The following is a 288,358-nucleotide window of genomic DNA, read 5'->3' as shown; positions in this document are numbered from 1 at the left end:
CTTTCAAAGTCTGAAATTAAATATCATTTGCATCTTAATGTTAACTTGTGAAAAAGAATTCAGTTTTTGCACACGGTTGTGTTGTCAGCACATGGCCTGATCTTTTCTAAAAGTGTCTTCTCTGAGCTGGTCACCTTTCTCTGAGGAAATGTGACGAGATGCACGTTGGGCTATTGAGGAACAAAACCAAAGTACTTAAGTATCAAAAATTACTAGTATTGCTCTGATTTCATTAGCTGTACTACTACTAATTTGCAAATGTTGCTTTGAATACCACTAAGGCCAATGGGCTGTCAGAGCACTGATTGGCCTTACATCATAACTGATTTTATTTATTTATTAGGATTTATTTACCGCCTTGTTGAAGGAATTCACTCAAGGCGGTGTACCCAATGGTTCCCAAACTTTTTCAAATATGACCCCATTTTCAGACCTGCTAAGTCTCTGGCAGTGAGCAGGAGAATCCAGCATCAGAAGGTCATCTCCAAAACAAAATCAGGAAACTCGTGCAGAAAATGAAGCCAACCATTCAGCATTTTTTTTCACTGCTTTCAAGTAACCATCAGTAATGTCAAATCTCACAGTCAACTCTTCTGCTGCAAGATTAGCAGACAGGGAGTGACAATGGTGAAATCTGAAGCAGTTCATGGTCACAGTGCAGGCAGAGAAGGTGGAGTGGGAGCAGGGGTAAAAATCTCTCATTAAAAAATTGTTCCCCTTTCCATTTCTGCATTTTAGCACTTAAAAACTTGTGTGACCCTAGCTGCGGATGAAATAACAGCCTCCATTTCCCCCTCCATATCCTCTCTCCCCTTAACTAAAGTATAACAGCAGCAGCAGTCACCACAGGGGCCTGAGTTTGCTGACAGACCCCAGTGCTCTGTATAAAAGCTTCCTGTCTTAACAGGAAGAGGAGGCAACTGGCCTGTGAACATTCATTTGAGTTCAAATCTTGTTTTTTCTTTCTTTCTTTCTTTTTTTTTTAAATAAAGTAACAAAAATATGTATACAAAATGATGTTCCATCAGATAATACATCATGTGCTCAAATGAATAGAACTATGAAAAAAATTATGGAAAAAACAATACTAAACTACTAAAACAAAATTTAAAAAGAAGGGAGATGCTATATAGAGACATAATAAATTGGTAATTTTCTGTGAATATCAACGGGTATGAGTAGATATAAGACACTGGTTGCCTTGAGTCTTTATATATCCATACATAGAATGTCAATGTGATTACAAATCTAGTTTTAACTATATAGCCAAAGCTTTCCATGGCCGAAGAATGACCTGTCGGTTATTTGTTTTTCAGCACATTTTGATATCATACATACTGTGTTCCACCAGAATGTAGCATCTAACATGTTTGCATTTTTCCCAGTTGCCTAGAATCATCTGCAGGGCAATGGCGATTAAAGTATCAAAAAGATATGATTCCTGCTCATCTGCAGGGCAATGGAGATTCAAATATCAAAAAGCTTGATTCCTGCCCTGTGACCCCCATTCATTAACTCTCAGGTCCCATGCTACCTAGCTACCTTTCAATACTGGGCTGATGTCTCTGTGAAGGCACAGAGGGAGGGGAGCAGCCTTGTTTCTATGACCCCCATCCAAACATTCCACCTCACAGTTTGGAACCTACTGTCATAATGGTTTACAAGAAATGGAGAACTGGAAGCGTTACCAGTTTTCAAAAATCTCCCCCAGCATTTAACACTGTTCAATTTGTTTATAGCACTGATGCAATAGAGCAGCGTTTCTCAACTGCCGGCCCATGGGCCACACCATCCTGCAAATTTTTTTTTGCCAGTCCACCTTTTTCACCGCCCTTCCTTTCCCGTCATCACTGCTACTGCTTCCAAAGACCAGCAGCAGTGGCAAAAGAACAGAGAGCTGTGGCTGTGGGGCTGCAATCTGTATATGAGGGGCTACTGGTCCCACCTCCTCTGACATCGCTTTTCTGTTCTGGAGCGCAGAAGAGTCAACAGCCACATGCATAAAGGATGCAGCTCTGCAGTTGGTCCCAGAAAGCAGCAGCCATTGGGGTGCTGGGGGAGCAAGTATGGGGGAAACAGGCAATGCCCAAGGCGAGAGAGAGGAGAGAAAAGGTGATGATTTGGAGGGAGGGGTATGGATGGAAATGGAGGTGGAGAGAAGAAAGATGATGGATAGAGGGGGGCAAGAGATCAGGGAAGCAATGGATGAAAGGAGGAAGAAAGAGGAAATCTAAATAGAAGGGGCAGATAGGGGCACACTAATGACTAGATGGAAGGAGGCAGAGAGGGGGTGATATTCGATAGAAGGGAGAGAGAAGGGACATACTGACTTGGAGGGGGAGAGAGAAAGAGGGGAGATGGGTGAAAGAGAGGGTTAGATACTGGCTGGAGGGGGAGAGAGAGAGGATAGAGTTAGTGAAAGACCAAGGAATAAGGGGAATGGGAGGTCCAGGGTGAGGAAGAGGTGGAAAACTGTAGGTAGATGCAGTAAAAAGAAAGAAATTGAAACCTGTATAGTAAGAATGAATGAAGAGAGGATGAGTTGGCCAGAGGCTGGTTACCTGACAGAAATAGTGTGGGATTTGAACTTGGGCTGTAGGTGCAGTAGGCAAATGACCTACCAATTACACCACACAGCCTCATTATTCCCTACAGTTACTCCTAAAACCAAATTAAATATAGCAGTATCTGGATAAGTTTGAGGATCCCTGGACTATACCTCCTTCAGTGCAAGGGGCCAGGTAGAACCACTGGGGCAAATGCATCTATACTTGGAAGAATAAGGAGAGAATTTTTATTCATAAAGGGGCGCTTTTACAAAAAGTGGAGTGGAGGAGTGACCTAGTGGTTAGGGTGGTGGACTTTGGTCCTGAGGAACTGAGTTCAATTCCCACTTCAGGCACAGGCAGCTCCTTGTGACTCTGGGCAAGTCACTTAACCCTCCATTGCCCCAGGTACAAATAAGTACCTGTATACAATATGTAAGCTGCATTGAACCTGCCATGAGTGGGAAAAGCATGGGGTACAAATGTAACAAAACAAAAAAAGGTTGGCTGTGTACTAAACTATTGCAGAAGCCCAGCAGTAATTCCCACCCCCAGAAAATATTTTCTATTTTTGTAGTGCCAGCGCTTACCCAGCAGTAATCGGGTAGCAGTTACCACCGAGTTAGCGTGGGAGCCCTTACTGCCACCTTAATGGGTTGCGGTAAGTGCTTCCCCCCCCCTCCCCCCGAAATAACTACATGGCCATTTCTTTTTGAGAACAAAAGACAGCCTTTTACCCGCTGAAGTAAACGGGGGCCTCAACATGCATCAAAAACATGCACTGACACTAGCAAAGGCCCCCTTTTACCACAGTTTAGTAAAAGATGCCCAAATTAAATTATTCATAAAAACAAAGTTCTAAAAAGATTTGCACTAGCATCCAAGAAAATAAGCCAGATACCTTTCATGGAGCCAATAGATAACAGTTTTAATTTGAACTATTAAGTCAATGAAGAAGGGTTTGCAGAAAACAGAATGAAGGCACATGCTAATTTCCTATCGGCTTAAAAACGTTTAGGCAAAATTTTGCCATGAATATGCTTCCTTCATTTGAATAGTAATGGTTAGTCACTGTTTGAAGATGGCACTTTTTATGGCATCACTATACTACACTGTAACACTGTTGGGGGTTATTTATATCAGCCAAAATTCATCAGGTATTTTAATATAATCTTGAAGAGAAAAATTTATTTATTTGTTACATTTGTATCCCGCATTTTCCCACCTATTTGCAGGCTCAGTGTGGCTTACATAATACCGTAGAGGCAATCGCCAATACCAGTTGTAACAAATACAAAGTGAGGTTGTGGTAAAGTAAAGTTCATGTGTGACAGACACATTGGGGAATCGTAAGAAGAAGAGTTATGTATTGTCCAGTATGTCCAGTATGAGCTTTGGTTTTGTTGTGTTGCTGGGTTAAGGCATTTAAGTTGGATCGTTAGGGTATGCCTTTTTAAACAAGTTAGTTTTTAGTAATTTCCGGAATTTCAGGTGGTATGTTGTTTTCACGGCTTTTGGTAATGCGTTCCATAGTTGTGTGCTTATATAGGAGAAGCTGGATGCATAGGTTGATTTGTATTTGAGTCCTTTGCAGCTTGGGTGATGGAGATTTAGGTATGTTTGTGTTGATGTTCATGTGTTTCTGGTTGGTAGGTCTATGAGGTCTGTCATGTATCCTGGGGCTTCTCCATAAATGATTTTGTGAACCAGGGTGCAGATTTTGAACATGATGCGTTCTTTGATTGGGAGCCAATGCAGTTTTTCTCATAGGGGTTTGGCGCTTTTGAATTTCGTTTTTCCAAATATAAGTCTGGCTGCTGTGGTTTGAGCTGTTTGGAGTTTCTTTATGATTTGTTCTTTGCATCCCACATAGATACCATTACAGTAGTCTAGATGACAGAAATAAGAAAACATAACTAGTTTTGTTGCTAAGTATTTTTTATCTATGTTTTTATTTCTGATACTGCCATATTTAAACAAAAACAGTGATAAATGTGTGCATTTGTATACTGGAGTCCCTGTGCACACTTTTAATTTAATTTAATATGGCATTTCTATACCGCTTTACTAGAAACGTTTCACCAGTTCTGTAAATGAGAGCAGTGATGTTTCAATCCCTGGAAATGTGAATATTTTTTCTAGCCAGTTTGGTTTTGATGTTCTTTCTTGCCAAGGGCAAAATCCTCTGCAGTGGAAGTAGGGACATCTCTTGCTCCCTGCAGTGAGAAATTTTGGTTTTAAGACAGTTTCTGGTGTGGTGCTTCCACTGCTGAAGTGGGCTCTGGCCATGGATCGGTCCCTGCTCACAAACAGGGACCATGGTATTAGGAGGGACAGAAAAGAAAGGTAATATCACTACCACTAAGGGGTGCTACAGAAACAAAGTGTAAGACCAAGAAACAATGAGACCACTTTCAGTCAGGATTCTGCAACTGTAAGATTTCTGCACAAGATGGGGGGGGGGGGGGGGGGGAACTGTTTCACATTTGGAGGCATGTTGCCTAACGATCAAGACCAAATACATTAGTGCTGTAGCTCAGAAGCTCACACCAGAGTCACCTATAAACTCGAATAAAATTCCAGCATAGTAAAAATTTTGCCTTTCAATGAACATCATAAGGAAAAGAATCGCCAGCCTGTGCTTGAGACTATCAGATTGGTTGTTAGCTCACAGCGATGTTCCACTAGGAGCCACTGGAGATAAATGTACCTTCTGTTTTACTTAAAGTTGCCAGTCTAGTTTTAAAATATGTTAAAGCAAATATATAAAAATTTGATGAGGAGGAACAATGTAATCTAGTAATATGACCAGCAGAGGGAGGACTAGACCTCAAACACTATTCCAAGTGCCATTGGTATTCCTTGTGTCAGTCTCCTTTTTTTCTAGGGACCTGGGAGCCCCTGATTAACAGAGAATGTGGAGGATAAACACTCAGACCAAGCACTTTCAGGGCATGTGACTGGGGAAGCAAAAGCATATCTCAAGAGAATATATCATATATGCAATGGTATATCACAACAACCTGTACAAGTGTGTACATCTGGATGCATAACAGGCACAAGAAAGGTTGAATTAGCACAATTTTGAAATGTGGAAGCAGTCGTATGAACCTCCAATGTCAAAAAACTGGCATCAAAATACAAAACTCAACCCTAGGGCTACTGGGATTACAAATGAACCAGACAAATAAAGAAGTCCTACCCAATGCCACCCATCACATTTCACCTCACACACCCCTCCACACACACTTAAGCTAGTAATAAGGGGGCACTGAGAAACTGATCTATAATAGGACCCGCATTCAGACAGGTAGCTTGTAACAAGTGACCCATTAATATATCACATACAATATATCAAACTTCACCCCACTCACCTTAGGTTTCTGGTGCCAGTGAAGTGCATCCGTGTGTCTTAGTGTGTTCATGTTGTTTCTTCATAAAAAGCCTTCCTGTTATTCAATAATTTAAGCATGTGGAGAAGACTGCGTCATACCAGGTTTTTCTCAGCTTGTTTGCATGCGAAGCTGAGCCCTGGAAATGCTGCATTAATTGCACGATTCAGCCAGGGGAGCACAATGCTGAAACATAGGGCAAAGGTGCAGGAAAAGGGTTAACTTTCAGTCCCCAGAAGATTTTGGTAATGATATTTTAGCACAGAGAAGACAAAACCAAGAAGTGTGCTGTACAATTCAGTTAGTTGTTTTGTCCTGCTCTGCTTGTAAAGGTAAAGCCCTTAAATGCAACAGCTGTATTGCTTCTAATGAGGAGGACTGCTACAAGCCAGGGTTGCAAGTCTGCCCTCAGTACTTAGATGCCTGCTCTACAATTATAGCATCAAGTAAGTACTGAATCCCTGCTAAGAATACATGGGTCAGGTGAGAGGTTGCCTATTACATGTTATTTATATTTTGCTCACACCTTTTTCAAGGTGAGTTATATTCAGGTACACTGGGTATTTTCCTGTCCCTGGAGGGCTCACAATCTAAGTTTGTACCTGAGGCAATGGAGGGTTAAGTGATTTGCCCAAGATCACAAGGAGCAGCAGTGGGATTTGAACCGGCCACCTCTGGATTGCAAGACTGGTGTTCTAACTGGACAATCTATAATCTTTACTTCCTTCGACCCCTTGATGCCTGATCCACACTTACCTCATCTGACCACAATATAACTCTGTAGCTGTTATCAACCAAATTAGCAAATGCCTCAACGGTACTAAGTAAGCCACATTGAGCCTGCAAATAGGTGGGAAAATGTGGGGTACAAATGTAACAAATAAATAACCACTAGGCCACTCCTCCACTCCAAAGGTAGCAGGTAAAAGTCTTCTGGACCACATAAGTGAGAACCAAATTTCTCTAGTTTAAGTATATATATATGAGCCATGCAAACTTCAATATCTTCACTGGTCATTATCCCTACCTACCTTTACCATCATCCCCCTGTGCTAAGGATATCTCCCAGCTGTCAGCTGTAGAAGCTTAGCCTAGTGACTGTATATCAAGTCTCATCTCCTTTCCCTTTCATTTTATTAAGCCTGATTTATTACAGGTTTTTGTGCACTAAAATTGCTATCAATGGAGTAAAAAAAATTGTGTGCTAACCTGGAAATAAAATGAGCTAATTTTACCACATTTTCCATTCTCTACTGACTTGCTATGGAATTTCTTCCAATGCAGGAAGAAAAGCTAAAATTAGCACACTTTTTAGCTTTCAGTTTAATGCCGAAATTTTATATAAAGAGGTGAAGTACATTTTAAACTTCCAAATAACTTCCCTTTGAAGACAATTAGCAGTTAAAAATTCAGCCACCTGAGATGCAAAAGTGATGGGATTCCTAATTCAGGAACCAACAGGCATAAGAATCACAGAGCCAAGCTCCTAGATCCTAAGTGGGGATTATGTTAGAATAGGGGTGCAAATCAAGAGGTGGAAGTGTTAGTGTATGCAACTTTTCTTAACAGCCGAAGAGCTAAACACAACACAAGTGGCTTCTCCCTAGACTCAGGCCCCAATGATCAGAAGCAAATGCAGGGTAGAGGCTATTGGTGCCATACTAGTGGCCACATTTGCTCCCACCCCATGATCAGAGCTGGAAAGCATGTGAAACAATGAGCTTGCTGGCTCTGACCCCAAGTAAACAGGGCATTAAATGTTCCTCCCCTATGCTCAGCGGGCAGCGTGCAAAACAAGGGTGCTGCTGCCATGGCAAACCCTATGCCCTGGCACCAGGCATTAGGGTTTGCAGAGCATTGGGGAGGAATAGGGAGCCCTGTCCAGGATGTATCTGCATGCTAAGAGGCCTCCCTACCCCCCCCCCACAAGTTCCCCAATGCCCCCCTGACAGAGACCCCCCCAAACCCCGACTGGATAGAAGGCTGTAGGTCTGGTGGATCTCTAACCCCCCCCCCCCCTATGATCTAGCACCCCTGAACCTCATCCCTCCATACCTCAAAGAGACGGAGAAGGAAGTAGTATGCCCTCTTCCTTCCAGCACTGCCTCCAAAATGGTGGCACCCTGCCCAGTGCAACCTGGGATGCATTGGTTGGGGCTTCCCTAGGCAGGGTGTCTGCCCAGGCACTATCCTCCCGCAGGATGATCAAAATTAATAGCAAACATAAATTTGTATGTTATTAGTTTTGATCATCATGGCCTCAATGAATGTTTGTTCATTATTTTAGGTGGGGGGGGGGGGGGAGGGTGGCAGAAGTAATGAGAGACAGCCGCTATGAATATAGGGGGGGGGGGGGGGTGAGGCTCTCTGGTCCCAGGGCAGTTTCTCCCTATGGGACTATGCAGAGAAAATCTGCGAATGCACTAGTCAGAAACTAAGAAATGAACTCGTACATCAACTCTACACACCTATAATCCCTGCCTTGGGAGTCCAGGTCATTTAGGACTAGACCAGGAAGCCTCTATTACTTTTATTTTAGTGCACTTTTGCCTTTAGTTTGGATTTAGCAAACAGTTTTATCCGTTGCATACCAGGGATAAGGAGTTCTTAACAATGACAAGAAATGTCATTGATATTTTCTCTGTCATTTCCTGTTGTTAGCAAATGAAAATGAGCAGAAGAATACACATGTTGTTTCTTTTGCCAACAGGCTGTCTGCTGCTGTGGAATATTGGTACTGATGTGGCCAATGCTGATATTCAGCCTATCATGCGGTTAGCTAGCCATGTGGTGGGCTGAATAGTGGTTTTGGCTGCATCAGCCATGGCTGAGATCCAGGCTACCTCCCCAGCTCAGGTCCCTCTGTCCTTGTGATCCAGGGCCCCTCCCAAGAGCAGACATCACCCCCCTCCCCATGCCTACCTGAATATCCCTGATGGTCCGGGGGGGGGGGGGGGTCCATTGGTGCAGGAGCAATGCCCATTTGTGCTTTCCCATGGTGGCAACAACCTCTCACCATAGTCTAGGGGAATACTACTGCGAGACTAAGGTGAGAGGTCATGGCTGCCATATTGGATTCCACACAATCATGGGCAGCACAAGTGGGTATTGCTCAACAGACTCCTCTAGACTATCAGAGAGATTGAGGTAGGCTTGGGGACAATGGAGAGGGAAGCGGTGTCTATTCTTGGGGGATTGGAGAGTGGCCACGGGCTGGGAATGTGTTGCCTGCTCTTGGGGAAAGGGCCAGAAGGAAGGCCCCAAAACACCATTGCTCCTGTGATGACAAAATGAGGGAAGCCCTGAAGAAAATGAAAATGTCTGAAAATGACATGAAATGACAATTTTCTGGCTCCCTATCCCTATTGTGCACTATGTATCTCATTACTGCATTCAAAATACAGTAAAACAAATTAGCATGGAAGTAAGAATACCAGTGTTTAAAAAAATTGAATGCAGATCTTCAGTGCACTCTTATTACATCAGCCTCTGTGAGAATTTACCAAAACCCTACTGCTACTCTATGTTCATTAACTTTTACCTCCTATTTTTTACGAGTTTGATACGGCTGTACCACCACGTTTTGCAAGATAGTTTTGTCATTTCTCCTTTTTGGTCCTTGACCACTGTGGTTCTCAACTCTGTCCTCAGGGCACATCCAGCCAATGGGTTTTCACAAGATCCACAATGAATATGCGTGGAATACATGTGCATACAGTGCAAGCAGTGCAAGCAGATCTAGCTCATGCATGTTCATTTTAGATATCCTGAAACCCTGACTAGGATGAGAACCACTGCTCCAGCAGTTTAAGTGCACAAGCATGTTAAGTGGAAGAATGCAGGAGCAGCCTAATGGTTAAAACTCCAGACTGACTACCAGCTTTGTGCTCCTTGTGGGTCTAATATTCGCATAAAGCTGAGCTCCTAAATTTAGGCTCTGAAGTTAGGTTCCTAAATGTGTGACTATTTTCAGAAAGAACTTAAGATCTTGAATTTTTAGCTGAAAATTCACCTTAATTTAGGAGCTTAGGAAAGGGGACTTCTGTGGTAATAATCAAACAGGTTTATACTAGACTTTGAGCCCATAAAAATGGGCTATTATAGGAAGGGGGGGTTGAAAGGCCCGCCCCCACCGCCGAGTTCGCCGCTGCCCCTCCCCCTCCGAGTTCGCGCCCCCACCACCGAGCCGTCACCACCCACCTTCCACCCGGCCGGGCCCTCGCTCCGCTATTGAAACAGCGAGGGTCCGGGAACGCAGCACTGAGCTCTGCTGAGCTGCCGACGTCGGCCTTCGTTCTTCTTCTCTGCCTGCAGCTGCCTGTCCCGCCCTCGTGTGACATAACGTCGTCGAGGGCGGGACAGAGGCAGAGAAGAAGAAGGAAGGGCGATGTCGGCAGCTCAGCAGAGCTCAGTGCTGCGTTCCCGGACCCTCGCTGTTTCAATAGTGGAGCGAGGGCCCGACCGGGTAGAAGGTGGGTGGCGGCGGCGACTCGGGTGGGGGGAGCGTTAGACGGCGGTGTCCCTCCCTCAGCAATGCGCAGTACAGACCCTCTGTGTTCCGCCCCCCGTCATCACGTATTGATGTGGGGGCGGGGCAGAGAAGGTCTCTACTGCGCATTTGCAAGTGAGTACGGTCACTCGCCGTTTATATGTTTGATATTATATACAGGTATTTATTTTATATCCTGGGCAGAGGAGAGTTAAGCAACTTGCCTAAAGTCACAACTTGACCTGCAGTGGGAATCAAACCCAGGTTCTTACGCTGCTGCACCAACCACTAGGCTACTCCTCCATTTAAAAGTTATGCTTATAAATTTAGACTTGCTATGCTTTTGCCTAGATATATGAGCCTAATTTATGAGCCTAGTACTAAAAAATCAATGCTAAGCTCATGTCCTTTTTCTTCCCTGCCCTAAATCCACCCCTTTTGCCACCCAAACTCCTTAATGTAGGAGTTCAGTGAAATTTTGTAGTATACATTATGCACTCAGCCATAGCAAATTGTCAAAGAGGCCAAAGTTAGGAGCATAAATCCTTTGACGATTAGGCCCTACAAATTTACGCAGCACTGTTTATGTAAGGGGAGGAGAGGAACCAGGCCCTCATCAACCTCTCCTTCAAAAACAGAACCAGACAATAACCTCTGGACGGAATCCACCTCTTATGCGGCTAGAGCTTTTGCTCGCAGCCTCTTGGGAATAAGCACCCTAGAACCAAGCAACAAATATTTGCACAACCCTGTCACCTTACTTTACTATTGAATGAAAGCGGCAAAAAGAGTGCTTATGTGTAGATGACTCAGTTATAGTTGTAAAGTGTCCAAGGGGGAAAACGAAGGGGTATGAATGTGATAAAAGTTAAATATTCTTACAGAGCAAATCTTGTCTTTAAAAAATAAAATAAAAATCTTGTTGTAAATGGAATACTTAACACAAAAGCAAATTAGTTTGGAACCTTTAGAAATGATTTGATGGTATCTCTTTATAAGGAAAGCTCTTGCTTTAAATATGTTTCGTATTCATTCTGTAGTTTGTTCTGTGGTGTTTCTACATTTCTATTGAATAAAAATGTTAAGTTGGCATGAAATAAATAAAACAAAACATGGGAAAAAATGATGACAAAAAAAATCCACTTTTAAAGACAGAAACTCGTACCCTTTTCAGGCCTTGGTGTCTTGTATTGTTAATTCAGTAACATGAACACCACAATGGCTGTTTTCTTCTCAGTTTGAAATTAACTTTGTCAGCAGTGAGTATTCTCATGTTTAACAATCACAGAACCAAAACTCCCATGGAGACCTCTTGATGAATGGTTTGCAAACTATGAAGGAAATGATGGCAATTCAAAATCCCTTTATTGTGCCCACCCCTGCCCAACTGTCTAGTCCCCTTAGCTTGGGTAGCAGTCATTATTATGTAGGAAAGTTTACAAAGCGCTTATTATATTGCTGATTGGTTCGTTTATTTACAAGAGCAATAATAAGCAAAAAATAAAATGTCAGCATACAGACAATTCCCAAGTTCTGGTGCTGGTCCAAAATGGCACTGGTCAGGTTACTTTTCTTGCCTGGTGACACAGTCTGGTTCCTAAATGTGTGCCCTATTTTCGGAAAGAATTTGAGAGCCTAAGTTTTCAGCTGAAAGTTCATCTTAATCTAAGAGCTTAAAAGCTATGCTTATAAATTCAGGCCTGCTGTTCTTTTGCCTAAATATATGAGCCTAATTTATGAGCCTAGGGGGGAAATCTATATATGTCACCAAAAAACTCAACATGGAAAAAATGTGCTTAGTGCTACTGTATAAACCTCGCCTCTCCCTCGCTCTCTCCTAGTTTTGGGGTCTTCCTCTCTCTGTCTCCTAGTTTTGGGGTCTCCCTCCCTCTCTCCTAGTTTTGGGGTCTCTCTCCTAGTTTTGGGGTCTCTCTCTCTCTCCTAGTTTTGGGGTTTCCCTCCCTCCCTCCCAGTTTCAGGTTCCCCCTCCCTCCCTCCCTCCCAGTTCTTGGGTCGTCGTCCCTCCCTTCCTCCCTCCCTCCCTCCCTTCCAGTTCTAGCCGCACTCCCTGCAAATTTGTGAAATCACACTTACCAAGCAGCATTAAAAGGTGTGCAGCCTCGGCCCTTCTGTCTCTGTTAGCTCTAGTCCCACCCTCATTGTGGAAACAGGAAATGAGGGCGGGACCAGAGCTAACAGAGAGAGAAGGGCCAAGCCTGCACGCCTGGGGGCGGCGACCTGGGGGGCGTGGTGTTGCGGCGAGGGTGGCAGGGGCAGAGCCTTGTGCTGCTGTCGTTCGACCTGGGGGCGTGATGTTGCGGCGAGGGCGGAAGGGGTGGGTCCTCGTGCTGCTGTCGTTCGACCTGGGGGCGTGGCGCTGTGGTGAAGGCGGCAGGGGCGGGGCCTCGTGCTGCTGACGTACCCAGAACTACGTGACATTGGTTTAGTAGTTGCAGCCAGAGAGCACGAATGCCTCAGCCATGCAGTCAGCTTCAGAACATTGGAGGTGCGTTTTATTATATAGGATGTTGACATGTATAGGTTACTGTTTTGGACTAAAAACTCAAGCTGTATGTGACTTTTTGGGTTCGGTGCCAGTCAGAGCAGTAGAAACCTTATGTGATCTGGAAAGTTCTCATACAGTATTATCTTTGAATAGTCTTTAAGTGTGGCCTATAAAAGAGATCACAGACTAGCAAAAAGTCTACTGTTCTCCAGAAGCCTACTGGAACTCTGCACTACAGACAGAACCTCCAAAGTGCCTAACACCCATAAAATTAGGTCCAAGAATGTAAAGTGAGAGAGAAGGTGGAGTCTCTGCCATCTATATGAGATCTAAATTTGTTCCAGAGGGCATGACGTCTGACAACTGAAAAATAGTTCTCCTTCCTACTGTCCTCCTACCAGCAGCTTCTGCCCCCAGCCGACAAGATGGAAGAGCAGCAAAGCACACTCACAGCTTGTCAGGAATATCTATCTGCCAAAGGGTTCAGATGAGTTGTAATTTCAAAAGATTTGGACTGAAAAAACAGTCCTGTGGGTGGACTTGTTTATAATGCTTGGCTGTTAACTCTCTGGAGATTAATGTGCTATCAGTGGAAGAACATAGAAAATGGGTCCAGGTTGTGGGATAAGTTGTTTTAATTTTAATTTTTAAATACAGCTCTCATTTATCCATCAAAATGTAAAAATGATCTGTGTTGGACTGGACAGTCAGCTCCTTATTTATGGCTTTTCTCAGTGGCTCACTGTATTTCAAGAAATAAGTAAATTCTGCTGTTGGGTTCCCTTGTGGAAAAATCCTGTATTTCAGGGAAGGAGGAAACCCATTAATCAAGCAGAGCCAATGGCAAGAATAGATAGTTTAGTGGTTAGCTTTTTGACAGATGAGATGAGGCATTCGCTGGCTGGTTAAGTCATCTATTCTGGAATTGCTTTCCTAGGCTGTCATAGTGCAAGTGATATTCATAAATGTGATGTGTTCATGAAAAGTGGAATATCAGATACCAAGTTCAGACAGCACTCCATAGCCCTCTTAAATGATAACTCTGATTTTTGAGAAGTAATTGTTCAGTTCCTTTGATACAACTAAAGCTAGAAAAGTGCCAGGTGTGGAGCTAGACCTTAGTCCTTCTTTTTTTACCAGTGTGATTGTATTTTGGTTTTTTCTTCACAGATGAAAGTTTGAGGTTCATGAGTTAATTATTCTATACATGGATAAGTGTTGCATGAATACCAGGATTACTTGATGTGTCCCAGGCCAGCAGGAACTGGCTCAGCAAGTCCTGGCTTTGCCCAATTGCATGCAGGGCCTTGTAGTCTGGGTTTTCTTTGATTCCTTCTAATTGTGAATGCATAATGTAGCTTTGACCCATTCACACCTGTGGATGATGTTATGTAGGAGCAGGATTCCGGGAAGCCAGATGTTAGCAGTCGTGGCAACTTCTCGGAAACCAGCACACAGGAATGAAGAGCAAGCAACAAAAACTAACCACGTCACCTACCCTCAAAGGATAGGTGAGGAAAAAAATCTAATTGTAGGGATTTTACCTGATTTCGGAATAGACACGCTAGATTCTTTCTCAATTAAATGATAAAACTTTTAATAGTAATACACTTGACTTCATATAACAGGAAATAAACAGTTATACCCTACTAGTTGTATGGTTTGTACCAATGTCTAACAACCTGGTTACTACTCAGTGCTTAACAATACACAGAATAACATTATAAACCTTCAAATTATTAATACCCACATTTACTTTTCTTTGTTTTTCTTCCCACAGGATCAAGCTCATCCCTGAACCTCTGTCAGATAAGTATTTTATCCAAGCTCTAAGCTTTCCTATATTCTCACTTAATAAGTCATTTTGTTTCTTATACTTGGCATGTGTCTCTTGTTTTATTTCTTCCGTAAAGAATTTGATTCTTTGTTTCAACTTTTTTGTTTTTCAGGTATTCAGCTGTTCCCGGATTTTCACATCTGAACCCAAGGAATCCGGTAAGTATACTTAGTACTTGCTCTTCTCTTTTACACTCCCCACCCCACTTCAGTCTCTGTTATCTTTGGTGTGCTCCACGTTACTTAGTTGTGATGGTATTTGCAGCGCAGTAAACTTTCTTGCGTGGGGACCCTTAGATGAACTGAGTTTGCACCGGTACTCCTTGGCAGTTCTTCTCTTCTTCCTACACCTCCCTAATAATAAAATCAAACTAGGAAGCAAAACCCTGCCTTCCTTTCACTCTTCAGGAATATTAACTGAGGGACTTTAGGGATATTATATTACTGTGGCCAGATAAATAACTTAAACAAAACTAATAAAGCATTTCTATCTTACAAATCTAATTCTCACTGAATGTCCCTATTCTGGTAAAGCTGGAGGAAGCGTTTACCCTGACTTCGCAATCTATTCAATCAGAAACAGTCGGTCTCGCAACATTCCCTTCCTCAATTACTCACCCAGTCACTATAACCCCACATTCCGCTCACAATCAGGATTTGTAGCTGTTTTTCCATTAAAACCCACTCTCTCCCTTTACCCAAAATCATCCCCAACTCTATTCCCCTCTCACTCCAGGCACACTCTCTTAATTTTCATACCCCTCGCTCACAATGACATCACTTAGTCACACCCACCTTCAAACCACCCCTAAACTAGTTCCCATTCATTTACTTTCACCCCAACACCTTTCAAAATATCTTTAACACCATTCCCTCACTCTCTTACACAAAGCATGCCAAAAACACAACCTTTCACCTGCAGCGCTGCAGCCTCTCTCCTGTCTCTCCCTTATCCCTCCCACTCACTTCCTAAATTCAATTACTGAGTAAAATTCCCTTTTCCTAATCAACCCTTACCAGCTCCAACCACACACATCCACTCCTCACCACAGCTCAACTCCTTCTGACCACTCTCACACTCCAAAAATACATATACTCTCTTCATCAGTTTCTGCCCAACTTTCAACTGACCAGCAAGCTGTCGCCAAGGCAACCAGGTCTCAGCTTGCTCAGCTGTTGTTCCAGAGTAATGTCACTATAGAACTCTTTTTTTCTTTTCCCTCTGGAGGAGCCCAGTTACGATTATTTTAACCCTTAAGTTACAATAATTGTTCAGCAATGGTCAAAATCAGTCCTACTTCAAGAAGCTGGAACCCAGGTTCCTAGCAGTGACTGATGAACCTATGTTTCAGGAATGCAGGGTAGTACTCATCATGGTGTTCATAAAGACAGAGCACAATGAGGCTTGACAATACATTTCCAATGGACTGCTTGAGCCCATTCTGAATCGGTAGTTCCCATCATTTTTAGATGGAAATATTAGAGTACATAGCACTAAATGAAAAGGTAGATATAATAAGCTCCTCTGAGACCTGGTGGAAGAACGATAACCAATGGGACACTCTCATATCAAGGTACAAATTATATTGTAAAGACAACATGGATCAAATTGGTGAAGTAGCACTATATATTAAAAAGGGCCTTGAAGCAAATAGAATAAAAGTTCTGCAGGAAACAAAATGCACCTTAGAATCTTTGTGGCTAGAAATTCCATATATTGGCTGGATAATTGTAACATCAGGGCATGCTAGAGAAGTATAGTTCCTAGATGAAATCAAGGACTGCTTCATGGAGCAGATGGTTCAGGAACTGACAAGAGGGGGATCAATTCTAGATCTAGTCCTTAGCGTGGACTTCATGATCTGGAACAAGAGAACAGTACTGCAGCCACTTGATAACAGTGATCAGATTTTATTTAATAACCGAGGTAGTACACACAGAAAATCCAATATGTTAGCATTTAACTTTTAAAAAGGAGACTAAAAAAATGAGAATTGTAAAAAAAAAAAAAAAAAAAAACTTAGAGAAGCAGCTACAAAAGTCAAAATTTTATATTAGATGTGGATGTTGTCCAAAAATACCATCCTGAAATTAACAGGGAATGTGAGACAACGCCCCCCTCTTACCATAATTACAACAGCAACTTGAACCAAAACTTTTAGTTAACAATATTTATTGGTATAAAACATAGGCCGCAGCTTCATTTTATAGGAGGTTACAATATGTTACCCAAGCAATAAACCATTAAACAAAAACCAAATAACTTGCCCCGCCACAACAGCAAGAGCAAAATAAGTAGACCTGGACCTCTAGGTCTGAGCTTGAGAGCATAAGCCTAACATTGACCACCTGGTGAATATTAAGGCCTACTTCAAAGGGCCTCCTTTGAAGGTGGTTCTAGCTCGGGTACCCCCCACCAGGGGAACCACCGTACCAGTGGTTCCCCCCACCACCACCACCATAAAAGAAGCTGCAGGCAACAACACTGACTCAATGTTTTCTTGAAAGTCATTCAACAACAAGTCTAAGCCAATGTCCGAAAGGTGCACACCGTCATGATGAAATGGGCCCTGACAAGAAGTATCCATCCAGGGATGTTGTATCGGAAAACCCCCTTTCAGTAGCAACCATTTCACTACTTGATGATTAAGTTTGCTAACTCCATGGGACCATCTCCTCTCGTCCACGTTGATAAGCTGTCCATTTGAGCAACTGGAGATGTCATTCCCACCCAGGTCTGGTCGCTTCCACAAATTACCAAACTGAAAACCAAGGAAAGGAAAAGAATCAGGATGCGCAGGTAGCAGATGGAAAGCAGATTCAATATCTACCTTGGCCATCAAGGCCCTCAGGCCACATCCTTGAATGATTGCAGCACCTGATCGAAGAAGGCATAGCACACCATGCAGTATTTGTGAGGAATGCAATTACTGACTGAGAGACCTAGAGGAAATGACAAATTGTGGATGAGTTGGTATTTCCCCGGTTTCCTTTTAGAGATGACTGTGAGTGGTGACAAATGCATACCAGCAAATGGAGGGGATGCGAAGGGGTCTCCAATCCTACCGAACTCGATCTCCTCCCCCAACTCGGCCAGAACTACCCCAGCCAACTTTGAGGAAGAAGCAGATCACAACATCTGGAACCTCGACGTCGGGGGTCCATGCCCGATGCAGCAGGTGCAGGAGGGGAGACATCTGGATCCTCATCAGCAAGCTGGACCTGAGAAGCAAAAGAAGTGGAAGGAGCAGCATCCAAGACTCTACCCAAACACCCATACCTACCCCTCCCTACTAGACCCATGCCCTTAACCTTCCTACCCAGGAGGGGGAAGTTCCAACTGCCCCAATCCCAACCCCAATGGGGCATGGGGGATGTCCCCACCAGGATGGAGGTGGCCCCAAAGGCCTGAATCTCCAGCCTCTATGCCAAAGGATTAGAATGACAGGACAATTTGCAACAGAGTGGACACCTTGAAGGGAGTAAAAAAAACACTAGAAGTGATCTACAAAAATTAGAAGAATGGTCTAATATTTGGCAGTTAAAATTTAATGCAAAGAAGTGCATAGTGATGCAATTGAGGCGTTGAAATCCAAAACAGTTACTCATGATAGGGGGCAAGAGGCTGATATCCTCTGTCTTCAGCACTTCTCTGATAGTAATAATCTGTCTTTTGGCATAATTTAATAATCTATTCTTACTGTTAAGTTAACCTTTTATTGTTAGTCAATGCTGTTTATTGCTTGTAAGCCACATTGAACCCCAGCCAGTTTGGGATAGTGTGGGGTATAAATATCATAATTAACTGGTGAAGCCCCACTTAGAGTTGAGTTGTGGAGGCTGTATCTCACTAAGGACATAAAAAGATGTTAAGCAGTTCAGAGGAAGGTGAGAAAAATGTTTCACTACCTTGACATCCTCAAACACTATCATCCTGAGGTCCATCTCCTAGTCTGTGTACATGCTACTACTACTATTACTAAGTGGCATAGTTAGGGGGCGCATGGGGAGCGGTCGCTCCCCCAAACAGGTCTTTAGAGAAAATGGTGCTTATGCACCAAAGGCGCCTCATACTGATAACTTTTCCTCCCAGACATTGCCTTTTGAGTCTGCGGCAGCCTAGAGGAACTGCAAGCTTCCCTTCCCTGCCCCTCACTGACTGGGTCATTCAACCTGCTGCTTCCCTATGGCGCCTCTCTGCCAATTTCTCTCCTCCACCCCCCCCCCCCCCCATGATGTAACTTCCTGTTTGGGAGGGAGTGGAGGAAGGAAACCGGCAGAGGTGCCAGTGGCACGCATAGAGGTATGACCCCATGTGCAGCTTCATTTTTGTTGCAGCCAAGTTGAGGAGGCAGCGGCGCGAACAAGGAAGTTGAAGTCAAAATGTTGAAAACTATTAGGTATGTACTGTCTCCCTCCCTTTCCTCCACGCAGCCATTATCCTCCTTTACCCAAAACAAAGCAAGCAAATCTAGGAGCTGCTCTATCCACATTGTCATTTTTTTGATGTTGGTAGCATTTTTATTTGATCTTCTTACTTATATTTTTAAACTTGCCAGCTTGTGCAGCATAGGGATGTATACATAGGAAGTATTGGTTTCATCGGTTAGAGTACTACTTTGTTCTAACTTGTAAATCATGTCATTTGGAGGGGCTGGTTATAGGAACTTCCTGTATTCATGCAGAGATGTTTTCAGGTGCTTAACAATCAGACTTACAATTTGACCAGGCCCTGTGGCTGCTGTGGACTGCTTTCTCCATGTTTCCCAAACGAGTTCCAAAGATCATTCCAGTCCTATTCTGATGTTCCAGCATTCCAGCCTTGTTTTGGGGTTCCTGTAACCAAGCTTTGCTTTGGTGTTTTTGCAGCCAAGCCTCGCCCTGGTGTTCCTGTTGCCAAGCCTTGCTTTGGTGTTCTTGTAGCCAAGCCTCGCCCTGGTGTTCCTGCTGCCAAGCCTCGCTTTGGTGTTCTTGCAGCCAAGCCTTGTTCTGGTGTTCCTGCTGCCATACCTCATTCTTACTCGTGACATCATCAGTAAATGCCTTTATAAAGTGCCTAGAAACCTTCCTGCTTTGCCTTTGCAACATAGGTCTTCAGATGAGTTCTTGCCTGCGTATGCTTGTTGCACTTCTTTCCTGCTTGCTCCAGTCCTGCCTGCCCCCAGCGTCTATTCCAGTCCTGCCTTTTCCAGCCCTACCTGCTTTTAGCTTCAGTTCCAGTCCTGCTTGTTCCAGCCCTGCCAGCCTTCAGCTTCAGCTCCAGTCCTGCCTGTTCCAGCCCTGTCTGCCTTCAGCTTCAATTTCAGTCCTGCTTGTTCTAGTCCAACATGTTCCGGTCCTGCCTGACTGTAGCTTCTATTCTGGTCCTGCTTGTACCAGCCCTATCTGTTTGCAGCCTCGATCCACGTTTGGGTGGTTCACCTGCTGCTGCCGGTCGCTGGCAGTGGCCCAAGGGCTCACTACTCCTGACTCCATGACACTTATAAAAGAATGAGGTAGTATGATCAAGTATAATGGTCAAATTACAATCATTTTCTAGACTGGAAATCAGTTTAAAATGTGATATATTAGGGAGAACTTTTTAATACTATGTTGTAATTGTATCCAATTATAAAATTGTGTGGTGGAAAGGTTGTATTTCTCTATTAAAAACTGAAAGATACAAATGAATTCTCAATAATAATTTGATTTAAGGACCATATTCCAAGTTGACACCAAGATTGCCAATATAGGGTTTTATTATCTATAATTATTTTTGGTGTTACACCAAATGGGTGCAGTCATAGACTGCCAACAAGGAATAGGTAAGGTCTTATCTAAAGCAAGTAGAGCAATGAGTGTAGATCTTATGGATTCTATATCAGGAGAAATAGTTCAAAGTTTAGTGTAAGGCAGATATTTAAGAGACATATTATAAAGAAGTGCCTTTTCTATCAGCAGCCAATCAGGATTGTAAGATCGTCAGTTTGATTACATAACCATTGGGCTCCATAACGTAAAAGATTAGCAAGGCGGTAAGTATAAACATCAGGGAATCCAACACCTCCATCTTCTTTAGAAGATTTGAGAGTCTTTAATGTTGTTCTAGGTTTTTCACCTTTCCATAGATATTTAGTAAAGGGTCCTTTTACTAAGCGGTGGTAAAAGGATCCATGTGGTGGTGTCAGCTCGCGGGTTTGCCACGCACCGAGGCCTCCTTTTACTGTCGCCAGTAAAAGGACTTTTTTTTTAAATGACAGTGCAGTAAGTGTAACACTTTCCACACAGCAATTTCCAGGGGATCCCATATTATGTAGGAGGCGGTAAGGGCTCCCATGCTAGCCTAGTGATAACCGGGCAGCACAAGGCACTGCCCGATTACCACTAAGTAAACCCCCAAATTTAAAAAATGAAAAATAATTTTTTGGCACTACCACTGGGCTACCATGGTAGCCCAGCAGTAGGACTGAACTGCTGTGTGCAAAGCCCGTGGTAGCCCTGAAGGGCACTAAGAATTGTTGATCATATTTTGTTCTCTGCCGTATCCAGAGAGTGATGAGTGAGAGTAGCAAGGCATAACAAGGTATGTTTTGGCTGCAATAATCAAACTCAATGATCAGGCTGAGGCGCTCTCATTCCATGCGCCTGTTCACATCAGGCTCCAAGCTCCACCCCCACAAGCCGAAAATGTAACAATTTCAGAGCTTTCTGTGTTGAAAATTAGTCATGCATCAGAATATGACTCTTCCCAGTTGGGTTAGAAAAGCAAAAGCAACTTTAGTTCCATCAGTCTGGAATAAGAAAATCTGGTTTATCCATTTATGTCATTGGTAGGGATCTGTTTGCTGCAGCCTGTAGAGAAGACTAAGTCTTGTTTCTTTCTTTGTGTTCTTTTTTTTAGGCCTGGTTGATCTGGTCCTATTTTTATTCCATTCCATGCAGGGATTTCTAGGTGTTTTCTCCTTTCAGGGAATCCAAGCTGTGGGTTGGGGTAAAGCCTGGACTGGACAAGCCATTTGGTGATCCCAATTCAAGATGTGTCTCAGATGTGCATTTTTCATTTTAATCAATGGCTTCTCCCATCAAAATTCCCAAAACTATTTCTGCTAAATGTGTACATTTTAGTCACACTGTTCATTATGTTTATCTGCATGAAAAAAGGGAGATGGATGCATGAACAAGCCTTCCAGTGGATGTGGCAAAGTGCTAAAAAAACATTTTTTAAAGGTAAATTCAGGCCTTTCTTTCAGGCATCTTTTCTATTGCCTGCTATAACTGATCCATGGACCACCAGACTCTGCCCATCCTAAACCAGATTTGGGAATCTGAACATGTAGCGCCTCTGCTATCATTGTATTTTACACAGTACAAAAATGCATTTCTGTTTTTCTTTCTCCAGCATCATACTATAGGCAGATTCCAGCTTTTAAGGGTTTCCAATTCAGTTTATATCTGTACATTTCCATTTCCAATTTGTAGTCATCTATTATGTAGTTGATATTGCTCTATCCATATTTGGTTTATGTGACCAAAGTCCGTTATATTGCTTGCATGCTATTTCTGTGTAGAGATTTGTAACAGGTCCAGCTTGGTCTCTTTTCCCAATAAATGGTGTCTTCTAAAGAGTGGCATAGCCATGGGGGACCGTGGGGATCTGCCCCTCCCCTCACTAAACCACCCCTTTACCTTTGCTGGCAGGGATGCCAAAGCAGCGCCAGCCAGAGGTGCCTGAGCCACTCAGCTCCTCCTTGTGCTGCTTTCATAATGCAGAAGTTGGCAGTATGCCGTCAGCTACCAATGCCAAGACTTCTCGTGCATGCACTGAGCCTCTGTGAGAAGTCCCGGCATTGATGGCTGAAGGCACGCCGCCGACTTCTACATTAAGGAAGCAGCGCGAGGAGGAGGGGGAAGCAGCTTAGACACCTGTATTTATTTGGTTGGCGGGGCCTTGGCATTCCTGCCAGCCAAAGGTATGTTTAGCGTGGGGGAAAGAGAAGGAGGGAGGAATGCGTTGCCCTCCAGTCCACTCTGGGTGCCCCCCAAATTGGAGGTTTAGCTATGCCCCTGCTTCTGAAGACTAGTTTAATATTTACCATAGAGCCTTTTCATGGACTGTGAGGCTGGTTGCATGGGGGTGTGGCTATGTGGGGGGCAGGCCCCTCAGTGGTCACTCTCATCCCCATCCCTTAAGGATGTGAGTATCTGGCACCTTTTGTTTTACTATGAAAAAAGCACTGACTAAATTCAAGGGCAAACCTAGAGAATCGTTTGTGGTGTGGAAATTAGGGTACGGACTAGAATCAAGTAGGGTTTATGGCTTACAAAGAGACTGGACGGGGTTCATTCTTCACAGTATTTATCTGCTTCTCAATTTCATGTTTCTATATTTCTATAAACAAGCCTTTTATTTATTTTTATAGATAGTGTCATTGTCTTGCTCCAGTGATCGAGCTCACCATGGTACTAGTGGCAGGTGCCTCTTTAGATTGTTGCTTCTCTGATGATTGCAACGGCCCTCAAAAGGGCCACAGCATCGGGCTGAAAAATTCTGGGGACCAGCTGATGCTTCGTCCCCTGCTGATGATGGCAGCTGCTTTTGGGTGGCGGCTGCTGCTGGGTGTGCTATGAAATTAAGTCATGTTTTCATTAGGACTTGATGAAATGTCCCCAGTCCAACAGCATTTAAAATAAAACCAAGAAAACCATTAAATCTAATGTCGGTGAACCAGTTAATTGTGATAAATTGATAGGGGCTTCACTTTAATGCTAATATATTTTAGCAGCTCATAAATTTGTTGCAACATGTCATGTTATTTTCCATGAGGCCTTTAATTTGCTAACCTCAGCTAGTCAACATATGTAATAAATTACTTACAAAGGCAATTTATCTGCACTTGCTTTTATTGTACGGAAAGCTTTATTAAGGGACCCTTATACTAAAGTGCGCTGAAATCTGGGCTTAACACATAGTAAAGTCCCACATTTAGAAAGCATTAAGCCCAGATTTAACACAGCTCTTTTAGGGGGTTTCTTTTTAATTTGCAGGTTGTATGCTAATGTTGTTAATAGCACGTGTGACCTGCAAAAAATTAACATAGGAGCACTTCCTACCTCCTATTTAGGAGGTGCTAAGTGCTCCCATGTTAACTCTGTATTAGCTGGTTAGTGTGCACTAATCATAACCCGCTAGCTGGATAATGCAGCATTGCCCACTCTCTGTTCATGACACGCCCCCTCTAAAGAACATTTTTAAATGGTTAGCATATGCTTAGTGCACAAAAACAGTAAAATACCACAAAATACTTTAACGTGTTTTGTGGTAGCATGTTTTCCTGCATTAATGCTGAGTTAAAGGCTTAGCACCCATTAGTAAAAGGGCCCCTAAATTTTTCAGGTCCAGTCAGCTAAGGCAATACACAAGACTGCCATGAACATAAGGTAAACTAGGCCTTTGCCTAGGGGTGGCAAAGAACAGCTGTAATCAAGGAAAATAATTGGTTCTCACAAGCACACAAACTCAAAGAACCATCAGACACTGTTTTACTCACGGGGGGGGGGGGGAGGGGGTAATTTTCAAGTAGCCCATTTACCTAAGAAAATAGCCATTACCTTTATTACCTACTGTATATATGAAATAAAGTTTAATATGCATTTTTACAGGACTTTTCTGGGATGGATGATGTTAAGCTAATCATAATTTAATTATCCAAATCTCAAGGGGGCATGAAAGAAAATAATGGTGGTGGTGGGGAAGTTGTAAGGGCAGTGGCGTAGCCACAGGTGGGCCTGGGTGGGCCAGGGCCCACCCACTTAGGGTTCAGGCCCACCCAACAGTAGCACACGTTTAGTGGTAGCTGGTTGGGGATCCCCAGCTCCACCAGCTGAAGACCTCCCCCTGATGGTAATGAAAACACTACTCTCCTTGATACTGGCACCTGTGCATTCTCAGTCTTCAGCACATGCCTGCTGCAGACTGTCAAGGTGGAAAGAAGCGTTTTCTCACCAGCTGAGATAATTTTTTTTTGTGGTGCTGCATGGGGGGGGGGGGGGGGGAGAACACTTGGTGCCCACCCACTTCTTGCCTAGGCCCACCCAAAATCTGTTGTCTGGCTACGCCCCTGTATAAGCAAGGGTGAGGATTCATCTAGGGCACTTAGGGCTCCTTTTACTAAGCCACGGTAGTGATTCCCAGTGCGGCAAATGTGACAAGCGCATTCAATTCCTATGGGCTTTGTCACATTTGCGCAATAGGAATCACTACTATGGGTTTGTGAAAAGAGCCCTTAATACACTTCCAGTGGCCCTGGTGATACCGAAAGGAAATGTCCAACTGAGTCAAAGGAGTGGAGGAGTAGCCTAGTAGTTAGAGAACAGGTGAGTCTAGTTCAAATCTCAGTGCTGCTCCTTGTGATCTTGGGCAAGTCACTTAACCCTCTGTTGTCTCAGGTACAAACCTATCAACCTGTTTACTCAGTCGCACTAGCGGCTGCCATGCTCTAATGCTGACACAGCCCGTTCACTTTGAATGGGCTGTATTGGCACTGCCATACAACAGCCGCTAGAGCAGCTTAGTAAACAGGGGAGTTAGATTGCAAGCAATCCAGGAACAGGGAGTTACTACCAAAATATCTTCTAAGACCATGCAACAAGGGGGTCATTTTATAAAGATTTTTTTTTTATGTGTAAAGTCTGTTTTGCATGTAGAAAAGAACCTTATAAAGTTGTATGACCACAGAGATACATAGAGAGTATGTGCATGGAAAGCATCTGTCTACTTTTATTCATCTTCGTGTAGGCAATCCTGGCAATGGAGATAAAATTGCTGTGCACGCATGGAGGTAATGCCATAAGGAGCTGCCTAAAGTTAGGTGGCAAGTATGCATGCAAATGCCACTACAAACCTGTGTAATTAACAATAATCTGGCTACATGTAATTCTGAAACTATGCATATATCTTCAATAGAGTGTATTTTGCAGATGGGTAGGTGGAGTCTGGGTAGAACATGGATGGGACTTACACTTACCTGTGAACTTATATAATACCATAAGTTACATGCATAGCTCCTGAATCTAGGTGTGAGTATTTACGCCATCTTTATGGCTGGCATAAATACTTGCCCCTAAACACATTCAAGCATATGTACCTGGTTCACTAGCATTCTATAAAGGAAAACAGATGCCACGTCGGCCCATCCACTAGGTGGACTAGGCAGCTACCTAGGGTTGCACTAGCATTTGGTCTCCAGCATTTCTAGTCACCCACCCCCAATGTGGCTTCCAGTATCCCCTTCTTTCCTCCCTTTGCCCTGAGGTGTTCAGTATCTTGCCTTCCTTCCATCAGCATCTTCCTTCCATTAGCATCTTCTGTGAACCTATGCTGGGGAAAAGGCACACAGCACTGAGTTAAAAAGGTAGTGGCCATCTTGGCTACTGGTAGCCAGCTCTGCAGTGCTGTAGTTAATTATTGTGGCCAGGGTGGGGCTTAGAGCATCCATGCATGCTCAAGGCCTCTTGGCTCCTGCCAACTCTGAAACAGAAGTTTGGAGGAAGTAGGGGCCGGCAGGTCTTCAGCATGTGCAAATGGTCAAAGCTCTGTGCCAGCTGCGATGCATCTTCTCTGTATGCTACCTACCATGTCACAACCATGGAGAAAGGGAGGCAAGATGCTAAACTCCTCACAAGGCAGGAGGGAGATAGAGAGAGGAAAGGAAGGAAAGAGGGAGATGCTTGAAACCATGGGGGGAGGGAGGCAAAGAGATGTTGGAGACCAATGGTAGGAATGGTGGGAAAGAGAGGTGCTGAACACCACAGTGTGGTGGGTGGAAGGGGGAGAGGGAGAGAGATGCTGGAGGCCAATGGGATGAAGTAGGGAAAGAGAGAGAGAGAGAGAGAGAGAGAGAGAGAGATGCTGGACACCATAGTGTGAGGGGAGAAAGATGCTGGAGACCAGGAGGGAAGTGGGAAAGAGAGAGATGCTGAACACCACAAGTTAGGGGGAGGGGGCATGGAGGGACAGGGAGATGCTGGGAGATGCTGGAGACCAAAGGGGCAATGATACCTAATAGCAGAGTTTCCAAGTTACCCAGTTTTTAGGCCAGCTCAAAAAATGACAAAGTTCCTTCTCTCAATTGAAAGTTTTGGGTTGTTTTTCTTTTTACCAGTTCAGTCCTGCTCACTTAGCAGACATAAATTGCCTTTCTAGCACTGAGATTCTATCTGATTGAATTTTGTATGTGTGCTCACATAGGAGCTGTCCTGGCAACAAAGTGTTTGTGTATAGTAAATATAACTGCACTTATTCTGGCATTAAAACTTTACAGCTTGGCTTAAGTTACACAAAATGTTGCAAGTGACTGCAATCAGTCATCCAAAGCCTCAAAGAAAAGGGCCTGAGCAGAAACCAATATTGCAAAACACTTGTGGATAAAGAAATGTAACAATGTAGTTGTATAGTGATGGGTAAAAATGACTCAGAAAGGAAAGCCATTCTGAAGCTATGGCAGCCGAAACATATAATAGACTTTACAAAATTTCAGGAATTCTGGAAATGTTAGACTGGAATTTTAGGGACAGACACTTATTGTACTTGAATTCTAATCAATTACCCAGTTCCAAGATGGAGATTTCAGACCCGTCCTGGCTTTCCAACAACCCTACATGGGCTGTGTTTTGGTGGGCACAGTCACCTGCATCAAGGGTCACAAATTAAACTCAATATGCACAAAACAAGGAAGATCTGTTGCAAAAAGATAACCAATAAACACTGAACTGCACTGTGAACAATTCACAGTGACAAAAAGACATAAGCGCTGGAAATGTGTCAGGTCTGTAATGCTGGTGCTTTCAATAAAGACCCTTTGACTTCATTTCCAATGGCTAAATGGCATGACCAGCAGGAAAAAGGAGGTGATAGTGCCGTTGTATAAGTCTCTGGTGAGGTCTCATTTGGAGTATTGTGTGCAGTTCTGGAGACAGCACCTACAGAAAGATATAAACAGGATGGAGTCAGTCCAGAGGGCGGTTATGAAATTAGTAAGCGGTCTTGAATGCAAAAATTATAGGGACAGGCTTATGAACCTCAACATGTATATGCTGAAAGAGAGGAGGGAGAGAGGAGACATGATAGAAACGTTTAAATATCTCAAGGGCATTTATGTACAGGAAGAGAGCCTTTTTCAAATGAAGGAGAGCTCTGGAATGAGGGGGCATACGACAAAGTTAAGAGGGAATATGCTTAGGAGTAACCTAAGGAAGTATTATTTCACAGAAAGGGTGGTGGAGGCGTGGAATGACCTCCCGGTGGAGGTGGTGGAGTCGAGGACTGTTCCAGAATTTAAAAAAGGCATGGGATAAGCATGTGGGATCGCTTAGGAACAGGAAGAATTAGGGGTCACAGAGGATGGGCAGACTGGATGGGTCATATGGACTTTATCTGCCGTCATGTTTCTATGTTTCAATATATCACCCTCTACTTCTATTTGGGCTACTGGTGTATGGACGTAGAGGTCTTTTCTCATGTTTTTTCTCAACAACCCTATCATGGAGCCTATAGGAGCTGCAGCATGGATTTGAATGAGTAGAATCAGACATTCAAGGGGTCCTTCGCTAAGGTGTGCTAGCATTTTTAGCACACACTAAAAATCAGCAGGCATGAAACACTGGGCGTCTCAGTGTTTTGCGCGAGCTGATTTTTAGCACAAGACAAATCCCTCCTTTCAGTACCCTTCTCCACCACTGCCAACTCCAGGCTCCGCCCTTTCTGTCTCGCCTCACCCCATGCTTGGAACAAACTCCCTGAGCCCATACACCAGGCCCCCTCCCTGCCCATCTTCAAGTCCTGCTCAAAGCCCACCTCTTCAATGTCGCTTTCGGCACCTAACCACTACATCTCTACTCAGAAAATTTAGACTGCCCCAACTTGACATTTCGTCCTTTAGATTGTAAGCTCCTTTGAGCAGGGACCGTCCTTCTTTAATAATTTGTACAGCGCTGCGTAACCCTAGTAGCGCTCTAGAAATGTTAAGTAGTAGTAGTAGTAGTGTTTTGCGCACACCTTAGTAAAAGACCCCCTTAGAGATCTACGAAATACAAACCCTGTTACCGACCTTATAGAAACAACTTACAGTATTATATATAATTATATTATTTTATATCACCATGTAGCTTGGTATTTTCTTTATTAAGGCTTTAGTTTTGGTATTATAAATGAATATGGGTCTAATTTTCAAAGCACTTAGACTTATAAATTTCCATAGGTTACTATCCAGCTCATTTTCAAAAGAGAAGGGCGCCCATCTTCTGACACAAATCGGGAGATGTGCATCCTTCTCTCAGGGGCACCCAAATTGGCATAATTGAAAGCCAATTTTGGCCGGCCTCAACTGCTTTCCGTCATAGGGATGGCCAAAGTTCAAGGGGGCGTGTCAGCAGTGTACCGAAGGTGGGACGGGGGCGTGGTTAAGAGATGGGCATCCTCGGCCGATAATGGGAAAAAGAAGGGTGTAAAGACAAAAACAAAAAAAGGTGGGAATATAAATGCCAGGCTATCCAAAAATTGGAACCAAACCGAAATTAAAACAACCATTTGGCTGACTTTACTGGGTCCCTTGAAAATATGGCCTAAATGAGCAGATGACCACTGGAGGGAATCAGGGATCACCTCCCCTTACTCCCCCAGTGGTCACCAACCCCCTCCCACCCAAAAAAAACTAATTAAAAACATTTTTTCCAGCTTTTATGCCAGCCTCAAATGTCATACCCAGCTCCATCACAGCAGTATGCAGGTCCCTGGAGCAGTTTTTAGTGGGTACTGCAGTGCACTTCAGGCAGGCGGACCCAGGCCCATCCCCCCCACCTGTTACACTTGTGGTAAATGGGAGTCCTCCAAAACCCACCCAAAACCTACTGTACCCACATCTAGGTGCCCCCGTTACCCTTTAAGGGCTATGGTAGTGTTGTACAGTTGTGGGTAGTGGGTTTTGGGGGGGGTTAGGGGGCTCAGCACCCAAGGTAAGGGAGCTATGCACATGGGATCAATTTGTGAAGTCCACTGCAGTGCCCCCTAGGGCGCCCGGTTGGTGTCCTGGCATGTGAGAGGGGACCAGTACACTACGAATGCTGGCTCCTCCCACAACCAAATGGCTTGGATTTGGACGTTTTTGAGATGGCCGTCCTCAGTTTCCATTATAGGCGAAAACCGAGGTCGGCCATCTCTAAGGTCGACCTAAATATTGAGATTTGGGCGTCCCCGACCGTATTATCGAAACGAAAGATGGCTGCCCATGTTGTTTCGATAATACGGGATGCCCTGCCCCTTCACCGGGGCGCCCTTAAAGATGGGCGCCCAGTTCGATTATGCCCCTTCACGAAACTTTGTCAGTCTAAGGGCTTTGAAAATACACCTCCACATATCTTGTCTATTGTTTTGCTTTTTGTAATATTATTTATTATGATTTTTGTTAGTATTTCTATATTGTTTTTAACATTTAATAAAAATATTTTGAATTCAAAATGAATCTCAGGCTATAAATTCCACATTGTTCTGGGGGTGCAAGTTAAAAACCATGACCGCGCCAAAAAAGTCTCCCTCCAGAAACTGGGTAACTTGGCAACTCTATTAGATTGTAAGCTCTTTGAGCAGGGACTGTCTCTCTTTGTTAAATTGTACAGCGCTGCGTAACCCTAGTAGCGCTCTAGAAATGTTAAGTAGTAGTAAATCATGCTGTGATCCATCCTGAACATCCTTGGCTTCATTTGAAAAAGTAAGCTAAGAATGAAAAAATATGTAATTACGTATCCTAGGTTTTTGTGCTGAATGGAAACAGTAACTTACTAGATCAGTTAATGTTATTTTCATAAACATAGGAGGAGGTGATCCACCAAGGTGGATGAACACTAACTCCTTCGAGAAATCAACAGATAGAGGGAAGTTGGAAGTGGACCAATGACTCCAGGGAGACGGGATACTGCTGTACTAGGAATCGATCTGGAGGTTAGGAAATAAGGATCAGTCTGAAGGTTAAATGGTCTTTAGAAAGGCCCTTGGAGACTTGATACGTCTCTCTGTAGTTTGTTAGAAAACGGAACAGCGTGTAGACTGCTGGTCAGTTGTAAACAAAATCTCCAAGGGTCTTTCCAGATCAACTCCTAGTACCAGAATCATTTAAGACTCCTGAGGCAGGCCTGTGTCCAAAACACGGTACTGTGTCGAGTCTGTGAATAAAGTGGTACTTTGTACATCAGTATCCCGTCTCCCTGGAGTCATTGGTCCACTTCCCACTTCCCTCTATCTATTTTTATAAACATAAACATTAAATAGAAAATGTATAACTAAAGTTCTTGTGAATTCAATAGAATATATATGAACACACACACACGGTGGGGGGGGGGGGGGGGCAGCAACTTGGCAGGAGCACTATATGAGCACTATCTGAGCTACCGCTTCAAGGCTCTCTGCTTGTTGGAGTCTGAGCATATCAGGGAGGTGAGACCTTCAGGTACAAAACTTAACAGAGGCTTAGACACTGCAAGGCAGGGCCAGTACAAGATTATTAGGTGCTCTAGTTAAGCCTCCAGTCTTGCGCCCTATTCAATTCACTTTCAGGCCAAAGACCCCATCACCCTAGAGGTTTTGCAGAACTGGATACCATACTTTTAAATACTACACTTTGTATTATATAGACATTGATATATAATACTAAATGAGGGCAATTTTTAGAAACCATTGACCTCTGTAAATAGGCTATTTGAAAACTGCTCCCCCCCCCCCCCAACCTCATGGATAAAGGTATGCATTGATGGCACTTTGTTTGGCTGTTGGGACCTATTATTTTTCTTGTACTGCAGCATTTCTTTGCCCTGTCCACCCAAGGGCTACCACCCTAGGCAACGGTCTGCTCTGCCTAATGGTTAAGCCTACAATCAGGAAGCAGCTCAAATTAGCTCAATCTTTACTGAGCTAATTAGAAACACAAAGGCAGGACAGCCCTTAATTACAATCCTACTTCTCAGACTGCATCACCTGACCAGCTGAGATTTTAAACAATTCCAGCTCTGATAAATCAGCTTCCCTGTACTACACAAGCCCTCTGCCTCCTGGGAGTGGCAGTCTGTACAGAGGTTTACTCAGGGCTTCTCAAACCACAGCCAGTTAGGGTTTCGAGATATCCTCAATGAATATGCATGAGGTTTGTAAGTGGCTTTCTCTCATGCAGGGTATTCTGAATGCTCAACTTACCCTGGAGTCCTAGGTTAGGTCTGGGAAGCACTAGGCTACTCAAGAAATGGGTTAATTTTCTTCAGAGCACAAAGATGAAGCAGAGTTAATAAATGTGGTTCTAAGAGTGGCAAAATAACCCACAGAGTGTCCAACAGGGATAGCAATTGCCTAGTCTTTTTTCTGACACTGCCTTTACATAGAAAGCATGACTGAGTTGGTTGAAGCCTTTAATGTAGTCATGAGGTGCTGACCAAATATGCCAAAATTACTCAGCAGAAAATTTTACATGTTAATGAGCCATCCAGTTTCCCTACTGCCCCCCCTTGAAAAAAATGCTATCCAACACTGGGTGCCTTAAGACATCTCCAATATAAATACTATTTCCTTCCTAAATGTTGAAAGAAAGTCTCCTGAAAGAATTTCTATTGCAACATATACTTGTTTTTCTATGCCATGCACAATGAGTTGCTCAGAGGGAAAGGGATAGGGATTCAGATCACCCTTTTTCAGGAGTAGTTCGAGATGAGCTATATTTAGGTATTTCTCTGTCCCTTTGGGGCTTACAAACTAAGGGACCCTTTTACCAAACTGTTATAAACAATCACCTTAATGCCTCCTTACGAGGGTCATTCCTGTACGCTAAAGCCATTTTTCCACATGGGTAAAATGGCAGCTTTTTCTATTTTTTAAATTAATGGCCACACCCTCATTTTCCCGTTAGTGCATAGCCATTAGTGCATGAGCCCCTACTGTCACCTATTTTGTTGGCAGTAAGGGCTAATCACACACTAATCAGTTAGCACACGGCAATATAGATGCACTATCCAGTTAGTGTAGAACACGTCTGTTCTCCATCCCCAGATCCACCCCTAGTACTAAAAAAGTAAAATCTATTTTTTAGTGCATGGGAAGCGCACACACTTACTGTGGGATACCTGAGCGCATCACACAGTAAGGCCTTTTTTTTGCTGTGGTAAGCATGCATGAATGCTTACTGCAGCTTAGTCAAAGAGCCACCACCGTTTCTATCTGAAGCAACAGAGTGAAGTGATTTGCCTAAGATCCAAAGGAATGTCATGAGATTTAAACCCTGGCTTCTCTGATTCTCAGCCTGCTGCCCTAACCATTAGGCTACTGCTCTACTTTTTTCACAGGTAGCAGTGTTTTTTATAAAATTACCCCACGTATTACATATGTGCGATGTTTATTGGAGCAGGGTTTGCTTAGAGTCCCAAATTATGCACATGGGGAACATTCTATATATATGGCGCTGAAAGTCAAGCACTGAAAAGATCCACAACAATCCCCTATTCTACAAGGGCATCCGACCTTTAGAGAATACTGGCGTAACATGCAGGTTGTACCTAACTTTGGGCACTGGACGTAAGCCTGATAGAAACAGGTGTAAGTCTAGTGCTCAAAGTTAGACATAGATCCGGACTATTCTACAACTTGGCGCTTAGCTTTTGGGAATGCCTGTGACCTGCCTATGCCCCTCCTATGAATCTATTTAAATTCAGTCAAGATAAATTCTTCATTGGCAGGGCATAAAACAATCAAAACCATTCCAACATCCCAGCACCTATCAACCAATTTTATCAAAATAACACAGCCATAGTATGAAGTGATATCCAGGCTCAAGAGCTCAGTGGTGACTCGTTTCATGCATAACCGCAATCCAACGGCTTACCTAGATCTTCATTGATCTTCATTTTGAACACTGAAACAGTGATCTTAACAATGCCAGAGGGCCAAATCCTGAAGAAGCCATGAGGCAAAACATGTCGTGTTGGTTGCAGGTCCTCTGCAATATTAACAGCGATACTAGCAGTGATACAAGCTAAATGTTGCTTTTTCAACTTTTGAACAATAAATGTTTATAAATATTTTTAAGTCTTAAAAATTACACTAAAAGATCTGAAGAGTAGTGGAGTAATAAAAATTGAATATTCCATATCTTTCGTTGAGACCGATGAAGCTCTAGGTGAGTCGCAGGATTGTGGTTCTGCATGAAATGAGTCACCACTGAGGTCTTGGGCTTGAATATCGCTTCATACCATGGCTGTGTTGTTTTGATAAAATTGGTTGATAGGTGCTGGGATGTTGGAATGGTTTTGATTGCTTTATGCTCCTCCCAGGGCCACATCCCCTTTTGGATTATGCACAGAAAAAGTTAGGCACCATATTATAGAGAGAGATCAACACGCAACTTCAATCAAGCACCAACTAGTGCCAATTAAGTGGACAATTGGTGCCCATATCTTCATTATGTTGCACGTGTAAATTCCAGCACTCAGCTTTAGGCAAACTATATAGAATCCAGTACTTTACATGTTAACAGTTATGCTCCTGGGCAAGCATAAATGTACACTGCTTTAATCAAGCTGTGATCTCTGCTACTTTGCCCCTAGTATTTTTTAAAGACACAGAGACCTTTATGAGGTTGATATTCAAAGCAATTTAACTGGGCAGGAGGGGCTTCTGCCCAGTTAAATTGCCTGTTTGTGGCAATCCACCAATATTCAGTGGCACTTAACTGGATAGTGCCACTGAATATCCCCTAAAACTGCCTAATCTGAAACCAGCTATGTTGTGGATGGTCCGGGGTAGAGTTGGAGTGGAGTCATCATTTAAGTGGTTAAGTGCCGATGTTCAGCACTTAACTGCATAAGGGAGCCAGACAAATTGGATCACATAAAATACAGTCCTATCTATATCCAGTTTCACATATCTGGTCAAGGACTGAATATTGGATAAGTGCCAACCAGCCGCACATGGAAAAAGGAATGGGATTTCTGTGATTACAATCAAAGTGGTTTACATATTATATACAGGTATTTATTTTGTACCAGGGGCAATGGAAGGTTGAGTGACTTGCCCAGAGTCACAAGGAGTTGCAGTGGGAATTGAATCCAGTTCCCCTGGTTTTCAGGTCAGATGTGGCCTGGCATTGAATATCAGGGCATAAAGCTGCTGGTAGCTTAAAAAAAAAATGCTCATTGCCACTGGCTGAATATTAAACTCTTATGTGCCTATATAAAATAGGTTCTTTTTGCCTTCTCAGCATGGCCACCTGCTGTAAAATTGCTCCTAAACATGTTTCTTGAGCCTCCCCCCCCTCCCCAACACATCCTACAAAGCAATTTGTCACCAGGAGGGACCTGCTCTTAAAATGCACCTGTTATGCACACAACTGGCTTGTTAAGCATGTTCCTTTATAATGAGCATGTGAGTATCTGAATCACAAAAAACAAAAGGCAGCTTATCTTTTTGACATCTAGCACTAGCTGAAATGTCAAAAGTTACAGAGTGCCAGTCACTTCCTTGGTAGTATTCTACCAACATCTATCACAGTGAAAACCTGTTTCTATGAAGATGCAGAGGAGTGTGGTAGCCGTGTTAGTCCACTCTTAAGGTTATCAATAGAAATCAAACAAAATAAAACATGGAAAAGAAAATAAGATGATACCTTTTTTTATTGGACATAACTTAATACATTTCTTGATTAGCTTTCGAAGGTTGCCCTTCTTCATCAGATCGGAAATTTGCTTATTTCCGATCTGACGAAGAAGGGCAACCTTCGAAAGCTAATCAAGAAATGTATTAAGTTATGCCCAATAAAAAAAGGTATCATCTTATTTTCTTTTCCATGTTTTATTTTGTTTGATTTCTATTGATAATAATATGAAGATGCAATAACCAGAGCTCCCTGCCATTTTCATGTTAGGTAAGTAAACTTTTTTAACTGAGCTTAGCCAAAGCTCTTGGTATCCAGTAACATCGAAGGTTCCTGGATCCTATCTCTCTTGGCTACAGGAAATCCAGACTTTTATGTAACTTGACAGCAAAGCCACATATGTTGCACTTCCTTAAACCAAAAGAGAACCGACTAATCCAGTACATGTCGCAAGGCCAGTCCCAGATGATGATTTGCATCACCGGCTTTCCTAAACCCTTATAACAGACGGGATGGAATATGCCAAAAACATAAACAGTGCTGCCAGCTCTGGAATGGATCTTTTGCCTAAGGACATCATAGGATAGCTCGCAAAAGGGATGTGGAATGTTATTACCACTCCTTTTACAATTATCTTTTGCTTCTATGTTGCTACTAGATGCATTTAGAGGTACAACCTTTTCTCACGTGGGCACACAGTTCTGGAATGCACTGCCGCGCAACCTGAGAACGATCCACGAGCAAACCTCCTTCCGCAAACTATTGAAGACCCATCTTTTTGAAAAAATCTACGGAAAGAAGCAAAACACATAAAGCTCACACTCACTGTTCACTAATACATCAATACATCCACTTCTGAACTCTCATCCCCCCGTAGTCTCACCTCACTCATACCCTTACTCACAGAAATATGTATACCTTACATAATGCCCTTTTAACCTCCCGCTGTCTCCTTCCAATGTTTCAAGGTTTGGTTCCAATGTTTATATTCCTTAACAACACTTTGATTGTCTTGTATAACTCTTCACAATGTAATCCATAACCAAGTTGTAACAAATTGTATTTCCATCATTCATATCATATTGTAAGCCACACTCAGCCCGCAAAGAGGTGGGAAAATGTGGGATACAAATGCAATAAATAATAAATAATAATACATGGAAGCGTTTACAATCAAGTCACCCAAGTTTTATAGGTAGAAAATGGTTAGGTGTCTTCTTCAAAATTATTCAAAGCTTCAGAGCATGGGTTTCAGTTCTTGGGACCTATAACTGAGGTGTCTTTTCATGAAATCCACAACAGATACTCATAAGATTGAAAGTGACATAGATTTGGACTGAGGGATTAATTTGTATATTTTGGTTGTCTTGACATCTACACCTGGTTAAGGGGTTCAGGAACAGAGTTTGGAAAACTTTCAGTTCAGATAAGGCGATGACTGCTGCTCTTCTATGTGGCTGGTTTCCCTTTAACTAATTTTAAGATTAAAAGCAAAGTGAGAGATGCACAGAGGAAGTCTAGAAATAACTTAGCAGGATGAGCTCATTTTTCCTCTCTGGATGCTCTTGTATTTTGATTCCCTTTCAAATAACTCATCTTGTACAGTACCTGGGTGAATAAATGACCTATTTGAAACTTGCCCACACTCCCTGTGGGTTAGGTACAATTTGATGATTGTTCTGAGTTTGTGTGACTGTTTGGAATATTGATTTACTTTCACTACAGCTGCTGTTTATCACCTCCCTCAAAGCGCCTGTCCTAGGCAACCATCTAGTCTTGCCTAATGGATAGATGGACCCTGTTTGTGCAGCACCTTGGACACTGAACTGCAGGGTACCACAGGGATCCATCCTGTCACCTAGTTATTTTATGTATTTATTTATTTATTAGGATTTATTTATTGACTCTTTGAAGAAATTCTCCCAAGGCGGTGTACAACAAGAACAATATTGTTATGCTGGACATGAGCCCTTGAGCCCAGGCCGAGGCCTAGTATAGGAATTTGACCAAGGCCTAGACTGAACAGACCCTGTGCACCACCCCAGCCACCAAGCCCCGCACACTCACAACAGCCAACAGGCACCACCAAAAAGGGGAGGATAGAGCATTCAGACAGGCCTCACGGCCTATCGGGAACCCACTCATGCAGAGACCAAGCAAGCGGGCCTCACGGCCGACCGGGAACCGAGTCACACTCTGGGAAGGGAGAAAGAACAACACGGGTTCCACACGGAACTGCAGTGCACACAGTGCAGGGTAAAATCAAAAAGGAAAGGGGGAGAGGAAGAAGCTTCTACAAGAAAACAAAGCCGTGCCACTGGCGAACAAGAATACAGGAAGCCCCAGAAAGACACACTCTAGTCTTAAACAACACAGCACTCGGGGAAAAAAGGAAAACAACTATAGGAATAAACTCTAGACTGAAACAACACAGCAGTCAAGGAAAAAGGAAACCAACTATAGGAATACACTCTAGGCTGAAACAATCAGCACACAAGGGAACAAGGTTGTATCTTACAGCGCTCAAAGGGAAGGAGAGAACTACCTAAGGAACACAGACTGGCCCCACAACCCCCAAGGGAAAAAGGAACTGCTAAAGGGAAAGAACAGGGCAGAGCTACTCTGCAGACAAGATAAGGGGAGAGTAAACAACAGAGGAAGCTGCCTAGACACTGTTACGTCGGGGCTCCCCTCGCCCTCTGGTGGCCAGAACCAGTGGCTGCTATGGACTATCACCCAGTCCAGACTTTAGCCCAGTCCAGTCCGGATCTTCCAGACTGCCAGACTTGTCTGTTTTGTTTGACCCTGCACTGCACCCGTAGTTGCCTGATGATTGCTGCAGCTGAAGCTCAGCTGCTGCTGGGCTTATTAGCCATTTGGAACCTCTCTGCCTTTGCCTTTGCATTGTGTCTAAGGCCCTGGTATGTTGGTGCTTGTTGCACTTCAGCCTGAGTTTGTTTCCTTGCTCTTGTTCTTGCCTGAAGTCTTGCCTGTGCTAGTTAGTCTATGTTTAGTTTAGGGTATTGCTTGTTTACTGTATTGCTTGTTTCTCAGTCTTGTGTCTTGTTTGTATGTCTTTATCTAGTTCTGGATTTATCTGTGTTTGTTCCCTGCTTCAGTGGCTGCCTGCAGCTTTCAGTTCAGTCTCCTGTCTAGCTGTGTTTGTTCCCTGTTTCAGTGGCTGCTCGCAGCTTTCTGTCCTGTCCTTTATCCTATCCTTTCCCTGCCTTGCTGTCCCTGTGCTGCCTAGCTGTTATCCAGTCCTGCCCTGTCCAGTAAGTCCTGCCAGCCACCTGAAGCCTGGAGCTCAACTCTGGGTGAAAAGTGGCCAGGTGCAGGTGAAGCCTAACTGTTTGTCAGAGATCTGCCCTGTCTCTAGCGTGGGGTGGTTTTGCCTGCCACTGCCGCTCCTTGGCAGTGGTCCAAGGGCTCACAAACCCAGTTTCCAGCTTTGAAAACGTGATAGACACGCACAGACCAGAACAGGAACACTGCTCGCTGCTCTCCACACACAGGAGACAGCTACAGAAAACAAAAGAGAACTAAAACAAACAAACAGGAGCAAAATACAAGGACAAGGGAAGGCAGAACCACAGGGAGCAGAGCAGCAGCTCAGCACAACCAAGGGAACACCAAGGGAGAGAAAGCTAAACAAATAAACAAAAGGCAACAGCTTACCCAGACAGCACAACGTTAGAGTAGGAGAATCAAACCAGGTGGGGGGAAGTGAAGCAATCAGGCTCATGCTGGAAATACCCAGCACACATACACAGAAACAGCAAGCACGAAGAGGAGAAAGGCTAAACTCCCACGTGAACACAAGCGCCCAAACAGAGGCTGACTTCAGCAAAGCAATCAATGCCAAAGCAATGATTGCAGGAGAAAGGCAGGCTTAAATGGATCAAGCTTCTGATGTCTGCTGGCTCAGACCCTGACAAGCTAATCAGGAGCAGTGCTTTTTTTGTGCCGGTATGCGCCGGTATGGCGTACCATCACCTATTTTGTGAGGTCCAGCTCACCTGCTCACTCCCTTCCGTTCATGCACACGTGCTCTCTCCCCCCCCCCCCCCCCGCCCTCCCTCAGCTCCCCGGCTTTCCTTGAAATCTTTAATTTACCCAAAGTTGCGGCGAACCGGCAGTAAAACCAGCTGACAGGCAGGCAGGCTTGCCTCCTCATCGCTTTCCTTCCCTCTCAGCGCGTCCCGCCTTCCTCTGATGTAATTTCCTTTCTGTGAGGGTGGGATGTGCTGAGAGGGAAGGGAAGCGACGAAGAGGCAAGCCTGCCTGCCTGTCAGCTGTTTTTACTGTTGGTTCACCGCAACTTCGGGTAAATGAAAGATTTCAAGGAAAGTCAGGGAGCTGATGGAGGGGGGGGGGCTGGAGTTTGTACAAATCACTGGACATGGAGGGGATGGAGGGCAGGGGAGAAAGGAGAATTGCTGGACATGGAGGGGAGGGCAGGGGAGAATGGAGAATCGCTGGACATGGATTTGAGGGGAAGGCAGGGAACAGAGAATTGCTGGACATGGATAGGAGGGGAGGGCAGAGGAGAGAGGAGACATGCTGGACATGGATGAGAGGGGAGGGCAGGGGAGAGTGGAGACATGCTGGACATGGATGGGAGGGGAGGGTAGGAAAGAGAGAATTGCTGGACATGGAGAATTGCTTGACATGGATAGGAGGGGAGGGCAGAGGAGAGAGGAGACATGCTGGAAATGGATGGGAGGGAGGGAAGAGAGAATTACTGGTCATGGATGGGAGGGGAGGGCAGAGGTGAGGAGAATCGCTGGACATGGATGACAGGAGAGGACAGGGGACAGAGGAGAATCACTGGACATGGATGAGAGGGGAGGGCATGGGACAGACGAGAATTGCTGGACATGGATGAGAGTGGAGGGCAGGGGAGAGTGGAGACATGCTAGACATGGATGGGAGGGTAGGGTAGGGAAGAGAGAATTGCTGGACATGGATAGGAGGGGAGGGCAGGGGAGAGAGGAGAATCACTGGACATAGATGAGAGGGGATGGGAGGGGAGGGCAGGGGAGAGGAGAGGAGAATCGCTGGACATGGATGGCAGGAGAGGACAGGGGGCAGAAGAGAATCACTGGACATGGATGAGAGGGGAGGGCATGGGAGAGAAGAGACATGCTGGACATGGATGGGAGGGGAGGGCAGGGAAGAGAGAATTGCTGGACATGGAGGGGAGGGGAGGGCAGTGGAGAGAGGAGAATCGCTGGACATGGGAGGGGATGGCAGGGGAGAGAGGAGAATCACTGGCCATGGATGGGAGATGATGGGAGGGGAGGGCAGGGGAGAGGAGAGGAGAATCACTGGACTTGGATGAGAGGGGAGGGCAGGGGAGAGAGGAGACATGCTGGACATGGATGGGAGGGGAGGGCAGGAAAGAGAGAATTGCAGGACATGGATAGGAGGGAAGGGCAGGGGAGAGAGGAGAATCACTGGACATGGGAGGGGAGGGCAGGGGAGAGAGGAGAATCATTGGACATGGATGAGAGGGTAGGGCAGGGGAGGACAGGGGAGAGAGGAGAAATGCTGGAAATTGGTGGAGAGGAGAGCAGGAGATAGAGGAGAATTGCTGGACATGGATGGATGGAGAAGTTGGTGGGGAGAGAGGAGAAATGCTGGACTTGGATGGAGGAGAGGGGAGAGAGAATTATTGCTTTATATGGATACAGGGGAGGGAAGAGAGAGGAGAAATGCTGGGCATGGATGGAAGGAAGGAGAGAGGAGAAGTGCTGGATATGGATGGAGGGGAGGAAAGAAAGAAAAAAAAAAAGAAGGTGCACATGGATGGAGATGAGGGAAAGGGAAAAGAGGAGAAAAACTGCACATGGATGGAGAAAATAGGCAAAAGCTGGATCCACGTTATACCTCCTCCAGTCATTTCCATGGAGGAGGACCCAGCTTTTACTTATGGATGCAGGGCAAGAAATGAAGAAGAAAGGAGGAAAGTAAAGAAATAAATGGAAAGGAAGCACTGGAAACGGAGTTAAGAGAACAGATAGAGAGCAGCAGAATTAGAGACTGGGACCAATATGGATAGAAAAACAAAGTCAGCAGACAACAAAGGTAGAAAAAAAATCATTTTAGTGATTGGAATATGCCCAATTTGAGAATTTACATCTGCTGTCTTATTTTGCACTGGGTATACTGGAGCTGTAACAGCTTACAGAAATTATTTATAATGAAAAAAAATCACATTATTTTCTCCTATACTAGTATAATATTTTCAATGATGTCTGTTTATATGCGCCATGGCTGGTATAAGGGGTGTGGCTAATGTGGGTGTGGCTATAATAGGGGTGGAGCCATATGTGGTGGCCCCACCCATAATGAGTACGACACCTTTTTTTCTAGAAAAAAAAGCACTGATCAGGAGTGAGTCCCAAACCTTCCCCTGCCTATCCAGCAGAATCGTAACAAATATAGATATAAGTAATAGACAATTTCAACAGAAAAAAATATTCAAATAAAAGTAACCAGCTGATATTATGCTAACCACATATCAGCTGATCATCAGAACAATGAGCGACTAGTTTGGTGGATAAAGTTAGGAAAGCCTTTCATTTGTTCTAACTTTGTCCACTCACTTAACTGTAGCTGACTGGTGAATATTGTGGCTGACCAGTTAAGTACTGGCTACACCCATGCTCTGCCCCGGACCAGCCCTAATCTAGCTGGTTAGTTCTTTTGCAGTCAGGTGGGATAGTCAGCAGCGTTATCTGGTTAAGTGCTGTCAAATATCCAGGAATGACCTGCTCAGCTGCTTTTAACTGCCTGGTTAAACCCTTTTGAATATCAAGCCCTATGTCTATGCCAGTGATGTATAGTTACTCATATCCATTGAATCTACCCAAACCTAAATATTCTGATAAAGATTCTGTGGGTTCCTAACACAAGTGTACAAGTACCTGACATCAAGATCCCTTTTGGGAACCATGAACTCCCCTTAAAATCACAGGTCAGGAATCTTGGGATACTACCGGACTCATCAGGCAATCTTTAAAAATTGGTTTGATCATCTGTGGCAACTATAAAATCTCTCTGTATACATAGAGAAGGCAAGTCTGAACACAGTGGTCCATGCCATGATAACTTCACAGCTAGACTATTACAATGCCCTGTACTTTGATCTAACCACTGAGTTAGCAACTGCTCCAATTAATTCATAATGCTGCAGCATGACCAGAGATGTCAGCTTACTCAGTTCCAGGCTGGAGGATTTGTAGTGTCTGATCCTGCCCATAGCAATGTGGGATTTGTAGTGCCTGATCCTGCCCATTGAAACCAGTGCTGCAATCAGTGCACCAGGATGAGGTGATTAAAAATCCAGAACCTCCAGGCCAGAACTGGATAAGTTGGCAGCTCTACATGACTGATAGAGAGTTGCAAGCAGAGTGACCACATCATGTTCTTCCTGCAAAAAAAAAACTCCACTGACTACCAGTACCCTACAGGGCCAAATTTAAAACTCAATCTATGATTTTCAAAGCCCGCAGACCAAACAGGCCAGAGTATCAAGAAAAATGTCAGGAAGTATTTTTCAAGAAAAATGTCAGGAAGTATTTTTTCACGGAGAGAGTAGTGGATGCTTGGAATGCCCTCCCGCGGGAGGTGGTGGAAATGAAAACGGTAACAGAATTCAAACACGCGTGGGATAAACATAAAGGAATCCTATTCAGAAGGAATGGATCCTAAGGAGCTTAGCCGAGATTGGGTGGCAGAGCCAGCCGTGGTGGGAGGCGAGGATAGGGCTGGGCAGACTTATACGGTCTGTGCCAGAGCCAGTGGTGGGAGGCGGGGCTGGTGGTTGGGAGGCGGGGATAGTGCTGGACAGACTTATACGGTCTGTGCCCTGAAGAGGACAGGTACAAATCAAAGTAGGGTATGCACAAAAAGTAGCACATATGAGTTTATCTTGTTGGGCAGACTGGATGGACCATGCAGGTCTTTTTCTGCCATCATTTACTATGTTACTATGTTACTATGTATCTAAAGAATATGGTACCTCTATATACCTTTAAGACTTTTAAGTTCTTCACTAAACAAAGTAATGCAGAAATGACCTATGACTAATTGGGTAAATCTATACGAACTCTTACTGAACACTGGTCAATAATAATAATAAGCTTATCAAAACCTCTCAAGGTGTTTTCTGTTCATAGTTTTTTCTGTTTTTAGCAAGGAGAAAACCCTCAGAAACCTGATAGATTTAAACAAACCGAAGGTTTGCAATGGCAACAGTACCGTGCCTTTGTTCAACTCCTTGTTTTTATTTATATCTCTTTTAAGTATTGCCTTCTATTTTATAACATAGGCTTTATATGTCAGCGCCCGATAACATAAACAGCACTTAACTTAAAGTCCGACGGGGCCGCCGTTTCACCCGTGTGGCTTCCTCAGGAACATGCGCTGTTATGTGGCTTCTAAAGAGGTTTTGATAAGCTTATTGTTATTATTGACCAGTGTTCAGTAAGAGTTTGTATAGATTTATCTCTAAGTTCTTCCCAATGAGCATCCCAACTGTACCCTCACCAAAGAAAATCATGTGATGTGGCACCTACCAGCATGTCTTTTGGACATTGCCTCCAAATTGTAGAACTCATTCCAAGGGGCTATGCCTAAATTAAACTACCTCTGCTTCAGGAAGCAAATGAAAGGCTGACTCTTCTCCCAAACTTGTAATGCCCATGGTGACTGACTATCCAGTCACTGACACCACATGAGGACTGGTTTGCCACCCCACCCCCCTCTGAGACCAGTTCCACATAACTTATTCAACTGTATACATAATTTACCCCCAATCTAGCTACCCACTTTTATTTATCCGAAGGAGTAGCCTAGTGGCTAGTGCAGTAGTCTTTGATCCTGGGGAACTGGGTTCAATTCCCACTGCAGCTCCTTGTGACTCTGGGCAAGTCACTTAACCCTCTATTGTCCCAGGTACAAATAAGTACCTGTATATAATATGTAAACTGCTTTGAATGTAGTTGGAAAAACCACAGAAAGGCAGTATACTAAGTCCCATTCCCTTTCTCCTTTCTATGTTGCTTGAATGCACACAACCCGTCTTCTGCCTGTTAAGGCATTCCATCGTATTGTATCATATCTATTATATGAATGTTCTACTGTGTTGCCTGTTAAAGTTGTTAATTTATAATGTATTTACATTATGAGTGTCATATCTATGTTATACGAATGATCTATTGTAGTGTTTCCCAAATCAGTCCTGGAGTACCTCTTTGCCAGTCAGGGTTTCAGGATATCCACAATGAATATGCAGTGTATATGAATCAATTTCATGCATACTCATTTGGAAATCCTGAAAACCTCACTGGCAAAGGGGTACCCCAACACAGACTTGAAAAACACTGGTCTGTGCTTGCAATTAGCATGTTTAATTCACTTGTATAAATAAAAAAAACCTGAATATTTCTAAATGATGTGTTTATGATTTTTTGGATATTATAAGAACACTAGTAAAAGAGGCCCGTTTCAGAGCAAATGAAACGGGCGCTAGCAAGGTTTTCGTCGCCAACACCCCCTCCCTCCCTGGCCAACCCCTTCGTTGTTCTGCCATTGCTCTGCCCCCAACGTCATGACGTTTGACGCAAGGGCGGGGCCCGGAGCGATGTCCCACCCCCCTCTACCTCTCTGCCTCCCTCCCTGCCAACCCGTTCGTTGTTCTGCCATTGCTCCGCCCTTGAGGGCGGGGCCCGGAGCGATTTTGGTGGCTTCACCACCACGAACCTTCAAACCTTTTTGAAGGAAGTCAGGGCTTGGCTTCACTGACGTCAGTGTCCTCAGAACGTTGAGGGTGAGTTTTATTATAGTAGATAAGAATAGCTATACTGGGTCAGACCAATATTCCATCTAGCCCAGTCCTGCTTCCAACAGTGACCAAGAAACCAAGTCACAAGTACCTGGCAGAAACCTGATTAGTAGCAACATTCCAGACTATCAATCCCAGGGCAAGCAGTGGCTTCCTCCATGTCCATCTCAATAACAGACTATGAACGTTTCCTCCGGGAACTTGTCCAAACCTTTTTTAAACCTAGGTACGCTAACCACTGTTACCAAATTCACCAGCTGCCAGGTTCACAGCATAACTATTCTTTGAGTGAAAACAAATTTGTAATAAAAAGGGATTAAATTAATATTATTGATTAATTAAAATTAAAGAGTTATTACACCTTAGAATTAATTATTTCATGTATTTTTTTGTTGTGGTAGAGGTTTGTTTTTTTTAAGCCCCTATCGGACCGACCGTTCACTTGTCTATTAGATTGTAAGCTCTTTGAGCAGGGACTGTCTCTCTTTGTTAAATTGTACAGCGCTGCGTAACCCTGGTAGCGCTCTAGAAATGTTAAGTAGTAGTAGTTATTTCATTTCTATTCTGCTGGAAAACAAAAATGGTAGAAGAAAAATGTTCCAGGCATATTCTTGGCATCCTGCTAGGATACAGTTTGTCAGTCATTTGTCGATTAAGAGTCTACTCTGGTGCGCTCTGACATTTGATGTATTTAAAGTTTAGCATTTTGTATAGTCCCATTTTGTCTGAATTTCATATATAGGACTATACAAAATTCTGAGGAAGGGTTTATGTCGAAACATGGCACTTGTTTGGTCAGGATTGTTTAAGCCTTTGGCAAATCAAGACAGTACACCTGTTTGATCACTCACTGAAGAACAGAGGGGTCCCTTTACCAAGCTGTGGGAAAAAAAGGCCTTGAATTTTTCCGGCACGCCAGGGCTCTTTTTACCACCGTGAGTAAAAAAGCCCCCAGCACATATGGCCATGTGGTAAGAGAACTCTTACCTCATGGCCATGCGGCAGGAAGCCTTACTGTCACACACTGAGGTGGCAATAAGGGCTCCCTCGCTAACCCAGCGGTAACCAGGCAGCATTCGGCGATGCCCGATTACTGCTGGGTTATCGCTGCGCAAGCCATTTATGGGGGGGGGGGGGGTTCATTTTCCCTCAGAAATGGCACGTACTCGGAGCGGGACTACCATCAGCGGCCACATTGGGCCTACCGCCACTCTGTAAAAGGGCCCCAGAGTCTTTTTAGAAGCTTGGATTCCTTTTTTGTCTGATTACCCTGGAGCATTTTTCTTCCACCCTTTTTGTTTTCCTTTGATTTACTGTGGAAGTTTTGTGTCCCTCTTTTTTGTTGCTATTTCTGTTCTGCTGACACTGTATCATATTTCTGTTACATGAATGTTCTACTGTGCTATTTTAATATGTATATTACTGTTGCTGTATTTATTATTATTATTAACATTTGTATAGCGCTACCAGACGCACGCAGCGCTGAACACCTGACACAGAGAGACAGTCCCTGCTCAATAGAGCTTACATCACAATAATTGCTATTAATGTGATTTAATTTACTTATTTCTAAAATTACCTCTGTTAAAATGTTACATTACACTACTATTTGGTCATTTTCATATTGCTGTAACTACACCGTAAGCTGTCCATGTGAAACTACACCTGTTCCGCACTGTCTTGGGTGAATCTCTTTATAAAGGTGGTTAATAAATCCCAGTAAATACATAAATAGATATTGTTAGTTGTGATTTGAAACAACCCAAGGTATGCAGGATGCATTGACTTTAAAGCATTTCAAATTGTGGTCTGTATGTTCTTTCACATCAGGCTTGGCATATGACTGCAATATCCGTGTATTGCACTGACACTCTTGGTGCCATTAATTTTTTTTTTTGTTTTACGACATCAAAGCAGCTGACTCCTGGTCATCAGAGACAGGCTGTGCCAGTCCCGGTCTTTTTCCGGCTCCTTGTAATGACTTGTAAGTTTAGTTTCTCTTAAACAAGAGGCTACCAGCCCACACTGTATAAGCAATGGGATGGGAGTAAGAAACAAGAACTGGCTTTTCCTGTCCCTGGTGAGAGCGCAGGAGAGAAGCCCTGGGCACACACTTTATCGCATTTCGGTTGCAAGGAGAGCGGACTGAATATTGTCTTCAGAATGGAAAATTGAAAGAAGTGACAGAGACCTGCGTTTAGCGAATGTCCCAACCACAGGAAGCGACATCTCTGCACATGAAAGCTGTAAGAATTATGCTTTTTACATGCCCTGTAGACCTCATTAACTTAAGATACAGTAGATAAGAAAATTGAGCAATATTTCCATTTTGTCCGTCTGCAAAGTTAGAAAAACGGTATAATTATCTTCTGCCTTGCAAGGTGGAGTGGAGAACAGGATACAATAGCTGTACAGATTGTAATGTAATACTTAAAAAAAAAATAAAATGTGAATCATTGGGGGGAAAGGGACTGGCCTGATGTCCTAGCATCAGTGCTGTGTGCTGGGCTTCATCCCCAGGCCAGATTTCTGCTCCTTGTATCAGAGTCCTACAATAGTGACCCCCTACTAACCAAACACAGGGCCCAAGCATGCCGGAGGGACAGCGGGTGGCTGGGTGAGATGGAAGGGGGGGAACCCCAAGGCTTACAGTATGCTAACCTCAGCAGAGGCTGGTTCTAATTAAGCTGGCAGCCCACAGGAGCATACGGAAACTGCTGGGTCAAAAATAAGAAAAAGAGGAACCCTTCAGTCTCCCGGAGGGAGAAGAAAGAGGAAACATTTAGTCATTGGCAGTATCTGCTTCGCACCAGCTTATTGCTGGTGTGGTGACCAGACAGCAGGAACAACAGAAAATAGAGAAGGCGGGAGGGGGAGGGGGGGGGAATGTCCCTGATTAAAAATGTCAAAGCATGAGGGGAGCACATAGTCTGTACTGAACATCCCACATTCACTCTGCAGTAACTGGGAGAGAAAAAGCACATTCAGACCAAAATACCATCTGGCAGCAATACAGTACTCATAGCTGGGGGGGGGGAGGGGGGGGTGCAAGTTGTTCATTTTCAATAGGGCCTCTCAGGCAGTCTAGAGGATGCTGGAAACGGCAAAAGCAGACCACTAGTGCTGCATGTTCCCAGGGGACTAAAGTAACTGTCATTTGCTCTGCAGCTCTCTTCCCTGACCTGAGCTAGGCCATTCCTGGGACAGAGAACAACTAGTAGAAAAAAAACCCCAGTGGTGTCACACATAGCACTGGGCTAGCTGTATTACACAGTTCTCACACAAGATGCCACACAATACAGCACGATACCAACGTCTTGGTTTTCCATTTGTTTCAAGAGTAATCACGAAATGAAACAAATAATAGCATTATTTAGAATTGCCAGAACATGGTGATAATAAAAAGCAAAGCAACTTCTAGTCGGTTTTATTGTTGTTTTCAAGCCCATTATAAACCATAAAATTGTACTGCTTTCAAGTCACCCTCCTGTCTCCATGCATTTCTCCCTGTCCCTCATCCACCCGACTCTTCCTGTCTCTCACCTATCCACCCTCATTCCTGTTAGACTGTCACTGAAATGCTTTGATGTTTCACTTATATATACTGTCACCTACCAACATTTGCTTATTTCCGATCTGACGAAGAAGGGCAACCTTCAAAAGCTAATCAAGAAATGTATTAAGTTATGTCCAATTAAAAAATGTATCATCTTATTTTCTTTTCCATGTTTTATTTTGTTTTATTTCTATTAATTACCTTTAAAAGTGGACTAACACGGCTACCACACCTCTCTACTCATTATTGTCTTAAAATTCTCTACAAACAATGCACCCCCTTATTGCCTCCCCCATGGGTGGACCTCTCCCACCACCCCACCCTTAGTAGCCACTGGAGCTAGATCACATTATTAATTAGGGGTGGGCATTTAGTGCACTATTAATTCAATTAATTTGTTTTTTAAATTTTAACCAAGATTACATTTTTTAATCCTGATCTTTTTAACTCCCTTCCATTGTCCAGCATTACTTTCTGTCCCCTGTCTATCCTATTTCACTTTGGCAAAACGCAGCAGAGGGAAGGCACCGACTCAGTCACAAGTAGCAATGTGGGAATCCTTACTGGAGATCCTATGAAGAGCCAGATAAATGTTAAGATAAGGGGAGGGGGGGATGCCAGACCTGTGTGCTGGGGGGGGGAGAGGCAGTCAGTAGCAGCAGCAGAGGAGAGAAATGGGTGTTTGTGTATCAATGGTAGGTTTAGCAGCAGAAGGGGAGAGGAGAAAGGTGGGTACCTGTATGGGGGGGGGGGGGGGGGAAACAATATGCTGTAGGAAGGAAGCATATATATGCAACTTTTCATGATATTCAGCAGGTTTAAAAAATTTACATACAGTCTGAGTCTGCACAGTGTAAATTTACTAGTACAAAGCCATCCAGCCCAGAGGTGTGATTAATCGTGTGATTAAAATTTTTAATACCATGAATACTTTTGACTAAAGTTGACCAACCCTAATTATAATAAACATCTTGGGGGGGGGGGGCGATGGTTTTCCATCAAGTGTCTTGTAAAAAGAATCTGAGAAAGAGCAAGAGGAGAATATTAGTATCCAAACACAGATTATTTAGGAGTAGATGATTGTGAAATGGGGCTGCCTTGAACTAAACTGCCCCCTAGTTCCTGGTACAAACAGGCAGTTCAGATCTGCTGAGGTGACATATCATAGCCCTCTGCCACCCTACTGAGTGAGCCAGGAGGAAACCAGTAAATGGCACATGAAAGACGTGGCATTACTCTGATCCCAGATTAAATCATTCCTTTCCTTCTCTCAGGACCTCCAAGAATTTACCCTGTGTGTGTGCAACAATCACATCCAGGGCTTAAACTGAGTAGGGAAAAGTAGGAGGCCTCAAAAGTGAACATGATGGTGGTGGCAGAGCTTCCTGGGCCTATCAGCAGGTTATTTCAATAGGTAGGTGTCTCTCACCTCTTCTTACAAAATCTATAACATAGGCAACTGTCCCACTCAACCCACATACACTTTGTAGATGAAATGGGCAACAACTTGGCTGCAGATTTATTGTAAAGACAAGGCTGTATTAAAACACAGGATACTCGAACCACTGATAAGCTCCTAGAAGCTACAAGTAATGTACCCAGTACACAAGTACATAAGAACTGCCACACTGGGACAGACAAAGGGTCCATCAAGCCCAGCATCCTGTTTCCAACAGTGGCCAATCCAGGTCACAAATACCTGGCAAGATCCCGAAAACGTTCAATACATTTTATGCTGCTTATCCCAGAAATAGCACTGGATTTTCCCCAATTCAATTTAATAATGGTCTATGGACTTTTCCTTTAGGAAGCCATCCAGACCTTTTTTAAACCCTGCTAAGCTAATCGCCTTTACCACATTCTCTGGCTAAGAATTCTTTACTACAACAAAGTCTTTACTACAATCATACTACCAGAAGTAAAACTTTTAATGCATTAATATGTTTAGTGTCCAGACACTAATACCATCAACTGAAACTCATCTACCCTATTGTAATTAGTACTTTTCAATAGATACCCTGGTCAATGCCAGTTCAAATCGTGGGCCTCCATTTATAGTTTTGAAAGTTCACCACCATTAGCAAGACCGATCAATGCCCCGACATGCAGCAAGGTGCGCCCAACCCAGGTGCAGCGAACCCATCTGCACCAGTCATAGCTTGATGAATTAGCGCTACTCCACTCACCCAGGCTCAGGTATTCCCACCCTCGAAGCTGCAACATACATAAAATAGAAAACTTTAAGCAAAGCAATGGGTTCGTGGGAGGGTAGGCATCTCTCCTTCATGTCCTCATGGGCAAAAGATGGATCATCTCCTGTGCTTGTGGGCTTTTAAGCCCCTGCTTCACATCCCTCATATCCTGTCAGGGAGCCTGGCTTTGGCACGAAAGCTGCTTTACAGCCAACAGGCTTCCCTGATGCTTAGCTGCACCACCGTGGCTTGGGTTCACGGGTGCTCGGTGCCATGTTAATGTTGGCTCCGTGCACTTCGGCCCTCTGCCTCATTTCTTTCTTAGCCAAACAAATGCGCTTCAGTTTTTCAGCTAAATGTTAGGTCAATAATGGGGATTTTGATTTCCTCTGAGAAAATACAGGGAACACAATGACTGATTTGTGAAACTTACACAACAGTTGCAAACGAGATGCCACAGCAATTACATTTTTTGTTGTAGTTGTTGTTTGTGAAAGAGCAACTACATTTTTTAAATGTGTTCAGGAAGGCCTGGATGTGGGAGATGTGAAGGGGAAAACAGAAATGAATGAAGGTCTGTAGTATTGTGACGACATGAGATGAGCCTTGTGGGTCTTATCAGCTATCAGCTTCTCTGTTTTTGAATCCGAATGAATTACATTCCAGCGTAGATTTCAATGACAGTCAGTATTTTGGGAAGATTCTGGCATATGGTTCTTCCATCTGAATGAGGAATATGAATCCATAAAGATTTCACACTGCATGGCAAGAATAATACCAGATGGTAATTACTAACCTTGTGCAGAAAGTCTGTGGTGTCTTGAATTAAAATTGAGGGTGGGGTAGGTGGTATTTGGTGGGGGCAGGGGGACTTATTTTCTATTGTATATTTAAGAATTTGCTCTGCAGGTAGTTCCTTGTGAGTATAAAAGTATTTCATATAATTGATCTAACCAGGGTCTCTGGGTTTATGGATTCTACAGAAGCTTCCAGTGAGAGAATAGCTTGGTATCAGATCATCCAGTCAAGTCTTCAACTTCTTTTGAAATATACCATTGAAGTGTCATATTAGATCAGACCAGTGCCCCAGTGACCTCAGAATCCTATCTCAGAACATAAGAACAACCATACTGGGTCAGACCAATGGTCCATCCAGCCCAGTATCCTGCTTCTAGCAGTGGCCAGTCCAGGTCACAAGTACCTGACAGAAGCACAAATAGTAGCATCATTCCACGTTACCAATCCCATTGCAAGCAGTGGCTCCCCCCTCCATGTCCACCAGATAGTGACCATACTCAGTTACTTGGAAGTACCAAGCAGAACCTATTGGGGAAATCGGTTCCCTGTTGCTTCTTACAGAAGTCAGAAGAGATGATCCACAAGACTTACTTTACTGTACCTTACTGAGTTCATATATCATCTACCTGTCTGTTTTGTTAATAACCCTATCAGGCTTATTTTCGAAAGAGAAGGGCGCCCATCTTCCGACACAAATTGGGAGATGGGCGTCCTTCTCTCGGGGTCACCCAAATCGGCATAATCAAAAGCCGATTTTGGGCGTCCTCAACTGCTTCCCGTCGTGGGGACAACCAAAGTTCACAGGGGCGTTGGCACCGTAGCGAAGGCAGGACTGGGGCATGATTAAGAGATGGGTGTCCTCAGCTGATAATGGAAAAAAGAAGGGCATCCCTGACGAGCACTTGGCCGACTTTATTTGGTCCAGTATTTCTTGCAAGCAAGCCATGAAAAGGTGCCTGATCTGACCAGATGAGGGATTACCTCCCCTTACTCCCCCAGTGGTCACCAACCCCCTCCCACCCTAAAAAAAAACTTAATTTTTTTTTTTGCCAGCCTCAAATGTCATACCCAGCTCCATGACAGTAGTATGCAGGTCCCTGGAGCAGTTTTAGTGGGTGCAGTGCACTTCAGCCAGGTGGACCCAGGCCCATCCCCCCCCTACCTTTTACAGTTGTGGTGGTAAATGTGAGCCCTCCAAAACCCACCCAAAACCCACTGTACCCACATGTAGGTGCCCCCCGTTGCCCCTTAGGGCTATGGTAGTGGTGTACAGTTGTGGGGAGTGGGTTTTGGGGGTCTCAGCACCCAAGGTAAGGGAGCTATGCACCTGGGAACAATTTCTGAAGTCCACTGCAGTGCCCCCTAGGGTGCCTGGTTGGTGTCCTGGCATGTGAGAGGGGACCAGTACACTACAAATTCTGGCTCCTCCCATGACCAAAGGGCTTGTATTTGGTCGTTATTGAGATGGGCATCCTCGGTTTCCATTATGGCCGAAAACCGGGGACGACCATCTCTATGGTCGACCATCTCAACATTTAGGTCGACCATCTCTAAGGTAGACCTAAATGTTGAGATTTGGGCGTCCCCGGCCGTATTATTGAAACGAAAGATGGACGCCCATCTTGTTTCGATAATACGGGTTTCCCCGCCCCTTCGCGGGGCCATCCTGTGAGGACGCCCTCATGAAAACCTGGGCGCCCCCCGTTCGATTATGCCCCCCACGTGAGTTTCATTTTACATATTTTATAGTCCACGATATTTGAGAAATTCAGTCTGTGCCCAAATGGTTTGTTCTGTGTTATAAGCTCTCTCATCTTATCCCATAGCTATCTACTACAGCCTTCACCTTCCTTCCCCAAGTGGCAGCTTTCCTTACACAGCCTCCAAAGTGTATATAATTGAGTGAAATAATTTCCGCCCTCAATTCTGCAAGACTTCAAGGAACTCTGGACTACCCTAGATCAACATCACTTCCTCCTCCTCCTCTTTGTACTTCCTCTTTTGGGATCAGAGTATGACTTTCAGATGGAAGCATTTAATAAGACCATATGGGGCAGTAACTTCTACTGAAGGCTCCTTGGCACTTGAACCAGGGTTAAATTTTATGTCTTAAAACATATACATGTAGAGGAACACTCTGAATGAGATGACCACGTAAGCACTAAACAAGTGGAGAAAGACCTCAGGCTCAGGCTTCTGTTATATACCCTAGAGCACAACATACCATCACAGGTGAAAGAAAAAAAACTCCACTATAGCCTTCTTTGACCTTTGATGCCTGTGCTTGTGCATGTAGCTTTCACTCTGAAGATTATGGGACAGCTGTTTTGCATTGTATATAAGTGGAGTTTTTTTTCTTTGACCTGTGATGGTACATTGTGCTCTAGCAAATATAACAGAAGCCTGAGCCTAGTTTCTCAGGTCTTTTTTCTCCACTTTTTAGTGCTTAAGTGGTCATTTCATTCAGACTGTTCCTGTTTGTAGCTGTGGCAGCTCGATTATGTACCCATGCATTTTTCACTTAAAGGTCTTTTTAAGGACAACATTGTTCCTTTTTCTTGAATTTATGGTTATTGACCATTTGATGGTGCTGCATTTTATTTATAGACTCCTGATGCAGGCTACCAGCCGAAACGCAGTACTGTGTCAGGTCTTCGCCAATAAATTGTTCATAATCGACTGATGTCTCCATGTTTGTCTCCGGATCACCTGGTCTATTTCCCACTTCCCTATTTTTGCTATTGTTTCCTCATGGGATCTCTGTGTTCCCCTACCTCGGCGGACTCTCACCAATTCAGAGTGTTCCTACATATATATATATGTTTTAAGAACGATTGATTTTCCAGTAATTTCATTATTTTGCTCCTGTGGATTTATTGTCGTTAAACTTTATGTCCCCACGTTAAAAGAGAAGGACTGGGAGTGAGTTTCTGGTGCTGCTCACCCACCCAGTAGGGCCAGTTTCACTATTAGGCAGACTAGGCAGTCACATTGGGCAGCAGCTTGTAGAGAGTGACAATGAGCAACTATAGTCAAATAAAAAAAAAAATAGGAAATGAGAGCACACAAAGTCAAAGAACTATCAGTGCATACTTTTAACCACAGGGATGATGGCAATTTTCAGTCAATTTAACCAGGTAAATGGCTTTTTGGAAACCGTTCTCTTTGTATACTATAGATTGGGGATGGGCAACCTGCAGCCCATTGGCCAAATGTGGCCACCATTGAATCTTATAAGACCATAGCAAGTATACACAGAAAACGTCATTAGCCAGAGTTTTGGTGATTTTAAATACTGTATTTCTCAAATATTTTCAGAATAGCCACTCTAGTAGTTTGTTTCCATCCTTTATAGTTCAATTTTTACTTATTTATTTATTTATCATAGGTCTATGGAGCTCTGTGCATTTCCAGTTTTGATATTGCGTTCCGACATTATGTAATGTTACGGTTCACTAGGGATAGTACTGATATTCATGCAGCCCTCTGTGTATAAAGGCTTCCCACCCCAGTATAGATATTTTTATTTATTTATTAATGATGTATTTATTTTTTAAGATTTATTTATCACCTTTTTGAAGGAATTCACTCAGTGGGTCTTTTACTAAAGATTAGTTTGAGTTATCTGCAGCAGGGCCCTTTTTATTCCTATTGGCCCTGCTGCAGATAACTCAAGCTGATCCTTAGTAAAAGACCCCCCTCAAGGCGGTGTATAGCAAGAATAAGTCAAACATAAGCAATAGACAATTACAGCAGTAAATATATTCAAACAACAATACAAAGTATGGCATAATATACGACATTACAATGTCAACACAATATGTAATAAAACCTTTTCATAGACAGCATAGGGTGTCAGCAAAGATGGAACATATAGATAGATAAGAGAGAGTAACAGGAGTAAGAAAATAAGGGACTAGCTTAAAGAAAGTTGCTTGAACATTATCTTAGCTAGGGCAGGAGTAGATAAATATGTTCTGCTATAGTATATTACTTCTTCCGTTAAAGGCCTGATTGAAGAGCCAAGCTTTCACCTGCTTCCTGAAGTAGAGATAGTCTTGTGTTAAGTGGAGCCTTTCAGGGAGTGCATTCCAGAGCATGGGGGCTACTCTGGAGAAGGCTCGCTTGCCAGTACCACCTTGTGTGATGTCCTTTGGAGAGGGTGTGGTTAGGGAGACTCCTTGGGAGGACCTTAGTGACCTTGAAGGTGTGTAGAGGAGATTCTGTTCTTCAAGTACTCTGGGCCATTTCCTTTAAGGGCCTTGAAGGTCAAACATAGAGTTTTGAAATTGGCTCCATATTGTACTGGTAGCCAGTGAATTTTATGCAAAAATAGCGTGATGTGGTTGCATCACGTACAACCTTCTATTAGTCCTTGCTTCAGCATTCTGAATCAATGGAGCTGGTGGCAAAAGAGTGTATTACAGTAATCCAGTCTTGATGTTATTTTGGCATTCACAACTGAGACAAGGTTTGCCTTCTCAATGTAAGGAGACAGGCAGCGTAGTTGTTGCAAATGATAGAAGCTGCTTTTGAAGGTTGCATGGATGTGGGGGATCAAAGTAAGTGTTGAATCAAGCTGTATTCCAAGGTTCCTGACTTGTGATTTGAGGGGAAGTTGTATTTTGATGGCAGGTATTTTCCCCACTTGTGTTAGGGACCCATTGAAACTCAGTTTTACTTGGGTTCAGGCAAAGTTTGTTGTTTTTAGCCCATTCTTGAATTGATGTTAGGCAAGTAGTCAGTTTATTCAGGGATGCGGGTAACTCAGGTTCAGTGGGTATGAGTAGCTGTACATCATCTGCATAGATGTAGAATTGAGTGTCCATTGACCAAATCAGCTTGGCTAATGGCTTGAGGTAGATATTGAACAGAATAGGTGACAGTATCGATCCTTGTGGTACCCTGCAGGTCAGTGCCCATGGTGGTGATGAGGTGCTGCCAAACACTTTGGACTGTTGCCTGTCTGATAGACAGGATCTGAACTAGGCAAGTACTATTCCACTGATACCTGTTTCTGCCAGTCGTGCTAACATATATCATGATCCACAGTGTCAAAAACTGCTGAGAAATCTAGCAGTTCTAACACCGAGGCAAATCTCCTGTTTCGGTTTCTGTGAAGATCATCTAGTAGGGATACAAGGACTATTTCTGTTCCTTAACCGGGTCTGAATCCAGATTGACATGGATCTAACCAGTTTCTCTCTTCTAGTCAATCACTGAGTTGAACACAGACTAGAAATGGAATGTTGGATTCTGGCTGGTAACTTTCAAGTTTGTCATGGTCAAAGTTCTTTTTCTTCAGCAAAGGCACCCAGGTCCAGCCATGGCTATGTCCCTGCTTTTTACTAATCGTAATTCCAATTTATATATGCATTTTTCCCCTAATTCTATAATCTTGCATGCACATTTCCATGCTTAGTGCACAAAACTGTGCGTGTAGGTTAAAGATTACTGGCAGTTATATGTGTAACTTAATTGGCATATTAGGCATTAGTTTGTGCTAACAAAAAAATAATCAGTGATAATTGGACTTAACTTGCACTAATTTGCAGTTATGTTCATAACTGCATTGACTTGGTACTTGATAAACTTGGTGCTCCAAATCATGTAACCAATGGTGTAGCTATGGGTGGGTCTGGGTGGAAACAGACCCACCCATTCTTGGCTCAGGGCCACCCAGCAGTGGCACCACACTGCTGTATCCCCTGTTTCCTCCGCAGTGTCCCAGCACCTGCCCTCCTATCTCTGAACCCCGTCCTTCTCCAGTGTACCTTACAAGCATCTCTGGTGCCTGCAGTGATTCAGTTTTGCTGCCTGTGCCGGCCCTGCAAGTTTCCATCCATCTCATCCTGCCAGACATGAAACAGGCAATGATGTCAGCGAGGGCGGGACATGGCAGATGGAAGCCTGTGGGGCCGGCACAGGCAGCAAAAATGAATCACTGCAGGTGCTGAGGATGCCTGTAAGGTACACATAGTGGAGGAGTAGAGCAACCTGGGTTCAATTCCCACTGCAGCTCCTTGTGACCTTGGGCATTTAACCCTCCATTGGCCCAAGTACAAAAACTTAGATTGTGAGCCCTCTAGGGGCAAAGAAAGTACCTGCATATAATGTGTACAGTGCTGCATACATCTAGTAGTGCTATAGAAATGATTAGTAGTAGTAGTAAGGACAGGGTTCAGAGACAGGAGAGAAGATTCTGGGATGCCACAGAGGAGAGATGTTGAATGTGGGGTAGGTGAAAAAAATCCTGTAATTTTTTTTTTTTAATATCTCTGGGAAGATGGGGGGAGGGGCACGGAAGGGCCCGTCCACGTTAACTCTGGGCCCATCCAAAATACTGGGTCTCGCTATGCACTGCATATAACTGCAAAGGGGCATGTAAATAACCAATTTGTAACAACTGTATTCTCATTATTCATATCTTATTGTAAGCCACACTGAGCCCGCAAAGAGGTGGGAAAATGTGGGATACAAATGCAAACAATAAATAAATAAATAAATAAATAAAAAATGGGAGGGGCATGCCAAACATTTACATACTAACCGGTAATTGGCGAGGATGAAGCCATTTTCAGCACTAATTAGAATTTATGCATGCAACTTTCTAAGTGTATTCTGTAAAGTGGTGCAGGTAAATTCTAACGTGTGGATCACAAAAGGTGGCATGGCCGTGGGAGGGGCATAAGTGAATCGTGGGCATTCCTGAAAATTACACACACCATTACAGAATATGCCCGATCTGCACCTAAATAAGATGTGGACATTTACACCAGGTTTTAGTTGGTGTAAATGCTCATGCCTAAATTTTAGTTGCGGGACGGACGCAACATACATTCAATAAACCATACCTAACTTTAGGCGAGGTTTATAGAATAGCACTAAGCACAGGGTTTTTATGGTCCCATATATAGAATCTGGAATCATATCAATTATGCGTGCAGCTGTAACATTTGGTCATACACATATACACCAGGCATTAACATGGTATAAGTGGCTGTGCCTAAATGCTGGCCTATAACTGCAGACTTATGCTTGCACTTTTTTAAAATTTTTTATTTATAACCATTTAAATTTTTATAAGCGATAAAACAACTTGCTGGAAATACAGAGAAAGTAATATGTAGGAATTATTTCAGTCAGGTAGTTCTATTCTCTTCCTTAGACCACTAAATAGGGAGAGTGAAACAAGATAAGGAGATTAATTAAACAGTAAACAGAAAAAAAGAACGTGGTATTAACCTGATTATCCCCAGATATTACTCATCTAATTCATTATTCCACATTGATCATCTGGTTGGCTTCTTCAAGGCCAATACGGTGTATAGTCAAATCATTTCATTGAAAACATACTTATTGTCCAATATTAGTTAGAAATAATACATCTGATTACGTTCTTTCTTTTTTAAAAACCAGAAGTTATTTAACAATGCTTGCACTTTATAATGGCAATCAGGTACATAATTGCCAATACAGAATTCACACTTAGTGAGCTGCTTCATAATGACCTGTAGAGAATGTAAACCTTATTGTTTGTATGTGCATATACTGACCAATGGTTCTCAACCCATTCCTCGGGACATACCCAGCCAGTCAGGTTTTCAGGATACCCACAATCAATATGCATGAGATAAACTTGCATGCATTACCTCCACTGAATGCAAATCTATCACAATATATTCATTGTGGATATCCTGAAAACCTGACTGGGTGGGTGTGTCCCGAGGACTGGGTTGAGAACCTCTGGTGTTGACTAAATTGTGATCTCTAAAACTGTGTTTCTCAACCCAGTTCCTGGGGCACACCCAGCCAGTCAGGTTTTCAGGATATCCACAATTAACAGGTATTAGATGGATTTACATACCAAGGAGGCAGTGCATGCAAATCTATCTCATGCATATAATCCTCAAAACACAGCTAGCCTGGTGTGCTCCCAGGACTGAGTTGAGAATCCTTGTTCTAAGGAGCAACAACATTCTTGTGGGTGTCTGGCAAGTGCATATACCTGGCAGGACTTTACAAAGAATTAATAATTTTAAAAAATCCCCACAGAGATTCCTCTGGCTGAATACTTCATGTTGTGCTTGGTTGATGGTTTTTAATATAGAAAGGTTACTGTATATGGAGATTCGTGATTTTATACAGTCTCTGAAACCAAAACACCAGTGGGTTGTTGGAAGGGTTAAAGAGGATTAAGTTGTGGTGTTTTTTTTTTAATCATCTTTATTGTCAATACAGTTAGCATCGCTATGTAAATAATATAACTGTCAGCAAAGAAATGTAACCAGATCCACATTAACGGACAGCAACAGCATCAGTCGGTTGACATTGTGATTTAACACTTCCTGTTTCTTGTGCCACTTTTTTTTTTTTTAAATCCCACATCTACCCATATCTGTCATGTATGAAATTTAGCCGAATATCTTTTTCCAGGTATGGCTGGATTGAAAAACAGGACAATCTTGTGACCTGGTTGCAATTTGGGGGGTTTGTGTTATTTCTCATGTTTTTGTTTCATGTTATTGTTAGTTAATTGCTCTGGTTTTATAACATGCTCAGGTTTTTATAGCGCTATATTAATCATTACACTGTATTTGCTAAATATTTATTTAATATGCGCTCTGCGTTGAACTTGGCTGTCAGTGGTAGGGGGAATATACACCTTGAATGAAGTTCAAAGAAGACACCTGCTTCCTCCCCTCACTTATAGGTGGGGAGGACCAAGAACCAAGCTCATATTGGACCTCCTGCTGTGATTGCTGGAAATGAGAAGTTTACTATTCCCAGGTCAAAAAGGAGGAGCTGAGCCAGTCCTGGTTTTACCGGCACTGCATGCAGGGATTTGTAGTTCCTACCCTTCTCAGAGAAATGAAATAACGTTATGTGGACACTGTTGTTAGAGAAATTGGAAATACAAATCCGAATGTGAAACTAGGACAAGTCCAGCCTCTCACTTAAGACAAGAGCTACGTTAGCTGACACTTCCACGAGTGTTTTTTTTTTTTTTTTTTTGGGGGGGGGGGGGGATTAGTTAAGGCTTGTCTTTGGAAACTTTACCCAGTATTTCTGGGGTTACAGACACCCCACAGCCACAGTGAGATTCCTTATGTAACAGGTTTTATTCCACTTGTTCATCTTTCATGCTGTGGTGTTCAGAAGTGTTTTGTCCTTCTTTATGAGTGGGCAGTCTCATTGCACACAGTCACAAAGTCTTCACTCTCTAGAGTTAACCCTACTACTACTTAGCATTTCTAGAGCGCTACTAGGGTTACGCAGCGCTGTACAGTTTAACAAAGAAGGACAGTCCCTGCTCAAAGGAGCTTACAATCTAAAGGATGAAATGTCAAGTGGGCGCAGTCTAGATTTCCTGAATAGAGGTATAATGGGTAGGTGCCGAAGGCGACATTGAAGAGGTGGGCTTTGAGCAAGGCTTTGAAGATGGGCAGGGAGGGGGCCTGGCGTATGGGCTCAGGGAGTTTATTCCTGCCAGCATCATCTCCATTGCATTGTCCATAACCCTGAGGTATAGAGAGGCTGCCTCAGCCCCCAGAGTGAAAGTGGTTCGAGGCAGATGTTGCACTTCTGGAGCTGCCCCCGCCCCCACCACGGCTGATCCTGGTACACAGCAGATGTTACACTGCAGCTCCAGCTGAACCTCGTGTGGGACAGATGTTGCATTGTTGTACATCCTCACCCCCAGTACGACGTTGGCGCTGGGCAGATGTTAGACCGCTGGAGCACTCACCCCCCAGCTTCTCACAGTGACAGGGGAATAATGCCGGCCCCTTATTATTGTTCTCATATCCGGGGCTGGGTTTCATAATCTGAGCAGTAATTAACCCGGAACACGAGAACCAAAGGGAGCGAGAGAAGAGAGAGACGAGAGCAGCTCTTCCTGCCAGAGTTCCACATGGGGGACACTCGGAGATCTTAGGACAGCTGCTCCCCACTCACTCACGTCTCATCTGGCCAGGCGCAGCTGGGTAAGTTTGCAAACTAAGATCGCAGCATAGAAAAATATGTCTGCAGTGCATACAGACTCTGACTGGCAGGCAGCTAAGAAATGATGCGTCTCGCTCCCTTCTCTCCCACCCCCCTAGTGCAGGGGATGAGGACCATAAGGGAGGAGGACGAGAAAAGGAATCCAGATGGCCCAGGACCAGTTCAAAGGATTTGTCCTTTTGTGGGGAGTCAGAGGAGCAGGAGCTATGCAAAGTCTTGCAAAGTGCATGCACAGGCAAGCCCGACCATGAGAAAGAAGGGACAGTAAGCAGAGCGTAAGATCAGGGGACAGGTTGCAGAGCGCCCTGAGGCTGGCTGCAGACTAAACTGGACAAGGCATCTGGCCAAATAGTACAACATCTGGCACTTCCCAGTTTGCGCTCCTCCACCTAGTCTCCAGGACATACCCCAGCTGGGCTACAGCACCTTAAACCTTGATTTGTATTCACTGGGGTGGGAGGGGTTCCTCTATTTTCACTTCTGCTAACCCCGAAGTCTAGCCCAGCTGTCACGATCACCAACCACAGCCCTCTTCAGAACCTGGCACATGTGCACTTCATATGACAGCTTGTGCGGTGGTTCTGCTGTGCCCTGGAGTAGTGAGCGAGCTTCTTCCGAAGCAGCTTCAACCCCTGCTGGCCCAAGATCATTGGGACAGTCAGCCTACTTTCTTATTTTAAGTCTGAACCCCTTGTCCACAGCCATCAGTGTCAGGTAGCCCTGATCGATCATAGAGTGAGGAGCATTTGAAAACTGTTGTCCTACCAGGTTAGAAGAATTACATTTATTCCCTGAATTTTCAATGGAATACCAGGCTCTTTTCTCCCTCTGCTAGCTTGTGATTGGATTTATTCATTTTATATACTGCTTTATACTGCAGTGCCAAAGCGGTTTAAAAATAACAATTACTATACAAATTATACAGATAAACATGACCAAACAAGTAATATCTGCAGCAAATCAAGTAAAATACTGACGAAGCATCCAGGTCTCTAAAAGTTTACCAAACACAGTATATGAAGAAGCATTATGAAGTTCCTCAGGCAAATAGTTCCAGAGAGAGAGAGAAGGGCCAGCCCATGAGAAAGCACGTTTGTTAGTGGATGAAAGTTTAATAACACTAAAGACCGGGAAGTTGCAGAAGATTTTTCTGCAAAGAGCAAAGTTCCCCTGAGAAATGTATTTCTGCAACTTGCTGCAAAGATAAGCTGGACGTCCCAAGTGACATGAGTTATAAACCAAACACAACCCTATTCAACAGGCAACCAATGGGAATAATAAAGCACAGGAGTAATATGATCAGATCTCTTAGACCCTGTTATTAAATGAGCTGCTGTATTCTGCACCAAAATGCCAAGCATGGTTTGGAGGCATCTTCCCACCTAATTCCAGTTTCTAAACTGGATAGAATTGCAGCAGCATCCCAGTGTGCCATTCAATGTCAGCCCTTGTTATCAAAAGGCCACTTTGACACTGCAGAGCTGGCTATTATACTGCAACATCAGTGGTTATCTGATGAGTATGCAGTGAGTATATGCTCATTTGTCACTGTGTGCTGGTGAATGCACACTGGTTATTCATATACTAGCATACTCATTTGCCACTGTGTGCTGATGCACAGGCTAATCATATGGTAATGTGCCAGTTCATCACTGCAGAATGGTGAGTGTGCACAAGATGCCCATGCAATAACATTCTCATTTGTTGCTGTATGATGTATGTGCACAGATTAACCATGAGGTAATATGCCCATTTATTATTTCATGCTGGTGGGTATGCAGAGAATACCCACACAGTACTGTGCATATTTGTTACTGAATGCTGGTGAGTACACTTTGGATAATGTACCTTCTTGTCAAAGTATTCTGGTGAGTGCACACTGGATATCTGGATAGTAATATACTTATTTGTTGTGGTATACTGGTGAGTACACACTGGTTAGCTGTGTGGTAATTTATCTGTTCTCATTGTATGCTGCTGAGTGCACACTGGATACCCATGTGTTAAATTACCTATTATTTTATGCTGCTGAGTGCACACTGGATATCTGGATAGTGATGTAACTATGTTTTTCACTGTATGCTGGTGAATGCGTGGCAGTGCATGTGTTTGTCATAGTATTCTGATGAGGGCATATTGCATATCTGGATAGTAATATATCGGTTTATCATAGTATTGTGGTGAGTGCATTCTGGGTACCCATATCATAGTGCACCTGTTTGTCACTGTATGCTGGTGAGTGCACACTGGTTATCTGGATAGTAATGTACCTATTTTGTCACTGTATGTTGGTGAGTGCATGCGGGTATCTATATGGTATGGCACCTGTTTGTCATAGTATTCTGGTGAGTGCACACTGGATACTTAATGTATTTGTCTCTCATAGTGTACTGGTGAATGCACGCTGGATACCTAGATAGTAATGTATCTGTATTGTCACTGTATGCTGGTGAGTGCATACTAGATACCTAATGTATCTGTTTGTCATAGTATTCTGGTGAGTGCACGCTGGATACCTGGATAATAAGGTGGCTATTTTGTAATCTATGCTTGTTGGTGCACACTGGACTCCTGGTTGGTAATATATCTGTTTTGTCACTGTATGCTGGTGAATACACACTGGATACTTAATGTATCTGTTTGTCATAATATTCTGGTGCGTGCACACTGGGTACCCATGTGGTATTGTACCTGTTTGTCACTGGTACTCTCAGTCTTGCTCAGGATCACTCAGGCTAGATAAATATTTTCTACAATGTTCTGATTTGTTTGTAACACTGTTAACAATTGATCAATTTGTGTAAAATCATGCTTTAAAGAAAAAGAACCTGAGCATTTCATTTGCAGCAGAGATGCATTTTAAGTAATGGCCCTGATAGGCGACCAGACATTTTGCCCCATTCCTTTCCTCAATATACAAGTGTGCTGTTTTTTCAAATACTGTATTTTGAGACCCTAGTACTGACAGCATTTTTTCTGTTGCCACAGCCTAGAGGCATGAATGTCAATAAAATAAATGGAAATACACTTCACATGAAATTTAAGAAGTAATTAATGCTCTGGGAGAGAACAATATGCAATTTTCCTGTGTTACTTATTCTCAGTGTGTTTTATCTAGCAAAAAAGGTGCCGGGACTCAAATGCTAGGCCACCTTTCAGGAGTGGGGTGATCACTGAGGGACCCACCCCATAATAGCCAGATCCCCTGCAACCAGTCACAAAATCTATGACAAGGCAGAATTGGTGTGTAGAGCCCGAGATCTGTCATTAAACTTGGAGTCCATGGGTCAATTTTAGCAGACAGTGGAAAAGGTGCTGGTACTTAGTACCCTCAAGTACCCCCTCAAAAAAAGCGCTGCTTATTCTTATCAGAGAGGTTTCTGGGGAGAAGGTGATTCCAGTTTTGATATGCTGACCTGTTTACTGCATTGAACAGTCAGATTTTGAAGAGTCATTTGCTGTAATGCATTCTGCTAGCACCCATAGTAAATCCTGGATCAAAACTGGACATTTGGAGGGTAGTTTCCTAACAGGGCACCAATTGAAAAACCTGAAATGGTGCCTATTTCATAAAGGCAAAATAGGTGTCTACATGCTTTTATAAACAGTGATAGTGTCTGAGGATCTCAAGGTGCCAAAAGACAATGTGACAAAACAGTGGCTAAAGCCAAAAAGATGCTAGGCCGCCCAGAGACAGACATAACCAGCACAAGAAAAGTGTTAATGTCTTGGAATGTTAGGTTCAGTTTTGAAGGCTAAAGATATAATAACAGAGTAGCATAGTAGATGATGGCAGAAAAAGACCTGCACGGTCCATCCAGTCTGCCCAACAAGATAAACTCATATATGCTACTTTTTGTGTATACCTTACCTTGATTTGTATCTGCCATTTTCAGGGCACAGACCGTAGAAGTCTGCCCAGCACTAGCCCCGCCTCCCAACCACTAGTCCCGCCTCCCACCACCGGCTCTGCCACCCAATCTCCGCTAAGCTTCTGAGGATCCATTCCTTCTGAACAGGATTCCTTTACGTTTATCCCACGCATGCTTGAATTCCATTACCGTTTTCATCTCCACCACCTCCCGTGGGAGGGCATTCCAAGAATCCACCACTCTCTCCGTGAAAAAATATAAAAAGAGGACGGTGACAAAAATGGTGTGTAGTTTGTGCCAAAAGAGGTTGTGTGTGAAAAGAGACTTGAAAACCTGAATATGTAGACCCTAGAGGAAAGGAGGGACAGGGGAGATATGTTTAACAACCTGAAAGCAGGGCCGTGCCTAGGGTCTCTGGCGCCCCCCTGCAGACTATCAGTTGCCCCCCCCCCCCGTGAAAATGATCGCTCACCACTTGCCACACTGACAGGAATTGTCAGCAATATTCTTAGAAACAAATTGCTATACATTGCAAAATAAGATAGCAGATGTAAATTCTCGAAGTGGACATATTCCAAACACTAAAATGAAAATAAAATTATTTTTTTCTACCTTTGGTGACTTTCGTTTTCTGATCATGCTGGCCCAGTATCTGATTCTGCTGCTATCTGTCCTCTTAACTCCGTTTCCAGGGCTTCCTTTCCATTTATTTCTTTCCTTTCCTCCTTTCCTCTTTTCTTCTTCATTTCTGGTCCTCAGCTTCTGCCTATTTTCTTCATCCATGTGCAGTTTTTCTCCTCTCTTCCTTTTCCCTCATTTCATCTCCTTCATCTCTCTTCCCTCCCCTCTATGTCCAGCAATTTCTCCTCTCTCCCTGAGCCCTACCCTCCCATCCATGCCCATCCATGCTCCTCTGTCCCTTGTCCCCTCCATTCATTCCTATCCAGCAATTCCCCTCTCTCCCTGAGCCCTGCCCTCCCATCCATGCTCCTCTGTCCCCTGCCCACCTCCAACCATCTATATTAAGCAATTTCTCCTCTCTCCCTGGGCCCTGCAATCCCATCCATGTCTATCCATGCTCCTCTGTCCCCTGCCCACCTCCATCCATCCATATGAATCAATTTCTCCTCTCTCCCTGGGCCCTGCAATCCCATCCATGTCCATCCATGCTCCTCTGTCCCCTGCCCCCTCCATTCATTCCTATCCAGCAATTCCCCTCTCTCCCTGAGCCCTGCCCTCCCATCCATGCTCCTCTGTCCCCTCCATTCATCCCTATCCAGCAATTCCCCTCTCTCCCTGAGCCCTGCCCTCCCATCCATGCTCCTCTGTCTCCTGCCCCCTCCATTCATCCCTATCCAGCAATTCCCCTCTCTCCCTTCCATGAACCCTGCCCTCGCATCCATGCTCCTCTCTCCCCTGCCCTCCTGCTCCCAAGTCCCAACTGCCCGCCCTCTTCTCCCCCCAACATCTCTTTCCTTTTTTTTCTTTTAAATTTACCTCCGTCCGGCAGCACAGGCGCAGCGTCAGTGAAGGAGGCGGCGTTCCCGACGTGCCCGCTCCCATGTCCCAACTGCCCGCCCTCTTCTCCCCCCTCCCCAACATCCCTTTCCTTGTTTTTTTTCTTTTAAATTTACCTCCCTCTGGCAGCACAGGCACAGTGTCAGTGAAGGAGGCGGCGCTCCCGATGTGTCTAGCCTTCCTTTCGCTCAGTGTCCCGCCTTCTTCTGACGTCATTTCCTTGACGTCAGAAGAAGGCGGAACACTGAGCGAAGGGAAGGCTAGACACGTCGGGAGTGCCGCCTCCTTCACTGAAGCTGTGCTGCCGGACGGAGGTAAATTTAAAAAGGAGAAAAAAAAGGAAAGGGATCTTCCGAGGGAGAGAAGAGGGCGGGCAGTTGGGCAATGGGAGTGGGAGGGCGAGGTAAGCATGGTGCGGCGGCGCCCCCCCAGAGGATGGCGCCCCCTGCCGTGCTTACCCCGCTTACCGTGTTGGCACGGCCCTGCCTGAAAGGTATTAATATAGAAACAAATCCTTTTCAGAGCTGGGAAAGTGGTAGAACTAGAGATCATGAGTTAAAGTTGCAGGGTGGTAGACTTAGGAGTAACAGCAGGAAATACTACTGGCAGATGCCTGGACTACCCTAGAGGTAGGGATGATGATGAGGGGGGGGAAGAAAAATGTGACAGAATTCAAAAACGCATGAGATATAGAAAGAGAATGGAATCAAAGCATAACACTTTAAACATGATGTAGAACATGAACGGAACGGCAGGTACAACTCTGGCTGCCTTGGGAAGACCAGATGGACCTTTTGGGTCTTTATCGACTGCATTGATTATGTTACTATGTAAAAGAGGTTCATACAGTGATCCCTAACAGTGCACAAATGTACCAAAGAAGACATGAAGGTGTGCAGTTATCTCTTTCAAGGTCATGTAATAACAGAACACCTTGTTTAATTGGGCAGGAAGGTGCCTATTTTTAACCTCTTTCATAAAGACACATTGGAATCTGCAGAAATCGTGCCTACATTGAAAGTGTAGGAGGAGGCTTATATGTTATTGCATAAAGCACAGGCGCACTTTATACGAATAAACGTGTAAATCATGGCTCCACCACTGTTTTAATCATTTCCATAATAAATGAAACTTCCTAATTTTTTAGTTGTTCTATTTGTCTGTCTTGAATAGATTGTAAGCTCTGTTGAGCAGATACTCTTTCTTATGTGTTTGTGTAGAGCACTGCATCTGTCTATTAGTGCTATAGCAATGATAGCAGCAGTAGTAGTAGTAGTTGTAGTAAGTAGCAGACTAGTCTCCATGAAAGTAATGTGGGTAAAATGGGACTTGCTCAAGTTGCGTGTTGGATTGTCACCTCACCCCAGGTGCACTGAACAAGTTGATCCAGTTCTGGTTTTGTTCCATTGTATGCAGGGAGTTGTCGTTTTGATTTTCTTAGGGCAGTGCTTCTCAATCCAGTCCTCAGGGCACCCTCAGCCAGTCAGGTTTTCAAGATATCCACAATGAATATGCATGAGATAGATTTGCATGCACTGCCTCCTTGGTACGCAAATCTATCTCATGCAAATTCATTGTGGGTATCCTGCAAAACCTGACTGGCTGGGTGTGTCCTGAGGACTGGGTTGAGAAGCACTGTCTTAGGGGACATCAATGGGAAGATCAGAACTACAACTCCCTGCATGCAATGGGGCAAATGAGACCTGGGACAACCTGTTGGGGCTCACCTGGGTGACCTACTGCTTATATGAAAGGGTGAAATCCTGCAGACCAGCATAGGGGCTGCTGCAGCTGTTAGTTATCTGCTGGATCTGACTCATATTATAAAGCACGTTCCAATAAGGCTGTCCTCAAGGGCCCCAAACTGGTCTGTTTTTCAGGATTTCCACAATATTGCATTGCTTCTATTGCAAGGGGTTCTCAATCCAGTCCTCAGGACATACCTAGCCAGTTGGGTTTTCAGGATATCCACAATGAATATGTATGAGATAGATTTTTCAGGATATCCACAATGAATATGCATGCGATAAATGTATCTCATGCATATTCATTAAATAATAAATTATATAATCATTGACAAAATCCCATAAATTCTATATCAAAACTTTTATTTAATCATATAAAATTGTCATTTAAAATTATATATAGCCCAATTAGTCCTTCTGATGGACCCTTCCTTGCTGCTTTTGTGACTTCACTCAAAATACTCAATATGGATGGACTATTTGCTAGAGATGAAAAAATATTAATAGCTGATGTTGATTACATCAGCTATTAATATTTATTATTCAAATGTTGCTCCTTTTTTGTAGCCACCACTCTCAGCATTCTGTGTTTGAATTAATCAATATATGTCTGCATTTATTGTCTATTTCAACTTTGTGCGTGCTAATGCTATGGTCCATTCTCAAGCTCAAAATAAGTGCGTGAGCTAACTATCTCGTAGGTAAGCAGGAATATCCAGAGCAGGGGCTATTGACTGGTGCCACTTATGCTCTATGTTGGTCTACATGACTGCGTGTTTTGCTGAACAGGCATCCTCAGGAGACTAAACCTACAATACAAAGCTTCAACTTACTAAACATTCATCCAATTAAAACCATCACCCCACTATAGCACAATAACATTACATACCATGTATTCATTCCATTACAATAACATTACATACCATACATTCATGTATAAACCGGCCAGGTATAGAATCCTACTGATGTTGAATCATTGCAAGTTCCATACCTAAATACTCTGTGAATCCATCCTAGCTTTGCCCATTTGTTCTTGCCTTTCCAAGAAAAATTGAAATTAAAATTCAAGAGGTACTATGGAGCAAACCCAGAACCAGATCAGTCTGCCAGAGCTGATGTGGGTCAGATGCCAAAACAGTCTTATCTGCCATCTTGAATTCTGGCCTTGAAAGATAGTGATTTGAGGAAGGGTGGAAAAAAGGACATTTTCTTGGAGATTAAAAAAAAAATTAGGGAATGAGAAAGACTTGTGTACTACTGAGAGCTTGGTACTGAATCCAAATGTAACATAGGCTAGAGTGGAGGAATAGCCTAATTGTTAGAGCACCAGGCTAAAAGCCAGGTTCAAATCCCACTGCTGCTCCTTGGGCAAGTCACTGAACCCTCCATTGCCTCAGGTATAAACTTAGATCATAAACCCTCTAGCAACAGGGAAACATACCAAGTATACCTGAATTACCTTGAGCTACTATTAAAAAATGTGTGAGCTAAGGCCAAATAAGACGGACATTAGTTAAGGCTGCCAACTGGATCCAGATTTGCAGGACAGGGTTGATCCAGCCCTGGATTTACCCCGTTGCATGCAGGGACTTGTAGTTCTGATTTCCCTTAGAAAAGCAAGACTATAAATCCCAGCATAAACCCAGGACTGAATCAACCCTGTCCTATGAATCTAAATCCAGTTGGCAGCCTTGATTGGTTTCTTTCTGGACCAGAACATTTGACTGTATCACTGACTTACAAGGCTGAAGCATTTACCACAAAACATTACTGAGACTTTTCTCACAAAACGGCAGGTCAGTGTCTTCAAGCAGACAGCTAAAATGTTTACTTAGAACTGTGAGCTGCTCATTTCAAGTTCCACACTGGGAGCATGTCTACTATTGTTGACCTTATCCAGGCGAGAACCCATCATCTATAATATAATCGCTATTGCTATACTTTTATAATTTTCTAATTTTTTACCACCTCCAAATGGTGTTCAAGGCAGTTTACAGCATTATTTAATTTCAGGTACAATGAGTCCCTGCCTCCAAGAACTTACAATTTAAAATACAAATGCAAAAATAGCAAATCAAGGGGCATCCCCTCAGGCCAAGACGATCTAAACTTCAGAGAAAAATTGGATAAGTCTTACAAGCAAACAGAGAGGGGTGGGTAGGATGTGGTTAAACTCTCTGGGGGAAATGTACTGATCAAGGGTCTTATGTTGACTGCCAGATCTGAGGTGCAGATACTTGTTCCTCAGAGTGATAAAAGAAGGTACACCCAGAGGTCGTGGGAAGCATATTATTTGGGGCTCTGAATTTGCATTTTGTAGGAGAGAGGGGAGGAGCAGTGGCAGGCTAGTGAGGAAGACTTGCTGTGTGTGTGACAGTAATCTGGATTTTAACACATTAGTGAAATGAGCAGAGGACAAACATCAAACTGCTATTACAAAGTTAAAGAAAAGGGAATCCGCCCCTGGGTAGAGGCTGTGCATGGATAACATCTAAAGCGTGAATACAGCAAAGACAACTAAAGAGTACAGGAGACACTGAGCAATGATTACCAGGGATGGAGAGCTTTGATCACTGGCAGGCAGAGGGTGATTGTCTTCTGAAGTGTAGGGAAGAATTCTCCAGGAGGGGAGGGGAGGGGGATTTTTTGCATTACTCAACAGAATGCTCAAGTGGAGGGGGATAGTAGCAGTAACAGGCAGATGTGAATGGCTAAGATATCCAGAGGTGGGGCAAATGCTCCCCACCACCACACCCATGATTGTCCTGGCTATGATCATATTCTGGTTACCTGAGCTACAGGGAGTAGCTGGGCTTAGAAGCCTTGATTCTGTATATTGTTTTGGAGCATATTACATAAGTAATGCCACACTGGGAAAAGACTAAGGGTCCATCGAGCCCGGCGGCCAATCCAGGCCAAGGGCACAGCAAGCTTCCCAAACGTACAAACATCCTATACATGTTATTCCCGGAATTGTGGATTTTTCCCAAGTCCATTTAGTAGCGGTTTATGGACTTGTCCTTTAGGAAACTGACTAACCCCCTTTTAAACTCTGCCAAGCTAACCGCCTTCACCACGTTCTCCAGCAACGAATTCCAGAGTTTAATTATGCGTTGGGTGAAGAAAACGTTTCTACGATTTGTTTTAAATTTACTAAACTGTAGGTTCATCGCATGCCCCCTAGTCCTAGTATTTTTGGAAAGCATGAACAGACGCTTCACATCCACCTGTTCCACTCCACTCATTATTTTATATACCTCTATCATGTCTCCCCTCAGCCGTCTCTTCTCCAAGCTGAAAAGCCATAGCCTCCTTAGTCTTTCTAAATAGGGAAGTCGTCCCATCCCCGCTATTGGTTTCCACTAGTTTTGTTTTTCTTTTTAAACTTGCCAGTCAGTCTGAACTGACCCATGTGAGGCTACCATGCCATGAATCATTATTAGTAACCAAGGCCACCGAGAGACTGAGCCAGGCTCGCCCTCCCCAGATCATTGCCGCTGCAGCCTCCCTCTCCCCAGGATCGCCACTGTCTCAACTGAGATACCTTGGGGCTGGCGGGGATCCCGAGGCCCCGCCAGCGGAAGAATCCAGCGTTGCTCTTCACTCCATGCCTGCCCTGCCCCTGTGGCTGCTTTTTTCTCTTGTTGCGCATGCTCGGTTTCAAAACCGAGCATGCGCCTGAAGGGAAAAACAGATGCTCGGCATAGCGGTAGAGGTGAGTGAAGAGTAGCGCTGGAGGGGGGCCCAGCACTGGAGTTCTCTCTCCTGCTCCTGTTGGGACGCGATCACTCGGGGCCTGTCAAGAGCAGGAGTGAGAGAGAGAGAGACCCCGGCGCTGGCCCCTCTTGGAGGCCAGTCCCGGGGAATTTTGCCCCCCCCCCCTCGACGGCCTTGTTAGTAACTGTTACAAGCTATCATTCTTTCTGGCTCAGCCATTGTAGTAACAATCCCTTGGCTAAGTTCACTCACACACTTTTTTACTGCATGATCTATTTTGATTTTCAGTGTTGTAGTTGTGTAATTTGTAGATGTATAATGTATAATTTGGTTGTAAACCGCTCAGACACATAAGTTTTGTGTAGTATATTAAATCATTAAATCCAATCCAATCCCTCTGAAACCTGGTACCCCTGGGTTCCCTTTGGGTTGTGAGCATTATCTTCAGGGCATCTGAATCTATGATAACTAAAGTATTTCTATATAATTTTATTAAGTGTCCCCTGGTCTTTGTAGTTTTTGAAAGCGTGAAAAATCAATTCACTTTTACCCAATCAACACCACTCAGGATTTTGTATACTTCAATCATATCCCCTCTCAGCCATTTCTTTGCCATTAACTGTAGAATTATATGTCCACTATATTAAAAGGCAGTTATTTATGCCCATCTTGTTTGTCAGGTCAGTGTGGTAGATTGCACATATGTGAAGTATACTTAGGTGCTCATTTTCTAAGCACATAGGCTTACAGAGTTATGTGGAGGGGCATAATTGAACGGGGCGCCCAAGTTTTCATGAAGGCGTCCTCGCAGGATGGCCCCGTAAAGGGGCGGGGCAACCTGTATTATCAAAACAAGATGGGCGCCCATCTTTCGTTTTGATAATACGATCGGGGACGCCCAAATCATGAAATTTAGGTCGACCTTAGAGATGGTCGTCCTTAGGTCGTTTTTGAGATGGTCGTCCCCGCTTTTCGGCAATAATGGAAACCGAGGATGCCCATCTCAAAAACGACCAAATCCAAGCCATTTGGTCATGGGAGGAGCCAGCATTCATAGTGCATTGGTCCCCCTGACATGCCAGGACACCAACCGGGCACCCTAGGGGGAACAACAGTGGACTTCAGAAAAAGGTCCCAGGTGCATAGCTCCCTTACCTTGGGTGCTGACTGAGCCCCCCAACCCCCCCCAAACCCAAAACCCCCAACTGTACACCACTACCATAGCCCTTAGGAATGAAGGGGGCACCTACATGTGGGTACAATGGGTTTTTGGGGGGTTTTGGGGGGGTTCACATTTACCACCACAAGTGTAACAGGTAGGGGGGGATGGGCCTGGGTCCACCTGCCTGAAGTACACTGCACCCACTACAACTGCTCCAGGTACCTGCATACTGCTGTGGGGACCTGAGTATGGCATTTGAGGCTGGCAAAAAAAAGCATTTTTAAAGATTTGTTTTGAGGGTGGAAGGGGGTTAGTGAGCACTGGGGGAGTAAGGGGAGGTCATCCCCGATTCCCTCCAGTGGTCATCCGGTCATTTCAGGCACCTTTTTGATGCTTGGTTGTGAAAAAAAATGGACCAAGTCAAGTCAGCCAAGTGTTCATTAGGGACGCCCTTCTTTTTTCCATTATCGGCCGAGGACGCCCATCTCCTAAGCATGTCCCAGGCCTGCCTTCGCTACACTGCCGACACGCCCCCGTGAACTTTGGTCATCCCCGCGATGGAAAACAGTTGAAGGTGTCCAAAATCGGCTTTCGATTATGCAGATTTGGGTGACCTTGCGAGAAGGACGCCCATCTCCTGATTTGTGTCAGAAGATGGGCACCCTTCCCTTTCGAAAATTCACCTAATAGTAACCTATGTAACTTGTAAGTCCCTCTGCTTTAAAAATGAGCATCTTTGTGCTGTGTGCTATTCATTATTGAAGGATGAAGCAGTGATGGAGAAGTCTAGACAGTAGGAGGTGCAGAAGCCTATACCCCAGCACTGCGCTCTGACCATCATGTTTGATGGGTCTCTTCCACTAGTGTGTGTGTCTATGTTATTCAAATATTATGCTGACATTGTATTATGTCCGTTATTTGAATGTTCTTCCATGCTATGACGTTTTATGCCATACGGCTTTTATTGAACTCTCACTCACTGAGATAGTTTGAAGTTGCTTCTAACGATAAAGTTGAACATTTTTGATTTTTCAGTACTTGCAATCATTGTACCAGAGATGGTGGAGGAGTAGCCTAGTGGTTAGTGCAGTGGACTTTGATCCTGGGGAACTGAGTTCAATTCTCACTGCAGCTCCTTGTGACTCTGGGCAAGTCACTTAACCCTCCATTGCCCCTGGTACAAAATAAGTACCTGAATATATGTAAACCGCTTTGAATGTAGTTGCAAAAACCTCAGAAAGCAGTATATCAAGTCCCATTTCCCTTCCCTTACCCCTGATGCAGGCATATATACTTATCCCGAAACACAGCTGTGTCGGGTCTTCCATCGCTTACTTTCTAACTGACTATTGGTTTATTTCTGATACTGTTTTTATTAGTCCTATTACTAAGTTTCAGTTTGCCATTTCCAAATTTACCTCATTGGTTATATTTATGTTTTATATTTTACAATACAATTAAGTTTTGCAAACCGCATATACTGTCAGGTTCAATGCGGTTCATAATATAATATAACCTGTGACAAGGCTTGTCACAAGAGTGGGGAAAAGCCCTACTACAGGTCTTAGAAGGCATTGGGAGCACCTGCTCAAAACCTGGAGTGGTGCTGCCTTAATGGAACAGGGTGGTTTCCCTAAGTACTAGGAAGGGAGCCATACAGTCAGCAAACAAGCTCTTAGCTGGAAAGAATGACCAAGAGCGGGAAGCTCTGGGGCTGTGTGCCTGTTGCCCAAAGCACAGTGTAGGATCTACCTATTCTCCACAGGAAGGGAGAGAAGCTAATCTTCAGGCCTATCAGGTGATCCTCAGAGAATGCTTTGTAAAGGATTCCTTTCTGGGAGAAGCAAGGGAGTGCTTGTGTAATTGTGTAGTAGGAGAAAGCTGTATGTCTGTGATCAATGGGGGTGGGGCGAATAGGCTTCCTGACTCCACAGTAGCTAGAGTTAGGGAATGTAGCTAGGTCTTCTGGGAATTGTAGTCCAGCCCTATACCCCATTAGAAAGTAAGAGGGCTGGTGATGTCATCCCGTGGAGGAGGAGAAGGGTGGAGTTCTAGAAGCATTTGACAGTCCTCTGCTCTAGAAAAGGTTTTGCAGCCAAACAGGAGAGGAAGGAAGGAAAGGAAGAAGAGGTGAGAAGAGACGGAAGAAAGGAGGGAACTCCCTAGAACCTGGCCAGCTGGGAGAGAGTAAATGAGCTATCTAACCAGGGACAGTGAGGACCGCAAAGTACAAGCTGAACCAGAGTGAAGTATTCCCTAAAGGCAGGTTGGAAGCGAGAAATGTGGCTAAGCCACACCTAGAAAATGTGGGGAAAGACCCAGCCTGAAATGGAGGGGCCTGAGTGGGACCCCAAGAAGGTATTGTTTAAAGAGATTTTCCCTGAAATGTTTTGGAACCAGGGAAGCTGTTAACCTTTGGTTTATTGGATTATGCTTTTGGATTTGACTTATTGTGTTGTTGCCTAAAAGTATGGAAATATTTTGGGTTCAAATAAAAAGAAAACCTGGACTAGATGTATTGGTGGCCTTGACTTGGAGCTATAGAAATTACCAAACTAGGAGTAGGGGCAGCTGCCCGGTTGTCTGAGGAGCACAGTGGTCTGAAGACTGAAGGGATCAACACAAACCGAACAGACTTCAGGAATTACAGATCTCTATAACGTTGCAAAAGAACATGATTATCCTAAATATTTCTTGAAAATATGAGCCTTCAAATATTCCCTAAATACTAGAATTGAATTGCCTTTTCTTAAAGAAATTGCAAGAGAATTCTAAGTGTATACGACCAAATATGAAAGCGTAACATTATAGGCTCTTTTGGAACGGTACAGTTTGGGATCAGGAAAAAAACCAACATAATCAAGTATAATACTTAGTTAAGATGGAGCAAGGCCCTGCAGGATTTTGTCATTTTACTATTGTTATGCTGTTAATTAACATTGTAAATTTTATGTTAAACTGTACCTGTTGTCCACCATCTTTGTTGAATCTGTTCATAAAGGCAGTTAATGAATCCCAATAAATAAATACATCTATCTATCTATCTATCTCTCTCTCTCTCTCTCTCTCTCTCTCTCTATATATATATATATATATATACCCTATGATAGGCAGATGAAGATCCATATTCAATAAGGCAGAGAACTAAAGAGAGAAGACATTGTATAAAGTGCTATTTATGTACAATATAGACCCTGGGATTCTATATTTATTTATATTTATATCCCACATTTTCCCACCTATTTGTAGGCTCAATATATATGGCGCCTCAATTTCAGCACAGAAATTGAAGCGTATTCTATAATAATGTGCATAACTTAATTGGTTAACTATCTAATCAGTGCTGCTAATTGGATGTTAAGCAATTATCAGCAGTAATTAGCATTAACTGAGGTTTACACGCGCAACTCGCTAAGTATATTCTATAATATAGTGCACCTAAATTCTAAATAGCATAGTTGAAAAGGGGACGTGGGCATGGGAGAAGCGTGGGCATTTCTAAAATCTATGTGCATGATTATTGAATACACCCAATCTGTGCCTAATTTAGGCATCAAATTTACACCAAGTAAAATGTGGCCTAAATGGATGCAACCAAATTTGGTCACATAGAGAGCCGCTCGGTGTATTCTATATATCACAAGAAAATTTAAGCCTATTCTATAAAATTTAAGAGTACTTTACATAATACACCTAGGTGGTGGGGTTTTCTGCACAGATTTTTCAGGTACCATATATAGAATCTAGCCCAAAATGTATAGGTTATAATGAGATTAATTTTTTTATCTGACCAAAGACAATGATGAGCTCTTGTTGTAAGTATTGCATTAGACATGGAAGAAGTTTTACAAAAACTAACCTGTAGAAGTGCATTCTCACTAGGAATGACTCCTAGCATTGCCAGTCCTCTCTCTAGGAGGCAAGCATTTCCTTACCAAGTTTGATTGGAAGGACCTTTTTCTTTTTTTCATGAAAGGTTTTTGCATTGCCCAAATTCCAGTAAAGTTTTGTGGCAGAAGATGGCAAGTGAAACAAGTCACAAACATGGGTGTAGGGAGCAATTTCTTCAAGGGGGGCAAAGTAATTTTGAATTATCCACAGAGTTTCTATGAAGCAACTAGTAACAGGGATGGTGACACCAATGAGAAGCGCCTTTTGTATGGTGGGACAGATAACATTTTAGAATTCTTGAGCAGATCGATATAAGGAAGTTTTAAAACATCAACAGGCTTTTCACTATAAATCTTACCCTACAAAAAAAAAAAATCTGATTCTAGTGTCATCTCAGTAACAGCCTGGAAGAGAGAGTAGGGGTGGACCAAAAGAACTTCCCGCAGACGAGCTGTAGATAAATAAAATTTCATTTATTTACAACTTGGTAGCTTGAAGTTTTTTTGGTCCACCCCTACTCTCTGTTCCAGGTACTCTGTACATAAGGGTGTTCTTCCTGGGCTTTTCTTTTTTTTGTCTGTCATCTCAGTAACAGCAACATAAACCTGTTACCATCCACTCCATAATTTCCCTGTTTTTACAGCACCTACCCATAGCTTTCTTTCCCCTCACCCTAGTCCTCCATTTCCCTATCACTTTTTTCTTCCCCAACCTTATTCCCCATTCTTTCGTGAACTCTGTCTCTCCCCCTTCCTCCCTAACTAATATATCCCCTCTATCTCTCACCTTATCAAGCATATCCTCTCTCTTTTTCTCTCCCCCTACACAATACTTCCCTATTCTCCCTTTGTCCAGTATCCCCTGCCTTTCTATTCTCTCCCCTTGTGCTTCTCATCCCCCATCTCCCTAATTTTTCCCTTGTGCTGTATCATCCCCATCTCCTAATTTTCCCCTTGTGCTGCATCTTCCCCATCTCCCCCTTCTGCTGCATCTTCCCTTCTCCCTAATCTTTCCCTTGTGCTACATTGCCCCCATCTCCCTATTCTCCTCTTTTATGCTTATCATTGGGCAGACTGGATGGAGTTGGGCAGACTGGATGGACCGTTCAGGTCTTTATCTGCCATCATTTACTATGCTACTATGTTCTCTCCCTATTCTCCCCCATCTGCCTATTCTCCCCCCTTGTTCTGCAACTTCCCCATCACCCTAATCTTCCCCTTGTACTTCATTGAACCCATCTCCCTAATCTTCCCCTTATACTGCCTTGACTCCCATCTCCTTAAACTTCCCCTTGTGCTGCACCTTCCTCCATCTCCCTGTTTCCCTCTCCCCCTATTCCTCCACAGTGTCTAGTATTTTTCCTCTGTCACCCGATTTCTGTTCCCCGTGGCCCAAATTCTTCTCCTACCTTTCATGGCCATGGCCCAATCTGTGTTCTCTTGACATGGCCCAATCTGGGTTCTCCTAACAGTCAAATCCCTCCCCTTCAGGGGTCTATGCCTGGTATTGACCTCCCTTCCCCATCTGCCAGCAGACATACCACTTCACCACTACAGTCACATCACCCCTGCCAGGACCTGTAGCTGTGCCAGCTGTAACAACAGCAAAGAAACCATGGGTCCTCATTGAGCCTCTGTGAGCGCACTGAAAAGAAGTCTCTGCCATGTCCTGCCCCCTCTATGTCAGACTTCCTGTTCCTGTGGGGGTAGGATGCGGCAGAGACTCCCTTTCAGAGCACTCACAGAACCTCAATGATGTCCGCTGGTTCTTTGCTGTTATTACAGCTGGCTCTGCTGCAGCCTTGAAGAATACTGATCTTTGTAATGTGGCTAGAACCAGGACTGGCTCAGCCTGTCTCTTTCATGTTAAGGACCCCAAAACAGGTTTGGGAAGTCCTAGGCATAACTCCATTACCAGTTGTGTCGTCTGTATACAAACAATGGATTTGCATGAAATAAGTCTGTATATACTAAGTCTCAAACTTATGGAAATTTATCTCATGCATATTCACCATGGCTATCCTGAAAACCTGACTGGTTGTGAGGTCCCCAGAGAAGACTGGGACCCTGGACTTGTGGCTTTTGTTCTAAGAACAGAAGCAGTTGTAGCCTTAGCCTTGAACACACTAGCAATTGAAGTACCTTTTTAATACTGACCTTTGAGATGTTTCGGGTTAATTCTGCTGTTTAAAGAGGCGATATGAAGTAAATTGAGCTACAATTTTTTTTAAAAAACATTGATCAGTAATGTACTTGAGCTTGTCCATGTTTTTGATTAATCAGTTTCTCAAATGTATTTTATTTGACATGCACAGTTCTAAAAATTGACACTATCATCCATATGCTGGAACTATTTCCAGCGATTGTCACTAACTGGTGGTACCACATGGTACCCACATCAGACCTGCACTTTGGTTGATGGACTTGTCTTTGACCATGATTAGCGATACAGCTGTGGTTCTCAACCCAGCCTCAGGACACACCTAGCCAGTCAGCTTTTCAGGATACCCACAATGAGTTTGCATGAGACAAATTTGCATGTACTACCTCCATTCTATGCAAATATATCTTGTGCATATTCTTTATGGATATCCTGAAAACCTGAATGGCTAGTTGTGCCCTGAGGACTGGGATGAGAATCCTTGCCTTGCAGCGGTGCTTCTCAATCCAGTCCTTGAGGCATACCTAGTCCCTTCAAGTTTTCAGGATATTCACAACGAGTATGCATGAGATAGATTTATATACCAAGGAGGAACTGCATGCAAATCTATCTTATGCATATTCATTGTGGATAGCCTGAAAAACTGATGAGACTAAGTAAGTGTGCCTCAAGGACTGGATTGAGAAGTACTGTCTTAGAACTATCTCTAGAGATAAACTACCATGCAGCCATGACACCTTCATACAACTTGTGAGGCAACTGCTCAGAGCCATTCATTTTCTCGATGAAAAAGGCATATATCTCCAATTAACTCAAAATAACACAAGGAAAATATTCCAGTTAGTGAAGAAATTTGCCAAACCAAAATCCTTGTCAATCTGTACACTACAGAGTGTCCTTTAGCCAATGATTTTGCCGAACACATCACCTTGAAGATTTGGCAATCTGTACTTCTTTTGATACCATCTCTCATTCTTTGCCTTCTGCAGACCTATCTGAAAAGAACACAATCTGTATTTCTTTACTGACTATGGCCATTTAACCCAGGCCAGTTCTTATCACCCCAGACTGAGTTTAATATGATCTTCACTAGAGAGATGTAGAAGGTCCTTCAGAGAATCAAATTTGTCCTCTAATCTGCTAGATCCCAGGCTCCCCAAATTCCACTGACCTGAGGCAACATCTGGCCCCTGGCTACTCTGTATGATAAACGCCATCCTGATCCAAAACTGTTTGCCTTCTCCACTCAAAAAAGCAGTAATCAAAACCATCTAAAAAAAAACCCAGACTTTGACCCAAAACTGTGGTGATCACTTTTATCTCAAAAGCAATGGAGAAAATGTTCTTTCAACTTCTTGATTTCATTGAAGAGGTTGATTTGCATCCCTCATTCTTACCAATCCAGCTTCAAAAAAGAGTCTGACCTGTTATCAAGATGGCAACTCCCTTCTAATCCTGTTAGATCTGTATACTGTAGACCCTCTACTCCAGCTTCAACATCTAGAAGACATTAGCCTGAAAAGCACAGTATTTAAATGGTGCAAACCATTCTTGACTGACAAATCCTTGTCCATTTCATTAGTCAATAAATCCTCCATTCCAATGTTGCTCACTTGTGGAATGCCACAGGTCTTCATGTTCTTCAGTCCTCTTCTACATCTACATCTATCCTTCCATTCTGTGACCTCACTCAGTACTTCAACATCCAAGGTCACCTCCTTGCAGAAGACACACCCTACTATACATCAAAATATAGACAGACCAATCCAAAGTGGCCTCCCTTATCTCAGCAGTAGCTCAATGGTTTGGCATATAAACTTAAGCTTAATCCATCCAAGCCCAGAATCCTCGGGATGTGCCAACAGAAACAGAATTGACTTCTCTTATTTTCTTATCAGGAACTCCCTTACAACTCAATAAATCAGGCCATAGTTTAGGAGTGCCATCACTTCATGATAGAACCCTAAATCTCAGCCATGGAAGGAGCTCCTTAAGGGGGCCCAGTGCAATGTATTAACTTAGCACCTCCCAAGGCAGATATTTGACCCAGTTAGACTGGGAGTGAGCAATCCTATTTGTAATCTTTTCCTTGTATTTGGATCTTTTGTATTCTAACCTCTTTGCTGTAACAAGTTTTATATGCTTGTGATGTAATATTAAAATTCTCAATAAATATAAAGTTAAGAAAAAAGAGTGGGCATAATCTAGAGCCACCACTGCCATGGAGGTCTTTCTGTCTATCATCCTTACCACTGGGTGTTTTGCTGCAGCCAGCGTCAGAATCCTGTAAGTACAAGCATCCTCAGTCATCTCGCAAGACCTGCCAATCTTGTATGGCTCTGACTGTAGAGAAGGAGGTGGTAGCAGAAGAGAAGCTCTGCTTGCTAACTCCTGCTGACTGGTGATGTTCAGGCAGGGGAATGAAAAAGGAGAATATACTGGTGGGGGGGGGGGGGGGGGGAGTTGATTCCTGCCTATTTGGTGTCCTTTAAGGTCTACTCAGGCTAACTTGCTTGTTGTCCCTAATCCTTCAAGAATTAGGCTAGATCTCACCCAGTGTTCATCCTTTTGCTTCCTGGCCCCTTCGCTCTGGAACACCCTCCTGATTTGCGAACTGAGATTTCTTATCTGAAATTTAAGTCAGGGTTTAAAACCTAGTTATTTACCATTTCCTACCCTGATCTAGCTGTTCCTCTTCCTAATTCCTCTTTCTAATACCTGAACTCAGAATTACTGGATGTGTACCCTCTTTTCTGGTGTGTTCTGATTTCTTTCTTCAGGTGAATTGTAATTGTGTTTTTCCATTAAATTCCTCTTGGATTGAAGTTGTATGTTTCTGTTCAGTTGGTTGTTTTACTGTCTGGTGTATACCTTATTTCTATGGTAAATACACATGTAGTAAAAGCAGTTAGCTTAGTGGGGATTAAAAAAGGTTTGAATAACTTCCTAAAAAAAAGTCCATAAGCCATTATTAAGATGGACATGGGGAAAATCCACTGCTTATTTCTAGGATAAGCAGCATAAAATGTATTGTACTGTTTTGGGATCTTGCCAGGTACTTGTAACTTGGATTGGCCACTGTTGGAAACAGAATGCCGGGCTTGATGGCCCTTCGGTCTGTTCCAGTATGGCAACACTTATGTTCTTATAATGCTAAGATGTTCTTGTTTGAATGGTGGTATATCAAGTAGTGAAATGAATACATGCATAAATGAGATTATTCTAGAGGGTGGGGAGCTTAAAAATATATTTATATCATAGTGGGAACCAATGTGCTTGTTTGTTTAGGGCATGCTATAGAGTTAATCCTGACCTACCCTTAATTTGTCCCTGTGTAGGAACCTGAGTGAAGATCTCACACTAAAATCTCACTGTAGGGGATGGTTCAGGCAGCAAAAGCAGCCATTTGGTTGCACAAGTATAGGGCTTTGGTAACTTCTGAGCTGGATTCATCTGGAATCAAACTGGCGGCAGCAGCCATTTTATGTGGCATCAACAGCAGAGTTGTGGTGGTGTTAGCAGGCCTTGCTCCATTATGGAAAGTAGGGGGCCAAGCTGATCACTGACTGGCTTCCCTGTGACTGCTCCCACCAAAGACAAGATGATACATTCTAACAAAAAGAGACAGACGCGATACGGATGGATGAGTCTGACTAGTTTCCCATACATTCCTGAGACAAGTTATTGAGCAAAATGCTCTGGCCTTATAAAAAGGATTTAAAAAACACAAGAGTTCATAATAAGATAATTCCACCAGACATATCATAGTGGTATTTATTTTTTTGTATATTCAGTAGCATATTTAAGAACAGGTACCTGTCTTTCAGGGTGATGCTAGAAAGAAGCAGGAATGCCTTATTTGGATCGACAGAATCGTATCTGCGGGTTCCTAGATATTGAACAAAATGAGAACAGTGGCAAATTCCTACGGCGATACTTCATCCTGGATACAGAGGCCAGCCGCCTGCTATGGTACATGGATAACCCCCAGGTGAGATGCCACCCCAAGACAGGCTGTGAGGGCCATAGGGACAGTGTTCTCTCTCATCCCTCAGATTTTTTTCTTATCTATCTGAATCTATCTGGCTATAGTTTTTTGGCTGGGATGGGGAGGGGGGAGAATTATGTGTCAGAATTCTAGTTTTCACTGTGTGTGGGTTTCTGTTCAAACTTTTACCCAACCTTCCCTTTTTCTTACCCTACGCCAAAGCAAAGAAAGTAGCCATGTGTGTGAGGCTGGCTTCAAGCTCACGCTCTAAACTGATCTGCTACCTAGAGGCCCCAATGCCTTCTACTGTTAGATTTCACCTTTTCCTGAAGACCTGTACATCACTTTGATAAATCTAGCCAGTAGCTCTTTTTATTCTATTAAAATTTTCTTTGGGTAAAATGTCAACATTTGCTGATGTCTCTAGATGGATGTAGTCTAGGAGGAAGACGTTTCTTCAATATAGACAACAGATTTTGGACATGGGTGCTAAGTTTCAGTTCATATATTCTTGTAAATCCTTGTGTTTTATGAACTGTCTCAGTTACAGTCCTTCCAAGAGGGTAGAGGTGTTCTAGCTCAAGATGCCAATATTCCAAAAGACAAAAAAAAAAAAGATTTCTTTGAAATGAGTTAGATAAGGCTTCTTATTTTCTTCTAAGATTATTTCTTCCTTTAATCTAGCTTTCTCTAGTAGTTGGGTTCTTCAGTCTCTGAAAATGTGGATAGTTGACGATATCTGTGATATATATATATAATATTTAAATTTCTTGGTTACACCCTGATGATTATCACTATTTCTTTCAAATGATTTTTTTTCTTTGATATTATGATTTGGAAATTTAATTTTAAAAATTGTATAGGAGTATCTTCAGGACTATCACATATAATAGGTTACAATCTGTATTTCACACTATGTGATTTGGGAATTCTAGGGTGGATGAGACCTTTAGAAGCCATACAATCAATTTCACTGTATCTGAGCAGAGTTCACTCTACCTAAACCAGGGGTATCAAACTCATTTCAGTGTCAAACCACACTGGAAAAACTGTACTTAAAGCATGCTGATTATGAGGGAATGCATATATTTGCATATTATTTTAATTAATTAAACATAGTCATTTTATGACATTTCTTGTGTGCCAATTAATTTGGCCCTTTTTGAGAGGAAAAGGATCTCAGTGATTGGTTCTGGGAAGGGAGGAAGGGGATAGAGAAAAAGGTAAAGGGAAACAATCTCAAGGATGGGGAGGAGGAGAGGCTTGTAGAGGAGGGAAAATGAACTCTGAAGCAGGAGAGACAGAAGGGTAAGGTATGGAAAGACAAGGTATAGAAGGACAGTAGGAGGCGAATGGGGAGAGGACAGGGAGGTTCATGGAACAATGGAAGGAGAGGGAAAGGGAAGGAGGGGGAGGAGAGCAGGAATAGGGAATGGGAAAGAAGGGATCCTGGATCAGAGAGGAAGATCAAGAGAAGGAAAATGAGGCCAATTACTCATACCCCACAGCATCTCTGATCCCTTCACTCACATCTCTCTGCTCTTCCAATCGCTGCACTTTCCCTACACTCCTGCACCCCTCTGCTTTCCTCACTCACACACTGCAGTAACTCCAACCCCTCAATTACATCCTATGGTGCCTCCAATCCCCTCACCCATGCTGTCCCCACAACTCTCCTCTAATCTCTTCATTTATACCATGCAGCACCCCTAATCCCTTCAGCTACTCTCTTCCCTCCACCTACTTCCCTTCACTTGTTTGCTTCTCTATTCCCTTACTCACAGTCTTACCCTTCCAACCCATTCCTCAAATCCTTCCCCTCTCTCTGATCCCCTCATTCATGTTCCCATCCTACCTGTGCTGTAGTTTTAGCTAGTAATTTCTAGGTGCTGCCATCTTGCCTCCCCGAAAGGTGCAAAGCCTTGATAACTGCCAATCTGATACTTGGATTGTATTTACTAGCAGATAGACAGCGAGCTCTCAGGCTTGTTGAGGAATGAGATATATTACTCAATCTAACCATCTTTTATGCTGTCTTCCAGAATTTGCCCGTTGGAGCAGAAGCAGTTGGGTCTTTGCGACTAACCTATATATCAAAGGTAAATATGAGATCAGGTGGCTAGCAAAGATCTTGTTGGGGAGATGGGGCAAGCATGCACCATGTATAGAGCAAAAAGGAGTGATCAGATTCATGGCTGCCCTGCCTACTTCTTCTTGTCTGAATATGGGGGAACTGTTACAGCCAGAAAAGCACCAGAGCTGTTTGTGAATCTGAAATGATTCTCCTTTAAGGGCAATTTTTATAACTGGGTGTCAACATTTGCGCATGTAAACATATAGAATACCAGCACTTTCGCGGGTAAATGAACACTTATTTATTTATTTATTTATTTATTGCACTTGTATCCCACATTTTCCCACCTATTTGCAGGCTCAATGTGGCTTACAGAGACCTGTTATGGCATTGCCATTCCAGGGTAAAAGATACAATTGGTGTTACAAAAGATCAAGGATAACAAAAAGAAGTAATTAAATAGTTATAAAAAGAAGATATTCGGGGAAGGGTGGAGTGGTGAAGTGTTATAATTAAGCTATGGATTCTCGAGGTAGGCTTTGTTGAAGAGATATGTTTTCAGAGATTTGCGAAAGTTATTTCGTTAGTTGTTTTCAAGCTAGTTGGTAAATAAATAAATACTACTTTATCAATTGTGTAGAACAGAATTTAGAATAATGGAAGAAAGGTTATAAATGGGCATCTGTAATATATATTAAATCAAAACTGTATTGTTTGTCTGGTTAGATTATATTATGTATTTAATATTGTATTTGCGGTGTTCTCCTGTATACTAAATCATGAGTTATACTGTTTTTCATCTTATGTAGCTAGTTTGTGGGTTTGCTGTGCTTTCCTGTAATGACTGGAGTTCTAATGTTTGTTCAACCTGTACATATTGTATTGCTTCTTTTTTATAAATTGTAAACCGTTCTGTCTTGCAGTAGCAATAAGATACGGTATATAAATTGACGTAAATAAAAAAATAAAATAAATAGTGCATTCCACAGCTGCGTGCTCGTATAGGAAAAACTGGTCACATGTGTTAGTTTGTATTTTACTCCTTTGCAGCTGGGGAAGTGTAGATTAAGAAATGTGCGGGCAGATTTTTTAGCATTTCTGGGAGGGAGGTCTACAAGGTCTAGCATGTAGGATGGGGCATCTCCGTAAATAATTTTATGAACAATCGTGCAGATCTTAAACGTGGTACGTTCTTTAAGTGGGAGCCAATGTAGTTTTTTTCTTAGGGGTTTTGCACTTTCATATTTTGTTTTTCCAAATATGAGTCTGGCTGCAGTATTTTGGGCTGTTTGGAGTTTCTTGACAGTCTGTTCTCTGCAGCCAGCATAGAGTGTGTTGCAATAGTCTAGGTGACTTAGTACCATTGACTGTACTAGGTTGCGAAAAATGGATCTTGGGAAGAAAGGTTTTACTCTTTTGAGTTTCCACATGGAGTGGAACATCTTCTTAGTTGTATTCTTCACGTGGCTTTCGAGTGTAAGATTTCGATCAATGGTAACTCCAAGAATTTTCAGAGTGTTTGAGATGGGAAGGGAAACATTTGGTGTGGTTATGGTAGTGAACTTTCTAGCGTTATGTTGTGAGGTGAGTATAAGACATTGTGTTTTTTCTGCTTTGAGTTTTAGCTGAAATGCATCTGCCCAGGAGTGCATAGCACATAAATGCAAGGGGGAGTTTGCATGGGTGGATCATGGGAGGGGCATGGGCAATGCAGTCCCTTACAGAATAAATAAGTTGCATACTTCCTTGCCACATTTCGATGCCTGCAGTTATGCTAGGTCTATGGCTGGTGTAACTGCTGGTGTGTAAATGCAAAGTGTGCTAATGCTGGGATACGTTAGTAATTCTATAACTGAATCTGGGCTTTCACTGTACAGCACCGGGATGCTTAGAAAGAGGCATCCACTTATGGAATTGCCCCCATGGGCGTCAATTCTACAAAGTGCATCAAAAGTTAAGTGCCAAAATGCTGGGTGCTAAGTGTGAATTCTATAATGGGATCTGGGCACTCAAATTCCATTATAGAATACTAGCATAAGATGGCATTTACACGCCAGCCTTTAGGTGCACCCACTTAATGAAGAAACCAAGCTAAAGTTTTTGATACCAATCACTATAAACGGTTAGTTCACTCCTTGTTGTTATCAAGTTTGGATTATTGTAACCTGATTTATTTGGGTTGATCGAAGGCTATGTTAAGGGGACTACAAACGGTACAGAACATGGCTGTTAGATTGATTTTTAGTCTAATTATGATCATGCACTCCCTTTTAATTTTAAACTTCACTGGTTGCCAATTACTGCCAGATTATTATTTAAACTGGCTTGTACTCTCTATAAAGTGTTGCAAGGGCAGATCCCGAAATACATGCTTGCGCGCTTTTCTTTTGTTCCTTTAAATAGAGTTTGAAGATAATTGTTAGGTATTTTTGATGGGCTATTAGCAGTTCAGCGAATGCGTCTATGGAAAGATGTTGCAGGGATGTTTTTTCTATCTCAATTTTACTTGTCATTTAGGATACTTTTGAAAACTTATCTTTTCAGAAAATAAAGAGAATACATTTGGAAATGCTCACAACCTTGAGCATACACCCCCTCTCCCCCTCCACCATGAAGGCTGGTGGGGATGGATGTCATTGGCACGCACTGGTCAGCAGTGTCTTGGCCCCAGATAGGAAGATATTTGGTGACTTTCCTTCAGATCGTTACAATTCAAAGTGGCCCTAGCTTAAAAATTAACATAGACCACTGCACTATTGAATCCTATCAAGTTTAACTAGGATGTCACCCTATAAAGCTGATGATTTCTGTCTAAGCGGGAGGTGGAAGATTTTCTTATGTGATTATGGAAGGGGGGAAAAGTCCTTTTTGATTAGATCTGTGTGTAGAATGACCCCGGGATTTGTCTGCCTATGAGCCAGTAATTGGAATTGGTAACTTGACATGCAGTGTTTATTGGCAAACCTTTTATGCTTTTAGTAATTCCAGTTTGTACTGGAGATGTAGAAACTAGAAGACATTTGAGAGAAAGCATCGGGTACTGACAGAAAGGATCCCCAAATCATCTGCCAGCTTCTTCAGTAAACCTTGAATTACTAAGAACATTGAAGTGTCTATGCTGGGTTGATGCAGTTACTCTTACGATCTCATCTGGATAGCATCACTTACCTCTTCCTGGTGCCAGAGGGGAGATGGGGTACATGCAAAGAGGAATTTATCCTTCTGAGGGAGCAAGGGACACTGAGCAACACTAAAGAAAGCTTGCTCCAAAATGTCCAACATCTGCCAGCTCCACAGCTCTTCATAGTAACATAGTAGATGACGGCAGAAAAAGACCTGCATGGTCCATCCAGTCTGCCCAAGACAAACTCATATGTGTATACCTTACCTTGAATTTGTACCTGTCCTTTTCAGGGCACAGACCATATAAGTCTGCCCAGCAGTATTTCCCGCCTCCCAACCACCAGTCCCGCCTCCCATCACCGGCTCTGGTACAGACCGTATAAGTCTGCCCTCCCCTATCCTCGCCTCCCAACCACCACCCCCTCTTCCCCCCACCTGCTCCGCCACCCAATTTCAGCTAAGCTTCTGAGGATCCAATCCTTCTGCACAGCTCTTCAAATGCACCATTTACCTGCCCTTCAATTTGTCACAGCCACGGCCATGCCCCGCATCCTGGCTCACCTGGAGGCATTGGGGGGTGTCATAGTCAGGTCCCATGGCTCCTCCCAGGATCCCAAGCTTCTTTGGTGCAAAGTGATACCCACGTTCCTGTCTCTGTTGCTCTGGGGTGCCCCGCCAGTCATGTGGGTTCCTCCTTCATGGATGCCAGGAGAGCAGGTCGGTGCCAGTGCCAGTCCCCTAGGTTTGTTGTGTGCAGGGAGTTGGTTTTTAAAGGGCCAGTGAAAGGATACCGAGGAAGACGCCCACTGATGACATCATGGCTGGGGCTCTTAAAAGGGACTTCAGGACTCATCTTCATTTCCTTTGCAATGGGTCATCTAGCCTTGTCCAGGGAGGAGTTGCAACCTTGATCTAGCCTTGTTCCAGTTTATCCTGTTCCAGCTTGGTTCCATTCAGGTCTGGATCTTCTGGACTCCAGATCTCCAGGTACCATCCACTCTCCAGCCTTGACTCTATCAAGCCGTCGCCAAGGGCTTTTCTCAGAGCTACTCTCCGGCCTAGTCTCCATTGAAGCGAGACTCACCTACCGCCACAGGGCCTCTGAGTTAGGAAGGCAGCCTAAACTCAGCTACGGTCCAAGGGCTCATCCACACCGAGCTGTGACACGATTATTGTGAAAAAAAAACCAGAAAGAGTGATGAAAGCTGCATTTCTCTTTAGTCTTTTTGCCCTCTGAATGAAACATGCTTTACTGGAGGATTAACATCATAGCTGCTTGCTTGTGGACCTCTGAGCCAATATCACTTGTCCCAGATTCAAGGACTGGAGGACTTTTTGCAGGAAGGGTAAAATGGAAGAAAGCCACACCCAGAAAATACAAAGTAGAATTCATCATTTTAAATTTACTTCTGATATGTTTAAAGGCACTCTGCAATAGAGTTACCCAGGATGAGCAATTTTCAAAGACATTTCCACAAACTGTACGTAGGTAAAATTCTTTAATTTTACCCACATGCATTTTGAGGGTGGGATTAGGGTGGGGATTGCAACAATTTGTGTGATTTTATATTTGCAAAACTACATGTGTTGTTTTAGTCAGAAAAAGTTCTGTTAGAGAAAGCAGACTGATATGCTTGTGGGTCCTATTTCCTTTAGGCAGTTAAAAGTGAGCAGTTGTGTGTATGTTCATTTGAAAATTAGTGCAGAAGCTGTGGATGAAAAGTAGCCACAGGCTTTACAATAGGGGTGGGCAACAATCTAGTCGGGTTTTCAAGATTTCCACAATGAATATGCATTAGATCTATTTATATACTATGGAAACAGCAAAGAAAAAAAAAAGCACAAAAGGGCCTTCGAGACTGGAACAAACAAGAGATCTTTATTGGGCAGATACAATAGAAGCAGTACATGCAAATTAATCTCATGCATATTTATTGCGGAAATCGTGTAAACGTGACTGGGTTGTGGCCCTCAAGGACCATAGCTGCCCACCCCTGCTTTACAAGAATGCAATTGGTATGAAAATAATTTCTATTCCTGCAATGAATCTCTGCCACATTACCCAGTTCCAGAAGGAGATATAGACCAGTCCTGGATTTCTAAGAACACTATCATCACAGGTCAGGAATCTTGGGATACTGCTAGACTCACTCTGATCCCACAAACTCAAGCAACCTTTAAAAATTGCCTCTATCCTATGCAGCAGCTACAAAATCTCTCTATATATTGATAAGATGAGTCTGAGCACAGTGGTCCATGCCATGATAACATCACGACTAGACTACTGTAATGCCCTGTACACTGGCCTAACCCAAAAGAGTTTGTATTAGGTCCAATTAATTCAGAATGCTACAGCCCAACTGATAGAAGGCTGCAAGCAGCATGACCACATCACACCCTTCTTGCAAAAACTACACTGGCTACCAGTACCTTACAGGGCTAAATTTGTTTGATGTTCATGGTCCTCAGACAAAATGGGCCAGAGTACCGAAAGCATAAGTTAGCCCTTTACACACCTTTGAGACCTCTAAGGTCCCTCTCAAGGTGCTTCACTATCTATACCCTCATCAAAGGAAATTGTACAATGTGATATCCACCAGCATAGCCCCTAGGCTCTGGAACTTACTCCCAGAGGGGCTATGTCTAATTCTAGACTACCTCTACTTCAGGAAGCAGGTAAAAGCCTGGCTCTTTTCCCAAGCCTTTAATACATAGGGTAACTGATTATACACCACCCTGCAACTGGACTTGCTTGCTACACACACTGTAACTCAGACCAGTTCCTTATATCTTGTTTAACTGTACAAAGAATTTGCCTTGAGTTTAGCCACCCATCTATTTATTCCAACTGATTCTGTACCACCTATCTTGTCCTCATCTATATATCTGCACTTGGTACCTCAGCTATATGGTAAGCTGTATAGTAGAAAAGCATTAGTATCATATCTATGTTATTTGAATGTTCTAATGTGTGCTTCTTAGATGTTTCATTAGTATTTTGCTTACATCGTATTATATCTCTGTTATTTGAATTCCAGTGCTGTTAAATGTGTATATTTTTTTATCTTGTTTCATGTTAGTCCTATTATTAGGTTTTAGTTTGCTGTTTTCAAATTTACCTCATTTATTGTATTTATGTTTATAATTGATCATTTTTACTATTGTTATGCTGTTAACAAAATTGTAAGTTTTTGCTGTACACTGCCTTCGGTGAATCTCTTCATAAAGGCAGTTAATAAAGCCCAATAAATAAATGAATAAAATGTGGCACTGATTTCAATGGGTTGAATCAGAGACTACAAATACCACACCGCTTTTGGAAGCAAGTTGATAAGGCAGGACTGTCCACAGTTTTCTTCCTTGAACTGAGCAAATTGAAAGATCTGCTTTTGATTCCCAGATGTTTGCAATAATTTCTGGGTCACTTTTATTACTGCAACTCTAGGATCTGACCCAGACCCACCTGTCTCCTCCCCTCCCCCCCCCCCCCCCCCCCCCCCCAGTGGGCTTTGGTTTATTAAAGGTGGTTTAGGGGCCAAAGGAGAAGAGCACAGTCATTCACAGTTCCTGCTCATTACGAAAATAACTCAATGATGAGTGCAGGCTGGTAGGGGGAGTGGGTTTCCAAATCAAGCAGAGCCTGGCTGCAGGAGGCTCTAAAGGCTCTTTCCCTTCCTCTCCCTCCCCCACTAACTGTTCCTGCTGAATCATTATTTTATTTATACATGAAGTTCAGATGCAGAACGGAAGAGTGGTTTCGGCTTCCACATTTCAGAAATGGCCTCATTTATAAATTATAGGGATTTTTTTTTTGGTCACACTGCCCTCTTGCAGAGTCATAACTACAGACAAGAAAAGGGCAGCAGAAGTTTGCCACAGGAGAGATGCTTAAAGTATCACAGTGGAAAGAACCACAAAGACTATAACAGAACCTTCAGGGCAGTTTATTCTGACTTCAGGAATTAATTACAGTATTTACTGGTTGAGGGTGTGTGCATGATTTCTTCAGTTTTTTGGGGGATCAGAACAGATTTTTTATCTATAAATCTCAATGAATGTGTTTTCAGCTACCACAAATATATAGTAACATAGTAAATGACGGCAGATAAAGACCTGAATGGTCCATCCAGTCTGCCCAACACGATAAACTCATTTTACATGATATGTAATACTTTATATGTATACCCAAGTTTGATTTGTCCTTGCCTTTCTCAGGGCACAGACTGTCTCATTTATCTCATGCTTCAGATATAAAATTGATTAATTTAAAAGATAGACCTATGGCTTATTTCACTCCTGTAGCCTGGATGTGTCAAAGCCAGGCAGAAGCTCTAGGTGGGCGAGGAGGTGTCTGAGGGCAGTCACAGGTGGTAGGGCTCTCTCACCTAGACCCTTTTTTTTATTATTAGGGAAGGGAAGGAATTTTGGATTTCATTCATACCTTTTTTCAGTTCTAACTCAAGGCAAGTTACAGTCTGGTACAGTAGGTATTTTTCCTGCCCTTGAAAGGCTTACAATCTAAAACTGTATCTGAGGTAATGGTACGTTAAATGACTTGCCCAAGATCACAAGGAGCAGCAGAGGAATTTGAACCTGTCTTACCCTGTGTCTCAGCCTGCTGCTCTAACCATTACACTACTCCCTCAGTCCAAGAACCTGGCTCCCCCCCCCCCCCCCCCCCCCCCCCCCCGTGTGTTAGCCCGCTGCTGTAACCATTACACTACTCCTCCACTCCTGGAATGTAGTATCAGGAACTGCTGTCATCTTTACTGATATGTTTAGTTGTAAAGTGGAATAAATCTGCCAGATTTTGAGAAGCTCTCTGCACTCCCTAATTCTTCCACCTCTTTGGCAGCAGGCAGCAGCTACACTTTAACTAGTCAGCAAATTGGCTAGGCAAAAATTATCCAGTCATTCAGGGGATTTTCAAAGATAGATGGTTCAGGTCACTCCTGAAGTTATCAGGATAAATTCTTAAAGTTGGGTTTTTCAGTTTAACCACAGTGTGCCACTGTCCCATGCATCTCCATCACATTGTAACCAGTAGCAAATGATAATGTTCAGAAGGAATGGATCCTATGGAGCTTAGCCGAGATTGGATGACAGAGCCAGTGGTGGGAGGCGGGGCTAGTGCTGGGCAGACTTCTACGGTCTGTGCCCTGAAAAAGACAGATACAAATCATGGTAAGGTATACACAAAAGTAACACATATGAGTTATCTTGTTGGGCAGACTGGATGGACCTTGCAGGTCTTTTTCTGCCATCATCTACTATGTTACTATGTTACATGGGGACAGTTCTACAACTGGGCACCACTATTTAGGCATCTAAATACCGTGCGCTGATGGTGAATTGTATAACGTCATCTGGGCACCAAGATTCTGTTACAGAATATTAGCGAAAGGCAGAATCAACATGTCTACATTTAGATGTTACCTGCAGTAGAGTCATAAAGTCCCAAGTCCCACTAGTGCATAATTCAGCGAGCGCATATCGAGTGGGTCTGCCATAGAGTTCCCTTATCCAGTGCATTACCACCGCCACATTATACATACAGAGGTTTGGCACCCCCAGAACCCCTCTCAGTTTGTCTAAAGTCAATTTGGCATAACTCAACTGAAGGACTTTGCCCCCACCACAAGAATGCTTGCAAGAAGCCTTTATAAAAGAGTTCCTTCTTCTTCAATACCCAAAATGGGACCATCTGAAGGTGGTACAAAAGCTTGAATAATATGACCATCTAAAACAACTTGCAAAGCCCCATCAAAGAGAGCAGAAGATTTTTCCAACACTCACATAGCCATTTAATTTTTTCCAAATGAGCATGTATATTGAGGTGATACAAGCGACGCTGATCAGAAATTAACTGAATTCCCAAATAGCGCATGGTCTCCTGGGCCTTGTGAAGGGGCATGGCCAGGTAAGCCACACACAAACCCAGCCACCAAGATACTTTGATTTCTCATAATTAATCTGTAGCCCAGAAAAATGTCCAAAGGAAGCAATCATCCTAATGAGATCCTCAGCTGGTCTGGCCAAAAAGATTAACATATCAACAAAGAGGTGTATCCTCTGCTCATGGGCCCTCAGCAGAATGTCCTGAATATTAGGTGCTAACTGGATATTTTGGGCCAGGGGTTCCAGTGTCAAAATAAAAAGCAGAGTTGACAATGGCACCCCTGCCTCATTCTCCAGGCCAGAAAAAAAGGATCAGTTAATTCCCTATTAAACAGCAACCGCGCCGTGGGTTTTTCATAAAGAATCTGCACCCACATGCAGTTGGAGAGTTGGAATCAAGATGGCGATTTGAGCAGTGGTGTGGAAGCGACGCTCTGTAGGCTGTCGATTAATCTGCCGTGTGGGCTCTGTTTGCTATTCGAGAGATGGGTAAGCGGAAGGGGAAACTGCGGCACCTACCTCCATGGTCCCGCACTTGATGCCATCTACCCGCCAGACGACCCTCGACAGCTTTGGTATCGCTTCCCAGGTTCAGCGGGATCCTGCTTCGATCAGCTCTGCTCTTTCGGGGGCGGAGCGCAGAATAGAGGGAGTTTCGTTGAGTCCTACCTCGCTTACAGTGCCCCAGCAACCCGGCCTCGAATTTTCTCCACGGGGGCCACAGAGAATGGAGGAGAACGCTACCTTTACTGTGGTAGGAGGACCCAGGGGATCTTCAACCCCAGAAAGTGAAACGTCGGAACAGGGACAGAGTCAACCCTGTTCTTCTACTCCTGGGAGGTTAACGCCGGGGAATTCTGGAGAAATTAGAAGACCAGCTGTAGTCACACTGGAGACCTTATGGGACGCAAAACAGGGTGTAAGTACTGCATTACTACAGATGAATACTTTAATGAAAGACGAAATTTCCAAGTTAAAACAAGGACATCAGGATTTGTCTGTTAAACTTCAAGAGCAAATTGGGAAAAATGATAAGTTTGAAGGGGAACTGCATAAATTACAAAATGTTACATCAGAATTAATTAGAGAAAGAGAGATCCAAGAAAGAAAAATTGAATATTTGGAAAACACCGCTCGTAGGAATAATTTAAGAATCTTAAATTTTCCAAAATGTCCACTGTTACCCGCAGCCGATATGCTCAAGAAATATTTTAGAGAAATACTGGAGATCCCAGAGGAGGGCTTTCCGCCCATAATGAGGGCCCAGTATCTATCAGGAATAAAGGGTTCCAAAGGATTAACTCAAGATAATCCTAATCTAACAGATTTTTTGGAAAACTCTCTTGAGATTGTAACTGAAAGAACAACGTTACTTGTCACATTTGCCTTGGAACCAGACAAAAACAATATATTTCGACTATATTTTTGTCATTTAAATGACCTTTTTCTTGGGGGCAAGATTCAAATTTTTCCAGACATTGCAAGAAATACGCAAAAAAGGAGAAAAGAATTTCTTTTGTATAAATCCAGGATTTTGAATTTAGGTGGTCTTTTTGTGTTAAACTTTCCTTGCAGATGTTGTATATCTTTAGAATCTGTTAATTATGTATTTTATACCCCCAAAAAGTTGTTGGAATTCATTGAACTTAAAGAAAAAGGGAATAGACCCCTGGAAACAATCTCATAAGTAATATGCTGTAAAGTCGGCTGTCGGCTACTGTTGTCCCTAACTGCTCTGTAATTTGATTACTTTTTTTTTTTCTTCTGTTGATTATCCTAGTATCTTGATTCAAGTTTTTGCTTTTGATATAGGGGACTAAATTAATAGTATATTTCAATAATATATTTTCTTTATGTAAAATGTTATTTATATAATTCTTTATTTTTTTTTCTGGATTTCCAAGACATTTATGTTTTAAATATGTTAATGTAAAAATTTAATAAATATGAAATTAAAAAAAAAGAATCTGCACCCACGTACTAAAGGAGGAGCCTATCCCATATCTCTCCAAGATCCAATGCATATAAGTCCAAGCAACATGATCAAATGCTCAACAAGGCCGCCGGCCCTGCTCCCAGAGAACGCAAAGCCATAAGCACATGATGAATATTCACTGAGGCGTAACGACCAGGCACAAAGCCAGTCTGGTCCTCGTGGACTAATTTAGGGAACACTCGATTCAATCGGAGAACTAAAATATTGGACAATAATTTCATATCTTGGTTAATCAGAGAGAGAGGGCGATAGGATTCTACCCACTCCAAAATCGTCCCAGGCTTAGAAATCAACAGAACATGAGCCCTATTCTGGTAGGCCCCCATCCCCCACAACTGGGCCTGTGTCTGATACAAATGCTGCAAAACTGAGGACACAAAAAATCTACCATCATTTTATAGAACTTGGTACTAATTGGGTAGCTCGCAATAATGTGCCTGCGCTACCCAATTAGCACAGGCATGTCTAATCTCCGCCCATGGGCATGCCTCCCGTGCTGGAAAATAAAAAATATTTTCCAGTGTGGGATTAGTATGCGCTGAGCAGGAAACTACCATGGGATGCCTCAGGGCTTCCCACAGTAGTGCCCTTTTAGCACATGGTAGGCCCGCGTTAGGCCCTAAGAGCAGGACAATTATTGCTGAATAAAAATTTTGTCTTCTTCTTGAATGGTTTTGTGTCATAGTAACATAGTAACATAGTAGATGACGGCAGAAAAAGACCTGCATGGTCCATCCAGTCTGCCCAAGACAAACTCATATGTGTATACCTTACCTTGAATTTGTACCTGTCCTTTTCAGGGCACAGACCATATAAGTCTGCCCAGCAGTATTTCCCGCCTCCCAACCACCAGTCCCGCCTCCTATCACCGGCTCTGGTACAGATCGTATAAGTCTGCCCTCCCCTATCCTCGCCTCCCAACCACCACCCCCTCTTCCCCCCAACTGCTCCGCCACCCAATTTCAGCTAAGCTTCTGAGGATCCATTCCTTCTGCACAGGATTCCTCTATGCATATCCCACGCATGTTTGAACTCCGTTACCGTTTTCATCTCCACCACCTCCCACGGGAGGGCATTCCAAGCGTCCACCACCCTCTCTGTGAAAAAATACTTCCTGATATCTTTCCTGAGTCTGCCCCCTTCAATCTCATTTCATGTCCTCTCGTTCTACCGCCTTCCCATCTCCGGTAAAGATTAGTTTGTGGATTAATACCTTTCAAATATTTGAACGTCTGTATCATATCACCCCTGTTCCTCCTTTCCTCCAGGGTGTACATGTTCAGGTCAGCAAGCCTCTCTTCATACGTCTTGGAACGTAAATCCCATACCATCCTCGTAGCTTTTCTTTGCACCGCTTCCATTTTTTTAACATCCTTCGCAAGATACGGCCTCCAAAACTGAACACAATACTCCAGGTGGGGCCTCACCAACATCTTATACAGGGGCATTAAAACCTCCTTTCTTCTGCTGGTCACTCCTCTCTCTATACAGCCTAGCAATCTTCTAGCTACTGCCACCGCCTTGTCGCACTGTTTCGTCGCCTTCAGGTCCTCAGATACTATCACCCCAAGACAGGGGCGTATCTGACTTTCCCTGGTAGGGGGGGCCAGAGCCCGAAGTGCGGGGGCCGTTTTTCGCCCCCTCCCATAGGCTTCCACTGGCAGCACGGGAGGGTTGGCGGTGGTAGCGGGGGCCAGGGCCAAATGTACGGGGGCCAGGCACCCGTTGGCCCCATTACAGATACGCCCCTGCCCCAAGATCCCTCTCCCCGTCCGTGCCTATCAGACTCTCCCCGCCTAACACATACGTCTCCCTTGGATTTCTACTCCCTAAGTGCATCACTTTGCATTTCTTCGCATTGAATTTTAATTGCCAAACGTTAGCCCATTCTTCTAGCTTCTTCAGATCTTTTTTCATGTTTTCCACACCCTCCGGGGTGTCCACTCTGTTGGAAATCTTGGTGTCATCCGCAAAAAGGCAAACTTTACCTTGTAACCCTTCGGCAATGTCACTCACAAATATATTGAACAGAATCGGCCCCAGCACCGATCCCTGAGGCACTCCACTACTCACCTTTCACTCCTCCGAGCGAACTCCATTCACCACCACCCTCTGGCGTCTGTCCGTCAACCAGTTCCTAATCCAGTTCACCACTTCAGGTCCTATCTTCAGGCCGTCTAGTTTATTTAAGAGCCTCCTGTGGGGAACCGTGTCGAAAGCCTTGCTGAAATCTAAGTAGATGACGTCCATAGCACGTCCTTGATTTAATTCTCCTGTCACCCAGTCAAAGAATTCAATGAGATTCGTTTGGCACGATTTCCCTTTGGTGAAACCATGTTGTCTCGGATCTTGCAACTTATTGGCTTCCAGGAAATTCACTATCCTTTCCTTCAGCATGGCTTCCATTACTTTTCCAATAACCGAAGTGAGGCTTACCGGCCTGTAGTTTCCAGCTTCTTCCCTATCACCACTTTTGTGAAGTGGGACCACCTCCGCCGTTCTCCAATCCCTCGGAACCTCTCCCGTCTCCAAGGATTTATTAAACAAGTCTTTAAGAGGACCCGCCAGAACCTCTCTGAGCTCCCTCAGTATTCTGGGGTGGATCCCGTCCGGCCCCATGGCTTTGTCCACCTTTAGCTTTCCAAGTTGTTGATACACACTCTCTTCTGTGAACGGCGCTCTATCCACCTCATTTTCAGGTGTACTTTTGCCAGTCCCTCTTGGTCCTTCCCCAGGGTTTTCTTCAGTGAAAGCAGAACAAAAGTATCTATTTAGCAAATTGGCTTTTTCTTCATCATTTTCTACATAGCGTTTTGTTGTATCTTTTAGTCTCACAATTCCCCTTATAGTCTTTCTCCTTTCACTAATATACCTGAAGAAGTTTTTGTCTCCTCTCCTTACATTTCTAGCCATTTGTCATCTGCAAAATTGTTCTGGCATGTGATGCCAGTAATGAAGTATCTTTAATCCATTTTCAACCAGATTAGCCAAAATGGATATTTTCCCAATATTTATAAAATTCTTTTCCCACTCCGTCTTTCCTCCCCTCTCAGCTCTTCCTCTCATTTTGCTATGAGGTTCAGCACTTCTGGACTACCCTCTTGTAGCACAATATATAATTTAGATATAATTCCCCTTAAATCCCCATGTAACCCTACACCAGTGGTTCTCAACCCAGTCGTCAGGACACGCCTAGCAAGTCAGGTTTTCAGGATATCCACAATGAGTATGTATGAGATAGATTTGCATACAATGGAGGGAGTGCATGCAAATTTATCTCATGCATATTTATTATGGATATCCTGAAAATCTGACTTCTTAGGTGTTGAGCTGTCTTTACTCAAATCTTCCCGGATCCCTTTAGATCTGGAAATATCCAAATCTTTCCTACCATACCAATCCATATTGCTTCTGTATAGCCTCAAAGTCCATTATATCATTCTCCTGCATTAGTTGGTTTACCTTGCTAAGTCCCTTTTGTTCTCAAACCTTGAAAAGAGGTTCTATCAATCCTGGTGGAAATGCACAGTTATTCCTAATCAGTCCCTCCTACTTCTAACCAGGTAACTTATGGCTAGATATCAAGTTGCTTGACTTGAAGTTAAGTGGTTAGTGGCCCAGAATTTTGAAATGGCAGTTTATCTAGTTAACTTCTAAGTTTGATCAGAAACATCATTTTCAATATTAACCTCATTATTTTTATTGATAAGTTGGGGGAGGGGGGAATGAATAAATGCTGTAACCAGATAAGAGATAACTCGACAAAATGTATAACTTCGTAGTTGAACATATCTGTACATGTTTGAACTGTTGGACAGTCACTGTTTATTATATTACTGTGGTTGGTTACAATAAAAAAGATTGAAACATAACCTCATTATTTTTATTCTCAATGCTATTTTTCAGGTTAGCATCGCTACTCCTAAACAGAGGCCAAAAGTTCAGTTTTGCTTTGGTGAGTATGAAATGTGCTTCTCTGTGAGTTTCAGCAGGAAAAATCAATGGTTATGAGAGAGAGTGAGGATGTACTGGGAACCAGTTCATAGGTTTCCTTTTCTTAAACACAGGGAACAGACCTTTTTTTATATTCTTAAATTATCCCAAACCTGTTACCTCTTAGCAAAAGCAGACTTCCTGCCCTGAGTCTACAAATAGCTATCAAAGTGGGAAGGGAACCAAGTCACTCTAGGAGGTACCTCTGGGTATTGAAATGCTTACAGCAGGGTGAACCAGACATTGCACAAAAGTGGAGTATATAACTGAAGTAGATACATCCTGATTTAGTCCAACTCCAAATCAAGTCCAGCCCTGTCAATGAGCAAGCAGGAGTGTCCCAAGCCGGAAATGCGCCCTGTGCAGCATGGCCCCAAACATTCCCACCCCAACCACTGTGTTGTGGCCAAGCAACGGAAGCCAGTGGAAGGAGGTTCAGTTTTGACACCCCTGCCTCCTTTGTGCCCTGTACAGCGACTATTTTATTTATTTAGATTTTGCTCACACCTTTTTCAGTAGTAGCTCAAGGTAAGTTACATTCAGGTACTCTGGATATTTCTCTGTCCCAGGAGGGCTCACAATCTAAGTTTGTACCTAAGGCAATGGAGGGTTAAGTGACTTGCCCAAGATCACAAGGAGCAGCAGTGGGATTTGAACTGGCCACCTCTGGATTGCAAGACCGGTGCTCTAACCACTAGGCCACTCCTCCACTTCTTATACAAAGCAGCACTACTGATTCGCAGCACGCTGAATGCGAAGATGCCCATTCAATTCCCGTGGACTTCTTCGCATTCAGCGCATGCTAATCAGTAGTGCCGCTTTGTAAAATGAGCTCTATGTGAGCAAATGTGTTTTGCGCATAGCCCCTCTTTCCAGCTTCACATTATGGTCCCATTTTTTTGATTCTGCCTTTTAGCCCCCATTGATTTATGCATATGAGGTATCAGAATAAATTGGTATGCATGGCCCTGCATCTTTTTGCATCCCCCGTGGGTTGCACCTGCTCAAAATATCTATATATGGCCTAGAATAAACTACTTTTTGGGATTCTTCCAGGTACTTGTGATCAGGATTGATCACTGTTGGAAACAGAATATTGGGCTTTCTGGACCTTTGGTCTGACCCAACTTCCATTGTCTTCTTGTGCTAGCTTTATATTCTTTCCAATTCAGTGGAATGTTGGAAAGAAATTATACATAAAGGGTCAAAAATACATCTGTGTGGGGTAGGGTTGCTAACATGTTGACACAGAAAAACCTGACACTATCCCGCTTCATGCCCATCCTATAACCTGCCCATGCCCCGCCCCTGTCCCACCCCACATCTCTTGCTATACCTATTGTCACAGCCTTCCTCCTACTGCATTTCTCATTGTCTTTGCAGGGTCTTCTGTTCATTTCTTCTCTCTCCATGTTCACCATCCATCTCCCCTCTGTGTCCCTTATCCATCCTGTCCAGCATTTCCTCTCTATGCCTCTGTCCCTATTCACTCCCCCCCCCCCCCCCCCCCCACCATCTGCCCTCTTTGTCTCTTTCTTACCCTATGTTCAGCATCTGCCCTCTCAGAGTCCCTCTCCTCTCCCTGTGTTTCCAGCATTTTCCCCATGTCTCTATTCCTCCCTTTTCTATTACTATCCTTCTATGTCCCTGTTCCTATACTGCCTACATGCCCAGTATCTCTTTTCTGTGTTCCTGCCCCTCTCCTCTCTTCCCATCCTCCCACACAACCCAACCTGGAGCTAGCATCTCTCCTTATCTTTCCCCTGCCCCCCCCCCCCCCATGGATTTCTGGCATCTCTCCCTCCCTAGGTCCTATGTCTCTTCTCCTCTCTAATCCCCCCCCCCCCCCCAGTCTTTCTCTCTCTACCTCCTCCTTTTCACCACCCCCAGTTCTAGTATCTCTCCCCCTTCCTCAGTCTGGTTTCTCTCCCTTCCCTGGGTGGATCCAGCATTTCAGTCTCCTTCCCACCCCCACCTGGCAGATTCAGCATCTCTTCCCCCACCCCCGCCTTTCCTCAATAGAGCTAGCATCTCTCTTCCTCTGATGAGTTCAGCATTTCTTGAGTCCCTCTCAGCAGAAGCGGCATTTTTCCTCCGAGTTTGCTAAACTTCGCTTCGCTGCAGCTCCCTCTGCCCCAGAACAGGAAGTAACCTGTTCCGGGGCAGAGGGAGCTGCAGCAAACGAGCAACGAAGATTAGTGAACTCGGAGCAGGCGCGCACCGCGGCACCCCCCAGCGGCGTGCACCCGGGGTGGACCGCCCCCACCGCCCCCCCCCCTTGGTACGCCACTGGTTCAGCAGCTCTTGAGTCCCTCTCCCTTCCTCTCCCATCCAGACAGCATCTCTCCTGCTGCCTCTGTCTCCCCCCCCCCCCCCCCCCACTGCAGGTCCTTTCAGCATCTCTCTCTCTCCCCCTGCACCTCCTGAGTCCTGAAACATGCCTTTGCTGAAAAACTTCAGCTGCAGTGATTCAAGTAAGTGGCTTCTGCCTGCATTTTGGGCCTTCTCGCAGCTGCATGCATCCCACCTCCTACAATGCGACTTCCTGTTGCCACGCAGGCGGGATGCAGTTCAGGGAAGGTTCTGAATGCAGGCAGAAGTCACTTGCTTGAATCACTGCAGCTGTTGCTTGTCAGGGAAGGCATGTTTCAGGACCCAGGAGGTGCATGGGGAGAGGGAGAGGGAGAGACGTTGGATGGACCGGAGAAGGGGGCAGGTGGAGACAGAGGCAACAGGAGAGATGCTTCACCAGGAAAGAAAGGGAGAGTGAGAGATGCCAAAGTGCCTCAGAGTCATGGACAAAAAAAAAAAATTTGCTTTTCTACTGCCAGTTTTGAGGGTCTGCTGGCAGCTGGCCTGGCCACTGAAATACTGGCTAGTTGGCAACTCTAATGTAGGGGCTAAATAACTCTGAAAATAGATACAAAGAAGCCAAACATAGTGGTAAAAGAGAAAAACACCAGGCTTGATTAAAAAAAACTTCCAATCACATCTGGATAAGTTGCCTGTACACGTTACATCTTACAGACTCCAGTGGGAACCTCTCTTTGGCACGATGCAAGTTCTATAGCAAGCATTAGCAGTAAATTTGAGAGACTGAGATCATATTCCACATACTGTGGCATAGGAGCGAGGTTCATTACTGTCATGGTATGTATAACATTAACCCCCAGACATTAACCACACAGACACAGATACACACGGAGCCAGTGAGATTTTCCGTGTGTTTGCACTGAATACACCTCATCAATTAAATTTAAATGCAGTGGAGGCTGTTCATGCAAATTTACCTTATGTATATTGATTTGGGAACCATTGCCATAGACCGTACTTTCACAGCTTTAAGAATATTTAAACAGTTTTCCAAACAGGAATGAGGAGAGAAATTTGGAATCAGCTCTCTCTTGGTCTAAATAAGGTCCCTAAGAAGTGTTGTCCCTTTTGTCTTATAAATAACACTTGTATAGTAAGACATGAATGGTCTCCTGACAGTCACAGATCAGTTGTTGGGCTGTATTTTGCATTTAATGGCTGTGACACTGAGGGCTAGATGCATCAAAGTCGTCGATAATTCCCGTTCCCTACCGATTTCATAGCGAATCGATAGGGAACGGGAATTCACTAAGGAAAGAGAATGCAAATGAGCTACTCGTTGTAGCTCATTTGCATTCTCTATTCCTTCGGTACCTGAGTCGGAGAATCGGGACGTCCCTTTTGATTATGCTCCTCTTCCAGGTCTCTTCAGCCAGTCAAAGCGCGTCTAGCTTGCAGATGCCAGCTAAACGCACTCTGATTGGCTGAAGAGACCTGGAAGAGGAGCATAAAAGAACTTTTTTAGTTCTAGCGCAAATAATTTGGGGTAGTCTTTTTTTTTCCTTTTCTGTCGGGTCAGCCATGTTGCCGTCATGAGAGCAGGAGAGGGGATCAGAGAGTCCGGAGGAGCGCGGGGGGGGGGGGGAGATCTGCCCGCGACAGCAGCAAAGAAGGGATGCAAAAATGAGGACAGGCGGTAGGGATGGAGATCCGCTGTGAGCAAAACGGCGAAAAAACAAATAAAAGACCAAGTGCAGGGAGAGTACGTCCATAAAGGACGCCCCTCACGTGCGCTCGCTGCTTTTTTTTTTTTTTTTTTATCTTTTTTGGTGCCTTTTTCTTTCCGATTCCCTCACAGGAGCCCTATCGAGAGGTGCAGACCTCCCGTTAGGGTTCCCACGGTAAGGGAATCGGAAAAACGGTACTGCAGCTCATTATAATAGCCTTTAGACAATTTGCATTCCGTTTTCGTTGCCTGCTACCGTGACAGGAAAAATGCCCTTGGTGCATGCCCCGGTAAACTACTTGCGTTTTAAACTGCCTGGAACCAGTTTAAAACGCAAGTTGTGGGCTCGTTAGGTTTTGTGCATCTGGCTCTGAGTGTTCAACTAGATTTCTTTTCTCTTCCCTACTTCAGTTATCAATGCATTATCACAGAAGTACTTTCTACAAGCCAGTGATGAGAAAGACCTGCATGACTGGGTAGAGGCCTTAAATCGAGCCAGCAGGATCACGGTATGTGGTGTTACTTGCCTCAATACTGAAATGCCCAGAATCAATACTTACCTAGCCCATGGATTGATATTTTCAAGTGTATTTAAAGATTAAAAAAGAACTGTACCCTTCTCAAGATAGAGCAAAATTAAAAAAGGTTCAAAGAAGAGCAACCAAAATGATAGAGGGGCTGGAACTCCTCTCATATGAGGAAAGGCTAAAGAGGTTAGGGATCTTCAGCTTGGAAAAGAGACGGATGAGGGGAGATATGATTGAGGTGTACAAATTGCTGAATGGTGTAGAACGAATAGAAGTGAATCAATTTTGTACTTGTTCCAAAAGTACAAAAACTAGGGGACACTCAAAGAAGTTATAAGAAAATACTTTTAAAACAAATAGGAGGAAATATTTTTTTCACTCAATGAATAGTTAAGCTCTGGAACTCTTTGCCAGAGGATGTAGTAACGGCGGTTAGCGTATCTAGGTTTACAAATGGTTCAGACAAGTTCCTGGAGAAAAAGTCCGTAGTCTGCTTTTGAGTAAAGAATGACATGGGGACATGGACCCATGGTAACTGCAGGGACGGGGATGGGGACAGTCCCCACAGGGACAGAGCCTGTGAAGACGGGGACAAACTTTGTCCCTGTGTCATTTTCTACTTTGAAGCCTGTTAATGAACTGGACCTTTATTTATGTTTAAGTGATGCAGATGACATATTTTGATTTTCTGGAGAAAAAAAGCAAACATTCTGGCCACAATTAGCAAAATTTCATGGAGGATTCTGTACATTCCTGCTACCAGCACATCTTCTAAGAAGACAAGTTGCTCGTTTTTAATATTGTTTTCTTTTTGTGATTTATAAACAACCAGGGCCGGTCTTAGCAAGTGCGGGGCCCTATGCAGACCAATTTGGTGGGGCCCCATCCTAGCCCCGCCCCCAGCCCAAGCTAAACGTGTACAGAAAAACTGATTGAAATAATAAGCACAATGCTATCATGAACCCCCCCCAGAAATTATTCAGTTCAAGTCCACTACAATTAGTAGTTCCAATTCTCATAACCCCAGGGGGGTCAGAGGTGCGGACACACAATCTCTCCACTGCAAAACACTATACACAAACTTGTGCAAAAACACACTCATAACCTTACCAAATCATAACAGCACTAATTCCAAGGACTGAACGAGCTACAACCTTATGCGTGGAAAGACAGCACTGTAATTACACCAGGCTCTAAAACACCAATACACTACCTCGTGAAAAAAACAAAACAAAAATGGCTGCAAATGCTACATGCTAGCAGGATACTGCACCTTGATCACGCATGAAAAACACATGACACAACAGATATGAAGGCAAAATAAACTGGAAAGTTACCTCAAGAAGTCAGACTCAGCATGCAGCAATACTAGAAAAATTGAAACTTACATGCAAAATATCACAGATGCACATTTCCAAAAGCTGACATATTCCAATTAATACATTCTGAATAAAATACTTTTTTCTACCTTTGTTGTCCGATCATTTGTTTTTTTCTATTCGCTTTGGTCCCAGTGTCTTCTGTTTTATGCAGTGTCTTCTTTCCATTTGATATTTTTTCTCTCACCATGTCCACCATCCTCCTGTGTCCTTATGTGTCCTGTCTACCATCTGTAGCCCTGTTCCTATCCTTTCTCCAGTTTCAGCATCTGCCTTCAAAGTGTTCCGATCCAGTCCTTAAATTCAGCAATTTCCCCTCCATGCATATCCAGCATTTCTTCTCACTCCTCTCCTTCCATGTGCATCTACTTTCCTCCCCTCCTCTACATCCATGTCCAGCATTTCTCCTCTATCCCTTCCCCTCCATCCATGTGCATCTCCTTCCTTTGTCTTTCCTTCCCTCCATTCCTGCCCAACATTTCTCCTCTTTCCCCTGCCCTCCATGTCCAGCAATTTCTCCTCTCTCCCTGAGCCTTGCCCTCCCATCCATGCTCCTCTCCCCTGCCCCCTCCATTCATCATCCCTATCCAGCAATTCCCCTCTCTCCCTGAGCCCCCTCCCATCCATGCTCCTCTCCCCTGCCCCCTCCATTCCATTCATCATCCCTATCCAGCAATTCCCCTCTCTCCCTGAGCCCCCTCCCATCCATGCTCCTCTCCCCTGCCCCCTCCATTCATCATCCTTATCCAGCCATTACCCTCTCTCCCTGAACCCTGCCATCCATGTCCAGGTCCTCTCTCCTTTACCCTCCTGCTCCCACGTTCAACTGCCTGCCCGCCCTGGCACCCTCTTTTTCACCCCCCAACCAAGGATGGCTCTTCATTTTTTTTTTTACTTTACCCGCCTCCATCACCGGAATCCAAGCATCACTGAAAGCGCTCCTCCTCTCCCGAGTCCCACTCTCTAGCAGAACGCAGCAGAACTGGAGCTCTTCCTGATTCGTTCATCAGGAAGAGCTCCAGTTCTGCTGCGTTCTGCTAGAGACGTCGGGGGGACTTGGGAGAGGAGGAGCGCTTTCAGTGACGCTCGGATTCCGGCGAGGTGGCGACGGAGGGTAAAGTTAAAAGGAAAATGAAGATCCTTGCGGCTGGGAAGAGGCTGACTGAGGCGCGCCGCGCAAGGCCCCCCTAAGCGCGGGGCCCTATGCGGCCGCCTCGGTCGCCTCGGCTTAAGACCGGCCCTGTAAACAACAGTTGCACAGCATATTCTTTTTTATACTTTAATAAAAAGATTTAAATATAAAAGCATAAGTGTTCGAGGCTTCTGCAGATGATGACAGAGCCCAGAGGGATGGGGCGGGAACGAGGACAGAACCTGCGGCAACAGGGCGGGGATGGAGACAGGGCCCATGGGGACGGGGATGAGGCAGAACATGCAGAGACAGGATGGGAACGGAGACAGAACCCAAAGGGGCGGGGATGGGGACAAACTTTGTCCCCATGTCATTCTCTACTTTTGAGACAGACATGAGGAAGCCACTGCTTGCCCCGGGATTGGTAGCATGGAATGTTGCCACTATTGGGATTCTGCCAGGTACTTGTGACCTGGCTTGGCTAATGTTAGAAACAGATACTGGGCTAGATGGACCATTGGTCTGACCCAATATGGCTATTTTTATGTTATGTTCTTCTGTCTTTTGACCTTTTAAAATCTATAGTTCATTTTGAGACATATGATGTATTATGGTGAGCAGTGATTGTGTGAACTGTTTGTGATGTAATTGATGTGGATCCTGAATTTTGACATCCTGTACACTGAAGGGTTAATGTTCTGAAGTATTGGTGGGGGAGTGGCATTATGATTGACAACTCCCCCTCTCCCATTGATGTAATGCAGTAGACTACTACTACTACTATTTAGCATTTCTATAGCGCTACAAGGCATTGATAAATGGTATGCGTTAAATCCTGTTGTAACGAGGGAAGATAGGTATTCATTACTGACAGAATCTCAGAAAAATGTTAACAACTTAAACATTTGCTTTGATGGTTATTGTTTTTATTTATTTATTTATTTATTTATTTATTTATTTATTTATTTATTTTAATATCCAACAATGTTGGCGTTTGGAGGAGTAATCTAGTGGTTAGAGTACCAGGCTAGCAGTCAGAAAAGCCAGGTTCAAATCCTACTGCAACTCTTGGTGAGTTTGTGCAAGTCACTTAATGCTATATTACCTCAGGTGCAAACTTAAGGGCCCTTTTACTAAACTACGTTAGGCACCTAACACATGAATTGCCATGCATTAACTGCTAGCTTAGAGCCATGCTGAGGGGCTTTGTTTCAGTTAATATTCTGTGTCAGGAGGTGTGGCATAGGCAGATAGTGGACATGGAAGCATTAGTCAGTTAACGGGCTGTACTTACCGTGCGCTGAGTTAATGCAGGACCACTTATCACCTCCTAAATAGGAGGTGCTAAATGCTTCTGCATTAACCAGGAACAAGTATCGTGCATTAGTCCATATATTAGCGCATGACCTGCAATACAAAATTCATGGGCCACCCCCTGCTTTATTTATTTATTTTATTGGGATTTATTAACTGCCTTTATGAAGAGATTCACCCAAGGCGGTATACAGCAGGTACAGGTTAACATAAAACTTACAATTTTGTTAACAGCATAACAATAGTAAAAATGACCAAGTATAAATTTAACTACAGTAAATGAGGTAAACTTGAAAACAACAAATTGAAACCTAATAATAGGATTACCATGAAACAGGATCATAAATATACACATTTAACAGCACTGGAATCCAAATACCAGAGATATAATGTCAGCATAATGCTATTGAAATCTAATAAGCACACATTAAAACATTCAAATAACTTATTTATGACACTAATGCTTTTCTACAATGCAGCCTACCATGTAGCTGAGGTTCCAAGTGCAGATATATTGATGGGAACAAGATAGGTGGTACAGAATCAGTTGGAATAAATAGATGGGTGGCTAAACTCAAGGCAAATTCTTTGTACAGTTAAACAAGATATAAGGAACTGGTCTAAGTTACAGTGTGTGTAGCAAGCAAGTCCAGGTGCAGAGGGCTGTATAATCAGTCACCCTATGTATTAAAGGCTTGGGAGAACAGCCAGACTTTCACCTGCTTCCTGAAGTAGAGGTAGTCTCTAATTAGACATAGCCCCACTGGGAATAAGTTTCAGAGCCTAGGGGCTATGCTGGTGGATATCACATCATACAATTTCTTTTGATGAGGGTATAGATAGTGATGCTCCTTGAGAGGGACCTTAGAGGTCGCAAAGGTGTGTAAAGGGCTAACTTATGCTTTAGGTACTTTGGCCCATTTTGTCTCAAGACCATGAACATCAAACATATAGTTTTAAATTTAGCCCTGTAAGGTACTGGTAGTCAGTGCAGTTTTTGCAAGAAGGTTGTGATGTGTCCATGCCGTTTGCAGCCTTCTATCAGTCAGGCTGTTGCAGTTTTCCACTTTCCGCATGTTAATTTTCTGCATTAATGTGTGCCAAGTGCAAAATCAAACCAGGCAGCATGTGGTGATGCTCGATTATCACTGGGTTAGCACTGCACTATTAAAAAAAACAAACATTTTCCAGCGTGCCGGGAATGGCACACACTGAAGGCAGAACTACGTCAGCGGCAGTTTCAATTTAGCATGGGGTAAGCTCGCTTTGTAACAGGTCCCCTTAGTGTCCATAGAGAGGACAGGAACTTGGCTCAGGTCTGGTCACACTTCTGACACCCTGGCCAGCATTTTGCCCGCCTATCAGGGGTCACTGAATTAGGGCTGATACAGAGGGAGTGTTCCCCTCCCGACTTGCACACTATTCCATTCAGCGCCCAGAGTTTGTTTTGAAGTTGTCTCATCCAAGATCTAGCCAGGATATGACCCTGCTGAGCTAAAGATCTCAATGAAATCAAGATGTGTGGCAAATTTATGAAGCGTTTCCAACACCATCAAATAGTTTTCTGGGCTGTGTGTGTGAGAGAAATGAAGATCCCCAGAGGTCACAAACAATTTCCCCCCTAGACCGTCCTACCCTGAATTCAGAGCCTGCTGCATGCAGATGGCACAGGTGCCTATGTGTTATGCTACAGCAGATTCCAATTCTACCTGCTTTCACATGGGCTGTTTGTCTGCTCTTTACATCTGTGGAATTATTTTAGAAACAGGATGCAATGCTCTGGTAAGTCTTTTTTGCTTCCTGTGACCTCGGTGCAGATTGTTACCTAGCAAATAGATCAATACTGCTCCTAATGTCCTAGCAAGAGTAAGTGAAGCCCTGTAGAGCACTTCACAGGCTATGCTTATAATTTAGAACTGTGCGGTGATTTTTAATATCCGATGCTTTTTTTTTCTAGCAAAAAAAGGTGCCAGTACTCATGCAGAGCCAACCTTAGGGGACGGGGTAACCAGGGCTTTTTTTTTTTTTTTTCAGCTGGTACAGTATATGCAGCCATATAACTCAGACTGGCTCTACCTTGAAGGTGGCTGCCTCTGAATCTGAGAGTCACAGGTTTGAGGCTGGCTGGGGCACCAATGGCAATAAAACCAACCTGTTTAAAAAGGCATACCCGACCGATCCAACTTAAATGCCTAATCTCCGCAACACAACCAAACTAAAGCATGTAATGGACATAACACAACTCTTCCGTTCTCCGATTCCCTAATGTGGCTGTGCCACATGAACTTGACCTTACCACAACATCACCCTGTATTTGTTCACACCGGAGCCTGCAAAGGCCTCTCCAGTACTATGTAAGCCACATTGAGCCTACAAATAGGTGGGAAAATGTGGGATACAAATGTAACAAATAAAATAAAAATAAAAAACAAGCTAGGAGATTTTGCAGAGCGGGCAAGTTACCCATTCCAGAAGGGAGAGTTTTTGACCAGCCCTGGATTTCTGTCATCCTCATCCTGGTGCATTATGAGACTTGCAGCACTGATTTCAAATAGAATCACAGACAACAAATACTACACTGCTTTGGGATACTACTTGGCAGCTCTGGAGTTTCTGTATATGCATCTTAAGGTATACAATTACTCTTGTCACAGATTCAAGGTCTTCAACCTCAGCAGAGAAAGGTTACTTACACATAAGACATTAAGAGTGGCATTACTTCCAGCATATAAGTGACTGTTTGGTAGTCATCCCCAGCAGAGCTGCCAAATTACTCATTCCAGGAGGGAGACCTTTTGGCCGGTCCTGGTTTTAAACTTACACCCCAAAGCAATGTAGTATTTATAGTCATAGCAACATAGTAAATGATGGCAGATAAAGACATGATTCTATTCGTTGAAATCAGTGTTGCAGATCCCATAATTCACTGGGATGAGGCTGACAGAAATCCAGGACTGGCCAAAAAGTCTCCCTCTGGAATGGTAACTTGGCAGCTCTGATTTTGAGTGAGAAATGGAATGGGGTAGATAGAACGTTTTAGGAAGGCTAGAACAAAAAAGGTGCCAGTACTACCAGTTAATACCCATTGGCTGAATCTTCCATGCACACAGCTCTGTACCAGAGAATGAAGACTAAAGCATGTGTGTTTGTACCTATGTATCTGTGATTGGATGTCTACATTTCTTTGTTTTTTTGATTTTCTAGGTACCTAAAGGTGTCAGTTTGTCTCAGACAGAAGTTACCTCTCTAGTGCCTCAGGACAAGAAACCACAGGTTGCCTACAAAACTGAGATAATCGGAGGGGTTGTAGTCCACACTCCCATCAGTCAGGTAACTAGAAAGGCCTTTCACTGTATGACTTGAAACAGAATTAAGGGATTGCTGAAGCCTGGCCTAGCTCAGTGTGGATGAAGGTGTCTGCTTTTGTCCTTTTGGCCTCTGTTTTATTAAACCCCAGCAGAAGTGGCAGCCCAGGGTGATGCTTCAAAAGGAGAAATGATCTGTGGAGTTTTTCAAGCAAGCCTGTAGCTGTGAAAGTTTCAGCTGCTGTGAGGATAGACTCATGAGAGCTGGTTATGTTGAGCACCTTCTAGCTCCTGAATAGTTAAAATCTTTGTGCAGACTCTCCCATCGGCCTCTCCTCTACTTTGGGACCTTGATTATGTACAGCATTTTGTGAACTTTATTTCACTTTTCTTTTTTTCTGCTGGTCATTTTCAGCCTGTCTCACCCTTCATCCCTATAACCTCAATTTAAACTGGCAAAGCTCTCTGCAGAACCTAGCTGTGGGGGATGTCTTCAGAACTAAATTATGCACATACAGGCAAATTCACTCTGTGAATGAATTGTAGGTATTTATATAACTGCACACAAAAAAAATCAGTGTCTTAAAAATATCTCTGGCTGTTTGTTTATATCTCCCCATCTCTTGCTTCCTCTTTTGTGCAGATGCCAATTCTGGGTGAAATCCAATAACTGATAGGGAGTGCATGAATTTGCAGTATGTGGTTTCTGTAGCTTGGACTGAGATTCTCACTGCTTGCTTGGTTCCTGTGGGTGAAGCTGCCCCCAATCCCTGAGTCCCTGCAGTACAACAGAGGAGCCAGACACAAGCCTGGAGTGGAGGAGTAGCTTAGTGGTTAGTATAGTGGACATTGATCCTGGGGATCTGGGTTTGATACTTTGATTCCCACTGCAGCTCCCTCTTACTCTGGGCAAGTCACTAACCCTCCATTGCTCCAGATACAAATAAGTACCTGTATATACTGTTCTGAATGTAGTTGTAAAAACCACGGAAAGTTGGTATATCAAGGCCCATTTCCTCCCTGTTTGTCAGTGCTATCACACAAAGTGCTGACAGATGTGAAACTCTCATTTCTATCCTGTGCCCTCTGGATGTCTTGCAGCAGGTTCACACAGGTCAGTGCCATATGGGGATCCCAGAAACTCCTTATCTTGCTGCCTGCTGGAATAGTGGGCCAACAAGTTAAACTACTCACTTAACTCTTTCAGTGCTAAGTACCTGAAAACAAAATGCAATCTAAGCATCTGAACACCATTACCTCTGAATCTGTGATTTACTTTTGAAAAACGGAATTGCTTTTTGGCATTGATCTTGTTAGGAAGTCGAGGGGTGGGGGGAATAATCTAGACAGAACATTTTCTAGTACTAAAAGCAGGTGTTTGGGAATGGTTTATTAAGTTCATAGTAAAACTTGGAGTGGATGAACTGTGGAGTGGAAGACTAATTATTTTTCCCAGTTGTGTTTGCCAGTGCCATAAGTATATAAGTATTGCCACACCGGGACAGACCAAAGGTCCATAAAGTCCAGCATCCTGTTTCCAACTGTGGCCAATCCAGGTCACAAATACCTGGCAAGATCCCAGAAAACCTCAATACATTTTATGCTGCTTATCCCAGAAATAAGCAGTGGATTTTCCCAAGTCAATTTAATAATGGTCTGTGGACTTTTCCTTTAGGAAGCCGTCCAGACCCTTTTAAAACCCCACTAAGCTAACCACCTTTACCACGTTCTCTGGCAACAAATTCCAGAGTTTAATTATACATTAAGTGAAGAAACATTTTCTCCGATTCATATTAAATTTACTACTTTGTAACTTCATTGCATGCCCCAAAGTCCTAGTATTTTTGGAAAGAGTAAACGATTCACGTCTACCCGTTCCACTCCACTCATTACTTTATAGACCTGTATCATATCTCCCCTCAGCCGTCTCTTCTCCAAGCAGAAGAGCCCTAGACGCTTCAGCTTTTCCTCATCAGGGCCGCCAAGAGACTGGGCCGGGCCCGGGGCCCCTGCCCCCAGGGCCCCACCCCTGCCCCCGAGGTCGCCACTCCCCCCTCCACCTGCCCCCTTCCCTCCTTGTGTCCTGCCTTCGCGGAAGTTACGTCAGATGAGGGCGGGACACAGGGAAGGAAGGAGGCCCAAAGGGAGGCGATCTGCTGCCCTGCTGCCTGCAGCGCTTTCACACGGAGGTGAGAGGTGCTATGATTTCAAAGCAGGGGGCCCGGCCTGGTGGCAGACGGTCGATGACGGAGGATGGATGGGACTGCGGCGCCGGGCCCCCCCTTGGAGGCCCGGGGAATTTTGTCCCCCCTGCCCCTCTCTCAGCGGCTATGTTCCTCATAGGGAAGTCGTCCCATCCTCTTTATCATTTTCATCGCCCTTCTCTGTACCTTTTCTAATTCCACTATATCTTTTTTGAGATGCGGCGACCATAAAATTGAACACAATATTCGAGGTGCGGTCGCACCATGGACCAATACAAAGGCATTATTGTTGGAATGTAATTGTATTTTACATGCATTGCCTGTCACCTATTATTTCTCTGTGATTACTCTGTGACCTCTGATGTGAATTACTTAGAGAGGTCACACAGCTATGCAACTTCCTGTGGGGGTTAGACACAGCAGATGCAGCACATGGAGCACATGGAGCTCATGATCTCTCCTAACCTGAGAGAATCTATGGTGGTGTGAGCATCCATTACCATCTAAGCACATGGAAGGAGCTGATAATACAAATGTATAGTAATATGTATATATAAGCCTGTCTGATTATAATCTAACTGCAAACTGTGAGTAAACAGATGTTTTGTTACTTCAACTTTAAAGTGACTCAGCAGTGAATTATTCAGGGGTGAATGAGAGAGAGATGAAGAAAGAAATTAACATTTCTAAAGCTGAAGCTGTGTGTACTAAAATCTGCTAATTATTTACTACAAATAATCCAACAAAAGGGTTATGGGCCCAGGGCCAGGAATTGAAAAAGAAGAGAAATATTACCAGGCAGAAAAAAAGGCCACATTTTTCTCTTAAGTTTTAAAGGAAAGATTCAGTCTGTCTCTCTCTCCCCCCACACAGCAGACAGAAGGCTAAGAAAATGGCTGAGGGAAGAAATTCACCATTGTTCTATTCTCTCAAGGTGCCTAGATTAACTGAGTTTAATTATCAGCAGTGGGAACTAAGATTCATATGTCTCCTTCGAGCAAAAAGATTAGATATATGCTTAGACCAAGACAGAACAGCTGAAAATATGGCTGAATGGGACAATGCAAACTATTATGTGAAGTGCATGCTTTTGGAAGCTCTCTCAGAGAAACAAGCCATATTAGTGGAGGGAAAAGATACACCAAAGGACATTTTACATAAACTGAGAACTATGTATGCAACTACATATGCAAAGCAGCAACCAATTTGGCTGGCAGAGTTGAATGAAACCAAATTAAGGGATAAAAGTAAATGTAATGATCACATTATGCATCTTATGTCTTCATTTCAAAAGTTAGAACTTTCAGGAATTCCCATGTGTGATGCATTGAAAAGAGCATTTCTTTTTACCTCACTATCAAAGAAGTTTGATGTTTTTAGGTCTGTAAATGAGGCCATTGAAGGGCAATCTTTTGAACAGGCAACATCAAAACTAAGGCAGGAATGCATAATAAATGATTCTGAGGAGATGTGTTCTCAAAGCAAGTCAGAGAGAAATGAAACAAATTTCTTGGCAAAGAACAGAGGAAGGCGGAGCTATGGGAAAACTCCACCCAAGGGCAAGCTGATTTGCTACTCATGTGGAAAGGAGGGACATGTATCTAAATGGTGTAAGGAAACACAAAACACTCCCTCTAGCTCACCTAAGCCAATGGAACTAAAGAATTTTCAAACCAGGAAATGTATGAAGGACAAAGATAAACACAAGGGCTTTCTAATGGCAGAAAAATCTTTGACTATGGTAAATAATAATTCAAATGAAAGTACTTGGATTTTGGATTCAGGGAGCACATGCCATTTAACCAATTGTAAGAATTTCTTTCAGGAAATGTGTCCAGAGGAAGGTATTCTTAAAACTGCAAACGCAGGGACTGCTAAGATCCAAGCAAAAGGTATTGGATTCTTAAAATGCAAAGTGTCTAATGAAGTTAAAGAAATTCCTGTAAGTGATGTCTTGTATATTCCCCAAGCAGTTTGCAATATGCTTAGTGTATCTACATTAGATAAGAAGGGATTTGTGATTCATTTTGAAAACAGTAAGTGCACAATCTCTAAAAATGATGAAGTGTATGCTGAAGCTTTTATGCATAATGATGTTTATAAGCTGAGCATTTCAGGTGAAGCCTCACATATGGCGCAAGTAAGGAAGAATGATGGTAAATGTAGTCTGGAAATCTGGCATCGCCGCCTGGGACATCGTGATTCTAAGGTGATCCAGGATCTTTACAGTAAGCAACTGGCCACCGGCATTCAGATAAGTGCAGATGCTGGTAAAGTGGAGAAATGCATAGACTGTGTTACTCAAAAAGGTGTGAGACCCTCATTTCCTGCATACACAGGAAATAGGAGTAATAAAGTGCTGGACTTAATACACAGTGACTTATGTGGACCGTTTAATATCCCATCATTGGGAAATAACAGATTTGTGCTAATATTCTTGGATGATTTCTCTAGATATTGTGTGGCCTATTTGCTGAAAGAGAAAAGTCAAGTCACAGACATGCTGAAGAAATACGTAGCCATGGTGAGCAATAAATTTGAAAGAAAACCAAAGGTTCTTCAGACCGACAATGGTGGTGAGTTCACTTCGCAAAGCATGCGCACATTTCTAGAACAAGAAGGCATTCAGCATATCACAACAGTAGCTTATACACCAGAGCAAAATTCTGTTGCAGAGAGAAAATTTAGGTCACTTGTGGAAATGACCAGATGTATGCTGTCAGATAGCAATCTCCCTAAAAGACTATGGGGGGAAGCCATTCTCACAGCAGTGTACCTACAAAACAGAATGCCAACTAAAGGCGCTGAGCGCACACCACATGAGACATGGCATGGTAGGAAGCCAAACCTGTCACACATAAGAACATTTGGAAGTACAGCATATGCTCATGTACCAAAGCAAAGAAGGCATAAGCTGGATTCCACAACAGAAAGGGGCATTTTAGTTGGCTATGCTCCAGGACACAAAGGATATAGAATTTTGAATCTGAAAACTGGCATTGTTGACATAAGACATGTTACATATTTTGATGAAAACAAAAGGGTTGATAAAGGCTGGATTATCCCAGATGAGCCTTATCATCCAGAATATGAAACTAGAACCATAATAGACATGCCAGTGTATATAAATGCCATACCAAGGCAGATGTCTGAAAGCAACTCATCTGTATCTAACGAGGAACAGGCAGAGGAAGCAGACACAGAAAGGATCATTGAAGAAGACAGTACAGTTGGAGAAGGGGAATCAATTGGAGAAGAACTCTCAGATTTAGAGGATGCGGAAAGGTCGGACCAACCTGTTGTCAGACGCTCATCCAGGGAAAACAAAGGTGTTCCACCCCCAAGACTGTCTTACCTAACAAAGTCAGCAGAAGCTCAAGAGCCCTTAACATGGGATGAGATTGAGAAAATGCCAGCAGAAGAAGCTGCTGAATGGCATAAAGCTGCACAAGAAGAAATTGATGCATTGGATAAAAATAATACTTGGATTCTTACAAAATTACCTCCTGGCAAGAAAGCTATAGGATGCAAATGGGTATTCAAGTTAAAAAGGAATGCACAAGGAAAAGTGGAAAGGTATAAAGCCAGATTAGTGGCAAAGGGATATCTTCAAAAATATGGAGAAGATTTGATGAAGTGTTTGCACCTGTAGTGAAACACACGACAATCAGAACACTTCTGAGCATTGCAGTCTCAAAAGGCATGCAAGTCAAACACATTGATGTGAAAACAGCGTTTCTTCACGGAGATATAACTGAGGACTTGTACATGGAACAACCAACAGGTTTCATAAATACAAAACAAAGACAGCTAGTGTGTAAATTAAACAAAGGTCTTTATGGATTAAAGCAAAGTGCAAAATGTTGGAATGAAAAATTGCATGAAATATTGACAAATTTAGGATTTAAGCAAGGTGAAGCAGATAAATGTTTGTACACTAGGTGCACAAATGGACAATATGCATACATTTTAGCTTTTGTTGATGATCTGCTCATTGCAAGCAAAAGTGAGCAAGAGTACAAGGACATTGTAAAGTGTTTAAACCACAATGTTGAGATAAAAGAACTGGGTAATGTGTCATACTATCTTGGTATAGAAATTGAGAAACAAAATGATGGTTCTTATCTTCTAAGCCAGAAGCAGAAAATAAATGAGCTTATTGAAAGTTTAGGTATGCAAGATGCCCAAGTTGTAAGCACTCCCATGATCACTGATTTTCTGAAGGATGAAACAGTAAGAGAACCTTTACCAGATAACATCCAATATAGATCAGCCATAGGTAAGCTTTTATATCTAGCTACCACATACAGGGCTGATATAGCAAATGCAGTAGGAATTTTGAGCAGAAGGGTCAGCTCACCTACCAAATCAGATTGGACTGCAGTTAAAAGGATGGTAAGGTATTTAAAGGGTACCATTGATTGTAAATTAAAGATTTCAGCCAATAGTAATCCAAAACTAATATGTTACTGTGATTCAGATTGGGCAGGGGATCATTCTGATTATAAATCCACAAGTGGATATGTGTTTATGTATGGAAATGTACAAATTTCATGGGCCAGTCATAAACAAAGTATTGTGAGTCTGTCTTCTACAGAAGCTGAATACGTGGCCGTATCGGAAGCGTGCAGAGAACTGATGTGGATTGAAAAACTTTTGCTGGATTTCGGAATAGCTGAAAAGAGACCAATCCAGATAATGGAAGATAATCAGAGCTGCATCCGACTGTCACAGAATGACAAGGTTCAGTCACGCACCAAGCACATCGCAACGAAATACCACAACGTGCGAGAGTTGGCGAAAGAAGGGGTCATCAGTCTACACTATTGTCACACCAGTGAGATGACAGCTGACATCATGACCAAACCGTTACCCAGAGAACATTTTGTGAATCTGCGTATAAAGCTTGGACTTTGTATGAATAAATAATTGCATGACAGTTATGCATGAGAAGGGGTTTGTTGGAATGTAATTGTATTTTACATGCATTGCCTGTCACCTATTATTTCTCTGTGATTACTCTGTGACCTCTGATGTGAATTACTTAGAGAGGTCACACAGCTATGCAACTTCCTGTGGGGGTTAGACACAGCAGATGCAGCACATGGAGCACATGGAGCTCATGATCTCTCCTAACCTGAGAGAATCTATGGTGGTGTGAGCATCCATTACCATCTAAGCACATGGAAGGAGCTGATAATACAAATGTATAGTAATATGTATATATAAGCCTGTCTGATTATAATCTAACTGCAAACTGTGAGTAAACAGATGTTTTGTTACTTCAACTTTAAAGTGACTCAGCAGTGAATTATTCAGGGGTGAATGAGAGAGAGATGAAGAAAGAAATTAACATTTCTAAAGCTGAAGCTGTGTGTACTAAAATCTGCTAATTATTTACTACAAATAATCCAACAATTATAACGTCCTCACTTTTGTTTTCCATTCCTTTCCTAATAATACCTAACATTCTATTTGCTTTCTTAGCCGCCGCAGCACACTGAGCAGAGCATTTCAACGTATCATCAACAACGACACCAAGATCCCTTTCTTGGTCGGTGACTCCTAACGTGGAGCCTTGCATTACATAGCTATAGTTCGGGTTCCTCTTTCCCACATGCATCACTTTGCACTTGCTCACATTAAACGTTATCTACCATTTAGACACCCAGTCTCGTAAGGTCCTCTTGTAATTTTTCACAATCCTCTCGCGATTTAACAACTCTGAATAACTTTGTGTCGTCAGCAAATTTAATTACCTCACTACTTACTCCCATTTCTAAATCATTTATAAATATGTTAACAAGCAGCTGTCCCAGCACAGACCCCTGAGGAATCCCACTATCTACCCTTCTCCATTGAGAATACTGACCGTTTAACCTTACTCTCTGTTTTCTATCTTTTAACTAGTTTTTAATCCACAATAGAACACTACCTCCTATCCCATGACACTCCAATTTCCTCTGGCAATTACCCTTTGTCAAATGCCTTCTAAAAATCCAGATACACAATATAAACCGGCTCACCTTTATCCACATGTTTGTTCACCCCTTCAAAGAAATGTAGTAGATTGGTGAGGCAAGATTTCCCTTCACTAAATCCTTGTTGGCTTTGTCTTATTAATCCATGCTTTTGAATAAGCTCTGTAATTTTGTTCTTTATAATAGCCTCTACCATTTTGCCCGGCACCGACGTCAGACTCACAAGTCTATAATTTCCCGGATCTCCTCTGGAACCTTTTAAAAAAATCGGCATTACATTGGCCACCCTCCAATCTTCCGGTACCATGCTCGATTTTAAGGATTTTACCCCTTGGTCATCTAGCGGTCCAACTGATGACCGGCTTCTTGCTTTTTTAATATACCTAAAAAAATTCTTACCATGTGTTTTTGCCTCCAATGTAATTTTTTTTTTTCAAAGTCCCTCTTAGTCTTCCTTATCAGCGCTTTGCATTTGACTTGACATTCCTTATGCTGTTTCTTATTATTTTCAGTCAGTTCCTTCTTCCATTTTATGAAGGATTTTCTTTTAGCTCTAATAGCTTCCTTCACCTCACTTTTTAACCATGCCGGCTGTAGTTTGGTCTTCCATCCTCCTTTTTTAAGACACTGAATATATTTGGCCTGGGCTTCCAGGATGGTATTTTTGAACTGCATCCACGCCTGATGTAAATTTTTAACCCTCGCAGCCACTCCTCTAATTTTTTTTCACTTTTCTTCTCATTTTATCAGTCTCCTTTTTGAAAGTTAAACGCTAGCGTATTAGATTTACTGTGTATACTTATTCCAAAGCTAATATCAAATCTGATCATATTATGATCACTGTTATCAAGCAGCCCCATCACTATTGCCTCCCGCACCAGATCATGCGATCCACTAAGGCCTAGGTCTAGAATTTTTCCCTCTCTTGTCGGCTCCTGTACCAGTTGCTCCATAAAGCAATCCTTGATTTCGTCAAGGAATTTTACCTCCCTAGCATGCCCTGATATTACATTTACCCAGTCAATATCAGAGTAATTTAAATCACCCATTATTATCGTGTTGCCCAGTTTGTTAGCCTCCCTAATTTCTGATAACATTTCTACATCCGTCTGTTCATCCTGGCCAGGCGGACTGTAGTACACTCCTATCACTATCCTTTTCCCCTTTAAACATGGAATTTCAATCCACAAGGATTCCAAGATGTGTTTTGTTTCCTGCAGAATTTTCAATCTATTTGATTCAAGGTTCTCGTTAATATACTATGCTACCCCTCCACCAATTCGATCCACCCTATCACTACGATATAATTTGTACCCCGGTATGACAGTGTCCCACTGGTTATCCTCCTTCCACCAGGTCTCAGAGATTCCTATTATATCTAATTTTACATTTAGTGCAATATATTCTAACTCCCATCTTATTTCTTAGGCTTCTGGCATTCGCATATAGATATTTCAAACTATGTTTGTTGTTCTTATTTACATCATGCTCAGTACTTGACTGTATTAAATTGCAATCTTTTGTCCGATTTTTATTTAAGGACTCCTGATCTACTACGGTCTCTTTTGCAACCTCACTATCGGGATACCCTTTCTTCCCTGTTTTGGTGATATCTTTAAAAGATACCTTATTCCGAACCATGCTCTTTTGCCTATTTCTATAACAATCAGTACATTTTGCCTCTTTTTTATGCCAGTCAGTGCATGTAGGTTTATCCTATATGTTAATCCCATTTCTGGCCTCTGGGTGCTGTTCAAAGAACCCCAGATTTTAGCAGCAAAACAGTGTGTTAGATAAAGCCATCAAAGCTGAACAAAGGCTGACTGCACACTGCATTATTCTGAAACCATTCTGTGCACCCAGGTATTATTGGGGATGAATATTTCAGCCTTCTGAAACAGATATCCACATTACAATCTGACCTGTCCTTGTACCAGCACTGCTCAATGGGAATTCACATTTGACAATGTTGAAGTGTGATGAGAACACACTTCATTTTACAGGATGCATCTGATCATTTTATTGACAGTGGTTTTCATTGTGGGACATATTCAGTGGTACCAAAGCTTATTAAGTTTAGCTCTGAAGCACATTGTGGTAATCCACAACTGGTTTCCTTTGTGCAGACAGGCCTCTATATTGTGAAATTCTGAGCAGAGCCCCAAAAATTCTGCACAGGGAAAGGAAATGGGATGGGATTTGATATACTGCCTTTCTGTGGCTACAGTCAAAGCAGTTTTTATGTATTTATTTTATTTTGCTGCATTTATATCCCACATTTTCCCACCTATTTGCAGGCTCAATGTGGCTTACAATATAATACAACTACAATCACATTGATGGAATAGAGAATCAGAGTATATATAACAGATAAGGTGCACATATTATATGCAAGTATTATTTTGTACCTGGGGTAATGGAGGGTTAAGTGACTTGCTCAGAGTCACAAGGAGCTGCAGTGGGACTTGAACCCACATCCTGGTTCTCAGGCTACTGCATTATCTATAAGGCTACTCCTCCACTCCATTTCCCGTCCTCCAACCCAAGCACTGGCCCAAATATGTGTTGTACGGTGTGGAGAAAAACAACGAGGGGAGAATATTTCCACAGATTGTGAACTGGGTTGCTTGTGACTGGCTGATGGAAAGCCTATTTAGCAGTGTGATCATAGAATTTGGTCTTGTTTTGAACTATGAGAAATGTATCTTTTATAAAACAGAAAGAAGGTTCTAGAGAGTTACAAAAGCAAGACTAGTTTAGCTTCATGGGAAACACTAGGTTGTAATAAGCGCTATCACCTTTACCATTACAAGTGCTGGCCTAAATGTATCTAACGTCCTAGGTAAACCTTCAGCATTCACCTCCTATAGGCCTGCATCTCCCCTTCCTTAGCAGCTGTGAAAATGATCCTCCCCTCCGCCTGAGGGTCCTCGGGATCTCCCCTTCACCCTGGCTGCCCAACCTCCTGGTTCACTGCAGTCCACAGGGCAGGGCTCAAAGAAATCAACTTCAAAGCAAACTTAACAAGTTCTTTATTTTGCTTGGGGATCCAACAGTCCAGCAGTGCAAAAAGACACAATACTTGAATCAACAAAAAAGCCTCACAATTCCCCCTGTTGCTCCTCTCAGGGGTACAAACACAGCAAGAAAAAAAAACTTTTAACTCCCAGGCTTCCAGCACCCAGCTGGGCTCCTTTTAGACAGTTTTATAGCCCTGGGTCTTCTTTCTCCCCCCCCCCTCTCCCTTGGGAGGGGCCAAAACACTGCAAGCAGTTCCAAAAAAAACAAACAAACAGAGTTCTTGAGGCTTCAGTACACAGCTCAAACCCCTTCAGCTTCATTTAGGCTTTTTAGCCACAGTTCACACTCCACCTTCTTCCTGCTGGGCTTAGCCCACTCCGGGAAAATCTCTCATCCCTCTTCAACCAGAACTCTTTAAACTCAAAGTTCATTCACAGCCTGAGCTCTGGAAAATGAAAAGGCCCCACTCATCTGGGTCACTCTCTCTAAGCACTGACCCATTCTCCCACATGACCTTTCCTCTTTCCTCTCTTAGCCCAGTTACCATACCATGAAGTTACCTGGTCCCTTATTTTGTTACCTTAGGAGTGAGCCCAGGCTGAGAGGTCCATAGGCTCTTCCTCGCTCTCCTCTCTTTCTCTCTGCCCAGCTTCTTGATACTCCATGGGCTCCCCGTTCCACCCACTTTGCAGCTGTTCCTCTTTCCCTTGATTACCCTGCAGGGGCACCACCCTTTCCTTGTTAGAGTTCTCCCCCTGTTCCTGCTGGGGAAGGTAATCTCTGTACCAGGCTTTGCCCCGAGGTTGCTGGGAAATGTAGTCTCTTCCTCTCCTCCATTTTACAGGGGTCATGAACCTTTCTCTGCTCTCTCTCGGGGGATGCTGGGTAATGTAGTCCTTTTTCCTCCACCCTTTTCTAGGGGGCATTACTACTTCTCTCGCTCTCTGGGGATGGCATGGAGGCAAGGCTCTGTTCTGCCTATGTCTGCTCGTGAGCCGCCTCCCTTCTTCCTCTTCCACTTCCATCTTATCTACCCCCAGGTCCTCTCCTTCACACAGCCCACCCCCTCCCAATAGTCCAGCATCTTTCCTTCCCTCCCCCTGCTATGTCCAGCATCTCTTCTTCTGTCCCGTGCTCCAGCCCTGACATGTTCAGCATTTTCCTCTTTCCTTTCTTCTGCCACAGCCACTCTCTGTCCTCCAAAAGGCATCTGGAGCCTTAGAATACCCTCCCATGCTCCAGGCCTGCAGCATCTTACCCCCTCTAACACAAACTTCTGGTTGAAAGGACAGAATGCAGCTAGCCTTGAGTGCACAAGGGTACTCAAAGGTCTGCTGCTTTGCTGCTGTTTTCCTGCCAGCCATGTTGGTGCTGCGCCATCACTCCCCAGAATACTAGGTGGATGCATAGCCTGGCTAGTGGCAGGGCCAGCCCTGAATGTTGGTACATACATGTGTCCATGGATATGTTTTCAGTCATTGGTGTGCAAAAGTGAGGGTCCTCAGAGCTCAGATGTCCATCCTGGAAGCCCAGATCAGATATATTCCATGTATTAAAAAAGGAGGAAAGAAGGCCAAACAATAGCCAGCATGGTTAAAAAGTGAGCTGAAGGAAGCTATTAGAGCTAAAAGAAAATCTTTCAGAAAATGTAAGAAGGATCTGACTGAAAATAATAGGATACAGCATAAGGAATGGTAAATGAAATGCAAAGCGCTGATAAGGAATGCAAAGAGAGAGACTTTGAAAAGAAGATTGCATTGGAGGCAAAAATACTTAGTAAAACTTTTTTTAGGTATAATAGAGCAAGAAGCTGGTAAAAGATTCAGTTGAACCGCTAAATAACCAAGGGGTAAAAGGGGCACTCAGGGAAGACAAAGCCATAGCGGAGAGATTAAATTAATTCTTTGCTTCAGTTTTCACCGAGCAAGATGTGGGAGAGATATTAATGACAGAAATGATATTCAATGCTGATGGGTCAGAGAAACTGATACAAATCTCTGTAAACCTTCAAGATGTAAAGTGGCAATTTGACAAATTGAAGAGTAGCAAATTGCCTGGACTGGATGGTATACACCCCAGAGTACTGATAGAACTAAAAAATGAACTTGCAGAGCTATTGCTAGTAATATATAATTTATCTTTATAATCAAGCATGGTACCAGAAGATTGGAAGGAGATCCAGAAAATAATTTAGTGAGCCTGATGTCAGTGCCTGGCAAAATGAAAGAGACCATTAATTACAGAGTATATACATAAGCATGGATTAATGAGAAAAAGCCAACATGGATTTAGTGAAGGGAAATCTTGTCTCACCAAGCTACTACATTGCTTTGAAGGGGTGAATAAACATTAATAAAGGTGTTATTATTCAATTCAATTCCGCTCTTATATACTGCTAATATCCCCCTTTTGGGGTTCAGTGCAGTTTACATTATAAGAGGGGCATAGTTAGATACAATGTTATAGGTAAAACATTGGTTAAGTACAATTTTACGGTTTTACAATCTTGTTGATTGAATATAATCTTATATAACACTAGTGAGTGTGAGAGTAGTAGAGGTGTTTCTTTTGATGGTTCTGTAGCTAGTCAGAGGATATATAGAAGTAGTGGTTATTGTGTGGCAGTCTTTGGAAAGAGAAAAGCTTTCAACCTCTTTTATAATGCCTTTGTATCACTCCACGGTGTGATCACACCTTGAATACTGTGTGCAATTCTGGTCACCGCATCTCAAAAAAGATATAGCAGAATTAGAAAAGTACAGAGAAGGGTGACGAAAATGATAAAGGGGATGTGACAACTTTCCTATGAAGAAAGGCTAAAGTGGTTAAGGCTCTTCAGCTTGGAGAAGAGACGGCTGAGGGGAGATATGATAGAGGTCTATAAAATACTAAGTGGAGTGGAACGGGTAGACCTGAGTTGCTTGTTTACTCTTTTTCCAAATATACTAGGACTAGGAGACACGCAATGAGCTACTAAGTAGTAAATTTAAAACAAACTGAAGAAAATATTTCTTCATTCAATGTGTAATTAAACTCTGGAATTTGTTGCCAGAGAATTTGGTAAAAGCAGTTAGCTTGGCAGGGTTTAAAAAAGGTTTGGTTAATTTCCTAAAAGAAAAGTCCATAAGCCATTCTTAAGATGGACTCGGGGGAAAATCCACTGCTTATTTCTAAGATAAGCAGCATAAAATCTGTTTTACAGTTCTGGGATCTTGCCAGGTACTTGTGACCTGGATTGGCCACTGTTGGAAACAGGATACTGGGCTTCATGGACCTTCAGCCTGTCCCAGTATGGCAACACTTATGTTCTTATGTAAGAAAAGGATCATGGCAGCGATAGGTGGAAGAAAGCAAAGAAACAATATTTTGAAAGAAAGCAACAGCAAAGAGCTTCTTTTATGTGGTTATTTCAGAAGCATTTTGTCTTGCTGTATCTACCAGGGTGGGACTCGGTTTCAAAGAGGACCCAGTGCCCCCAAGTCTCAGAAAACTCAAAGCAAAACCCAAATCAGGGACTGTAATTGAAACCACAAATTTTTAAAAAAAGACAAAACAGAAAAAAAAATCATAGCCTTTTGTTGATAGGAATCAAAAATCCCACATGCAAAAGATTTAAAACAAATGTTTTGAAAGAGATTTTCAGAGCAATTTAGCTAAATAGATTTCCCTGTTTGAAATAATTTATCTTTGAGCAATCTTGGTGCAAGCATTTACACTAGCTCTATGGCTGGTGTAAGTGGTTTTACCTATGATATATGCATGTATTTACCCTGTTCCACGAATATTCCATAAAGAAAAAGTAAGTGCCTATTTTCCTTTATAGAAGAGGTTCCAAATAGTTACCTAAAATATGCTTGCTGTTATAAAATCGCCCTCCATGAGTGAAGCTTTTTAAGCAACTTGAGTGTGTGGAATAGCATTTTACATGCTGAAGTAGACACCTATAACTTTGACTGAGGATATATGCCCATAAAAGTGGGTACTTAGAAAACATAGCACCAACTTTAATGCAATAACTGTATAGGTATGCTCCAAGGGGCAAAGTGGGTGCAGCAGGGCTGAGATTGGTATTTATGCCTATATTTGATAAAATATACACATATACACTGACTTCTACTGGCACGTACATGCTCAAAGTTACTCCTGCCTTGGAGCAGATACTTTAAAACATATGCAAGTACATGCATAAGATACCTCCACAAATTTACTCCTTCAGCACATGAGGATTTGTACGCTGCTGGGGTTAGTTGTGGGCTGGGCTGGCTCAAGGGATAGTGGCTCCCTGAGCCAACTTGCTTTGACAGTGCTCCTTCCCACCCCCCACATTGTTTCTGGCACTCTCTCCCTCTCCTCCCCCCAGTTCGGAATCTCTCTCTCACTAGGGCCAGCATCTCCCCTCACCCAAGGTACAGTTGCCAATTAGATCTAGATTCGCCCAACAGGGTTAATCCTGTCCTGGGCTTACCCCAATTCATGCAGGGACTTGCTGTCTTGCTTTTCTTATGGAATCCAATGGGCAAATCAGAGCCACAAGTCCCTGCATGCAATGGAGTAAGGCCAGGACTGGATCAACCCTGTCAGGTGAATCTGGATCTAGTTGACAACCCAACTCCAGGGGTCTGGCACTGTTCCCTCATTTCTCTCACTCTCCCACAGTCCTGTAAAGTTTACATCAGTCGCTAGTGGCAGCAGCAACAGGCTGCCTTTGGCCAACCTCTGGGTCTTCCCTCTATTGCGTCCTGCCTCCTCTGATGCAATTTCTATGGGCAGGACATAGCAGAGAGAAGACCCAGGGGCTGGCCAAAGGCAGCCTGTCATGCTGCTGTTGCTGCTGCTGCAGGCAACTGATGTAAACTTTTCAGGATGATAGGGCAGTGAGAGAAGTGAGGGAGCAGTGCCAGACCCATGAGGAAGGGAGAAGGGGAGAGTGGACTGGGGGGGAGAGGGAGGGGAATAAAAGGCTTAACCTGTACACCATGTGAGGTGAGAGGCTGCATATTTTGGCACCCTTAATCGCCAGTGCCGAGGCCAGAGTCTTACCTATTCCAATGGTTAAGCAGACCCTGACTGTGGGTGCCTATGTTGCCTTTATAATATATCTAAAATAATGGTCTTACACATAGTTCAAGCATATCCAAAAGAGGCCCAAACAATTGCAGTTTTCAACTTAACACGCTCAAAAGAACTTTGAACCTGTTAGGTTGAAAATTGTCATTGTTTGGGTCTCCTTTGGATTGCCTTTATAATATAAGCATCAAATAGATATCCCTTTAAAAAAAAAATACTCCCTAGCTGACCATTTTGAATTCCCTCTGGAACTTGGGAGGCTGCTGCGCTAGCCCAGGGTTGAAGAGCTGACTATATGTGGTTCTCAGTCCCAACCATAAACTCAAGGAGTTAGGATTTTTGGCTAAAACTTGGGTATCCACCGGGGAAGGGGGACTCTTTGTTAGGGGATCAAGTTGAGCTGCTGGAAATTGACAGCACAGAATATAAATGCAAGGTCTTAGCCAATTCTCTTTATTGCTTCCCAGGCTCTTGCAATACATTTTAGCAAGCAAGAGAGTTCCTCAGGCAAGCAGAGTCCAGAAATATTCCCAGTACCCTTTGGGGATAACTTTCAAACAAAGTGCGTATGTGTAAATTTTGTAGGTACAATCATATCTCAAACAACTAATTATTACCTCAGTTGGTTATTACTCTATTTACCATTAACCTTCTCTTTGAACCATGTACAATTTCTCATTCATAATAGATTTTCTAAATGTTAAACATCCATAGCTATTCCAGTATTGGATTCTTACAACAAATTACTTTCTTATGCATTATTCTTTGTTATGTATCCTATATTGTTTATTGTAAGCCACATTGAACTCAAACTTGTTTGGGATAATGTGGGATATAAATGTCGTAAACAAACAAACAAACAAATAACTATCTACAGGTTTTACATTAGTTCAAATGGACACAAGGAAAAGTACATGCTACTTGTGCAGTTCCATTTTCCCTGCAAACTTAAATGTATGCTTTGAGATAGTAACAAGGAGGGGCATAATGGAACAGAAACGCCTATCTCCATGGGCGTTAATCTCCGAGAACGGGTCCGTGAAGGGGCGGACCAAACTGTATTTACGAAAAAAATAGACGCCCATGTTTTATTCGCCAATGTGTGAGCTGGGCGTTTTTGCTTTTCAGCGATAACGGAGAATGAAAGCGCCCAGCTCAAAAACGAATAACTCCAAGGCATTTGTTCGTGGGAGGGGCCAGGATTCGTAGTGCACTGGTCCCCCTCACATGCCAGGACACCAACCGGGCACCCTAGGGGGCACTTTTACAAAAACAAAAAAACAGGTAAAAGAGCTCCCAGGTGCATAGCACCCTTCCATTGTGTGTTGAGCCCCCCCAAATCCCCCTCAAAACCCACTGCCCACAAGTCTACACCATTACTATAGCCCTAAGGGGTGAAGGGGGGCACCTACATGTGGGTACAGTGGGTTTGGGGGGGTTGGACGACTAATAAGCATTAAGCAGCACAATTGTAACAGGTAGGGGGGATGGGCCTGGGTCCACCTGCCTGACGTCCACTGCACCCCCTAACAACTGCTCCAGGGACCTGCATACTGCTGCCTGGGAGGAGGGTATGACATTTGAGGGTGAAAATAAAAAGTTGTGAAACATCATTTTTTTGTGGTGGGAGGGGGTTAGTGACCACTGGGGGAGTCAGGGGAGGTCATCCCCAATTCCCTCTGGGGGTAATCTGGTCATTTAGGGCACTTTTTGGGGCCTTATTCGTGAAAAAAACAGGGTCCAGGAAAAGTGCCCTAAATTCTAGCTACAAACGCATCCATTATCGGCGAAGGGCGCCCATCTCTGTTCGGGTGATAACCACGCCCCAGTTCCGCCTTCGACACGCCTTCGACACGCCCCCGTCCACTTTGTCCGCATCCGCGACGGAGTGCAGTTGAAAGCGACCCAAATTCGGCTTTTGATTATACCGCGTTATTCGTTTTTGTGAGATAAACGCCCATCTCCCGATTTAGGTCGGAACTTGGGCGTTTTTCTCGTTCGATTATAAGCTGGATAGTAACATAGTAGATGACGGCAGAAAAAGACCTGCACGGTCCATCCAGTCTGCCCAACGAAAAACCTATAAGTGTATACCTTACCTTGAATTTGTACCTGTCCTTTTCAGGGCACAGACCATATAAGTCTGCCCAGCAGTATTTCCCGCCTCCCAACCACCAGTCCCGCCTCCCATCACCGGCTCTGGTACAGACCGTATAAGTCTGCCCTCCCCTATCCTTGCCTCCCAACCACCACCCCCTCTTCCCCCCAACTGCTCCGCCACCCAATTTCAGCTAAGCTTCTGAGGATCCATTCCTTCTGCACAGGATTCCTCTATGCATATCCCACGCATGTTTGAACTCCGTTACCGTTTTCATCTCCACCACCTCCCGCGAGAGAGCATTCCAAGCGTCCACCACCCTCTCCATGAAGAAATACTTCCTGACATCTTTCCTGAGTCTGCCCCCCTTCAGTCTCATTTCATGTCCTCTCGTTCTACCGCCTTCCCATCTCCGGAAAAGATTCGTTTGCGGATTAATACCTTTCAAATATTTGAACGTCTGTATCATATCACCCCTGTTCCTCCTTTCCTCCAGGGTGTACTGGGAGATATCCAAAGGTGTGCTTCCTGCTCCAGCCTTGCCCCCCAGGAACACCTGTACATGTATACTTACATGCAAATGTGGAGCAATCTTCAAAAGCCTCATTTCTGCACATAAAACTGTTTGAATAGTGCCCCTCTGTAACCAGGGCAGCCTTTGAGGCAAAAAACAAGATCAGTAACAGCCAGGTGGATACAGTGTGATGTGTAGGACAAGTTACATGCAAACGTTGCCAGGAAATGCGAGGGGGGGGGGGCGGCTCGGGGCCCGTGCAAAGCTGAAGAACAGAAATGATTTCTCAGGTCAGGCATGTTTGAAATACTCATAATGTTTGTGAGTGAGAAACATGCAGACAGCAAACACCTAGAGCCAGTCAGAGAATGGGAGAGATCATGGGTACAGGTACATAGCCACACAGACAAAAGTGTGTTAACTGAGAGGAATAAACAAACAAAGAAAACCAAACAATCTCATGCAGTCAAGAGCAGCAGCACACACACAAAAAAAATGGGATGGGAATGACCAAAGCGATAATCCAGGATGAAAAATTTTTATTCAGTAGAATATAAATAAGTCCTGCATAAAACAGATACAGTGGCGCTTGTAGATATAAAGCTAAAAGGACACTTGCTTGAAGATGGATTAAACATGGTCTGTGTTTCGGCTAAGTGCCTTCATCAGGAGTCCAATTTTGCAGTCTTGATAATACATGGCCAGTGTCTGAAAAACATTCTAACAGTAGAGCACAATTCCTCCAAACATTCTCTTTCTAGTGCAAAAGTCGTTCAAAAGCCAAGTGAAAGCTTAACGCAGAGGTACCCATTCACTTGGAAGAGGAAGACACTCAGAAACTCCAGGGCACCAGTGTGAGCCCTATCAGGGCTGCTTCCTGCATCCTGATAGGTACCAAGTCAAGGGAATAGTACTGTCATGTCTTTGAATAGATGGAGCAGACGCTGTAGTCTCCATAACAGACTCATAACACAGGAGGTTCGTACAAGAATTCCAGTAAGTCCAGAAAAGATTCCTGCATCAGGTGTTCAGGAACCCGCTCATCAACCTTCTGCATCTGCCAGAAGAGGAAGAGGAGCAGGACCTTCATCATAGCTCATAAGCGTTGACTGCTGGCCATACTATTACCAGTTTTAGTCATTCTTTGGTGACCGCTGACCTTTTAGCTTGAGGTAAAAGCAGAGAAAAGGCAATTCTTTAACTATGTATGTGCAGTTATGCATTCCTTGCAAGTGTAAGTGCCACTTCATGTTAGTGCACTAAGCGCTATTCCGTAAAATAGTACACAAGTGCTATAGCGTGTAACTGCAAGGGAACGTACATGTGAGCAGAGCAAGGGCGGGGCATTTGTATGTCCAGTGCAAATGATAGAATACTATAATTTCCACATAATGCATGGCACACGTAGGTACATCTGGCATTGATGTGGCGTAAATGGTCATACCTTAATTTAGGTACATTAATGTAGGTCTACACTACTATTCTATAATGGTACCTTGGCAACCAGTTGCCATTATAGAATAGGCACTTAAAATTTGTACATCAGTGATACAGTGATGCAGCAAAGAATATGGATGGTATTGAACTGAAATCAAGGAAGAGCTGGGTCTGAAGAGTACATTTTAAAGTAATTTCCACAGGTAGAACAGTGCTTTTCCCAGGAAGTGGGCTTTTACAAAATTGTTTCTGTGAACATGCATATGCGTGTACATCTGAAGCTGACTTTGCTGTGTGGGTTGGAATTTCAATATGTGCATATTTTACTTTGGAAAAATTACGAGCACTGAACAGCAGGTGTAAATGTGAGCATATAGTTTTTCTAGGGTAATTCTACAAGTGAAAGTTTGCCAGATTTTCGAAATGAAACTACATGCTGAGCCCACACAGAGAAAAGTGTGTGCATACATTTCATTAATGCATGAAATTACAAAATTACCCTCCAATGTTACTCCTCTTACCTATCCATGGGGCCCTTTTACAGAGTAGCGGCCGACCCAACATGGTCGCTGGTGGTAGTCCCGCCCTGAGCGTGCACCATTCCCAGAGGAAAAAGAAAACCCTCAGAAATGGTTTGCATGGCGATAACCCGGTGGTAATCGGGAATTGCCATGCACTGCCTGGTTACTGCTGAGTTAGCGTGGGATCCCTTATCTCCACTTCAGTGGATGGAGGTAAGGGCTCCCTGCTGCATGGCCATGCAGTAAGAGTTCTTATAATGCATAGCCATGTGTGCTGGGGGCTTTTTTACCTGCTGAGGTAAAAAGGACCCTGGTGCATGGGGAAAATGGCCCCTGCCGCTAGCGCAGGGCCCTTTTTCCCACAGCTTGGTAAAAGGACCCCTATATGTTCCATCTTTGCTAATACCTTACACTGACAATTAAAATGTTCTATTACGTATTGTGTTGATGTTGTAAGTAGTATACTATGCCATATTTTGTATTGTTATTTGAATATTTTTACTGCTGTAATTGTTTATTGCTCATGTTTGATTTATTCTTAATGTACACCGCCTTGAGTGAATTCCTTCAAAAAGGCGTAAATCCTAATAAATACTTTCTTCAAATTAATCACCTTACTTTCTAATTCTTCCTACTTTCTTACTCATCTATATGTTCCAACTTTGCCTTACCCTTCACTACCAATTATAATGTTCTAGTACATATTGTGTTGTCATTGCAAGTAGTATACCATGCCATACTTTGTATCGTCGTTCGAATATTTTTACTGCTCTAATTGCCTATTGCTCATGTTTGATCTATTCTTACTGTACACCGCCTTGAGTGAATTCATTCAAAAAGGCGGTAAATAAATCCTAATAAATAAAATAAATAATATTGATCATGAGTTCTAGAAAGAATGGGCTTGATCATCAGTTGGGGTGACCCCTGTTTAAAGTTAAGCACCTAGTGCTTAACTTAATACATATGTCCAATGGCACTATCCATTAGTGCCACTGAAATGTCTATGAGAAGTGATTGCAGGGATGACTGTCTGTTTACTTTAAACCTGCTATGTATCTGGCCTTAAAGAAAACTGTTAACGTCCCCAATCAGCAGCTGGATATCACCACTAACCGCATAATGGCGAGCTTCCCGCCACCAGCAGCTGGGTTGAGTGTCACTTCTGGAAGTCAGAACATTCAAGTACATGGCCCATCATGATTTACAGCAGTCAGCATCTGAAAAAAAGAAGTGGCTCTTTTTCATTAGAAGGTCATTTATTTCCAACCTCTTTAGGAGAATATTTCAGAAGTCAAAGTGAGGACACTTGAAGACTGAGCAGGAGTTGTTTTTTTCCTGATTCTTTCTTCCTATTCTGTTTTTCTAATTCACCCTAGGAGTTGTTCCCCTTGCTTGTATCTCTTCTGCTGCCTTCCTTTTCCTGCTCTTTTCCTGTACTTCGGCCTCTGGTTTCTCCTTTCTGCTTAGAGCCCCAGCACCTGGTCTTCTCTCCTAGCTGCACGGATTGACCTAGGTAATTTTATTTTTTTCCCTTGTTGCAGCATGAAAAGTGAAAGTATGGGCAGTCCTGAAGTAGCACTTGCTTGGAATCCCAGAAAGTTTTATTTATCTTTATATCTATTTCCATACATATATTTACACATCATAATCATAAAGGTCCAGGCGTGTTGCAATAGTACAAAGCAAAAAAAATGCCATATTCATTCCCCCAATTAAAAATATTAAAAGCACAATAAACAACAGTTCCTCACTCCCATCCTTTCAGATTTTGAGAAAAGGTAAAAATGAACATGAAGTGCAGAAATCTCACGAGCTCATTTGCTTGTGGAATTTTAAAATACTGCATATTTTGGCCAAGGATGTACTTTCCTGCACCTACTGGAAGGGAAAAATAATTCCCCAGAGAAAAGGTATGCAAGCAAAGACTTCTGCAAAAAGCTATGTGTGATCAGTGTCTCAGCCTTAAATTTAGCACACTCGTAAATGTCTTGCAATTTCGCATACACATTTTTCTGTTAACTTTTTTCCTTCCTTGATGTTTTATTTTGGCCCAGTAACTTCCTCCTGCTTTTTTGGGTCTCTGGTTCATTCAGGACCTGCCCTAAGACTGTGGCACTGAGGGTAATTCTATAAAGAGGTACCACAAAAACGCATATTTGGAGCCTCTTCTTTAAAGAAAAGTAGGCAGCTGTTAAACTACTTTATGACTAAATCATTTCCAGCTCATCAAGAGATCATTTTACTAAAGCTTAGGGAACTAGAGGTACCAGCCATTGCACAACAGTGACCCCCACAAGTGCGATTAAGTAGCCCGTTCTAAAAGGAACGGATTGGCACTGTGATGATGTGGTTATAGAGGGAGTAAAATGGCATAAAAATGGAGGAAGACTCTTCTGGGGAGCTGTGAATAAAATCAAAGTAGCCTACCAGGTCAAACAGCACCTATATTTTAGGGGCGATCACATACAGCAGCCATAGAGCTGGTGTAAATGCCGACACCTAGGTTGTTAAAGAATACACATACATGATAATAAATACGAGCCTTGGCCATGCTTTGCCCAAAGTCTACTGTGTGAGCACTACCTGCAAAATGTGTATTTACAGAATACCATGTAACTGGAAAATGGTCATTTATGCTTGTTTGTGGCCATATGCACACGTAAATTACTAGAATACTGGCCTTTATATGTGTTCTTGTCACCTAAATCTAGGTGACTATTTATAGATTTACTCCCATTCTGAGGCTTCATTCACAGTTCCCCAGAGGAGTCTTCCTCCATTTTTATTCCATTTTACTCCATCACAGTACTAGCCCATACCACTGACTACAGTCCCTTTTAGAAGGTAGAACCCTTTCTGAATCCCACCTTTGGAGGGTTACTGTTGTGCATGGCTAGGGTTACCATATGGCTCCAGAAAAAGGAGGACGGATTGAGCCAGCCGGGTTTGCTTCCAAGTTTTCCTTATGGTAATAAACAGCAGGATTTTACAGAGGTTACTTTTATAAGCAGGAGGACGCATACTTTAAGCTGTAAAGTACACACCCCTCCAGCGGTATTTAGGTCATTAACATGCATACATGGCCACAGAGCCGTGTAAATGGTCTCTTTATAAAATGCCAACTAGCATAAAAGTACCCGTGTTCACATCATGGTGTGTACTGTGACAGTGAGCGTGTGCATAAGTTGAGTTTGGACGGAACGTGGGCAGAGTACACAAGTGCAGGGGTAGATTATAATGTACTCTAATTTGTTGCAAATTTGCAAAATATGTTGAAATCATTTTTGTTGGAAGAGAAAAAATGGCTACAGTTAAGGCATACAATATAGGAACATTGTGCCCCATTAATGAACAACATTATAGCAGACATCAACCAGCAGTAAGCTTATGAACCATTAATATAAAACATAAAACAGCAACCCACAGTACAATACACCAACATTCCCCCCCCCCCCCCCCCCCCCCCCATGGGAAATCTATATATAAAATGCTAGCGAGGTACTTTAAGGCTTCAAGTTCAACACTCTGCCGTGTGCCATTGGCGTCAAAGTGGCCCAAAAGGGCTCCCATATCCACTGAAAGTGAACTCCCTTGGCTGAAATGAAATCAAGAATCTCTGTTCTCTCCATCGTTAAAATACATATCATATATGATTTCCACTGTGATATATGGGGTGCATCTTTCTGCAGTCTGTTGGTCAGAATGGATTTTTTTTTAGACATTAGCACTGTTTGCTTCAAAAATCCCTTCATGCCAGGAGAGACTGGGAGGGATACCGTAAAGGAATGAAATAAAACTCTGGGTTCCATCCTAAAAGTCTGATTCCACATTTTAGTCACTGTGGTCCAGATGTGAGAAAAATTGCATTATGATGGGACAGAACCAAAACATGTGAATCAAAGTTGCACCTGTTTGATGACACTAGGAGCCGCCTTTTCAAAATTATTGGGGGTGCTAAGCCCAATGGAAATGACCCCTCCCTGGACACATACAAGGAATTTTCTCAATATTGGGGGTGCTCAAGCACCCACAGCACCCACAGAGTCGGCTCCGACGTGCATCAGCTGTCTGCAATGCAGCTTTAAAGGCTCAATCACCTTGGAGAGAGAAACAGCCACATTATAAACTTATATTGCAACTCCCATAGAGACATGCTAGGAGAAATTATTTTAATTCCCATTATACACGATTTTAAGGCTCCCCCATGTACCTCACAGTGACAAATTTGCAAAATATAAACATGGACATTTACGCCAGTTCTAGAGCAGATGGATATATGCCTTCACCTGTAATGTAGGCATATGTTAGGCAGATTATACTACACCACACAAACAAGGAAAATTCCCTACGGTGAAACCAGAGGAGGTAGAAGTAGGGAAGGGACGCAAACCAGCCAATAAATCATCGAGTCAGAGGTTGATTGCAGCAAAATTTATTGAGTACTCAGATACATATGGACTCAACACGGACCATGTTACAGCAAAAAATATTGCCTGCCTAAGTGCGAATACTGTGTTCTTTTCAGGTTGGAAATTAAAAGTATATCTTTTCATTCACCTGTTCAATTAAAGTTGACTGTAAACATATAACAACAGATACTTGACTCCTGAAGCAGACAACATGTTTTGCCAAAACAAGGTCCGTGTTGAGTTCATATGTATCTGGGTACTCAATAAAATTTTGCTGCAATCAACCTCTGGCTCAACGATTTATCGGCTGGTCCGTGTTCCTTCTCTATTTCTACCTCAGGCAAATTACACTAGAAAGAAAAGTGGGTTCCTACTCTTCTTCATTAAATAGCATCTGTGTAGGTGCTTATTCATGGCATCTTGTTATAAAATTATCCTCTGAATCTTAGGCCGATTCACCTCTACATCCTATGAGTTTTCTGCTCTTCATTGCTGCAGAGCCGGTTGAAATGCATATGGTTTTAGAATGATAAATTAAAAATACAATTTCAGATCAAGCAGATAAGTTTACCTTTTACCCTGACTTTTCTTTGCTCTCTCCTTCTTAGCCATTTTCTAACATTTATGCAGACCAGTGTTGCCACTGAACTTGAAGAAATCTGAAAATTACTAACCATAGAAGAAAAAACAGGATAGAATCTGAAAATAACACCCCATGTGGCATTAAATTCTCATGTTCAAAAACACGATATCCCCATGATACACTGAAGGCTGACCTAAAGCAGTCCCCAGTTCAGCTCTATTTGCCCTGTAAAAGCTGAGACCTGTTTCTTGTTTATTTTCTCAAAATATAGGGAGGAAGTGATTGAAAATTGCATAGCCTTTCTGTAATGTCACAAAATATCCTTCTGTAATTTCTTGTTACCCTTTTCTGCATTTTCCTCTGTTAGAATGGAGGCGAGAGTCATGAAGGACGTTATCCTAGTCCTCACCTTGCCCTGAGGCGCTCCCAGAGTCATGTTCCCATGACCGGGTCACCTATCCTCAAGAGTGGCTACTGTGTAAAGCAGGGTAATGTGGTAAGTGCTATTGACTCAAGGCCTGCTTTAATTTAATTTAATTCTGGCATTTGTAATCTGCTGAACCATCAAGTTCAAGGTAGAGAACAATCACACAGTATAAGTAGGTATTTTCTCTGTCCCTAGAGGGTTCACAATCTCTGTTTTTGTACCTGAGGTAATGGAAGGTTAAATGACTTGCCCAGGGTCACAAGGAGCTGCAGTGGGAATTTAATCCAGGACATCAGGATCAAAGCCTGCTTCAGGGACCATTAGGCCACTTCCCCACTCCACTGCTATTTGGGGTGTGGCCATTGTCTTCAGGTTACAGCATAGGACTCTGCTCAGTTATGGCAGAGTGAACTCTTTCCCCTGATATTTAAACTCTGTGGCCAGCTGTATTCGGATACTGACACTTCATGTTTTCCTGTGGCTTATTTGCTTTGACACTTGCAATACTCAGGGACAGCTCAACCTATGAACCAGGTGAGGCTCTGGATTAGGGCACCGGTGATAAAGGGCATCAAATCCCAGTCTGGCATCTCTCCCTCACCCTGTCCTTCTCCTCCCCACCTTCTGTCTGCAGTCTGGCATTCCCCTTCTCTCTCAACCCCACTCCCTTTGTCTACCTTCAAACTCCTAGAGGGTGCGCCGGTGCGTCCAGAACCTTCCCTCTGCTACAGCTCATCCCCTCTGATGCAGCTTCCTGTTTCTGGCAGGGAGGCACACAGTACAGGGATTTCTTCAGCCTGGGACTAGGAGTTTGAAGGTAGAATGGAAGTGGTTTGAGGGGGATGCCTGACCATGGGTGGGGGAGGGAGAGACGTCAGACTGGGATTTTGGTGCCCTTTCTTACCAGCAGGGGAGGGGCAACTTGAGAGGGAGGGAAAATACCAGATTGCAGGCAGGGGAAAGGAATGGAGGGAGAGATGCTAGATCACAGGTGAAGGGATGCTGATGTGGCGGAGGTGGCACCAGTACAAAAGTTGGCTCAGAGCATAACAGTCCCTTGAACTAGCCCTGGCAATACCAGCAATCCAGTGCAATATCTGAAACCTTTCATGTTTTCCTCTATTCCAGAGGAAGAGCTGGAAGCGACGGTACTTTGTGTTAGATGCCCATTCAATCAGTTACTTCAAATGTGAGCAGGTAAATGTGGTTGCATACAGACACTGGATCTTATACAGACCAACAGTTTATCCAGACTAAAAGATTGGCCAACCATCTAACCATGGACAAATGGGCTGCACTCTGAGGGGCCGACTAGTCTTGAATAAGTTGGTAGTGATACTTCTGTCTTTTTCTAGGACAGGGAACCTTTGCGATCAATACACCTGAAAGATGTACAGAAGATCCATGAATGTCTGGTGAAATCTGGGTAATGTAAATTTGTTTACCTTGTTATATTACAAGGGAGAAATTAGAGTGTATGTAGATGAAGAGGGTTGGGGTGAGGTATTGGAGTTCTAAATTTAGGATTCATATTCCCAGGGTACTTCCTGAATTCTTCTTTTGATGTGCAGTTGATTTGATAAGCATTAAAAGAGGTAGGAGCCATGGCCAAATCGAGGTGGCAGTGAGAGAATGTTTGCACTGAGAGAACTAGAATATGCGTGGGTTCCCCCTTTTGGACCAGGAATCAGCATAGAAGTTTCTGGACTCTGAGTCCACAAACTCCCCAGTCCCACAGCCCAATTGCGCTGGTTCTGAGGAGATGAGAAGAAAGCTAACTGAATTTATTTTTGCATAAATCATGCTATTTCAAGGAAGAGTTATAGGAAAATGCATTTTTTAAAGTAGTAGTAAACATATTTGAATAATTTAGCAGAAGTTTCTATACTAGAATGTTACAGGAAATGTATATGAATGTATGCTTTAACCCCTCCTCAAGTCTATGATGTCATCAAAAGGTGATGGTAAGCAAAAACTCATTCAGGAATAATTAAGATCTTTATTCAGGCATCAACATTAGAGGAATTAAATTGCCAGAATTAATAATACAGGAGTGACAAGGACAAATCAAACTCGGGTGTACATATAAAGTATTGCATACCATGTAAAATGAGTTTATCTTGTTGGACAGACTAAATGGACCATACAGGTCTTTCTCTGCCGTCATTTACTATGTTATGTAACTATATGAATTTTGGAGGAGAAAAGGAAACGGACCTGAGCAACAACACATGATTGTCTTTTGCGAAGCTTAAATTGCAGTCCTATCCCTAAGTGCTATGAGAGACAAAAGTTTCTCAGACATGTTTACTCTGTTCACTTAAGTCAACAGTAAAAATCTCACCAAGGACTTTTCTCTCTCTGAGATAAGGCCCAGCCTGGGCTTCCTGCATTGGGACAGGCTTCGATGCATAGTCAGCTTGTCCTGGATACAGAGGTCAGTCAATAAAACTTTCACCTAACCTCCTAGCCATTGCTTCTTAAGTCTTTTGTAACAGTTCACATAATGGACCCCAATGGGAGCTCCATCCATGTTCCATGGGTCCTAGGGCATTTGCTGATGTGGAAGTCAGGGGGAGTGAGGTTTACTCAGACATCTTGTCATGTTACCATTGGCCATTTCCAATGTCCTTACTTCATAACCCCCTTCTCAGAGCTTTCCATTTGTCCAGGTGATCAGGCTAATTAGCTTATCTGGGGCACCATAATCTATGTACAGTAGGTACTTTCCTATTCAAGGAAAAATGTCATGGTGCCCCAAAATATATTCAAATGTCCTCTCAAATGCAAACATGCCCTGATTGTTCTTGAACATGTGAGTTTATTCTGGGTCCAAAGCAAGTAGGGGCAGGAGCTGGGTGTGACATGGGTGGGTTGGAGGTGTGGCCAACTGTGACAGCTATCATGCTGTTCAGTACTGCTGCACCTCCCACCTCCTCAAGAGGCGGTCCTAAGTGCAGCTGTGCTACCAGTAATCCAGTACTGCAGTCACAGATCACATGGTAGAGGTTTAAGCCCCCCCTTGCCTTCCCCCCGACATCCTACTCCTCTAAAACACCACTCATCACAACCCTGAAGCACCCCGACATCCCTGATTACAACCCTTTGTCTCTTCAACACCCCTGGATCCCATCATTCTGATAAGCCCCTCTCAAATTCCAAGACCCACTCACATGTGACATTGTAAACCCTCCCCCCCCCCCACCTGACCCATCCAACACCCCCAGGACTTACCTGGAATTGGCTGATGGTGGTCTAGTGGGATGGATTGGGAGTGGCTACCTCCACTCCTGCCCTGTCCAGCTCCAAGAAACAAAATGGCCATCATGACCCCTAGCCATAGTCTCATGGTACTACCATTAGAGGGCATCCTTCTTATATGAAAGGATAATCCCTAGCAGCAAAACTGTGAAACTACCACTAGGGGTCATGGCAGCCATTTTGCTTCCTGGTACCAGATGAGCAGGAGTAGAAGGTGACTGCTCCCAGCCCAGCCCAGTAGACCACCACTGATCACCTCTGGGTAAATCCTGAGGATATTGGGAGGCCTGGGGGTGGGAGGAGAGTTTCCACTGTCACATGTGGATGGTTCTTGAGCTCAGAGAGGGGTTTATTAGAATGCTGGGATTCAGATGTGTTGGGGAAGCAAAGGATTGTGATCACAGATGTTGGGGGGGTGAGGGTTGTGATTAGGACAGTCAGGGGATTTGGGGTTGTGATCAGAGCTATGTCAGGGGATTAGGATGTCTAGGGGTACTGGATGGGGGGGATCATGAAGGGGAATCAGATGTAGGAGGCAGTGGCATAACAATGGGTGGGCCCCCTGTGCCCAACCACTTTGAACTCAGGCCCACACAGCAGTGGTACAGCAGTGATGTGGCTGGCAGGGATCCCCAAGCCCTGCCAACTGAAGATTTCCGGCATCTCTTCCTCTAGGAGATCATGGTGGGGTCACTTAACTCTACTCCCTTGACCCCCCTCCCTTTTACCTTTAAATCCTTTAGTTCTTCACTGGCAGCAAGCAGCAACACATCCTCCCTACTCACACTGGCCCTGCGCCTTCCTTCTGATGCAACTTCCTGTTTGTGGGACCAGGAAGTTGCATCAGAGGGAAGGCTTAGAACCAGTGCAAGCAAGAGGAATGAGTTGCTATTCGCTGCTGACAAAGACCTAAAGAATTTAAAGGTACCAGGGGGGGGGAGTACAGTTAAGTGACCCCCCCCCCCCAGATTGCCTGGGGGGAGAAAGAAATGTAGGGGGGCGAGGTTGTCATGCCCTCCCATTTTGGGCTCAAGCCCACCCAAATTTGGGAGTCTGGCTACTCCCCTAGTGGGAGGGAGTATGTAGTGGGGAGCACCACTGCAGCAGATCTCTGTTGCTTATATTTATTTATTTCTGCTGAAACAGTGAAGGCACCTACACTATCTCGCACTGCAGGTAACACGGTGCCATGCGGTATGTGTCTGCCATGAGCAATAAATGCAGGGCAAATCCTGGGCACACCCCCTGCATTTCTTGCACAGGCTCTGCACTTGCTGTGCACCAGTTTTGCAGATAATACATAGTAAGTACAAAACCTTACTGCACTTCAGTAAAAAAAGCACCTCAGTAATATAATGTAGAGTAATGTGTCATTTATAGTCCGCCAACTACCATTATGGCCCAAAGTAGATTACACTCAGGAAATTTCACTAGAACATATCTTGATAAATCAATAGATGTAATATCAGGTTACTAATGTCCATTTCTCCTGCATGATAACAGTGATGCATGCATGCAGTAGATTGTAGTGCTAAGAAATGCACAAGGTCAGTGATGAGCTGAGTAATAAGCACTAAGACCTGGCTTCAGTTCCCAGTCCACTTTTCTGTCCCCTCAGGGTTGGAAATACTGCAGAGAGACCCCTACTTATTATTCCATGGCAACATTAGTGGCTAGAGTTAGGAGCTATGAGTATTGGGTTCTAGAGGAAGCCCTGGTGCATGGCCCTTAACTCAACACCATCACTGGGGATGGGGAAGATTTAAAACGGGGAAAAATCCCTCTAGCACCTTCCATATTTGCACCTGAAAGCTCTGGCACCACTGCTCAATGCAGATGAACTCTGATTGTACTGGGAGCCAAAAGGAGAACCACAAACTGTCATTTCAAAAATAAATAGTTTAACAAAAGAAAAGATTAGTGATCTATCGAATGCGTGGTCTGCAGTGATCCAGCTGTAGGATTAGGTATTTATGACAAAGATGGAACAGCTTTGGCTCTTCATTGCTGCAGGGTTCTCCCATGGAAGATTTTTCATATAGTAGAAGGGGCAGTAGTTTTTAGATGGTCTCAGGCAGGGTGCAGCTTGTGCCAGAGGAAGTCGGAGCATATCATTTGCATAACGGTGAGGAGAACAGGAGCTCAACGAGTCAAGTGGTTATTTTTAGTAGTTTTCAAACCACTGACTTTCAATTTTTCTTAACAAATAGCACTTAAAAATGAGTCACTCAGTGCTGTAGTAACTCGTTTCATTGTATATATACTTTTATCACAAAATGATTTGCATCAAACCTGATCACAAAAAAGCAAGCTAGTATTAAAGCATGAGTGTAAAGTGATGGGTAGATCTAGTCTCAGATTTACCCCTTTTAATCTATATATGCTTTCAATTTCTCTAATAGCTGAAGCACTAAAATCAGGCAACAATGGTGTTAGAGTATCCTTGAGAGTGAGGGGACAATAATATAGTAGATGATGGCAGATAAAGACCAAGCAAACCAGGGGGTGGGAATGACAAGGGTGATGAGTCAAGAGCACAATCTCAACAATGGACAGACATTCAGATAAAAAATAAGGCGGAGGGCCACAGTGCTCGGAGCCACCCATAACACGCCTCGGCTGAGGAGGAAGGCAAGCTGCGATAGGCAGGAAGGAGGGGCCGGAGCAGTGGGCTTAAAGCCACAACAGAGTGCTGCACACTTCCTCCTTCCCTGAGGATGCAAACGGAAGCAGCTTTCCCTCCCACCCACCCCCTTGCTATACTTATTGTTTCTATTAGATTACGTATGTCGCAGCTTGGAGAGCGGGAATACAAGCCTGAGTGATTGGATGAGCGCTAATTCATCAAGTTACGGTTTGGTGCAGATGGGTTTCACTCCACCTGGGTTGGACACACCTTGCTGCGTGGCGGGAGCATCCTGTTTACCACATATAGAGCAATTGTCAGTCTTGCTTATAGCGGCAGACTGGGTGCTTTAATTAGCTTTGAACAGCTTACATGGTGGCTCAGGTATCCTGTTTTGATTGTTTGTGTTATGTCTTCTAATACAGACCAACACATTCACTTTGTATTAGGTGGGAAGTTGTTCCCACCTAATACAAACTGAATATGTTGTTCTTTATTAACTTTTGTTCAGAGTACTAAGGGGCTGGGACAGGGTGTCACGGTTGCCTATGTTAAGACCAGCATGGCCCATTTTCTTTCCCAGTAAGGTGGCAAGAATTGCTCCATGCAGGTTACTCCCTCTGAGCCTTTGTTTAGGGTTGTTCCTGCCACTCTATGCAGCTTACAGCGCCCTCCCTTTGTTTTCAGGGTTGCATCTGTCACTCCATGCAGGTTACCCGCTCCTTTGTTTTTAGGATTGTACCTGCCGTTCCATGCAGGTTACACCCTGCCCCATGATTTCTATGGTTCTATCTGACGCTTCATGCAGGTTACACCCCACCCCTTTGTTTCTATGGTTCTACCTGATACTCCATCCAGGTTACACCCTGCCCCTTTGTTTCTATGGTTCTACCTAACACTTCGTCCAGGTTACATCCCTGCCCCTTTGTTTCTATGGTTCTACCTGACGCTCAATGGAAGTTACACCCTGCCCCTTTGTTTCTATGGTTCTACCTGACACTTCATCCAGATTACACCCCTGCCCCTGTGTTTCTGTGGTTCTACCTGACACTTCATCCAGGTTACATCCCTGTCCCTTTGTTTCTATGGTTCTACCTGATGCTCAATGGAAGTTTCACCCTGCCCCTTTGTTTCTATGGTTCTACCTGACACTTCATCCAGATTACACCCCTGCCCCTTTGTTTCTATGGTTCTACCTGACACTTCATCCAGATTACACCCCTGCCCCTGTGTTTCTGTGGTTCTACCTGACACTTCATCCAGGTTACATCCCTGTCCCTTTGTTTCTATGGTTCTACCTGATGCTCAATGGAAGTTTCACCCTGCCCCTTTGTTTCTATGGTTCTACCTGACACTTCATCCAGATTACACCCCTGCCCCTTTGTTTCTATGGTTCTACCTGACACTTCATCCAGATTACACCCCTGCCCCTGTGTCTGTGGTTCTACCTGACACTTCATCCAGGTTACATCCCTGCCCCTTTCTACCTGACGCTCCATGCAAGTTACACCCCTGACCCTTTGTTTTTATGGTTGTAACTGTGCCCCCCACACCCACCCACCTTTGTTTTGAGGGTTGTACCTGTCACTCTGTATAGTGGCAACCCGAAAAACAAAAGGATGGAAAAGTTTTATAAGGAGTGCTGAAGTCATAAATGATGTGTGTATATGGAGGATTATTTCATAAAGCATTTTCCATGTATATAAAATATTAAGAATTGTAAAATGACTCATAAAATTGTGCAGGGGGATGCAAGCATAAAATGTAAAAAGCAGACACATGCAACATAGTGTCTCCTGTTATGCAAAGTGCGCATTAGTGTTTATGGGAGGAGGGGTGGGGCAGGGCAGAGTTGTGCTGTACGAGCATATCACTACTACTACTACTACTTAACATTTCTAAAGTGCTACCAGGGTCACCCAGTGCTATGAAATATATGTAGATGCAAGACTACTTGCACACATTTACATCTGCCATGGAATAAGCATAAATTTGTGCTTATTGTAGAAGCCTATTTTATAAAAGCACATAGGTACCTATGTCTTTTTTATAAAACAGGTATACACTAGGTGCATTTTTAAGTGTACCCATGAAGGGTACTTTCATAACAGGGTGCCCAGAAAGGGAAGTTACCTGCGTGAATATATTAAGGGAAGTTTTATAAATTGACACCTAGGTATCCTTTTACCAAGCTGTGCTAAAAACTGGCCAGCACTATTGTCAGCACGTGGGTTTTTTACTGCAGGAGCCCTTACCGCCACCTATTTAGAAGGTGGTAAGAGCTGTCGCACTACTTCCACGCTAATTGGGTAGCAAGCGGCCAATGCTCAGTGATTTAAGCAGGCAGAAATCTGGGTTGGTTAGGGGTGGGCCAGGGGGCGGTGCAGGGGAGAAGCTGAGGCATATGGGGGCACTGGCAATATTCAGCTGAGGCCCGCATAAGTTAAGCGGGTGAATTTAGGACTGCTCAAAATCTGTCCTAAATTCACCCGAATATCAGGCTGGAATCCACATTTAAAAAATAGTTTTCCCCCCTTCTCGCCCTCCTTCTAGCACCCCTCCCCAATGTGTGACCCCCCAACAACAGCCTCCTCGGGATGGACCTTGCAAGAGCCCCCCCCCCCAGGTGGCATCCTACCCCCACCCTCCAACTCTGGCAGTACTGCAAGGCTGCTGCGAGAGATCATGGCAACCATCTTGAAGAAGCTGCTACTAGGAGCAGGAACGAGGGCGTTTGCTCCTGCCCTCGATGCCCTACTGGACCACCAGGGAGGTCAGGTTGAACTGGGGGGATCCTTTCCTGACTGGAGATGGGGATGGGATTACCACCTGCAGAGAGGCTGTTGCAGGCCACTTGGGAGGGGACTATTGATGGGGGGGGGGGCACACATCAGGGGGGTGCCAGGAAGGGGGGCAGGAAGAGGGGAAAAAGAGTTTTTTTTATGTGGGTCCTGCCCCAGTATTCAGCTGGGGCTCGCAAAAGCTCTGGCAGCCTGCCGGTCCAAAATTATCCCCCAATATTCATTGCCAGTGCCTGGACACGGCCCACCAGCTGAATATCAGTGGCTATAGAAATATTTACTAGGTAAGGATGTTGCACTCCGAGTGCTGGCAGTTAGCGTTGTTTTGATATGGCAAGGTTTGCTGTGTATTTTCTGAGTGTGTTTTTTCATAGTAACATAACATAGTAGGTGACGGCAGAAAAAGACCTGCAAGGTCCATCCAGTCTGCCCAACAAGACAAACCCACATGCGCCACCCCATAAGTATACCTGACCAGCATCTACCACCCTCAGGGCACAGACCGCAGAAATCCGCTCAGCATAAGCCCCGCCTCCCAACCACCAGCACTATCACCCAATCCCTGCAAAGCCCCCGAGGATCCACTCCTCCCGCAAGACTCTCCCATGTTCACCCCACGCACCCCCGAACTCCACCACCGTCCCCACCTCCCGTGGGAGGGCACCCCAAGCATCCACCACTCTCTCTGCGAAAAAACACCTCCTGACACCCCTCCCCAGTCTGCCCCACCTCAGTTTCACCCCATGTCCCCCAGTCCCACCGCCCTCCCGTCTCCGGAAAAAGTTCGTTTGCGGATTAATACCGTTCAAATATTTGAACATCTGTATCATGTCACCCCTGTTTCTCCTTTCCACCAGGGTATACATGTTCAGATCAGGAAGTTTCAGTAGTTGATTTGGTTGGCACTACAGCAGTGTATGTAAATAAAATATACACTATGGAGTCGATATTCAGACTGCGGGAGTTAACCAGGCCAACTCCGTGGTCAGAGCTAAACCCAGGCTGTTTCCAGTGACTGGCATTAGGAATATCCAGTTTATTTTTGGCCAGTTTCAACATAACCGGTTAAGTCGATATTCAGACTTAGCCGGTTATTTTCAAACCGACCATAGATATCCCATGTATTCACGCCAAATATAACCGCTAAAGCAGGGCTGAAAATTCTGGCCGGTTAAATGCTTTGAATATCAAGGGGTATATTTTTATACTCTGAACATTACTTTGAATGTCTTTTTTTAATATGTCGCTATGTTTTTAAATATCCTGTTGTAAAAAAAAAATCTATTAGGATAAAATGTTTGTTTCAGTTGATGTGGCACCATGTCAGACAGAACAAATCGTCTAGGGCACAGTATTGTAGTGGAGAGTTCAATATTATTTTTCAAGTTGTGGGTGGGGTGGGGGAGGCATGGTAGAAAGTTCACTTCCTAGAGCACTCAGTACTCTTGTACTAGCCCTGACGTAAACCTTTGAATGTCAAAGCTGTCATTTTAAACACGGTATGTTCCTTCACCAGTAACCAATGAAGCTTTCACAGGGCAGAATGGGCACCAACTTGCCAATAGTACCAATAGTTACCAAGTTTCCAAGTTTATTCAGGGCTTCTACTCCGCCCATCAAGCAATTTATCATATTCTATATAATCTAGAGTTTCCTAAAGGCCTTAGCTAGAAGTCCAACATACAATTACAGGTCCCATTTTATGCAATGGGATCTATGATAGTGCTTTTAGTAAATCTAGCCCTGAAATTATAAGCTTGGAGTGAGGAGTAGCCTAATGGTTTATGCAGTGGGCTGACAACCTGGTGAACTGGGTTTAATTCCCTCTGCAAGTCACTTAACCCTCCATTGCCCCAGGTATAAAACTTAGATAGTGAACCACCAGGGGCAGAGAAAACACCTGCTTATAATATATGTAAACCACTTTGGTTGCAGCTCAGAAAAGCAGTATATCAAATCCATGACCTCTTATGACTCTTTACACGTAAGCTGTCAGGGGAGAGGGCATGTAACCTGCTTTGAGCTCAAGTTTGGAGGGAGGAAGCTTCACATCTAAAATCCAAATTCAAAGAAATAGACAGACATCTGTGTTAATTAATGCAATGTATGTATTCATACCATGCATTGAACTAGCCTGGGAAATAAAAGTATACCTCTTGGTAGTGGCTGGCTCATGTCCTGTCTGGCTTTGCACCCCACCCCCACCCCTCCTTGACATTCACTGGGTGTCAGACCAGGCTATTTGCTATTCATCTGTTGAGAAATGTCCCTGTGAACAGACAAAGACAGACATCCCACAGTCTTGCAAATGTTCCTTCCACTTGTCAGGGGCGGGGAGAAGTGAGACTGTGGTTTTTCATTGTCTTGTACAGCTGTGTTTTTGTGACCTATTAAGACAGGTTCCTAAGATCACATAGAGCTGAAAAGCTACAAGTCCCTTGTTTTCCTGTTGCCACCTTGACTTGGTGCCAAGCTGTAAGTAAGCTTGGTAAGAGTTCCCTGAGAATTCAAGCAGCCACCACTTTATCTTCAACACACTTAGGCTAGTCTCCATGTGGCTTGCAGTTGGTTCATTGAGGTTTCAAGGCATGTGCTTGTGGCTCCCTTGCGCAGATGGACCTCTCTGATCATGGAGCAAAACAACCACATCTGTAGTAGTACAAGCTGGGACAAATGTTAGTGCCTCCATGATTTAGTGCTGGCAGGATGCACCTAATATCTCTTAAGCAAACAAGATCGTTTGCTGATACATTTCTTGCCATTGCAGGCTCTCCTAACTGACACCCCCCCCCCCCCCCCCCCACCACCACCACCTTATACCTTGATTTGTGCCGGAATTTTATCCTGGCACTGCAGGAAGTAGGGACTGCAGTGGCGCCTCCCATTGACCATAAGCATGGCTCCCTAACTCTATTCCCTCAGTAATACATACTTCCCCCATCTTGTCCAGAGACTTTCTGCTGGCACTGTCTCCAGAACAGCTGCTCTGTTTTCCTTCCGATTGTGCAGCTCTCAGTGAGTCTGAGTTATACAGTATACAAACTCCAATGCTATTCTTGCAAGACTCTGCGAACAGTGAATAATCCCAAGAGCTAGATGATGCTGGAAGAAAACAGAGCAGCTGTCCCAGAGGCAGTCAAGACTCTAGGAAAGGACAGAGAGCATTAACAAGCCAGGAGACCCAGCTTGGAGGAATTATGAAAAGGATGATGGCAGCTGACTGGGAGGCAAGGCTGGTGGGAGCTGAGAATGATTGGGATAGGGTTGGGGGAAAGTGTGGATTGGGAGAGACAAAATGGACTGAGAGAGTCTGAAGAATCAAACTTAAATTTTATTTACACATATTGCTCTGAGTGCACCTGAGCAGCTGGACTGGCTACATCATTGAAGAGGGCACACTCTGCCCTTAACACCCAGGACTCTGGGTACCATTCACTTTATCCAGCACTGTTCCTGACTCTTACATTGAAGTCTTTGCCAGTATGGTCCCTACTTGAAAAATAATGAAGGTCACTGGTCTAGGATGGCAGATACCCTTGAGCTGACCCTGGGTGGGGTAGAAGTGTATAAAGAGGCATTTAGACCTGTCTTGCATGTGTTTCAACATGTATCTGAGACATTAGCAACAGCCTCCATTTATAGATGACTTTATGCTTGCCGTAGTGTGCAAATTACAATCTAAGGCCACCACAAACTCCAAGTCATAAGAGGCAAGCTGAGCTAGTCTTGGTTTTACTTCGTCAGTCCTGCCTTTCTTACAGACAAACAGTAGTAGTAGTAGTAGTAAATGCAAACCAGGAGAAGCAGTTTCAGATGACCTGACGCTTGTTGCCGCCCTGTATCTTTCCGCTCTCATCTCTCCCTACACTCCTCCCCGTGAACTCCGTTCGCTGGGTAAATGTCTCCTGTCGTCCCCCTTCTCCCCCACTGCTAACTCCCGGCTCCGTTCCTTCTATCTCGCTGCTCCCTATGCCTGGAATAGACTCCCTGAGCCAGTACGTCAGGCTCAGTCTCTGGCTGTCTTCAAGTCTAGGCTTAAAGCCCACCTCTTTGCTACTGCTTTCGACTCCTAACCATGACTCTCTTACTCAACACCCTCACTTATCACCCCTACCACTGCAGTTTCCCCACCCGTAGCTGTCTGTTCGTCTGTCCAATTTAGATTGTAAGCTCTGTTGAGCAGGGACTGTCTTTTTCATGTTGATTTGTACAGCGCTGCGTAAGTCTAGTAGCGCTATAGAAATTGTTTAATAATAGTAGTAGTAGTAGTAGTAGTATCTCATGCATTATTAAGAGAGCCTTAAAGCTCGGAGACCTGCAGTTGCTCCCACTCCTCTCTTGGTTTTCACTTGGTTTCATGATAGAAATCTTGGTGGCAAATGGAAAAAACCCCAGCATATTTTAGCCACCTCATCCATCCTCTTCATGAGACCACCCCATAGTCATTTCCCCTTCCTTAGCCCCTTTAATTGCATAGGCATGATATGAAGTAAAGAGAAAATGAATTCAAAATTCTCCTTTCTGCTAGCTGTGTACATCCAAAGCAATTTACATATATTATATGCAGGCACTTTCTCTGTCCCTAGTGAGCTCACAATCTAAGGGCTTTATTTATTAAAGTGCGCTAGCATTTTTAGCGTAAGCTAACCGTGTAGAAACCCATAGGAATCTTATGGGCATCTACACAGTTAGTGCAACTTAGTAAACAGGGCCCTAAGTGTTTGTACCTGGGGCAGTGGAAGGTTAAGTGACTTGTCCAGGGTCACAAGGAGCTGAAGTGGCAATCAAACAAGTTCCCCAAGTTCTCAGTCCACTGTACTAACCATTAGGCTACTCCTCCACTCTGCATGTCTGCTGCTCCTACCCTTTGAGTAATAACAAAACTTGAGGTCAGGGCTTGCTTTTCAGGTAACCGTGATTATTTTCCAGCCACCTTTCCGAATTTGTCCTTTGTCTAAGGTGTCAGACCTGTGAGTTCTTGTACCAAGTAGAGCGCTGCCGAGCCCAGTACTCGGATCAGGTTCTGCTTGGCAGCCGGACAACCCTGGGTTTCACCTGCGCTGACCGCCATTCCCCAGAGGTTGAGCCCCTAGGTGCGGGTGGCCTGCAGGGCTTACGAGATGGAACAGGAAGCGGGGTGATGAACGTGACGGCCAGACAGGCAGCAGGCAAAAGAGTAATCCAGGTACAGACAGAGTCAGTAGGCAGGCAGCAGACATGAGAGTAATCCAGGTACAGGCAAGGTCAGTAGGCAGGCAGCAGACACGAGAGTAATCCAGGTACAGGCAGAGTCAGTAGGCAGGCAGCAGACACGAGAGTAATCCAGGTACAGGCAGAGTCAGTAGGCAGGCAGCAGACTCGAGAGTAATCCAGGTACAGGCAGAGTCAGCAACGAAGAACAAAGTAGAAGAGAAGCACACTACTGAGCAAGTAACACCTACCAAAGTAGAAGCTGAAGCAAGGAGTCTAGGAAGAGCTCAGCTGATACAGTGCTGGCATCTGACATCAGCAGAGAGAAGGGGCACAGCCATAGAACAAGAGCAGGGGAAGGAGGAACCGGAAGACCAATAGAAGAGAAGCAAGGGAAGCCAGGCAGAGGAAGAGCAGACCCAGGTGGGTGGAAGCAAAGCAATCAAGGAGCCTGGAAACCAGGCAGAGAGAGAGAGCAGAGCCAGGTGCATGGAAGCAAAGCAATCAAGGAGCCTGCAGCCAGAGAAAAACTACACAGACATGGCTCAGGGCTGTGCCAGTCAAGTGTGCGTGTCGATGGGACCCTGCGCAGCCCGAGGACGCCACTTGCGTTGAGGTAGGGGACATGACATAAGATTAGCAGTCGGTTCCATTTTTCCATGCTGGGTTGAGGGGAAACCAGTCCTCAGCCTGTCCTACTGTAACTGGCCAGAAAAATAACTTCAGTACTGTCCTGTCTGCAAAGGTAACTTTCTGTCTGCTGTCCTTCACATGTTTGGTGGAAAGTTGCTTTCAGTTTTCTAAAAGATCTGTGTAGTATCGCATGCTTATTCACTACAACAGCTGATTTGTTGGTCTAGTATTCAGTATCATGGCTTACAAAGATGCCAGTTTTCTAATCAATCCAGCCTAAGTGAAGGATAATGCTTTAAATTTAGTTTTTAATTAAATGGGAAGTGCAGTAAGTAGAACTCTCTTCTTCATCTAACCATGGGTCCTCAGCTCATGTAGGATGTTTGCTAGTTCCAGACCTTAGTCCTCCAAAAACTTGTCTAGTAGGCCACAGTCTCTGAATTTAAGCATCAAAGCCATTTTAGAGGGGCAACATGCCTGAGGAAGTCTCTCCTATCCAAATTAGGTCAACATTAATGATTTATTGTTGGAAACATGAAATCTATTTCCTGTAAGGGCCCCAAATGACATAAGAAGCCAAATTCCCACTGTCACACTCACAATAGCATCTAAAAAAAAACATTTGTAAGATAGAGAGGACTCATTTTCAAAATAGATGCTGATTGAAAAAAGGCAGCCTTTGATTGTAAGCAGTATCCATGTTCATGTACAATAATACTTTTTTTTTTAAAGTTGGCATTAGATCTCTTTAGCTCTGCTCAGGGTTTGCCATGGCCATTCTTCTCTTCTTCTTCCTCATTGTTCTAACAGTAGTCTTGGGTCTCAAATGGTTTATGAGCCCCATCCCTAGTAATGGTGGTGTAATTATTTCATTTAATGTTCTTTACTGAAATCAAGGAGATGTGATATGGGGATACTGTGCTAGCGATCAATTCTAGTTCACTTGTGCTCCATAAGATGGTCCTTGGAGCAAATCTAAAACCAAGTACAGAGGTTCATGTGAAAATTAAAGGATCTTGTGTCATTTTATAGATTCTTTTCCCTCCTGTAGGTAGTATTTTGTCAGTAGTTGGTCAGGAATTGTATTTCCATAACTTCCCAACTTCTGAGTTCACCCATTCTTGGTTATGCAATGATTTACAGTCTAGGTTTGTTTATTTGTTTGTTTGTTTGTTTGTTTGTTTGTTACATTTGGAGGGGAATTGCTGTCATTCCTGAGGGCACAACTTATGTATAAGAACCAGTGAAATTGCATGCATCTGTTGGGGCATGACATTTTCTCACATTTTTAACATTCAACTATAAAAACAGCAGAACAGTTATATGGATTCTTCTTATATACAGAATGTAGGAAACAAATTTGGGATACCCCTCTCCCATCTAGAATTAACTTATTTGAAACAGAACTGGAGAAAAATGATCAGGCATTAAGAGACTAAAGAAAGCCAATGGTCAGTACTTTACACTATCAGTCGGGAAGCCTGGATTTTACTCCTACATCCAGCTCTTGAACAGCCATGTTCAAAGAAAGGAGTAGCATCACTCAGGATTTTGAACCTATAAGTGCCAATTTCACAACCTACATGTGTAGGTGCCAAATTTTATAAAGCAGAATGTCCAAGAACAGCCAATAAAGGAACCAAGTAAAAAATACTCTTTCTTTTTAAATGTTTAAAGTGGTTTTGAACATCACCGAGATCAGTACAATACAATTGCCCCTTTAGTCACTAGTTCAAACCCCAGGTCCAAAGGAGCAGTTAGCCGACATCTTGAGGCAGGTGGAAATCCCGATGCCTAATATTTTAAAGTGCATGTATTGCCATTACAAAATCAGAAATATACACATATTTTTCCAGCCCACCCATAATATGCACCCTTGGAAATTGTGCGTGCTGAGGATCTACATGTGTGAACAGAGGCTTTCTAAAATAGCCGTTTATACACGTTGTTCATTTACACCTATGAAGTCTGCTGTTTACATGTGTAAAAGCTGCACAAGTCTTTTAAATGATATCCAATATCAATAAATCATTGAATACATAACAATGGCATATCAAAAAACACATCAATATATAATAACTAAATCTACAAATGTAAATGTATACTAAATATAAATAAAAATAATTGATCTACATTGAAGTAGGAGTTCCTTATAATTAAGTACTTGGGGGTTCATCTCTCATCAGATATGCAGGAGATCTATAAAATTATTATAGACTCATTGCTGACCAAATTGATACATCTTTTACAGTTGAAGACAGCACTGCCTTTAAGTTCACAGGGCTGTGTAACTTTAGACAAAATGGTCCTGTTTCCCAAATGACTGTATATTCTATAGACAGCCCTTTATTTCTGAAGGGTCGGGACCTATTACGGCTCAATAAAGCATTGCATAGATTTTTATGGCACCATTGGCTCAAACCTAAGGTACCTTTGGCGTAATTAATCTATGCAGTGGGAGGGTTGGCTCTACCTGATTTGCAATGTAGCTTGTATAATGAGACATCTACGGGGTAATTATCAATAGATCACCAAAAGTCCACACCGGGATGATGCACACTAAGCATAAGTCCGCATTTATGCATCTAAGTTTAAGCCAAGCACTTACGACAGCCAAATGGTTGGTGTAAATGCTTGCGCCTAACTCTAGGCAGTTAGGCATATAAATACTATTATTGTGGAACCTGCCTGTGCTACTCTCTAACATGCCCCTGATCTGCCCATGCCCCTCCCAGGTCCACACTTCCCTTGGAATTGTGCACGCTAGAATTTCAACATACTTCTTATACAATACCAATTAAGGGTAGTTATGTGCGTAAGTGCCAATTAATACCAATTATACACCCATAGCCTCAGAACAACAATCAGTGTGTCCATTGGATCTGCTGTGTGTTCTGCATGTGCGTACAGTCCCATTACACCTCAGATAGCCATAAATTTGGGTTAATCTACACTATGCAAAAAGGGTGGGCATGACTTTGCAAATTGTTGATAGTGGACCCAACTGTTACCATTAGTTTGGAATTTGGACTTCCAACTAGGCTTGTCTGGGTTGAGTTCTAAAATGTTGGAGAGATTTAAAAAAACTTGGGAAGGTATTAGATTTAATCGATGAGGAAGGTAAATGTAAAACCTTTAATTCATTGTTGGAGGATGGCATTGTGGATGCAAGGGTCTGATGTCCTTATATGCAGGTTTGTCATTATGTTAGCTCCTTGGGACATTCCATTCCAAATGAAGAAATGTGGGAATGTATGCAAGAGGAATAGTGATTTGGTGGCTGTAAAATGGGTACAAGATTTAGATAGATTGGGGACACTGACTGGAGAGACACTTTGTCAACTGATGAAAAATATCAAATCCCTGTCCAGATCTGCTCTTCTTCATGAGCAACAATATAAATTTTTGTTAAGAGTGTTTATTTCCCCTCAGAGAGCATATTTGGCTTGTATTGCAAAACGTAGAGTGTTTGAAATGTGAAGCAGGCAAAGCCACATTGGGGCACATGTTTTGGAGCTGTGTTCATATTCACGGCTTTTGAAAAAATGTGCTATATTATTTAATTAACATATTGGGCTGTCAGATTTCCCTTGAGATGCAATTATTTGATGGTATATCACCAATGCAGAACTGAAGAAGGGGGGACTGGCTGTTCCTGAAGGAAGCCTTCTTATTGGGAAGGATGACTATTTTGTTAAACTGGAAGTTGGGTAATTCCCCCTCAGTCACCCAGTGGAAGAATGAGCTTCACAAGTTGTTGAAGTTTTAAAGATTGGATGCGAAGCAAGGATCACCCAGAGCATGGAGGACTTTTACACAGATATGTGGGAAGGGCTTTCACATACAGCAAGCAGTATGTTACTGAGGGGCCCTTTTACAAAGGCGTGGTAGGCTCTATGCGCATATCAAAATGAGACTACCACCAGGCTAGCGCACCCCCGGTGGTAATTTTGGATTTGGTGCATGCCCATACTGCCAGAACCAATTTTTAAAATTTCCTACCGTACACGCTGTTTCCAGCATTGGTCACCATGCATGTAGCATGTGAGCCCTTACTTCTAGATCAATGGGTGGCATTAAGGTCTCAGGCTGTAAATAGGCTCGTGCTGATTTCAATTTTACCACAGGCCTATTTCCCGGCCCATTGAAAAAAAGCCCTTTTTCCCCAGATGCGGCAAAAACTGGCCCGGCGCGTGCGCCCACACAACTGCAGGCCACTTTTGCTGTGGCTTAGTAAAAGGACCCCTGAATGCTTACATTGATTGGTTTGAGATAAGGAAGAATGGTGAGAAGGGTTTAACATCAGGAGTGGGATTGAGTACTGATACTGTCAGCTGCAGAGCAGAAACAATCTGCAGCTGATGGACTGACCAGACTGTTACGATATTAGGATAAATGGGTTTACATAAGAGAAATGTATAAAAATGAATTTTTGTCTAAAAATCTACCTTACAAGTATAGTTGCCAGAATGTATTAGTTCAAGTTGGGATCTTGCCAGGTATTTATGACCTGGATTGGCCACTGTTGGAAACAGGATGCTGGGCTCGATGGACCTTTGGTTTTTCCCAGTATGGCAATACTTATGTACTTATGATATAGACATATGGGACTAATTTCTAAAAAACTGGCGCCCAAAAAATAGCGCCTAGAGCTATTCTATAAATGGTGCTTAAAGTTAGGTGCTGTTTATAGAATAGTGCTTCGTGCCAGGAACAGTGACCATATTTAAGCATGACCATTTACATCAACAAAACCTTGGTGTAAATCTCCATGTCTAAATTAGGCACTGATCTCCTTTATTTTATAGCTACATGTGTACATTAAAGGAACGCTCCTGATCCATCCATGACCCATCCATGGCTGCACTCCCTTTTTGGACCCACACATAAATTTTAATTAAATCCAATTAGCACCAAGGATTACTTGTTAAAATCTCAATTATCAATTCTAATTTGACTTGTTATTCAATTAAATTGCACTTGCTAATTGGGTACACGCCCAGCTTTGTGTTTGCAATTTTTTTGCAACTTTTATAGAATGATGTACTGTGGTATGTTATTTGTGTTACTTCAATGATTTATAAATAAGGTAAATAAAAATAATCATCTCAATATTTCAACATACTTAGTTTCAAATTCTATCATTATTTTATTAAAAATCAGTACCTAAAAATGCCAGCACAAGCTCCAGCCCTCCCCACTTTCACTAGGGTGGAGAAAACTGCACCAAAAGCCCTCCCTTGAATTTAATGAGCCCTCACCACCTGGGCAGAGCTGAATTAAAAAACCAACAGGTAACCAAACAAAAATATCCCATGGAGAAAATAACAGTACATGAAAGAAGTGGAAACTCAGGAAGGCTGGACAAACCTTAGGATTAATCTAGTAAAAAATATATTTATTGTTCTAGTATATATATAAACAAAATAAACATAAAAGATAATAAGATAATATAATTTCAATACTTGAAAATGGACATTTCACACTAAATATAAAGTCAATGCGTGAAATATGGCGTGAATGAGCACCCACACCATATTTCACACATTTGGAATACTTTTTTGCATTTCTGACACCTTCGGTGATTATATAGTGCATCAGTTTCATGTATGCACAGCCTTTTTAAAGACTCTTTTTGCTTTTTTCACCCGACATTACCATTTGACACCTATCACTCATTTCCAGACTCCTGAAGCAGGCACGTTATATGCCGAAACACGGTGCCATGTCGAGTGTTGAGCATTGACTTTATATTTAATGTGAAATGTCCATTTTCAAGTATTGATATTATCTTATTGTGTATTATCTTATACTGGATTTTATATAGTGATTTTATTTTGTTTATATATATACCAGAACAATAAATATATTTTTTACTAGATTAATCCTGAGGTTTGTCCAACCTTCCTAAGTTCCATCTTCTTTTGTGAACAGAGCTGGATTAAGGCACAGGCCTAGTAGGCACTCGCCTCGGGCCCAAAACTCCTCCTAAAATAGGAAAATTACCCCTATCTAGGTGGAAATTTTACCAATCTGTTTGAATAGACAAAAACTGGGGAGAAGCTTGCTTCATCAAATATGGCAGACAACTGTCCTAACAGCAGAAAGATTTGACATACTTTATAAATAATCATTTAGTTTCTAGACGTTCAATCTCATCAAACGGACAAAAAAAACTATCAACTGGAATTGATACATCTATGGTATCATCAAATAAAAGCTGTTCTTCTAATGGAAGCTGTTCTCTGATTTGGGAGATCTTGGTTTTGAAAAACAGCTAAATCCAATGCAGATGGTGGAGTAAAATTGCTGATATTCATAATGAAATTTGAATTGTTTATTAAGGAATTTGCTAGACCGCCTTTCTTGGTGTACAAATCAAAGTGGTTTAGATCAGTGTTTCCCAAGTCAAGTCCTGGAGTACCCCTTGCCAGTCAGGTTTTCAGGATATCCTCAATGAATATGCATGAAAGAGATTTGCATATAATGGAGGCAGTGTATGCAAATCAAGTTCATCCATATTCATTGTGGATATACTGAAAACCTGAATGGCAAGCAGTACTCCAGGACTGGAGTTTGGAAACACTGGTTTAGATCAATCAAAATAACTCATGATAGTGGTGAACTGACAGGACAGGGCAAGAGACCAAAGTCAGAGAATAGGCTTGACCTAATATACTGCAAAGGTGTTGTCAAGACTTATTTACCCTGATTTGCATAGTAACCTTCCTCTCTTTGATTTTTAGGGACCTTTTAATGAGGGATAACCTATTTGAAATAATAACCACCTCCAGGACTTTCTATATTCAGGTAAACTTACTGAGACTTGTTAACATGACAGAACAACTAAAGCATTACAAAGGAAATCAAAGCCTGGGGTAATTGATCAGCTGGAATCAAGAGAAGTGTTAAGCTCTTACCATTGGATCCTTTAAATTATGAAACTTAACCAAGCCCTTACTGTTGGTACCTGACCTCTCATAGATTCTCAGACTCCTCCCCTTGACTGATGAACCCTAAGTTCTCATACATACCATTTACTTCTGGTCTCTGGGATCTCAAACATGCCCTACTTCATTCAGCTTTGCTACTTGTCTCTGAGCACTCACACACCCCCAACTCCATCTCTGTTACTGCTGGTCCCTGAGGTCCCACACATCCTAACTCCACCCCTTTTACTGATGAACCTGAGGTCTCACATACCCCAATTCCATCTCCGTTGCTGCTGGACCCTGAAGTCTCTCACACACACACACACACACACACACACACACACACACACACCAACTCTATCCTCATTACTGCTTGTCTCTGAACTCTCACATATCCCAACCAGGGTTGCCAGGTAGAAAAATTTTTTCCAGCCCAATCCAGCCCAAAAAACAGCCCAAAACCCGCCCAAACACAAACCCGCCCCTGACACCCCCACCCCCGCGTCATCACCCCCGCCCCCGCCGTCATCAACCCCGCCCCCGCCGTCACCGGCCCCGCCTCCCACGTCACCGGCCCCGCCTCCCCGTCATCGGCCCCGCCTCCCACGTCACCGGCCCCGCCTCCCACGTCACCGGCCCCGCCTCCACGTCATCGGCCCCGCCTCCCACGTCACTAACCCCGCCCAAAACGTCACTAACCCCGCCCAAAAACGTCACTAACCCCGCCCCCCCGCGGCCGAAAAAACCGCCCTGAAGCCAACCCGCCGCGGGCAAAAATTTCCCACGGCGGGTCGCGGAAAACCGCCCACCTGGCAACACTGATCCCAACTCCATCTCTGTTACTGCTGGACCCTGAAATCTGAAACATCCCAACTGTATCTCCTTTACTACTGATCTCTGAGCTCTCACACACCCAAGCTTCATTAACTTTGCTGCTGGTCTCTGAGCTCTCACACCAGGAGCATAGCCTGGACTGTCCTGGGCTCCTCCACTTTTGTCTCAGGTTCACCCATCAACTAATTGCACCATTTGTGTAGCTGGTAGGATCTGCAAAGTCCACCAGCTGAAGAAATCTAGAGTCTGCCCCAAGTCAGTTGTGTGTTAAAAAAGCGCAGTAGTCAGCAGTATCACTATCAGCCACTAAGGACCGGTCTTAGGCAGGAGCAACAGGGGTGGCCACACAGGGCCTCGCACTCTCAGGGGCCTTGTGGCCCTGGCATGTCCCATTGCAGACCTGCCAAATCTTGATAGGTCAACTCCCACTGAGGGGCAGAGCAAAATTCTGCACATATTTTCTCTCCCTTCCTTTTTCATATGATCCTGCATCTCCCCTTCATGATACCCCTTTGTGAGCAGCAACAGTGTCAGTACATTGAAGAAGAACAAGGCACTATGGAACCTCATGTTTGAGCGCCAGGAAGTCGCTGCCAGGTCCCACCCACATGCAACAGGAAGCTCAAACGCGAGGCTAAACAGTGCCTTGCTCTTCTTCAATGTACCAACACTGTTGCTTCAAAAAATAAGAAAGCACCACGAAAGAAAGGTTTGAGGGGAGGGGGCAGGTCACAGAGGGATGTCAAGAAGGGGAGATACTGGACCTCGTGGAGGAGGAGGATGGAGGAGGAGGAGAAAAAAGATACTTGTTGGACCATGTGGGGAGTGGAAGGAACATTTCCCAAACAGTCCCTGGTGGCCCAGTGGGCGACCAACCCCTCCCCCCACCCCCCGAGCGACAAGGGGGTTGGAGGTCCGCTGGACCTCCGGTCCCCCCGACAATCCCCCACCCAGGTTCAGGGAGGGCTAGAGATCCGGTGGGTCTCCAGCCCCCTCAACCCCCCAGCAAAGGGTCCCTGGTGGTCCAGTGATCAATCCGCCCCCTCCCCCCTCCCCCTACCTTGTGGATTGGAGGAGGGAGGTAGCCTGCCTCCTTCCTCTTCCTTCGACGCCGCAAAATGGCGGCGCCCTGCCCAGTATATCCTGGAATGCGCTGGGCGGGGCTTCACACCATATAAGGGAGAAATTCTCTTATATGGTGTGAAGCCCTGCCCAGCGCATCCCAGGATACACTGGGCAGGGCTGGGCACCGCCATTTTGTGGCATCGAAGCAAGAGGAGGGAGCTCCAACCCACAAAGTAGGGGTGGTAGGGAGGGAGGGGGCGGATTGATCACTGGAACGCCATGGACCATTTGCTGGGGGTTGGATCTCCAGCCCTCCCTGAACCTGGGGGGAGGTCCAGCGGACCTCCAGCCCCCCTGTCATTCGGGGGGAGGGGGGGGTTGGTCGCCCACTGGGCCACCAGGCACTGTTTGGGAAATGTTGAGGAATTGGGGGTCTGGATCTCCAGCCCTCCCTGAACCTAGGGGGAGGAACGTCGGGGGGACCGGAGGTCCGCAGGACCTCCAGCCCCCTGTCGCTGGGGGGTCTTCAGGTTTGCTTTGTTGGGGGGAATGGGGGCCTGCTAGCATGAAAATGCATGCTGAACAGGGCTCACCATTCCTCCCCAATGATCTGCAAACCCTAACGCCAGCTCGGAGCTGGTGTAGGGTTTTCCATGGCCGACTCAATCTTTGGCGCGCTGGTCGCTGATCATTGGGGATGAATATGTTTAGCCCTGTTTTGCATGCATTTGCATGCTAGTTGCTTTCAGAGCCCTCGAGTGCGTTGTTTCACGCACTCGGGGACTCTGATCATGGGGCGGTAGCAAACGCCGGTGCTAGTATAGTGCTAACAGCCTCTAGTGCTGGCGTTTGCTTCTGATCATTCCCCTGAAAGTGAGAATAGCCTGGGAGAGAGATAGGGGAAAATGGGGGAGACAGAGAGAGATTAGGACAATGGGAGGGCTGGGGAGGGTATAAAAGTGAGAGATGGAAAGATGGACAGTAGGTGAGAGATGAAAAGAGGGTGAGGGTGAGAGAAGGGGAAATGAGCTTACACTGTTATCTAGGAGTGGAGAAGAAGAAAAGAGAAATAGAGAACAAAGATGAAAGAGAAGATTGCTGTGGCACAGCTGTGAGCTTGTATACCAGGAAATTGTGGCTATCCTGCAGGGCCCCGCTACAGCTGCCAATGCATGCATCAGTCTTGGCTCCCAGTATAAAGAGCAGAAATCACTGCAGATGTCCTACAGAGGTAAAATGTTCACACAAAGGAGACAGAAAAAAATGTGCTAGGTTAGAGAGCGAGTACTAGAGCAGTGTTTTCCAAGTCCAGTCCTAGAGTACCCCTTTCCAGTCAGGTCTTCAGGATATCCACAATGAATATGCATGAACTTGATTTGCATACACCCATTATACACAAATCTCTTTTATGAATATTGATTGTGAATAACCTAAGAACCTGACTGGCAAGGGGTACTCCTGGACCAGTGTTGCCTCCTTCGATTGGTGGATTACATTAATGGGGGAATTTGAAAGTACTCTGCCCATGTACCTGGAGGTCTTTTGATAGTTAATTAATATTTTTGCCTTTATTCTCCTCTTTGATATGAGAATTGGAATGCCTAACTGTAGTGGACTTAAACTGAATAATTTCTGGTTATTTTTATTGCTTAATACTAGATTTCCTATGATACCATTGTGCTTATTTGAATCAGTTTTTCTATACAAGTTTTGCTCGATTTGTTTTTTGTTTTAATTTTATAAATAATTTTTTAAAAAAAAATTTTAAACCCATCTTGTCAAAGGGGGGCCATGGGGCCCACTGAACCAATCTACACAGGGCCCTGCAATTGCTAAGACCGGCCCTGGAGCCACTGATACCAGCACCATGAGCATGCTCAGTTCTCTGATGAAATCAGCATCAGGCAGTGCTAGTCCACCAATAGTCAACATGCACTGGGCAGGCTCTGGATTTCTTCTGCTGATGGGACTTGGGGATCCCCTCTAGCTTAGGTATTTCTAATTGTGGAGGGGGGATTCTACAAACTGGTCTTCCCAGATCCCAATCTCTCTTCCTTAATAATCTCTATCGTATTCAACAATACTAAGATTGATTTAGCCCTTTTATTTTTGGCAATATAATCTTTATTACTTTCCATAGATATGGGGATGGGGTGGGTTGCATATAAGGTATCCCACCTACCCTCCCTCCCCACTAAGCTACCCCTCTCCATCCCCTCCCCCTACCAATCCCGACTATTAGTCACTATAGTAAATATAGATACATTTAGCCAATTTTTGTATATTTTCATCACCCAAACCCTTCAATTCTAAAGTGATCTTGATATGTCTCTGCAGTTCTTGTCAAATTCTCAGCCAGCTCTCCACCATGGGGCCTTGAGTATCTTTCCACTGTTGAGCAGTGGACATTTTAGCTGCCATAACTAATTGGATAGCTATATGAAGCTCAGCTTTTTCTCCCTCTTTCCCTACAAAAAGCCCAATAGACTTTTCTCCTGCCCAATCTTCTCCTGTCCACCTTCTAACCTTTCTCCCAACCTGCTGCCAAAACCTACTTACTATTGGGCATTCCCACCACAGGTGTTCTAAGGTGCCTCTCTACCCCTAGAAAACCTCCAACATCTCTCATTGTGGCCATTGCCTCCGTGTTCCCCCTAACTGAGGTCTAATAGGCTCACAGTATCAAAGTAAATTGAAACTGCTTATAATTGGTTATTGAAGGACATGAATGAATATAATTATGAATACCCAGCCAACTCTCTTATCCTACTTTCCCTCCAACCACTCTTCCCGTTGCCTCATAATATGTTCCCCGAACTGGCGGTTCTGCCCGTCTCATACTTTTATACAGATGAGCCTCAACCTTCCTATGAGTGTACAGTTTAAAAAGCATCAGTTCAACTGGATAACAATCCCTAAAAATTTGAGACTTCCTATCTCATCCTAACAAAACTCACAGTTGAAAATATTTATAGAAGGGTATCTTTGAATTAGGTACCTAAGAGTTTTCTTGCCCCTTTTTTTATCTTTATACTGCAGTGCCACATTGATTTGAGGAATAAAAACCAAGATTAACAACACTATCTGAAGATAATGTGAAAGTAAATGGAATTGAAACTGAAGTTAAATCAGAACGTATTATGGGTATTATTGGTACTAATGCATACACATTTAACTGTCTGCTGCCATACTGGGGGGTGGGGGGAGATACAGATGGCGGGAGGGGGGGGTAAAGGAGTATAAATATAATACTCCAAACCAGTCAGATTAAATCAGATCCACAAAAATGTGTAGACTACACAATGCATACTCTGGATTTGTGGCATACAGTTCAATTGAATTAAATGAGCACACAAAGGGAGAGAAAAGACCTCAGAAACCATCAAAGCAGGCACTAAAAGGGAGATAGAAGGGAGAAATCTTGAGGGAACAGGGAAATATTGGAGGGGGTTGTTCATTACAGAGGCCAACATTTGATGTTGGATTCTGTTTTGGTCTTTCTATAAGTCTCTTGCACCTAGTTGTTGGAATTGTTATGTTTCATGGTTGAAAAATTTGAAAAAAATTTTTAATGGGGGAGACAGAGGGAATGAGGGAAAAGGAATGGGGTGCCTAATGCCCACTCATTTTAACTATTGGCACTCAAAAAATTCATTTCTGGCTATGCCACTGTCTCACACTCGCTCCAACTCTATCCCTTTTACTACTGGCCTTTGAGCTCTCCGTCTCCTTTAGTACCAGTCCCTGAGGTTTCAGAGACCTCCAGCTGTAGCCTCTTTACAGCTGAGCTTCTGTTGCCTCATTAACTCCCAACCCCAAAACCTTAAAAACAAAAGTTTTTCAAGCAGAGAATCAAAAACATATTTAGGAGCTGTTGATTGGTAGAATGTTGTTTTGCACAAAGTTTCTTTTTTTTTTCTGAGCACCAGTGAGGCAAACAAAATTTAAAAAAATGTGAACAAACCTCAGTAATTTCACTTCCCACACTTAGTTTATTTATAAGTCCTACTGGTTATGTGAGCAACCAAAGGATTAATGAAAGTGTTGGACAGCATCACTAAATAAACAAAATTTCCTTGTTGTCCATACCAGACCTGTACAGACCAGTGGGAATATTTGTAGACCAGTGGAATGGAGACAGAGAAAGAAAGTAGTTCTTTGTGAGTCGCCCTCTAAGAGTATCGCGCAGCTCTGGAATGGTTTTTTATTTATTTATTTATATCATTTATACCCCGCCTATTGCCACACAGAGCAGCCTCTAAGCGGCTTACAATGAACAAATAAATCAGTTACAATAAATCAGTTACAATGGCAGAAGAGAAGGACCGGGGGAATAAGGGAAGGAGGGGGAGAGTTAGAAAACAATATATCATAAGTAGAAATAGAAAACAAAAGAAGAAGAAGAGAAAGCAGGAGTTCAAAATCAGGTCTTGACTCGCCAGGACACTCAAGGCAGAAAACCAGGAGGAAACGGGCCCCTTCATCATAAGCACGGAGAAGCCACAGAAGAGAAGACCAGCTGCCCGATCAATCCAAGGGATCCAGGCAGTGCAGGTTCTAACGGACCACCTCCTAATGTCCAACCGTCGGGCTCTCCGCCGTCTGCTACTGCTCCGCCAGACCGACAGAAGAGGAGGAGCCAGCGACGGTGGGGGGAACAGCTCCAGGACTACAGCCAAAAACCCACCGGGAGAAGGAAAGCAGAGGCAGCAGACTTCCCTCGAGCGACGAGACCACAGCACCAATTGCGGCTCATGGATCCAGCTCCGTGCCCGGTAGCACTCACCACCCGTCTCCTCCATCGGCAGCACCTCCCCGCTCGAGTCCACCACAGGTGAATCACACTGCAGCGCTAAGGGCCTAAACTCCGTCCCTCCTGACATCAGTCTCCCCTCAGTGGCACTGGCGGGAACGGGAAAGCAAGCAGGGAACCGGCCGAAAGACGAACAGATCTCCACAGTGTACAGCAGAGCGACAGCCGAGAAGATTGGGCCAGATTGAAGCCAGGCAGACGGTACGGTATAGCAAAAGCATCAGGAGCCAACAGATCCTGCGTCCGTTAAGCGGCGGCCATTTTAGACATGTTCAGTATTTTCTCTGTCTTCTGGTGCTCTCTTATGGCTCCTAACACAGCAGTTTTCAGAGTTTAGAAGAGCAGGGGCGTTACTAATGAGCAAGTTAGCTCCTTTTTTAATTTTTTAATCTGCCTTATGGCTGGAGCTGAATGACACCCGGTGGCGATGGGTCCCTCCCCCTTTCCCAATGCGGCTGTCTGTTAACTCCTCAAGTGCTTTTTCAGTGAAATTTATTTTTTATTTGGTAGGTGTTGTCCTCTCAATTTGGTAAGTTATTTTTATTTAACTTGGAGTCGGACCTCTCTAATGCTTTGCTCTTAATGCCTAATTTTCTTTAATCTGCTATTCAGGCCAAACAATTCTGAAGGCTATTCTTATCTCTTCCAGGCATATAACTTTGCCGGTAGTCTTGTTCGGTATTGGTGTGGTATGTTGGCAGGCTTTATTTCTCATCAAGGCATTGGGTTTTTTGCCGCATTCAGCCTTTAGCTTGTCAGCAAAATATCCCCCCACTTAGGCCGCAGCCACCGAGCCCCCCCCCCCCCCCCCCCCCCGACTCAGGATGCAGCTGCCAGGCCCCCCACACACAATCGGGATGCAGTTGCAGGTCCCAACCCAGAACGCAGCTGCTGCTGCCACCCCCCACTCACTTTCAAGCTGCCACCAAATCCCGGTGCCGGGCCCCCCTTAGAGGCCGGGGAGGAGCAGACGCATTCACACACTAATGTGGGCGGTCCCCATCCCCTACGTCAGTGCATCTGCTCCTTCCCGGCCTCCAAGGGGTCCCAGCACCATGATCTGTCTCTCACCTGCTCCAGTGTGCCGGGGCGGGTTCCCAATAGGAGCAGGAGAGAGACAGATCCCAGGGCTTGGCGCCGGGCCAACCCTGGAGGCCGGGCCCGGGGAATTTTGCCCCCCCCCCCCCCCCCTTCTTGGCAGCCCTGAATATTCTCCTAGCAGAGCTATTACTTACAGCAGGTTTACTTCTCTGGTGCCTAGTTGATATGGAAGAGCAGGAGCCTCACTGGGCTCTAGATATCAGCTGCAAGATGTATTTTTGAATTTTGGTATTGCTTCAAAAATTTCCAAACTATGCACCTTTACCAAAGCCAAAATCTTTTCAATCTCAATCAATATATATTTTTTTCATTCATCAATGAACTAAAGGAGGAAAAAGCCTCAGCAGTCAAAGGTATCGGCTGTGGAAGTCAAATATTGTTGAAGCACTCTTAGGAGAACCACAGCTGCCCATTGACTTAGACCAATCATTGGCAAAAACCTCCTGAAAAACTTTTTAAAATTTATTTTTCAATGTATCCAGTCTCTTAAAATGTCTTTGTTTATTTCAAATTAATTTCCCAACTCTTAAAATCTCTTCAGTATCTTCCTATTTAACGACTTGTTTGCAGCTGCATAACCACACTATGAATGTATTCATTCGAACATATTCTCAATGCACATCACTTAACTTTAGAAGTGTTTGTCCATGTAGATCCTCTTCACATCACTTCAGCCCTAGGGATGTTCATTCCTGACACCGATCCCAACGGTGTCCTGTTTCACCAACAATGGCTTCATCAGGGGAAACTGGGGTCATAGTCAGTGTTCCTCTTCTTTTGACTCAATGTTTCACCACCCTGAAGAGGAACGCTGACTGTGTGGAGGGGATTCTATTGATTGGCACTATGATTATAAGCACCATGGTTTGGCTAGTCAAAATACTGAACATTCCAGAGCTGTGTGATATCTTTAGAGAGTGACTCACAAAGAACTACTTTCTTTCTCTGTCTCCATTCGCTGGTTGATGGATGCAACTATTTCCACTGGTAGGACTAAAGGAAAGAAAATTATCTGATAACACATAATATTTCAAGAACTGCACAGTATTGGAAAGAGGAGTAGCCTAATGGTTAGTGCAGTAGCCTCAGAACCAGGAGAACTGGGTTCAATTCCTACTGTAGCTCCTTGTGACTCTGGGCAAATCACATAACCCTCTGTTGCTCAAGGCAGTATATCAAATCCCATCCCCTTTCCCTTTTCTGTGTCCTGCATCCCACCCCTGAAAGGGGTGCAGAAGTTTATTGTAAAAAAAAATAATTCTGTTTTCCATAAGTGACACCTGCACAGAGTGCAGTTTCAAAATGCCTTCTGCTGTATATCTGTCAGCATTAGTTTCACTTCAGGATTACTAATAATAGGACTGTCTGGGAGGCTCCACGATGGGCATTATCTATTTTAAGAAGATTGTTTTGTGGTTATTATTCTTTAAATATATTCCTACCTTTTTTTTTTTTTTTTCTCTCCCTCACTGTGGTTGTGAAATCATAGGCTGCTTCTAAAATATAGAACATTACAGCATCAGTCCCTAGTTCTGTAATAGAAGGAACAGAATGGTACTCACTAGATGATGTCATTATCTGAATGGGTGGAAAACTAGGGCTGGAATATGAGCAATGGAGTCTGCAGCTCTGTGACTTGGCTCCAATGCCAGGGTAAACTGATTCAGTACTAGCAAAACAGCAGACACATAATAATAAAGGTTGCTGGTCACCGACTGGATCTGTTTTAGTTTTTCAAGGCAGGGCAATCTAGCCCTGTTTTTACCCTCGCTGAAAGCAGGACAACCATGATGAGTAGGCAGTGAAGCAAAAACCAGGGCTAAAAAAATATGGAGCCAGTGATAACTACAAAATACAAGGGTTCTCAAACCTGGCATGTCCTGGTGATGCCACAATGAATATATATATGAGATAAATTTGCAAACACTGATCAAATTTATGCAAATTATTTCATGCATATTTATTGCAGGAAATCCTGAAAACTCAGGAGTCCTTTTACAAAGGCAAACTAAAAAATGGCTTGCGGTAGTGTACGCGTGGGTTTTGGGCGAGCGCCGATCCATTTTTTAGCGCGCCTGTAAAAAAGGCCTTTTTAAAAATTTTTGTCAAAAATGGATATGCGGCAAAATGAAAATTGCCGCACGTCCATTTTGGGTTTGAGACCTTACCGCCAGCAATTGACCTAGTGGTAAAGACACGCGCTAACCGGGCAGTAATGACCTACCTATGTGTTCCACTTGGCGTGCGTCTGTTACGCGTGCCGGAAAAAAAATATTGACACGCGTATCGGACATGCGCCAAAAATGAAATTACTGCAAGAGCCACATGGTAGTTGAGCGGTAACTCCATTTTGGTGCACGTTGGGCTCGCATGGACACTTACATGGCTTAGTAAAACGACCCCTCAGCTGGATATGGCATCACCAGAACAGCCCTAAAACTAGCCAATTTCTTGAGGAAAGTGGATGGAAAGAGAATCAAATAGCTCCCTCTAGAGGTAAAAACCACAGCAAAATGAGGTGACCCAGTTTGCCAAAGGTTGCTCTGCTGCTCTGTGCTGATCAGAAAATCATTTGCTATGCAACTCCAGTGCTCGGTTGTTCAAAAAATGAACCTGTTCTCTGACCCCTTTGGACAACCACACAGGATATGATTGGTCTGCAAGGGTTTCCGGATTTGTGGATTTTAAGTAGCACGAAGGCATTGACAGAAGGATAGGTTGATATCTGGTTTTTGAGAAGTAGCTGTACTTGCTTTGGAAATGTGTTGAGATATTTCAATTATTTACCCCGAAATTCTATAAATGATGCTTAAAATTGCAATTGCAAATTTAGGTGCGCACCCAATTTGTGCACACAATTTAATTGAATAATGAGCTAATTAATGCCAATAATTACTACTACTACTACCAGGGCCGCTGAGAGCCGGGGCCAGGCCCGGGACAAGACCACCCCCGGGCCCCCCCCCACCCGAGATCATTTCGCGCCCCTCCCCACCCGAAGTCGCTGGGCCCCCCCCCTCCACCCGCTGCCGGGCCCTCCGAACTAACCTGAAGCGTCTTCACGTTTGCATCGCAGCAAGCAGCAGCAGCATCAGCAGGGCAGACCTCTCCTTCTTTCCGTGCCCCGCCCTCGCGGACGTTACATCAGGTGAGGGCGGGACACAGAAGGAAGGAGTGGCCTGCCCTGCTGCTGCTGCTTGCTGCGATGCGAACGTGAAGGCGCTTCAGGTTAGTTCCGGGAGCTACGGAGGGTGGGCCGGACTGCAGCGGCGCCGGGCCCCCCCCCCCCAGAGGCCCGGGCCCGGGGACTTTTGTCCCCCCAGTCCCCCCCTCTCGGCGGCCCTGACTACTACTACTACTATTTAACATTTCTAAAGCACTACTAGGGTTACGCAGCGCTGTACAGTTAACAAAGAAGGACAGTCCCTGCTCAAAGGAGCTTACAATCTAATGGACAACATGTGAAGTCAGCTTACAATCTAATGGACAGTATGTGTAGACAGTCAAATCGGGGCAATAATTAGATGCTAATAGTCATATATCAGCACTAATTGGCCTTAATTGAAATGTATGCATGCATTTTTAGTCACGCGGATCTGGGTGTAAATTTTAAACACAGCTCCAAAAAGGGGGTGCGGCCATGGGAGGGTCATGGGCAGATCAGGGGTGTTTCTAGAATTTATGTGCACTGTTATAGAATAAGGGGTATTTGCACCCAATTTACATGCAAGGATTTACACCAGGGTTTATTTGGTGTAAATCCTCACATCTAAAGCTAGGCACTTAACCCCCTAATTCTATAAAAAGCACTAAAAAATGTGCTAACTAGCGCCAATAATTGGCTTCTTAACAAGCAATTATTTCCACTAATTAGATCCAAGTAACATGTACACACATAAGTTTAGTTGCGAGTCAGAAAAGGTGGCACAGAAATGGGAGGGCCATGGGCGGCTTGGGGGCATGACTTTTAGTTACACGCATAATTATAGAATAAGGGGGCTCTGTGCCCAAATATAGGCATGGCATTTGCAGTACATTTTCGTTGGTGCAAATGGCTGTGCCTAAATGAGACACTATCCCTGGGCTTAAGCGCTATTCTATAACCGAGCCTAACTTTCAGCACCGTTTATAAAATAGCGCTTAGCACATTATTTTTTTCAGCACCAATTTTTCGGCGTTATTTATAGAATTTGGTTCTTAGTGTGTTTCAGTGTTGGTACCTCAGACAGTTTCCTATAGTATATATTGTTTGAGAGCTGTCTCTGCCCTTTTATGTATTTTAAAGCCCCATTTTGCATAAGTGCTTGATGTGGGGAAATAAGAGAGCATCCTAAGCCAGAAATGCAGCCTGTGTGATGGCAATGGGAAGGAGAGTGATTTTTGCCGCCCCCCCCCCCCCCCCCCCCCCCCCCCCCCCCCCCCCGCATCTCCCTTGTGCCCTGTGAGGCCACACCACTTGCACAATCCTCAGGATGGCCCTGATGGAACATCCAGGTTGGGACATTCACTTTCCTATATTATTTTACAAAAGGCTGTGCCAAATAGAGGCATAGACCTGAAGGGGCCTTGGGGGCCTGCCCCCACCCACACATACTTTAGGCTCAGGCCCTCTCTAAAACTGCAGCACCCATTCAATGGCTGGCGGGGATTCCGAAGTCCCGCCAGCTGAAGAGATCCGCTGCCCGAGCCTAACCCCCTCCTGCTCATGCTGCTGCAGGAACAAGGAAGTCTGCAGAGTGCCTCAAGTCACTGAGCATGCTCTTGGATGCTAAACACAGGGCCTTTTGTAAAATAGGTATAAGGACACTGGCAAATGCATGTGTATTTAGCAACACTTACAAGAGGAGCACGCAGCTATTTCAGAAGAAACTCCATGCAGAAATAGAGTGGCATCACTCAAGGCTTTATGCATATTAGCACTCGTATGTATATGTAATATGTGGTGGGGTTTTTTGCATTTGCGGCACTTACACATGTGTGTGATGAATTTGAAAAACCTACATGTATGAGAGGAGCCTATTAAGGAGCTGCGAGAAATAACCCCAGTAAGTGCTTTTTTGATCTGGTGTTAGATATCATAAAGATGAGCACAGTTGCCCCAAGTTAACTGGAGGACATTGCAGGTCCCAATGCTCAGGTATTTGGTACTTGTGCGCGCCTTGGAGCAGGAGGAAAAGCTGATGTAGAAAAGTAGTATTATATGTCTGTATTTCCTAACGGGAACTCTGTCTGCAGGCTTGATGTTTAACTTACTTAGGAAGTATTTTTCAGCTTGGAAAAGAGACAGCTGAAGGGAGATATGATTGAGGTCTACAAAATCTTGAGTGGTATAGAACAAGTAGACGTAAATTGATTTTTTACTCGTTCCAAAAGTACAAAGACTAGGGGACACTCAAGGAAGTTACGTGGAAATATTTTAAAAACAAATAGGAGGAAATATTTTTTCACTCAACAAATAGTTAAGCTCTGGAACTCTTTGTCAGAGGTGGTGGTAACAGCGGTTAGCATATCTGGGTTTAAAAAAAGGTTTGGACAAATTCCTGGAGGAAAAGTCCATAGTCTACTATTGAGACAGACATGGGAAGCAACTGCTTGCCCTGGGATTTGTAGTATGGAGTGTTGCCACGATTTGGTTTTCTGAAAAGTACTTGTGACCTGGCTTGGCCACTGTTTGGAAAACAGGATACTGGGCCAGGTGGACCATTGGTCTGTCCCAGTATGGCTACTCTTATGTTCTTATTTTATGCTGGTTCTTTCTAATGGAGAGAAGCTGTGCATGAATCTCTGTATGTAGTTGTCTATTTTTATTTTTATTTTGTGCACTTGGGAGGGGTTTGAAATCTTTTTTTTTTTTAAATTGTAATCCACAGTGTTGCAGGTGTTGTTTTTCTTGTAGAAATATAGTTTCAGGCAAAGCAAAATGAAGGACAACAGACTTGTGCCATGTTACTTGTTCTTACACAGAAATTCACATGATGTGGAGTCATCATGACTCAAAATGGCCAAGTTCTCTTCCTACACTGTGTGGTTCTGGCAGTGTGTGATCCAAGTTGTGCAGAGCAGAGACCTGTGCTGTGTTCGTGAGACTTTGAGAACAGCACAGGATTTCAGGTACCAGTGCGGCTTGCACTTTCAAAGAGCCACACAGTGTAAGAAGAGCTGGATGATAAATGCACCAGTCTGGCAATGATGTTTGCAGTGTTCAGGAGCTGGAGAGGAAGCTCTGAGGAAGAGACCTGCTCAAGAAACTGGTGGTAAGGCATGGAAGTGAAACCCAGACTGGATCAATCTGTCCTCCTTTTTCTGGAGCCATATGGTAACCCTAGGTAAGGGGATAAGTGAGAGGACAAGATGAGCTGAGAGAAACATCATTGGGGAGACAGTGGATAAAGGTATTGGAGGAAACAGCATAAACAGACAAGCCTAGGAGTGAATGAGCAGAGAATAGATGAAATGTGTGCTGGAAGAAACAGGAAGTAGGGGGATCTGTGAGAGGGATGAGTGTGAAGGGCTACACGGTAGCCGGGCGGTAACTTGGAATTGGCGTGCATTGGGCACGCGTAGGTGCTTATTCGGCTTAGTAAAAGGGCCCCTTAAAAATCTGCATCTTTAAGTAAGAACGGGACTGTCTCTCTTTGCTAAATTGTACAGCTCTGCGTAACCCTAGTAGCGCTTTAGAAATGTTAAGTAGTAGTAGTAGTAGTAAGAACTCTTCTGTCTATAAATTTTAATTAATTACTAGTCATTTTATTAATAGACTAGTAAAAGAGGCCTGTTTCAGATCAAATGAAACGGGCGCTAGCAAGGTGTTCGTCGCCAACACCCCCCTCCCTCCCTGGCCAACCCCTTCATTATTCTTCCATTGCTCCACCCCCAACGTCATGACGTTTGACGCAAGGGCGGGGCCCGGAGCGATTTCCAACCCCCCTGCCTCCCTGCCTCCCTCCCTGCCAACCTCTTTGTTGTTCTGCCATTGCTCCGCCCTTGAGGGCGGGGCCCGGAGTGATTTCCCCCCCCCCACACCTCCCTGCCTCCCTCCCTGCCAACCCCTTCGTTGTTCTGCCATTGCTCCACCCTCGAGGGCGGGGCCCGGAGCGATTTTGGTGGCTTCACCACCACGAACCTTCGAACCTTTTTGAAGGAAGTCAGGGCTTGGCTTCAGTGACGTCAGTGTCCTCAGAACGTTGAGGGTGAGTTTTATTATAGTAGATATAGCATGCAGAATTGTTAAATATTGTGGGCGGTGCTCATTGCTAATACATAGAAATAGCAATGTAACCAGCACCCACCTCTTCATCGGTTCACCCGATTAATGCTTATGCATTTATAATTTTCACTAATTCTTATTCTTATTTGGAAGTACTCAGCTCCATCCTGTAGAAAAATAAAGTACTCAGAAATGTACTCAGAAGTTTCTGCTGCAGTAGGATATTTTTGGGTTATTTGGAAAAATGTTGGGGGGTCCCGTTTTATACAGACACCATGTAAAGTTACTAGACTTTAGCCCCATTTTCCCAGAGATGGTCACATATATCCTGGAAATAAGGGTCAACAACCAAGTTGTAAAGTGATGTCTTTTTTTCTATTAGACCAACTTAGGGGCCCTTTTAAATCTGCACTAGTTAATGGGCTTAGTGTGCCACAAAGTGGGACTTTCCCGCGTGCTAAGTCCATTTCCAGCACAGCCGTAAAAGAGGCATTTTTGTACTTGTAGAGTTTCTGGCCATACGCTGTGTAGGGGATTGTCCTTGAGACAGCTCGTCTTTGGGCGAAACATGCATGCCCGACACTAAAACCCCTGGGTTTGATGTATAAAAAGATGAGTACTTCCAAATAAGAATTAGTGAAAATTATAAATGCATAAGCATTAATCGGGTGAACCAATGAAGAGGTGGGTGCTGGTTACATTGCTATTTCTATGTATTAGCAATGAGCACCGCTGAGGTCACCAAAGAAATTCATAAATAAGGATTGAATGCACTTATAGTATAAGCGATTGCAAATATTTGATCTTTATATTCTGATCTATTGGGTACCATTATTTTAGACTGTGTATGCAATTGGGATCCTTGAATTACTCAATTAACCATTTGACTTGTATCATACGCTAATGTTAACATTAGCACATGGCCATCTAAAGAAATTAATGGGAGAACACTTACGTCTCCTATTTAGGAGCACTAAGGGCGCCTGTGTTATGGACATGCTTACCACTTAGCATGCCAGTGATGTCAGCGTGCTTCCATGCCTATTTTGCACCCTGACTCACCCCCTCCAAAAATAATTTTAAAAATGAAATGCAGTGCACATGGAGCGGCATAATCAAACGGGGACAACTACCATTGGAGCCGACTCTGTGGGTGCTTGAGCCCCCCCCCCCCCCCCCCAATATTGAGAAAATTGCTTGTAGGGGTCTAGTGAGGGGTTATTTCCATTGGGCTTAGCACCCCCAATAATTTTGAAAAGTTGGCTCCTATGATAACTACTACTACTACTACTACTTATCGCTACCGGGCTTACTACTATAGCGCTACCGGACGTACGCAGCGCTTCACACTTGAACATGGAGAGACAGTCCCTGCACAATAGAGCTTACAATCTAATTATGACAGCCAGACAGGACAAGTAAGGGATAAGGGTTAGGACAGACAGGACATATCAGGGATAGGGGACAGTTGAAGGTTTAGGTTTAGGAGTTAAAAGTAACATCAAAGAGGTGGGTTTTTACCCTAGATTTGAAGATGGCTAGAGATGAGGCTTGGCTTACCAGCTCAGGAAGTTTATTCCAGGCATATGGTGCAGCAAGATAGAAGGAACAACCATCTCTAAGAGCGCCCATCTCTAAGGACGTCCCGGCAAAGGGGCGGGAAACTGCTATTATCGAAACAAGATAGGCGTCCATCTTTTGTTTCAATAATACTGTCGGGAACGCCCAAATCTCAACATTTAGGTCGACCTTAGAGATGGTCATCCTTAGGTTGTCCTCAGAGATGGTCGTCCCTAGTTTTCGGCGATAATGGAAACTGATGATGCCCACCTCAAAAACAACCAAATACAAGGCATGTGGTTGTGGGAGCAGCCAGCATTCGTAGTGCACTGGTCCCCCTCACATGCCAGGACACCAACCGGGCACCCTAGGGAGCACTGCAGTGGACTTCACAAATTGTTCCCAGGTGCATAGCTCCCTTACCTTCGGTGCTGAGCCCCCCAACCCCCCCAAAAAAACTCACTCCCCACAACTGTACACCACTACCATAGCCCTAAGGGGTGAAGGGGGGCACCTACATCTGGGTACAGTGGGTTTCTGGTGGGTTTTGAAGGGCTCACATTTACCAGCAAAAGTGTAACCGGTAGGGGAAATGGGCCTGGGTCTGCCTGCCTGAAGTGCACTGCACCCACTAAAACTGCTCTAGGGACCTGCATACTGCTGCCATGGAGCTTGGGTATGACATTTGAGGCTGGCAAAAAATTATAATTTTTTTTTTTTTAGGTTGGGAGGGAGTTTGGTGACCACTGGGGGAGTAAGGGGAGGTCATCCCCGATTCCCTTCGGTGGTCATCTGGTCAGTTTGGGCACCTTTTCGAGGCTTGGTCATGGAAAAAATGGACCAACTAAAGTCGACCAAATGCTCATCAGGGACACCCTTCTTTTTTCCATTATCGGCCGAGGACGCCCATCTCTTAAGCACGCCCCAGTTCCGCCTTTGCTACGCCTCCGACACGCCCCTGTGAACTTTGTTCATCCCCGCGACGGGCTGCAGTTGAGGATGCCCAAAATCGGCTTTCGATTATTCTGATTTGGGCGACCCTGAGAGAAGGACGCCCATCTCCCGATTTGTGTCGGAAGATGGGCACCCTTCTCTTTCGAAAATGCCCCTGATAGTATACGCAGATGGCAAAATTAACACAGAACACTTATCCTGCATTAGGCCATTTTTTTTCAGCATTAAGTGTGTGTTATCACTTAACACAGTTTAGAAAAAGGGCCCCTTAATGTTTCTGTGACAAGCTTTCATATACCCTAACATTAAATGCTTTGATTTGGGGAAACAGGTAGCTCCTCCTTTCTTCTATTTCTTCTGGTTCAGTCAGAATCAGTACTGAGATTCTGGCAACATGAGCCTCCATTCACAACTACTCAGAGACCCTCCCACTGTTCTTAGTCTGTTTATTACAGTGATGGTCCTGGTGCTGGGAGCCCTCTGGAATCCCGTAACATCAGCTCTAAATCTAGCTGCCAGGTGTCATTAACAATTTATTTACTTATTTTTAAAACTTTCATCCCACTTACCACCAAGCGGCTTACAAAAATCAATGATGATGCCTTCTCCTGGGGTGCTGTGACTGCTGCTGCCTCCCCAGCAGACAAGGAAAGAGGAGCCAGTGCAAAAGACCTAACTGTGGGATTGAACTGGAGACCTTCCACATGGCAGTGTTGCTACTGCCCCCCCCCCCCCCCCAGATGTTTTTTGCTTTTTGTTTTTTTTTGCTGAACTAATGATTAAACCGGTTTTTAAATGGTTTGACTATTTGTGCCTAAAACAAATGCTGTGTGAGCCACATGGGAATGCCCATTTGCTCAATAGAGTTTTGGAACTGCAGAAAGGAATTGACTAGATCTCATTTCTGAATGACAATTACATTTGAGATTCCCCATTAAGGTAACAGCATATGTCCCTAAAGCAGGTGCAAGCCAAAACGTGAACGAGTCAGGCAGGTGACTTTTGTACCAGCAAATGAACAATTCATTATAAAAGATTTTGTTTTACCATACTGCGTGGTTTTCTTTTGATGGTTTCTATTTTATTGTAGATACCAGCCATTCCACCCCCCCCCCCCCCCCCTCTGCTGTTTTGTTACCACCTAAATTAGAGCTGGCTCCTTATAGGGGTAAAGTACCCTCCAGTTTGAATTCCCCTTCCATATAACGCAGTGTTGTGCTGCTGACCACAATGCTTTCCAGAAAATGGTAGATATGTCCCCATCCCCTCCTCTCCCTTTCATTGTTTTGTAGTATCAGGTGACTGCAAGGGCTTTCTTAGTCACCAGATTTAAATTAATGTGCTGAATTAGAGCAAAGTGACTTAGCTCCACATGCCTTGCCCACGCATTAATAAAGCTGCCCATTGGCTGTGTGTAAGATTTCTTTTCAGTTTAAGATCCAGTGAAACATTGTAATTCATTCTAGATTGTTGCAAATTTGTTTCATACAATACTCAAGGAAAGGGAACAAAAAGATAAAGCACTCATCCTCCTTCTATGATGGCATTGCTTTATATTACATTGCATGCTTCTATACCGCAATGTCCCCAAAGAGTTCTCTGCGGTGCACAATGTATAAGAGGCAGAACAAACTCTGGAAATACAAATAATTAAAAAGCAGATGAAAAAAAATAAGTGTATTTTAAAAGAAATCATAAAAATTAGTTTAACTTTTTAAAATGAAGGCTAGTGAGATATTTGCTGAATATTTAAAGGTAGTAGATTCCATCAATGTGAAAATTGAAAAGAAAATGTACCACTAAATAAAGTTTTATAAAACACGCCTTTCGGGCTTGGAAGTTGTAAAAGAAGGGACAATCTACTGCCAATGACCGTGTACCTAATTGACAATTGAATTGGATTTCCCTTCATGGGGAAAGATCATGAAGAATTAAAAAAGTCATAGAACATAGTTAAAAAATAATACGAGCCTTGACCGGAAGCCAGTGAAGCTTCTTTAACGTGCAACGGTATTCTGCAATGTTTGAAGTTTTTTAAGAAGACCCTCATTTAGGCCCACAAACAAAACACTGCAGTAATCCAAATGGGATCAAACAAGGGATTGAACCAGTAACCTGCAGGCAGAAGCATTGAAACAGGATCTTATTGGTCTCAGTTTCCTCATAGAGTTAAAAACTTTAGTGATCAGTAGGTTAATGTAAGGTTCAAATGTAAGATGATCATCATGAGCATCGCACATTTGAACCTTACATTAAATAACTCCCAATATTTTTAATTGTTTTTCCAATTGAAAAGAACTATCTTGAATCATCAAGGTGGTTTCCAAAAAGGGTCTATAAGAATTCCCCAGTACTAAAAATTTTGATTAAATGTCCCTTTGAGAAGTTGGTTGCCAACCATTACCGTGTGCACCTGTTGGTGAAGGGTACACATATGCTGATCTGTTCAGTGTAGTGTGCATACAGCCCCGGTTAACTAAAGGCATCACAGATCTGTAATTGTTTGATCTCATATAGCTAAACTGATTTAAACATTGCAATATGTTCCACATCCCCTGATCAGAAAATGCCAGCCATTTCCACTGGGTCTTGTTCACATGTAGTGCTTGCTTTGAAGCAACCTGTTTGTAGTACAGTTGCAGTGAGTCTCTGCTCTCAGCACCTGCTTCTTAAATTGCGTAGCTTCCTGGAGACTCACTTTCCCTCTATAAGTGTTTGCCTTTCAGAGTTAAATGCATTTCCAGTGAAATGTGGCAGGATGCAGCATTGATGGAGCCACTAGCTGAGATGTGCATGAAAGCATTTCATCCCTAGAAGATTCCACAAGTGGTAGAACTTCAAAAGCGATAGTTATTGTGTTTGGGAATACTAATCAGTCCCTCCTGCCTAGAAGAGAAAAGGATGTCGGGATCTGCATACTTCTGTCAAGTATGTAGACAATAACACCTTGCTCTGTTTTGTGTTTTTTTTCCAGGCAGACAGTCCAGAAGATATGAACAACTGGATAAAGGCAATCCGAGCAGCTCTCCAGTCCCTGAAGATGCGTTACAAAGTATGGCAGGCTGCTAATATAATTTTTTTTTTGCTTAGAATTAATGTAATTAATTATTGAGGAGAGGATGGATTATTTGAGCTTTGGATAACTCCTATAATTCATCGAATGAATGTTATGGAAACCATTGTAAACCTGTCATGCAGTGAGAATGTGCTGGAAATAGATTTTCAGTGAGTTGGAAATATATGGATGAGGGCACAGGGTGAAACTGGATGGATTCAGCTTTGGATTTTTCAATATCTCACCTTGAGGATGAGAGAACAAAAGGCAAGAAACGTGATTCAGGGGCCAATGCAGAAGGTTTACACAGATATTTGTGCAAGGTTAGTGCAACTTCTGGGTGCTATCTTATGGCTACGTGAAGAAGAGAAGTATTTACAGCACAAGGTAATGCTGCATGAATCCATGTGTAGGATACCAACATGCAGAATATTGAAATAAATATTAATGAAGCTATCAGATATTCATCCCCGATGCAGAGAAGTGCGCAGAAGGCAGAAGCTTTAATGCCTCCTCAAAGGAGACATAGAAGGGTTAGATCTTCTACAGTACTGTATGCAATGCCTGTTTTGGCCCCCAGGATAATTCCCCAATCACCTCATGTCCTGAGATAACCCCCTGATCCTCAAGTGTATGGCAGGGTACACTGCATGGGGTCAGGCGCTGCCATTTTGGAAGATGACGGAGAAGTGACTGACCATTGCTCCTGCTTTTTCTTTAAGGTGTGTGTGGTGGGGGGAAGAATTAGGAGTACCAGGGATTTACTCTTGGGGGACCCAGAGGAGTCATGGCGGTGGAGTCCACTAGACTACAAGGGATATTTTAGGGGCAGTAGGGAGTCAAAGGATTTGGGGGTCATCTTGAGAGGCTGGAAAGATTGGAGGATTGGTGGTCAACTCGGGAGGGGGGTGGGGAGTAAAAGTGATCCCTCATGCAACACTAGGCCTTTTTTTAATGCTTAAATATGTTTATTGAAAACAATCCAAATCAGAGGGAAGGGACAGTATCAAATATTTTGTAGCATATTTTCTTACACACATTAGATAGGTTAATCTGTCAATAATCAGAAGCAAAATAGTTCTGTTAAAAAAACAAGAAAGATTTTGATGCTTACAATGCAACTAACCTGCACTTGTGTCTCATACTGTAACCTCCCTTCCCCCTTCGCTCCCGCCCCCCGAACAGCATGTATCCCCACCTACCCTTCTATCTGCCCTTTCACATCTCTTAGTATTAGGGCTGCATATTGATTACAAATTTTAATTGTTCAATTAATCAAGCTTAAAATATTGTAATTGCATAAGCCAGCCAACAGACAGTTGTATTTTCCAGTATATTGCTACAGTAATCTTGTCCACTTGAGAGATCTCTCTCTCTCTCTCTCTCTCCATCCAGCATTGTCCATTGTGTCTCAATCCCCCTTTAGCATCACCCCTTTTTCTCTCTTTCTCTATGTCTCTCTTTCCCCTGCCCCGACCATCCAGCATTGCTTCCCTCTCTCTCCACCATCCAGCACTGCTCCATTTCTCTAACTCTTCCCCCCTCATCATCCAGCATCATCCTTTTGTCTCTGTCTCTCTCTCTCTCCTCCGCAACTCCTAAATGGCAGAGGGTCTCGAATAACAAGCTTCTGAAGAGACAACGATCAGACACTGCTCTCCCAGCTGAACAGAAAACATGAAAACTGTACAGCTGTTCCAGATATTTGTTCTCTCTCTCTCTCTCTCTATATATATATATATATATTGCCTCTCTGTAGGTCATCAATAATCTGCATAGGAGGCACTGTCGGAAGTGAAAGATTGCATGATATTTACTGTAGTCAGCAGCTTTGTGCTTAAAACCTGAGCTAATCTGTTTGATATGGTTGTTCTCTTTGAAGTTTTTGTATGCGCAGTACTAACATTATTCCCACTGTGGATAATTCTACAGGGGGAGCACAATATTCACAAAGTAATACAGGGTATTTTCAGAGCTTTTTAGCGCGCTGGAATTTGGTGTCATTTCTATCCTTCTTGGCACGATTATACTCATTACTTCTCTGTACATGGGTCTTGCTCCAGGGTTTGGGTACCTATTTATGGAGCGCAGGGCAAAATTTTCAGGTATCTTACAATATACTTGGTCAGACCATGCCCCTTTGCTCTTCGGGTTAGATGTTTTGCCTGCTAAAATAGGGGTTACTTATTGGCAACTTAATGATGCCCTTTTAGGAACACCTGATAATGTGCAGCAAATAGAAAAAGAGATCCAGGAATACTTGCAATTTAATGGCATGGGGGAGGTCACTCCAGATATTCCTTGGGAGGGCCTTAAGACAGTAATTCGGGGTAAACCTAATAGCTTTACAAACTCACCTCAACAAAACTAGACATTGTCAAAAAACTGCTTTGCTGACGGGGTATGGACCAGCGGACGAAGCAAGGGGTGACCCCGGCATTACGACAATCTATTCATACCACTCAGATGAAACTCCAGACACTCCGTTTGGCAGAGATTATGGATACTCTTCAGAGGGTGTGGCAATCCCATTTTGAATCTGGCAACAAGGCCAGCCACTTGCTAGCACACAAATTGCAGAAACAAAAGACTAGAAACTATATCTCTGGCATTTGAGATGAGACGGGTACTCTTCAGATAGATAATACATTGATTCATAGGGTATTCTTGAACTACTATTCTCAGCTCTGTACACTGGATGTTGACCACACAAACATAGATATTCAAGATTATTTAAATATGGCTCCAATGCCTAGATTTTTTCTGGCGGAGGTGCAGTCCTTGTTGGCTCCAGTTACCTTGGATAAGGTCCAGGGGACTATCAAGGAACTACCTCTGGACAAGACCCCAGGATGTGACAGCTTCTCTACTAGATTCTATAAATGCTATATGAAAAGTCTCTCCCCGGTGCTCTTACGTGTTTTTAATGGCCTAATACTCCGTCAAGAGTTACAATACTCTTGGACATTGGCATCAATTACAGTACTAGCCAAATCAGGGAAGGACACATTGTTGAGTTCTTCATATATCGTCCCATTTCTCTCTTAAATACTGATTATAAGCCAATTGCCTTCAGTGCTACCTTCCCCGGTTAATACACGAAGATCAGGCTGGATTTATTAGGGGTCATCAGACCTTTGATAATATTCGTATGGCCCTTCACCTGGTTCACATGGCAAGAACGAACCAGGCCTCAATGCTTTTGCTTTTGCTGGACACTTTGATGGTCTTTGACCGTGTGCATTGGCCTTTTCTGTTCCGGCTACTGCTTCACCGGGGTCTGGGGGGATCAATACCTACAATGGCTACAATTATTGTACACTAATCCCCTGGGAAGTTTGAAAATCAATGGAACCTCCACACCTGCCTTTGCCCTCCATAGGGGGATGAGGCAGGGCTGCGTCTTATCACCACTATTATTTGCTCTGGTCATAGAACCCTTAGCCAGCTTGATACGAGATCACCCTGGAATTGCAGGAGTCATACTAGGCCCCTGACAGCATAACTGTTACTATTTGCGGATGAAATTCTCCTTACTATCACTCACCCTTAGGAATCTCTCACAAATTTGGTAGACATGCTAAATACCTTTGAACTGGTCTCTGTTTTCAAAATTATCATGCAAAAGTCAGAGATCCTTAACATAATGGTGCCCAGGGAAACTGTGGATATCCTTCAGAGAATGATGCCCTTTAGGTGGGCCATCAAATGGATATGATATTTGGGAGTTAATCTTACCCCAATACTGAGCTTATGCAGCTAACTTTTCTCTTAAGCTAAAGGAACTATTTGCTGATCTGGATAGATGGGAGGGACTAAACCTTTCGTGGATGGGGGGATATCTGCACTTAAAAATGATTGTCTTGCCAAAGTTGCTCTATCATTTTATGGCCCTTCCTCTCCTTGTTCCAGAGCAGTTCTTTATTAAGTTGTGTAAATGAGCTTATGTGTATATCTGGAAAAAACGTCCACCAAGGGTCCAGAGACTGATTATCAGCCCAGAACTAAGGGAGGTATGGGGGTCCCCAATTTTAAATTGTATTATATAGCGGCTCAGCTTCGTATTTTGGCGGAGTGGTTATCCAGATCTTCAAAAGCGTGGGTTCGCATAGAGCAATCCTGGGTGGTCCCTATGTCTCTGCTCATATCCAGCAGATCACCAAGACCTGTCGTTTCTTTCTTTACAACATCCGTAAAATCCGCCCCTTTCTTTCCGAGCACACTACCAAAACCCTTATCCACACCCTTGTCACCTCTCGTTTAGACTACTGCAATCTGCTTCTTGCTGGCCTCCCACTTAGTCACCTCTCCCCTCTCCAATCGGTTCAAAACTCTGCTGCCCATCTCGTCTTCCGCCAGGGTCGCTTTACTCATACTACCCCTCTCCTCAAGTTGCTTCACTGGCTTCCTATTCATTTTCACATCCTGTTCAAACTTCTTCTACTAACCTATAAATGTACTCACTCTGCTGCTCCCCAGTATCTCTCCACACTCGTCCTTCCCTACACCCCTTCCCGTGTACTCCGCTCCATGGATAAATCCTTCTTATCTGTTCCCTTCTCCACTACTGCCAACTCCAGACTTCGCGCCTTCTGTCTCGCTGCACCCTAAGCCTGGAATAAACTTCTTGAGCCCCTACGTCTTGCCCCATCCTTGGCCACCTTTAAATCTAGACTGAAAGCCCACCTCTAAACATTGCTTTTGACTCGTAACCACTTGTAACCACTCACCTCCACCTACCCTCCTCTCCTCCTTCCTGTACTCATTAATTGATTTGATTTGCTTACTTTATTTTTTGTCTATTAGATTGTAAGCTCTTTGAGCAGGGACTGTCTTTCTTCTATGTTTGTGCAGTGCTGCATACGCCTTGTAGCGCTATAGAAATGCTAAATAGTAGTAGTAGTAGTAGTAGTAGTGGGTGTGGTCCCCCTTTGGTCAGTGATATGGCTTCCAAATCAAGATTTGGCTGGCCTTTTAAAATCCCTTCCATTAAGTCACCAGTTTCCCCTGCACACCTGGTATGGGATTCAATAATCTTTTTTCCCTAAACGACTCTATTTTTTGCAGATGGCTATTTGTTGGGACCCAGGGTTTTTGCCCAGTAGTCTAGATGCTACGTATCAGCGATGGGAGCATCAGGAGCTTTGCACTTTGGGTCAGATTTGGGAGGAGGGAAGTTTGTTTATTTTTCAGATTTACGGGGGGAATATGGATTGGTGGAGGCTGACCGCTTCTACTATTGGAGGCTACAGGATTTTATTATAGGCAGGGCTCATGGAGAACTAGCACTTGAGGAAACTCCATTGAGGAGAGCAATGAAGGGGGTGGAGCCTGGGGTAGTATTACCTGATTGTACCAGGCCTTGCTGTTCTCCAAGGACCCTATCCAATGGTATATACAAAAGTGGGAGAAGGATCTAGGTACGCATTGGGATTATCCACAGTGGGAAATTACTTTTCGGTATTTGCTGAAAGTTCTGATAGCTAGTAGTTTAATAGAGAATAACTATAAAATACTGTATCGCTGGTATTACACCCCTTCTCGCCTTGCTCGTATTTTTATAGTTGGCTCTGGGTCATGCTAGAGGCTTTGTGGGCAACAGGAGACTATCATATTTGGTGGTCTTGTCCTCGGGTGCAGACCTTCTGGACCTCTATATTACAAACCTTACAATGTATGCTCCAAGTGACTTACCCGATGGGGGAAGAATATTGTCTGCTTCATTTTAAGCTGGTGGGTATCAAGAAGGAGTTGCACCACTTGGCTGCTAGTTTTTTTGTGACTGAGAAACTAGTGCTTACGGCAGCCTGGAAAAAGCCGTTTCCACCATCAGTTGCCCAAGTTCTGCAGAAGATGGACTATATATATCACATCAATAAACTGACTGCTTTGCGTACCAACCAGTTGCTCTGTTTTCATAAGATATGGGACACCTATCAGCACTGGCACTCGCAAGGAGCACCAGGTCCGTCATAATGTCTATAAACTGTTGTTACTATCCACCTTATAATTGAAAGAGAAAAACGCCTAGATTTCGACCCAAATCGGGAGATAGACGTTTATCTCACAAAAACGAATAAATCGGTATAATGGAAAGGCGATTTTGGACGTTTTCAACTGCACTCCATCGCGGAAGCGTACAAAGTTGACGGGGGCATGTCGGAGGCGTGGCAAAGGTGGAACTGGGGCGTGGTTATCGGCCGAGGAGAGATGGGCGCCTTTCGCCAATAATGGAAAAAAAGTATGCATTTGTAGCTAGAATTTAGGGCACTTTTCCTGGACCCTGTTTTTTCACGAATAAGGCCCCAAAAAGTGCCCTAAATGACCAGATTACCCCCAGAAGGAATCGGGGATTACCTCCCCTGACTCCCCCAGTGGTCACTAAACCCCTCCCACCACAAAAAAATGATGTTTCACAACTTTTTATTTTCACCATCAAATGTCATACCCACCTCCCTGGCAGCAGTATGCAGGTCCCTGGAGCAGTTGTTAGGGGGTGCAGTGGACTTCAGGCAGGTGGACCCAGGCCCATCCCCCCCCTACCTGTTACAATTGTGCTGCTTAATGCTTATTAGTCGTCCAACCCCCCAAACCCACTGTACCCACATGTAGGTGCCCCCCTTCACCCCTTAGGGCTATAATAATGGTGTAGACTTGTGGGCAGTGGGTTTTGAGGGGGATTTGGGGGGCTCAACACACAAGGGAAGGGTGCTATGCACCTGGGAGCTCTTTTACCTTTTTTTTTGTTTTTGTAAAAGTGCCCCCTAGGGTGCCCGGTTGGTGTCCTGGCATGTGAGGGGGACCAGTGCACTACGAATCCTGGCCCCTCCCACGAACAAATGCCTTGGATTTATTCGTTTTGAGCTGGGCGCTTTCATTTTCCATTATCACTGAAAAACAAAAACGCCCAGCTCACAAATTGTCGAATAAAACATGGACGTCTATTTTTTTCGAAAATACGGTTCAGTCCGCCCCTTCACGGACCCGTTCTCGGAGATAAACGCCCATGGAGATAGACGTTTTCGTTCAATTATGCCCCTCTATGTGAATTTGATGGAGGCTGTTGGAGGGGAGAGTAGTATGTTTTGTATGTGTCCCTAGGAGAGGGTGGGTGGTGGTTGGATAGGGTACTGATTAAAAAGAGGGGGATATATGAGGGTAGGAAGGGTTATATTGAAGCTTTGTTTTTCTTTATGCTGTTATACAAAGTCTTTCAATTTGTATTCTAGATTTGTTTTCCAATAAAACTTAAAAAAAAATAACTTGACTCTACATAACTTTCTGAGTCACACAAAGCTGTGTTTAAATAGTTCCTGCTGTTGACTGTTGAGTTATGAGTACTGCATTCCATGCCAGATAAATATGTCATGTTCTGTGCGTGTCTCTACAGGAAGCGGCCTTCAGCAGATCCAATTCCCTGAATCAGCCTGGAGTTTCCTATCCTTCAAGTTCCTTTAACCCTGTACCCTCAGGGTTGAGAAAAGTTGGAGAAGAGAAGAAGAGCCTCTGTAAATCCCCTTCTGTCACCTCATCCTGGCAGCCATGGACCCCAGTGCCACAGAAGGAGGGAAGGCAACCCACCACTACAGAGACATTTGGGCCACCCAAGGGCTTGTTGTATGGGTCCACTTTCTCAGAGGAAGCAAACATGCAAGGCAAGAGGCTGAGGCATAGGTCTGAACCCCAGCATGAGAAAGAAAGGTTCTTTCCCTTATCCCTGGACGATGAGACCATCCGGACCTCAGATGTGTAATAGGCCTTGGATCTTGCTGCTTATTTGGAAGCTGAGGATTATTTTTGCTTTCTTTTTTTCCACTTTCGTTTTCACATGGAAATGGATGCTGCTGGCATGATTAAACTATAACTTGAGCCTAATATACAACAGCATTAAATATAAGCAGATCTCTCTACATTCCGTTCAGTTGGTTAAATCTGCTGTATTCCTCTGTTAAAATGAATAGAATGAGAAACAGAGACATCCATTTGAAAATGGGGACCTATGTGATCTCAAACTCATGAGCACCTTCACCTTGGGATAATTCTTGTGTTGGGCCAGTAAACGCTATTGCAAAGAATCTAGCTTTCCTAAGGACTAGCTCCCCTAACCACAAACAGTGCTTGAAGGTCTGGGGTAGGGATGGACAGATTCAAAACAGTGTTCCTTTGATTCTAAAGATGACAGTTCCACTTAAATTCAGAGTCAGAAAATGTGTTTTCCTTTATATGTGCAAAGCTAAGAATGCAGTTTGACACGGAGAGATGGCACCCTGTTGGAGGAGCCAATGGATCATGCACTGGGGTGTATGCAGTAGGATTCTATAATGGCCTGTGGCTCTGTGCTACTGAGACTTACAGAGGCCCATTTTCCAAATTATTCCCCTGATTCTATATAGTGCGACCTAAGTTGCGAGTGCAAATCCAATCGTATTCTGGATTTGCACATGCAACTTAATTACTTAGCAAGTCACTCAGTGCCGATAATTGCCACTTAACAAGCAATTATTGACACTAATTGGCATTAATTAGAATTTATGCAAAGAACAGTCTAAGTGTATTCTATAATTTGACATGAGTAAATTCTAAGTTGCATAGTTGAAATGGGGAATTTACCATGTGCGTAGAATGTGTGGGTCATGGGCGTTTCTAAAATCTATGCTTGTTATAGAATACACCCAGTCCACCCCTAATTTAAGCGTCTGTATTTACACCAAGTTTTACTTGGCATAACTGCCCATGAATAAATTTAGTCGCACGGATGGTCGCCTGGCATATTCTATAAAACGCGCTGACATTTAAGCTTATTCTATAAAGTATGTCTAGATTAAGGCATACTTTATAGATAGGCATGATATACAGAATCTAGTCCTACATCATTTTCCACTCATTCGGTTTCTGCAGGTCTCACCTGGCCTTGGTTTGATTTGTGAATAGTATAGCTGAAGTCATTTTTACTTTATGTTTATAGTATTATGCTGATCGTATTAATTTATTTACCACAGCAGCAAACAATTTAGCAACAAAAAGTTGGGCAGTGATGGCTATAGAGAAGTTGGGAGCTTCTTGTGAGTACTGAATGCTTACAAAATGGGAAAGGGGCAGAGATAAAACCAGTTTCCTTTCTGCCGATTGCAATTAGGGTTGGTTTAACCATTAGGCACATTAGGCAGTTGCCTAGGATTGCAGCTTCTGCGGGGGGGGGGGGGGCAGCCAGAAATACTGCATTCAGTATTCCTGGCTGTGGAGTGGAGGAGTAGCCTAGTGGTTAATGCAGCAGACCTTGATCCTCGGGAACTGGGTTCAGTTCCCACTGCAGCTCCAAGTGACTCTGGGCAAGTTACTTAACCCTCCATTGCCCGAGGTACAAACAAGTACCTGTATATACTATGTAAACCACCTTGAATATAGTTGCAAAAACCACAGAAAGGCAGTATATCATGTCCCATTTCATGGCAAAACAATAGGTTCCTGCTAGCTACACAAAGAACAATCAGAATGTACTTTTAACAGCAGGGAGGGTGGGTGATTTTCAAATAGCCCATTTAGTTGGATAAAAAGCTTCCTAATTATGTAAATATACTGAAAATAAAATATGATGTCCATTTTGTGCAGGATTGTTCTGGGAAAGGTTATGGGGTAATCCAGATTGTTGGGTGTACTTATCAAATTCTTGGAGCTGATATGGGCTAGGGAATTAAAAATCAATTGAGAGGGGGTTGAGAGGCAAAGCTGAAGATTTGCCTAGTGCACCATCCTAATAGCATTGTGCTGGCCCTCACTGCAGTATCACAGACTGCTCCATCTGTAGGTTTACCTCCAATTTCCTATCTGGTATTTTAGATTAATCATTTTTTTGTTGTTACATTTGTACCCTGTGCTTTCCCACTCAAGGCAGGCTCAATGTGGCTTACATGGGGCAATGGATGGTTAAGTGACTTGCCCAGAGTCACAAGGAGCTGCCTGTGCTGGGAATTGAACTCAGTTCCTCAGGACCAAAGTCCACCACCCTAACCACTAGGCCACTCCTCCACTCCAAGTATAATGCTATTCTTGCTTCTGTCTGATGTCTGGACTCTTTTTTTTTTTTTCTAATAACTGAAAAAAGTCTCACTCCCTTCCTGCTCCTGTAAGTCTTTCTCCTTCCTGCTCTCACACATGCATTCTACTGCCCCTTCCTCTCTCATCTTCTTATGCTTTATTTTATATTAATTCTCCATCCCCTCTCATCCATTTGGTAATCATTTTTGAACTGGCGATGGTAACTTTTGTTACATACATCATCATGCCTTGACAACAAATAATAATGTTGCTTGTTAAAAACAATTTTGGTTGCTCTTTGGGTATCAAACTGTTGCCTGCATCTCCAGGAAAGGCTACTTTGGAAGTATTGCATTGCTAAAGCGATTTAGGATTCTATTTATCCGAAAGGCCCTGCACAAATCCCAAATGATTATTTATTTAGCCAGCTCACTGGACTGCTCCATTCAAATGAACCAGTTTACACCATTCTTAGGTTAGCAACCACTTCTCTTTTTTGCAGAGCAAGTTAGTTGATCCACTCCTGTTTCCCAGCATTCATGGATTTGTAGTTCCTTCTTTCCTGATGGAAATATGAACTACAAGTCCCTCCCTGTATGCCGTGCAGGTAAAATAAAACAGAACTGGATCTTCCTGCAAGAATGGAGCTAGTTTCTTGCTACGCCAGTGTAGTGCTCTCTAAGGGTATAGATCTGAAACCTAATAATATGGACCATGGGTGACACACCACTTGTAAACTAGCAACCAACATAGCCACTGGCAAGAAGATGTAGCTACTGTATGGTACGAGATAATTGTGCTTTGTTGAAATTTAAATGACCATAAAATTACTGTATATAAACCTGCACTTTGTCGTTTTTGGCCTCTCTGTTGATCTGGGCTCAGGCTTCTTCTCCACAACATTTTACACAGCACGTTCAGTGCCTAATACAGGCAGAAAGGTGGCAAGCATATTACATAGAACAAGCATCCTGTTCCTTTTTCATACTCATACCCAAAGTATGTATATACATATTAAATAACGAGGGAGACAACAGAGATCCTTGTGGGACCCTGCAAATATTACGCCAATAATCTGACTGATCACCTAACATTTTAACTCTGCATCTTCTGCAGAAAAGGAAGCCGTGGAACCAAGATCTTACTGTACCTGAAATCCCAATGGCATCCAAAATCTGCAGGAGAATATCAAAGGCAACCAAATCGAATGCACTTGATAAATCAGACTGAAGGAGCAAGACCTGAACTGTATCAAATAATGCACCCATTATAGTTTTATTTTTGTTACATTTGTACCCCGTGCTTTCCCACTCATGACAGGCTCAATGCGGCTTACATATTGTATACAGGTACTTATTTGTACCTGGGGCAATGGAGGGTTAAGTGCATAGGCGTAGACTGGGGGGGGCGAGGGGGGGGCAATGCCCCCCCAAACGACGTGAGGCGCCGCCGCGCCATTAGTTTAAAAAAAAAACCACATGCAGGCACGCACTCCTCTCCATCCGCTTGGCTTCCCTGCCCTCTCTGTCTGCGTCCCGCCTTCCTCTGACGTCAGAGGAAGGCGGGACGCAGACAGAGAGGGCAGGGAAGCCAAGCGGACGGAGAGGAGCTGTTGTCCGTCTACCCCTCTCTCTTCCTCCCTCCCTCCGCGGCGCAGGCAGCAGTCTTTTCCAGCGTTCCTGGCAGCGGTAGCGTTGTACACACTGCCTTTGGCTCTGCCCCGAAGCCTTCTCTTCAAGTTCCTGTTCCCGCATAGGTGGGAACAGGAACTTGAAGAGAAGGCTTCCGGGGCAGACCAAAGGCAGCGTGTACATCGCTACCACTGCCAGGAACGCTGAAAAAGCTGAAGACTGTTGCCTGCACCGGAGGGAGGGAGGGAGGAAGAGAGGGGGTAAACGGAGTCACCATCTTGGACCTCGCGGGGGGAGCAGAGGGAAGATGGATGGGACTGGGAGGGGTGGGGAGCAGAGGGAAGGAGCAAGAGATGGTTGGGACTGGGAGGGGTGGGGAGCAGAGGGAAGGAGCAAGAGATGGATGGGACTGCGAGGGGTGGGGAGCAGAGGGATGGACCAGGAGATGGATGGGATTGGGAGAGGTCAGGCACAGCAGAGGGAAGGAGCAGAAGATGGATGGGACGGAGGGATGGTGAGCAGAGGGAAGGAACAGAAGATGGATGGAACTGGGAGGGATGGGGAGCAGAGGGAAGGAGCAAGAGATGGATGGGACTGGGAGGGTGGGGTGCAGAGGGAAGCCTACTGGAAAGAAGACACTGCATAAAACAGAAGACACTGGGATCAAAGCGAATAGAAAAACTAAATGATCAGACAACAAAGGTAAATAAAGTATTTTATTCATAATTTATTAATTGAAATGTGTCAGCTTTTTGAAATGTGCATCTGTGATATTTTGCCTGTAAATTTCATTTCCTTCCTCCATATTAGCATATTCATTTGCATATGCATATATGCAAATGATATGCTAATATGCTCCACCCATTCTTTGCCCCCCCCAAATGAAACAGTCAAACTACGCCTATGGTTAAGTGACTTGCCCAGAGTTTCTGTACTAAAATTAGATTGAAACCCTGATTATGAAAAATGAACCTCTCCAAATAATATGATAACTGAGCAGCAACTACCCCCTCCATTAATTTCACAAACAGTGGAATTGAAGCAAGAGAATGTAGTTTGAAACTGACCCCGTTGAACCCTTATATATCTCCCAATTCAGATGGAAATCTACCTAAAGTAAAACAATGATCCATCCAATTAATAAGCTGTTGCCTAAATTTCAAAGAAGCATATGACATCACTGATGGAGGACAGTTATCCAAACTACAATATGATCTAGCATATTTCTTATAAAGTTTATCAAACACTTTCCCATCCAAAGAGGGAAACTCTGACCAAACTCTATTTGTTGGAGCAACTTCTATACGTCAAGGCAAGAAATCTTCCAGAGTAGAATTTAAATTCCCCACAAGAGATTGTCCACAAGAGAGAAATTTTATATGGAAGAAATTAGCTAACAGATCGGCAGATGGTCTACCCTTATGAAAATGACCCCATTACCCATATCTGTAAGATCATGTAGAATTTTAAATAAAACTTTCACATCAGTGACGTCATCCCCAATCAGCTTGGAATAGTATGCCTTCCTCTTATCCTTCCAGTGGCATAACCAGAATGCAATTTTTAGGTGGGCCAGTGGGTAGGTCGGGTGAGCATGCAATACCTCTTCCCTTCTTCCCCCATAACCACCACCACCATGAACTTTAAAACTTAAATACTTTAGCTGGTGAAGATCCCTAGCCCTCCGACCCATGTTTAGAAAAGTCAAAGGCAGCTCTCCAAGCCACAGACATCAGCGTCACAGACATGGTCAGTACTCATGCATGAACTGAATATGCATGAGGACTGAGTATGCCTACGGTGCAGGTATTAGCAGTTTGGAGCACCACGACTGACTGCTATACTTTTCTGACAGAGGGTTTGATGGACTGCGGATATCTTCAGTTAGTGGGGGCTTGGAGATCCACATCAGCTATATGAATGATGCACCTAGGGTTGACAACTTTTTAAAAGATAAAACCCAGCACCTGCCATAGCCCTGCTCCACCACTGTTCTGACCACTTGCCTCATCCCATTCCACCCCCCATCCAATCCTGCCCCCAGAAAATAATTGCAGTGAGGGCAGTAGTACAGGATTCAGCATCTGCAGGCCACATTGAGGGCTGGGATGGGATGGTACAACTGCTGCACTCTTCAGCCTCCAATGAACCACCACTCCCTCCATAGTCCCTCAACATACATATTCTTCCTCCATAAAATATTAAATCCAAAAATATGTTCTGCATTCATAGAATCAGTTGGCCTCTCCCTCAACAATTGTTATATAGCAGAGCTAAGACTTTTCCCATTAAAACACGCTGTACAAAACCAAATATTTGTTTCTAATACAATCTCAGTAACGGTAACATAAACCTTGTCAGCATATTGTGAAGTAATACAAAACGAAACAAAAATTCACTTAAGATCTAGAACAAATCTATTATTCTGGCATAACCCAAAACTCACATAACAAGGACGATACCAATGTTCTGCGGCACGTAACCAGGTGGTGCTGCTCAATATCTCCTCCAACCAGCCATTCACTAACTGGCTAGGTTAGGAGTGGTCTGAGGGCAGAGCTTGGGTGGAGCCAGCACTTAGATGATTAGTGGCACAAAAAGGCTGTCCTAACTTTAAGAACTGAGGCCCAGATGCATTAAAGTCGTCGGTAATTCCCATTCCCTAACGATTCCATAGCGAATCAGTAGGGAACGAGAATTCACTAAGGAAAGGGAATGCAAATGAGCTACTCATTGTAGCTCCGTTGCATTCACTATTACCTCGGTAGCCAGTCGGAGAATCGGGACGTCCCATTCGGTCTCTTCAGCCAATCAAGCGCGTGTAGCTTGCTGGTGTCAGCTAAACGCACTCTGATTGGCTGAAGAGACCTGGAAGAGGAGTGTAATGGAAAGGGACGTCCCGAACTCCGGATCGACTCGCATGTCCCCGATTCCCTTCTCCTCGCACAGCTACAGAAGGTGAGCAGCGCCGGGGAGACAAAACTTTAAAAAAAAAAAAAAAACGGCGAAAAGACAAATAAAAGACATCCCTCAAAAGCGTAGGCAGAGTACGTCCATAAAGGACGCCCCTCACGTGCGCTCGCTGCTTTTTTTTTCCTTTTTACCTTTTTTTTGGGGCCCTTTTCCTTTCCGATTCCCTCACAGGAGCCCTAACGAGAGGTGCAGACCTCCCGTTAGGGTTCCCACGGTAAGGGAATTGGAAAAACAGTAGTGCATCTCATTATAATAGCCTTTGGATCATTTGCATTCCATTTTTGTTGCCTGCTACCGTGACAGGGAAAATGCCCTTAGTGGCTGCAACCAGTTTAAAACGCAAGTTGTGGGCTCATTAGGTTTAGTGCATCTGCTTCTGAGTTAACTGGGCACTGGTCTGAATATCAGCTGGTGCCCAGTTAATTTCCAGGTCATTGCACATGCCTGGATATTCAATGCCAGGAGCCACGTATGATCTGGCATTGAATATCCAGGGTTAGTTCAGCAGCGTAGACGTTGCTTACTGCTGTGGGCTATTACCCCCAAAGTTTCCATTAGAAGATTTGAGCAAAAGTCCACTGCTATAAATACATTTAAATGCATACTAAGAAAAAGGGTATTTCAGTCAGAGGAATTTATCCAGGTAACCATTTAATTGCCTGGGCAAATTCTTTAGAAACTATCATAATATTGCCTCCAATCTGTCTATATCCTTTCTGAGGCATCAGAAAAAGCTAAATACTATTTTCTCTTGGGTTTTTTTTCCATTTCTGAACCTTTCCAACACTCAGGGCCCCTTTTACCAAAGCACAGTGGGCCTAATGCCAACTTGCTGTGTGGGGGTTTGGCTCTACTGCCAGGCTCCTGAGGGAGCCTGGCAGTAGTTCCAGCTCCCTCTGTGCACCATTTTTGGTGCTGGAAAATAGTTAACGCTGGGCTCTCCCAGGAAATGGCCGCACACCAATGCCTTTGCTTAGTGCATGGCCATTTCCTTCCTCTTCACTGAAAAAAACCTTCAACTCCTGGCAGTAAAAGGGGGTCTCAGCGCACATTAAAGTACAACTGTGTGTGCTTGTTTAGTATGTAAGATTTTTTAGATAGGATAGTATGAATGAGAGCTGATGGATGTGAGTTGAGTTATAGAAATTTTAAAGTTTTGATATAGTTATTTGATATTGAATAAAAAGTATATTTAATATTGATAATCACACAGTTACTTGGAGTTTATTAAGTAGAGGAGTGTGGTAGCCGTGTTAGTCCACTCTTAAGGTTATCAATAGAAATCAAACAAAATAAAACATGGAAAAGAAAATAAGATGATACCTTTTTTATTGGACATAACTTAATACATTTCTTGATTAGCTTTCGAAGGTTGCCCTTCTTCGTCATTTATTAAATGTAATTATTGTAACCATAGTGGAATTGTATTAATCATATTAATAGATTGTGAAATAATAAGGAGAAATCCAAGATGGCTGCATAGTGAGGACACTGGTGAATTTGCTCATGCCTTATCATATTTTCCTCTTATCTTTCGCTGGCTGTAAAAAAAAATTCTGATGCTGAAGAGGAGGGGGAAGCAAGCAGCTTCTGCCCAGCCGCAGCAAGACTCTTCTTTGGTTCAGCAGATAGATATTACTGGCTTTGTGATGCCTTCATTTTGGGGTGTACCGGCTGGCCTATTGGTGAAAGAAACTTCGGGCCTTGGGACCAAAGTTTCACTCAGTTCCGCTGGACCGGCACCTCCGCCGCAACCGTGAGACCCTCTGGTGTCAGGCTCGCACCAGACTATGGAGCTTACGTTGCCTGACGTGATCACTGGCATGCCGGCTCCTCAGGATGTGCTGGCAGTAGGAGCAATGCTGAGGGAAGGGAGTCATGTCTCTCAGCCACGCGGAGGTTCGGTAGAGGGTGTGAGGGGAGAAGGGTCTATTCCAACTGTCCCTCTCTTAATGAGACTCTCTGAAGTGACCCTTGATACCATCTGGACAGCACTGGACTCCATCTACAAAGTATGTGCAGGAATTTCTCCTCAAGTTCAGCAGCACGCACAAAGGATTTCCAAGTGTGAAGAGGTGTTGAAGACCCAGTCAGATAAGTTGAATTCATTAGACTCTCGAATTCAGAAGTCCCAGAGTGTTCAGATGACCTTGGTTCAAGTCAAACTTATGTTGCAGTGAAAAAAAAAATAGAAAATTTAGATAATTTCACTAGATATTTAAATTTGTGATATTTGAATTTTCAAAAAATTTTGACTGTTACACCTAAAGACTATTTTATAGGTTTTTGAAAATAAAATTTAAGTGTTATTTTGCCTGCTGGCAATTCTTTGGTAGAAGCGTCTTCTGATAGTCTTAATATAACTAATATTTTGGAAAGTTTGGTTGAGGAAGTTATTTCCAGATCTACATTGCTTGTAACTTTTGTGTTAGAGCAGGATAAGGATGCACTATTGTGTCTCTTTTTTAGGTCCTCTGAAGTTCTTTTTTTTTAATGGGAAAATTTCTATTTTTCTGGACATTTCCAAGTGGACTCAAACTAGGAGGAAGAAATTATTGTCTTTTAAACAACAAGCTATTACCTTGGGGGCTAAATTTCAATTAAGGTACCCGTGTAAATGTTTGATCTATGTTTTCTATGATCCCTCACAACTTCAATTTTTCCTTGAAGGTACAGGAATAACAGAGCTGTGATGGATATAAGAGGATTTTTCCTCTTGAAGTTCAGGGTGTCCACTGTGTACCTTATTTTGTAATTTTGGAATGTAGTATACCTTCTAAAATGTGAATTGTGATTTGTCCCCTTATTGTGGTCTGACAGATTGTTTCAGTTTATTATTGTATTACCTATTGATTGATTGAGGTTATTTTGAATTATGTACTGAATGTATCTTTATTCGAAATTCTTTTGATGTTTATTGAAATTTGCAAATAAAAAAATAGATTGTGAAATAATGAATATGCATGTGACATATTTGCATACAGTGGAGGCAATGCATGCAAATATATCTTAAGTATATCCATTCAAATAACTCTTCTGAGTATCATTATTCCAATCTGAAATCATTGCACACCAAGTAACTACCAAACTACTATCTATATAACTCTTTCCCCGTTACTGAAAATGTCAAGCCATAAAACGTATCATAAAAACATAAAGTTCATTTATCTAACATTAATCTTGCACACATATTCATACAAATTCACAATCACAATCCTCTTTATAATATTGTCCCAACCATGTGAGTAACAACAAACAGACTGGATTTCCTAGTTCCTTCTTTGCACATATCTAACCTCTATTATAATGACTCACATTATATGAATACATCCATATGTATCAGTGCAAGATATAGTTCTTCAGCCCATTATTCAAAACGGTCTTGCACCATCCTACTTGTATCTAAAACCCAGTGTTTCTGTAATACTATTCTTCCGATGGTATAATCCCCTTGTGTTGAGTCAAAACTTTCTTAAAGCACCAATAAAAGTTTCTCAGATTAAAGATTCTTCATCGTGCAACAGTGCAATTCCCTCTGTCACTGTCCATCTCATTAATTAGTACATCATAATTCACCCCATTTTCAATAAAGGAGAAAGAGTTATATAGATAGTAGTTTGGTAGTTATTTGGTGTGCAATGCATGTCCATTAGAGATATCCTGAAAACCTGACTAGGTTATGACTTACTGCCATTGTACTTTGACACCCCTGACCTAATACATTGCTTCATTGCAATATGCCTAACCCTCGTTATCTCATCCTGAAAATTAAAAATCACTCTTCTAATGTCACATGCATCTGGAATTGAGCAACAGTGAAATAAATATGTTTCAAATATCAAGTCAGTTCAAGCTAATGGCAAGAAGCTAAAAACAACTGTCTATATTTTGAGTCATCCTGATGTCATCTGTGGCGCAACGCCATAGGAAATTATCATAAATGCTAGTTCTATGAATGCAGTGGGTTCTTATACACCCAAAAGATTGAACAAAATCCTTCACTGTGTCCAGAGAAGGGTAGTTTATGTTGGGTTAGCATTCCACTCACTTTGAAAAATTGACTCCCATAGAAGCAATGGGGAAATAGAGATGAATAAAAAAGAATTATAAATCTTACATTTATTATACAAAAAAAATTAGATGTATAGACAAATAATAAAGAATGTTATATAAGAGTTAAGGAAATATGATATATGGTAAAGTTTTTTTAAAAACAGGTCTTCTAGAGACTGCACACTTTGGCAGCGTCAGCAGTGAAAAGCAGAAAGTGAGTTTTTAGGATGATGAATATGCACGCTGGTGAACTAGTGGATGTTATTGTGCACTTCTTAGTAACATAGTAGATGATGGCAGATAAAGACCTGTACGGTCCATCCAGTATGCTTGAGCTTGATTTATCCTTACCATTTTCAGGGCATAGACCGTAGAAGTCTGCCCAGCACTTGCCCCACCTCCCAACCACTGGTGCTGCCACCCAATCTCCGCTAAGCTTCTGAGGATCCATTCCTTCTGAACAGGATTCCTTTATGTTTATCCCACGCATTTGTGAATTCCGTTACAGTTTTCATCTCCACCACCTCCCTCAGGAGGGCATTCCAAGTATCCACCACTCTCTCCGTGAAAAAATACTTCCTGACATTTTTCTTGAGTCTGCCCCCCTTCAACCTCATTTCATGTCCTCTAGTTCTACCGCCTTCCTGTCTCTGGAAAAGATTTGTTTGTGGATTAATACCTTTCAAATATTTGAACGTCTGTATCATATCACCCTTGTTTCTCCTTTCTTCCAGGGTATACATGTTCAGGTCAGCAAGTCTCTCCTTATATGTCTTGTAACGCAAATCCCATACATTTTCGTAGCTTTTCTTTGTACTGCCTCAATTCTTTTTACATCCTTAGCAAGATATGGCCTCCAAAACTGAACACAATACTCCAAGTGGGGCCTCACCAACGACTTGTACAGGGGCATCAACACCTCTTTTCTTCTGCTGGTCACACCTCTCTCTATACAGCCTAGCATCCTTCTGGCTACGGCCACCAACTTGTCACACTGTTTCGTTGCCTTCAGATACTCAGATACTATCACCCCAAGATCCCTCTCCCTGCCTGTACATATCAGAATCTCACCGCCTAACACATATGTCTCCTGTGGATTTCTACTCCCTAAGTGCATCACTTTGCATTTCTTTGCATTGAATTTTAATTGCCAAACATTAGACCGTTCTTCTAGCTTCTGCAGATCCTTTTTCATCCTTGATTAAATCAAGGACAGCTTTATGGAGCAGCTGGTGCAGGAGCCGACGAGAGAAGGAAAAATTCTACACTTGGTCTTTAGTGGAGCACATGATCTGGTGAGGGACGTTATGGTACTGAGGCCGCTTGATAACAGTGATCATAATATGATCAGTTTTGATATCAACCTTGAAGTAACTATACACAGGAAGTCAAATACGTTAGCGTTTAACTTTAAAAAAGGAGACTATGATAAAATGAGAAGAACGGTTAAACAAAACTTAGGGGGGCAACTGAGAGGGTAAAAACTGTACAACAGGCATGGACGCTGTTCAAAAATACCATCCTGGAGGCCCAGGCCAAACATATTCCGCGAATTAGAAAAGAAAGCCGGAAGTCCAAAAGACAGCCAGCATGGTTGAAAAGTGAGGTGAAGGAAGCTATTAGGGCTAAAAGAAATGCCTTCAGAAAATGGAAGAAGGAAACATCTGAAAATAACAAGAAGCAGCATAAGGAGTGTCAAAGAAAATGCAAGGCGCAGATAAAGAAGGCCAAGAGGGATTATGAAAAAAAGATAGCATTAGAGGCAAAAAAACATAGTAAAAAATTTTTTCGGTATATTAAAAGCAGGAAGCCAGCAAAAGAATCGGTTGGGCAGCTGGATGACTGAGGGGTAGAAGGGGCAATCAAGGAAGATAAAGACGTAGCGGAGAGATTGGATGAATTCTTTGCTTCGGTCTTCACCGAGGAAGATTTGGGTGGGATATCGGTATCGGAAATGGTATTTCAAGTGGATGAGTCGGAGAAACTTACTGACTTCACGGTAAACCTGGAGGACTTAATGGGGCAGTTCAGCAAACTGAAGAGTAGCAAATCTCCTGGTCCGGATGGTATTCCTCCTAGAGTACTGATAGAACTGAAAAATGAGCTTGTGGAGCTACTGTTAGTGATATGCAATTTATCCTTAAAATCGAGCGTGGTACCGGAAGATTGGAGGGTGGCCAATGTAACTACAATTTTTTAAAAAGGTTCCAGGGGAGATCTGGGAAATTATAGACTGGTGAGTCTGACGTCGGTGCCGGGCAAAATTGTAGAGGCTATTATCAAAAACAAAATTACAGAGCACATCCCAGGACATGGATTACTGAGACCAAGTCAGCATGGCTTTTGTGTGGGGAAATCTTACCTGAGCAATTTACTTCAGTTCTTTGAAGGAGTAAACAAACATGTGGACAAAGGGGAGCCGGTTGATATTGTGTATCTGTATTTTCAAAAGGCGTTTGACAAGGCACCTCATGAAAGGCTACAGAGGAAATTGGAGGGTCATGGGATAGGAGGAAATGTCCTATTGTGGATTAAAAACTGGTTGAAGGATAGGAAACAGAGAGTGGGGTTAAATGGGCAGTATTCACAATGGAGAAGGGTAGTTAGTGGGGTTCCTCAGGGGTCTGTGCTAGGACCGCTGCTTTTTAATATATTTATAAATGATTTAGAGATGGGAGTAACTAGCGAGGTAATTAAATTTGCTGATGACAAAAAAGTTATTCAAAGTCGTTAACTCGCGACAGGACTGTGAAAAATTACAAGAGGACCTTACGAGACTGGGTGTCTAAATGGCAGATGACGTTTAATGTGAGCAAGTGCAAGGTGATGCATGTGGGAATAAAGAACCCAAATTAAAGCTACATCATGCAAGGTTCCATGTTACAAGTTATGGACCAAGAAAGGGATCTGGGTGTCGTCGTCGATAATACACTGAAACCGTCTGCTCAGTGTGCTGCTGCGGCTAGGAAAGCAAATAGAATGTTGGGTATTATTAGGAAAGGTATGGAAAACAGGTGTGAGGATGTTAAAATGCCGTTGTATTGCTCCATGGTGCGACCGCACCTTGAGTATTGTGTTCAATTCTGGTTGCCGCATCTCAAGAAAGATATAGTAGAATTGGAAAAGGTGCAGCGAAGGGCGACTAAAATGATAGCGGGGATGGGATGACTTCCCAATGAAGAAAGACTAAGGAGGCTAGGGCTTTTCAGCTTGGAGAAGAGACGGCTGAGGGGAGACACGACAGAGGTATATAAAATATTGGGTGGAGTGGAACAGGTGGATGTGAAGCATCTGTTCACGCTTTCCAAAAATACTAGGACTAGGGGGCATGCAATGAAACTACAGTGTAGTAAATTTAAAACAAATTGGAGAAAATCTTTCTTCACCCAACACATAATTAAACTCTGGAATTCATTGCCGGAGAACGTGGTGAAGGCAGTTAGCTTGGCAGAGTTTAAAAAGGGGTTAGACGGTTTCCTAAAGGACAAGTTCATAAACGACTACTAAATGGACTTGGGAAAAATCCACAATTCCAGGAATAACATGTATAGAATGTTTTTTTTTTTATACATTTGTACCCCGTGCTTTCCCACTCATGGCAGGCTCAATGCGGCTTACATGGGGCAATGGAGGGTTAAGTGACTTGCCCAGAGTCATAAGGAGCTGCCTGTGCCTGAAGTGGGAATCAAACTCAGTTCCTCAGTTCCCCAGGACCAAAGTCCACCACCCTAACCACTAGGCCACTCCTCCGCATTTGGGAAACTTGTCAGGTGCCCTTGGCCTGGATTGGCCGCTTTCGTGGATAGTATGCTGGGCTTGATGGACCCTTGGTCTTTTCCCAGTGTGGCATTACTTATGTACTTATGTTTTCCATTCCCTCCAGGGTGTCCACTCTGTTACAAATCTTGGTATCATCCGCAAAAAGGCAAACTTTACCTTCTAACCCTTCGGCGTTGTCACTCACAAATACATTTATTTATTTATTTTATTTATTATTTATATTTTGCTCACACCTTTTTCAGTAGTAGCTCAAGGTGAGTTACGTTCATTTAGTACATGCAGTCTATAACAGGGGGAAGGGATCTTCCTTCAAGGCCCCAGGTGTATCATGCAGGCTTTTATGGGGAGCTCCAACTATAATTTGCTGAGCACTTATACAAAACATAGATTGCTTTCAAATAGCCTTTCTTCACCAAAATGCATAGCATTGATTTAATACTTTCAGTAAAGAAATATACCATATAGCTCCTTCCTTTAGGTCTGTGATTCCCTTTATACGTTTCCTTAAGTAGTGGTTCCCCAAATGCCAGGTACCTTGTTTCTTCAGCTGTACTGTCAGTATACATTTTTAAGGGCTTTTGAACCTTTGCATAGGACAGAATTCCCAAACTCAGTCCAGCAGATTTACTCAGCAGGGTGGTTATCAGGCTTATTTTTGAAAGAGAAGGGCGCCCATCTTTCGACACAAATCAGGAGATGGGCGTCCTTCTCCCAGGTTCGCCCAAATCGGCATAATCGAAAGCCGATTTTGGACATCCTCAACTGCTTTCTGTCGTGGAGACGACCAAAGTTCACGGGGACGTGTCAGAAGCATAGCGAAGGCGGGACTGGGGCGTGCTTAACACATGGGCGTCCTCAACCAATAATGGAAAAAAGAAGGGCGTCCCTGATGAGCACTTGGCCGACTTTACTTGGTCCATTTGTTCTTGCAATCAAGCCTCAAAAAGGTGCCTGAACTGACCAGATGACCATCGGAGGGAATTGGGGATGACTTCCCCTTACTCCCCCAGTGGTCACTAACCCCCTAAAAAAACTTTTTAAATATTTTTTTGCCAGCCTCAAATGTCATACCCAGCTCCCTGACAGCAGTATGTAGGTCCCTGGAGCAGTTTTAGTGGGTGCAGTGCACTTTAGGCAGGCGGACCCAGGCCCATCCCCCCTACCTGCTACACTTCTGGTGGTAAATGTGAGCCCTTCAAAACCCACCTGAAACCCACTGTACCCACATGTAGGTGCCCCCCTTCACCCCTTAGGGCTATGGTAGTGTTATACAGTTGTGGGGAGTGGGTTTTGGGGGGCTCAGCATCAAAGGTAAGAGAGCTATGCACCTGGGAGCAATTTGTGAAGTCCACTGCAGTGCCCCCTAGGGTGCCCGGTTGGTGTCCTGGCTTGTCAGGGGGACCAGTGCACTATGATTGCTGGCTCCTCCCACGACCAAATGGCTTGGATTTGGTCGTTTCTGAGAAGGGTGTCCTCGGTTTCCATTATCGCTGAAAACCGAGGAAGACCATCTCTATGGTCGACCTAAATGTTGAGATTTGGGTGTCCCCGACCGTATTATCGAAATGAAAGATGGACGCCCATCTTGTTTCGATAATACGGGTTTCCCCGCCCCTTTGCGAGGATGCCCTCAGGAAAACTTTGGCGCCCCATTCGATTATGCCCCTCCACATGTTACCCAATTATTGAATCCCCTGATTATAATTAGCCAATTAGTTGTGCTAAGGAAACTAGGGGTGCATTTACAATTTCATGCACTGATTCTGAATTAGTCTTATTGTTTCTACTGTAATGTATTTTATCTCACAAAATACAGAATTAATTATTTTATATCCTTTTTTTATTGCATAAGAAAGACTGATTTCAATTAATCAAAAGTACCATGGTAAGAGCTGGTAATTCTAATCATTACACTTGGATTCACAAACTTTTTCTCAGATGCTGACATGGGCAACAAAGGCAGTTGTTGTCAAGCCTCTTAAGACTTGTTAACTGTAAAGTCTCAATATCTTGAAGTATAACCTTGGCACACCAGCACACACCTAAAGTCTCTTTATTTTCTGAAGTTTCCTTTATTGCATACATATAGATAATTTACTCACAGATGTTCAGAAGTGTTGCCCCGGGGCACAGAGACTTCGTAATTCTGAGAGCTGTATCAGTGGTTGGAGGTAGAAATCTGAAGAAAGGCAGCTTTATTGCAGAGGTGGGAAACTAGTTGAACAGGTTGAAGTCCCCCCTGCCCCCCCCATCTCTGTGGACCTGCCAGTGGTCACTAACCCTCTCCCACCCTCAAAAAATATCTTTAAAAATCTTTTGTGCCAGCCTCTATGCCAGCCTCAAATGTCATACTCAGGTCCATCACAGCAGTATGCAGGTCCCTGAAGCAGTTTTAGTGGGTACTGCAGTGCACTTCAGGCAGGCAGACCCAGGCCCATCCTGCCTAGCTGTTACACTTGTGGTGGTAAATGTGAGCCCTCCAAAACCCACCACAAACCCACTGTACCCACATGTAGGTGCCCCCTTCACCCCTTAGGGCTATGGTAGTGGTGTACAGTTGTGGGTAGTGGGTATTTTGTTTTTGGGGGGGGGTGCTCAGCACACATGGTAAGGGAGCTATGTACCTGGGAGCTTTTTCTGAAATCCACTGCAGTGCCCCCTAGGGTGTCCGGTTGGTGTCCTGGCATGTCAGGGGGACCAGTGTACTACGAATGCTGTCTCCTCCCATGACCAAAGGGCTTGCATTTGGTCGTTTCTGAGATGGGCGTCCTTAGTTTCCATTATCGCCAAAAATCAGAAACGACCAAGTCTAGGGACGACCATCTCTAAGGTCAACCTAAATGTTGAGATTTGGGCGTCCCCGACCGTATTATCCCCGCCCCTTCACCAGGACGTTTTGTGAGGACGTCCTCAACAAACCTTGGGCGTCCCCTTTGATTATGCCCCTCCACAGCTCTTCAACTTAGAGAAAAGACGACTGAAGGGAGAAATGTTAGAGATCTATAAAATAATGAATGGAGTGGAACAGGTAGAAGTGAATCACTTGTTTACTCTTTCCAAAAATACTAGGACTAGGGGGTATGCAATGAAGCTACAAATATTTCTTCACTCAACGTGTAATTAAACTCTGGAATTTGTTGCCAGAGAATGTGGTGAAAGCAGTTAGCTTAGTAGGGTTTAAAAAAAGGTTTGGATAATTTCCTAAAATAAAGTTCATAAGCCATTATTAAGATGGACTTGGGGAAAACCCCACTGCTTATTTATAGAATAAGCAACATAAAATATATTGTACTGTTTTGGGATCTTGTCAGGTACTTGTAACCTAGATTGGCCACTGTTGGATGCTGGACATGGTGGACCTTTGGTCTGTCCCAGTATGGCAATGCTTATGTTCTTATGTTATATATAAGTACATAAGTAATGCCATACTGGGAAAAGACCAAGGGTCCATCGAGCCCAGCATCCTGTCCACGACAGTGGCCAATCCAGGCCAAGGGCACCTGGCAAGCTTCCCAAGCGTACAAACATTCTATGTTCTAACTATAAGGATGCAGAAAGAGCAATGCTGAAAGGGGGTAAATAGAGACACAGAGGGAGGTAAAGCTGAATGGGGGGTAGATAGGAGCACAGAAGGAGGTAAAGCTAAAAGGGGTAGATAGGGGCACAGAAGGTATAGCTTAAAGGGGGAGAATATGAACACAGAGGGGGGCAATGCTGAAAGGGGGTAGATAGGGGTACAGAGGAGGCAATGCTGAAAGGTGGTAGATAGGGACACATTGGGGTAATGCTAAAAAAGAGGGGGCAGATGGTGAATATTGGAGGAGAATAGGGACAGGGACATAGATGGAGATGCTGGAAAGGGGGTGAGAGAGAGACGCAGAAGGGAGATGCTGGTAAAGAGATGGGACAGAGACCCAGAGAGATTATGCTGGAAAAGAGGTGGAATGGGGATGCCAAGAAGGCAGATGCTGAACATGGGGGAAGGATAAGCACAAGGACACAGAAGGGAAATGCTGGATAGGACAAATAGAGATGCAGAGGGAAAATGAATAGTGGACATGGAGGGAGAAGAAATGGCAAATGGACAGAGACCCTGCAAACACAGAAAACCCCCCAGAAGAAAGCAGAAAAGAAACAGTGGGACCAAAGTGAATGGAAAAAAAAAATAAAATGCTCAGATAACAAAGGTAGAAAAAAAGTATTTTATTTTGAATTTATTAATTGGAATATGTCAGATTTTGGAAATAAACATCTTTGATATCTTGCATTTGTTTCTATTTCTCTGTTTGCTGTATGCAGAGTCTGACTTCATGAGGTTCCAGTTCAGTCTTTTCCCTTCAACTCTTTCATTGATCTGTGGTCCATCGTTTCATATTTGTTGAGGGTCTATCTGTGTTATATGCATGTTACCAAGGTGCGGTAGTCTGCTAGTATGTAGGGGTTTTTTTTAATAGAGATCCATAGCAGACCCATTTGTTCTATTTTCTCACTAGGTGGTATATTGGTGTTTTAGGGCCCAGTGTACTATTTTCAGAGCTGTCTCTGAAGCCAGTCTGTGCAGGAGGGAGGCGGAGTTCGCTCGAAGTTCAGGAGATAAGCCACCTGGCCAGTGATTTTGTTTGCCTGAACCGAGAGCGTGCGACTGCAACCTCATGTGCATTCTGTAATTTTCCTCAGCTCTGAACATGAGTTCTAAGCCTTATTAAAAGGGTGCCTTCTTGCAGTGAGGTTTTTGAGGTTCAACTGTGGGCGGACATGTTGTGCAGAAGGCGTGTTCCTGGTTAATGAGACTCTGAGCTTTCACTGTAACGGACTTCCCGGCTGATGAGATAAGGGCCTGAGCTTCCAAACCAGTGATGTATGTATGTATGTATGTATATATATATATACTGTTTTCTGCATCAAGCTGATGTGTTTTTTTCTTTCTACTCCTGCCTTTGGTGTTTAATAGTGAACAGAGAGTGGCTCATACCCTGTCAGGAAAGTTCAACATCCTCCCCCCCCCCCCCGCCTCCTCTTAAGAAAGCTGTTGGTTCCAGACCATCCTTAGCCTAGGCATCCAGAGCCCTTACATCCAGAATAGAGAGGCTCTTTGCCAGAGATCCCCTGAAGCTGCTATACTGTTTTCCTAAGGAAGCAACCTACAGTATCCTTTTCTTCTGCCACCTTGGAACTATTTGATAAGATGATGTGCCACCATTTTCTAAGATGGCAGTTCCAGAAACAGAAGTGAGTGTGCATCACTCTTGTCTCCTGACTTAAAGGTGGGTTGGAGAGATAGGAAGGAAGGAGGTTTGGGGGTCCTCTTCAGATTTTTATTTCTATTGTTTCTAAAGAAGGGGCTATGGGGCCCACTTGGGCCAACAGGGAAGGAAGAGGGGGGCTTTGAGTACCTCTTGGGCTATTGGGGATATTTTCTTAGGAGAAGAGCTTCAGAGTCCATTGGTATCATCCAGGTCATTTTCTTGAGCAGGTTATCCAAGGTGAAATACTGTACATCACCTCAGATGACCCTTTAACTACTACGCTAGAGCCTTTACTACAGATTCAGGGCCAAGGTGTAAGTGAAAAAAAAAAGTAGTGTATGGTTTTATTGGAAATTTTTCTACATTAAAAATGTTACTACAATGGTATTATGAGTAGCGCTGTAAAATCCTGAGTTTTACGGCAGCTTAGCACATCAGCCTTTCGAATTACATGTCTCCTTTCTTAGAAGATGAATATGCTTCCGCAAAAGGCTTAATGTCATTTCCATCCTCCTGCAGCCCCCAAAGGGCACATGCAGGGGGATTAGGGAGAGGGAAGGAGAGACAGGGCTGACACTTTCCAAGAGCAAAGCTGCCGTTCCAATCCCATTTCCAGCAGCCCTTTAGGGAAAGTGGCAGAAACAGAGTGGGATGCAGGGGCAGCTGGAAATCCACAATCTTCACGGTTTGCGCTGAAAGATTTTGAAGACCCTCCCTCTCCTGGGAAACTGACAAGTCCCCTGCAGGAACCTTTAGAGGGGAGTGGAATGTCTTAGCCCGGCTTGTTCCTACAGCAAAGGGACTGACAGGGTCAGGGGCAGATCCTTTTCAGTAAACTCCTCTTCCAGGCTGCGGGGGCATGGAGTGAAGGTGGAAGAGAGAGAGAGAGAGAGAGAGAGAGAGAGGCTTCCCAGAACCAGTGAGGGAGATGCTACAAGGGGTAGGACAGGCTCTCCCAGGGTCACATCGCTCTGTATCCCAGCGATAGGAAATAGGTTTTCCAGGCAACAGATCTCCAGTCCCAATCATTCTGGGTCAAAGAGAGTTTCTGCCTAGATCTGGCCACGGAACACAGGCTCCCTCCTAGACCGAAAAAAAAGGAGTCTTGCAGGGCCAGAGCAGCCGGTCTTCCGCACCGATTTCTCCATGTGGCGGAGGCTCCTACTCCCCTGCCTATTATGGCTCGTCATCCTGGGGGAGTCACGGCAGCTGAGCCTAAGTTGCCCGGAGCGCTGTGAGCCGGAGCGCTGCCCCCACCTGCCGCAGCCATGCCCCGCCGGGGAGGTGCGGGACCCGTGCGGCTGCTGCCTGGTGTGCGGGGCGGCGGAGGGCGAGGCGTGCGGTGGAGGCTCTCGGGGGCCCCCTGTCTGCGGCGAGGGCTTGCGCTGCTCGGGCTCAGGCGGGCGGCGGCGGCGAAGTCCCGGCACTTGTGTCTGCATTTCGGTCGCTCCTGTGTGTGGCAGCGACGGCCGCACCTACCCCAACCTGTGCCGGCTGAAAGCCCAGAACCGCCGGGCGCAGCGAAGACAGGGGCCCCCGATCATCCACATCCAAAATGGGCCCTGTGACTCTGGTAAGAGGCCACTGGCCACTTCCCTTCAGTCTTTTTTGCTCCATCTTTCCTTTTCCTTAAGTGTTATTACTTTATCCATCAATCCTTCCATTTTATTCTATGTCCTTCACCCTTTCCTTCCTTCCTAGTTTACTTTTAGGGGTCCTTTTACTAAGGTGCATATGCTAAGAATGTTATACCTATGAGCTTCTTAGCATTTAGCGCATGCTAAATCTGTTAGTAAAAGGACCCTGTAGTCTCTTCAGATTTTTCTTCCCTCCCCATTTTTTCTCATTTCAGCTCTTTTATTTTTCATCTCTCCTTTTCCATACTTCAGCCTTCTCTTACAGACCGTTTTATTCTGTCTCCTTTCCTCCATACTTCAGTTAGGGGGTCTTTTTGCTAAGTGATGCGCAGCCCACTCAGTGCTGCCAACCTCGCTTTTTTCCCCCAGGAGTTTGGGCTTTTTTTTTGTTTTATTTTTTAGAACTCATGGGTTTCTTTCTGCATTTGCAGGTAGCTTGTTTTTGGGCTTGCTGCTTCTGGCAGCATATGTGAGTAAAATGACACATACACTGCCAAGGGCCTGAGCCACAACTCTGGTGTCTCACGATTGGCTGAGCTGCGGCGGGACCCCAGGTGCTAACAGTGCAGAATGACTTCTCTCAACTCGTTGGTCGAGTTCCGAGGCTGGCGCACACGCTTTGTGTCTTGTGTGAAGCGTGGTGGCAGCAGTTCCTCTAATGCCCGTAGTTGGAAGGGAAGCAGCCGGGCAGGGGTGTAGCCAGACCAGGGGCGTATCTGGACTCCGGCGGTAGGGGGGGCCAGGGCCAGAGGAAGGGGGCACATTTTAGCCCCCCCCCCGCCGCCGCCGCCGCCGAGCCCCCACCGCCACCAATGACTCTCTCCACCCCCCTCCTGCCGCCAACCCTCCCCCGCTGCCGTTCTTACTTTTGCTGGCGGGGGACCCCAACCCCCGCCAGCCGAGGTCTGCTTCCACCTGCCGCAAAAACTTCTTCTTCTTCAGCCGGCGGGGGACCCCAAACCCCCGCCAGCGGTGTTTAAAATTCATCTTCGGCCTCCGTGGCCGTGCTGCTGTGATAGGCGCTGTTGAAATCCACTTCGGAGTCTGACGTCGTTGTACGTTGTACGTGCTGCGACGTCAGACTCCGAAGTGGATTTCAACAGCGCCTATCACAGCAGCACGGCCACGGAGGCCGAAGATGAATTTTAAACACCGCGGGGCGGCTGGCGGGGGTTTGGGGTCCCCCGCCGGCTGAAGAAGAAGTTTTTACGGCAGCGGCAGGTGGAAGCAGACCTCGGCTGGCGGGGGTTGGGGTCCCCCGCCAGCAAAAGTAAGAACGGCAGCGGGGGAGAGTTGATGGCGGTAGGGGGGTCCAGGGCAAAATCTGCGGGGGCCCAGGCCCCTGAGGCCCCACGCAGATACGCCCCTGAGCCAAACACTGAATTTTGGGCCCAAGATGGGTGGGCAGCCCTGTCCCACAAGTGATTTGGTCTCTCCCTCTCTTGCCTGCATGCCATGTGGTCTCTCAACCATCCTCCCTACCCCGCATACCTTTTAACCTCAGATTTTCACCCACAGCATGCAGCAACTAATACACACTGCTCATGTTGGCCCCACAGTGTTCCCTCTGATGCAACATGCTGTTTCCGCATAGGCAGGAATACATCAGAGGGAAGGCTGTGGGGCCGGTGTGAACAGTATGTATCAGTCACTGCTCGCTGCAGGCGAAGAACTGCTATTTACAAGGTATGCAGGGGGGGCAGTTGTTGGGAGTTTTTGGCTGCTGGGGCTTGGGAATCCCTGCCAGCCACATCATATGTGCTCTGCTACTAGGTGGGTCTGAGCCCAAAGTGGGTGGGCCTGGGCCCAACAGGTCCCACCCTTGGCTATGCCACTGCAGCCGAGTGTTTTAGCAGGTGATTAAACTTCACAGTATGTAAAAAAAAAAAAAATTGGGCTTATTTTGGGGCTCATTTTTTAAGAAAAATGTGCTTGTTTTTCCTTGACTACTTGGCAACACTGAGCCCATTGTATTCTTATGGTCTGCATGGCACTTAGCACAAGCTAAATTTGTTTTATTCTGCTAAAGGGGTCCATTTTAGTAAAAGGACCCCTTAGTTTCTTCAAATTTTTCTTCCTTTACCATTTTCTTTTCTCATTTCTTCAGTGTTTTATTCTGTCTCTTTCTCTCCTTTCTAAGGCACGTGACGCTAATGATTAGTGCAAGCTAAGGAGGTCTTTTACTAAGCTACGGTCGCATTTTTAGCTCACAGTAGAAATCAGCTGGTGGTAAACGTGGAGACGCTCATAGGAATGTAATGGATGTCTTGGCATTTACTGCCAGCTGATTTCTACTGCGAGCTAAAAGCACTACTGTGGCTTAGTAAAAGACCCCCTAAATGTTACACAGCCCATTGTAGTCCTAAAGGCTTCCTCACATTTGTTGTATAGGAATCACTAGCATGGCTTTGTAAAAGAAGCCCCTAGTGTAAAAGGACCCCTTAATTCTTTATTTCAGCTCTTCTTCCTTTATGTTTTCTTACTCCCTTTCTGCCTTCTCTCTTCTTTTACTAGTTTCCCTTCTCCGCTTCCTTAATTTCCTCCTTTTTAATTCTTTTTCCACTGGTTTTCTTTTTCTCAGTTTTCTTTTATTGATTTCCTTTTTCTCTATAATCTTATGACCAATTCACTTATTTATTTCCCTCTCTTCTCTATTAATTTATTCATTTTTTAAAAATATTGGTTTATTTTATTTCATTCTTTCATTTATATTTTCTGCATGTTTGCCTATTCTTTTTCTCTTTTTTTATGCCTCTTCCCACTTTACATTTTCTCTTTTCTTTATTCTTTTTATAATTGGTCATTATTTAAATGCCTTAACTTTCCTGGCTTCTTTATCGTTTCATATTCGTATCGTTTACCTTAATTGTATTCACATCTTCCTTGCTATTCTTCTTTCATTTATCCCTTTTTCTATTTCGTATCATTATTTTCCATTGGTCTATCATTTGTTTTCTTTCAATCCATTTTTATTTGTTCTTTTGCTGCCTTTATTTTTACTGTCTCTTTATATATGTTATATTCATTCATTTGCATTTCTTTAATTATAGAAAATGCTAGACAAGAGTTAAGGAAGTATGTCACATATGGTAAAGTGAGAAAAAGCTAAAAAAAAAAAAGTCTCATAGAAATTGTATATAGTGGTAGCAGTAAAAATCCTACAGTGACAATCATTCAATGAAACTGAGGGATCCTTTTACAAAGGCATGCAAGCGCTTTTAGTTCATGCTAAAAATAAGGACACGCTAAATGCTAGACACCCACAGGAATATATGAGTGTCTCTAGCATTTCGACGGCACTAAAGCATGCACTAAAAACACTAGCCCACCTTTGTAAAAGACCCCCTGAGTTATTAAAAAGACCAGTGTGCACTCAGTAATTGCTCTGGTGAACTAGTAGGACACTGTTGTGCTCTTTTTATTCCACAGAGAGGCATTGTAATGAAAAAGGTTAAAACCAAAAAGGCCATGATCAGGTAAATCAGGGGTTAAGATTTAAAAACAGGCTCAGAAAAGGTATGTTTTTATACTCATCTACTGAATACTGCTAAATGTTCCCCATTCTCTTTACATGATTGTAAAACATTTCAGCAATACAGTTCTGCATGAAATAAAAGAGCAGTTCATTTGTGTAGGTACTCAGACAGAAATGCAGTCATTTGCTAATCCTCTGACCCCTCCCCACTTTATTTTTTAATACGACTTGTTTTAGTTATACTAGATCAAAAAATAAGCTCATTTTTGTTACAGTTTGATAGTGATGATTGATCAAAGGTTCAAAAACATCTTCAGATCTAGGTTTGTTTTCCATAGAGGACCTTGTGAGTTCAATTGGGCAACTTCTCCAATACCTTTGGATAGCTCTTTTGTTGATTCAATTAAACCTGTGACAATTTGCAAAACCTGTAGCTTTCATCAAGACCCATATGGCTGGCAGAAGAGCTTTGCACAGTGCTGTTTTACTATTTGTGCACCAGGTAAAATATATTTAAGACTAGTAAAAAAGGCCTGTTTCTGACACAAATGAAACGGGCGCTAGCAAGGTTTTCCTCGGAGTGTGTATGTTTGAGAGAGTGTGTGTGAGAGTGACTGTGAGAGAGAGTGAATGTGCGAGTGTGTGTGTGTGACAGAGAGAGAGTGAGACTGGGTGCGAGTGTGTCTATCAGAGAGTGAGTGTGAGAATGAGAGTGTGTGCCAGGGTCATCCCCTCCCTCCCTCTCTTCGAGTGCCAGGGTCATCCCCTCCCTCCCTCCGAGGTTCAAGGTCCCTCCCTACCTCCGAGTTTCAGGGTCCCCCCCTCTGAGTTTCAGGGTCCCCTTCTCCCTCTCTCTTCCCCATCCCAATTCAGCATCTCCCTTCTGTCACCCTACTCCCAACCATGTCTACTATCTACCCTTCTCTCCCTGAGCAAGCATATTTCCTTTCTTCCCTATCCTCTCTACTCCTCTATCCAGCATCTTCCCCTTGACCAGTGGCATAGCAAGGGCGGGGCAGTGGGGGCGCTCCGCCCTGGATGTACACCGCTGGGGGGAGGGTGTCAGCTCTGCTGGTTCCCTGCTCCCTCTGCCCTGGAACAGGTTACTTCCTGTTCCGGGCAGAGGGAGCAGGGAACCAGCAGAACCAACACTCCCCCATGGCAGGCAAGAATGCACTCGGGGGGGGGGGGCCTTGGGTGATATGCCAAGGGGGGGCTTGGGTGATGCGGCAAGGGGGGTGTCATGCTGCACCCCCCCCCCATGTGTTTCGGGAGGGCAGCTGTTGAGCACGTCAGTGGCGTCAGGCAGGTTTGAGCCTTTTTTTGTGTGTGTGTTGCTGTCAAGCCATATGGCAGTTTGGGAGGGGGTTGGATTAGCTGTGAGGCATGGGTTTTTTTTTTCACCCCGGGTTCTGATGTTGATGTCACAATGCGTTTGTTGACATCAGCCTGTGCTACAGAGCCTAGCAGACCAACTCCGAAGTCACAAACACAGGCAGCAAGACGCATAGAACGTTGGAGGTGAGAATTATTATATAGGATGATCTTTAATGAGCATCTCAAAGACCACTCCTCTATGTAAGAGATCTGGGTTCCTTCCATATGTACAGGAAGTGAAAGGTGAACACATGGTGTTAACCATAATGTCATCCCCCTCCCCCCGGATCACTATGTTTAATGGCAATGGCATGTGCACAATGATTTTCTACAATTAATCTAGAATTAACTCACAATGCAAACTTGAGCTGTGCTTGGAGGGCCCCCAAGTCTTGTCACAAGGATTTTCCTTAACCTTTTTATTAAAGACAGTTATTGGTTGTACTTGAGCTAAGATGTAAAACTAATGCAATTATTTGTTTTATTTTTCACTTTTGTACCATCCCTCCCAAGAAGCTACAGAGTGGTGAACAATCAAAGCAACAACTGACAGAAAAAATTACAAACATATAAGTGCTTTGGTTTTCTAGCTTCCATTTAGCTTTATCTATCCTGAAAATATGATCCCTGTAAGACCAATGGTTTCTCCTCTACTTTAACTGACCACCTATTAAAATTTAATGAATCACATCCTGTACCCTGGATGGATCCATTTCCTTATAACATTTCATTATACCATGAATCCCCCTAATTCTAAACCTAATCACATGTATACCCAGTGTGTTTTTTCTACCAAAAAAGGTGCCAGTAGTCAAATGCTAGGCCATCCTTCAGGAGTGGGGTGATCACTAAGGAACCCACCCCATAATACCCAGGCCCCTTGCAACCAGTCACAGAATTTATGACAAGACAGAATTGGTGTGTGGCACCTGAGCTCTATCATTAAAACTTGGGTTCAATGCGTCAATTTTAGCAGACAATGGAAAAGGTGCCAGTACTCCCAAGCACCCCCTCAAAAAAGCCCTGTGTATACCACTTACAGAGATTTCTCCAAACTTACCGATTTAGCACTGCTTGAGCATTCACATCTTCTTTAGAAAACCTTTCCATAAAACCACTAGCAGAATTAGGGTGATTTCCAAGATGGTTTGATTGTGATGATTGTATAGACCAATGGAGACATGATTTTATTTTTAAAATGGAAAGAGAGTGAGTCAGCTGTGGGTAGGGACAATGGAGAGCATTGCAAAAGAGTACAATACGTAGTCAGCATTTTAAGAGTCTTATAAATAATCACAGTGTTGGGGGCCTTCATAAATTTTTCCATATAATAAATTTTCTTAGCTGCAATAAGGGCCTGTTTGTAAGACTCAGCAATAATTCTGTAGGCCATGAGACACTGTGAAATAGGGGATTGATGCCATCTTCTCTCCGCCTGGCGTAGTTGGTGCTTGTACTGCCGAAGAACCGAAATATACCATGGTTCTGATTGACAGAGGAATGAACATTTTTCCTTAATCTGTAGTGGAGCAATGGATTCATAGGCATGTTGTAGGGAGTCGTTCCAGCTGTCAGTAACTGACCTCAAAGAGGTATCAGATACAGTTCCAGTTCAATTCGTGCCAATTTCTCTACAGATTCCTTGAACATGCTTTTATCATCAATGGATAAATGTTGGCAAATACACAGTCAAAGAGTTCCATCACCTCAGGACATGGCACTTCACACATAATACGTTTGAGAGAATGAGATCATACCATATATACCCTGCATTAGGGGTGCAATTCATTATTGTCATGGTACAATATGTGCACATTTAACCAATTTAGAGACATTAATTGTCCCTGAGACAAACCGGTGTTTATATTTCATTTTTAAACTTTATTTCACTTTTATTTTTGAGGTTAAGAGGCTGTAAAAATAATTTTTGCCTATTGGGAGTTGACAAAATAATTTAGATTTCCTTGGAAGAAATGGTGCCCTTAGAGGATAATTAGGATCTGGAAATATATATTGAAAGGAAATGCTAAGACAGGCCAAAAAAAAGCTTCAATTGCCAGATCCATGCTTCATGCAAGAGAAGTGAACATGACTAGGCAGCCTGGGGTAGGGTGGCTAGGACCATGGAAGCCCATATGAGTGGGAAAGATGCATTGAAAAAAGAGATCATAGGAACTTCTAGGGGGTTAACCACATCGAGGTCTTGAGAAGAGAAGTGATCCTATTAGAATATTTACACTCTTTATACTGACTGACTGATTTTGCTTGACAAGATTCATTTAAGGCGTCTTTTACAAAACCAAGCTAGTAATTCCTACATGGAATTGAGTGGGCTTCCTCTCATTTGCCACACAGCTTTGCAAAAGAGGCCCTTAGTTCTCCAGGTGAAATACCTGTTTCATGAACTAGTGCATATGTGGGCTTGTGCTATTTTCATGTGGGTGTTTGGCTCTCTATGTTCAATGAAATTGCCAACATACACATATCTGCATTGTGGTAAGGTGGCAAGATAGCACCATGATATGAAGGGCAGTCCTAGTTTTGCTGTACTACATCTTTGAACTTTTTTTTTTTTTTTGCACTTTAAATGTTTATTGACCCACTGAAATCAACATTACAACCAAACGTCTAATACAATCACATCTTTTAACTTTTGATTCTATTTTTTTCTTACACTAGAACTACAAATCCAGAAGTGAGGTCAAACCAGGATTGGCTGAACTTCTCCCTCATGGCATGAATCTATGCAGATACCTCATGTACAAAAATGAAGTGTGGAATTTCTTCCAGTCCTGGTGAAAACTTTTTGGAATCTGTTATTGTTTGCTAAGAGATAATTGATAACAGAAAATTTGTGCTGCCATTTAGCTGTAGAGAATTTGTGTTCCACAAACTCCCTGGGGTTTCTAGATAACTCTAGGTTATCAGAAATAGGTTAAATCAGTCCTGGCTTTGTGTTCCTCCACCTCCTCCTCCTCCTCCCTCCCAAACACACACACACTTCTATGCAGGGACTTGTAGTTCTGATTTTTTTTTTAAATCAGAATTAGAAGTCCCAACAGGGGCGTATCTGCGTGGGGCCACAGGGGCCTGGGCCCCCACAGATTTCGCCCTGGACCCCCCTACCGCCGTCAACCCTCCCCCGCAGCCATTGTTTACCTTTGCTGGCGGGGGACCCCAACCCCCCCGCCAGCCGTGGTCCACTTGCCGCCTTTAAAGATATTTCTTCAGCTGGTGGGGGACCCCAACCCCCGCCAGCCGACCCGACGTCTTTAAAGTTCTTCTTCGGCCTCCGTGGCCGTGCTGTAGTTGATAGCTGTTCAATCCAGTTCGGAGTCTGACGTCCCTGCACGTTGTCCTGCACGTACAACGGGCTGGGACGTCAGACTCCGAACTGGATTGAACAGCTATCAACTAGACCACGGCCACGGAGGCCGAAGAAGAACTTTAAAGACGTCGGATCGGCTGGCGGGGGTTGGGGTCCCCCGCCAGCTGAAGAAATATCTTTAAAGGTGGCAAGCGGACCTCGGCTGGCGGGGGGTGGGGTCCCCCGGCTGGCAGGGGTGGGGTCCCCCGCCAGCAAAAGTAAGCAACGGCAGCGGGGGAGGGTTGGCGGCGGGGGGGGAGGGTGGAGAGTTGTTGGTGGAGGGATCTGGCAATGGCGGCAGTGGCGGGGGGGTCGTTGGGGGGGGGGCTAAAATGTGCCCCTCCCTCTGGCTCTGGCCCCCCCTACCGCCGGAGTCCAGATACGCCCTTGAGTCCCAGTATGCAATGGCACTAAAATAAAGACTGGTGCAGCCTGTCTTGGATAACCCAGCACCATCTGGTAACCAGCTGAAAGTAAACTAAATTTGAAACCAGTCATTTAGGGTATTTTGGATTTATTGCAAATGTTTTCTCATTAGTTCAAAGTGACTTACCTATTGTACTTGGATTTCCACATCCCTGGAGGGCTTAAAATCTAACTTCGTACCTAGCAATGGAGGGTTAAGTGACTTGCCAAAGAACACAAGCAGCATCTATCGTATTTGAACCCTGGCTTTTCCATCTGTCAGCCTACTGAGCTAACCATTAGGCCACTTCTTCATGCCACAAGATGAATTATCAAAACTGTGCATAAGCCATGTGGCAATTTGATTAAAAACAAAACCAATCTAGAAAAGGTTAAAGAAAAGAAATACTGGTAAGGGTCCTTCTGTGTTAATAAAAACAAAAACAAAAACAAAACAATTATCTAGGGCTTGATTTATAATTTGGGTTGCCAACTCAACCCAGGTCAACTGAACAAGCTGATCAGATCATTGTTTTGCACTGTATATACATGGATTTCCAGTTCTATCAAAGGGGCTTGATAGGACAATTAAAATCACAGTTCCCTGAATGCAATGGAGCAAACCCATGATTGGGTCAGCCTATTTGATCAATCTAGGCTGAGTTGGCAACCTTATTGCCTGTAGACAGAGAATGGAAGAAAAGCCTTATGGGCCCTTTTACTAAAGGGTTGCCGCATGGAAACGGGCTTGCCACACAGCAACCCAGAACTTCCACTGGCGCCAATGCAGCTGCCAGCTGTAGTTCTGCCTTGAGCATGCACCATTTCTGGTGCTACAGAAAATAATTCCATAATTTCTAGTGTGGCACTAACCTGCTGCCCAGTTACCGCCAGGTTACCGCCGGAGCCCTTACTGCCACCTCAATGGGTGGTGGTGCTTCCCCCTCCCCCCCCACATGGCCATGTGGTGAGAATAATATTACCGCATGGCCATGTCTTTTTTAGGGGGAGGCCTTGGTGCACAGCAAAAACAGACCCCGCCACTGCCTCAGGACCCTTTTTACCACAGCTAGGTGAAAGGACCCCAAAGTTATTTAAGCCCTAAGTAATACTGCATGAGAGGCTCATTGATTGATTGCAACTAGTTTTATTACAGTGCAATAAATTGTGCTGTGCTATCCACATCATCTTTTCATGCAATATCACAAAGGGTCTAAATAACTTTAAAGCTTTTCTCCCATTTTGTGTCTACAGCAGTGGTTACCAAATTTGTCCTGGGGGCTCCTCAGCCAATCAGGTTTTCAGGATATTCACAATAAATATTAATGAGAGAGATTTGCATACAGTGGAGGCAGTGCATGCATCTCTCTCTCATTAATATTAATTGTGGATCTCCTGAAACCTGACTGGCTAGGAAGCCTCCAGAACAGGTTTGGTTACCACTGGGCTACAGGAAATAAGGTTGATCTAACAGACTGATCCAGTCTTGGTTTTACCCTGTTGCATGCAGGGAACTGAAGTTTTGATTGCCCTATCAAACTCCCTGCTGCTTTATGCTACTTTCTTAAAGTAGTGAACAGAAACAAGACATAGTTACTACAGTAACAAATATGGTTTCTTTCAGGCTCCCAGCACCCTGACAGCCTGAGGTACAAGTTTAATTTTATTGCTGATGTGGTAGAGAAGATTGCCCCTGCAGTGGTGCACCTGGAACTGTTCCGCAGGTAATCAGAGATGCAAAAGTCATTTCAGCTGCTCCCATTAAAATTTCACAGAGATTTCCATAAGGTTGTCTAGTGCTATAGCATAGTGCTACATGCCCATCAAAGTAGAAAAGAGATTTTAAGTATTATGTTCTCTAAGATTTTGGTGACTTAATTTGCATACTCTTGTTAATGACATTGATAAAATCATATCTAAAATCAAAACATTTTAAACCTAATGGAAACCTGTGCAAACAACTTCAAGCTGAAACTTAACAGAGAGAAAAACAAGTTTTTAATAATAACAAATCCCTACAACCCAATAAGTTCAAATAACTTCACTATCGACAGCACAACCAACAACACAACCTATCTATTGAAATCCAGTATGAAGATCCTAGGAATAATAATTGATCAACAATTATCATTTGAACCACAAGTATCCAAAGTAGTGTCCAATGTTTTCAAATAACTGTGGAAATTAGAGATTGAGACCATACTTCCCAAATTTAGTTTTCAGATGCCTAACTCAGTCACTAGTACTATCTAAATTTGACTATTTATTTATTTGTTTGTTTGTTTGTTTGTTGCATTTGTACCCCACATTTTCCCACCTATTTGCAGGCTCAATGTGGCTTACATAGTACCGTCAAAGGCGTTTGCCCAGTCGGTGGATAACAAATACAAAGTTCTGTTGACTATTGCAATGCCATTTATGCAGGATTAAAAACCTCATTAATACAGAAATTACAAACTGCCCAGAACACAGCAGCTTGCCTTGTACTGAGAGCCACTCGATACTCCAAAGTGACCCCACTTCTACTTAAGTTTGCATTGACTTCCAATACACGCTCGCATCACATTCAAATTATGTATATTTGTTTACCAAACAACACATGGTCTAGTTCCATCCTATATGCAGAACCTCATAGAGTTTCCAATACACAACAATAAGAAAACCTCTAGAGACCTTCTTACTCAACCCTCAATGCAACAAAATTAAATATAAAGCAATTCATACCACAAGATTCTCCTATCAATGTACTACGAGATGGAACTCCCTACTCAATGATATCAAATTGATGATTACCTTGCATTTTGCAAACAGCTAAAAACCCAACTGATAAGATCAATCACCAATGACAGAGACAACCAATAAAATAACTGATCTATAGATCGCAATATCCATGATCACTCACATTATACTCTAGTCAACACAATATTTTCCACGTATTTTGATTGTATAAATAATGCTATTGAGTTTAATACAAAATGTTCTATGTAATTTCAATTTGTTCTGTTACAATGAGGGCCACATTGAACTTGAGTCAAGAAAATGTGGGATACAAATGTCATAAATAAATACATACATACATACATACATACATACTGATGTGCTCTCTGAAGCTCTTCATGGGATTTACAAGAGCACACAGCCAGCTGATAGCATTGCAGGGTGAGGATAAAGGTTCTCCTTAGAGTGACAGTAAGCAGCAGTGCCTACAAATCTTTTTGTGTCTGTGGCCCTTTGATCACAGCCAAATAAAATTGTGTGACCCCCCCTAGATATGCAGAATAATGATGCACCTATGGAGCACCCACCCAAGTCCTGACCCCAAACATGGGTTTGCAGACCCTATTTGGGGTTCCAATCCACAATTTGGAAGCTCTGCAGTAGAGATGGAGAATAACTTTTAAAATGAAAGTTGCCTATATAACACTATAACAGTATATAACACTAAGTTATATTTTAGCATTATATCAATAATTTGAGTCCAGAGGTTGAAAGCTTCCTAAATGATAAACAAATTACAATACTTGTTGCTTGTCTTTAAATTCATTTTTAACAGGGGTTGTTCTTCTTATATAGCATAATGCTTTACTTATTCATGTAAAAATAAGAAAAAGGATCTTTAAAAAAGAGGTGAATCAAGTATGTCAGAATGTCTGGCTAGCGCAAGTTGGTGGTTTGCAAACAAAAGGTCCAGGCCCTGCACTGAGATAAATGCTCCTGTGTTTTCTCTTGGTTAGGCTGCCATTTATTGGTCAGGACATCGCAGTGTCCAGTGGCTCTGGCTTCATTGTGTCAGAGGACGGATTAATCGTCACCAATGCACATGTCCTTACCAACAAACAGAGGATTAAGGTGGAAGTCAAGGATGGAACTCATTACGATGCAAAGGTCAAGGACATTGACCAGAAGCTGGACATTGCCCTTATTAAGATTGAACCTGATGTAAGTTATTATTTATCATTAGAGTTCATAGCATTTCATTTATATCTTTAAGGTTAAGTTTCAGTTTGGCTCACATCTTTCTGCTGGAATATCTATACTCAACATGTACTACAAAATAAGTGAGGCAATTTTACAACTGGGTGCCTCTATTTAGGCACTTCAACAGCAGGCAGTAGGAGCCTATAAGGGAAACTAGGCACCTTCCATTCTAGAATACTAGCATAACTTGATATTGGCATGCCTATTGCTAAGGCATCCACATCTACACCAGTCAAAGAGCTGCATACATATGGCTGCCTACTTGAGGGTAATGATGCATATAACTTACAGCATCCTGTAAGTTACACATTTAAGTGGGAGGTGGGAGACATGCCTAGGTCTCACCCATTCCTTGAAAATACGTGCTATGGAAGTTAAGTGGTGGGTATTTGTATACTGGCATATACATGCTGAATCGGTCACCTACACATGTATATGCTATATTCAAAACATTTACTACTCCTGGGAAAATTCTGCACACTTCAGTTGTAATTTTTTTTTGTGAAGATTCTCCCATTATAAAGGCCAGCATCTCCCCCCACCCCAGCATGAAATACACTCCACCACCACCACCACCACAGGAGATTCCCCATGCACCTTCCTGCAGATATCTACCCCATTCCCATGGCACACATACACACCTCATCCAGCTTTTTCCAGCCCCCTCACCACACTCCATCCAGCTTTTTTCCAGCCTTCCCTGCACCTTTTCTTCAGTCCTCTCCACTCCATCTACATTTCTTTTCAGACATCCCCACCCCCCCCCCCCCCCCATTCCCCCACTCCCTGCCTCGCTCCATGCACACTCCAGGAGCTGCATAGCTACACATCAGGCTGATTTCTGCTCCTCTACTATTCTGGGCCCAACTGTTCCTTTGAGTCTCACAGGCCTCTGTACAGCCACATGGCTTATACGAACTGCTGGGAACCAAGGCAGCAGAGGAGGAAGCAGCCTGACCTGTAGCTCTTCTTCTTCTTGCCGTGAGAAAAGAGGAAAATGCATGAATTGCCCTCCTGCGGAAAGAGGAAGAGAGGGTGCGCCATTATGCCAGAGCCGAGAGCAGATCTTCAGACATGGACACAGCTGGTAGCATATCCGTCAGGAATATGTGCCTCATGCATTGTTCAGCACACCCTATGGTTGTATTTAAGTTCTTCCACATTTTAGGAAGTAGTAACTTATGAAATTAACTCCCAACATTGGACACTCCTTCATAGCAATCCCTCGGGCACCAATCCAGCTCACTCATTGTGCTTTTTTTTTGTGTTCATCTACTTCTAGTCTTCATTATCAACTGGGGTTTACATTATCTGTTCCATTGGAGAAACAGAAAGCTTTCAAAACAATGGCTTACAACAATATTCTAACTATATTTTGTTTTCAATGCCAAGACTTGCCTTTGGACAGTACATCCTCATCATTTTTTTTTCTATTGGATTTACAACTAATGTGCATATTGTTTCTTATAATGTCCATGGACTAAACCACCCAGTTAAGAGAAAGAAGATTGTTAACTACCTCAAATCTTTACATCCTGATATTTTTCTGCAAGAGACTCACTTAACAGTAACTAAATGTAATAAGTTTTTTCTTCCTGGTTTTATTCATTCTTTTCATTCCCCAGCTATATATAAGAAATGTGGTATACCTCTCTATTCCACTCCTCTCCAAATGCTCAACTTGTGAAATCTCTCTCTGACTCTGATGGTAGATAGATGCTAGTTTATGCTAATATTAAGTCTCTCCCTCTCTGGTACATGCATCTGTTTCAGACTTGCCAAAGTTTATAAGAGGTCTCTACTCCTCTTACACTTCTACCCCTACACCCAGTGACTCTGGAGAGTTCTAACTATACCTCTTAGTAACCCCCATTATGATGGGGGATTACATATGGCACCCAAAAAATGAGCTCTAATCGCTATTCTATAAAGGGCATTCCAAGTTGGGTGCCGTTTATAGACTAGTTCCTAGCACCGGGATCTATGCCTAACTTTTAGGTGAGAGGATTTATATCAACTAAAACCTAGTGTAAATCCCTGTGCCTAAATTAGGTGCGGATGGGGTGTGTGCAAATCCTTAGAATGCTCCTCCCATGCCATGCTCCTTTTTGAATCCGCACACAAAAATTTACTTGCTCATCTATATAGAATTCTCAAACAAAAACGCAGCTGTGTCTGATATTTATCCTTTTCTTTTTCCAAATTCAGTTCTAAACAGCACATATGAGGCAGGCATTGATGCACTATGTGCGATTCTTCAAGCATATGTTTTGGCAGTCCACACCCTGAGGCAGCATTCTGCAAAACACGTCGCATGTTGGTGGAGGCATCCGTGCTCTGCAAAATGTGAAAATAATTTGATGAAGGATCACTGTTTTGGAGCATTTTCTACAGAAGTGAGATATGTTTGTAAAAGTCAAGGATATGCACTGAAATTAATGAACTCTGTTGAAATAAATATTAAAAACTTCCAAGAACTTTTTTGTGCTGTTTGGAAACTGAATTTGAAAAAAGAAAAAGATTAATATCAGATGCAGCTAGGTTGTTGTTTCAGAATTTAGTATCTCTGCTGGTTTACTTGGACCATTAAAATTGATTCATCTTTATAAAATAGCACCTAGCAAGATATGCACGTAAATTCTAATTATTGATAATTAGTGCCAATAATTATTAGCACCCATCAGCGTTAATTGGTTCATTAAGCAATTAAATTGTGTGTGCAAATTGGGCATATGCCCAAATTTGCACACAATTTTGTGCACCATATGTAGAATCTGGGGGATTATAGGACATATTTTATAGTACTGTAGCAGCATAATTTTATGTTGCCACAGTGTGACAAAAGAAAGTATTGGGGAAAACAAGGACTGCATTTATAGCACATTAAGAGCAATGGCAAGTTGTCTTGAACTGGGCCAGTGCTATTGGTTTTGTCTCTAAGATGCTGAGCAAATAGTATGACGGTTGCAGGGCCAGTCTGAAAGGGAGCTTATGTCTTTCATCTCTCACACAGACTTCCCTTCCAGTGTTACTGCTGGGTAGGTCTTCAGATCTGAGGCCGGGGGAGTTTGTGGTGGCCCTGGGGAGTCCCTTCTCCTTACAGAACACAGTGACAACAGGAATCATCAGCACCACCCAGAGAGAAGGCAAGGAGCTGGGACTGAAGGACTCTGACATGGACTACATTCAAACAGATGCCATCATCAATGTAAGTCCTTCTTTCTTAATGCTCATTACTAATGTATTAGTGGATACACATATGTTAACATATAATTAACGAAAACTCCCTTGTCATCCATTCTTGTTTGTAATATCTCCCAGAACATATTGGACTCTCACTGGCTCTTGCCTTGGGTCACATAGCATTAAAATTCTTGTACTTTTACAAGAGTATAACACATTAGATTAATTAATATTGTAATTGATTTGGGGCCTGGTCTGTATACAAAACAGAATCCTTTAGGGTAGAGTGCTACTGTTGAAGTAAGTTTGATGGTGGTGTCCAAGTACCATCTAGCAAGACTATGGGAACATAGGCACCCAACTATTCTAGTAACCTCCAATCTCCACTGGTTTGGGGCAACAGTTTCACTAAATTTAGTAGCTGTTTAAATTATTACAAGAGAGAGAGATATTGATGGCAGATAAAGACCATATGGTCTATTCATTCTGCCCATCCACTGTCTGTTCCTCTCTTTTAGAAATCTTACGTGTTTGTCCCCATGCTTTCTTGAATTTACATACAGACTTGGTCTCCACCGCCTCCACTAGGAGGTCATTCCACTCATCCACCACCCTTTCCATTAAAAAATATTTCCTTAGATTACTTCTGAGTCTATCCCCTTTCACCTTCATCCCATGCCCCTTCATGCCCAAGCTTTCTGTCAAATGAAAGAAGCCATCTCCTGTGCATTTATACCACAGAAGCAATTAAATGTATCTATCATATCTCCACTCTGCCACCTTTCTTAAAAAAAAAAAAATACATATATATATATATATATATATATATATATATATATATATATATACACACACACACACACACACATACTGAGATTTTTAAGTCTGTCTCCATATGATTTATGATGAAGACCACCAATCATTTTAGTAGCCACCCTCTGGACTGACTCTACCTTGTTTATATCCTTTTGAAGGTGCAGTCCCCAGAACTAGACACACTACTCTAAATGGGGGTAACACCAAGCACTATCACTTCTTTTTTTTTTTTCTGCTGGTCATTCCTTTCCCTATGCACCCAAGCATCCTTCTGGGTTTCAACATTGTCTTTTCTACCTGCTTGGCCAATTAAGATAATCTGATATGATCACCCCCAAGTCCTGCTGTTCTTTCATGCACAGAAGTACATCACTCCCTATATTGTACCACTCGCCCAGATTTTTGCAGCCCAGATGCACAACCCTTGCATTTTTTAACATTTAAACTTAGCTTTCAAATCCTAATCCACTCTTCAAGCTCTGCTAGATCTCTCATGTTATCTACAGAATTAGGGGTGTTTTTCTAGATAGCCCTTTTTAAATGTCACTCACAAAAATGGTTAAAAGAACTGGATCATATATATGGTGCTGGGTATCTCCACCTGAAGTAAGGGATTTTAATGGGTAAGATTTCCCTTCCTTTTCCCAAGGAAACTACAACAAAACACTTCCATAAATACAACTCTTACATTTTTCCACTCCTCTCTTATCTGTGACCTACACTCCTGACATATATATGTATTATAAGACAGATTTAGCTAGCCCAGGGGGCTCCTACCAGGTCAGCCCCTGAACTCAGGGATGCTCCTGATTGGGGGGGGGGGGGTTACATTAAGTACACCACATCCAGCACTCTCCTTTTATCCAACTATCTGGTCACCCTGTCAAAGAAATTATCAAGCTCACCTGACAAGACTTCCCTCTAGTAAAAATAAAAAACAGACAAAAGATTGCAAATTAATACTGTCAAGTACTGAGCATGATGTAAATAGGAACAACAAACATAGTTTGACATGTCTATATGCGAATGCCAGGAGCCTAAGAAATATGATGGGAGAGTTAGAATATATTGCACTAAATGAAAAATTACATATAATAGGCATCTCTGAGACCTGGTGGAAGGAGGATAACCAGTGGGACACTGTCATACCAGGGTACAAATTATATCGTAGTGATAGGGTGGATCGAATTGGTGGAAGGGTAGCATTGTATATTGAATCAAATAGATTGAAAATTTTGCAGGAAACAAAACACTTCTTGGAATCTCTATGGATTGAAATTCCATGTATAAAGGGGAAAAGGATAGTGATAGGAGTGTACTACCGTCCGCCTGGCCAGGATGAACAGACGGATGCAGAAATGTTAAAGGAAATTAGGGACGCAAACAAACTGGGCAACACATTAATAATGGGTGATTTCAATTACCCTGATATTGACTGGGTAAATGTAACATTGGGGCATGCTAGGGAGGTAAAATTCCTTGATGAAATCAAGGACTGCTTTATGCAGCAGCTGGTACAGGAGCGCATGATCTGGTGCGGGAGGTAATGGTGCTGGGGCCGCTTGATAACAGTGATCATAATATGATCTGATTTGATATTAGCTTTGAAGTAAAAATACATAGGAAATCAAATGCGTTAGCGTTTAACTTTAAAAAAGGAGACTATGATAAAATGAGAACAGTGAAAAAAACTTAGAGGAGCGGCTGCGAGGGTCAAAAATTTACATCAGGCATGGATGCTGTTCAAAAACACCATCCTGGAAGCCCAGGCAAAATATATTCTGTGTATTAAAAAAGGAGGACGGAAGACCAAATGACAGCCGGCATGGTTAAAAAGTGAGGTGAAGGAAGCTATTAGAGCTAAAAGAAAATCCTTCAGAAAATGGAACCGACTGAAAATAATAAGAAACAGCATAAAGAATGCAAAGTCAAATGCAAAGCGCAGATAAGGAAGGCTAAGAGGGACTTCGAAAAAAAGATTGCGTTGGAGGCAAAAACACATAGTAAATTTTTTTTAGGTATATTAAAAGCAGGAAGCCGGCAAAAGAATTGGTTGGACCACTAGATGACCGAGGAGTAAAAGGGGCAATCAGGGAAGATAAAGCCATAGCAGAGAGATTAAATGAATTCTTTGCTTTGGTCTTCACCGAGGAAGATTTGGGTGGGATACCGGTGCTGGAAATGGTATTCGAAGCTGACGAGTCGGAGAAACTTAATGAATTTTCTGTAAACCTGGAGGATGTAATGGGGCAGTTCTACAAATTGAAGAGTAGCAAATCTCCTGGACCGGATGGTATTCATCCCAGAGTACTGATAGAATTGAAAAATGAACTTGCGGAGTTATTGTTAGTACTATGTAATTTATCCTTAAAATCGAGCGTGGTACCGGAAGATTGGAGGGTGGCCAATGTAATGCCAATTTGTTTTTTTTAAAGGTTCCAAAGGAGATCTGGGAAATTATGCTTTTTAACATATTTATAAATGACCTAGAGATTTGAGTAACTAGTGAGGTAATTAAATTTGCTGATGACACAAATTTATTCAAAGTCGTTAAATCATGGGAGGATTGTGAAAAATTACAAGAGGACCTTACGAGACTAGGAGATTGGCGTCTAATGACGTTTAATGTGAGCAAGTGCAAAGTGATGCATATGGGAAAGAGGAACCCGAATTATAGCTACATCATGCAAGATTCCACATTAGGAGCCACGGACCAAGAAAGGGATCTAGGTGTCGTCGTTGATGATACGTTCAAACCTTCTGCTCAGTGTGCTGCTGCGGCTAAGAAAGCAAATAGAATGAGGATGTTATAATGCCTTTGTATTGCACCATGGTGCGACCGCACCTCGAATACTGTGTTCAATTCTGATCGCCGCATCTAAAAAAAGATATAGTGGAATTAGAAAAGGTGCAGAGAAGGGCGACGAAAATGATAAAGGGGATGGGACAACTTCCCTATGAGGAAAGGCTAAAGCGGCTAGGGCTCTTCAGCTTAGAGAAAAAGCAGCTGAGGGGAGATATGATAGAGGTCTATAAAATAATGAGTGGAGTGGAGTGGAACGGGTAGATGTGAAGCGTCTGTTTAAGCTTTTCTAAAAATACTAGGACTAGGGGGCATGTGATGAAGCAACAATGTAGTAAATTTAAAACGAATCGGAGAAAATATTTCTTCACTCAATGTGTAATTAAACTCTAGAATTCGTTGCTAGAGAATGTGGTAAAGGCGGTTAGCTTAACAGAGTTTTAAAACGGTTTGGACAGCTTCCTAAAGAAAAAGTCCATAGACCATTATTAAATGGGCTTGGGGAGAATCCACTATTTTTGGGATAAGCAGTATAGAATGTTTTGTACTTTTTTGGGATCTTGCCAGGTATTTGTGACGTGGATTGGCAACTGTTGGAAACAGGATGCAGGGCTTGATGGACCTTTGGTCTTTCCCAGTATGGCAATACTTATGTACTCATGTTAAAACCATTCTGCACCAGGTCCTGCAAATCACACATATATATATAATATAATATAATATAATATAGATAGATATATCTAATTATATATATATATATACACACTAGTAAAAAAAGGCCCGTTTCTGACACAAATGAAACAGGCACTAGCAAGGTTTTCCTTGGAGTGTGTATGTTTGAGTGTGTGTGAGTGACTGTGTGAGAGAGAGAGAGAGAGTGAATGTGTGTGTGTGTATGTGACAGAGAGAGTGTGGGTGCGAGTGTGTCTGAGTGTGTGTGTGTGAGAATGAGTGTGTGCGAGTGCGTATGTGAGCCACAGTGAGTGTGAGAGTATTTCACACAGATACAGTGTGTGTGAGACAGATAGTGTGAGAGTATGTGTGCGATACACAGACTCTCTGTGAGAGCAAGAGTGTATGAGATCGAGAGAGTGTTTGAGTGACTGTGTGACACAGAGAGTGAATGTGAAACAGTGTGAGACATAGAGTGTGTGGTAGACAGTGTATGAGAGTGAGAGAGACACTGACTGTGAGAAAGAGAGAGTGTGTGTGTGACAGAGATACCTCCCCCATCCCTCTCTGTGGTCTCAAGACCCCCTCCCCCTCCCTCTATGGTCCCCCTCCCCTCTGGTCTCAGGACCCCCTCCGTGGTCTGAGGCCCCGCCCCTGCCGCCCTCGCCGCCATGCCTCTCTGAGGTCGCAGCCACTTGCCCCTCCACCCCCCCAGGGTGCCACCGCTCCTCCCCTCCACCCCCCCCCCAAGGTCGCCACAGCTCCCCCCTCCATCCCCCCCCCCCCGAGGTCGCCACCGCTCCCCCCCTCCGTCCAACATCAGCTCAGCTGCCATTTCTGGCCACTGCTGCTTCTCCTGTTGAGCAGCAGCGGCTGGTACAAAAACAAAAAAAGCAACTTAAACCTGCAAAAATGCTTTTAAAAAAGGAAGCGGGGCACCACAGGCAGCCACCAGGCATTGGCTGTCAGCTCTGCAGCCGCTCCTCCTCTCACCTCTCACGTCGCTGCGCTCCTCCGGGGTTCTACTCCAGGGACAGTGACATGAGAGGTGAGAGGAGGAGCGGATGCAGAGCTGACAGCCAATGCCTGATGACTGCCTGCGGTGCCCAGCTTCCTTTTTAAAAGCATTTTTTCAGGTTTAAGTTGTTTTTGTTTTTGTACCGGCCGATGCTGCTCAACAGGAGAAGCAGCAGTGGCCGGAAATGGCAGCTGACGTCGGCCGGAGGGGGGGAGCGGCGGCAACCTCGGGGGTGGGGGGAGGGTGGAGCAGTGGCTGCGGCAACCTCGGGGGGGGGGGGAGGGGGGAGCGGTGAGGGATGGCGACCTCGAGGGGGGGGCGTGGTGAAGGGCTGAAACTGCTCCTCCAACGCAGCCAGACATTGGAATGTTGGGAGTGCAAGATGAACGTTCAGTGAAGCTGCCTGGGGCCGGGCCTGCACTGCTGTTGCTTGGGCTCTCTAGATGACGTCATCCGAGGCTTCAGTCCCAGGCACAGCCAATCAGAATGGAGGCACAGGCCCAGGCAGCTTCATGGAACGTTCATGGTGCAAATTATTATATAGGATACGATATATCTCATTATATTATAAGACAGATTTAGTTGGCCCAGAGGCCCCCCCCCCCTTGAATTCAGGGATGCTCCTGATGGGGTTGTTACACTAATAGCCATATTTTCAAAGAACTTAGCCTTCCAAAGTTCCATAGGTTTCTATGGAACTTTGGAAGGCTAAGTGCTTTGAAAATATGCCTCTAAGTACACCACATCCAGCACTCTCTTTCTATCCAACTGTCTGGTCACCCAGTCAAAGAACTTAATCAAGTTCATCTGACAAGACTTACCCCTAGTAAAACCATTCTGCATCAGGTCCTGCAAATCACTGGATTCTAGAAATCTCACTATCTTCTGTCTTAGAAGTATTTCCATTAATATTTACACCACAGATATCAGATTAACTGGCCTTTAGTTCCCAACCTCTTCCTTAATTCCGCTTTTGTAGAAAGGTGGGACCACATCTGCCTTTCTCTCAGGACCACTCCCAACTCTGTAGAGACATTAAAAAGATCCAACAGAATGTCCCTAAGTTCCTTCAGTAACCTAGGATGTATCCCATCTGACTCTATTGCTTTGTCTATCTTCAATTTACCTAGCTACTGACAGAGTCTTCTGAAAATTGTTTAAGATCTTCCATGCTTTGTGGCCCTACTCCCATCTGTTCCTCTGTGAACACAGAATAGAAATATTTGTTAAGCAGTTCCACTTTATCCTTATCAACTTCTACATTTTCCTCCTGTTCACCCTTGTGCCTTACAATGCCACCTTTGCACTTCCTCCTATCACTAACATATCTATAAAATGTCTTGTTTCTCCATTTTACCATACTGGCTAGTTTTTCTTCCATTTATGTCTTTGCTTTCCCGACTGCTTTGCCCGTCTCTCATAGCTTTTCCAGATATTGCTCCCTGTCTTGTGCTTTCTGTGGTCTCTTGTAGTTTATGAAGGCTAGTCTCTTTTTCCTTACCTTTTCAGCTACTACTTTTGAGATCCAAAGTGGCCTTCTTTTCCTCTTTTATTTACTTTCCTAACAAAAAGGTTTGTTGCTCTTAAAATGGTTCCTTTCAGTTTTGCCCACTGCTTTTCCCATTCAGCTAACAACTTCTTTGAGATATTCCCCCATCTTTTTAAAATTAGTTTATTTTTTCTTTAAGTCTAGAACTTTCACTTTTGAATAAACCCTCTCCACTTGTGTCTTAATGTTGAATTACAACATCCAGTGACCACGAGATGCCATGTGACCACCCACTATAACATCAGAAACCCACTCATAAGCACCAGGTCCAATATGGCTCCATCTCATGTGGATTGCATTCCCAGTTGCTGAAACAGATAAAATATACAGGGGTGAGGAGAGCCATGTTTAGGAACACCTGCATGCTAGATTAGGTACAATAATTTGTATGTTCATCTACTCAAAATGGTAGAGAACTTATGAGCATGACGACAGAAACTCACTCGGATAAACAGATGTATCCTACAAATGGTTAAATTTCTATGACTGGTAGCTGGAATATCCCCTTTGCAATGTGGACTGGAATGACCTGGCAGACAGGATGGGCTAATTGGTCTTTATCCACCATCAGCTACTATATTACTATGGAGCTTATTTTCGAAAGAGAAAACCATCTAAAAAGTGGCATAAAGCAGCATTTGGACACTTTTCTCACAAAAATGTCCAAATTGGTATATTCAAAACCTATTTTTTAAAGACATTTTTCTATGCTGTTTGTTTGCAGTGCATCTAAATTTCAAGGGGGAGTGTTGTGGGCACGTTAAGGGCGGGATTTAGACGTTCCTAAGATTGGATGTTTTTCAGCCATAATGGAACAAAACAAAACCGTCAAGGACTAAAACGAAGACATTTTGAGCTAGACCTGTTAGAACGAATAAGGCACAAAAGGTACCCTAAAGAACCAGATGATCACTGAAAGGAATCAGGAATGACCTCCCCCTTACTCCACCAATGGCCACTGGCCCCTTCCCACCCCCCAAAAATGTTATTAAAAACATTACTTACTAGCCTCTATGCCAGCCTCAGATGTTATACTCAGGTCCATTAGAGCAGCATGGAAGTCCCTGGAATAGTGTAGTGCAGTGCACTGTAGACAAATGGACCCAGGTCCATACCTCCTACCTGTTACACTTGTGGTGGAAGCTCTAAGTGCTTCGGTGCGCCCTTCACCCATAGGGGCTATTGTAGTGGTGTACAGTTGGGGGTAGTGGGTTATGGAGGGCTCAGCAGACAAGAAAAGGGAGCAACGGTGAGATATGTACCTACGAGCATTTATTTAAAGTCCACTGCTGTGCCCCCTAGAGTGTCCCACTGCTCTCTTAGGATGTCTGGGGGACCAGTCTACTAAAGATGCTGGCCTCCTCCTACATCTCAATGGCTTGATTTTCTCTGTTTTTCACTTGGATGGGTTTTTTATTTCTAGAAAATGGTCAAAAAAAGTGAACCTTGTTCGAAGCGGTATTTTAAAAAAAAAAAAGGATGTTTTCCTTTTTGGATTTTGGATGTTTTGTGCAAAACATCCAAAGTCAGACTTAGATGTCCTATCAAAAATGCCTCTCCATGTATTTCCTGCACAAAGGGAAGATACACATTGGAAAAGTTTATTATCCAGTCAGATCCCTCCCCAGGGGACTGTGAAAGCTGCCTCAACAGTATCCCCAACCACAGTCAAGATGGGGAGCAGAAAATCCAATTCAGGGATCAAACTGGGGATCTGACATGGCTGTACACAGCTACTACTACTACTTATCATTTCTATAGCGCTACTAGACATACGCAGTACTGGACATAGACACTGGACATAGAGAGGCAGCCCCTGCTCGACAGAGTTTACAATCTAATTAGGACAAACAGGACAAATAAGAGAAGGGAATTACTAAGGTGGGAATGGGTACTGAACAAGCGAGTATGGGTTAGGAGTGAAAAGCAGCATAAAAAAGGTGGGCTTTGAGTCTCCAAATATGTTTAACCATTCACACCCATTTCATTTTATTTGCAGTATGGAAATTCTGGAGGGCCCTTGGTGAACCTGGTAAGTTTTAACCTTGCACTCATCTTCTCTTCACCTTTATTTCATTTATTAATTTACCTCCTGCTTTCCTACAAAAGAATTTAAGTTACAATAACAGAGAACAATTCAGTAAATAAACACAATTTAAAACCTACAGCAACTTTGAACCCAAAATCCATTACCCACCCCAAAACAAAATAAAACCCCATTCAAAGATAAGAGATACCATCCCGCCATTACAACTTTTTGCTGTCCTAACTTTATCCAGTTTATCATCCAGTTAGTAGCCTGAATATGGGCACTATCTGGATAACCTCAAGCTGCACCCAAGGACCATCCCAGAACTGTCCTGTTAGTGCCAAGGTGGTCAGAGGATGTACTCAGCAGAACTATTCAGGTAGTGCCACCGTATATCCCTCTTGCCAGCACTTATCCAATTAGCAGCACCTGATAACTGAATAAGTGCCTTTGAATATCAGCCCCTACAAAGTTAGACACAAGATCTTTCTGCAAATTGTATTGCATAATTAATTTTTATTTATAGTTTTTTTTACAGATTCAGAATAAGCAAACAGTAAATGTAACAGATGCAAAATCTTGGACACCCTTTCAGTCAGTACTTGTAACACCTCCTTTAGTAGAAATAACAGTTACCAAATGTTTCCTATCATCAGCTAAATCTTTTGGAATTTTCCCCCCACTCTTCTAGCGCAGAAACAGTCTTGTCTTTTTGCAAGCACTGCAAGTTTGAGATCTTCTCATAGATATTCAATAGTATTCGGGTCCGGGGGCTCTAAAACCTTTATCTTCCTTTCTTGTAAGTACTTATTTATTTTGAGGTATGTTTTGGATCATTGTTTTGCTGAAATATCCAAACTCTTTTCAACTGACAGACAGAGGCTACATATTTCAATCAAGCGACTCCTCTAGGTTATCAATGCCTATTATGTAATCGTCCATCCTGTAATGGAGGAGGCATAGCCATCCTCAATTCAAATAAGCTGACAATTACAGGCTTCTCAGTTTCTCCCAAGCCACTACTCGAATCACTAAGTTTTCGTATTAAAGGCTCCCCCCTTGTTAGATTTCTTGCTTATCTACCATCCTCCACCTCCTTCAGCTACTTCATTCATACTTTTACAGTCTCTGATCACTGACTTTTGACTTAACTCTCCACACCCAATTGAGACCAACTTCCATTATGATGATCCGGTTGCTCCGTTCTCTATAGACCTCTTGGATCTTTCTTCCGATTTTTAATCTTGTTCAATTTGTATCTGGCCCTACTCATCATGGAGATCATACTCTTGACCTTATCTTTTCCATCCAGGACCCATCTATTTCTTTACATACCTCTTCTATCCTTCCCCTACCATGGTCCGATCATTCTTTAATACTCTTCAAATGTTCAACATGTGCAAGTTCTATGCCATCGCTACCCAAACACACACTACAATGTGATCTAAAATGTTTTTGCATAAACCTCTATTATTCAATACCTTTAAGAAGTCCTCCCTTCCGGAGCAAATCCAATGTTGGAATAACAAACTCATCTGGGCACTAGATGCAGTGGCCCCTTTACACTCTGTAAAATCATCCTCTCATTCAAGATCATATAACCCATGGTTTACGCTCACTCTTCAACAACACAGACACCCAACTTTAGCAAGCAGAAAGGAGAAGGTGACATGGAGGGGCATAATCGAATGGGGATGACCATCTCTAAGGGCACCCATCTCTAAGGACATCCCAGCGAAAGGGCAGGGAAACCGCTATTATCAAAACAAGATGGGCGTCCATCTTTCGTTTCGATAATACGGTCGAGGATGCCCAAATCTCAACATTTAGGTCGACCTTAGAGATGGTCGACATAAATGTTGAGATGGTCAACCTTAGAGATGGTCGTCCCCGGTTTTCGGCAATAATGGAAACCGAGGACGCCCTTCTCAAAAACAACCAAATCCAAGGCATTTGGTTGTGGGAAGAGCCAGCATTCATAGTGCACTGGTCCCCCTCACATGCCAGGACACCAACTGGGCACCCTAGGGGGCACTGCAGTGGACTTCACAAATTGTTCCCAGGTGCATAGCTCCCTTACCTTCGGTGCTGAGCCCCCCAAACCCACTCCCTACCACTGTACACCAGTACCATAGCCCTAAGGGGTGAAGGGGGGCACCTACATGTGGGTACAGTGGGTTTTGAAGGGCTCACATTTACCAGCACAAGTTTAACAGGTAAGGGGGGATGGGCCTGGGTCCACCTGCCTGAAGTCCTGCACCCACTAAAACTGCTCCAGGGACCTGCATACTGCTGTCATAGAGCTGGGTATGACATTTGAGGCTGGCAAAAAATTTTTAAAAAATTTTTGTTTAGGGTGGGAGGGGGTTGGTGACCACTGGGGGCGTAAGAGGTGGTCATCTGGTCAGTTTGGGCACCTTTTTAAGACTTGGTCGTGAAAAAAAATGGACCAAGTCTACCAAATGCTCGTCAGAGACGCCCTTCTTTATCGGCCGAGGACGCCCATCTCTTAAGTATTGATGTACCTCAAGGATCTATCTCTCACCTACTCTTTTTAACATTTTCCTGTCTCCCCCCCCCCCCCCCCCCACACTTCTTAAATTAGCCCAAATTCTGAATTGACGATATTTGTTTATGCCGATGATATCCAAGTGTTCTACAACTTAGATACCTGTACTCCTGCTGAAATCGTTAAATTAAACCTTAAACTTTCTACTATTACTAACTGACTTCAAGAACACAATCTTGTTCTTAATCCTGAGAAATCCAAGCTTGTTCATTTCTCTACTGCAGGACAGACCTCACTACTAATACCTATCTGACTCTCTAAAATTCCGGTAACAGTCAGATTCTGTTCGTATTCTCCTGGATTCAGATCTGTCTTTTAAACCACAAATCATCAAAGTTGTTCATGGATGTTTCTATAAATTCTGTCTAATACGCTCTATACTTTCATTCATTCTCCCATCAGCTCTTAATATCCTGGTTTTAGAAATGTTAAGTAGTAGTAGTAGTAGTAGTGGTCTGTTCTCTTATCATTTCTCTATTGGACTATTGCAATTTTCTTTTATCAAGGACTCAGAATAAAAGAGCTAAAGTGTATCCAAATTATTAAATACCGCCACCCGACTAATAACAAATAGTAGGAGATATGACCACATCTCACCCTATCTTAGATGCTCATTGGCTACCGATCACTCATAACATCACCTATAAATTTTTACTGCTTACTTATAAAATATTAAACTCAGGAGAACCTCTTTATCTCTTATCATCCCATATTGCCCTCCTAGGTTGCTCAGGTCTGCACAACAATATCAACTTGTTGTTCCCAATTACTGTGTCTTTATGCATGAACATGTTATTCTGTTTTCTCTGTCCAAGCTCCCCGTCTATGGAATGACCTTCCACCTTCTGTGAGATTGGAAACCTCATTAATAAAATTCAAGACAGATGTTAAAACACATATATTTAAAGATGCATATGGTTAATTTTCATTGTTTCGTCCTCTTCTGAAGAGCTCCGCTTTGTTCTGTCCCTCCTGCTGCACTAACACAAATGAATTTCTCCACCTTTCCCTGTGTAGTCCAGTCCTGTTTTGTTCTTTGTTTAATTTTATGTAATTTAGACTGTAAAGCACCCTGAAGGTTCCCAAAGAATGGAGTAGTAAATAAAAATAAAACTTGGAAACTTTAGACCAGTGGCATAGTAACCTCACTCACTTTGGGCTTGGGCCAACTCTTGTTGCAGCTGGGGGGGGGGGGGGGGCAGCGGATCCTGTTTTAAAACAAAATTGCACTCACCACTTTTCAACCATTTAGTGGCTCCTGATTGATTGATTGATTGGTTGAGGGCTCCTTAAAATAACACGGTGGAGAAACAAAGAGAGGAAAACAGACAATGACAGTTCAAGCAAGAGAAAATTTAAGGTTATCCCTCACATGTAAAGGGAAATAATGTATTGTCAAGGTAGTGAAGTAATAACAGAAGAATTATCATATTCACCCCAGCTTATTAGCCCAAGGTGGAGACATGGTAAAAACGGGGTAGTGGTCTTTAAGAGTGTCAGACAGTGTCCGTAAATCCCTCAACCCAGGCCCCTAGCTTTCCTTCAGAGTACTGTGTGTGAGAATGGACCCTTATCAGAAAACAATTCTTTGAAATTTGGCAAGCGACACACTCTATCAGAAAACCAGGAAACATTTGGCACAGATTTTACTTATTAAATCTATATAACAAGAAATCAATTGAACTGCCACAGAAGGAATAGAGGTTGCAACATATAAACACATTCATGCCTATGAAATATACAAGGTTCAGGGATTGCAGATTATTTGAAACTTGATATACTGCCTTTCACAACAAACCAAACCAAACCAATTCCAATGGAACAGAGTAGAGAGATGTGGTAGCCATGTTAGTCCACTTTTAAAGAAATAGAATAAAACATAGAAAAGAAAATAAGATGATACCTTTTTTATTGGACTAACTTAATACATTTTTAGATTAGCTTTCGAAGGTAGCCCTTCTTCGTCAGATCAGAAATAAGCAAATTTTGATAAGTAGCAGCATGTATAAGTGAAATATCAAAGTATTTCAGTGACAGTCTGAAGGGATGAGGGAGGGGTGGGATAGGTGAGAAACAGAGAGGGCTGAGAGGATGAGGGACAGGGAGATATGCATGGTGATCAGAGGGTGACAAAGCAGTGAAATTTCATGGTTTATAATGGGCTAGAAAACCCAGATCTTTGTTAAGTCCTGTCTGGTGGGTGTCAAAATATTTAATCATTTTGACTTCAAAGGTCTTGCGTTCCTGTATTGTTTTAAAGTTTCCTTTCAGTATTCTAACCATAAAATCATTGGTACAGTGTTCTCGTTTTGTAAAGTGCTGTCCCACAGATGTAACATCCCAGTTGGCACTGGTATTTTTCATATGATGTCTATGTAAATTAAATCTCTTCTTCAGCATAGGACAGAGGAAATAAAAAAAGAAGGCAGTAAGAATGAGGAATAAATACAGCTGACCGCCAGCTAGTACCTGAAATTAAAACTTATGGAAATGCATGGGCAAATAGATGAGCTTTAAGGAGACAGCGAAAGCGAGGGAGAGAAAGTTCAGCTTACAGTGCAGGAGGTAAAGATTCCAGAGAAAAGGGGCCAAACAAAAAAATGCAGAAGCACGTGTGGCGTTAAGATAAGCACAATGAACAGATGGCACGGACAGACAGGATTCAAAAGCCAAATGAAGCTCACGTGTAGGACAATAGGGAGTAATGAGACTTGTCAAATACAGTGGAGTGCCCAAACGGAGGGCCTTGAAAGTGACAGTCAAAATCTTATAAATGATCCAGAATTTATGTAGAAACATAGAATCATGACAGCAACTAAGGGCCAAATGACCCATCCTGTCTGCTAACCATTAGCTCCTCCTTTTCCTAAGGGATCCCACGTGCCTGTCCCATGCTTTCTTAAATTCCAATACAGTCTTCATTTCCACGACCTTCACTGGGAAGCCATTCCACGTATCCACCACCCTTTCCGTGACATAGTATTTTCTTAGATTCTTCCTAAGCCTATTTCCTCTTAACTTCATCATATGCCCTCTCATTCCAGAGTTTTCCTTCATTTGAAAAAGGCTCACTTCCTGTGTAACGCCACTGAGATATTTAAACGGCTCTATCATATCCCCTCTCTCCCAGAATATACGTGTTAAGGTCCATGAGCCTGTCCCCATATGTTTTGTGACAGAGACTGTTTACCAATTTGGTAGCTGCCCTCTGGATCGACTCCATCCTGTTTGTATTTTTCCATAGATGCAGTCTCCAGAATTGCACACAGTACTCCAAAAGGGACCTCACCAGAAACTTATACAAGGGCACTATCACCTCTTTTTTCAGGCTGGTCATCCCTCTCCTTATGCACCCAAGCATCCTTCTGGCTTTGACTGTTGCCTTTTCTACTCGCTTGGCCACCTTGACTTCGGACACAGTCACCCCCAAGTTTCGTTCTTCTTTTATACACAGAAGAACTTCACCCCCTATATTGTACCACTCCCTTGGATTATTGTAACCCAAGTGCATGACCCTACATTTCTTAGCATTAAATTTTAGTTGCCAATTTTCAGACCAGTCTTCAAGCTTCACTAGATCCTTCCTCATGCCATCCACACCCTCTGGGGTGTCACCCTACTATAGAGTTTAGTATCATCCACAAAGAGACAAACCTTACCAGACAGCCCTTCCGCCATATCACTCACAAAGATGTTAAAAAGGGCCAGCCGGAGATCTGATCTTACTTTAGGTCACATACAAAGGGCACTCAGTTTATTTATCAGTCACCTGTGTGGAACCGTTTCAAATGCTTTGCTAAAATCCACATCTAGTGCCCCTCCCATATCCAACTGTTTGGTCACCCAGTCAAAGAAATCAACCACATTCATCTGACACGACCTGCCTCTAGTGAAGCCATGCCGCCTCAGGTCCTGCAGTCCATTCGAATCAAGAAACCTCATGATCCTTCGCTTTAGAAAAGTTTCCATTAGTTTATTGACCACAGAGGTCAGACTGACAGGTCTGTAATTCCCAACCTCCTCCTTCCGCTCTTGTGCAGAAGAACAACATCTGCCCTTCTCCAGTCCTCAGAGACCACTCCAGACTCTAATGAGGCATTGAAGAGGTCAGGCAACAGAGCCAATGACATTCTTTCATAAATGGGGGTAACATGATTGTAGTGACGAGTGTGAGAAAGAATGCGAATAGTGGTATTTTGTACTGACTGAAGTTTATAGAGAGCAATATCAGGAACACCAGCTTAAATGATATTACAATAATCCAGTTTTGTGGCAACCGATGCATAAAGTGGTGCAGCTTTCATCAGTAAGAAATGGTTAAAGGGAACGTATCAAGCGAAGGGAACAAAAGTGACAGAAATGTGAGAGGAGAAAGTTAGAGCGTTATTGAAGTGAACTCCAAGATATTTCACCAAGTATACCAATTGAATGTGAACCTCATCAATTGTAGGAATGTTAGAAGAATGGGAGCAGTGGCCAGTAAACTAGGTTTTCTGCTGATTAAGATGAAGATGATAAGTAAGCCAAGAAGAAACTTTGTCAAGACACTCTTGAAGAGAACTAAAATCCAAATGACAAGGGTCCTGGGGGCAAACTAAGAGGATGTCATCTGCATAAATGTAACACAATGGGAGATTCCTGGATAAGAGATTAAAGGGAACTAAGAAAAACATTAAAAAGCAGAGAACAGAGCCTTGGGGAACACCACAACTGAGGGGCATCGGATCCGAAAGAGAAGACGGGAGAGATACCTGAAAAGAACGGTGTCATGAAATGCCTAGCCACCAGCCTGGGCTACCCCATGGCCACTTAAAGAGTCTATCCCCAGCAAAGCTCAGGTCCGCCTGAATCTGCCACCTATGCTCTACACTAGCACCCTCTTCCCACCGACTGGGTCCCAACTGCCTCTGGGTGAGTCTCCCATTCTCAAATTATCCCCAGTGATTTCTAGGTTACCGGGGCCACACTCCATTAAGGAGGTGGTAGAGACACAAATGATGATGGAATTCAAAAAGGTGTGGGATGAACACAGAGGATCTCTAATTGGAAAATGGAAGTTATAAAAAACCTAACCTTAAATGGCTGCGTGTATGTGGATGTGTGAAGTAATGCTTAGATGGCGACTCTGGCTGTGATTAACTAGGGCCAATATCGGGCAGACTTGTATGGTCTGTGTCTAATATATGGAATTCTGGTTTAGGATGGGCTGGAAAGGGTTTAGACAGCAACTTCAGTGGCTGGAACATAAGGACAGTTCTGGACAGATTTTTATGATCTGTGTCCCATAAATGAGAAGACGCATAGACTGGAGCGGGCTTCAACGACAACTCCAGCAGTTGGAACATAAGTATAGGGCCAGATAGACTTCTATGGTCTATGTTCCAGAAACACAAAAGAAAGATCATAATCAAGTATATAATATCACATTCGTTGATTTAATCATGAATTGATAATGAGTGTGACTATTGGGCAGACTGGATGGACCATTCAGGTCTTTATTTGCTGTCACTTACTATGTTACAATTAATCCTCTTTGCTACCGTGCTGATGAGCAGACCTCAGCTCTGACACAGGCATGAGCATTGGATTTCACCTGACCTACTCATGCTTGCATGTGGTGACCTCTCAGCACTCAGTGCCAGTAAATCAGAGACAAATCTTACATGTACACATCAAAGTGTTCCAAGTTTCAGCTTTCATTCCTTCCTTTCCTACAGTGCTGTGGCTCAAATGCAGAGAGAGACTGAGGGAGCTGACTGGAATTTTCTTTTATGTACTAAATTCTTACAGTGATAGGTGGGGATGGGTTAAATTCTTGCGGGGATGGGTAGGGACGGGCGGGGATGGGTAAGATTCCAGCGGGGACCGGTGGGCACGGGTAAGATTCCAGCAGGGACGGGCGGGGATGGGTAAGATTTCTGTCCTCGTGAAACTCTCTACTTTAAACATAAACATGCACCATCTGCTGGCCAAACTACAGAAATACACTTCAAGAAATAATCAATACAGTTTACAGGCTTAAATCCCACTGTTTTGTCACAAACGGCCAGTGAGAAAAGAGAGAAACCAACAGAGCACTGTACCACAAACACCCAAGAAGATAATCTTGATAACAAAAGGGAGTGACTAAACAAATCAAAGGCAGAGGAAAAATCTAAAGAAACCAGCAAGAGGGCATGATCATGTTCAATAGCAGTGTGACAATCATTCAACGGTGATGCAATGACCATCTCAGTTGAATAACTAGAATGAAAACCAGACTTAGAGGAACTGAGCATATTAGAAGACTCAAGGTGTTGTGAAAGCTGCCTGAAAATGCACCTTTCTATAATTTGCTCAGGAAAAGCAGATCTGAAACAGGACGATAACTACTCAAAAGGGCCAGATCAAGAGATTGATTTTTCAACAGTGGGCAAACCAAGGCCGTTTTCCACTGTGAGGGCACTTCCCCAGACTATTAACAATCATAGAGCATGCAAGTGGGCTAAGACCACGTGATGCAAGTGAGAGCCATTGAGATGGGACAAGATCAAGTGGACAAGTGGTTTTCTTAGATGACTGAAGGAGTGTGTCAAATTGTGTTAGAGATGGGATATCTGTACCAGGGTGACACGGAGACTATGAGACATGTCAACTGCTTGGATATTTTTGTAATAAGAGAATTCCCCTGAAGCAGCTATATTCTAGCGAAACAGGGTTCCCCTGTCGGGACTTTATGGAATTTGAGAGAACAACTGTTGTAAGGCTGGACATCATAAAAATTCATAGAGATATCGTCATCTAAGATAAGTACTCTTTCCAAGTCATTGTTTGATGAAAACTGAGTCTCCATTACAAGTGTTTGTAAGGGTACAATGGCAGTGTTTTTGTGAAGTTGATATAGTGGAGTTTTTTTTGAAGACGCATGATTGAAGTGGTTCCCTCATTATACAAAAGGCGTGTCCTTTAAGAACGAGGAAGTTCCGATGTTTCTGAGGTCTTTTCTCTCCACTTTTTTCATCATTGCCTGCCATAGTTGCCCACAAACATGTTGTGTATAGGGTAGAATTGTGGGATAATTTTTGATAATATATTCTACTTATTCCGCGAATTTGCAGTGATATTAAAATGTGACCAATGATGAGTCAATGAAACAGGGGACATGATGGAGAAGGAAGGAAAGGGATTGGAGGGGAAGTAGGAAAAGAATGAGCAAGGATAATTGAAGAAGATGGAAAATTAGACCGTAAAGTTGATACCTTAGAGGAAAAAAACATAGCAAAATCTTGAGCGGAGAGAGCTACAGGAAAGTGATGATCTGGAGTCAGAGCAATCAATTTGGAAACCAATGAAAATAATTGATGAGGATAATTTGTAGACTTCGCAATCACATCTGAATAATATTGAGACCTCGCATTCCTGAGTTCAGAACAGTAATGATGCTGGAGAAGTTGAAAAAGCCTGGAAGGTCATGGAATCATGGGTAGCTCTCCAAAGCCGCTCGGTCCTCCTTAGCTGTCGTTTCAAAAGCCAAAAATCACCCTTGAACCACAGGCAAGAGGGACAACGTGAAATCTGAACATTAACCGTCGCAGAAGAAAAAGCAGAATAAAGGATTGAGTTCCAGCCAGAAGCCTGGGTATCAAGGGGCAAGGAAACAAATTCAAGTGGGAGAGCCAAAAACAAGGGAAGAAGAGTGGACGGATTACGAGGCACAAGAAGTTCTTATCATTGCACTAAGGGTGTATTAGTGAAAGTTGGAAAATAAATCATAAGGCCAGAGTCATAAGAACATAAGAATCATGACTACTGGGTCAGACCAATAGTCCATCCAGCGCAGTACCCTGTTTCCAACAATGGCCAATCCAGGTCTCATTGGCAGAAACCCAAATAGTAGCAACATTCCATGCTGCCAATCCCAGGGCAAGCAGTGGCTTTCCCATATCCCTTTTCCTCCAGGAACTTGCCCAAACCTTTTTTTAAACCCAGATATGCTAACCACTGTTACCACATCCTCTGGCAATGAGTTCCAAAGTTTAACTATTTGCTGAGTGAAAAAATATTTCCTCCCATTTGTTTTAAAAGTATTTCCATGTAATTTCATTGAGTGTCCCCCCTAATCCTTGTACATTTTCCAGAGTAAATAAATCAATTCACTTTTACCCATTCTACACCACTCAGGATTTTGTAGACCTCAATCATATCCCCCCCTACCCCAGCAATCTCTTTTCCAAGCTGAAGAGCCCTAACTTCTTTAGCCTTTCTTCATATGAGAGGAGTTCTATCCCCCTTTATTATTTTGGTCACTCTTCTTTGAATCTTTTCTAATTCCGCTATATCTTTTTTGAGATATGGAAACCAGAACTGAATGCAATATTCAGAAGAGGTCATACCATGGAGCGATACAGAGGCATTACAGTATTCTAGGTCCTATTTACCATCCCTTTCCTAATAATTTCTAGCATCCTGTTTGCTTTTTTGGCCATCACTGCCCATTGGACAGATTTCAGCTGCTTGGGACTGCAACATATCCAGGAATTTTTTTTACAGGAGGTGCATCTCCATCCCTCCTCCAGTCTTGCCCGGAGAGCAGCAGAGGCACTTATAGACTGCCTCACCTGAACTGGGACATTCTCTCACTCTGAACTGTCCTACCCTTCACAAAACAAGAAGTTGCATCACATGGGGTGGGACATTTCAGAGTGAAAGTCCCAGTGCAGACATGGACAGCCTATGAGTGCAGCTGCCTGGGCAAAAACTGAAGCAAAGGTGATTTTAAGGCGGGTGAGGGGGGGGGGGCAGGACAATTGCAGACCTTTGCCTGAAAGGGAAGTGAGAGATGTCAGACAGCTTATCTTCATTCTCCCTCCAAGTAGTAGCAGCACACGCACCTTGAATAGATACACACTACTGGCTTGGGACACCAGTCTTGAGCAAGTGCTCCATGGCTTTTATCTTTTGCAGATATTGTGATGATGGATGTTAGGCAGAATTACTGTGGCTGACAATATAGGAATGTCTTGGCTCCCAAAGCTAAAGCTGGAGGAAGGGGTACCACAAAGCCTCAGATGATACTAGCACAGATAAACTCAACTCAAAATCTGCAAACTTAAAACAAGTTCATTCCATAAACAGATCTCACTAACTTGAATTATCTTACCCGAGTACTGTGATTTCTCGCAATGTCTTTCACTTCAAGACCATTCTCTCAGTTCCTTTAACAGCCAAGTAGGGGGAAGGGCTGTGCCCTCTCCACCCCCCCCCCCCTCCAAGAAAAAGAAAGTTCTTTTTCAGGCTTTTCTGCTGGAAGGGCAGTAAGTTTAGTGGTCTTTAACTGAACACTTTCAGAGAACAGATCCAGTTACACTTACTCAAAGGGAAGTCTTCAGGATTCCACTCTTTCAGCTGTAGAAATGAGTTCAGCCTGTGAAAGGCTTTTCACTATTTCTTATTGCCCATCTGCTCCTTTGGAGGAGTACCTAGTGGTTAGTGCAGTAGACTTTGATCCTGGGAAACTGAATTGATTCCCACAGCAGCTCCTTGTGACTCTGGGCAAGTCACTTAACCCTCCATTGCCCCTGGTACAAAATAAGTACCTGAATATATGTAAACCACTTTGAATGTAGTTGCAAAAACTTCAGAAAGGCGGTATATCAAGTCCCAGTTCCCTTTCCCTCCTTCCCAGTACTTAATTGTAAAAACCCCAATAATTCTAGCTCTCTCTAGCCACTCTTATCCTCTTGGTGAGGAACAGAGCCCTTAGGCGATCATTTTTCTCTCTCCTCAGTATGCTGAACCCCTGCCTCTTTGGCTCACCCATAAATTACAGGTATCAGAATGGAGGTCAAATATATGTAAACAATAATGTAAACAACAGATACAGGCAAACCAAGAATCCACAAAAGAATGGGAATGCTGTAGCATGACAAATCAAAACTGGAAGACTAAAAAGAGATTTGGGGGGGGGGGGGGGGGAGAAAAGTGAAAACCTCAGAGCACCTAGTCACACGTTTGTGGTTTGTCTTTTTCTTTTCTTTGGAGCTTTTCTAGCTGCATTGTTGGTCCTGTCAATACTGGTTGTAGCAGTAGAAAGTCAAAAGGCAATAAACAAACATTAAAATAATCTCTGAGGCTCACAAATCAGATCACAGCAACAGTACCTTAAAACTCTAAAGTAACATATCTATTCCATATAACAGCATAACACAAATGGCTAGGGAGTGGCCAAAAGACAGTGTCATTTGTCAATGAAGCCACATCAGCTAGTGTTACTCAATTAATAGTGAAACATTGAAAATATGGCAGCAAATAAGGACCATAAGGTCAAAATTTAATTTCTTAGCGAGATAGCATAAAGCCCAGTAAAGGCAGGACTTTTACCGATAGAATGCTTCAGTTTGTTTCTTGTGACAGGATGGAGAAGTGATTGGCATAAATACCTTGAAGGTAACTGCTGGCATATCCTTTGCAATCCCCTCTGACCGAATCCGGCAATTTCTGGCAGAGTCCCATAATCGCCAGTTAAAAGGTAGGTCGTAGATGCTGGTAAAGTGCAACAGTGCAAGTATATCATCACGGTCCTTTTCTCTCTTTTGCTGTAGTTTTAAGACTTCATGGAAAACTTATGTTGATTAAAAAAAAATTTAATTTTCAGGAAAGGCAGTTCCAAAGAAGAAGTACATGGGGGTCCGAATGCTGCAGCTGTCTTCAAAGTAAGTTATATACATGTAACACAAACCCCACCAGTATTTTTGCTCAGTCCTCCAGCTTACCTGCAGTACAGGTCTCCCCTAGACCGAAGCAATCTTTAGTACTCATGCCACACCCATGCACTTTTCAATATATTGGCAGCTGATCTGAGATAGCAGCATTTTGTTGTACAGTCCATATTTTGAAAACGCATAAACAGGGGAGAAGCAGCTAGGGATCACGATCATATAAAGCTTATTAGAGGAAGGTGGAGCACTATGATTGCAGGTAAATTGTATGTGTGGGGGCGGAGGTCTGGTAAGGGAGGCAGATTGGTTTTACTTTTTAATGGCATTTAGGTCCCCCCCCCCCTTTGGGAAATGGGAGGAGGGTCCTGGCACTAAAATTAAAAAAACAGAACAAAAAAAACCCTTGTACACCCCTAAATATTACTTGGTCAATATTTTTCTATGAAGATATGAAACTAACAATCTGTATTTATCAAAATATGGGCTGTACAACAAAATGATGCCACATCAGGTCAGAGACACCATTTTGAAATGGTGTATGGACATGGCAGAGCAACTGGAATGCATCTCTTAAAGACCACACTTCCTGCAGGTAAACTGGAGAGATAGGGGTAAGGCTGATATGTTGGATAAATCTGTTGGTGAACTAAAATCATCTCAATTATTATCAGTACAACATAAGTCCTTAATGATACAGAAAATTGAAAATCTGGAGAGGTCTCAAAGAAACGTAAGATTTTTAAATTTTCCACAACCTTGGCTATCTCTGGTGAGAGATCGTTTTCACAGTTTTTTTGCAAACTGTGCTGAAATTGCCAGAAGCAGCTTTTCTGCCTCTTCATAAGATATTTTATGCGACTTCAACAAAGAAAATAATGACCGAACCATTGGTGCATTCAAATATTTCAGATATTTTGAAATGCTTAGTCTGAAGTGGTGGCTTGAGCCACTTTATTGGTTTTTTTTTGTTTTCCATCAAGATAGAGACTCAGTTTTGAGATTGTACTATCAGACTGTGGATACTTCATTTATGGAAGCAAAGGTACAGATTTTTCCTGATGTCTCCAAGTGGATGCAAGCAAGGCAAAAAAAGTTTCTGGAATTACATTCCACACTAATCTCATTAGGAGCTTCCTTCCAACTTAGATTTCCCTGTAAATGTTTTGTGGTTCATCAGAATGTTCAGTATATCTTTTATGAACCTGTTCAATTCAGATTTTTCTTGGAAGGCAAGGGTGTTACTCTCACTTGACCCCCCCCCCCCCCCCCCCAGTTTGGTAGGGTCATTGTATGGGTCTATTGATTAGAGTAAGAAATCCTCCCCCTTCTACAATTTTTTTTCCTATTTTTGTATCCTTCTTCCTATGGCTTTACTAATATCTTGGTCGTTCCCTCTTTATTGTGGACTGAGTTGAAGTTATATTTTTTCTAATTTTAATGAGTTGATGTTGCATTGTTATGAATTGTTCTGAATTTCTTATTGAGATTCTGTCTTGATGTATTATTTGAAATGCAAATTTAAAAAAAAAGTTCATTTCTTCAGGATGCTACATAAGCAAGAAAAAGCAAGGAGTCTCTAGGCTGCTTGCTACCTTAAGTGACTACCCTTAAACTCTGTTGATGGTGAGTTTAAGAGGTGAGGTGGAGGTGCTTAATCGAAGGGGACGCCCAAGTTTTGCTGAGGACATCCTCGCAAAACGTCCCAGTGGAGGGGCGGGGAAGCCCATATTATCGAAACAAGATGGACGTCCATCTTTCGTTTCTATAATACGGTCAGGGACACCCAAATCTTAACATTTAGGTCGTCCTTAGACTTGGTCGTTTCTGATTTTCGGCAATAATGGAAACTAAGGACACTCATCTGAGAAACGACCAAATACAAGCCCTTTGGTTGTGGGAGGAGCCAGCATTCGTAGTGCACTGGTCCCCCTCACATGCCAGGACACCAACCAGGCACCCTAGGGGGCACTGCAGTGGACTTCAGAAATTGCTCCCAGGAACATAGCTCCCTTATCTTGTGTGCTGAGCCCCCCAAAACCCACTACCCACCACTGTACATCACTACCATAGCCCTTACAGGTGAAGGGGGGCACCTTGATGTGGTTAGTGAGTGTGTGGTGGGTTTTGGAGGGCTCACAGTTACCACCACAAGTGTAACGGGGGGGGGGGGGGGATGGGTCTGGGTCCACCTGCCTGAAGTGCACTGCACCCACTAAAACTGCTCCAGGGACCTACATACTGCTGTGATGGACCTGAGTATGACATTTGAGGCTGGCACAAAAGATTTTTAAAGAGTTTTTTGAGGGTGGAAGGGGGTTAGTGACTACTGGGGGAGTAAAGGGAGGTGATCCCCGATTCTCTCCGGTGATCATCTGGTCAGTTCGGGCACCTTTTTGTGCCTTGGTCATAAGAAAAAAAGGACCAGGTAAAGTTGTCCAAGTGCTCGTCAGGGACGCCCTTTTTTTTCCATTATGGGTTGAGGATGCCCATGTGTTAGGCACACCCAAGTCCCGCCTTCACTATGCCTCCGACACGCCCCGTGAACTTTGGTCGTCCCTGCGACAGAAAGCAGTTGGGGACGCCCAAAATTGACTTTCGATTATGCCAATTTGGGCGACCCTGTGAGGAGGCCCTTCTTCCAATTTGTGTCGAAAGATGGGCGTCTCTTTCGAAAATAAGCCTGTTTGTGTTTCTCATAGAGAGAGAGTGTGTGTGTGTGGGGGGGGGGGGGCTGTCAAAAATAATGAATGGACATGACCTCCTATTTATAAACATGGACTGTTCCTGTCCTACTGATGTGGTTGCCACTGCTCTAACTATCCTCCTTTCATATTCACCCATGCGATGGGCACACATCTGGCAGTTCAAAAGGGCCACTATAATCATTGGTTGCCAATTCACCAGCAGGACAGGATGTACCATATTCCTGCTTCAACAGACCAGAATTGCATGAGATCCACAAACCATTCCCTCCAGAGCAGTTGAACAATGAACAGGTGGGCTTCATGCAACACGATACACTACTGCATTCATTCATACATGCATAAGTGACCATTGAAACCAGTAACACACACAAACTATTGTATATAGGGCATCATAGTGAAATATAGATATAATCTACAGATACCTGCATCCATCTCTCTCTATATATATATCTATGTCTACACACATACATATACACACACAACACACCAAGGAGAAATTAGGCATTACCTGCTAATTTGCTTTCCTTTAGTCCCTCTGGACCAGCCTAGACTGTGACTGATGAGTTGTGCATGCCTTCTAGCATGTGGAGACTGAGAATTCTGATTGAACAAAGTGAACCAATAAGAGCCCTCGGTTGGACTAGAAAGATCCAGTATATCGTACCAAAGCAGGAAAAAAACAGACACTTTCTGTGTGCCTAGGAACCGCTAGTATGTCTGACAGCAGATGTTCCGTACAAAAGGAGGACTACTTTGAGGTCTAAAATGGGTCTCAATGTGCCTTCCTTTTTGGAGACAATGAAATAAATGGAATAGCATCCCTGCCTGAGCTCCGACGGGGGGACTGGACAAAAACCCTGGAAGTCGAGAAGCCTTCCAGAGTACCCTGGACGACATCCGCTTTGAGACAAGACCGACATGGGGACTCCAGAAATGCGTCTGAGAGAGGCCGCACAAACTCTAAGGAGTAGCCTTCTCAAATAACCTCCAGCACCCATTGGTCAGAGGTGATTTGGGCCCAACTCCAATAAAACTGCGCCAACACGCCCCTACAGGCACTAGAGGCTGGGCCCGGACACCTTCATTGGGCTGGACGAGCAGGGGACTGGAAAGAACTCCCTGAGTCTCTGCCCCCTCTGCGAGCTCCCCGAAAGGACTGGGACCTCTGAGTCGAAGTCTGTTTGTTCGCCTAAAAACAACGAAAATCACAACCCCGACTGGACAACAAGCTGCACCCAGAGGGCTTAGGCCTATCTTCAGGAAGTCTCGGAACCTTAGTTTCTTCCAAACTACGAACTAACTTATCGAGGTCCTCCCTGAGTAATAAAGGAGCTCCGAAAGGGAAACTTGCTGAGCTTAGACTTCAAGGCTGTATCTGCTGCCCAGCCCTGCAGGCAAAGAGACCTCCTCGCAGATACTCCTAAAGCCACCGACTTGGCTGAAGCCCGCAAGCGATCATATAAAGCATCAGCTAGGAAAGCTGAGCCCACCTCGAGTTTAACCGCTCAGCATCAATGGCTGATAAATCATCCGAGGAACTATCAAGGATCCTTTCTGACCACCGAAAGCACGCTCTGGCCACTAGGGAACCGCATATGGCCGCTTGTACAACTAAGGCCGATACATCGAAGCTACTCTTCAGCAATGGTTTCCATATGGTGGTCCTGCACGTCCTTAAGTACTGTGCCCCCATCAATGGGCACAGTATTCCGCTTGGTGACCGCAGACACCACTGCATCCACTAAGGCCGGTTTTAAAAGAGATGTCTGGTAAGGGTCCATCACGCCGCGTGTCTCCGACCCCCCCTTTTTGATCGGATTCTGATTCAGCATTGTCTCACAACGAGCAGCCCCGGACTTCAGCTAAAAAAATGTCCTGTGAAAGACCTGGCTAAATCTCTGGAGAAAATTCGGGTTGAGATAAAAGCCTCCAAGGAGGAAATTTTAGATTAGAGCGCATGGACGCTATCAGCGTCGACCTGCGGGAACTCAGAAGCTGGGTTGATGAACTGGAAGACCGCGTGGAGGAGCAGGCTGAGCATGCAGCTGCTGCGGAATCTCATGTCTCCCAGCTGCTTGCCCAAAACGAAGAATTACAATTTAAAGTGGATGATCTTGAAAATCGGGGGCTTCGGAACAACCTCAGTTTTCAGGGTGTCCCTGAGAACGGGGATGCGGAAAATGTCCCAGCCATTGTGCGCCTGCTTTGTGCAAAACGTTTGGCGGTCGAGTCGGAAATAGACCATTGTGAAATCGAAAGAGCCCACAGAGCCTTGAGGAAACATATAGAGAATCGACCGAGACACATTATGGTAAGGTTTGCATCATTCATATTTAGAGATCGTCTACTGCAGCAGGCGTGCCAATTATCGTCGGTGGATTACAACGGGGTACGAGTTTCAGTTTATCAGGATCTCTCTCTTTTCACTTTGTCTCAGCGGCGGGCTATGAAGCCTGCCCTGTAGCTGCTGGCCAAGGAGAAGATTTCCTATCGCTGGGTGTTCCCATTTGCCCTATGCTTCACAGTGGCTGGGAAATTACACAGAGTCCGCCATATAACAAAGGCCTGAAAGATATTGCATTCTGGGATTATTGTCAACCACAGCACCTTCGGTGGAAATTGCACCTTCAACCAAGGAGAGGCTTCAAAAATGGAAGAGGGTCTCTCACAAGGCTAAGAAACTCAGCACCTGCTTGATTATGATGTCTGACTTGACTGTAGCTTATTGCTTGGGTATTACAGTGAACGGGCTGCAGTAGAAAATAGCTTTGTTTGCTGACGATGTCCTTCTCTTGCTGACTAAACCGCTAACCTCCTTCCCTAAATCTTATGAACTTGTTAGCATCATATTCTTCTGTGTCTGGTTTTAAGCTTAACATGTCCAAGTCAGGGGCCATGGCTATTGGGATTCCTCCCCAGGTGTTGAGTTCTTTATAGCATTCCTTTTCCTTTAGGTGGAAGAAAAGAGCTTTTTTTTTTTTTGTTACATTTGTACTCCGCGCTTTCCCACTCATGGCAGGCTCAATGCGGCTTACATGGGGCAATGGAGGGTTAAGTGACTTGCCCAGAGTCACAAGGAACTACCTGTGCCGGGAATTGAACTCAGTTCCTCAGTTCCCCAGGACCAAAGTCCACCATCCTAACCACTCCTCCACTAGGCCACTCCTCCACTATTAAATATTTGGGGGTGTTCCTTACTCCGTTAACATCTGATTTATTTGCCACTAAATATCCTCCTCTTTTATGGGAGTTATACAAGGATATGGAGTGGTGGATGTCATCTGACTTATCTTGGTTTGGTCAGATTGCTACATTGATGTATCTTTTTCAGGTTCTCCCCTTACAGCTTTCCAGGAACCTTCTGTCGGGCCTACAGGATCGTTTGATTCATTTTATATGGTGTAAAACGACCACGACTGCTCCGTTCCTTACTTTATCAAGATCCAAAGAAAGGTGGTTTGGGAGTGCCTAATGTTTTCTGGTACTATAAGGCTGCTCAAGCTCGTGCTGCTCTTGAGTGGTTCCAGGCCAACCCGCACAAGCTTTGGATACATTTGGAGCAAATGTCTGTGGGGATCTGCCCACTTCGTTTTTTGATTTGGCTTCCACGTAAGTATCGTGTGCTGCAGGGAGATGTGTGTCTCTTGGTCCATACTACCTTTTACTACTGGGATAGTTTGTTTGCCAAGCCTGACCTCATCTTGTCCAAATTGTCACCCAAAACATATAATCCACTTTTTCCCCCTGGGCTTGTGCCTGGCCCGTTTGCCCGATGGGCATCCTTGGGTCGCTAAGGAATGGGGACTTTCCTATTCATCAATACCCTTAGCGCTTATTTATTTACAAGATTTAAACCTGCACCTTCCACTGTACTGGGCAGGTAACAAATCACATACACAATGCTACAAAAATAAGGTTAATACAAATGTCATATTATGTACAACAATCTTTACAGTTTACTTCTAATTTGATATACTGCTATTAGGTATGTCCAACTCAGCGGCTTACATAAAATCTATAAAATAGATTTAGAAAAGGAAATAAGAATACAATTTATTTATAACAGAAATCAAAATATAGAGTCCAAATTGTTTGATCCAGGCCAGGACTACTTACCATTTCTTCCTCCAATTCACACTTTATCATCCAGATTTAAGTTTGTTAGGAGAGAGAAGCAAAATAAGACCAAGAGTATCATAATGCTTCTGTATTGCTCCATGGTGCGACCTCACCTTGAGTGCGTTCAATTCTGGTCGCTGTATCTCAAAAAAGATATAGCGGAATTATAAAAGTTTCAAAGAACAGCAACTAAAATGATAAAGGGGATGGAACTCTTCCCGTATAAGGAAAGGCTAAAGGGGTTAGGGCTCTTCAGCTTGGAAAAGAGATGGCTGAAGGGGGCTATGATAGAGGTCTGTAAAATAGTTAAGCTCTGGAACTCACTGCCAGATGATGTGGTAACAACAATTAGCATATCTGGATTTTAAAAATGCTTTGACAAGTTCCTAGAGAAAAAGTTCACAGTCTGTTATTGAGATAGACATGTGGGAAGCCACTGCTTGCTCCCAGGATTGGTAGCATGAAATGTTGTTGCTAACTGGGTTTCTGCCAAGTGTAGGACCAAACATCTGCAATCAATTCTTGATGCTAATGGAAAGAAGGTATAATGAGTAAATTCTGATCAGAATATTGGCCTCTAGTAGGTATATACAAAATATCTAAATAAAGGGGTGAAGATTTTGTATTTGTTGATTTTGTAAACAAAAATTAATATTTTGAATTGGATCCTATTTCACAGGAAGCCAGTGTTCTTCATGAAAATAGGTGTAACATGGTCTCATTTTCTCATGCCTTTGAGCTTTACTGTCGTATCCTATATAATAATTCTCACCTCCAACGTTCTGTTGGTCTTGCTGCCTGTGTTCGTGGCTTCTTCGGAGTTGGTCTGCTAGGCTCCGTAGCACAGGCTGATGTCGGCAAACGCATTGCGACGTCAACATCAGAACCCGGGGTAAAAAAAAGAAAAAAAAACATGCCTCACAGCTGATTCAACCCCCCTCCCTCCCAAACTGCCATACAGCTTGACAGCAACACAAACAAAAAAAGGCTCGAGCCTGTCTGACGCCACTGACGCACTCAACAGCTGCCCTCCCAAAACACCTGGGGGGGGTGCAGCATGATACCACCCTTCGGCGCATCAACCCCCCCCCCCCCGAGTGCATTCTTGCCTGCCGTGTGCATACTGATGGGGGGGTGTCGGCTCCGCTGGTTCCCTGCTCCCTCTGCCCCGGAACAGGAAGTAACCTGTTCCGGAGCAGAGGGAGAAGGGAACCAGCTGAGCTGATACCCCCCCAGCGGCGTGCACCCGGGGCAAACCACCCCCACCTTGCTACACCACTGGTCAAGGGGAAGATGCTGGATAGAGGTGTAGAGAGGAGTGGAGAGGACAGGGAACACAGGAGATACTGGATCAAGGAAGGATGGAAAGAAAGGAAATATGCTTGCTCAGGGAGAGAAGGGTAGATAGTAGACATGGTGGGAGTAGGGTGACAGAAGGGAGATGCTGAATTGGGATGGGGAAGAGAGGGAGGGAGGGGGACCCTGAAACTCGGAGGGAGGGAGGGAGGGGATGACCTTGGCACTTGAAGAGAGGGAGGGAGGGGGGGGCCCTAGTACACGCTTTCATTCTCACACACACACTCTCTCTTTTACAGACACACTCGCACCCAGTCTCACTCTCTCTCTGTCACACACACACACTCGCACATTCACTCACTCTCTCTCTCACACAGAGTCACTCTCACACACTCTCTCAAACATACACACTCCGAGGAAAACCTTGCTAGCGCTCGTTTCATTTGTGTCGGAAATGGGCCTTTTTTACTAGTTTTATAATAATTGCAAGTGTCAGTGTTCCATAGGCTGAATCCATGAAAAAAACTGAGTTGCAATAGTGTATATTGATCATACAGCTTCAGTAGAAAACTGAAGCTGACTTTCACGGTCATCTTTTCTACCTGTTTGGCCACCTTAAGATCATCATACTTTTCATAGTTTGAAATTTCAAGGGCAGGAAGAGAAAATTGCTACTCTTGAAAATATCAATCCAGTTCTAATCAAGGAGAACCTGGCCCTAGAAAAGAAGTTTAAGAGACATGAAAATAGTTATTATGTAATTTAAAGTACAGTAGCTGGAAGAGGGAGAACAGACTGTTGATTAATTTGCTCAGGGTAATTTAACTGCACTATTAGAATCCTCTAATGAGGAACCTAGAGAGCTACATTAACATTCAAGTTTCAACTTTATGCAGTCAGTATTAGATGCATGGCCCATCACAGATACATCTGAAGAGTCTTTGTTTATACTTCAGATAGGGATCTAGTTTTGTTATAGATTAAGACTGGTTTCTTGGGTTCATATATATACATTTTTCCTGTTTCTCCCAGGAATCAGGGTGTTGATTTTTTGCAATTTCATCCCAGGTTTTATGTTTTTTTTTCATTTCCTTAAATACCCAAGAAAATGTATAATTAAAGATAAAGGCTGAGACTTTGTCACTAATGACCTTCTAAACTTAGGGATTTTCTTCAGGGTAAAAGTTCTACTTGAGGCTGAATGGTGTTAAAAGCATAGGGCTACATGGTTTTTGGATTGACACCTTTAGAATAGGCAAATTATAGCTTACATGTTTCATCTGCATCTGGACTTTTAGAGTTTAACATGTAAGTAATACTCTTTTTTTCCTAATACTGAAATTCTGTTTTCCTTTGTGAGAACCAACGTATATTGTTCAGATCTTGAAAAACAAATATTACATTTGAAGAAAAAAAAAGCATCTGTGTAGATCTAACAATGTTCATTCTCCATTTCTTTTATTTTAGTCTCATCCGTGAGCTGAAAGCACATGACAGAGACTTACCTGATGTGAACTCTGGCGTTTATGTATTCGAGGTGATAGCTGGGACAGCAGCAGCAAGGTAAGGCCAGAGAGATGCTGGAACTTCGGTCACCATTTGCAGCTGTACAGGCATCCATGTTTAGCCCTTTATGCTAAAACTTATGAATAAGTTGCAGGTATAGTGCAATTTATGGCATGGCTCCATATTTTTTCTCTTCAGTTCCAGTACCCACAGTTATATGTTCATAGGCATTTCTGAAGAGTGAACAAGATAATTCCACTAGATGGGGATATAATAGTCCATACAATCTAACGGCCTTGAAAGGTTGAAGGGAATTGTTTTTGCATAGCCACCCAAAGTGGAGATTATGCAATTCCAAAGACTGATGAGAGGGGAGATGGAGAGACAGATCAAACGTGAAACTATGATTAAATAAGGCAACCTGTTTTTACTTGCCTACCCTAAAGCATGAAAGAAGATAGTAATTCAGGTACTCTCTCTAAAAGAAAAAAAACCCCATCAGAATAAAAATGAAAAAGGTTTTCCCTGGATACTGGGAAGAAATGTCACTCATCCCATTCAACTGTAAATCTGTGTCATTTCAGGGAACATAACTCTTAATATTAAGAGCTAAGTTATTTTAAATTAGTTTCACCAGAGCATGGCACACTTCAAGTACTAAATTGTAAACATAGAGGTAAATTCTAAGTGGCACCTAAAAATTGGCACCAAAATTTTTATCCGCTGAGCGCTATTCTATAAAAGGTACATGTCCTTTATAGAATAGCAGTTAGGGCATAAATCATGCCTAACTTTAGTCACTGGCTACACCTGCTAAAAAAAGGTGTAATTCGGCTGAATTCTATGTGTATGCAAGTAAAATTTTGGAATGCCCCTGTACAATCCCCCATTCTTTTTCTAAGCACAGTTCAAACACTAAGATAGTACTGCCCTGGTTTTCAGAGTTTAGCCATGTGGGCTGAGCAGGCCTCACCTCCTTCCAAGGTCTTAGGCCTTCCTCAGCTTCCTGGTCCAGGATCCTGCTCAGGGTCCTCCTTTCCCAGGGTTAGGTAACCCGTTTACTCCTGCTGGCTATCAGTGTCCACAGCTTCTTAAGTCTAGTCTTCACTTTAGGGTCCTTTTTGCACTGTTTGGGTACAGCTTTTCTCCCTGGGCCAAGGCTCTTTCCTCTGGTTCTTCCTTTTTGCCCATTAGCACCCCCCCCCCCCCTTTCTACTCAGCAGTTCTCAAATCCCTCCCTTTGGGGGCCTTTCATCCCCTTGATTGCAAGGTTGCCAGGTGGGCGGTTTTACCGCCCAATTGGGCGGGTTTTCGCCAGTGGCGGCGGGAAAATTTCGCCAGCCATGGGATGCGGTGTTTTGGGCGGTTTTCCCATCGCCGCTGTGCGAGTTCGGCGGTTTTTTCCGAGGTTTCTATTGGTCCAATTCGGTCCAATAGAAGCTTTTCCGGGGCTTCTATTGGTCCAATTTGGTCCAATAGAAGCTTTTCCGGGGTTTCTATTGGTCCAAATTGGACCAATAGAAGCCTTTCAGGGGCAGGGCTGACGTGGGAGGCAGGGTTAGTGACATAGGGGGCAGGGTTAGGTGATGCGGGGGTTGGATTAGTGACACGGGGGCGGGGTTTGGTGACGCAGAAGACGGGGATTGGCTACGGGCGGTTTTTGGGCGGGTTTACGGCTGTTTCGGGCTGGGAAAATTTTTCCCAGCTGGCAACCCTGCTTGATTGGCAGATAGTTTAGAGAGACTAGAAGCTTCTCCCTTTAGGTGACTTCCCTGTTTCCTAGGGAACATTAAAACCTCTGTCAATCCGTGAGATCCAGGTTTTATTCCCCTGCCAAGCTCTAAATCCCTCCCAAGGCTCCTTTATCCAAACAGTGGGAGAAGTGGAATGAGCGCTTGTGACTGCTCCTCTCAACACGACAATACACATACACACACCTAGTATTAACCTTTCCAGCATGATTCCCAACTTCAACAACTTTTTTCACCAAGGTACAAAGCACCTCTGATGCAAAGATCCTTGTTCCTGAACTTTGCTCCTTGAAAAGCATTTTCTCCATTGATGATAGACTCATGGAGCTTGCTTCCTGATAGCATCTTGCATTAAGAGGGCTTATTTGTGCCTCTTCTACGGATAACTGACTACAGAGGTAATTTTAGAAGCAACTACATACAGAAACAGCAGCATTTACACACAGACTGAATACACCTTTATGTGGTAATTTCAGAAAGCTTATATTCCTGCATGTAAATGTGCTTGGAAGCAAATTTCAAGGGGCCTCTGCTGGGTGTTTTGTGCTGGCCAAAAAAATATATATATATGCATGTAGTTTCCACTTTATTTTATTATTATTTTTATTTGTAGCATTTGTATCCCACATTTTCCCACCTATTTTACAGTGGGAATGTGCGTATATTTAAATTTCTGGCCATCTTTTGCATATGCTCTGAGGCATGCACAAGTGGCAAATACCAGCTGTCCTCCCTGATAACTCAGTACATGATGGCACAAAGACCAGCATAATACATCCAGTCTGCCCAGAAAGGCTACCAGAATTGTACCTGCAAATCTAGGTTGGTTACCGCCCCCCCCACCACCACCACCACCACACACACACCCCACCACCTTAACCTTTAGGGTTGTAACTGATGCCCAGTGCAGTCTACCCCTCCATGCTTTTTTTATGCTTTAAAATGAAAAAAAAAGTTATTTAAATTTTGCAAAGCGGCATTGTGCTATACATTTTATTCTATCTTCATGCCATACAGAGAACCTTTATGTTTAGCCCACGCCTTTTTTCAATGTAACTGTTTTATAACCCCATCACTTCCCATGGAAAAGCATGCCCACCACCCTCTACGAAAAAGAACTTCCTGATGCAGCTTTTGAGCTTTCCTTCCCTCCTTGCAGCTTCATTTCATGTCTTCTAGGTCTACAGCCTATTTTGTTTCTTACAGGCATTTAAATATTGAAAGAGACAGCATCATATCTCTTTATTCCGCCTCTCCTCCAGGGTAAATATTCAAATCAAGTCTCTTCTCATACAGCTTATTGCACAGACAGGTGAGAGGCTAAGGTGCACAGATGAAAAAAAAAAACCCAAAAACCTTATGCCGACAGTGTCGGGATCTCAAGGTTGCAAAACAATGTGGCAAGATGGATGAATTGAGAGGGGCATAATTAGAACAAAAAATGGGAGGTGATAATGCCCCTGAACAAGTCACTGGCAAGACCATACTTGGAGGGACTGTGTTCAGTTTTGGAGGCCAGATGTTGACAAAAGTCTCAAAGCTGTTCAGAGGAAAATCAACCAAAATACTATGGGGGTCTACACCAGAAGACATTAAGACTTGAATATATAGGAGAGAGATGATAAAGATATTTAAATTCTGGAAAGATAGTAAGGAGCAAAACAACCTTTTTCAAAAACAGAGAGGCTAGATATAACAGTACAGGACATAAAATTAAGTTATAAGGAGGGAACATCAGAAAAGCTTTTTTCACAGAGAAGGTGGAGGATTTCCAAAATACTCTTTCACAGGAAGTAGTGGGGTTGAAAATGGTGGCAGAATTCAAAAAGTTGTCTAACATTACCTCAAAAAAGTATATTACTTCACACAGTTCCTTAACTGGCTTTTCTTATAGATGCAGGTTTGAAAAATGCAGCACATATATGGGTAAGTGATAGCAAATGCTCAGTATTTTGCCAAATTGGCACAGGCAATTAGCTGGCTAATGTTAGGACTATGGTTGATTATGTTGAAAGCTTGGAAATACTTCTCATAGCATATATCATAGGCCAGAGTTGTACAATTGCAAACAGATCATGCAAATTATTATTTTTCTCTATAATTTAGAGTTTCATAAGTATTTCCCATCCTCAGGCACTGGAAAGAACTACAAATATCACGTGATTCCTTCTTGGCTTCTTTCTTGCAGTGCTGGCATGAAGGACCATGATGTGATTATTGGTATCAATGGTAAAACAGTGTCCTCCACAGAAGACGTAAGTGAAGCTGTGAAAAACAGCCATGCTCTTTCTATCGTAGTACGCCGAGGAAATGAAGACGTGATCTTGACTGTTGTCCCAGAGGAAGTTGACTGAACTTACAAAGTAACATTAAGAACTTATTCTCTTGCCTGCCTTCCCGCAATTGTGCTGGAATAGACAAGCTTCCAAAAAGGCCTAGCGCATATTATTCACTCATTCTTCCTTTGGTCTTTGTGACTTCCCTTGACAGGAGAATTTAAATTTGTAATCAACCAGTACAGCAGTCTGTAGCCTAGGCAGCAGGAAGAGGTAAATCATTGTCCAATCAACTTTTTGTCTCATATGTCATTATCAACTAGAGAGCTTGGTTAGTTAAGCTCCAACCTAAAAAGGTGTTCTACTGCCCCGACATACAGTTTAGCAGAGCACCTTACAAAGGAACACCAAGAGCACCACAAATAAAATTAATCAATTCTTCTTTTCAGTATTATTTCATAAATCCATAGTAAAATATTAGCAATAATGTCATCATAAAATTCTTGAAAAGGAGCATTTTAACAGAGTAAATATTTATATCAGTTTTTCTGTAGGTGTTTCTCCTAAACAGGGGTTTAAGGGAATATGAAGTGTTATGAGGCCAAATCGATGCTATAGACTTCGGTGTGCTCTAATTTTTGGGGCTCATTTTCAAAGCACTTAGCCTTCCAAAGTTCCATAGAAACCTATGGAACTTTGGAAGGCTAAGTGCTTTGAAAATATGCCTTAAGCTAGTTAGAAATGCTGGTCTATGAGAAGCTGTAGTTTACCTTCAAGCACCAGTACTAGTAAGAGACAAAGTCCCTTAATCAATAAATGGGTTTTGCTATAGGCACAGAATGCAGCACAATTCCTTTTGAAAATAAGGGGCACAGAGTCTAGGCAGCCTTGGATTCATCACTTTAATCTAATTTCACTACCATAGGGGCAATTCCCTATTTTCTTTTTCCATTTGAGATCACATCATATTTAAAATCATTGCACAGGCTCAAGGAAAACCAAAAGGTCCATAGAGTCCACTCTTGGTCTAATTTCTGGCAGCAACACCCCATCTTTAAAAAAAAAAAAAAAAAGTTTGTGGTATAGTAGATGATAGCCAAGAAAGACTAATTTGCCTCATCCAATCTGTCCTGTTACTCCTTTCCATACTGCTAACAGTATATCCCAGCTGCCAGGCAGACAGCATCAGTTCACACATGATATCACTCCAAGACAGTGCATCTTCCTCCACTGTCCACTCTCTTACATATATAAGCCTGAAAATTTCCTTATTTAGTTCCACCCAGCACCCCTTCCTTCCCATATGCATTTGGTTAAAAGGACTGCTGCTTTACCAGCTGAACTGAAGGCTCTGCAGCTGGTCATTTTGAAACATACAGTATTTATCTCATCAAAATCTACTGCAGACCAGTGTGGACAACTACAAAAGGCCCACGGGCTAGCAAATTATAAGAACAAAACTGGAACATGGATATTCATTTCTGGAGGAGGAATGCAAATTAAAGTGACTTTTTTGTTTCTTTAACTCATCCTAAGATCCTATGTGACAATTCAGTGAAGGTGACCTCAGTTGTTTCAAACTCTCAGCGGTGCAGTTTTCATCAAAGGCTAAACAGCACTTACTTTCTGATTCAGACTGAGTCCTTGCCTACCTCTGCTGAACTTCTCATAGTATGAGTTACAGTATGTGTTCAAACCACACATGAGGCCATCTGCTAGTTTAAAGATTATTGCTTACAGACATTTTCAGAAACTTACTTAGCTGTGCACGGCTTTTCCTATCACACTGTTCTATAAAACACATAGTATTCAGTCTCTTTCTAGCAGGGCTAGAAACTGATCAAGCAAGGACAAGACACACTAAGGGGCTCTTTTTCAAAGCACTAAGCCATACAAATTTCCATAGGTTATTATGTAGGTCTAAGTGCTTTGAAAATATGCCTCTAACTTTGAATATAATGGCTAAAATTTATTTTTTTAAATCTTTTAATTATTCTGCTACTGTGCATCTGTTTACCTTCTAGCCCATTTGCAGTCTATGGGGGGAGGAGGAGGAGGAGTTTTTCTTTATATTTGCCATATATCAAAGAGATGAAGCACCATTTTCATATTTGCCAAATATCAAAGAGATGAAGCACCATTTTAATTAAGATTAAGAATTAGGAGGGCAAGGGCAAGTTTTAGACTTTCTGCATAGGTACACATAGTGTAGAAAGCATGCATATTGTTTACAGCACGTGCATTTCTACCCACATTCCCCTGCTGGTTTAGATTTTCAAAGGGAAATGCCTGTTTTGGAGATTTGGCTTTTCCTGGTTTCATCAGTCAGATCTTCACAAGACTATTATTTCACTATAATCAACAGCTGCCCTAATGGAAAAAGTGAGCAGTAAAAAGGGTGTGTGGTAACAAGTATATATTTCATGGTCTTGATTCACACGTAACTTAACATTTGTCATCTTAAATTCTAATAAAACTGGTTTTTTTTAATCATCTCATAGTAATGCCTTAGTACCATAGTCATGGTTTCCACTGTGGTGGTGGTGGGGGGGGGGGGGGGGGGGGGGGGGGAACAGACATACTGCAGCTATTGCATATGCGCCCTTGATTAATATTAAAGCTAGTCAAATCAAGAAAACTTATTAGTCAACTGTAATTCCTACATAGGGAAGCCATTGCTTGCCCTGGGATTGGGAGCACAGAATGTTGCTACTATTTTATTTTCTACCAGGTACTTGTGACCTGGATTGGCCACTGTTTGAAAACAACTGGGCCAGATGAACCATTAGTCTGACCCAGTATGGCTATTCTTATGTAACATAGATATTGCCATTAATAACACTGCATCCCTTACAAAGCCTATCATCAGAACAGAGATGTGTTGTTTTTTTTTTAAGGCTATGAAAGTTTTCTGGAGTGCAATTTTTCATCCAGTTCAGACTGAATGGTTGCGGTTTGTTAAGGCCTACAAAAACAAATGGCATCACAGTGTCAGAAAGGAAGCCTTGTCAGATCCAAGCCACCCTACAACCTCCTGCTACTTCAGCCAAAGAAAAGCCAAACAACCCTGTAATAATTTACCTGGCTGCAAACTATGCCAAGCCGAGCAGGAACTACATCAGTTAAAAAGGAGCAGATGGGACAAGCCTTGCAACACATCAGTATCAGAGAAAAAGTGCAATTAATAACCCATGAACTATAGCTGTACATGCAAGTCCAGTATAGTTACTTTTTTTTTTTAATATGGGCATTAGGAAACAATTTATACAGTAAATAATGTAAGTGCAAAAAATGCACACAAACATAAGCGAGTGCACCAGTCTCCATGGAATGTGTACATTTAGTTTCGGACATACATTAACAGCAAATCAATATTTCACACAGATATTAACAAGACCAGGAAACATTACATATGCTTGCATTGTGATGCACATGATTTAGACATGGACAGTGATGTGAAAAAAAGTCTCCACCCCTCCAGTTTCCCCTACTAATGAATGTGTCACACTAAATGGTTTTTGATCTTGAAACAAAATGTAATATTAGACAAAGGGAACCTAAGGAAATTATATATATATTATATATATAAATGGAGACTATAAGAAATTGGATTTTATGTATATGAAAGTAAAACTGTTATATTAGACAAAGGGAACCTGAGTAAACATAACATTTTGTTTCAGGATCAGAAATCATTCAGTGCAATAATAGGGGAAATTGGTGGGTGGAGACTATTTCTGGAATGCCAAATGTATATTCTATACATAAATGTTACTTTGGTATGATAACAGGCAATGTGCTCAACTTCAGAAACTGAAGTATCATTTCACAGCCATGGTACTTCCCCCTTAACCCCACCTTCGATGATGCAATCATCTCACCACATCTTCCTGCCAACCCCCCCCCCCCCCCCCCCCCCCCCCCCCCCCCCCCCCATTTTATTCAATATGTTGTCCACCTATTCCCTTCTAAAGGCGAGGAAGAGAAAAGGTGCGAGTACTTCACACTGGCACAAAACCCACATTAAAACGCTAGCAGCAACAGGACAAGCTAACTTTTTACTCCTCAGACCTTACCCTTAAGTCCCAGCATTAGAGAACCATACGATCAGGTCTGTGTACGGCTTTGCATCCTGGTTTAAATAGCCAAATACCTTCACTGCTGCTGAATTTTAATTCCTCTTTGCATACAATACTATAATAGCAGAAGAAATCTGGATGCAGAACCCAAGGTAAGCTGTGCACTAAGCCTCCTGCACGTTATTACACCAGACTTAGGGTTTTTTTTCCCGTTAGTGCAGCTGAACTCAGCTTACAGGAAAAAAAAATAATTTGAGATTATCACTTTCTTCACAAAAATTGCAACATACATATAGCCACTTCTGGGCAAATATGGCTATAAGTTCTGTGACTGAACAACACGCCAGCAGCATAAAGAGAGCAAAACAGTCTATGTAATTGTTAAAACCAACTCTGTAAGGATATCACATCATGCAGGACATGTGTATTTTGCCTGCTGCTTGCAAAACTATGCCCCGTCCTACTTTTTCCCATTTAATTACACTAAGGCATTTAAATATATTATTAATTTTTTTTTTAAAAACACTAACTTATTCCAAAGTAATTTGGCCAAATACACTTATTTTTACCCCTTCCCTGTGCCAAAGAAACTCTGCTAATTAGCCATTAAAGCCTCTTAATTTCAATGTTTCTACAAGTTGCTTATATATTTTTTTAAACTTTAACAAGACATACAATTTACATTTAACAATAAAAAATAAATGCCAGGAAAAAAATAGACGTGCATCCAACATACAAGAAAATATTCTAAAGCTCTCCCCCCTAGAGAAATACACGGCTTAACATAATTTTAGTAGTCAAACAGCTCAACTGTTACATCATTCTCTACTATTACTTCCCCCAGAACCTGTTATAAACATCAATATTACCCTTCAATGTATAAGCATCAACATTCCGTTTCAATGTATAAGACAATTCCTACTACTTGTGCAGCCCAATGGGTCAATATTGGTGTGGTTTTCCATGAAGTAGCCACAGTATATCTGACAGCACACAGTAAATGTTCACCTAGCTCACGGTCCTCGCTCATGAGATCCACATCCCTCTAATAGACATAGCAGAGGGGCAAGAACGACAGGTTTTCTAGATCTCATCTGCCACCTGCTGCCAAAAATATGCCCCCAAGAAGCAGGATCACCACATATGAAGTAGTCACCTGTAGCTCCTCCAACACAAGTCAGAATTAGCTCCAGCGTGTTGAATATTAAATAAAAGGGGTCCTACAGGCATGGTGTAATAACCAAGTCTAGAGTTCTACTCTATGAGAGCATAAGGAGATCAAATGAACCACTGGCCATATGACTTCCCAATCAGAACTATTTAATGCTTCATTCAAATCTGCATCCCATTGCCTCAATCTGCTGAAGTAGTTCAAACCATGTAGTAGCATCCAGTAGTATAAAAGAAAGCCATGATATCCATTTGCGATCCAAGCCAGGGGAACACAAAGTTCTACATAGGTGAGCCAGCAGCAATGCCAGCCAGCCTGCCTGTCAGGTCATGCCAGCGCATCTCAGATCTGAATGTTGAGTCCCTCTGACTGTAGATTCAGGTCAAATTCCTGAGCTAACACCATAAAATCATTTAACTGCCCCCCCCCCCCTTTTAATCAACTGCCACAGAAAACATAGTCCCTTCTGGTCTCATTCCCCCATTTCAGGTGAAAAGTGCAGTATGAGACCTTTGGGTTCTTACCAAGAGAGAGAGAAAGTGGGGAGAAAACTTCTTCCTTCAATGCCCAACACTTTGCAAACCTGTCACCAAACTGCCACTGTGTAAGTCACAATAGGGCAATATTTGCAATATCCACTATACCCCCTCATTCATCCTGGAGTTAGGTCAACAGCAGTAAGTGTGAGAAATCCTCCATCTGTGCTTCTTCCAACTACACACAACTAGTAGTGTCAAGTGGAACCACTGCACACCACCTCCACTAGTTTCACTGCCTGGTAGTATAATTCAAAATTAGGCAATCTTGCTGATTATATTTGACTTAGTGTACAGCTTTACTATGCCCTGAGGTGTTTTGCAAACAGATCCTTCCAAAAGCTTTGCAAGAGTGTTGGTCCATAACAGGCAGCTTCTGGCTCCACTCCTCTCATAATAAGCACAAATGGGCAATACGAGGAAAGCTGATTCGACTGCCTTCACAGACAGAACTGTATCCCAAAGCATTTTATAAACATGAGGCACATCAGAGCCAGACTAGAACAGATCAGCTTTTGCAAACATTTGTAGTCTTCTAACACATGAAACAAGAACTTTTTTTAAGGCTTCCAGCACAAGGATGAGGAAATGGACTGGAACATAAGCACATCCTGTAGAAACAGTAAGCATATTTTGGCAAATACAAACATTTTTGTAGCTATTCCCAACCAAGTCCACCTGTTAAAATTAATCTGCTGCCCTAGAATATTAATTCTTTCAGGTCAACTTGCCAGTCTAGTGCTAGAAAACACACATTTCTTAGGACTGCTGCAATCCTAGCTGGCCCTTGAACACTCAATCATTAGCTCAAGGATTTCCAAACCTAAGAGGGTCTCCCATTTTCCTCTGTCACACTGGAGAGAAGCTATTCTTAATGATCCTGGAAAAAGCTGATCAATCATTCCATAGTACAAGCTTCCAAAATCACTTCTCTGCAACAAATACTAACCTTCCAGAGTTATTAAATACAGATTTATGACATCAGTTTTCAAAATAACAAATCTTAAATACTATTGTCAAAAAAATAAACATAAGTAGTTTTTCTCAGTTCAATTTGACCAATACTGGAACCAAGAATGTCCTTCAGACATTAAGCAAAAGAAGAAAGTTGAAGATCTTTCCAAGTGTAATGTGTTCTGTTTGTCAGATCTCTTACAACAAAAGGTTAGGATGCAGGCCATGACCACATTTAGGCTACTGGCTCCTGGAAGAAGCTGTAAATGATCATACATGCACACTTGCATTCTGTTTGTGCTCTTCTTTCAGTAGATGGTACACCAGTTGCTGCCATCACTAGGCATCAATCCACCTGTGATGAGCAAGATAAGGTCGACAAACCACCATATTCCCAGACCTCCAAGGGTCAGCAGCTTCCCTACAGCAGTGCCAGTATGACCCAGGCAGAATCGATCCACTCCGAAACAGCCCAGAAAGAAGGAGTAGAGAAGAGTAGTGATAAAATAATGCCCAGTGTACCTTAAAGGGAAGAAGAAATTAAAATATAAAGACCAAAGTATATGAAAACAAAACAAAAAGGAGACACTCCCAGAGAAATTCTAGCATGGACAGATCCATTCATTATTAACTAGATGGAGACATTTAAATCAATCTCTTACGTCTGGAAGAAAACAACATGGAATTACTTCTTTTTCAAACTATTATTATATCACATCACACCATATCGACCATTAACAAATTAACACATTTTGCACAAATTACTATTTAGGATCTACTTTATACTTTCAAATGACCTGGACTGGCCACCATCAGAAAAAAAGATGTTAAGCTCATTGGACCACTGGTCTGAACCAGCATCCACATCTTACATTTGCAAGAAGACTTCCCAAGCACACGTGCTGTTCAAATGTTAACGTTTTGGCTCCATCTTGTGGACATGAGCAAGATTACATCCTAACAACCTGCCAACAAGAACTACTAAGTTAATGGTAATATTTGTGACCATCTCTGGGAAAACAAAACGTCACAGATCATAAACATTGAGAATGAGCAATTTTCATGTCATGGATCCATAAGCAGTCTAAAAGTTACTTGTTTGAATTTCTATAACTTTTTTTTTTCACATAAAAGGATGGGGTTTGGACCGTGGTATTACAAGCTGCTTTAATAGAATTCATTAAAACCAATTTTTTCTAGTGATTTTAGTCATGTTTTCTTAGAGACTGTCACATTTATTGTTACCTGATAACTTCCTTTCCTTGAACCCTACTAGACTATTCCAGACTACTGGGTTGCTCGCTCCCCTTACCAGCACAGGACGACAGAGAAAAAAAGAAGATTCTAATTGTACCACCAGTATAACAGGTGGTACAGCCAAGATTCTGTCAGCACGCTAATGCAAAAGCTGTAAGTAAATCACAGAAACAAAATACTTGTGATAAAAAACAAATACTCTTTCAGAACATCTTACATAATATGAAGCTTTTTACAAAACAGCGGCAGGCAAAGAACCCATAGATAATTTCAAAACCCTCAGTGTTCCAGAGTGAATCCTGAACTGGTCTAACAGGATTTAAGAAGCAAATTTCACCTTCCTTATCATTCTGCTAGACAGTCTAGACTAGTTGGATCTACTAAAGCTTATCCCTCAGGGTGGGAAGAAGGTAAAGTTCCCTCTAGCCTAGACATCAACCTTATTAATGCCTGATGAAAAGATGCAGCAATGACCAAGTCACCACCCTACACCTGTCCTCTGGAGACACTGCTCTGGCTTGCGCCCAAGAAGCCACTTGAGCTCTCATCGAATGAGCGTGGAGATCTTGCAGGACTACTTTCTGGTTTAGATGTAAAAAGACTGGAAGCGGTGCAAAGAAAAGCTACAAAAATGGTATGGGATTTGCGTTGCAAACCGTACAAGGAGAGACTTGCTGACGTGAACATGTATACCTTGGAGGAAAGGAGAAACAGTGGTGACAAGATACAGACGTTCAAATATTTGAAAGGTACTAATCCGCAAGTGAATTTTTTTCAGAGACGGGAAGGCGGTAGAACTAGAGGACATGAATTGAGGTTGAAGGGGGGCAGACTCAGGACTAATGTCAGGAAGTATTTTTTCACAGAGAGGGTGGTGGATATATGGAATGCCCTCCCGTGGGAGGTGGTGGAGATGAAAACGGTAATGGAATTCAAACATGCATGGGATAAACACAAAGGAATCTGGTTTAGAAGGAATGGTTCCATGGAATCTTAGCGGAGATTGGGTGGCAACGCCGGTAATTGGGGAAACAAAACAGGAGCTGGGCAGACTTCTACGGTCTACGCCCTGATCGTGACTGAATAGATAGGGATGGACTGCAGTGTAAATTTTAAGGGGCTTCGACGTTAGATCAAGAACAGTACTGGGCAGACTTCTACGGTCTGTGCCCTGAGAAAGGCAAGGACAAATCAAACTTGGGTATACGTAGAAAGTAACACATACCATGTAAAATGAGTTTATCTTGTTGGGCAGACTGGATGGACCGTACAGGTCTTTATCTACCGTCATTTACTATGTTATACTGTTTCAATTGTTGCCTTGATCAAACACAAAAAAAAACTCAAGTCACTTGACCCTTACACAGGTCACTAAAAATTACAGATGAGCTGATATACAAAAGGAATTAGTGACCTCCAGATAACGAATGAGTGCCCTGCCAACATCCAGCTTATGCAGTGATACCTAAGCCTCTTTGGAAGTCTGCTAGCAAGAAGAAAGGTGTTTTTTTCTAAATCACATGAAAACGGAGGTACCACTTTCAGCAAGAAAGAGGTAACAGTACAAATGGCAAGAGTGTGCTGAAAGCGAGAGACAGGGATTCCTATAAGAAAGGGCTTGCAACTTTGAAACCCCTCCTAGCTAGAAACATGGCAACCACAAATAAAAAAAACAACAAAAAAAACCACACACACAATGGTCAGATCTTTTAAGGAAAAATTCAATGGAGAGGCTCAAAAAGAAGTCTAGCCAATGAAGTCAGCATCAAATTAAGACCCCATTGGAACACAACCACTCTGATGGGAAGATAAATGCACATGACTGCCAGCAAAAAGCTAACTACGTTTAGTTGGGCTGGAACACAGATCTACTCATTTTGCCCCAAAATAAGAGGGCACTTGTACCTTAGATAAATTGAGACACAAATCTCGCTCTAGCCCCTTCTGCATAAAAGAGAAAATTCACTTTCCATGGAATATTATTGTGAGCTGAATGCCAGCACTCAAACAAACACTCTCCAAACACTTACATAAGCTAAGTAGTAAATCTGTGGGCCTTCAGCATAAGAGCTATGACAGGGGCCTAAAATACCTTTCTTTTCAGGCAACACCTTTCAAGGGCCAAGAGATTTGAGTCTTCCATTAACACAGGATCCTTAAAAAAAAAAAAAAAGCCTAGTCCCCTTGGTAACAGTAACAAAGGTCCTACTAATAGAGACACAAGATCTGCATATGGAGGATGAGGTCAACCTAGAGCTATCAGAATCACCAGGGATGGGTCTTTCGTAATCCTGCGCACTACTTGAGCTACAAGCACCCGAGGAGGAAAGAAATATAGAGGCTGACCCAGTGCATCTAGCCCAAACACTCCTGGTTCCTTCCTGCAACTGAACAAAAGTGGGCACTTCATATTCTGTTGTGTTGTCAAAGAAAAAAAAACCCAGGATTTTCCCACCATTCCACTACCAGGCGAAAATGTGAGACACAGTTCTCATTCTCCTGAGTCCAACTGATGATGGTGGAGAAAGTCTGCCTAAAAACTGCCCACTGCTGCAATATGAGTGGCTAAGATCACCAAGAGATGATCCTCTGCCCAAGAACAAAGCTCATTGCTCTCCAAGGACCCTAGTGCACTCATTTCGCTGCGACACTTTCAAACAAAACTTTCTGCTCTCCCTTCTAGAAGAGACTGAAAGCTAATTTAGGCCAACCAAACTGTCCTTACCTCCAAACAACCAATAGGCCCCTCAAGAACTCGTGAGCTAACCAACAATTCTGAACCTACTTCCCTAAGCAACGGGTTCCCCAACCCTGCAGACTAGCATCAGTCATTACAACTGTCCAGTCTGGGAATTCCAGAAAGATGTCCCTCAATAGAAGTAAAATAGCCCACAAAGCTAGCTGCCTCCTGAGAAAGGCTGAAAGTGGAAGACAAGCCTTGAACGTTTGAAATTGAGAGGACCACTTCAATAGCAATGCGTGTTGGAGCACTCTCATATGTGCCCTTCACCATGGTACTAATCTCCACCATTGCCGCAACCAAGAAGCTAAAGATAATCCCAAACACTCGGTGCTTGTACTGCACAAAAGGCACTTAATTCATCCACAGTCTTGTGTATTCACTTGGATGAAAAACACTTCTCCTTCCTGAGTAGCGAAGCAGACCCCAAGATACTCAAGTACTTGGGATGGAACTAGACAACTCTTGGTAAAGTTCACAACCCAACCACAGCGTTACATAATAAGTATTGCCATACTGGGACAGACCAAAGGTCCATCAAGCCAAGCATCCTGTTTCCAACAGTGGCCAATCCAGGAGAACGATTAGGAAATGTTTTAATCAAAATGTTTTCAGATGGATAGTCCAGTCGGTGCTTTTAGCCCAATTTGACTATTGTAATGTAGTATATATAGGGTGCTCAAAATTATTTTTAGAAGAAAGCTACAACAAGATCAGAATGCTGCTGTTCTTATGATATATAAAGCTTATAAATGTAAATCAATTTCTTCTTATTATCCAGAACTTCATTAGCTTCCGATTGAGGCAAGAGTGCAATTTAAATTGTGCACTCTAGTTTTTAAATTTATCATAGGGAATTACAAGCCATAATGGCAGGTTTTTTTTCCCATCTTTATACAGTAACAAACTTTAACATGCGAGAAATCAGATGTTGCTTAGTTTCCCCAATGTTGAAGGAGTAACCTCACTGAAAGTGTTTCAGTCTTTTCTGATTTATCAGGCAGTCTCAATAATGGAATGCACTTCCAGTTTCATTAAGATCAATTAATAACTATCTTCTATTTAGAAGCTTGTTGAAAACTTTTTTATTCTAAAACTTGGTCACAGCTTAATCTGATTTTATTTTGAGTCACTGTGGGCCCCTTCTACCAAGCTGCGGCAAAAGGGGGGCCAGCACTGGGGTTGGCACATATTTTACTTGCATGCCGAGTCCCCCCTTTACCGCAGCTGCCAAAAGGGAAGTCTTGCTTTCCTACAGGAAATGGCCGGGTGGCAAGTGAAGCACTTGCCATGCAGCCATTTTGGGGGGAGCCCCCACTGCCACCCATTGAGGTGGCGGCAAGGGCTCCCGCGATAACCCGGTGGTAACCAGGCAGTAATTACCGTCGCATATACTCCAGCACTACAAAAATAAATACACTTTTCCAGCGCTGGAAATTTTGGTGTGCTAGGGGTGGGAAGTACCACTGGGCTGCTGTGGTAGCCCGGTGGTACTTTCTGTATAGCAAGCAGTAAGCTCGCGTTGGGCCTACCGCCACTTAGTAAAAGGAGCCCTGTAATTCCTGGACTATGTTCTAGCAATCTTTATATACCCCGCATCAAACTTTTGTACATTCGGATTATAAGATTATAAGATTATCGGAGCCCTTTTACTAAGCTGCAGCAAAAAGTGGCCTGCAGCAGTACGAGCGCATCGTTTGTGTGCATGCTGGGCCAATTTTTACTGCATCCTGGAAAAAGGCCCCTTTTTAAGGGGACAGAAAATGGATGTGCAGCAAAATAAAAACCAGCCAACGGCCACTTTTGGCCTGAGACCTAACTCTGGTCATGACCTTTGAGAACCCTTCTCAAAACCAGTTCAGATAACCAACCATCTAAGTAAAGGTGAACTCAAATTCCTTCTTTGCACAAGAACGCTGCAGCCACTACCATTACTTTGGAGAATGTCTTGGGAACCACTGCCAAACTGAAGGGCAGAACTCAAAACTGATAAAGCTCTCTGCAGCACACAAAACCTCAGGTATTGCCTATGAACTTCCTTAATGGAAATGTGTAAATACTAGGGCTGTTCATCGATTAAAATGTTTAACTGCACGATTGATCACGGTAAAAAATTTTGATCGTGCGATTAATCACATAACACATCCCCACTCACATTTCCTCCTGTTTAGTACAAAATATAGACAGCAAGAAGTAAATTCTCAGAACTGACATATTTCAACTACTAAACTGAAAATACAATAATTTTTCTTAACTTTGTGGTCTGGTGATTTTATTTTTCTAATCATCTTGTTCCCTGTCTCTGTGCTCTGAACTCTGTTTCCAAGACCTCATGTCCATTCACTATATCTTTTCTCTCCTCCTTTCTTCTTCACTCCCTGCCCTATATCCATCTGTCATGTCCAACTTTCATCCATTTTTCTGCATCATTTTCATTTCTATCTAGTTTCCAACTCTTCCCTTTCCCTCCATCCATGGGCTGTAAATCCTTCCTTCTCTCTTCTCTTCCTTTCCCTGCCATCTATGTGCATTTCCCCTCTCTTCCCTTCTCCAACTTTCTGTTCATGTCCACCATCTCCCTTCTTTTTTTCCTTTCATCCCCCATTTCCACATCTCTTCCTCTCTTCCCCTGCCATCTCTCCCTCTTTTCCCAACCATCCAGCATTGCATCTCTCTCTTTCCTCTCATTATCCAGCATCGCCTCTCTGTCTCTCTCCCCCCACTATTCAGTGTCACCCATCTCTTCCTTCTCATACACCATCCAACATTACTCTGTCTTCTCAGTACACCCTCCAACCATCTACCATCACTCCATCTCTCCTCTTTCCCCACCACCATCACTGCACCACCTCTCTTCCCACCCCCAGCCATCTATTATTGCCTTATCTCCCCTATATCCTCCATTGCCCCATCTTTTCCCCCTCACCATATTGTGCACTGCTCTGTCTCTCTTCACTCCCCCATACTCTGCACTGCCCCATCTCATCTCATCCCCATATCTTGCATTGCCCTGTATTTCCTCATCCTCCATATCCTGAGTTGCCCTGTCTCTTCCCCTGGCTCCTGTATCCAGCTTTACCCCATTTTGTCTCCCTGTCCTCTCCCACTCCCTTACTCATTTTAGATGGGCTGGAGCTTGTGCACCAATCCCTTGGTTCTCTCTTCACTATGGCTGTAGCAGCAGCAAGCAAAAGACAGGTGCAGGGACATTCCCCTCTGCGTGCTGCCGCTGGATCTGCCGAACCCAGAAACAGCAGCAGCTCAGAGAGGGGAATGTCCCTGCACTTGTCTTTTGCTTGATGCCGCTACAGCCATGGTGAAGAGAGAATCAGGGGATCGGCGCATGAGCTCCATACCATTTATAACAAACTTCCTGTTTCTGGGTCCGGCAGAGCCAGCGGAAGCACACAGAGGGGAACGTCCCTGCACCTGTTTTTTGCTTGCTGCCGCTACAGCTATAGTGAAGAGAGAAGCAGGGGATCAGCACAAGAGCTCCAGACCATCTAAAATGAGTAAGCCACACTTCTGCAAAAACTGTAGAAAAGCGGTATATTGAGTCCCATTCTGCACACCTACAGAGGAGAACTCTCATTAGAGATCTGGGAATGACCCAAACCGTGACAGGAGATCTACTGGCTAACATCTTACTGGAAGGAGACCTGTCTTCCAGAAGGCGCTTGGGTCTAGAGTCACTCAAACCATTACCTAACTTTGAGATTCTCCCCAAAAAGATTACCCTGAAAAGGAAATTTAAGTAAATTGGCGATGAGTCACAGCCACTGAGGTAACTGACCTGGCACAAATGAAATCCAAACCCGACTCCAAAAGAGCTACCTCTGATGAAACCAGGAGCTGCTGAATCCAGCATACCACAACCTCAGCTACATAACCTCCACACTGCTGCAAAGGCACAGAACTAAAGGCCTGTTTAAGAAGCAGCTATAACTTCTTGTCATGAGCATCCTTAAAAACAGAACCTCCTTCAGTTGGAATGGCAATTCTTTTGGTCATCACCATCATTAAGGCATCTACTTTTGAGATACAAAAAAAGCTTACTCTGATTCATCTCAGAAAGGGTCTTTAACATACATCAGTCTGGAACCCCTGAGGGTCAAATCTGGGAAGTCTCATTCTGCAAAGACCACCTGTAATAAAGCCCCCTGTGCAATTGACCTCCCAAGGCGTTGGGGGGAGGGGCAGACCCTGACCCCTAAAGGAGCAGAGCATGATCCTCTCCTGACCTGATAAAAGAATTGTTTCAATCACAAAACGGCTGTGATTCCTCCCCGAAAACTGAGGTACCACAGCTGAACAGAGGTCTTTCACAAATGCTGCTGCTGAAGAGATAATGGATCTGAAGGATTCCCAGAGTCATCCAAAATCTCTCCATTTTTCACTGGTAAGGGGACATAACTCACTAGTCTGGCCTACTCTAGCATGATAAGGAAAGTACCATTTCTATAGGAATAAAGAAAAAAATGTGATAGTTTTATGAAATAGTGAACAGCTTCAAATGAATGTCAGAAAAAGCGTTTAAATAAACACAAAATATATTTTCAAAATATTTACTGTAGTCGGTATCCTCTTGCTCCCTACTCCTCCTCTTCATGCCCAGTCTCTACAGCAACCTTAATTTAAAATCAGCTGTTCAGTTGACAACTTTTGAAAGAGAAAACCCACCACTTGGCCGGGTTCTGGACTGGTCTAACAGGACTCAAAGAAAGGAAATGAACAGGTATGAATAAATATCACCTACTTTATCATCCCTGTTACACCAATCTACACCAGTGGGACGTACCCAAGCAATACCTTTCTGGGAGCGGGAAGCTAGGGCCTCCCTGAATCAACATTCTCCCAAAGACAGATTTGCTTTTGGCTAGCACATCAGGTCTGTAATTACTATATCTACAATATTAATATGAATGGGCACTAGGATCCCCAGCATTCTCCCTCCCTTTCCTTCCCTGACCCAAAAACACTCTCCATTAGCCTTCCTGTCACTCTCACCCCTTTTCCTGACCCCTACACACGGACTCTCTTACCTCCTTTATCTAGCTGCAGAACTTCCCTTTTCCCCATCTCACATCCTAAGCTACCTTCAGCCCTCTTCCGATTGCCCAAACCACCCAGTAGGTTCGTTTACATTAGCAGTGGCAATGCAGCAGCTAGCAAAGAACAAAACTGCTGTTTGATCAGCTACTCTTGAGTGGCAGTGAAAGGATAAGAACAGCACTGCTGATGGCTGGCCCTAGTGACAATCACCCAAATTGGGCAACAATGATAAAAAAAAATACATGAGGCAACACCAGAGTGGAAGATGCCAAGCACAAGTCCCAAGATGATCAGTTGTAAAACTTTATGCTCCAAGTTCAACAGGCAAAAGTGCTGACAAGTGAAAGCCAACACGGGCCGTGTTTCAATATGCAGGGCTTCATCAGGGGTCCTTAAAAGCCAGCAACAAAGTCACATATGCACGCTGAATATAGAAACTTATGTCTTGAAAATGCAGCTCCAACACAAAAAGAACAGTGTCTTTTCTGAGCTGAAGCTGCATTTTCAGGACATAAGGTTCTGTATTCAGGGTGCATATGTGACTTTGTTGGTGGCTTTTAAAGGCCCCTGATGAAGGCCTGCATGCAGAAACATGGCCCAACTTTGTTGCTGGCTTTTAAGGGCCCCTGATGAAGGCCTGCATGCAGAAACATGGCCCAACTTTGTTGCTGGCTTTTAAGGGCCCCTGATGAAGGCCTACATACCGAAACATGGCCCATGTTGGCTTTCACTTGTCAGCACTTTTGCATGTTGAACTTGGAGAATAAACTAAGGTGTTTCATTTGTCAGTACATCTGCATATTGAACTTGGAGGATAAAGTTTTACATCTGATCATCTTGGGACTTGTGTTTAGCATCTTCCACTCTGGTGTTGCCTCCTTGACGTCTTGTGAAAATTTTTGGTTTCATGTTTTCTTTGCTAAAACAAACAAACAAACAAACCATGAAGCATCATTATTCAGGCCAGATATCTGGGAATGTGGCCTGGTCACAGCAAGAACTACTGCATGGGCAAGGAAACAAAAAAAACAAAAAAAATTTTTTTTAATACTCTTTCTTCCAGTCCACAGATGAAGAATCTGCTTCTGCCAGGAAAAAAATAATGTGCCTCTTTTTTCTTTTGATTTAAAGGTAAAGAGAAGCCTGGCAGTGGAAAGAAACACTAATGGCTAGAATTAATGACACATACTAATGCTGTTAATATGCATTAACTAGTTTCTGCTGCATAACATGAGACCTTTGATAAAACAAGCATGAACTAATGGGGTATACCACAACAATACTGGGCAGACTGGATGGACCGTGCAGGTCTTTTTCTGCCATCATCTACTATGTATGTAAATCTAGCTAAAAGGCAGAAGTAAGTCAGTGTCAGGTGGCTGATAACTACCCTTTCCCCACTATTAAGTTGATAATGGTAGCACTTACTTGACACAAGCTCTCTTCCCTCGGGGAAATGAGCGAGGTGCTACACACTCAATTTCATCCAGTGCCCTACACTGAACTGGAGTGTGGTCAACGTCAGCATATGCTTGGCCTCCAAACTGTGAAAAGAATATAAAAACTAAACAAAACATTTTCAATATTATGTTTAATACTAAATGTATCTTTGATTTTCTTTTTGAAATAAATAGAAAAGAGTCAGACCTACATTTAGGAAGTCAAAAAAAAAAGGACAAGTTATTCAGAATCTGGGTAACATGCCAAGCAACACCATATTGTGTTTCTATTTGAAGAAAATAACCCTTAAGACAAGTGCTCATTTTCAAAACACACAGCCTTACACAGTTATATAAGTACATAAGTATTTCCATACTGGGAAAGACCAAAGGTCCATCGAGCCCAGCATCCTGTTTCCAACAGTGGCTAATCCAGGTCACAAATACCTGGCAAGATCCCCAAAAAGTACAAAACATTTTATACTGCTTAGCCTAGAAATAGTGGATTTTTCCCTAGTCCATTTAATAAATGGACTAGGGGAACACAAAGTTTCATAGGTTACTATAGTAACCTATGTTACTTTGTAAGTCTATGTGCTTTGAAAATGAGCCTCTTTATCACCTAGATCTGAATCAGACCAAGTTCATAAAAAAAGACATTTCTGATTGTTTAGAAAAAAAATCATAATTAGATTTACATTTGTTCTTTTGAACAGACATAAAATGGGAAGAAAAATAATGTCTTTGTAAATCAGGTCCTCAGTGAGATAGCCATCTATTGTTTCCATTTACCCTGAATTATAATTCCAGTACTTTGCTGCTTATTCAAAAGTACACACTTCAGTAATAAAGTACAACATGGCATTTACACACAGAATACTATGTGCCAAGACAAAACATTACAATTTGTGTGGTGCCAAAATGCATAGAAAAGCAGAAGTAGCTGCAATTCAAAAATCTTTCAGTTATTAGCTCAATGATGCTATTTGTAACATGGAAAAGTGAACAAAATATTGCACTGATGACTTCATATGCCTACCAATAAACTGCATACAGCACTGTTCCTGGAATAAGTCATACTATATAAATTTAAAAAGAAAGGCATTCAATTATCTAACAACAAAATGCAGTAACTACTGATGAACCAGTGTCACTGAACTCCAACCTGCAGGTGAGCCAGAGTCGACTATAAATGTAGTTTATAATCCGCTGATCAGAAATGCTCTCTCTAGATTAAAAATTAATTCATATATATGGGAGTGTAAGCATTAGGGAAGGACCAGGGATTTGGGGATAGTACAAGTTAAAAGGAGCATAGATACTGTTTTGGAACATCTGTAAAGAGGGAAGCTGCTTGGGAGGGGGCAGGGGTCCATTGTGTGAATAGATGGTGGGGAACGAGTGGAAATGAAATAAAACTCTGTTTTGTGTAGTTAATTCATTATTTAAGCCAACAAACATTTTCAAAGAGAAAGGTCCCTTGGCTGCTGAGTTAGCTGATTTTTTTTTTTTTTAAAGGAAGAACTTCAGGGTAAGAGAACTATGATCATTATCACTAAACAATCATCTCTGGAGGTATGTTTACTGATCAGATTTGGGATAAGTTTGTGGGTCCTAATGATCTGAAAAATTAGTTAAATTTGGTAGTGGATACTGTGACCTCGACCCTTGGCAAGCATACTTGTTAAAAAAAATTTTAAGACAGCCCACTCTGAGGTTTTTTTCTGGTTACTTTTATTTGTTAACCTGGGGGAACGGAGTTTTAAGGGATTTAATGTACCATCTTTCTGTAGTTACAATCAAAGCAGTTTACATATATAATATACAGGTAGTTATTTTATACCTGAGGCAATGGAGGGTTAAGTGACTTGCCCAGTCAGAAAGAACCACAGTGGGAAATGAACATGGTTCCCCTGGTTCTCACTGCTCTTGGGCTCATAACTGATACTAAAAGATGAGAGGAAAAAAAAAAAAAAAAAAAGATGTGAATGCATGTTCAAATGCTCTATCCCAGCAAAGACTGCCAAAGCAGTGGTAGCTTCACAATTACAGAATTACCTCTAGAATTTCAATATTTTGGACACAATACAATTAAGTTTTAGAGAAAAAAACATAACAACAAAACTTGCCTTCTTGTCATTGATTACTGAATTTAGAAAGATAGATAAGGACAGGACGCTTCATTAATGCAGAGGAAGAGAAGTTGTGTGTGCTACCAGGTCCAAGAGCTATGGCATCTGGAACAGCATTGCTTTATGATGAAGAAATGACCAGCTATAAACTACTTTGGGATGAAACTGCACCAAAGACTGCCAAAAGAGTAGATATCCATCCTCAGATCTTACCGGCCAGCCATAAACTAACCGGAATTGGTCCATCGACTGTATGAATATAGAAACAAACAATTATACCGGAGATCACCGAGACAAGACTCATAAAATACCAAACTTCCTGACACCCCACTCCGAGCGCACCAAAACCACAATGAACACTGCCAAATTACTCATAATAACCTACTCCCTATCGCTAATCCACCTAATACTTACCACCCCACTCGCAGAAAGGAACATGATACACATACAACACAACCACCAAGGACTAAACAGAGACATCACACCTCATCACACCGACAACAACCAACATGAAGAAAGAACACAAACAAACGGACACCCTCAACAGAAGGGAAAAAAAGGCCACAAAAAATCTACACAAATTAAGGAACAACAACTGACAAAAGTCCACATAACACCCAGTACAGAAGACCCTTACCAAAAAATACAAGTAGGCTACACTAATGCAAGATCCATAGTAAACAAAAGAACAATAATAACAGAATGGATCATGTCAGCTAAACTCTATCTACTCTTCATCACCAAAACTTTAATTCATAATCAAGAGGACCCAATCATCCTAAATCTATGCCCTCCAGGTTATAAAATCGCCCACTGGACCAAAAAGGAAAAGAGAAGTGGAGGTATAGCGCTTATATACCAATCCCACTCCACCATAGAAATCACAGGCGAATCCTTAACAACCCAACTCAAAATAGCCTCAATCAGAATCCAGCATAAAACCCTGCTTGACCAGCTAAACTGTATGCTGTTCTACAAACCACCATGCAATTGGAACGATAGCCAGTCAAACCTCATGGACTTCATCTCCAATACTTGTATATCCAACTCAAACTTACTGGTACTAGGAGACATAAATCTTCATCTAGAAGACCCAAACTCTGCCAACGCACGAAAATGCAAGGATTTCCTTCACTCATGCGATCTTAAATGGCCTCACATGCAAATAACCCATGTGAAAGGGCATACACTTGACCTCATCTCACACAAACTGTCCTTGGATCAGAACCTATTAATAACAGAAACCAAATGGACAGAAACACCATGGACCAATCACTACAAACTAAACCTAGACCTAAAATGGCGGAAAAGGGGGTCTCTCTACACAAGAGAACATACAACCTACACCGCAAGAGGCCAAATAGACAAACATTCTGGAAACAGATTTACACCAATAATTGGACAGCACAAACAGACTGCACACTCTATCTCTCAGAATGGGACAAAAGATGTAAACAGACACTAGATGAAATAGCACCCTTACGAACAAGAACCTCACGCAGACACAACACAATACCATGGTTCAATGAAGAACTGAAAAAATTAAAAACACAATCCAGGAAACTGGAACGTGCGTGGAAAAAAAATGAAAGATCAATATACACTTAACTCTTGGAAACAATTACAAAGGAAATACAAATACACAATAAGACAACCCAAACGGTCATACTACAAAACTAAAATAGGGCTGGACTACAACGACACAAGGAAGCTATACCATCTTGTGAACAAATTGCCAGACACAACACCGGCCACCACAACCAATAACGACACCCCATCTGCAGACAACCTTGCTAAATACTTCAACGAAAAAATACTGAACCTACACAAAGTATTACCTCAGGACAACACGGACACCAAAAACCTAGTCAAATTTCGCCCTCTGCACCGTCGACACTGTCACCCAAGCGATTAACAGATATTCCAACAGTTACTGTCAACTGGATATCTGCCCTAACTACCTAATAAAATCCGCCCCCCACCGCTTCATAACAGACCTCACATCCCACTTAAATTTCATGCTTCAGCAAGGTATTTTCCCAAAAGAAAAAGGCAACATTCTACTCACCCCAATATCAAAAGACACCAAGAAAAAAACAAATGACATTACCAACTATTGACCAGTAGCATCTATCCCACTGGTAGTCAAACTAATGGAAGGTCTGGTAACCAAACAATTATATGATTACATAAACAAATTCACAATTCTACATGAATCTCAATCAGGTTTCCGCCCCTTACATAGTACCGAAACAGTACTACTTTCCCTCCTAACCAAATTCAAGCAGGAAATAGCAACAGGTAAAAGTATACTTCTCCAGTTCGACATGGTCAACCATAATATAATACTCAGACTTCTAGACTACTTCAGAAATGGCAGAAACACACTCAAATGGATCAAGGGCTTCCTAACCACCAGAACATATCAAGTGAAATCTAGCACAGACTTATCACAGTGGATACCAAACTGTGGAGTACCACAAGGATCACCATTATCAACGATCCTTTTCAACCTCATGATGACCCCACTAGCCAAGGCCCTATCCACTCAAGGCCTTAACCCATTCATATATGCTGACGAAGTCACAATATATATCCCATACAAACAAGATGTGTCAGAAATCAACAATGAAATCAAGCTCAGTTTAAACGTCATGGACTCATGGGCAAATGCATTCCAACTAAAACTCAACACAGAAAGAACACACTGTCTCATCATCTCCTCCCAATACAACACATACAAACCCAAAAAACTAAGTATCCCAGGTCACACCCTCCCCAAAGCAGACAACCTAAAACTCCTCGGAGTAATAATCGACAGAAACCTCATCCTAGAGAACCAAGCAAACTCTACCATAAAGAAAATGTTTTACTCAATGTGGAAACTCAAACGCGTGAAACCATTCTTCCCGAGAGCTATGTTTCGCAACCTGATACAATCAATGGTACTAAGCCACGCAGATTACTGCAATGGAATTTACATGGGATGCAAAGAGCAAATTATAAAGAAACTTCAGACCGCCCAGAACACAGCAGCCAGGCTTATATTTGGAAAAACATGCTATGATAGCGCCAAACCACTCCGAGAAAAACTGCACTGGCTCCCAATCAAAGAACACATTGAGGCATATTTTCAAAGCACTAAGCCTTCCAAAGTTCCATAGAAACCTATGGAACTTTGGAAGGCTAAGTGCTTTGAAAATATGCCTCAATGCCTTCAAGGTCTGCACCATGGTTCATAAAATTATCTACGGAGAAGTCCCGAGATACATGACAGACCTCATAGACCTGCCAATCAGAAACACTACAAGATCAGCACGAACTTACCTAAATCTCCACTACCCAAGTACTAAAGGACTCAAATACAAATCAACTTATGCATCCAGCTTTTCCTACTTAAGCACACAACAATGGAATGCACTGCCAAAAATAGTAAAAACAACGTACGACCTCCTAAGTTTCCGGAAAGAACTAAAAACAAACTTGTTCAAAAAGGCATACCCCACTGACCCAACATAAAAACCCAAGTCCCTGCGACACTGCAAAACCAAAGACTGTAATGGACACACCTTAACCCTCATCCCCTCTCCCTAATCTTCCCCCTAGGTATCTACCAAACATGATCCTTCTTACCATCAACAACACCTGTATTTGTTCACACCGCAACTGGCGAACGCCGTTACGGTACCATGTAAGCCACATTGAGCCTGCAAATAGGTGGGAAAATGTGGGATAGAAATGAAACAAATAAAAATTGGATTTAGGTTCAGAAATTATCATGCATATCATGATACATTATTAGTTATGCTTGACTCCATAGGTGTCACTGGATTAGTTTGCAATGGGTTTCCTCATTTTAAAATCCTGATCTTATTGTATTGGTAGACAAAGGGAAACCTCCAGGATCTAGTATTCAGGATGTGGTGTTCCCCAAGGTTCCCCATTGTCCCCTGTTTTGTTTAATGTTTTTAACTTGTTAGGAAAGGAGATTAGGGCCATTTTACTACATCTATGCTGATGACATGCAGAATATTTTTCTGTTTGATATTTCAGTGTCAGATGAGTGCTGCCCATGGATAACACTACCTGACCTCTGTGCACCAACCAAGTCACTACACCCTCCAACCTAGCTGTTTATACCTTAGCAAAGCTTTTGATAATCACATTCAACAGGGATGTAGGGCAGTAGCCTGAACAATCCTCTACAGGTCTCTTCAAATCTAATACATTGAGAGAGCTCCTTTAAAATACTGGGCCAGCACCACTGCCTTTTGAAACTCAATCCTAAACCTATAAAGCCCCTAGGCCTTCCCTCTCCAAGTGCTTAATGACCTGCTCCACTTCAAGAACCAAAAATATTTTTGTCTATCCTTGTACCTCTGATCTAATATAGACAATCATTTTCCACAGCTAAAGATTGCCCAGCACCTCCCCTCCCCACCCCACCCAAAGGCCCCTGAGAGGCATATAAACTCTTTGGGATCTTACCAGGTATCTGGAACTAAGACTGATTACTCTCAGACAGGCTACTAGGCTCAATGAACCTTTGATCTGCACCAGTACAGCATTTATGTTCTTATGTAATCCTTATATAGCACTTGGTTGAAACAAAAGTTACATTTCCTTAAAGTGGTGCCTCTGTCAGATTTTTTCAAAAAACTATGCATTTTTTGGTAATCACTGAAATGCATTTTTTATCTAAGCACCCAAATTTCAGCAAACTTTACAAATTAAACATTCATATTTGCAGCCAAGAAAAGACTTGTCTTTTTATTACCTTCTTACACCCATCACCAAGGAACTGCTGCATGCTGGAATTTCCAAAATGGTCAATAGGTTCTTCACATTCAATAAACTCCTCTGGCCTATGCACGATAACCAAAGAGAATTTAGAGAGATTTAGAAGGCATCAGCCTCCTTCATGCTGCAAGCTTATTTACGGATTTCAAAATTCACATAGAATCCTCATTGACAGTGAAGTCCAAATAAGAATATTTAAATAAAATTACTTTAAATTAAACAAACTAGAAATTTACACAAAAGATGACTGAAGGTCATGACAAGATTCTTCCTACAATTTTGTGCTTTTAGTATCACTCCAAGTCTTTCCCAAACCCGCAATCCATGAAAACCTCAGCATCCACATCTTGTAGCTCCTTTACCAATTGAGCTGCATAGTGTGAGGAAGATTTTTCCTTTCATAATTTTTAAATGTAATTAAGCACAAAAATGGAACACCCTGGGAACTGTGTCACTACTGCTCAAGGTTTCAACCCTGTGCTAGCTAGTTCAAATTTATATAGAAACAAGGACTATATATATATGCATAAATGGGTCACTTGACATACTCACAATCACTTTTATACAATAGCATATGGGCACATATATATAGATTGGCAACTGCTATATTACCAAGAGATTACATATATGAAGTTTTGTCTATCATATGAGAGTTAAAATAAGTTATATATAAAACATAAGTCCATACACAACAGAAGGTGGGTCACCAGGGCCGTAGCCCAACCAAAACCTTTTTGGCTCAAATAGCATTTAGCAGCTAAGATTTAAAAGGTAGTCAAGCAGTACTTCCCAAACTTTTATCCTACTTTCATGATGGAAAAGAAAAATAGAAGACCATTTCTCCCATCCACTTCCTCCTCCCCTGAATGAAGGCAGCAACAACCAATACAGAGCCTTCTGTACAGTATGCAACCTGTACTCTGCATGGGTTTCTGGTCTAACAGGACCTATGCTGACTGCCAGTACTGGGCACAGGTCGCAGTCATGTCCAGGAGAGGCGCAGCATTATTTCTACAATACTATATACTGTCGCCCCATGTAGGGTCCTAAGCCACGACTTGAGAACCAGCGAGCTTGGCAACTGGGGCAGACCAGGCCTGTGTTAGGGACGGCCAAAGCAGGGAAACTGCCCTGGATACCTTTTCCACAGGAAGTGTCATGTCTGGTTCAGGCTGAAGGAGGTACAGCCTGCAGGCAGGAGCCCCCTCCCCAGTTTGTCCTGGGCCTCTGCATGTCTTAATGCCAGCCCCGAGGGTTGAGATTGTTTTCTTTGCCCTGCTCCCACACAAAGGCGTGCAGTTTGTAACCCCCTAAGCACTGATCTAAGGTACTGTTTATTAAACAGAAATAAATAATTTAAGTGCCTCACAGAACTAATAAGCAAACACAACGGCCACAAAAACGCTTACAGGAAGGAGCAGAGCACTAATGGAGACAACGGATCATACTCGACGGTGATGTTGACCCCGACAGAGGCCGAAGGTACGGGACTGCTGCGTACTGTCCCGGTAACCGTAAGGAAGGCAGTGGCGGCTGAGGTGGTGGGGCTGGTGGTGTTTTGGGAGTAGATGAGGGAGACGCAGTGCAGCATTAGTACGTTGAACAGGAGTAACATCTGCCCACAGAGAAGCAGGTAACTCACAGACAACGGCCAACGCATTCTGCGGCCGTCCCGTCTCAAGCCCAGCGCTTACACAGTCACAGACCTCCTCTCGTACGCCTCTCGCCTGAAAAAAATCGAGAGTTCTGTCAGCTTCTCAGTGCCGAACGGAAAACAAGCATGCAAGACTGACAGCTCGCAAAGCCAATCAGAGAGAGGCAGTGACTGTTCTATCATTCATGTCCCTCTAGTCTCCCAGCCTTGGTTAAGCTCAAGATGTTCTCTTTATTTTGAACTCGGGTTATTTATTTCTACGTTCAGACTCTGGTAATAACGGCCCTATCCCCAAAGGTAATCCGCTTCTGAAGATCTATTCATGAATTCATCGCTTGTTAAAAATACTATTCCATTTCGTGGACGATTGTTTGGTGGTCCGTTGATTTAATGTTTCCCCCCAGACATCACCAACTCCTAATAAAGATTCCGGCGAACAGCGGACGCTTAAGTATATTGTACTAGAAGTATAGAACTGGAGTGGCCGTGCTTTAAGCTGTTCATTACATTTGAGAATTAAAAAAAATATATTTATAGGTAATTATAACTCAAGATAGTCTCTTCTATAACATAGCCTTATATGAAATTAGCAATCCAACAATAAAGTCTTATTACAAAGCAAACAAGATAAAAGAGAACAA

General features: G+C 43.3%; 3 protein-coding genes across 6 annotated transcripts; 2 read left to right on the top strand and 1 right to left on the bottom strand.

Moving 5' to 3' along the window:
- Positions 1-47,283: 47,283 nt before the first annotated feature.
- On the top strand, positions 47,284-189,435 carry PLEKHA2 (pleckstrin homology domain containing A2). Of its 4 annotated transcripts, none has more exons than XM_030201910.1 (12): positions 47,284-47,522; positions 83,720-83,883; positions 85,923-85,979; positions 100,878-100,926; positions 105,415-105,512; positions 112,560-112,685; positions 138,866-138,994; positions 140,054-140,122; positions 140,281-140,351; positions 160,183-160,246; positions 180,877-180,954; positions 188,348-189,435. In XM_030201910.1, exons 2-12 carry the CDS (start codon positions 83,743-83,745, stop codon positions 188,708-188,710), a joined length of 1,245 nt encoding a protein of 414 aa, XP_030057770.1. In that variant the 5' UTR covers positions 47,284-47,522; positions 83,720-83,742; the 3' UTR covers positions 188,711-189,435. The 4 variants fall into 4 exon arrangements, with proteins under 4 accessions (XP_030057770.1, XP_030057771.1, XP_030057769.1 ...); XM_030201911.1 differs by lacking the exon at positions 47,284-47,522 and adding an exon at positions 50,202-50,246; XM_030201909.1 differs by lacking the exon at positions 47,284-47,522 and adding an exon at positions 61,692-61,808.
- Positions 189,436-209,539: 20,104 nt separating this feature from the next.
- Positions 209,540-264,375, top strand: HTRA4 (HtrA serine peptidase 4). Its single transcript, XM_030201908.1, has 9 exons — positions 209,540-210,248; positions 220,561-220,660; positions 222,671-222,875; positions 225,928-226,122; positions 234,955-234,987; positions 247,946-248,060; positions 248,187-248,244; positions 257,838-257,933; positions 261,816-264,375. The coding sequence occupies exons 1-9, from the start codon at positions 209,822-209,824 to the stop codon at positions 261,979-261,981; spliced, it is 1,395 nt and encodes a 464-aa protein (XP_030057768.1). The 5' UTR covers positions 209,540-209,821; the 3' UTR covers positions 261,982-264,375.
- A 4,566-nt stretch (positions 264,376-268,941) lies between these two features.
- Positions 268,942-287,849, bottom strand: TM2D2 (TM2 domain containing 2). Its single transcript, XM_030201907.1, has 4 exons — positions 287,473-287,849; positions 286,041-286,128; positions 279,121-279,236; positions 268,942-269,165 (listed from the first exon to the last, which is right to left on the bottom strand). The coding sequence occupies exons 1-4, from the start codon at positions 287,721-287,723 to the stop codon at positions 268,952-268,954; spliced, it is 669 nt and encodes a 222-aa protein (XP_030057767.1). The 5' UTR covers positions 287,724-287,849; the 3' UTR covers positions 268,942-268,951.
- Between the last annotated feature and the right edge of the window lie 509 nt (positions 287,850-288,358).

Source organism: Microcaecilia unicolor, chromosome 4 (assembly GCF_901765095.1).
Source record: "Microcaecilia unicolor chromosome 4, aMicUni1.1, whole genome shotgun sequence".
NCBI lineage: Eukaryota > Metazoa > Chordata > Amphibia > Gymnophiona > Siphonopidae > Microcaecilia > Microcaecilia unicolor.
Note: the sequence above shows the minus strand (reverse complement) of the source record. Positions and strands in the feature narration are given on the sequence as shown.

Excerpts from the sequence above, each read along its gene's own strand:
- HTRA4 (XM_030201908.1), top strand. The coding sequence starts at position 209,822 with ATGTGGCGGAGGCTCCTACTCCCCTGCCTATTATGGCTCGTCATCCTG. Across the intron at positions 220,661-222,670 it reads CACCTGGAACTGTTCCGCAG|GCTGCCATTTATTGGTCAGG; the intron begins GTAATCAGAGAT and ends TCTCTTGGTTAG. Across the intron at positions 226,123-234,954 it reads AAACAGATGCCATCATCAAT|TATGGAAATTCTGGAGGGCC; the intron begins GTAAGTCCTTCT and ends TTTTATTTGCAG.
- PLEKHA2 (XM_030201910.1), top strand. The coding sequence starts at position 83,743 with ATGCCTTATTTGGATCGACAGAATCGTATCTGCGGGTTCCTAGATATT. Across the intron at positions 85,980-100,877 it reads GACTAACCTATATATCAAAG|GTTAGCATCGCTACTCCTAA; the intron begins GTAAATATGAGA and ends GCTATTTTTCAG. Across the intron at positions 138,995-140,053 it reads GTGTAAAGCAGGGTAATGTG|AGGAAGAGCTGGAAGCGACG; the intron begins GTAAGTGCTATT and ends CCTCTATTCCAG.
- TM2D2 (XM_030201907.1), bottom strand. The coding sequence starts at position 287,723 with ATGCGTTGGCCGTTGTCTGTGAGTTACCTGCTTCTCTGTGGGCAGATG. Across the intron at positions 286,129-287,472 it reads TTAGTGCTCTGCTCCTTCCT|GCCAGAGGAGTTTATTGAAT; the intron begins GTAAGCGTTTTT and ends TATCGTGCATAG. Across the intron at positions 269,166-279,120 it reads GGGAAGAGAGCTTGTGTCAA|GTACACTGGGCATTATTTTA; the intron begins GTAAGTGCTACC and ends CTTCCCTTTAAG.